Source organism: Phocoena sinus, chromosome 12, assembly GCF_008692025.1.
Source record: "Phocoena sinus isolate mPhoSin1 chromosome 12, mPhoSin1.pri, whole genome shotgun sequence".
NCBI lineage: Eukaryota > Metazoa > Chordata > Mammalia > Artiodactyla > Phocoenidae > Phocoena > Phocoena sinus.
In genome coordinates this window covers 18459447-18747804 of record NC_045774.1, presented here as the reverse complement: position 1 = coordinate 18747804, position 288358 = coordinate 18459447, and the positions used below count along the sequence as shown (strand labels likewise).

Here is a 288358-nt window from a genome sequence, read left to right as displayed (position 1 = left end):
CAGGCCTTCCTGACTAGTTTTAAACAAAGCCTTGTGAATAGAAGTTACATGTGTCCCTTCAGAGCCGAAGCATTTAATAGCTGATGCAAGACTACCCTGTTCTCTTCTGCTCTGATTTGATGAAGATGGAAGCAGCCTGGATTCCAGAGCTTCACGTGGTAGACAGCTGCCTAGAAACTCACCCAGATCCATATCAGATTTTATATGAGCAAAAATAAACCTTTTCTATGTTAAGCCACCATCATTTGAGGCTTGTTGTTAAAGAAATTTAACTTAGAGTCACTTGACCACTACACTAATGAAAATGAGAACAATGTTGGTTGCATTGAGCACTTTATACTCAACTGGAACAATTACTGGTATAGAACTTGACCTCAGTAAATATTTTAATGCATAATCGTTGGAAGAAAGGAAAATCATTGACCCAGTATCTTGCTTTTCAGAGTACCTTTGTCCAATTATGACAACTGTGCTGGTTCTGGACTCATGGTTTTGTTTTCAAAGGTCAGAGTCTAGAAATTTTGACTAAGGTATTTTGTGGTATGTAATCCTTCAACCACTAACACATATTTGAATAATGTGTAGCAAATCTTGAAAGCCCCTTGATATCCTCACTGACTCAAAATGCCACAAATGCAGACACTGGACAACACACTGCTGAGACGTCATGGTCTTTTGCTACAAGGAAACTCCTAGGTTAGTTAGTTATGAGTGCCAGGACGGTTTTCTGTCACTGTTCAGCCGGACTGAATTTGCAAAGCTTGCCCTCTTGCGGCCAAGCAGTTCCAATTGTTATGGATGACAGAGGATTGTTTACTTGCCCCTTTAAGCTGCTAACTGATGAGGGCAGGAGTCTGCAGTACTGCATAGTGAGGAGTAGGGACTCTGGAATCAGATGTCTGGGACCTACCACCTCTTACCTGTGTCGTTTAGGGCCCATATTCTCATCTGTAAAATGTGGACAGTAAAAGTACCAATATTACAGAGCTATCCAGCTCAACAGATGTTACAGGTTTTAAAATAATACTTGCCAGAGAACAAACGTTCAAGTAAAGTGAACTTACGTTATCTACAGTGACTTTGAACTAGTATTTGCAGTTTCCTCAAAGTGCTATGTACATTAACTAGACAAGCAATTGCTACCTAGTGCAATTGCAAAGGGGCACCATGCTTTACCAACTGAATATTTCAAAAGGTATTCGAAACAGATAAAATAGTTTACAAACATGACATAATCTGTGTTGAGATGTGCCTTTCAAGCCATATCTTTGTTATAAAATTCTCTGTCAAACCATGAAGACATTCCCATGAAGACATGAGAATGCAAGATTTGTATATTCACATCTTCTCAAATGAATTGTTCAGAGAAAAGAGGCATTTGCTAAATTTTTTTTCTCCTGTCTTTTCCATTTCCTTTTAAAATTTCCAAGCAATTGAATAAACATTGGAATGACTAATTTGGACATGAAAATCATATTGCAGATTAAAAAAGCAGATAAATTGGTTCAAAAATGGCCTTTGGTGGATTCCAAGAGGATATTCAATTCAATGTAAGAATCAGTCATAAAGTTGATGACTGTGCATTTCCTGGCGATCATGTCAACTAACTTTCTGAAGAAATAGTTAAAAGTGCATCCTGGCCCCAAAGAACTGTAGGGCTCTCAAAGAGTCTGGAATATAAAATACCATCTCCTACAAACTGAGAAGAGATTATAATTGCATTTGGCTCTGTGATCTCATGAATATTAGATTATCCTGCACGATGTAGAAACAGAAGGCAATAAAGAGAATTGTCCAAACTGGCTAGAATTTCATTTATATTTTGCCAAGCTGTTCTACATTAGCCATTGAAAATTATATGAAATGAACATGGAATTAAAATTATAATTATTACATAGTAATACATAACCTATGGAAAAATATTGCAAAATTTGATTGCCTGATACACCTAAAATATTTAACACATTTATAATTACTTAAAATTATATTAATAGTAAGGACACTTTGTGCTTTTGTTCTTAATCATATTATATTACTATAGACATTTAAGAAAAATGAGAGGTTGCTAATCTAAACAGAAGTGCACACAAAAAACACACTTACACATGCAAAGCAAAGAACTTGGCAAGCAGGGAACACAGTACTAGGTATTCAATAGCTTCTTAAAGTAAGATTTATTTTTAGCATACTTTGTACATTTATAAAATGTACTGCATATTTATGAATATTATCTATATATCACTTTGTGCAGAAAGCAGGACATATATTTTTAACTCCATTTAAAGCTGAGAGGTTGTGATCTTTTGAGATCACATAAGAAATGGTGGAGCCAGAAATTCCTCTAAATCCTATGCTCTTTATTTATTAAAAGATCACAAATTCTGTCAATGGATAAAGCTAGAATGTGAGCCCAGGTCTTGGAATAGGGTCTGGTGGTCATTCAATATTCACTCATCAAATTTTTTTTATTGAAGTATAGTTGATTTACAATGTTCTGTTTCTTGTGTACAGCAAATATATTCAGTTATATAGATATATTCCTTTTCATATTCTTTTCCATTATGGTTTGTCACAGGATATTGAATACAGTTCCCCGTGCTGTACAATGAGACCTTGTTGTTTATCTATTTTATATATAGTAGTTTGATTCTGTTAATTCCAAACTCTTAATTTATCCCTCCTCTACCCCCTTTCCCCTTTGGAAAGCATAACTTTGTTCTCTATGTTTGTGAGTCTGTTTCTGCTTTGTAAATAAGTTCATTTGTACCATATTTTAGATTCCACATATAACTGATATCATATGGTGCTTGTCTTTCTCTTTCTGACTTAATTCACTTAGTATGATAATCTCAGGGTCCATCCATGTTGCTGCAAATGGCATTATTTCATTCTTTTTTATGGCTGAGTAGTATTCCATTGTGTATATATATATATATATATATATATATATATATATATATATCACATCTTGTTTATCCATTCATCTGTCAATGGACATTTAGGTTGCTTCCATGTCTTGGCTATTGTAAATTGTGCTGCTATGAACATTGGGGTGCATGTATCTTTTCAAATTAGAGTTTTCTCCAGATTTATGCCCAGGAGAGGGATTGATGAATCATATGGCAACTCTATGTTTAGTTTCTTAAGGAACTGTTTTCCATAGTGGCTGGACCAATTTACATTCCCACCAACAGTGCAGGAGGGTTCCCTTTCCTCCACACCCTCTCCAGTGTTTATTATTTGTAGACCTTTTGATGATGGCCATTCTGACTGGTGTGAGGTGATACCCCATTGTAGTTTTGATCTGCATTTCTCTCATAATTATCGATATTGAACATCTTTTCATGTGCCTATTGGCCATCTGTATGTCTTCTTTGGAGAAATGTCCATTTAGGTATTCTGCCCATTTCTTGATTGTATTGTTTTTGTTGTTGTTATTTTATTTATTTATTTTTTTGCGGTACGCGGGCCTCTCACTGTTGTGGCCTCTCCTGTTGCGGAGCACAGGCTCCGGAAGCGCAGGCTCAGCCGCCATGGCTCACGGGCCTAGCCGCTCCGCGGCATGTGGGATCTTCCCGGACCAGGGCATGAACCCGTGTCCCCTGTATCAGCAGGCGGACTCTGAACCACTGCGCCACCAGGGAAGCCCCTGTTGTTGTTATTATTGAGTTGTATGAGCTGTTTGTATATGTTGGAAGTTAAGCCCTTGTGGGTCACATCATTTGCAAATATTTTCTCCCATTCCGTAGGTCGTCTTTTCGTTTTGCTTGTGGTTTCCTTTACTGTGCAAAATCTTGCAAGTTGGATTAGGTCCTATTTATTTATTTTTGCCTTTATTTCTATTGCCTTGGGAGATGGACCCAAAGAAAACATTTCTATGATTTATGTCAGAGAATGTTTGCTTACATTTTCTTCTAGGAGTTTTATCTTATGTCTTATATTTAACTCTTTAAGCCTGTTTTGAGTTTATTTTTGTGTATGATGTGAGGGAGTGTTCTAACTTCATTGATTTACATGTGGCTGTTCAGCTTTCCCAGCAACACTTGCAGAAGAGACTTTTTCTCTATTGTATATTCCTGCCTCCTTTATTGAAGATTAATTGACCATAGGTGTGTGGGTTTATTTCTGGGCACTCTATTCTGTCCCATTGACCCATATCACTCATCAATTTTTTAATGAGTACCTGCTACATAGATACTGAGTGTTGATGCTCTTATAGTGAAGAAGACCAAGACCCTGCTTAGCCTTAATAATGCAGAGTGAGACACAGAGTTCTTAATGTACATGTAATGCAGACTAGCATAGTACAGGGTGCTATAGCAAGGAAAAAATGGGCATCCATCCTAAGAAGTAGAAAGAGCAGATGATAAGCTGAGAACTGAAGACTTTTAGGTGCTAGAAAAGGAATAGAGGGGAAAGGGGAAATTCAGAGCAAATGCCCCAAGATAAAAGAAAGCATGGCATCGTAGGAAACAGAATGAATTACAATAATGAGTGATAGTGATAGTATGAGTGCGAGTAGGGTTGTTGACAAGCAAGAAGTGCCATCTTACAAAGTTTATACTTCATATTGAGTTTTATGTGGAGCCATTGATGGTTTTTAAACAGGGTTGAGATATGACTGACTTGATTTGAATTTTAGAAGTATCATTCTGTTCTGATTAAACATGGCAAATTAAAACACATGTGTTTCTCTCTATTTGCTCCTAAAATTCCAGTAACATGACAACAGATGAATTTTAAAAGCTTAAAAACCCAAAAGATCAAATAGATGGAGAAAGGAGACAACAGGAAATGAGAAATGACTACAAAGATTTCGGAGGTGGAAAGCATACAAAGAGTGGTAACTGACATAACACAGATGAGAACACAGAAATCTAGGCACTTGCAAGGAAAGGGCCTATAAGGAACAACATAATTCATAGTGAAAACCTGGAAAAAGTCATGAACTGGAGATAAAGATTCCCTTGAGGACAATGGTAGAACTCTAAGGTAGACTCTGAACAGTTAAAGTTAGCTTAATGTCACTTAAGTTCAATTCTTTAGTACAGGATGCTATTTCTCTAATAACTCCTTTAATGGGATGATCTCTGCAATCCTGTACAGCAGATTATTACCCATCCCCATGCCTATAGAATGCATAAGGCTTATAATCAGGAGAAATTATACTGGAAAGGATACCATGCATGATGTAATAAATGAGGGGTGTCATGCTGAAAAGAGGGAGAGTGGGTGCATATCTCCAGGCTGAACATGGAGACTTCCATTCTCTCTAACTAGCAACCAGGCTTATATTTCCCAGAAAGGAAACTGGAAAATTAACCTCTGGAAAGCTTGAGCACACAAAGAGAGAGGCTCTACAGATACTGACATGGAAAGAGGCAATAAGATAGCTGGGCCTCCCATCAAATAATCCTACAGTGAACCCCACCAGTCAATAATCCCTACCCATGTTCACAGAATTCCATTTAATGACAGTGTCTCACTCTTAAATCAATGAAGTATTATTAGACATTAAAATATTGCCTCCAATATGTAAGACAGAGACATAATAAAGAGGAAAAAGAACTCCAAAAGAAATTTAGAAAGCAGAACAAAAATTTTTAAAAGAGAGGGAGAGAAAGAGAAAGAAAAAAAGCCAGTCAACACGTATGCATACGTGTTGCTGATTCACTTTGCTATACAGTAGAAACTAACACAATACTGTAAAGTGACTATACTCCAATAAAAATTGTTTTAAAAAGCCAATCAATTTTTCAGGTAGTTATGAGAATTTTTTCTGTTTGTTTAAAAAGAAAATAGTACTTTTATAAAATGGAACAAAAAGCAAAGAAGAGTTCTTGGAAATAAAATATATGATTGCAAAAATAAGAGAAATCAAGAGAAAATCATTCAGAAAGAAGAGCCTTCCCCAAAAATGAAATATAGTGTAAGTGTGATAAATTAGATTATATTTTCAGAAAATATTTCTTCCTTTTCCCCCATAGAGTAGAGCATATTTTCCCACTCCATTGACGTTGGGCTAGGACTACAAGACAAAAAGAGTGTGTATAGAAGTAAGTGTGTTGTTTCCAAACCACAGTCTTAAGAGGCACATGAGTTTCTATTTGCTTTATTGTACATCTGTCATTTGAGAAGTCACTGGTCTAAGGAAGATAAGAAGTACATGGAGCAGATGACCCTGATCTGCCAAGTTCAGCTGATTCTGGTCAAACCTTATGGAGCCCCAGCCAACTATGGACTAATGAACAAGAAAATGAATGCTTGTTTTTGCATAACACTGAGCTCTAGAGAAGTTTGTTACGCAACATTATTGTAGTAATAACTAATGTGAAATAAAAATCAAAAGAAACAAAAAACATTCCATCCCAGATTTTAAATGACCAGATAATAGAAGTTTCACAATGAGAGAAAAAAGAAGTTAAAGAGGGAGAATTTAGAAAAGAAATAATACAAGAAAATTTCCCAGAACTGAGTGACAAAAATTTGCATATTGAAAGGGTCCAATGATTACAAAAGGATCTACCCCAAGGCAAATCTTATGAAATTTCAGAATATCGAGAATAAAGAGGAGAATAAAACCTTCCATACAAAATAAATAGGTTACATATGAAAACATGTTGATCAGAATGGCATTGGACTTGATAAAGCAATGCCGAAATTAAGAATTCAATAAACAAATGCCTTTGAAAGTAAAATTGAGAGAGTAAAAATTCTAATATAGAATCTTATAACTATTCAAACATTAAATCAAATGTAAGGGTAGAGTAATAGCATTTTTAGGCATGTAAGGACTTAAATATTTATTTTCAAAGCAACTTTTCTCAGAAAGTTATTAAAGAATATGCTCCAGTTAAGATGAGGTAGACTTGGGATCCAAGATGTCAGAGCTCCAACATATAGGAGAAATGAAGAAAAAAATCCAGAATAACAGCAAAGGGAAGTTCCAGAACAGCTGTGCAGCCAGTCTAAAAACTCTCAGTCCAAATTAGAGTAAAGCTCCAGGATGAATATCTTCATGGAAAATCATGGAGCCAATAGTTTACCTGATACTATTGTGTGAGAGATTTTACAGGTCTTTTTGAGAGTTTGGAGGAGATATCAAAATAAGGACATAGAACATAAAGAAAAAAATTAAATGAGACATTATAAGTCACAGGAAGAAACCAAGATCCTTTTGAAAGGACTGGGGTTTCCTTGAGTATATTTGCACACATATTTTTTACTTCATATTTGAATTATGCATAACACATGACTTAGTTTGAATTTCTTCAAAGCTAATTTAAAGATAATGTTTCAAGTGGTTTATTCGGAAAGTAAAGGAGACACTGGCAAGGGAAAGGGGAGGTGAGAGGAAAGGAAAGAAGCTCACAAAACAAGGGAAACCAAAAAGTAACAGCAAACTGTCTTCTGCACCCCATAAGGCTTCATACCATCAAAATAACTTTAAAACCTACTTGTTTCACTCAACATTATACTTTTGAAGAATTCTCCATGTATTCATGTTTCATTTATTTTATGTCTTGTGAGTTATCCCACTATGTAAATACATGAACCATAGCTTATTTATGTATTCTTTTTGTTGTTTCTATTTTTTCCAATGATGCATTGTACATGACTTCTTGTGAACATTTATAAAAGGTCGAGTTTTGTTTTGTTTTCCGTTTTTGTTTTTAGCATAGATATTGGATTATTAGGTGTGATGGTTAATTTTATGAGTCAACTTGCCTAGGCTACAGTACCCAGATATTTGTCAAACATGTCTGGATGCTGCTTTGATGGTATTTTTTAGATGAGATAAGCATTTAAATCAGTAGCCTTTGAGTAAAGCAGGTTACCCTCCATAATGTAGTTGGGCCTCATTTAAACAGTTAAAAGCCTTAAGAAAAAGACTGACCTCCCCTGAGGAAGAGGGAATTCCATCAGCAGACTGCCTTCAGACTTAAGCTGCAGCGTCACCTCTTCCCTAGGTCTCCATCCTGCCAGCCTTCCTTACACATTTTGGACTTGCCAACCTCTATAAACGCGAAGTAAGGCAATTTCTTAAAATTAAAGAATCCCTCTCTCTCTCTCTTTATATTTATAGTGTATATGAGCCATAATTGCTCCACATCTTTGCCAACAATTGGTATTGTAAGCAGTTTTTAATTTTAGTCAATCTAGAAAGTGTGAAAAGATTTCACATTGATTTATGGTTTAAATTATCATTTCCCTGGTGACAAATGAGGCTGGTCATATTTGCATATGTTTGTTGGCTATTTGAATCCTCTTTTGTGAAATATCTTTTCAAGTCTTTTTCTCTCTTTCCTCTGTTTTGTCATATGTGTTTTCATAATAAGTTATAAATTATATGTTTCAAAATTGAGCTTTTTAAAATTTTATAGCACATATATTTCCCTATTCTGTTAACTTACCTTGTACTCTCCTATTGGCTTTTTTAAAAAATAAATTTATTTATTTATTTTTATTTTTGGCCGCGTTGGGTCTTTTTTGCTGCACGCAGGCTTTTCTCTAGTTGCAGTGAGCAGGGGCTGCTCTTTGTTGCGGTACATGGGCTTCTCATTGGGTGGCTTCTCTTGTTGCAGAGCACGGGCTCTAGGCATGCAGGCTTCAGTAGTTGTGGCACGCGGGCTCAGTAGTTGTGGGTTGCGGGCTCTAGAGCGCAGGCTTAGCAGTTGTGGCCCACGGGCTTAGTTGCTCCGCGACATGTGGGATCTTCCCAGACCAGGGCTCAAACCCTTGTCCCCTGCATTGGCAGGCGGATTCTTAACCACTGTGCCACCAGGGAAGCCCTCCTATTGGTTTTTTTAAGGACAATTTTCTAAGTTTTACGTAGTTTTAGCATATTTTCCTTTGTCATGACAGTTTTTGTGACTGCTTTAAAAATCCTAACTTATACTAAAATCATAAAGATATTTTCCTATGTCATGTTCTATAACAGTGCTGTCTGAAATAGAACTTCCATATGATCCAGAAATCCCACTTCTGGGTATATTTCCAAAGGAAATGAAAACAGGATATCACAGAGATACCTGCATTCCCATATTTAGCACAGTGTTATTCAAACAGCCACAATGTGAAAACAACCTAAGTGTCCATCAGGGGATGAATGGATAAAGAAGATGTGGATATATATACAACAGAATATTATTCAGCCATGAGAAAGAAGGAAATCCTATCATTTGTGACAACATGGATGGACCTTGAGGGCATTATGCTAAGTGAAATGAGTCAGAGACCAAGAAAGACTGCGTGGTGTTACCTATATGTGGAATCTAAAAAGGCCAAACTCATAAAAACAGAATATAATGATGCTTGGCAGGGGCTGAGGGTGGAGGAAATGGGAGATGTCAAGATGGACAAGTTCTGGGGATCTAATTGTAAGGTCGGATCTTAACAAACGGCACCGCGAAACAGAGGAAAGCTTCAAGTGAGCTTTATTAGGGAGCGCTCCCGGGCGAGGTTCACGGGTCCGAGAGAAAGGGGCCAGAGAAGTCGCACCCGGGCGAGGGTTGGGCAAGATTTTATAGGGGAAGAAGGGAAAGGGTGTGGTGAATCTGGGAGGGCGCAGGGTATTCCTTATTTGGTGGTCTTTTCGGGTATCCTGGGGACCGTTGGTCCCGCCCCTCGAAAGGCGGGAAGGCTGGGCCGGGTTCAAAGTCCCCAGGTCAGTTCCTGGAACTGGGTAGTCTGGAGAATTTCCGTCTGATGCAACCTGTGAATCTGACTGTGTTCCCCTGCCTCGGGCCAGTTGGCCTTACACTAATGTACAGCATGGTGACTATAATTAAAAATACTGTATTATATATTTGAAAGTTGCTGAGAGTAAATCAGATGTTCTCACCACAAAAAAGAAATGGTAATTAAGGGATGTGGTGGAGGTGTTAGTTAAGGCAATGGTAGTAATCATTATGCAGTGTATATAAGGGTATCAAATCAGCTCAGTATACACCTTAAACTTACACAATGTTATATGTCGATTTTATCTCAATAAAGCTGGAAGAAAATAAAGAAATTTCTGCAATGATAGAATGTGTGTTAACCAATACAGTAGCCACTAGGCCACATGTGGCTATTAAGCACTTAAAATATAGCTGGTGAGACTAAGGAAATACTTGTAATTTTTAATTTAATTTTAATTAATTTAAATTGAAATTTACATGTGGCCAGTGGCTGCCATACTGGATAGAAATCATTCAGTTATGTTCTCAGACTGTAATAGGATTAAACTAGAAATCAGTAACAGAAAAATTGTTGGGAAATCCCAAAATATTTGGAAATTAATATACTTCTAAATAATACATGGGTCAAAGAAGAAATATCAAGATACATTTTTAAATATTTTGAACTAAATAAAAGAAAACACAATTTATCAAACTGTAGGATGCAGTGAAAGCAGTGCTTAGAGGTAAATGTACAGGATTAAATTCATATGTTTGAATAGAAGGAAGATCTAAAACCTAATCTACCTTAGCAAACTAGATACAGTAAATTAAGCCTAAAGCTAGAAGAAAAATAATAAAAACTAGAGCAGAAATCAATGAAATTAAAAATAGGAAGTCAATAGAGAAAAATGAATAAAACCAAAAGCAAGTTCTTTGGGGAAAAAAATCAGCAAAATCCATACATCTATCCTCACTAACCAAGGAAAAAATAAACAAATGACTGATACAATAAGCGAAAGAGGAATCATTGCTACAGAACCCATAAAAAGAAAAATAAAGGAATACTATGAACAATTCTATGGCCACGGATTTGATAATTTAGGTGAAATGTTCCTTAACAGACCCAAACTAGCAAAACTCACATAAGGTGAATTAGATAACCTGACTATCCACGTGTCTATTAGGGAAATGAATCGATAGTTAATAAACTTCCAAAAGGTAAAGCACTAGATCCATAGTTTCACTGGTAAATTCTACTAAATATTTAAGGAAGAAATAATACCAAGCTTCCACAATCTCTTACAGAAAATAGAAGCAGAGGGATACTTTCTATCCCATTCTATAAGTCCAGAATTATCCTAATATCCATTCCTGATAAACTGATATAAATAATTGAACAGATAAATAAATGGGAGAAAAGACAAATCTACCATGCAGAAGAATTCCAAATAATTTATGTCGTGATTCTGCCCTCAGGGAGATGGAGCACATCTCCCCACTCCTTAAGTGCTGGTTATTCACAGCAATTTCATTCCAAAGAGAACAATATGGAAAGGGAGGTGAGTGGCTGGGGGCAAGCCTTTGCAGGGAAGAAATCTGAAAAACGTGACCTCAGCCAAGTGATCAAGATTAACATCATCAGTGGTAAGTGATGATACAATGTACCCTTGACTTATGAGATTGGCACTGGACCTTTGTGGTCTTCCTATCCCCAGAACACATAACTCAAAATTTAGTCATGAAGAACACATCAGACAGTGCCAATTAAGGCACCATTCTACAAATATAGCTGACACTTAACATCAGTGGGGGTGGGCTGCCAACCCTCCTCACAGTGGAAAGTCCAAGTATAACTTATGGTCGGCCTTCTGCAGCCACCAATTCCATATAACTGCAAATCATGTAGTGCTGCAGTATTTACCACTGAAAAAAAATCTGCATGTAAGTGGACCTGTACAGTTCAAACCCCTGTTGTTCGAAGGTCAACTGTACCTAGCCAGTTCTCCTCAAAATCGTTAAGGCCATCAGAAACACGGAAAGTCTAAGAAGCTGTCACAGCCAAAAGGAGCCTAAGGAGACATGTTCACTAAATGTAATGTGATATCCTGAATGAGATCCTGGAACAGAAAAAGGGATTAAGTCAAAACGAAGGGTATCTGAATAAAATATAGACTTTAGTTAATTGTATCAATATCAGTTCATTAATTGTGACAAATGTACCATAATAATGTAAGATATTAGCAACAGGGGAAGGCAGGTGAGGTATATAGGAACTCTCTGTACTATCTTTGAACTTTTCTATAAATCTAATACTATTCTGAAATGAAAAGTTTATTAAAAAAAACGTAATGGGGGGACTTCCCTGGTGGCGCAGTGGTTAAGAATTCTCCTGCCAATGCAGGGGATAAGGGTTCCATCCCTGGTCTGGGAAGATCCCACATGCTGCAGAGCAACTAAGCATGTGCGCCACAACTACTGAGCCCATGTGCTGCAACTACTGAAGCCCACGCACCTAGAGCCCATGCTCCACAAGAGAAGCCACTGCAATGAGAAGCCTGTGCACTGCAACGAAGACCCAACGCAGCAAACACACACACACAAAAAAAACAATGCGGATATGTTGAAAACTTCCTCTCAAAAGCTGGGTTGCCTACTCTCTCCAATTTTATTCAAAATTTTATTGGCAGTCCTAGCCAGTGAAATAAAATACGAAAAACAAGATGTATAAGGGTTGAAAAGTAAGAAAAAAACAATATGTTTCTACACATAGAAAATGCAATTCTATAAAATTTTAGAATTATCAGGGTCATTGAATCTAAACTCATTCTACACAAATCAACTTTATTTTTATAAACCAACTACACACAATTCAAGACCTCTTCATATGATGGAAAGGTGTTAAGACTTACATAAATGATAGATATACCATGTCAATATTTTTGAAGGCTCGATGTTTTCAATTTTCCTCAAATTGATCTACAGACTCAATGCAACTCCAACACAAGTACCAGCAGGTGTGTTTGTTGAACACTGAGATGCTGATTCTAAGATGTATATGGAAATGCAAAGAAACAAGAATGGCTATAACAAACTTGAAAAAGAATTACAGAATGAGAGGTTTGATTTGCCAGAAAAGAGGGCTTATAATAAAGCTACAGTAATTAAGGCAGTTAAGAATTGGTGAAAGCACAGACACATAGACTAATGGAAGAGAAGAGAGCGTAGAAACAAGCCCAATCTTATATAAGCGCTCAAATTAAGACTAAGGTGGCACTGCAGAGGAATGAGAAAGGGTGGTCTTTTCAATAAACAGTCCTGGGACCATTGGTTATCCACATGGTAAACAAATGCAACTTGGCACCTACTTTCAGTATTTCCTTTAGGGTAGGCCTGCTGATTGGTGTAGCTTTTATTCTTCATTCAATGATTACTCACTAAATGGCATTTTCCTATTTTACTCATAAAATTTATAACTATCTGAAATTATTTTATTTATTTAATTGCTCTTTAATTACCTATCTTGTTTCCAGTATAGTATAAGAGAAAGTATTCCTTGAGAGGAAGAATCTTCTCTATTCTGCTCATATCGTTGTACTTGGAGTATCTAGAACATTTCCTGGCACCATCAGAAGCTTTTTAATAAATAAATGAATGTGTAAGTCTGCCAGGGAAATTCAGTGAAAAGAGCAGGTAATCCCTTGATCTGGCACTTGAATGAAGAGGAGTTTAGTTGGGAGAGCCTGGGGCGGGGTCAAGGGTTGGAATATATTCCAGATGGAGAGTATAGCATGCACAGAATGTGAATAAATGTGAGAGGGTATCACAGGGTGACTTTCTAAATGGGCCATCCCTATAGGCAGTAAATGGACATGTTTGTTTAGAACATTTTTATTTATTCAGTCACAAGTCTCAGATTACTTGTATTATTTTCCCTTCATTTTATGTATGAAAAACAACTTGTTTCCCCACGAAAATAGCTCAGGATCCTAAGACTTATTCATTCTACCCACCCAACCCTCAACTTTTTCCAATCTAGGGCTGCACAAGCAGACGCTGTTCTGCTTACTTACATTACTTGGCATTATTTAAATCAGTAGTTCTTTAAGTCAAGTGTGTGTGCCATGCTCACCTAGGTCTTTTGTTTTTTTGTTTTTGTTTTTTGTCGTTGTTGTCTAATACAGCTTTCTGGGCTCTCCTTTTGATAAAAGATTAAAAGAGAATGTCTGGGTAGGTTAGATAGCTAGCTCCCCAGGTGTCTTAGCTCTGGCTGATATAACAGTACCATCAGCTGAGCGGCTTAAACAATTTATTTCTCACAGTTCTGAAATTGGAGAAGTCCAAGATCAAGCAGCCAGCTTCAGTGTCTGGTGAGACCCACTTCCTGGTTCATAGGCCACTGTCTTCTTGCTGTGTCCTCTTTTCCAAGGGCACTAATCTCATTCATGAGAGCTCTTCCTTCATGACCTCTGAAAGGCCCACTTCTTAATCCTGTCATATTGGGGGCTGGGATTTAAACATTCAAATTTGGGGGACAGAAACATTCAGTCCATAACATCAAGTGAGTCAGATACAAAGCAAATGTGGGAACTACTGAATTCTAATCTAAACCCTTACTGAACAAAGTGTGGTCCACTCACAGCATTCACATCACCTGGGAATTTATCTGAAATTCTAAGTCTCAGCCTACAGGCCCCATACACTTAATCTGCACATTTACAAGATCCTAGATGATTCATATGAACTTTTAAGTTTGAGAAGTAAACCTGCAGCATTAGCATCACCTAGGAACTTGTTTGAAATGCAAATTATCTGGCTCCACCCCAGATCTACTGAATCAGAACCTCTCTGGATATGGGCCTACTGTGCAATCTGTTGTAACAAACCCTTAACACTCAATTTTGAGAACCACCAGATCCAAGCCGTTATCCTTCCTTTAGCTGGGACAATTTCTACTTTTAAATCATTTACCACATGTGATTTTTAGCACCACAATTCTATTTTTAATGCCAGTGGAAACCTAGGAGGGTTAAAGAAAAAAAATAAAAGCCATAAAAATTTATGGTAATACATATGTATGGGACAATATGCTGCACTTCTGGCAGTAATTGGAAGATTTCCTCTTTCCCCAAGCTGGAGATGTACTGGATGGGCTCTAGCTGAGTGAGCATAAAAGCCATAAGCTATTTATTTGGCCATAAAACGTCCTTAGAGACATATCCACGATTTTTCAGTAGCTATTCTATTGAAGGTTTTACTCCCACCTTGACTTCTAAATTTTAAAACTTCTTCACTTCTGAAAAAACATTTTTCAATGATTGTCAGAGTGAGGACAGGGTGAGCAGCCACTTTAGTTTATTTAAGGAAGCTACCAGAGGCTATCAACTCCAGGTGTTTCTAAACCTTATGCAGGGCAGCCCTCCATTTTATAAACACGGCAGGAAACGTAAGCCCTCCTGTCTTTCTTCTTTTAAATAAAAGTCCTCAATACTGTATTTCAGTCCATTCCTAGGATCTGTCTCAGAGTCTCTACCACCGGAACACTTAAAAAGGCTTTTGTGGTTTGCTGAGGAAGTAAAACAAGATCGTTTTGGAGACCTTGTGTCTTCTTCCTCAGACTCACTCGTTCGTTTATACAAAAGCGTTTTCAGTCCTTTGTCGAGTTCAGAGTCATCCGTCCACTCTTTTTACTTCTAAAGTGGGCCGCTGGAGATCAAAGACAATGATCTCCAGGTGTTAAACTCCCTCGTGGCCGAGCCAGGGAAGGAGGCTGATTCCCAGGCCCGCGCCTTCCAGGCTGGGGTCGGCCCCCAGGACAACCACCTGGCACCCCTCCGCGCTCTGCCCCGGGGGCGTTCACCGCCGGCCTCGGAGGCCTGACCTTGAACCGCCTGGGCTCACCGAGGCTCTGGGAACGCTAGCCGTCGGCCCCGGGTTCTCGACTGCCCCGCGGCCAGCAGGGGGCGGCCGAGCTCAGCGCCGCCCCGAGGAGGGGACGCCCGAGGAGAGGAAGTGCCCCGAGTTCTGGGCCGGCCCGCCGGGAGCGCAGGCAGCAGCGTGCAGAGGCCTCCTCACCCAGGTCTCCCTAGCCACGCCAGCCCCCGGCCCTTCCCCCGCCCCGCGCGGGCTGCGAGCGGCGGCGGGTTCCGGGTCCTGTGACCGGTCAGGCGCTGCGGCAGCGCGGCGGGGAGAGCAGCCGGCCTCGGGGAAGTTTCGACGGCCGGCGGGGGCTCCCAGGGCGTCCGGGGAGGGCGCGGCCGGGCGGGGGCCCCGGCGCGTAGCCCGAGCTTGCCGAGAGCGGCCGGCCGGCTGAGCGAGACCGGAGCGCTCATGGCGGGCGGCGGAGCCGGGGACCCGGGCCGGGGGGCGGCCGCCGCCACGGTGCCCGAGACCCGCGAGCACCTCTTCAAGGTGCTGGTCATCGGCGAACTTGGCGTGGGCAAGACCAGCATCATCAAGCGCTACGTCCACCAGCTCTTCTCCCAGCACTACCGGGCCACCATCGGGGTGGACTTCGCTCTCAAGGTCCTCAACTGGGACAGCAGGACGCTGGTGCGCCTGCAGCTGTGGGACATCGCGGGTAAGTGTGTGGCCCGAGCCGCGGACGCGCGGGGACCCCACGGCGGGCAAGAGGCGCCCGCCGGGTTTCCAGCCGTCGGGAGCCAGGGGCCGCTAGTCTGCTTTCGGTCTCCTTTCTTCTTTCTCTGTCCTCTGCCCGAACTCGCCTGCCCGTGTCAGTTTAGAAGAAAGGGACTAAACTACTTAGAAAGATGGAAAGGGATGTGGTCGCGTGGACTCCAGGGGAATCAGGACAGTGGAACAGGCAGTAGTAGTCGAATAATTTAAAAGCAGGACAAGGTAAATAAATGCATAAATGAGTAACCCTGGTTAGATGCCTCAGCTGTGTGTGGAGAGCTGTCTTATTTTTAAGAGATGGAGGGGAGGCCCTGTGCTCTGGCGCTCTCACCTGATCAGAGGTGAGAAGGCCATGGGGGCTTTTCCCGAAGTTTTAACTCTGAATCTTTTTCAAGTTTATTTATTTTATTTTTTTAACATCTTTATTGGAGTATAATTGCTTTACAATGGTGTGTTAGTTGCTGCTGTATAACAAAGTGAATCAGCTATACATATACATATGTCCCCATATCTCTTCCCTCTTGCGTCTCCCTCCCACCCTCCCTATCCCACCCCTCTAGGTGGTCACAAAGCACCCAGCTGATCTCCCTGTGCTATGCGGCTGCTTCTCACTAGCTATCTATTTTACTTTTGGTAGTGTATATATGTCCATGCCACTCTCTCACTTCGTCCCAGCTTACCCTTCCCCCTCCCCGTGTCCTCAAGTCCATTCTCTAGTAGGTCTGTGTCTTTATTCCCATCTTATCCCCAGGTTTAACTCTGAATCTTGACAAGAAAGAGCGAAGGGAGGGGGCTGGCTCCTCTCATTTGCTTTAACGTTTCACAGGTGAGAACTGAGGTTCAGAGTGGTTGAACGACTTACCCAAAGTGATGCTCCTGGTTAGTGACACAACCAAGACTAGAAACCAGGTTCCTTTTCGGAAGGTTTTTCATCACCCACCTTGGGTCTGAGACACTTCCTTGTGGGCAAAACCCCATTCTTCATATAACGTGCTCTCATCCCTGGGGCAGGCCACCCAGGCGAAGATTTGGGAAAGTTTCTCTTGAAAGCTTATGTTCCTCTTCCCTCCCTAAACCAGCACCTAGCCCCACGCCTGCCTCCCCAACCGCAATATATTATTTCCCTGGCATTTGCTCTCAGTTGTCATTTGGGAGCGTAATATCCCTGCTTGAAGGGTACATACCCTCCTTGCTCTAATGTATGAAAACTTGAACTCTGACTGGTGTGGTGGGTGGGATGTGCACATTGAAAAAGACGTTAACTTTGGGAAAATTTAAATATGGAAGTGGTACCAAGAGTTACCCTGTTCAGTCATCATCCATGTTCAGGTCAGTCTGCATTAGAGCAGTCGGATGGGAGCATATGTTCAGGGTTGGAGAGACCGTCCTTCATCCTCCGCTTGCATAACAGAAGCCTGTAGGTGTGGGCACCCAACTGGTAGCAGAGTCAGGGACACAGGTCTGTCTGCTGGGTAGTGCTCTTGTCATCAACAGCTTATTACATACGAGAAGGTATTGAAGAATTATAACTTACATACTCATTTATTTAAGAACAGGCTTCTCTACTTCGGATATGAGAATAAATAGATGTATGTCACCTCAGAGAAAGGGGGATAATCAGCCTTGGGCTCAGCTCTTTGTTGTTATTTTTGTTGGTTACAGAAAACCAAAAGTTCGTTTGAAAAGTCATCTTTTGAAGCCAGAGGCTTCTTTCGAAACACTTCCTGCTTTTTCATAGAGCACTTATGAATAATAGTATTGCTTCTCGGCAAAGTCATGGATTCTAAAGGTTGCCTTACCATGTGATAGTCATTCTGCAGGAATCTTCAGTGTAGCCGTGAATTTCCATGAAGATGATTTTAAATCCCTGCCTCGGAGGATTGTTGACTTTGCCTTATTCTTCATGTAAAATAATGTGGTATTTAGCGATTAAATTATGCTTGGGTCCTACTGCAGGTAAATAAAAGATTTTTACGGCACAGCTGTGTTTTTAAGCTTCAAGGAAAAAAGCTTATATTTGGAGACTTGGGAAAGCAAAAGCATGAGTAGGAGTTTTCTTCCTGGGTATTGCCTCTTTTTTCATCCTTCTTGAAGAGATCTATTTTGCCAGAAAGGGGACATAGTCAGTCTTTACCAGACTCTGGTATATAGAGGCCTAGATGGAATATCCTTGCACGTTTGCCTAAATCCAAAGCTTGAGCTTTTCCAGGAAGGAAAGCAGACCTTTAAGATCTCCAAAAGGGATTCCATCCAGCAAGTACACACCAGCAATTATCAAGATTAGAGGTAAACTTATGAGATAATTGGAAATTATTAGGCTCATCTTTTAAATAAGGTTTTCAGTGTTAATATGTAAGGAAACTAAGAGCAAAAATATTGTGGCTTTAACTTAAGGTTTAGGGAGCTACATCATTAACTAGGTTTGGTTTGAATATTTGAGCTACTAGTGAATCCTAGCTCATACCATTTGAATTAAGTAGTAATGGTGTAATGAAGGCAAATTGAAGGTCACTCCAAAAAGTTCCCCATGGCTAAACATATTTGCCTTATGTAGTAACAAAGTTGAATCATGTTTAATTCTCAAAGGAGGGAAATAGTCCTTGATGGCAAAATAGTAGGTGGAGCTGGCCACTTGATATGACTAACTTGAGGTGTGGTGTTATTACTATGTAGCTTTTTTGCTGTTGCTTTAGAGATGGGAAAGGTGCTAAAGAAATTATGTCAAGTCTCTATACTTGAAAGCTTTGGCAAGTGTGAGAGGCAGGAGTTATCCAAATGTTTTCTGTAAATGTGGCCAGGCAGTTTAAGCTAAACTCTTCAAATTGAGAACCGTAGTGACTCTTGGGTACAGGCCTTACAAACCCTTATTACATCAAATGAATGTAGCTTTAAAATATAGATGCAATTTAATATAACTTTTGTGTTAGGCAATTGCTGTCTTTTACTTTATATCTGCTTTAAGACTGCTGCTCAATACATACTGAAATATACTAAAATAGTGAAGTCTTTGATAAGATTTTGAAGAGAGGTTACCTAATGCATACTGAATTAGGATGCAGCATCTGACCTTCCTTTTAACATGTATTATAGATGAATTAGTATTTGGCCCACTACTTATTATAAGCCTGTTAGCAACTGTAGAATTTTCCAGGTAGGTTGAATGGCTGGTCGAGGCTAAATCTCTCTTTTTTCTTAAGTTTGTCCATTTAGATCTAATCTAATCTAATCTAATTCACTCTTCATGTATTCACTGTTTTTGTAGAGGAGGCAGAATTTTATCTCTGCCCTCCTAGAGCTTTCAACTGGGCCTGAGAATTAATGTAAGACAGATTAATAGCAGAAATTTATTTAATATAAGCTTTACGTGACACAGGAGCCTTTATAAGGAAAGGAAGACCCCAAAAAGTTCAACCTAGTATAAATGCTTTTATACTAGGTTGAACAAAGAGAGGCAATTGTAGAAAAATAACCAAACTCTATGGGAGGCTAAAGGAAGATAAGAGTTATTTTAACAAGATCTGTTTCTATAGAATTCTCTCAGCTTGACTCCCCATCTCTGGTGATGAGAATGTTTCCTTCCTTCCGGTATAGGGAGGACATCTTTCACGTGGGAGTTTTATCTCCCCATTTAAGGAAGAAGAAGGGGAGATTAGAGCACCCTTCGTGCACTTGCTGTTTTTCAAGTGCCTTTAGTTCAAATAATTCTTATGCCAAAGTGGCATTTTGTGGGGTGGGCTATTCTGCCACCCTTCACTTTTAAGGATCAAAATTTCTTTATACATATCTGAGTAATACACCTTTGGGCCAATGAACAAATCAGGACCAACGTATTCTGAATTCATGTAAATATTGTTTACCAAAGCATAAAATGCATGCTTGGAAGACGTTATAAATTATATAAACCACAGTTAGATTCACTTTTGTTTTTTGATTCACATCTGAAAATAGAATGTTGATCGTGTCTTTCTTGTTCTCTCTTGCATATTGCCAATTACTATATCTAGTGATCTCTTCTTGTCTTCTTTGATAACCCTCCAACTCTTCATGAGCAAGAGTCTGGAATATTATTTCTGATGCTTTCTTGACCTTCAGAGTATCTGTCAGTCAGGGAGTATTAATATTCAAGGTTTTTTTCCTAAATATGAAGAAGTGGTGCTTTGAGGAATTAGTCTCTTATTTGTAGTCTTTGTCTTAGTACTACAGTAACTGTCTTAGGGCTTATTGGGGGCCGATTGCTTAATAACTCATTTAAAGGAATTAAAGAAAATCCTTATTACATCTGACCCGTACAATCTTGCCATCTTCAGCCTTACTCTGGCTCAATTTCTGTGCTGAATTACAAGCAAAGCCTACTGTCCCATTTTACATCTTCAAATCTTCCTCAGTTCGTGAGTCCTGACACAGCTTTGGGTGCCCCAGTATGGAGTGTGCTTTCACAATTGCCCAGGCAACAGGAGTTTCAACATAACAACATATTTGTGTTATCGCACATGAAAATTCCCCTGATAATGATATGCCTGTTGCCTTTCCTCCTTTTGAGTATGTTACCATTCTTAGTTGCCTCAATTAGTCCAAGTAAGCTAAAAGGTGCTGAGGTTAGAGGTAGGGACAGCCAAGTGCTGATAAGAAGTACTTGGCTGCCAGCCATTTGCCTAATCATTCTATTGTTTGAGCTGCATTATAGGCTTTCAGAGACCCCATGGTGTAAATACAGGGAGGTTTGGTAAGTTGACCAAGAAAACACAGGTAATCCACGGCATGGCACCGTACAGAGACAGGACTCATGTCTCTGTCAAATAGCACAGTGGATTTTTGGTTCACTGGATTCAAAACAGTAGCGTTAACTGTTCTCTAAATTTGCAAATGTTCTGGTCATCCCTGTTTTAGAGCATATGACTCATATTTGAATAATTACCGTCTCTTTATGTCATCAATCCAGAATTTCCAGTTCTTATACTTAATTATGAAGCATACTGCTTCCAAAGCAGACACTTTTTGATTGGCTGCATCACTTTATTTTGTACATTTTGAAAGACTGTTTCCAAACTGTGGACTTCTCTGAAGTTAACAAAGCTCTTTTATTGGTATATGGTTGCAGAGCACACCCTGGAAAAGCAAGGTAACAATTACAGATATTTGTCAGGTCTACTCTGATCTCATGGATTGAGCCTGAATGCCATGTGTTATTCCAGGGCTGCAATGTTATTTTCAGATATATTTTAGGAGAAATTTGATCGGTCATGTATATGTTATCCTGACCTTCCAACTTTCTTAAGCTTTTGATATATAAATTTTAATGATTCTTATTCCCTTTTAAATTGTACTCAAGATTTTGTTTTTATTCAAGTGTGATGAGACCAACACATCAGGAGACAATTGCCATTGAAAGAAATAGTTTGTTACTCATAGTTCCCAAGAGGAGGGACCATGCCACACCATGCAGGACCGTGTAGGGAAGCACCAGGGTCATTCAGGAGGCAGAAGGAGCTCGGAGAAAGCAAAGCAAGGGCTGAGCCTTTACTGTGGTTTTTGCAGGAAGGAAAGGACAAGGCAGTGTAGGCAGGCTGAGCAAGCTTAGGATTGGATAGTTAGAGAGACTGAGTTTGTTCTGGGCTATAGGGATGCTCCCTAGTTGTCTAGTACCCGGCCACGGGGTGATTCAGGGCAGGAGGATAATGTCCTGGACTGCAGGAGCCTGGAAAAAGAAAGTGGGTAGAGGATAAGGACTCAGGATTGGTTGGTTTGCATATCAAAGACATGCTCTCAGCAAGTTGTTTGCTCTCTCTAAGAACTAGCTAACCCTAAGAGGGGCAGTCCCTCCCCTGGTCCGCAAGGCCCCAAGATGTGAAAGCATCCTAAAATATAGAAAATAAAAAACCTGATTAATACATATTTCTAAGCACTTATTAAAATAGATTGAGAGATGAGAGAAAGTACTCTTCCAAAGAAGAAAACTTTGAAGGCCTTTGACTTGGAGGCCAAGAATAGCGTATCCTCAAAATAGTGAGGATTTCACATTTAATCAACACTTAAGTAATAGAGAGTGGGCTAAGTTGACAAGTTTAAGTTGTATTATGGTTGTAGAGATCTTCTCTTGGATGGTGAAAAAAGTGCTGACATATGTGGGGAGATTTCTGAAGGGTGAGACAAACGATCAAGAAAAAGTTGCTTTAGAATTCTCAATTACATTTTCAAAAGAGCTTTTTGCACTTTTTGCAATCGATGCCAGAAACATACGATTTCTTCACTCTTATTTTGAGAGAGACAAACCGCATAAAAATAAATGGATAGCAGGACTTTAAGGCTCTCTGTTGGTCTTTCCAATTGACAGATGATCTTACATTCTCTTCTTCCCCCTTCTTTTCACTCACTTCTACCCAGATATTTTCCTTAAGCATCTCCCGTAGTGATTTTTGATTGCTTTGAAGTTAAGCTGAATATATTGGGGTTTTTAGTGTGATTAGATGGTACCTCCTCCGTCAGACTCATCTGAGGTGCCTAAAATGCAGATGCCTTAGCATCAGCTCTAAGCAGAATTGGCTTCGTCTGTCAGACATCCCCAAACATCATGGTTTAACAAGAGAGAAGTCTCTCACCTACTAAGTCTGTAGTTGAGCAGTCCATGGCTGGTGAACAGAACCATTCATTCTTCCTGGACCAAAGCTGACATTTCACCACTCAGCTGTTCCCTGGCCATATTCTTTGTCTTTGTGGTCCAGTCAGACACACATGCCTTGCTGCAAGGGCAGCTAGAAAACCAGGGCTTTTTCTGTTTGTTTTTAAATTGGACACATTGCTTTCCCAAATAAAATTCTGTGAAGGGATATCGGAGAGGCAACTAGCGATCCTCCATGCTTACCAAATCAGAATTCCTAGAGGTAGGGCCTGGAAATGTGTGATTGGCCAAGCACCATGGGTAGTCTGATTTATACTGAAGTTGAGAGCAGTTGTTCTGTCCTGGCGCTGCTGCATGCTGCCAACAGACTTGCCCTCCCACTGCGCTCCACGGAGCAGGCCTGCTGTTCCCCGGGCTCCTTCACACTCACCTTCCCTGACCCTTACGCTCCTGTCTGTTTCATATCACCTGCTCCTCAAGAGGTGATGTAAGGAGACGAGAAATTACAGGACAGAGGTGGCACATGTCTTGCTCTCATTTAATGCTTAAGAAAGGAAAAAGCTGATACCTCAAACTTCTAAAACTATTATGACTTTGGACACAAACCAAAAAGATATTTTGATTTTTTTCCCCTTCCTTTAAATTGATTAAAGTCAGGTGTTATTTTCATAGTCACCACAGAAGATGTAAATAGTTGAATAAAAACAGACCTTACACTGGGACCTAAATACCACAGAAGGCTGCTCATTTCAAATTAGCAAAAAGAAAAATCCAGACTCTGAACTGGCGTGTATTTGGGAATAGGTAATTTTGAAGACTACTTAGTGATACTGCTACCATCTCAAAAGGAGTTTGTGTTCCTTTTAGTTTAGGTATTTAAAATTTTTTTCTTTATTCAGTTTTGTTACTCTTTTGCTTGACAGAATGTGGTATGAGCAAAAATGGTGCTTTGTACTACATGATTTAAATGGCAGCTTTGCCTCTTCCCCTGTAAAGCTTATTTTTCCAAGTGGAAATATATTTCCAAATGTAAGGATAGAATCCCAGAGTTAGGAAATTTTGGTATTTGACCCTCTCACATAATAACAGTTAACATTTATTAAAGGCTGTTTTATAGTCACTGTCATTCGGTTTACTTTTATTCTCATTTATACTTATGATAATCTGGAGAAATGAGAATGATTCTCAGTTTACAGTTGAGTAAACTGAGACTCAGGAAGATTAAGGGATTTTCCTGAGGTCTGTACACCTGTAACTTGCGGAGTTAGGGCATGGATCCAGATATTTTTCATTCCAGAGGTTTCATTGTCATGTTATATTATCTCCCTCTCATCTACACATGATAAAAAGGAAAACCAGACAAATGAATGGTATTGTGTAAAATCATGTGACTCCCTTTACCTTCTTCATGGTACAATATTAAAATATGAAATTCAGTACATATCAAATCCAAACTCATATGGTGCTAATTTGATGCATTAGCTTTTAGACTTGTTTTATCTGTGGAGAATACAGCCACTTGTTGTGTGGAAAATTGCATAAGCCAGTCGGGGGGAAATGGGCAACTAGCAATATGGTCTCTTTTTAGTTACATTGTTTTATTGGTCAGTATTATGGTAGTTCTTTAATGTAAGAAAGTGTTTTTTTCTTCTAACAATACCTATAGTTTTAGCATGTTAGATATTTAAGTGTAATGCTGGGGCACGTTTATAAGGGCTTTATAAAGTAGTAGTATAATGAGTCATTAACTAGATGCCCTAAAAAATAACAACAACCTATGTGACTACAAATTGTAACCTCTTACATATAAAACCCAAGACCCATTATGGCATCACATTATTACTTGTATCAAGCTGTAAAAATTTTTAGTGGATAGATAATTATCCTTCTAGAACCAATGACTGGACTTAAATTAAATTTTGACTGGGTCTTGATCTATTACCCACCACCCACACAAGCTTGTTAGAAGCGCTTCATCTCTGAAATGCACACTGAATTTTAAGGATTTGTTTTTAAAGGACTTTATATGCACTAACTAGAAACTATACATTTTCTCCCAGTCACCTTGAGCAAGAATATGTAGCTCAATAATTCTTAGTAGGTGGGAAAACATAAGCATTTGTACTTGAAAAGCTAAGCACTAATTGTCCTGTTGCTCAGATTTATTTTTCATTGTGTAATTTATATTTTGAGTTTCAAATAACATTAAGAGACATTTAGATTATCTATCAAATGGGGGCATGAACATAAAATATTGAGACAAATGTTTAAAAAAATAAAACCAGGGATTAAAATCATAAGAGAAAGCATCTCTGGCGTGTGTTTCTGATAGCAGTTCAAAATGCAGTACTTTTCAAATCAGAGAGGAAATACTTCCCTTTTGAAAATTTGCATGCGCTATAAAGAGATAAGGTACACTGTTTTGTGGGGTTTTTTTCCTTGATTGGAATATGTATTCCTGGAAATGTATTAAATTATCTCAACTCCTTTTCAAAGCCATTAGTGTTGGATACTCCAAATACTAGATAAGCATTTTAATCCTTTTGCCAGCATATATACCTTACAGGTCATCCATTTCAGTATGTACAAAGTCGTGCATTTTTAAATGTCTTCGAGCCTAGATGACTAGCACTGTGCTCTTTTTTTCCCTTTCTCATTGCCAAGCTATCTAGCTATAATCAGGGTTCCTTCTTCTAGAGAAGGAAGTAACACATCCTTTTAAAGGATAACGCATTTCAGAGCCATTTGGAATATTCAGGCAATGTGTCCACAGCAGTATGGATGAAAAACCCTGTCCCTAGAATCAGCATAACTAATGCAGTCAGCAGTGGGGCACTTCCTTATCTGCTGTGGTAAAGCACTAGGGGACATAGAGCAAGGCTGTAACTTTTGTAGCAGGGCTGTGCTGTCCTTACGGAAGGTCACTCCCAGGCTCATCGTACCTTGAATCTGTTTGGAAACACAGGGCCATGTGGAGCAATATATACTCCAGAAAATACTTGGGTAACAGATCAGACAGTACATTTGATAACAAGTCAACCTAAGAAATTTGAGTAATGTCATCTCCCTGGGATTTTATTTTCTCATCTATAAAATAAGAGAGGTTGGACTAGATGATCTGGAGTGTCATCTTCCAGTTACAGTATTGTCCGTTACAGTGTTTTGTCGGGAAAGCGTAAAGTGGTCCCTCCCATTCCTGTAAGAGAAGATTACAGCTCTGGTCACAGAAGGTGGTGTTGCTTAGCATTCTCCCCACCCTGTCTGAACTACTTCTGCAGACCTAGTGAGAGGAAGGTCTCCCAGGTTCTGCTGAGTTTCCATATTGCTATACGCTTTAACTCTATACACACACGCCATGAAACAAAACACGTGCCGCTGTCTTTACATTTAATAACTCTAGACTTCTCCTTCTACCCAGTCCGCTCCCGTCACAGGGCACAATCCAGGAGCATTCAGCATGGCAGAAATCTCCTGCTTTTATATATGTATTTCCGGAAAGTAGAATCCTAGAATAATAAAGATTTCTCAGGCTAAACTTAAAATGGTTGATTGGCTGCCCCCTCAGAGTATTTTTTATTTTCTTTTCTAAAATTAAAAAAAAAAATCTAAGAGTTTATGGAATTCTAATGCAATTCTAGTTTGGATGTGAAAGTCTTTCCCATTAGTTTGATCCTTAGCCCTTCTTTGAACCTAGGAAGGGCTGACTTCTGATGTGCTGTGAAAGGGGGAGTAGGAGAATTCGCGTTTCTCCTGAGGATGACTCAGAGCTACTGGGAAACTGCCTCGAGCAGTTAACTTGGCTTTGACTAGGCTGGCCATCCCCATGGGCGTGCAACCTGAAAGTCACAGCATGGAAATAAAGTTTATGAAGATACTGTATTTCCATGATGAGTTAGCATTTGAATGGCATTTCTTGATAATGTATCTTTCAAGAAAGACTCACTTACCTCAATGAATAACATCCCCTTGTTTGATACCATAATATGCTCTTTGTATCCCTGATTATACCCAACACATCATGGTATCATTTTGTCTGTTTCCTCAAATAGACTGTGAGATCCTGAAGGTCATATTCACTGTTTCATTATTTTCATCAGTGTCTAGCACAGTGCCTGGTACATAGGAGGAACCTAATACATATTTTTTAGTTGAGATCAGATCTAGATAGAAGAGAGAAAAATATATTTGGGAGTTGTACCAGCCAAGATAGACTAGGTTATGTTGGGGGGGGTCAACAACATTAAAATGATGATTTCTCGTGCTTTTTACTTGTCCACAGTGGGGAACAGAGGTGGGAGGGATGGTGAGGAACGTGAGGAGGATTTTTCACTGGAGCCACTTGAAGACCCAGGCTAACAGAGGCCCTACCATCTCAAAATTGGGGTTCAGCCTTGCTGCTGCAGGACAAGGGACACCTCTGTTCACATTTCATCGGCCAGGACTAGTCCACGGACACAACTGATCTAGTGGGGTCAGAAAAGTGTGCTCCTCCGTGTGTTTAGAAGTGGAGGAGGATGGAATATTCATGAACATCAGTTTTGTTTTCCACTGGAATCCTTTGTTTTAGACAATAATAAAGGAATAGCTAAAATTACCCAAAGATACAGGATGCAACTCATACTCTAGTAGCAAAGTTTACTTTACTTTCCAGTTTAACAACTGAAAGAGCTTAGCAAATCTGTGCATTTAAACCTTTAAAACAGCATAGTTAAATCTAGGTTTCACCTTGTTAGGTTTCTGGAGAAAAACCTTTAATTTTATGTTAAGATTATTATTTTAAATGAAGTCATCTTATCTTCTCCACTCCCTACTTAATTTTTTACTTGTTTTTACCAGTTTGAGAATATCTCTGAAGCATTAATGGATTACTGTTGAATTTTAAAAAAGAGATTATGAACTCAGTAGAATAGGAAATATATTTTATTATTCTTTTGGAGAATAAGCCAAATGCATGGACTTGGCCTTGTGGTGCTAGGCCATGATCCCCATTGCTTTCTAGATTTGGTGATTGCAGAATCTTTAGAAAATCATTTTAGCATTAAATTTATGATATAGAAACCTAAAACATCAGAAGTGAGAGCTGGGTGGGACTTTGATGACCCCTAAAGATCTCTAAAGACAATTGGCTGATTTAGGCAGAGAAAGTTATTTCCTGGGGTAACTTGACTGTTGGGCGCTTGCTATCCGATTCTCTAGTACAGTTGTGCTTTCCTCAAGTTCATTTTCCTCTGCAGGCTCTTTTCACCACTGCAAGGCACAACACATAACTAGCTAACAGTTTAAGGCTTTGCCATGTGTAATCAGCACGATTTACAAAAGGATACTCAGGCTTTCATCGTGCAATACATTTATTGAGCATTTAATGATAATTCTTAGCTAATAGTTATTCAGTGTTTACTATGATGTGGCTTTTTACACTCTGAACTTGAAGTATAACCTACATGCAGAGACCTTAAGTGTATACCTTCATGAATTTTTATATACCACTTCCAGTTCAAGGTATAGACTGTTCCTAACCCCCTAGAACAGAAATCATTAAATTTTTTTCTGTAAACTTCCTGATAGCAATCATTCTAGGTTTTGTGAGCCATTTACTCTCTGTTGCAACTATGCAACTCTGCCATTATAGAGTGAAAACAGGCATATAATACATGAACGGATGAGGATGGCTATTCTCTAGAATTTTATTTAGCTGGATTTGGCCATGAGCTATAGTTTGCCTAAATACATCCAGGCAGGCAGTTTACATTTAACCCTTCCTTTAACCATATGAGGTAGGTATTATTTTTTATAACTTTATTGTTGTATAGTTAACATACAGTACACTGTACAATTTTATAAGTTTTGACATATGTATACCCTTTTGAAACATCACTGTAATCAAGATTGCAAATATTTTCATCACCTGAAAGCTATTTGCTCTAATAGCTCTTTTGTAATCCATCCTCCTGCCTTGCCCAAGGCAATCATTGATCTGCTTTCTCTTACTGCATCACTATAGTTTCTGATTTTTTAGAATTTGATATAAAGGGACTCATAGTATTACCTATTCTCTCCTTGGTCTGGCTTTTTTGACTCAGCATAATTATTTTGAGATTCATCCATGCTGTTACTTGTATCCATAGTTCCTTTCCTTTCTATTGTTGAGTTGTATCCCATTGTATGGGTATACCATAGTCTATTCATTAGTATGTAAATAGACATTTGGGTTGCTTCCAGTTTGGGGCTATTAAAAATAAAGCTGCTGTGAGCATTCATGAACATGCCTTTTTATAGACGTGTGTTTTTTCATTTTGTTTGCAAATACCTAGGAATGGAATGGGTTTGTTGTATGGTAGGTATATGTTTACATTTTTAAGAAAGTATCAAATTGTTTCCCAACTATTTTAAAGTATTATTCTTACCAGCAGTATATGAGAGCTCCAGTTGTTCCACATCTTCACCAACACTTGGTATAGTTAGACTTTTTAATTATAGCCATTGTTGTGGGAATAAAGGATCAGCTCATTGTGGTTTAAATTTGCGTTTCCCCAATGGTTAATAATTTTGAGCATAATTTCTTATGCTTATTTATCATCATATAAATTCTTCGGTAAACTGTTCCAATCTTTTGCTTACTTTATTAAATTTTTTTAATCTTACTTTGGAGTTTTGAGAGCTCTTTATATTCTGAGTACGAATTTTTAAAATCAGATATAGGATCTGTATTTTTTTTCTCCCAGTTTGTGCCTTCACTTTTCATTTGCTTAACAGTGTAATTGGCACTGTTTTGATTTGTCACATATGGTGATGTTAGAAAGCACACGCTCTGCTGCTGAGGGAGCTTCGAATCCTGGCTCTGAAACCTAAGGAAATGGGATATTCTAAGCCACAAGGTCCTCCTCAAAAATGCCTTGCCACATACATTTCTGGTTTTCTTATGTTTTAACAAGAAAGTTAATATGAATACAGACTTGAATATGCTTTACCATGGTTGGTAAAAAGAAATATTTGAAGGGATTTATAGGTGATTCTATGAACAAAACAAAAGCCACTAGAGCTTAATAGCTCTTTATAACTTCTGGATTTCTGTACGTTTACTAGTTTGGCACCCCACCCTCTATTCTAAATTAAAGGGGAAAACCATAAAATAGTGGGTTTACATGTCTGCCTTCTTAGAGGAGAGCAGTCTTGCATTTTGAATCGAAAGCGGGTTTGGCTGGAGATGTGAAGGAAAGAGGAGTTAAGAACATGAGTTCCTTTATCTCATGTTCAGTCCTAATCTTTTTGACTAGCATTTTACCCACCACACTTATCTCCTTCCTGCAAGTCTTATTTTCTTCTATTCTTGTCTCTTCCCCCGACTCCCAACTTTCTTTTTTCCTTTAGTACCTCTCTTCTCTTAGACCAAGAAGAGTGGAGGGGGAAATGATGGACTCTGTAGCTTTACGAACTGTCATCTCGGGTGTTTATGGAGAACGTGGGGTACATGCACAGAACATAAAACTGGGTAACTGTGTACTCGGACCACATGATCAGCCGCTTCTGCTTTGTGGTTTGTGGTTCTGTGTGTATGTCCTCAATCCTACCAGTTTATGGTGCTATGGAATGACAGATATGTGTTTATAGCATTATTCTTAGGGTCAAAAGGATTATAACTAAATATCGCTTCTGTCCGAAGTATAAGTTTTTAACCTCTTATTATACTTATTTCTAGGACAGGAGCGGTTTGGCAACATGACCCGAGTATATTACAAAGAAGCTGTTGGTGCTTTCATTGTCTTTGATATATCGAGAGGTTCCACGTTTGAAGCCGTTTTAAAATGGAAAAATGATCTGGATAGTAAAGTCCATCTTCCAAACGGCAACCCTATTCCTGCTGTCCTCTTAGCTAACAAATGTGACCAGAAAAAAGACAGTGGCCAGAATACTCCCCAGATGGACCAGTTTTGCAAAGAACATGGCTTCACTGGATGGTTTGAAACCTCTGCAAAGGTGAGGTCTGCTGTGCGTTTGTTATCTGCTCTGCTGTTAATTCGTAAATCTGACCTGTAACTTTCAAGTACAGGTTGGAAACCTAGTAAAAGGTGAAGCGTAGCATGGATATGTTATAGCTTCTTTCACTCAGCAGCAGGAATGCTTTCAGAATTGGCTAGTGGAGAGGTGAATAGAAGGGCAGATTTTACATTAAAATAAAAATGACTATTATTAGAGCAAAGAACAAATGACATTTTCTATGAGTTTGAGTCCTTAAATGAAGTACTTTTCATGTACCTGGAATTTGTGGGGTATGAAGTATATTGTCAAGCACAACTATTTTTGAGTTTTATAGAAGGCTTAGTAAAACTTTGGGACATAGTTGTCCCTAGTGAAGATGTAAGTCATGTGCAGGACTAACAGACATTGAAAAGGTCAGAGAGAAGATGTATTCAGATGATGTTTGAAGAGTTTTAGATCAAATGTGTAGGAAAATTTGAACAAGAGGAAATTATCAACATTTGTGACATACTTCTTCATGAATAGTAGAGTGAGAATTTTTTCTTTCAGCCATTATGGGAAGCTGGATAAAATGTTTTTTGAAGAAAAACAAAAACACGTTGGCTGTTGAAAATCTTAACAGTCTAAATATACACGAAAGCAAAGGTGACAATACCAAGCACAAAATATTGTGCTGGAGCGGGCTTATGTGCACTGGAAGTTTCACTTTAGAGGTCCAATAACAATCAGACATGAGAGGGTGATGAATTCTTAGCAAAATTCTGTGATGGCAAACTCAAAACCATGAATTTGATATAATCTTAACACAGTTCCAGCTTTTAGTATGCCTTCTGTGAATTTCTTGTATATATCAAAAAAAAAAAAAAGTGCATTGTTTCTCCAAATGACCTACTTACTTATTACCAGGTTACTTTTAGCTTTACCAGAAACCCATCCTAAAAGTGGAAGATTATTTGCTGCCACTGATGATCAGAATAATGAAAGCAAAGCTATGGGAGACTACACAAAAAGTGCTCTGAAAATACTGTGATGGTGGGGTCATTGGAAAAAATAGTGTCTGCTGAAGACAGAAGTGTTTACTCCTAAGCTAAAGGCTATTTGTTTAAACAAATATATTCTAGTATCTTAAAATTTAGTTTCATAAATAAAAAGTAGTAGTGGAAGAGAGATGGAGACCAGAGTTGCTGCATGAGCACTTAGCCAAACAGGAAGGAAGAGATTGCAGAAGGCAAGGCTTTTTATAGAGACACTTGTTTTGGAAGCCATGCCCTCTGTCTGCTCTCTGCACCTGTGGGGATTTGCTTTACTTCCCAGCTTTGTTAGAAAAAAATTAGTGGTATGTGTAAGTGTTTATTAGAGCGTGAGATTTGGTGGAGAAGATGAATATATTACAGATAAAATTTCCTCTTCTGGTTTTATTTGAATTAATCATTTAGGTAATGAATCTAAATTTCTCCCCAGAGTCTAGAAGGAAGATTCATAAACAATAGTATCGTGTGGCCTGTCACCTGAGACTGTATAAGTCATCAGCTTCATGATATCTATGGACAGGGTTACATGTAGAGGTGAAAAGAGAAACATTCATATGTTCTGTGCCTTCCTACGAATATATTAGAAACAGCTACTGCAAAATTTCCTTAGTGGTAAACCAGGAGTATTTCAAGAGAGTAACAGTAATATAAAATTTTTGTTAAAAATTGTAGTCAAGGCTTAAAGTACTGCCCAAGTGTCACTAATACCTATGCTTCTGAGCTGGCCAGCAGCTAACTTCAAATCTGATTTTCTGCTAGAATACCAGTGATCTGAATTCTGATACAAACACAGCCAAAAGGCAAGTTTGAATTCATGAGCTTCATCTTTTCACCTTTATGGAAAATAATGGATTTCCAATATGAGAATGTGTGACTAATTACAATGTGGGACTTTCTGTTCCTAATCAATAACAATTAAATGCAATAAGAGAAGATTATAATTATTTGGTATAATGGGGATGGTGGGGACTGAGGGACATTTGGGCATTTAAAGATCAATACTTTAATTAAAGTTAATGCTTATCTTGGGAGTGGAGGTAAAAAAAAGTTTGTGTTGGTGCTAGAAAAGATACCTGAATAAATAGCAGAGGTCTTGCAGAGTTCTCACTCTCTGAGAAAGGTATAACAAATAAGGGAGAAGGCTAGAATGAACCTCGCGGTATCGGATTGGAATTGGAAAAGTCAATATATATGTATATATATACACACACACATATATAAATTCTGCATTAATGTGTATATGTATATACACACACATGTACACATACGTATATGTGTAAACAGCTAAACATAGAAGCAGATACCAATATGTGTATGGATACATACATATTTACTAGGTGTGTCTGCTGAAGAGGATTAGAAGCAATGACAGCACAGAACCAGTGAGCTTTGCAAGTCCTTAGAATGTGGTTTTTAAATACTGTTATCCAATAAAAAGAACTGAGTCTCCCTGGAGAAATGACTGATTTCAGGACTAGTAGGACAAGGACAGTAAAGATGTGCCTGAGATATTTTGTGGTGCCGGAAGCTAAGGAAACGCTCACCAAGTGATGGAGATGCGTCAAAAAGACCCAGGAGCCTGCTTATAGGAGCTCCAAAACCTAAGACAATTGGAGCAACAAAATAATTATTGTAATGGACTTAATACACAAAATAAAATAATAATCCATGATATGAAAAAACAAATGAATAAATGGGAGAGAAGAGAAAGCTCTTCCTAACAGTAGAATTCCAAATCATAAATGGAGAAGGAATGATGGAAATAGAAAGTCACCATTAAACACAACAGTAATAATTGTTCTAGGGAAAAATTAATTGATACCACAATGAGTAGGGAAAGGTATGGTGAAAAACAGGATATTTACATATTTGTATTGAGGACAAAGTGAAAAATAGTAGCTCTTCAGTGGAGAAACCTGGCAGACATGACTTCAAGCAAGTATGCCTCCTCATACACTGAAGAGGGCACATCATGTATGTCTTATTCCTGCCAACAATGCGTGACTTGAATTTAATGATAAGGAAACATCAGACAGATCCAAACTGAGGGATAGTCTCTGGCCAGGACTCTCCAAGAGTGTCAAGGTCATGAAAGGCAAGGAGACTGAGGACCTGTTCCAGATTCAAGGAGACCAAGGGGACAGATTGCGAAATGCATCTGATGCTCACCTGCATCAGAAACAGGATGGTGAGACAGCTGATGAAATTCGAACAGGGTTGATAGAGTAATGCTGGCACAGTTCTGTCATCTAATTTCTGGATTTTGATAGTTATACTCTGGTTACCTAAGATGTTAATGTCTGAGGAATATGGGTGAAGAACATATAGGAATTTTTACTACTTTTACAACGTTTCTGTAAATCTGAAATTATTTTAAAAGGAAAAGTTAAATACTTTTAAAAAGAAGCACAGTTTTTGCTATATGTTACATATCATGTATTTAATGACAGCTTATGAATCAGTCACACAAACGTTGTGATAGCTGGTGATTCCTTAGAGCATCCTTAACGGGCATCACACCCACAACATTCTTTTTTATCTCTGTGCTTTCATTTATGTGGCTGGCAACTTGCAGCAGGATGAAGACTCATTTACCTTGGAGATAGTTCATTGGACCTCAGTGGCAAAAGTTTAAAACATTAAAAAACAGAACATAAGGGCTTCCCTGGTGGCGCAGTGGTTGAGAGTCCGCCTGCCGATGCAGGGGACACGGGTTCGTGCCCCGGTCTGGGAAGATCCCACATGCCATGGAGTGGCTGGGCCCGTGAGCCATGGCCGCTGAGCCTGCGCGTCCGGAGCCTGTGCTCCGCAGCGGGAGAGGCCACAGCAGTGAGAGGCCCGCGTACCACACACACACACAAAAACGAGAACATCAGAAAGAGTGATCCTTTGTAAAAAGAAGAGTGTCTCAGTCACATTACTCAGTAACATTGAACTCTTAGCAAACACTTCAGTATTGGAGCAGGAGATGGAGCTGGCGTACTTATAATGCCCCCTCTGACCAACTTTCCTAGTTCCTGGTAATACTCTAATGCTTTCCTCTAAGAATATTGATCGTGAGAATTGATCCTGGTTGTTTCGCACTACAGGATAACATAAACATAGATGAAGCATCCCGGTTCCTAGTGGAGAACATTCTTGCCAACCACCAAAGCTTCCCTAATGAGGAAAACGACGGCAGAATTAAACTGGATGAGGAGACCGTGAAAAAAGAGAACAAATCCCAGTGTTGCTGACTCAGCGTCTGCTTCTCTCCTGTGGATGCAGCCTGATTCGGTTGGAAGCAAATTCCTGAGACGGGATCATGGATGGTGGATATGCTGCTCTGTGAATCTTCAGGGCTGTGCCTTAAAATAACAAGGATGGCACCCCTGGGAGCCTGTGATGAAAGGGGACACTGGTGAAGGAGTCCTGCCAGTGGCTCTGCCCCTTCACTTGTGAACACTTAGGCTTCGGTTGTTGTTGCCATCATATTCAGGATAATGTTTATGTTCTTTTTAACATCTTTTAAAATGACAGTTCTTCAGGATTTGTTAAGACTTGGAAGTTGTGGCTTTCATTGTGAACACTGGGCTGGTAATAAACTTTCCCTGCCGCCTCACTGTAGTTTCATGAGTCTGTATTTTTGTCTCCTGTATCCTATCCTCAAGTTCGAGGGAGGCTTTTAGACCCTCTTAGCCACAGAAAGCTGGAAGTTTCTGTTTAGCAATTTATTTTTCTAGTCAAAACTTTGGTACTTCATGTAAAATTGTTATCCTTAAATATTGTGATTTAACTAGTCCTGGCTAGTGTGACGTGGTTATTCCCCTTAAATACATTAAAATCCCCTTCCTAATGACTCAGGAAGCACTCACACCACAGTGGTACTCTGATCTGGTTGGTACCAGTTGGAAACAATATAAATGAACATCTCTTCTTTTCTCTCCCTAGTCCCTTCTCTCCTTTCTTCTTCCTGTGTGTTTGTTTATAACTAAGAGCCTGATAGATATTACTGTTGCAGTTGTAACTAGCCTTTTCAAATCTGTAATAATAATGGTTAAGGAGAGAATTTATTTCAAAACATATACAATTAGATCGAGGTTTCTATAGTAGGCATTGTGAAAGAAATTAGGTCATGTGTGGTTTTATACAAAGTTTTGAACATTTAAAGTGTAGTACGTGAGAAACAAAGCAGGCTCACAGTATTTGTATTGTCATTTAACCCAATTAAGGAAAAGAATAAATATTTTGACTGCAACTTTTGTTTTGAATTCATGTAGTTCTAGAAAGGTAATATGTGTCTGTTCACTTTTGCCTTTTATTTTTAAGCGGGTTAATGATATCATGTGAAAGGTCCAACTTGTCCCTTTCAAAGGAAATTTAAAAGTATCTGTGACATACCAAAGATAATGCAAAATGAGGTCTTGTACATTAAGTATGAACTTGGATAGGAAATATCTGTACATTTATTGAGCAGGAGGAAAAAAAAAGACTGGAAATCCTATTAAAAAAAAAAAAGACTAGCAAATTGCATTTGCTCTCACAGGTGAACTCTGAGAATAAGTAGTAACTATCATGGGCTATAAAATGTAGCTTGCCCTTCTCATGTTAAACCTGAGCCTTGGCTAGGAATCAGATGTGTTTGTGTGTTATATATTTAAGTAAATCAACTCTTTAACCTCTTCGGACATGTATTCTCTGTAGAATCATTTTCCTGAGGCCAAGGAATAGAAAGCAGACCCTGATTTAAGTAATACTAATTTAATTAATACAGCCCTCTTAAGTTTTTAAAAATCATGCATTAAATCTTGCTTTCTAGGAAACATATGTGTCATACTTTAAATTTTTTTCTAGTCTAGGTACAAAGTAGGTACAATTTTTTAAGTTTTTTAAATTCCAGAGTCCAATAGTGTAAGTATTATGAAATATCTATGCCAAAACCAAAATGGTAGAAATATAAAGCTTATCCTAGGTAGTCAATGAAAGACTGAATGTTCTTTTTTCATATACTGAGTTTTATTTTTTACAGGAAATTCATCATGTTTACATTGATTTAGCAGTGGATTCAGAATCAGTAGTATTGCACTTTCTTTACCCATCTTTACCATATTTGTTTTCTTAGAATAATTTTAAGGATTGACAGCACCTTAAATAATTGTTTTCTATAAACACTCAGGGTTCTGTATGTCAGTGTGAGGTAGTGTATTCTATTTATTATTTCCTACACTTCAGAAGTAAAACTGAGTAACTGTTTTGCTTTACTCCTAAATTCTCACTATAATTTATTTTTGCAACTTGAACATGAAACTTGAAGTGAGGGTGTTGGGGAAGGACAAGTTCTCTACCCTTTCTGGATTCTTCTGGCTGGTCTAAGAATTAAGTTGACTTGAAACAGATTAACAGGAGAAAATCAAATTTAATTGCATACATATAGGGCCCCAAAAGAAAAATGAGACCCAAGGACAGGTTGGGCAATTGAGGCTTACCTACCATCTGAGAGAAAGAGAAGGGGATAGGGGTTTGTGACTTCAAAGGGGAGGAAAGCAATTCACTCGAAGATGGAAAATGTTTGGTAAACAAGTATTTGCTCTGCCATGCAGAGACAGTGGGACCCAAAGAGGAATCTGGTCTTCAGGCTCTGCTGAGTGCCCCACCACACCTGGCCCATGTTCCTTGTAGCTATCTCAGGTGCAGAAATAAGCAACAGGCCCTTTGTCTAAATTCTTTTAGTCAGTTAAGGGGGAGGTAAAAAAGACTTCCTGAGTCTCGAGTTTCTTAAAAATAATCAGCCTGACGTCATTCTCATGCCAAAGAGATATATTTTGGGGTGGCAAATTTTGCTCCCTTACAAGGGTAAGCTACATAAATGATTAAAGGAAAGAAGAGAATACTTTGATATTCCTTATTCACTTAATTGCTGAATAAAAACTCAGCCTCACTTCAGACTTAAATAGTTTTCTGGGAATGGAGCTCAGAAATCTACTTTAAAAAAAATCTGGTGATGTCCATTTTGAAAACCCTGTGGAGTGGGTAGCAATAAAGTGTTGTTTAGTTTGAAATCTATGTTTTTACATAAACTATGAACATGCTTAAAATATAGCATTTTCATTTCCATTTATAAATCAGTGTTGTTCAAAAGTCTGAACTCCTTAAACAGTGGACCCGCAGAATAAACTCACTTTCGTCCACTGCAGAAAATGGAGACCTAAGGGTTCTGACAGTCTGGACTAACCTCCAAGTAGTGTAGCCATTTGGAAAAAGGAAGTCATAATCTCTGTGTCATATCTTTATTACACTGTTCTCCAAAATGATACAATCTGTAAATTAATAAGTGTGAAAACAAGAAATAAAACTACATAAACGTTAGCATGTATGAAAAAAATTTTGATGTTGGGCTAAGAAAATCTTTAAATCCTCAAATGCTTAAAGCCAAAGAGGAAAACATAGATACATTTGGTTATATCAGTATATCTTGTATAGCAAGATGATATAAGTAAAATTATTACAAATTACAGCAAAGAAAATATTTGTAATTCATTCAGTTGGGGGAGGATTAATAAGTCAAATAATAAAAATAAGCACTCTGTAAGACAATGAGTAAAAATGAGCAAATAATGTAAAACCAGCACTTACAGAAGAGGCAATTCATGTGTCAAATCTTAGTATCCAGGAAAATTCACCAAAAATGTATGAGTTTGGTTATATCTCTGATTTGGATGAACATATAGGATAATAGATATTCATAATCTGCTGTTAACTAGATCTGTCTTGATAGATACCTGTGAGTTTTCCCTCACGGGTTGCTGTTCACTTTACACTTTTAGTCCACATCTTGCCTAGAAGTGGAACTGCTGTTGATGGGGAAATAGAATTAAGAACGCAACCTCCTCCCAACCCAGAAAACCTCCCCACAAAGTTAGACCAGAATGAAAGCACTTATTGAATAAGCATGAAACCAGAACGTGATCGTCACAGGCAATATGCTAAGAGATTGTAAAAACAGGAAGAAGTCTTACCCTTTCATATAGCCCAGCAGATCCGACCCGTTCCATGCGTGTTCTCAAGGTACACAATAACTAGTCCTCAGATAAGAGGGCTTATCAGCCCCATTTTTCACACATAGCGAATCTTCAATTCACTTAATAACTGGGGTTATTAGTTTGCATTAGCTAACTGAGTTTATCCAAAGGAAAAACAAACCTCTTATGTCTTTATGGCAGGAGGAAGTTTTACAAGTTGGCATGAGGCTTCCACCAAAGTTAGGCTTCCCCCTCCCACAGAAACTGGGAGACGGGACCCTATCTTCCTTGATGATCACATTTCAAAGAGATGGCTCCTAGGCCCTTGAGCAAGCTGATGAGAGACATTTAGCTTTAAAAATGATTTACATACATTCCAAAGAGACAGAGAAAGAACTTACAAGTTTTCAAGTGTAAATACTCTCAGTAAAAAGGGAGAGCACAGGCAGAGAGAGTCTCTTCCCTTATTTTCCACAGGGAGAATCAAGCCTCTTAATACTTTTAATTTGCATTTGCCTTTACTATCAACTCTGGGTAACCATTTGCTTATTTGTACAAAGGAGAATATGGAGGAGCTTGTTCACTGCAGCATTGATTGGATAGACATGCAAAAAAGTTAATCTGAATGTTTATCTGTAGTGGAAAAATGAAATGGACGATTGAATATCCATACAAGGAGATACTGTGCAGCAGTATAGCAACAGTTATATAAAAATATGTATTAAGAATTTAAAGACTTTGTACAGCTAAATACCAAGTTCCTGATTATAATTGCCTCAGGGAAAAGCTAGACCTGTGGATATTGGTCAAGGCTGACTTGAGCTGTTTAGATAATGTTTACAGTTTTACGGTACAATTCATTTTACATTGGTCAGTATGTTCCCTACACTACCACTGAAATGAAGAGGAACATTTCCATTTAAAACATAATACTTAAAAAAATAAAAGCTGCTTTGAATGATCTTTAATGTTTACTACATTTAATAACATCACTTATAATTTGGCTCTTCTTGGATCTTACATATATTAGTTTACTTGCTAAGTCAGTTAACTTTCCTAAGATTAATAGCTGGACTTATTCAGCTCAGAGTTTAAAATGTACATCTCCATTCGCATGGGGTGAATTTTTGCTGCTCACTCTTGCCAGTCTTCAAGAATAAACAATTGTGCAATTTAAAGAACAGGATTTATCCACATGTGAAATCATATGAACTACCCATTTCTTTTCCAAAACTGGATTTTGTTTTGAAATTTGAATATAGAAAACCACTATTCTTTTTATTTCTGATTCTCCAAGTTTTGTGTGTATGGTGGGATGAGGAGGTAGGAATGTAGATGATATAGGTTAGAGTTACATATAAAATACTGCTAGAGGGCTTCCCTAGTGGCGCAGTGGTTGAGAGTCCGCCTGCCGATGCAGGGGACACGGGTTCGTGCCCCGGTCCGGGAAGATCCCACATGCCGCGGAGCGGCTGGGCCCGTGAGCCATGGCCGCTGAGCCTGCGCATCCGGAGCCTGTGCTCCGCAACGGGAGAGGCCACAACAGTGAGAGGCCCGCGTACCGCAAAAAAAAAAAAAAAAAAAAAAAAATACTGCTAGAACTACACACATATTAGTAAATCAATCTATTGCCTCTGAAAAGTCATCTAAATACCATCTGGCATTGTCCTACTAGTCCATTAGCATTTCCCAAATCAAACTAATTATCTTTCAATCTTCTTCCCATTGCCAAACCTGCTGTAGAGGTTGAAGTGTTTATATATTACAAATTTTATGTTCACTCTAAGTTAACATGTGATGCTATCTTTTAGTAGTATGATTATTTTGTTGATCTTTGTAAACCACGCTAAATTTATACCTGCCATTTCTCTCCCTTTAAGAAAACTTTGCTTTTGAGTTTTTAGTATAGCTTTAGTCATACTGTTAAATTGTGATTTGAGAGCCTACAGAACTTTAAAAAAATACAGTAATTGCTTTAAGTGAAGTCATAATAACATGGGTTAAACTTGGCTTCAATTTCAATTCAATGTAATGCTTTGCTGTCTGTCTGTGGTTTAGAGATGAAATTCTGAGGATTTCTTTTATTCATTAAAAACTGAGATACTCTCCAAATTTTTTTCTCTTATGGAAATTTAGTACTGTAAAGTACTATAGTACTTTCGAGCCAGTTTGACTTAGAATGATTATAATAGCTGGGAGTAGAATCTAATTTTTGTAGTATAACACCTTTAAAAATTGAATATATACTCTAGGTATTTTTTGTTGTACTACTTGAGCATATTTCTATTCAATTCTATTTAACAAGGTGATTAATGATAAATTCATTGCTTGTTGCAATTGATGTGTAATATGTATAATAGTTGTCTCTACAAAGAAAGGAATTATGATTAAAATAGGAACTGATGACAGGATAGATAAATGAGCCATTCCTTAAATACATATAAAGCTAAGCATATTATATTCTAAAATAATGGTCACTGTTAACCAAAAATCAACTTATATTCAAAAATTTAAAGACCCATCTCAGTATAAAATGAAGACTGATTGGTAAATCAATGTTAAGTTTAAAATATTATGTTCCTATGATTTTAATTTATATATTATAATATTTCAATGTTTTGTCACCATACCCTTTAATTTACCTATAAAGGGCACATGAAATGAACACTTCACTCTGTAGCAGACTTTTACATGACTCAATGAAGGACCCCAAAGAAGAATTTACTTCCTGTAAATTTTAAGATAGTTCTAGGATGAACCAACCTAAGCTGAATCAAGAGTATATGAAATCCACTCCTGTACCCAGCTCTTTAACTCATTGTTATTTAAGACTGTCCTGAATTGTGGGTGCCAGACAGAATCTGATGTGATAACTAAGACTTTACTCAAATCAATGGTCATGCGCAGGCATGTGCTACCATTGGAATGTCAGCACCAAAATCCTTACTTACAGTTCAAAGGAGACAACTAAAAGTTTTCTGCTCTCTAATTCCCCATGTAATATATTAAATCAACAGGTAAAGAAGGGGAGCGATATTTATTTTCTTCTTAAGGATCTGGACAAGCTTCCAAATGGCTACTTCAAGTAGTGATATTTTTGGAACTGCATATTATGAAAGAGTTTGTCTTTTAACCTTTACTAAATGACATATTTGTAAGTACATTTTTGAAGCCTTCTTGTTCCTTTAAAACCAAGGTTAATGGTGAACTTGAAAGAGAAAATGAAATAGGTCTGTCACATGGAATTACCTACGAGCTTCTGCACCCACTCAGTCTGCTTATATAGAGAAGAAATTTAGCCAAATCCTGCTAGGTCCTTAAATGTAATTTTTCTTTCTGTTCCCAGGCCTCATGTTTTAAATAAAATATCCAATATGCCATAGTTTGTTAACTCTGTTCTAACATTAGTTTTATAAGTCACTTAAAAAAGTTGTAGTTCATTATTTCTAAAGCAGCATTAGTTTACAGGAAATTAATGTTAACTCTTTAAAGAATAAGTCTGAAATAAAGATGAGGCATTATACGTTGAATTCAAAATCATTGTCCTATTTAATAACCATGATCGCTTGCTTCTGAAAAAGCATTTTGATGTATAACAAGATAATTTGGCATTTTTAAGAAAAATCACATTGTTAACTATGTCAGAACTTTATAACCAGATCAGAATTTATACAAAGATATCAGAAAAAAAAAAAAAGGAAGGAAACAGCAGTAAAAATTTTACCAAGGAACAGCTATATAACCAACCATATTTCCGATTTATTTTTTAAACCAGAGATGCATCAGAATTAGGAACTTAGGGCAGATGTACCCTGTTATTAATTGAATTAGGTCCCCCACAAAAGAAATGTTGAAGTCCTAACCCCCAGCACCTCAGAATGTGACCTTATTTGGAAATAGTATGGTTACAGATGTAATTAGTTCAGATGAGGTGCTGGCATAGGGTGGCCTCCCAATACAATATAACTGGTATCCTCATAAGAAGATGGCCACATAAAGACATAGACAGGGAGAATGCCGTGTGAAGACAGAGGATTGGAGTTCCTTGACAGCTACAAGTAAAGGAACACCACAGATTGCCAGCAAACCACCAGAAACTAGAAAGAATCAGGGAAGGATTCTTCTACAGGTTTTGGAGGGAGCACGGCACTGCTGAAACTTTGATTTTGGACTTCCAGCCTCCAGAACTATAGACAATAAATTTCTGTTGTTTAAAGCCACCCAACTTGGGATACTTTGTTACAGTAGCCCTAGGAAATGAATACACACTCCAATACCACATCTACTTACATTATTGGTCAGAGAAAGCTCAGAATATTTTTTGAACCCAAGAACGTTGCCGTTAGTAGCAGAAGGGCTTCTCAGTTGCAGACTTCTGATCATTGTAGAGTTGTTTAATTTACTATTTAGTATTCATAACAATAAGTTATTCTTTAAGAGCTTCATTTAAGTTTTATTTGTTTGATTCCATTTAGAACAAGCTTCCTTCAAGAAAAAGTTCATTTTGAGAAATCTTCAAATCTTCTTAAGATAAAATTTAAAAAAAAAAGATGTTAATTTTGCTCCATGTAGAATTGAGATGACAAAAACTCCAAAATCATGTACAATGACATCTGTGATAGATAGTCTTGAAGCCAGATATAATAAAGAATCTAAATAATAATAAGAAAAATAAGTCTTAGAGAAAAACCAAGTGTTCAAAACATATTTTTTCCATTAATCAAATTTCAAAACAAAAGACTTGGCTAGAATGTTGTAATGAGGCAATTTTCTAGTTTTGAGTGTGCAGAAACTAAGAATTTAAAGAACAATGTCATTGAAAAGAGTGCTGTGGTCTTCTAACCATTTTCAATAATTGAAGAGGAGAATTTTTTAGATTTTCACAAGTTATGAATTGTAGTAAAAATTCCTTTTAGAAGACATTAGTGTAAAAGCTTTTTTTATTTCCTGAATTACATTCTGGTGTGCAAAAAACAATTTTTTTTTAATGTTAGTGGTATTAAGTGTTCTCCTGAATCTTATTCTGAAAGTATCTTATTTCATGATATAGCGTCAATGAAATATCATCACCACCATAAGTCAAGTCTTCAAGTCCAGAAATTGTGGGGGAATTAAATGCATATTTTAGTTATTGTTTGAAAGGAAAAAAAGCAACATCACCATCATTGGTAACCTATACTGGAAGAGCAGACCAAAAAAGAAAAATGAAAGTTCAGTTTGTTTAGTTGAAGTGAACATCAATTTTGTATGATGGATTACATATAGTAGAGTAGACAGGAACTATCTAGCTGCTGGTGATACTGACAAACTATTTCTCTGCACTATAATATTAAACTTCTAAAATTTGATTACTAAAACATTTTTAATAATAAAATTGTGACCATTAAATTTTTGATGCAATTTTATATTTAATTCTACATACCAACATTTCCTTCTGTGATGATAAAGACTTGGGTTATTTAGTATTCTGCTGAAGTAAGTATACTGTATACCTTGAAATTAAAAAAAAATGATATTAGCATGAGAATAGCCAGAGAGATCACAGGGTTAGAAAGTCCAAAACTGAGTCTAAAAGCATTTGGAAATGTAGTATATGAAGGGATGTTATTTCATATCAGCAAAGAAAATTTGATTATTGATAAAATGTGTTGAGATAACTGAGTGGTCATTTAGGGGAAAATGTTGGCTCCCTAGCTCTAATTTTTTATCCAAATTAATTTCAGATAGAGTAATAATTTAAATGAAAAAAATTACTAAGATAAAACATGAGAGTTTTAAAAAATCTTGAAATTGGGGAAGTCTTTTTAAGTAGGACACAAAATCTGATACTTTCAACCACACAAAAATAAATAAATACATTGCCAAAATTCATCATAAATAAACTCAAAAGATGATCCTGGAAAAGTATTTTATGTTATAGTTAAACTGCTATTATCCTTGATTTTTAAAGAACTCCTCCTACAAGTCAGAAAGACCAGAAAAGGAGCAATGAATAAGCAGAAACAGCTAATTGAAGAGGAAATACAAATGACCATTAAACAGATGAAACGATGCTGAAACACACTCACAAAGATGCAAATCCAAAACTACACTAAGATACCATTTTTCATCTATTAGATTGGCCAAAGAAATAGTTACTAAAATTACTAGGGTGTGACAAAACAGCGTCTCATATTGCTGGAGAGAATGAAAGGTGGCAAAATGTATATAAAGGACAAATGGACAATACCTATCAAAACTACAAATGCCATTTTACGTTGAATTTCCCATAGCCATTTATCCTACAGATATTCTTGGAAATTTGTAAATTTAGTTCATGTTGCAAGGATATTCATTGCAGCAATGTTTATAAAAGCAAAAAACTGGAAATCGTGGATTAGAAAAAGAATGCTGTGGTGGTATTACTTTCACAATCAGATAAAAACATTGATATACAAAAGGTATGAATCCTTTATATGGGAACATAACAATTTCATAAGTTATTCAAAAGTACTTTGAAAATTAAGTGCTAAAGCAACTCCAGTCTATTCTGAATGGTAGAAATAAAACCTTTCTTAGGCACTGTACATCCTTGATTTAGCAGTGAGGGATCAGTTATTGTCGTGGAGGTTGTTATGTGCCAGCTCTTAACTCTGGCTCTTAAGGCTCTGTGGAAGCAGAAGATAAAAGCTAAGGTAGAGTTTTAAACTTCGTGGTTTAGTATTGAAGGCAAACCTCTTGGCAAAGACTGGGCTATTTTGTGGCTCCAGGACTTTAAGGAAATCTCTGTCCAGTCATTAGCTAACTACTAACCTAGTGGAATAGATATTTCAGCGGTCACACATGACAGAAGATACATACTTTCCAAAATTAGTTCAGAAAAATCATTAAACAAACAACAACGGCAATAATCAGCAACATCAAAAAACCTAGCTGGGGGACTGGAAGGGAGAGAAATTGATTTCCAGAGTTTCCCCATTATAAGATTCACAGTGCTCAGTTTTCAACGAAAAAATTACAATGCATGCAAAGAAACAAAAGTATCTCGGAGAAAACTCAGACATTGGACTATCTAAGCAAAACCTCTAAATTAGCTATTTTAAACATGTTCAAAGAGCTGAAGGAAACCATGAATAAAGAACTAAAGGAAAGGATGAGACTGATGGCTCATGAAATGGAGAATATAAATAAAGAAGTTATAAAAAGGAACCAAGTAGAAATTCTGGAATTGAAAAGTACAATAACTGATATGAAAAATTCATTAGAAGGTCTCAACAGCAGGTCAGGTTTGAGCAAGCAGAAGAAAGAATCAGTGAACTTCACAATTGAAATTACCAAGTCCCAGAAAAAGAAAGAAAAAAGAATGAAGAAAAATGAACAGAACCTCAGAGACCTGTGGAACATCATAAAATGTACTGACAATCATAAGGGAAGTCCCAGAAGGAGACTACACAGAAAAGGGCAAAAAAGAATATTTGAAGAAATAATGGTCCAAACTTCCCAAATTTGTTGACAAACATTTATCTGTAGAGCTCAATGAACTCTAAGTAGAATAAACTCAAACTCCATACCTAGACACATCATGATCAAACTGTCCAAAGCCAAAAACAAAGAGAATCTTGAAAGCAGCAAGAGAGAAATGATACATCATGTGTAAGAGATGCTCAATAAGATAAACAGTGGTTTCTTACTAGAAACTATGGAGACCAGAAGGCAATGGGATGACATGTTCAAACTTTCAACTAAGAAATCTATATCTGACCAAACTATCCTTTGAAAATGAAGGTGACATTAACACATTCCCAGATCAACAAAAACTATGAGAGTTTGTCACTAGCAGACCTCTCCTAGAACAACTGCTAAAGTTATGTTTGTTGGAGTCATTCAGGCTGAAATAAAAAGACATTACACAGTAATTCAAATCCACATGAAGAAATAAAGAACACGGATAGAGATAACTAACTACCTAGGTAAATATAAAAGACACTATAATGTGTTTTTGTTTGTAATTTATTTTTTCTACCTGACTTAAAAGACAATTGCATAAATCAATAATTATAAATCTGTGATAACAGGCACACAATGTATAAAGATGTGATTTCTGATAACAGCATGAAGGTGGAGGATGGAGATACACAGGAACAATGTTTTTATATATTATTGAAATTAAGTTGACATTGTTCTAAACTAAAGGAGAAATACAAAATCTTACTACAAGAGACTGATTTAGTAATCAAACAAATGCCAAAAAAGAAAAGTGTAGGACCAGAGGGCTTTACTGATAAATTCTACCAAGTACATAAAGAAGAATTAATGCCTACCTTTCACTAACTCTTTCAAAAAACAGAAAGAGGGGACTTCCCTGGCGGTCCAGTGTTTAGACCTGTCGGTCCAGGGTTAAGACTCTGCGCTCCCAATGCAGGGGGCTCGGGTTCGATTCCTGGTCAGGGAACTAAGATCCTTCATGATGCACAGTACAGCCAAAAAAAAAAAAAAAAAGGCATACACGTCTCAGCCAATAAATAAATAAATAAAACATCATGATATTAAAAAAACAGAGAAAGACAGAACACTTCCTAACTCATTCTATGAGGCCAGTATTACCCCAATGCCAAAGGCAGGAAAAAGCATCACAGGAAATGAAAACTACAGACCAATATCCCTTGTGAGTATAGATGCAAAAATCTACAAAAAATTCTAGCAAACTAATTCCAGCAGCATTAAAAGTAATTATATACCATTACAAGTGGAATTTTTCTCAGGAATGCAAGATTGGTCCAACCTACAAGAATAATCAAAGTAACATCATATTAATAGAATAAAGGAAAGAAGACACATGACCATTTCAATATATTCAGAAAAAGCATATGACAAAATCCAATACTATTTCTTGATGAAAACACACAACAAACTAGGAATAGAAGGGAACTTTCTCAACATGATAAAAGCCAACTATTGAAAACCCACAGCAAACATCATGATTAATGATGAAAAACTAAAAGCTTTCAGGAACAAGATAAGTATGTCTGCTTTTGCCACTTCATTCAACATTGTACTGGAGGTTCTAGCCCGGGAAATTAGTCAAAAAAGAATTAAAAGACATCTAGATTGGGAAGTAAGAGATAAAATTATCTCTATTTGGAGAAAACATGGTATTATATACAGAAAACCCTAAAGAATTCACTAAAACAATAGTAGCTTTAGTTTTAAATAAACTAGCTCTGCAAAGTGTCAGCGTTCAAAATCAGTGTACAATATACAAAAATTAGTTATATTTCTATACCACAGCAATGAGCAATCTGAAAATGAAATTAACAAAGCAGTTCCATTCACAATACATCAAAAAGAATAAAATACTTAGGAATAAATTTAATCAAGGAAATATAAGATTTGTACACTAAAAACCACAAAATATTATTTTAATAAATGAAAGATCTAAATAAATAGAAAGACATCCTGTGTTCATGGACTGAAAGACTTAATATTGTTAAAATGACAATAACCCCCCAAAATTATCTACGGATTAAATGCGAGCCCTGTGAAATGTCCAATTGCCTTTTTTGTAGAAAAGGATAAGCTGATCCTAAAATTCATATGGAAATGCAAGAGACATCTGATCCTAAAATTCATATGGAAATGCAAAAGACATCAAATAGCCAAAACAATCTTGAAGGAGAAAAAAGTGGGAGGGCTTACACCTTCCGATTTCAAAACTCACTCCGTAGCTATAGCAATCAAGACAGTCATAGGGTCAGTACAGATTCATAGAGTAGGTGCTGTGTCATATAATAAGTTCCTCTACACTACACACAATAACAGTTTGGTGGACTTTTTAAAATTGAATTTCCCAATAAGAGGTAAATGTTAATGAAAGGGAAGACACTAAATCTTTAATTTAGATTTATCATTTATAACTTTGTTTATTGAGTTTGCTCATACATGAGCATACCTGCTCTGACACTTGAACTGCTCATCTTTGTGAAAAAGAAAAGGAAATTATGTTTGTGCAGTTTGCAGAGCTCAGTATTAAGCTGCAAGTATGACATTGTAGCTTCTCTTTGTTGCTATGGGCAAGTTACTTGAATGACTTCAACAGATTCTTAAACTGAACAGAAATTGCTTCCCACTCAGTTATAATTTTACCATGCAGAGGCTAGAAATCGGGAATAAATAATGAAGGAGGTCATCCAGGTTCACATTTAATGCTCTGTGTGGGATGTAGCTGTTGGAGAGGGGAAACATAGCCTAGTGGTAGAGAGATCTTTCTTAACGATCTGAAAGAAATTCTGGCAGCTCTGACTTTACTTTCATGAAAGTAAATGGGAAAGAAAAACCTGTATGAAGGAACAAATATGGTTGCTAAAATTGTGCTTTTAAGGTTGTACCTTACAGAAAGAAGTAAACAATCTCCAATTTTAAAAACGTAGAATGTGGACTATAGGTTGATTAGGAATGTGGCATTATTTGCCATGTAACATTATTGAGATAAAGATTGAAGAAATGGAAGGCATAAGAAATGTTTTTCCTCAAAACACCGTTTATGTAATCCATAGCTTGATTTATTGACAAGGGGTTTGGTGGATTAAAGGTGGCCACCATTTCTTTGTAGTGCTTTCCTTTGAGAAGTAGAGTTTATTTTCCCTCATCCTGAATCTAGTCTCATCCTGTGACTGCTTAAGTAATAGATAATGGCAGAAGTGACACTGTGCCAGTTCTAGGCTTAGCCTTTTAGAGCACTGACTGGCAGCTTTTGCTTCTGTCCTCTGGGAACACTCACTCTTCAAACTCTGCCTTCTAGAGCCCAGCTGCCATCGGTGGAAAGCCCAAGGCCACCTGAGGGGTCCATGTGAGGTGCTGCGGTCAACATGCCCAGCTGAGCTCCCAGCCTTCAGCCAGCATCAACCAACAGCCATGTGAGTGTGTCATCTTAGATGTTCCAGCCCAATAGAGCCACCCAGTAGCTGTGGCCCCAATGGTGACAGCTCTGGCCTAGAACTACCCAGGCGATCCCAATTAACATGCAGAACGGTGAGGAGTAATCAAATGGTTGTTTTAAGCTGTGAAATTTTGGCTGGTTTGTTATGTAGCCAAACATCAAAAACAATCATCTTGCATAATGATGTGTGTTAAAAGTTAGGTGTCACAGATGGAAGAATGAACAGAAATTAGTAAATTTGACCTGTATCAAGGATTATGTCTACAATCTCTACTCAGAACTTCTCCAGGGAGTTTTAGCAACTCAAAAGACTTGCTTTCAGACCTGATCCCTTTTCTAGAACTAAAATTTACATCCCACTGGGTTCTAGACAAAAGTGTGTGAAAAATCTGTAAGTACCTTTAATTGATTGAAAGTGCTATCTTTCTTTAAACTTCAAGCATGGAGGACAAAGCTTTTACTTAGAATGTCCTTAGTAAGAGTGTTCATTTGTTTGTTTTGAATACGATGAAACATAAGAATGTTCAAAAGTTTTACATTGAACTTTTATGATGTCACTGATATATTTTTAAAATTAGATTAAAACAAAACAAAACAAAGAAAACCACCCCAAAAGACAATAAACCCAGCAGCCCTAAAAGAAAAATTTAGGTTCAGTACACTATGAATAGAAATTCCTGTATGTTGAATTAATTTTTGAATTTGGTTTCTGAGTCTTTTGTAAATAATAGGTCAGAATGAATTAGTGGAATAAAATCGCATTGGCGATTTCCTTTTAGATTAATGGATTTTACCTCAGATCCCAGTGTTGAGTTAAATGTAAACATGTGTTTCTGCGGATTGACAGCACACATTTTTCAATACATATAGTCCACTGAGAAACACAGTGCTCTCAGAGTTCAACCTGTCTTCTGGGAATGGTTTTGAGGAAACACCTAATTTTGAGCAAGTTACCAACGCACTCTCCCCTCAATATCTGAATCAGTAAAAAAAAAAAAAGAATGATAACCATCCCTGCCCAATTTATCTGGAAGGACTGTTCTTCAAAATCAAGTGATCATATATGATGAACATACTTAAGGAGAAGGCTTTTTTTTAAACTAAAATCATTTTGTTGTTGTTCTTGATAATTTTGCTTCCAGTAATTTCATATTTCTTCTTTCAATCCTGGAAACTATTTTAATACACTTTTCTGAGGTCCAACGCTGTTCATGTTTTAGATTGTGGTGTCTTTGCCTGCTTTGCTTATATGGGTCTCTGAAGTTAACTGATATTTAACTGGAACATAAACTGTGGCAGAAATATTGGGGAGAGAAGAGAAAAATAATCATATGTAGAGAAAATAAAAACTAAGGTGACAAATTCAAGCATTCAAACTTGTAACAAAATCTCCTTTCTTTCTATCTCATTTCAACCCACCGAGGACCTGTACACACCTTTACTCCTCTGTCTCCGTTTCCTTGTATGTTTCTCTGGGAACTTTATATATATAGGATTCCATGGTAAATACTGTTGTATCTTCATTCACTAAACCTAAAGTTTTTATGATTTATCTATTTATAATTATTATATAATAATTATATATTTGTTTATATATTTATCTATTTATTTATATATTTGTCGTTCATTCCTTTTTACTCCTGAATGGTATTACTGAATACATCACATTTCGTTTATTCTCCTGTTGATGGACATTTAGCTTATTTCCAATTTTTGCTGTCATGAGTAGAGCTGCTATGAACTTTCTTGTAAAAATCTTTGTGTGACTATGTGTTTTCATTTCTCTTAGGTAAACATCTAAGACTGGAATTTCTGGATATTACGGTAGGTGTGTGTTTAACTTCATAAGAAACTGCCAAACAGTTTTCCAGAGTCATTTCCCATCACCAGTGACTAAGAGCTGGAGTTGCTTGGCATCGTCTCAACATTTAATATTTGTACTGGTTAGTTTTTGCTTCATAACAAATCTCTACATAACTTAGCGCCATAAAATAACACCAATCTGAGCCAACTCACTGGAACTTGACGGCTTAGGACAGCCTCACTTGTGTGTTTGGTGATTACCTCATCATCAGCTGGGATGACAGGCATGACTTGGCTTTGTGTGTTTCAGAGGCTGGCCAGGACTCATCCACATGGCTTGCTGGTTAAAGTCAGCAGATTAAAGCAAGCTCCATTCCACTTCCACTTTCTAATCCTCTGCTTGGTTCATGTTTGTTAATGTCCTAGTAGCCAAAGAAAGTCATGTGGCCAAGAACACATTTAAGGCATGGGGAAATGGAGTCCACCTTTAATAGAAAGAACTGAAAAATCACATTGGAAAGGAGTACTGCTGCAGGGATAGGAAGTATTTGAGGCCTTTTAGCAATCTACCGTTTAACAGTCTTTGATCACAAAGAATTTATAGTCTTTTCACATGAAAAAATATAATCCTGCCATTCCAGAACCCCAAAGTTTCATTTCAATGATGGTATCCGTCTCAGAATTGAGAATATAGTTCTCTAAATCAGATCCAAATGGCAGATGAGGTTCCAAGAACTATAGTCATCAGGCGTTCGTCTGGGAAGCAGAGCTAGCATGAGTGTTAGTGGAATAAGGGATTCATTGTAGGAATTAGATCTTACACAAAAGTGAAAATATGGAGTAAATGGAAGGGTTGAGATCAGAAAAAGAGTCATTCATGAGTCTACCTCAAGTACTGGTGCAGGTAGACAAGTTAGAGCTTGCAGGGAAGTCTGAGAAACTAAACATCCACTGCAGTAGGACCAAGAAAAGGAAGTTCATGGCGAGCTCTGTGGGAACTTGTTGTCTTTGTGTAGCTACCAATTTTGTGGGTCCAGAGCCAAGCATGGTAGACCTGGGGTGCTGTTGATCACCCTGGAAAGATGAGTTGGACAACCTTGTAAAATGAGGTCATGCCATAACTCAGTGAATACATCTGCACCAGTCTGGCACAAAATCTGACACCAGTAAACTTTTGAGAGTAATGTCTACTGCTTTATTTATATAAATTATACAAAAGTTTCTCTTTGGGCCAAATCTAAAACAGAAAAGGAAATTCTAGGAAATATAGTCTTCAGCTTAACCAGGTTGACATAGAAAAATACAGTATACTGTTATTAGTTTTATTTTTTTTATTTTAGCATTGTACTAGGTATGTGTATACTCATTATATCTCATTGGGTTTCAATTTACACAACCCTAATGACTGTGCTTGTTGGCCATTAATATTCCTTATTTTGTGGTCGTCTATGTTTTGTGCGAATTTTTATTAAGTTTTTTGTCTTTTTATTATTGAATTTTAGCAAATCTTTATATAGTCTAAATACAATCCTTTGTTGTATAAATACATTGCAATGCTTTTATCCCATCGAGGTTTGCCTTCTAATTTTCTTAGTAATGACTATTTTTGAAAAGAAGTTTTTACTTTTAAGGAAGTTCAGTTTATTAAACTTTTTATTGCATTTAATGATTTCTGTGTTCTAAGAAATCATTGAACACCTGAAGTTTGCAAAGATATTATCCAGTATTTTCTTTAAGGAGACTTTTAGATTGAATTTTTATGTTTAGATCTATATCCCATCTTGAGTTAATTTCTGTATATGGAGGTATTGGTCAAGCTTCTTTTTTTTTTTTTCATGTAGACAGCCAGTTCTTCTGGTACTATATATTGAAAACCATATATAATTTCTTTGTCCACATTAAATTTCATTGGTGCCTTTATAAAAATAAAATTACCACACTTCATTGTGTATCTATTTCTGGACTTCCTGTTTTTACTAATCCATTCTTCTATTCCATATCAATAATTATTATGACTTTATAGTAATTCTTAAAATAATACAAATCTTGCAAATTTTTTCTATTTAAATATTTTAAAAAATTATTCTGGGTCGTTGGCAATTCTTTATAGATAGTACCAGACTGTCAATTTATGCCAAAAAATAACCTGCTTGAATTTTGGTTGGAAATGTGTTGAATCTATAGAATTGGGGGGAAATTGACATTTTTACAATATTGAGTCTTCTAATATGTGAACATGATGTACTTCTTTTTTTTTTGATTCACATTTAAAAAGAATTTTTATTGGAGTATAATTGCTTTACAATGTTGTGTTATATATAACGAAGTGAATCAGCTCTTTGTATACATATATCCCCTCCCTCTTGGACCTCTCTCGCACATCCCCCATCCCACTCATCTAGGTCATCCCAGAGCACCTCATTTATTTAGTCTTCCTTAATTTTAGCAATAAGATTTTCCGGTAGAAGCCTTATACAGCTTTTCTTATATTTATTACCAAGAATTTTTCTTGCTGGCATGGTAAGTGACATTGTTTTTAAATTCTCACCCCCATCCCAGACTATTTTCAATAGGACAGTCAAATTATTATTATTAAAAATAAAATTAGATGTCACTCTTCATATCATAACCAACAAATGCCTTCTTCTATTAAGCATAACAGACACCACAATCATTTTAATAGCCTAAAAGTTCAGCTTGTCTCACCTCCTACCATTATTCCCCTGTCCCCTCTCCAGCAAGCACACTGTTTCTCCACATGCCACCCTCGTCAGAGGCTTCATTGTTGCTTCCTTTGTCTGCGGCAGCCGACCCCAAATATATGCATGGCTTCTTCCTTCACTGTCTTCAGGCCTCTCCTCACATGTCACCATGTCTTCTGACTCCTGACCACTTTATGTGGAATAAACCTGACTCAGCCCCTCAGCACCACCCCATCCAACTTACCTGGGCAGCCTTACATTTTCATTTGTCCAAGCTGGATGCCCCAGCTTATGCCTGCTGACCTGACTTCCCATCTAGTTTTCAACTCCTTTTATTCTAAAAAGTGTCCCAATTTGAAAAATAAATTACTTATCCCCCTATCCTTATCTTGATTCACTTTTCTTCATAGCACTTATCAATTACGTGCCATATTGTACATTTGCATGTTTGTTTTCTAGCTCCCCCAAAGGGACTGTAAATTCCATGTGACAGAGTCTTTATTTTTATTATTGACTGTTTTATCACCAACACGTAGAATCACCCAACTTAATTTGTTGTGTTAAGTAAATGATTAATAAGTATACTAGCTGAATGACTTTGGGAACTGTTTGAACTTCCGGTTTTTCCTCTTTCTGTAAAATGAAGTCCTAGATTAAATGAGGCCGTTAAGGCCATTCCAGCTCTAAAATACAACAATTGCTTGTGAAACCTCATTCCTTTTTGATACAAGTTTCATTAAGTCAACAGTGTAGAGGAAGAACACTAGAGCAATAATTTTCATAAGCTAGAGTAATCCTCCAAAGCAATAAAAGACATCGTTCTAAAGTAGAATTTCACTTAAGCAGCATGGATTGATTTAAAAATATTTACCTGGGTGACAACTTGCAGGAAGACTCAAGCATAAATCCTTATTAATCATTTTCTGACCTAATTGAGTTTTTCCATACATTCCTGTAATATTTAAAAATATTTTTATGGGATAGGTAAAGTTATTTATGGAATTCATCTTATGATAAAGACCCCCCCACACACAAATTTCTATCTCCAGCCCAGACCTGTCACCTGAATTCCAGACTCATTTATCCAAATGCCTGTGAACTCTCTACTTGCATTTCTAATAGGCATCTCAAACCGAACACATTCAAACCTGAACTCCTAATTTTCTCCCTGAACTTTCTGCTCTCAAAGTCTTTCTCACTTCAGTGGATGGCAGTTCTGTTTTTACAATTGCTCAGGCTAAAATCCTTGCTGTCACCCTTGATTCCTCTTTTATCTTACACTCTATCAGAAGATCCTTTTAGCTATTCCTTCAAATGCACCAAGGATCAGACTGGTTCTCACCCTCCTATACTTTTGCCCTAGTGTAGCCAATACTGCATTTCTCTGAATTACTGCAGTAGCATTTTAACTAGTTTTCCCTAGCTTCTGCCCTACTCATCCCTCAATACCCACCCATGTGTATTTTCAATAAAGCACCCTGAAAGATCATTTTAAAGCCCAAATCAGATTATGTCACTTCTCTGCCCCAAATCCTCTAATTGCTTCCACCTGACTCAGAATAAAGGCCATGTTCCTAATAGGAGCCAGTAGGATCTGCCACCCTGATGCCTCTCTGACTTCATCTTCTCTACTTTTCTTCTTGTTCTATTTGTTCTAGTCACAGAGGCAGAGAACGCACCACATAACCTCCCACCTCAAAAAATTACTTGCTATTGACCTTGCTTAGAATACGCATCCCCTCAGAGGTCTGCATGGCCTGATGTCTTATACACTTTAGGTCTCTCCTCAAATGTCACATTACCAGAGTGGTCATTCCTGTGCCCTCAATATAATATAGCAACTTCCTCCCTAGTTCACACATTTCCTATTTCTATTACCCTACTTCCTTTTTTCTGCTTAGTAGTTAGCCCCACTTGACATACTGGAACAACATGATATATTTTGTGTCTGTTTGTTTTCTCTCCCCGTCTCCTAGAATGTAAGTTCATGAGGTATACAGCATTGTTTCAGTAAAGCTAACTTACTTTAAATGAGTTATCTTTAAATTAATGTGCATTAACCACTTCCCTGGTGGTCTGGTGGTTAAGACTCTGCACTTTCACTGCAGGGAAAGTGGGTTTGATCCCTGGTTAGGGAACTAAGATTCCATATGCCATGCAGCATATGGGATCTTATTATGGGATCATGCTTAAATTAAAAAAAAAATTTTTTTAACTTGTTTATGAAGCTGAGAATATGCACAAATGCAAACAGTGTAAAATGCCCAGTCACACTTGTAAGCGTCATCCTCCAATTGAGCAACACACGCTTGAAGTCTAGGGGGACGGCAAGGTTGATGTCAATCCTTCTTAGCTCTCAGAGGAGAGGAAAGGGGTGGCAGAATCAAAGGTGTTTTGATGCTTTCCCACTTTTTCCCATGCACTGATCACTTTTGCTGTTTTAGCTCTGCAAATAACCCAGAAAGTGTAGACCTTACACTAACCTTCTAGCTGTTTAGAGTTATCCAGTGCAGCACCCAACTCAAGACCTTCCCCACCAAAGTGTTCATTAATCCTGGAAGTGCTGATGTCTGTGTTAGCACAGAAGAGGATCTGGAACTTCATCTAGTTCAGCCTACAATTTTCTAAGTGAGGAAACTGGAACTCAGGGAGGTGAAATGACTTATCGGAAAGCACTCAGAGGTGGCCTCAGAGTCCAAGCCTCCAGTTCCCCATTCCTGTTCATCTATACTGCACTGTATTTTATCAGCCTGTTATTCACATTGATTAAATATAGGAAATTACCTAAAAGTTCAACAGTAGGACAATGGTTACGTATATTCATATGATGCCTTACTACACAGCTATTAAAAATCATCACGTAGAAAATCACTAAATGACATGGGAAGTACTGGCAGCATAGCTAAGTGAACAAAAGTTAAATAACATAACCTCAATTATATAAAATAGTTGTGTAAATGATGAGAAGGCTCTACACATCAAAAAATTATCAGTGGTTATTTCTGGGAGATGGGACTAGAGATTTTTTAAACTTGTTTTTACACTTTCATAATTCCAAAAATCAAAACATTTAAATAAGAGTCCATTTTGAACTTTTCCCCTGCATTTCACTTCCAATGAACTTTAAGGTCTACATTTTTAAGCACTGGAATATATTTATATGTGCTAACTTTTTTTTGTATAAATAGCATGTGTAAGATATATGTGAAGTATATATGTGTGGAAAATTCAACAAGCTTCATGGATGTATAGAATTACTAGCAATTAAGTCAAAAGAGAGAATGGCTTGTAACTATCTTAACCAGGTTTATAAGATAAAGGTTTTGGGGGGAGAATAATATACCTTATTATAATCATGAAGCCTTACTATTTTCTTTTTAATTCTCATGTTTAAAAATAATACTTCATTATTATACAAAATTATTTTCTTACCCTCCAAAATGTTTTTAAAATTATTTAAAGCCCTTATAAATCATCATAACACAAAATTCTGTTAGTCTCTTCTTCGCAACTTCAGCTTTTGCCAAGTCATTTTAGAACTTTTATGTAGACAAATAGTGCTGCTTCTTAGGAGAAGGACCATACTTAGTTTTGCTTTGCTTTGTTTTTGTTTTTCAAAACATATGTATCTCAACCAATCTTGACAACAATCAGTTTATAACCATTGTTCAGATAAGTAAAATGACTTCAGAGTCTAAATAGCTTGCCGAACATCATACCTCTAGCATGTGATGGAGCTAAGTCGGAGCCCAAGTCTACGTGTCTGTAAACTCACGTAATGCTGTTTATACAAAATAGTTTATTTTTATTAAAGTATAGTTGATTTACAATATTACATTAGCTTCAGCATAGTAATCACTATTTTTGCAGATTATACTCCATTATAAATTATTGCAAGATAATAGCTATAATTCCCTGTGCTATACAATGTATCCTTGTTGCTTATCTATTTCGTACATAGTAGTTTGTATCTGTTAATCTCATACCTCTAATTTGTCCCTTCTCCCTTCCCTCTCCCCTTTGGTAACCACAAGTTTGATTTCTATATCTGTGAGTCTGTTTCTGTTTTGCATATACATTCATTCATATTATTTTTTAGATTCCACATATAAGTGATATCATACAGTATTTGTCTTTCTCTGACTTATTTCACTGAACATAAGTGAAATAAGGTTCATCCTCATTGCTGCAAATGGCAGAATTTCATTGTTTTTCATGGATGAGTAATATATATATATATATATATATATATATATATATATATATATGTCACATCTTCTTAATCCAGTTGTCTATACAGAATATTTTGCATTAATGTGGTGGCATTTCTTCATACAAGTGATAAAATGGGGAAGTTTATCCTAATGTTTCACTCTTCTTAGGCCCCTCAAAGTGCCATCTCCCACTATCCAGAACTTCTTACTGTAGTATGTCACCAGGGGCTGCTCTATGATCCAGATCTGAATTGTCACTCCACCCCCATCACCTCAGCTAGATACTTGTTTCCAATAAAACATGCTGAGGACATCCCCTTGGATAACCTTACTCAGGGCTGTCTTAGTGCTTGATTCACATATTTTCTATAGAATTCATTGTATTGTCTTATAAATATCAGTGCTAGTTTTTGTTTGCCCCACAAGATTATGAGCTCTTCAGGGGCAGAAACCAAATCTTATTCATCTATTTAGAAATACCCAATGCAGAAAATGAGACCTCCAGGTAAACTAAACCTCCAAATAAACACAATTAGTTTCAAGTTACAAAAGAGACAAATCATTATTACCCAAAGTGTATGATCCAGCATAAGACAAGGAAAAATTCACAATGTCTTGTGCTGATAAGAAACATAGCAAATAAAAGAATAAATATATCCCATTAGGAGGAAAAACAAAATTAAATCGACTGAAATCATCCTAGATATGACATAGATGATAAATTTAATAGATAACGTCATTAAAACAGTTATTATAACTATATTTAATATTCTTAAGGTGGCAATAGCCATCCAGTTTCTCAGTCTTTCTAATTACTCTTTCCTGACCCTCCCATAGGCCTGAGATACATCTGTTTGTGCATTCTCTTCTGCTAATATCCTGTCCTAGTTTACCACGGGTCAGTGTTGAGCAGTTGCACTTCAGTTCCACATCAGGGCTGCCAGTGTGCTCCACCTCTCGCCAGCAATGGGCTTCTCAATACCTGTTGGTCAGCCGTGAAGTTCCCTTTCAAGATCTTCCTTTAAACCGTGATTTTAATCAATTTTGTTATGATGTCCCTGGGTGTAGATGTCTCCATGTTTTTTGCGCTTGGTTAGGGTTTATTGAATTTCTGAGATTTATAGCTTTAACAAAATTTGGAAAAATTTCAATCATTATTTTTGCATCTATTTTCTTCTGGATCTTCTCCTAACCCCCAGGCCTGTCCTCCTTACCCATTTATTCAGGGACTCCAGCTGCATGTGTATTAGTCTATTTAAAGTTGTTCCACAGCTCCCTGATGTCCTGTTCTGTTTTGTTTTTTTCCTCTGTGTTTCACGTTGGATTGTTTCTGTTGCTGTGTCTTCAAATTAACTAATCTGTTCTTCTGCAATGCCTAATCTGCCATTCATCCCATCCAGTGTATCTTTTCGACATAGACATCATATGTGTAGTTTTAGGTGTTCTTAAGAGGAACTTAACATATTTAATCTTTCTTCCAGCTTCTTGAACATATGTCATGCTGTGGTAACAGCTATTTTAACGTCCTGTCTGCTAATTCTATCATCCATGTTTTATTCTGAGTCATTTTCAATTGGTTCATTTCTTTTCTCCTTTTAATGGGACATATTTTCCTGCTTCTTTTTTTTATGCTTGGTAAGTTTTATTGGATACCAGTCTTTTTGAATTGTACCTGTTGGGTACTAGTTATTTTTGTACTCCTATAAATATTCTTAAATTTGTTCAGGGAAGCTGTTAACCTACTTGGAAACAGTTTGATCACTTCAGGTCCTGCTTTTAAGTTTCGTTAGATGGGAGCAATGAGGAGTTTTGTTTAGGGTGAAATTTTCACCACTACAGACGGGGCAAAACTCCATATTCTGTCTCCTGTGAATTCTGAGGTTTTTCCAGTCATGCTGGTGAGAACAGGCCCCATGTGAGCTTATGCCCCTTCTAACCCTTTCACGTGGTTCTTTCCATGGCCTCAGGGCATTACCACCTGTGCTTGTGCAGATCAGTGCTCTGACAGACACTGAGGGCCTACCCTCTGAGTATCTCCCCTTTGTGCTTCTCTCTCCTCCACATACTCTGCTCTGAGAACTTCAGCCTCCTAGCCCCCCTGGATTCCAATTCCATTTCCCTAAAGCGGGGACACCATCAGGCTTTGCCTGGGCTCACTTGCCCTGTGTCAAGCCCTCATAGTAGGCTGAGACAATGATAAAGTCCATCATTTTTTTTTGTTTGTTTAATTGAAGTATAGTTTATTTACAATATTATATAAATTACAGGTATGCAATATAATGACTCACAATTTTTAAAGTTTATACTCCATTTATAGCTATTATAAAATATTGGCTATATTCCCTGTGTTGCACAATATATCCATGTAGCTTATTTTATACATAGTAGTTTGTACCTGTTAATCCTCTACCTCTATATTGCCCCTCCCCACTTCCCTCTCCCTACTGGTAACCACTAATTTGTTCTCTATATCTGTGAGTCTGTTTCTTTTTAGTTATATTCACTAATTTGTTGTATATTTTAGATTCCACATATGAGTGATATCAGAGTATCTTTCTTTCTCTGACTGACTTATCTCCTGTAGCATAATACACTCCAAGTCCATTCATGTTGCTGCAAGTGGCAAAATTTCATCCTTTTTATGGCTGAATAGTATTCCACACTACACACGCACTACATATTCTTTATCCATTCATCTGTTGATGGACACTTAGGTTGTTTCCATATCTTGGCAATTGTAAATAATGCTGCTATGAACATTGGAGTGCATATATCTTTTTGAATTAATGTTTTTGTTTTTTTCAGATATATACCCAGGAGTGGAATTGCTGGGTTATATGGTAGTTCTATTTTTAGTTTTTTGAGAACATTCCATACTGTTTTCCACAGTGGCTGCACCAATTTACATTCCCACCAACAGTGTAGGAGGGTTCCCTTTTCTCCACATCGTCACCAACACTTGTTATTTCTGTTCTTTTTGATTGTAGCCATTCTGACAGGTGTGAGGTGATATCTCATTGTGATTTTGATTTGCATTTCCCTGATGACTAGCAATGTTGAGCATCTTTTCAGGTGCCTGCTGGCCATCTGCATGTCCTCTTTAGAAAATGTCTATTTTATTTTATTTTATTTTATTTATCTTGCCGCATCACATGGCTTGCAGGATCTTAGTTCCCCGACCAGGGATCGAAACTGCACCTTCAGCAGTGAAAGCGTGGAATCCTAACCACTGGACCACCAGGGAATTCCCTGTTCATATTTAATTGGGTTGTTTGTTTTTTGATATTGAGTTTTGTGAGCTGTTTATATATTTTGGATATTAACCCCTTATTGATCATGTCATTTCCAAGTATTTTCTGCCATTCAGTAGGTTGTCTTTTCATTTTGTTGATGGTTTCCTTTGCTGTGCAAAAGCTTTTAAGTTTAATTAGGTCCCATTTGTTTATTTTTGCTTTTATTTCCTTTGCTGTAGAATAAACATCCAAAAAAATATTGCTATGATTTATGTCAAAGAGAGTTCTGCCTATGTTTTCCTCTAGAAATTTTATGGTTTCCACTCTTACATTTAGGTCTTTATACATTTTGAGTTTATTTTTGTATATGGTGTTAGAGAATGTCCTAATTTCATTCTTTTACATGTAGCTGTCCAGTTTTCCCAACACCACTTATTGAAGAGACTGTCTTTTCTCCATTGTATATTTTTGCCTCCTTTGTCCGTAAGTGTGTGAGTTTATTTCTGAAAAGCTCACCTTTGTTTGATTTTCATCTCTGGGATCACTGATTTCATTGCCTGAAAGCCAATGTCTTCATATATTTTATTCATTTTATCAGCTATTGCACGTGAGAAGGTAAATTCATTCCCTGTTATTTCATTTTGTTTGGAAGCTGAAGGCTTACCAAGTCTCATTTTAGAGTCTGCTTCCTGCAGTCAAACCTGCTATTAACTGTTCTAGGCTAGTTCCCAGGAAAGACTCTCACACTCTGAGATTTGTGTACACGATGTTTATTAGTGAGCGTTCTCAGTAGTATCTCTAAGAGGCTAAGGCAAGAGGGACTGGGCAGCAGAGGTTAAACTGCAGTGCTGTTGTGAAAGAGGTCTCTGCCAATAATGAGGGAGCTCAAAAGGCAAAAGGATCTTTCAGAGTTGTCCCAGTTATATCCCTTTCCTTACACATACACCACTGAGGTGCAGGAAGCTCTCAGGGAGAAGACATAACCTTGCGTTGAGTGAGGAGCTTTCTCTGGTAGGGAAGTGAGTATCTCTGTCCAGGCTGAGTACCACCACGTCCAGTGCCTACGTGACTGCAACCTTACACAAATGCACATCAGTTTGCATCCTGATGAAGTGTTTTATTACAGTCAGGCAAACTTGTTTCTTATTTAAACAGCTTATTGAAATGGAAAGTATTTTTCAGCTAGTATCAGGAAAATATCTTTTCCTTATTATCCCACTTTTTACGCATCTCTCTTCAGAATTTCCTTTCAAAGACAATTAAGACTGTAAGTTAAGGTCTGCCCAGCATAACGAGGCTTTCTCTGGCAGGGACAGGGAGGTTTCATATCTGCCGGATCCAAATCCTCCATAACTAGAGGGCTCTGAAGGGACTGAACATTAAGGGACAAAACTGAATCTAAGTTGCAATTTATAATAAAATTTTCTAGGACCGATAGTAAACATTTTTCTGTACTCCTTCTGTTTGAAGGAGGCAATGTAGCATAGAACTTGAGAGCGTACACAGGTGAAAGTTTCAGTGATGCAAGATGAATAAGCTCTCGAGATCTGCTATACAACATTGTGCTTACAATTACCAACACTATATTGTGCTCTTAAAAATGTATTAGAAGGATAGGTCCTGTATTAAGTGTTCTTACCACAATAAATAAAATAAAAATCATAAAATAAAATAGAATAAGTGTGCACTCTGAAGCCAGATGGCTGACACTTACATTCTGGCTCTACCCCCTCTGTGCTTTGGACTTTGGGCAAGGTGCTATGCTTTTTAAAGCTCATGTTCCTTCTCTACAAAATGGGCTAATTATAACCCCGGACAGGGTTGCCACCACTGAGGCAGTCAGAAACAGAATAATGTGGTTATAAAGAGTGTGGATCTGCCACTAGACCCCATGGGCCTGAATGCTGCCTGATACTTACTAATTTAATTTAACCTCTGTTTTCTTATTTAAAAAAGAGCGATTGTAATCATAGCACATCCCTAGGGTGTTTATGGGGATTAATTGAGTTATTACAGAAAAAGCGTTTAGTAGTGCCAAGCAGGTAGTAAGTGCTCAATAAATGTCAGTTCTGATTACAAGATGTTGAGGAGGTTTGCAAAGGTTGATGTGAATTTGGTGAAGAAAAGTAGAACAGGTCCTGCTTTAAGTGCCCTTACAGTTTAGTAAATGAGAAGGTCCAGGGTCTAAGTAATGATAAAAATAAGGTGGAACATTATCAGAATTTTAAAAAATGAACAAATAAAGCTCTGTGGAAAATAAAGGAGAAGGATATTAATTTCTAATGAAAAGTGGCAATTGAAAGATGGAACTTGTAAAGGCAGTTAACCTGAACCATAAGCAGAGCAGGCAGAATTTACGCTTCCTCATTTATTTGGTTAAAAGTAGGCAACTTCATAATTGACCTAATTGCAAAAAGGGGGCTGGGCAGCACCATCCGTGTAATTTCCCGAGGCTGTGGGACCAAGTATCTAAAGCTGCCCAGAGCTATGGCTTTAAGAATCCGAAACACTGCCCCTCTACTCAACTCCAGTCATCTAGGGCTCCCAAGGTCGGTAGAGAAGTGGTTACCAAAACTCACTTCCCCATGCAGTCCAAAGAGAGAGCCCCTGGCGATTCTGTTTCTGCTGGCATGAGGAAGTAAGTATTTCTCACCACTTCCCTATGGAGCCGGGGTTACTGTTGTCTGAAGTCATAACTCTTCCTCAGAACGTTAAGTACAGAGTAAAGAAAGGCTCCACTCTGTGTAGCGCTAATGAAATACAAGCGCTGTTTCTCAGCCTTTGAAAGTGGTTAAACAGCAAGAGAACTTGGACATCCCTAAGCTGAGTGGCAGGGCAATCATCTGAATTTGCTGTGCTCTGGAGCATCTCTGTAAGATTACAGCCTGGATGGTTAGTCTGGAGGATTGCAGAGGCAAAGGCCGTGGAGGCAGGCTACTCTTGCTGTGCCACTGGCCCCGTGTCAGACAAGTCCCTTTACCCCGCTGCACTTCAGTTTTTTTACCTGTGAAATAAGGAAAGTATTAGCTGTCGTTGTTTGAGGGCTGATAATGTTCCAAACACAACATTTCAGGTAAGCAGTAGTATTCTTTCCTGTTCGCAGATGAAGAAAATGGAATTCAGAGAGTTTAAATGCCTTACCCAGGGTTACTCAATAAGAGTCAGTATTTAATTTTCAGGTCTGTCTCTAAAGCCTGTGCTCTAAGGAGCTAGCAGCCCTCCCTAAGCCTGGCATGTCATAGGAACTCAATAAATCACAGCTATTATTAACATTTCAAAATGACATTGACCATAATTACCACCTGCACAAAAGAATATGGATTTTAAAAAAGATAGATATAGGGCCTATTTTCCTTTTTGCACTGGCACATACAAATGCCATCTTATGGTTTATAGAGGAATATATTTGCCTCTTAGAATCGTGACCAGGGTTTGGCTTCAGAAAAAAAGAGAAATTCCATTTCTGCATGCTGCATGCATAATGGAGAAAAACACTGGACGAGGAATTAATAAGCACTTCATACTTTAAAAACAAATTTTTATTATCTCATTATATCCTGATACCAACTCCCTTTAATTTATTTTTATCCTAATTTAACAGATAAGAAAACAGTCTCTGAGTGGAGTAGTAATATGTCTGGTTGAAACCTGTGCTTCTGTTTTTAATGCCTCTTGTCCAAACTCTACCACTAAGTAGCCAAGCAACTTTTGGCAAGGCGTTTCTCTTCTCTTTGTCTGTAAAATACGTGTGGGCTGTAGATCACCTGATTTCCAAGACATTTCTTCTCTAATGGCCTTGGCACCTTTCAACCATTAACTGTGGCTTCGGGGATGGCCCTTGTTCAAGAGGAAACTCACCTGTCCATGGGTTGGTTGCTTAAAATTGTGCTATTTTTACCCAATAGTCTTTGTATATGCAATGCTTATGGCATTGCATTGATGACTCTGATTAGACTTAGTATTAAATAATATTTTCTTGAAGTTTGATCCTTTACTTTCATTCAGGAGAGCTCTCTGGAAATCTCAATCCTGGGATAAATGAGGCAGAGTTCTCAAGGTGTCTTCACTTTCTCGACACATACAGCTATTTGTAGGGCATTTCTTCAGTCATAACATTAACCCTGCTGATTTAGAAGTTATTTATCTTGCATATAGAATACAGAGAAGTTGCTATCTGATTGTCATCTATGTAACACCCAATAATAAGATTGGGATAGTCTGACAAAGGAAAAGCTACGCGGAGCAGAGTGGTCTAGGCTTTCATTCCTCAGAGCAGTTGAAAGATTTGCTTTGCAGGAAGCTGCTTCTCCCTTGTAGCGTTGGGCCACTGAACAGTTCCAAGAACAGAGGGAATGTCTGTATTTAAAGATGGTTAATTATCTCTAGGCTAATGGAAGAGACCACCTGGTGATAGGGGTTCTAAACCTCAGGCCTGTGCACGGTTAAATCTCTCTGAAGTGAGGTTGTATTGGGCCGGAGCAATATTTGGTTTTATTTTAATGCACTTAAAATTTTTCCCAGTCTAAGCGTTTCTCAGCTTCATTCATTCATGTTCTCTGCCTGCTCCTCAAAGTCATTTTGAAATAGAGGCCCCTACTTTCTGTGCTTTCATTATGTTCTAAATATTTTACATACATCTTATTTATCCTCAAGATAGAATTGTGTTAGCTATTAGCATCTCCTGTTTACAAATGAGTAAACTGAGGCTCAAAAGGAAGGACTTGCCCAAGGCAAGATAACTTATAGATACCATCAGGATTGGCTGACCATTAAGCTAGAGGCTTAATGGGTCTTGTTTTGCTTGGATTCGTGTCATCTGGCTCCAGTGCCTTCTCAAGTGAGCTTATCAAGGGCCGCTCCATTCCACGACCTGGATTTATTCTTTCATGTGAACAACCCAAACCCACAACTTATTTAAACACAGACATCATGATTAGCGAAACTTAAGCGACTGAGGGTGTCATGGTCTTGCCTTCGCTACAGGGATCCCCCTGAACCCACCGTATTCACTACTGAACCCACGATTTTCAAGCCATTGGCAAATTACTGTGTCTATAATAGTCTCTTTAATTATTACTAAAGGAACTCGTTCAGCAGAGAGAAGACCTGGGGAAAGGGGACTTGCATAGTACACGTATTCAAATCCAGAAGAGAGTCGATATATGTCCACGGTTCCGAAGGGCAAAGCCTGTCAGAGTCAACGTGATAGAAAAACTCCAGTTTATCAGAACTGCCCATCAATCCTACGGACAAATCCATGCCAGGGGAGCCTTCCTCCCCGGACACTCAACCCCTAGGTTACCACCCCCCTGTGGAGCGACCGAGCTCGCATCCCCACTGCGACCTAAAGCCACCTCCCCGAGAGCCTCCCCTGCTAAAGCCCTGCCAGCGGCTGCAGGAAGCTCACGGCCGTCTCCTGGCAACCGCAGACGCGGAGCCAGGGTCGCAGAGCCGGCTCCTAGCTCAGAGCTCAGCCGCTGCCTGGGTCCGCCTCTGCCATGACCACCAAACAAACCAGAAAGAAAGAGGTGCATCCTATCAACTCGGCGCACGGATCGGATAAATCTAAAGAGTAAGGGACCTCTGCCTGCCCATCCCACCCCTGGCCTGACCCCTTGGCCTTTCCACTCGTCCTGGCGCTGCTTCACTCTAGCAAACCATGCCAGGACACGAGTTTAGATGGCCTCTTGGCAGCTTCTTTTCCTTCTGTGGTAACCCAGACTCGGGAGATTCTTGCCCTCATTCTTCCTCCATGCCTGCCTCGATCCACCTCCTCCCAGGTTTCCCTATTTCAGCTGCTCGGCAGCTGCACTCTGGCTGCCATTCATGAACCTCCCACCCCTTCCTGCCCCTCCTCTCCTTCAGAGTCCACCCAGGCGCTTGGAAAGGCTGCTGCTTCCTTGCCAAAGAGGCGAGGCTCAAAGTCAGGACCACATCTGCGTGGCCTCAGTATTAGCAGAAAGAGACAGAGACAGAGAGAACTTTCACCTCAGTGATGATTGCCTAGTTTGTATCTGCCCCAGTCCAACAACTAAAGACTTTTAGTCAGATTATATCAGACATAAAATGGTTTTTAAAAGTTAAAACTATATAAATATGTAATTCATGTTACTAATGTTTACTCCAAGGAACTGTACAGACTTTAGCTCATGGAATCTACATGATGCCTCTCTACCCGGGGTGGTATTTGTCATGTCTGTGTATGTACCTCTTTGTTACTTTTTATCCCCTCTAAAAATACCTAGTTATTAATAACACAGGTTTGGGACTATTATTTGAACTTATAGATTTCTAAAACGTATTCCAGCTATAAGAGAGTACCAGCTGCTAAACCTAACTCCGTGGGGTCATTCGTGTTTTCCCACTGTGCCTGTGAGGGGTGGACAGGAAATGCTATTTAGTTGGGTTTTTCGATTTCGGTGGCCTAATTCTTCATCTCCTTCTTTACCTCAAGAATCCCACATTGAACTTCTGTTCACCGATGCCTAGTATTTAAACTCTTTCGCTCCCTGAACTCCTCTCCCGCACTTATTCCTATGTCTGTGAGTCTCTATTCCTAATTCTGTTTTCTCTCATAAGCAAGCTTCCAGCTTCCTGGCAGATAATCCATTCATTTTTATTAGTAACTTAAATTTCAGATACTATATTACCTACGTAAGTGATTTTTAACAGAATTGCTCTCCCGCTACGTACCAGTGTAGGGCAGGTCATTTCAGTATTTTCTAGTTGCTTCCATTCTTATAGGTCCAAGTTCTACAAGACCCTACAGGATCAAGGTCTTTCCCCTTTTTCCCTATTCCTTTTCTGACTTTACCTCCCCCTTGTTCATGTACTGTCCTCCTTTTCACATCCTGGAGCACCCCAGGCTTGTTCCTACCTCAGGGCCTTTGCTTTGCCATTTCCTCTGCTAGAAAGTCATTTCCATATGGTTTTCTCCCTCATCTCCTTTAGGTATTTAGCTCAATGCCATTTTCTCATGTCAGCTTCTTTGGCCAACTGGTTTAAAATTGCTATCCCCACTTTCCTGCCAAAACCAGAAACTCCCCGTTTTTCTTTTGCTGCTTTATTTTTTGTCATTAATTGCTTTGCTCATTAACATACTATATATTTTGCTTTAAAAATTATGTTTATGCATATGTCACCTTAATAAAATGTAAGTTCCATGAAGGCAAGAATTTTTCCTTTTCTATTTTATACACTGTTGAGTCCTTAGTCATGTTTGGGTCATAGGTCGTAGGCACTCAAAAATGTTTATTTAATGAATAAGTGAATGACAGTGATGAAATAAAAGACTATAACAGGGTTGCAATACACCAAAAAAAGAAAAGCAAACTTAGTAATGGTTATAATTAATGTACATCAAAGGCTCACAACTCTTAAGGAGCTTTGATTTTAAAGAGTTTATATCCTGAAAGAGATGAGATTGTTAACGCCCATTTAAAAAACAAAACAAAAAAACCTGATCAAACCAGATACCATAAAACACAGTACCTGGCCTGGATTTGTGGTGATTTTATCACATGATAGAGATAAGATCCCTGCTGATAAGATGTTAACCCTTTCCTTACTGGGTCGTCCCATTTCTTTTTGAGATGATGTTATTTCTAACAGGTTTTTTTTCCCAGAAAATGTCTGAATTGAATTATATCAATAAAAGTACATGTATATATTTATGAAAATACAAGAGTAAGGGCAAATAGTTATACAATATCTAGGCTTTGCTAGAAACTAGCTGTTGAGTATTAAACATCAAATCATTAGGTTCTGCTGTAGCATTATATGATAGAATGTGAAGTCTACTGTAAATCATGTTTATCCTCTAAGTTTTACTGAAGAACTAATTATAGATATCAGGCTAAGTCATAGATTTAGGTGTCACCTAGCCTGGGGCCCAGGGATCAAAGTCTAGCAAGGCTCCAGTGTAATTGTCATTTGAAATATACTGGGGACATTTAGAGTAAGTTTTTATATGTCATTATTTTACCACACCTTGTGGTTATACATCCAATAAATGCAACTAACTCTACATAGTCCTGAGTACGGAAATGAGAGAAAAAGTATTAGGAGCCTTGAAAATGGCTGTCCCATAAAACCTTATTCTCCTACAGCTGCCATCTGTAGCATATCTCTTATATTCCCTAAACTTATGTGTCAAATTGGGTACAGGACCAGGTCGGGCTTTTGCCTAGCCTGGTGGCTGGCACATAATAGCCACTCACGATTTGTTTATTAAATGAGTTCATAGTTTAGTTACTTAGCTTGGTTTTCATTCCTTCTAAATTTAATTGAAGCCTGGTTCTCCCTCCTTTTCTGATTTGATCCACTGTTGGCAAAATTCAAAAACTGAGATGTTTCAACTGAGAAAGCAGAACCATCTATGTCCAGCTGTGACCAAATTCATAAGTAAATATGACTTTGAATTACCAAGAATAAGTATGCCAGGTAACTGAGCTGACAGTTTTTACATTAGATTAAGGTATTTCTATTTTATGTATTCTGTATTTCTCTGTATCAGCAAGAATGAAATCTCTGATATAGGGTTCACCCTTGCACCATTTTTTGTGACATTAGATATGTCATTTTTTTATTTTGACATTCAATTTTTTCTTCTTTAAATGAAGGACCATCTACTTAAAATTGTTGCCATTCCAACATTCCCTGTCCTCCCTTCTCTACTTTATTTTTTCCTCCAGCTCCAAACTATCATGATTCTTTCAGCATTTTTTTTAACTCTACTAGATCCATAAGTGAGAGAATTTTGTTACAGTAAAGTGTTCAAAACTTAGATTTAACTTATTGTTCTAATTGGGGGTGTCATCTTTTAAAAATTTCATCTTTGAGAACAATATTTTTTATTGTCATAACAACTGTCACAAATTATATCTTTCGTTATTAATACCTAATGATAACTAGAAATTACAAGCCAATTTAAATTAATCAATTTGAAAACTAATGTGTACTGCAAAGAAACCATGGAAGGATTTGTAGTGACAACAAGACAAAAATTTGATCTTCTTTGACGTACTGAATATAAGTCTTGGTGTAGATGATAAACAACTTAAAAGAGGGAAGAGAAGGCATGCAATTTAAGTATTAAGAGTTATTAGAAGTGTTAATGCTTACACTTGAAATGCTAAAATACTTGAAACTTGAATGGGAAGTTTGAGATAGGAATACAATTTGGTGTTTATAGTCACAAAGTTTTGTTCCACTTCCAATAGCACATTAAAATCAAGATCAAACAGATAATTTGAACTAATAAGAATTATGCAACCTTCTAGATTCTTAGAGATGATGAAATATCATTAGACCTCTTTTTAAAAAATGTATTTTATTGGGCTTCCCTGGTGGCGCAGTGGTTGAGAGTCCGCCTGCCGATGCAGGGGACACGGGTTCGTGCCCCGGTCCGGGAAGATCCCACATGCCGCAGAGCGGCTGGGCCCGTGGGCCATGGCCACTGGGCCTGCGCGTCCGGAGCCTGTGCTCCGCAGCGGGAGAGGCCACAGCGGTGAGAGCCCCATGTACCGCAAAAAAAAAAAAAAAAAAAAAAAAAAAATGTATTTTATTGAAGTATAGTTGATTTACAATGTTCTGTTACTTTCTGCTGTACAGCATAGTGATTCAGTTATACGTATATATATATATATATATATACGTTCTATTTCATATTCTTTTTCATTATGATTTATCACAGGATATTGAATATAGTTAGACCACTTTTCAAAACAGAATGAAATATATTTCATAAAGCTCAAGTTAATCTATACTTACTGAAGTGTACATTTAAATTTCATAGAATTCTCAAAAAAGATCAACATATTTGTCTATACAAAACTTTGAAAACAAGACTATTACAAGAGTGGAATCATGATTAATACTATGAAAGCAACATAAAATAGAAGAATATATATCTTACTGAGGATTAAATTAAGTGAATTCTTGGTTATACCAGGTCAAAGAGAGAGCTGCTTCAATGAAACCATGCAACAGTGGTTAATAGAAAATAGATAATCTATTCCTCTACCAACAGAAATCAAAAAGGAAAAAAATGTGTGTGTGCACGAGAGAGAGAGAGAGAGAGAGAGAGAGAGAGAGAGAGAGAGAGAGAAGGGAGGTGCCTTTTGTAGCTCTAGGTATAGTCCTTATAGCTCCACAGAAAAAGGCAGAGAGGGAAGAGGAGAAGCAGGGCAGGATATAACCCAGGGTTCACACTGAGTTTTGTGATTTACCCAGGTCACCTCTGAGAACCTCAACAACTAAGGTCATAAGTACTCACAATTTAAAAGGTGATCTCTGGTGACAAAAACTTCCCTAGAGGAAAGCCAATTCTTTATGTTCATTTCCCAATGATTCACTGAGCGCTTCTCATGCCCAAGTCACTGGTTGACTTGGGAGAATAAGGAATTGCAAAACAGGGTACAAGTCCAGGAATTTGTAATCTAGGGGAGAAAAACTAAGATTCAAATAGAAATAACTAGGAAATATACAGTAATGTCAAATTTGTCAGGGAGAAACTTGTTGGAAATAATGGAAGGAACCATGTATTGGCATAGGGTTAGATTAGAGAAATCATGACATTTCTAAAATGATGGTTATGTGAGTTAGAGGATAAGAGGGTCACTTCCAACTGGAGCTGGTCTTTCATCATCTCCCTCTAACAGCCACTCTCCAATTTCGAAAGGCACAAGCTAGTGAGATGGCTAGGGCAGGTGATGGAGATGTTTGGGCACAGAAAGTCATCCAGGTTGGCTGGAGAAGAGGGATTTCATATGAATGTACTGGCACAAAGAGCATCAGAGGTGAGTGCAGCACGTGAGAAGGACAGATTAAGGAATTTGAACTCTGTGTGATGGGGAAACATAGACTGTTTTCAATGTCAAAATGATGATTTATGAGGTACAATTTAACAATTGTCTGAATGGAATTCATGCTGAATTAAGAATCAGGGTAGCAAGAAATGAGTGATGATAATGGGAGATAATGGGGGGATGCTTGCTTCTGGGAGCTCTCCATGAGAGTGAGGAACTTTTTTAAAGAAGGGTGAGTGGGTACAGAGCAGACCTGTAAGATGATTGTGGTCGAAGACCACAAAGCCAAGTTACTGACCTTCAGTGGCAGTGGTGATGGTGTCCAGGTGATGATGCCACCATGTCTGAAAAGGGAAGGGAAAAAAGTGTAAATGAAATTCAATGACAAATTTCTGAGGGCCTTCCCTTGCTTATTTTTGCCTTTTCTTCAGGGCTTGGCACGATGTGTGTTTAATAAGGGTGTGTGTACTTTGAGTTAAAATAGAAACCTGGTGTGGCAGCTTGGCCATAAAACCCTCTGTCTCAGAACCAGAGAGAGACTATGAGACCCAGAGGGAAGAGGCCCTGTCAGTCATCCCCAGGACACCAGGCAACACTCAGCACGGATTAGGGCATCATATAAATGTCTATTGCATATTTCTTAAATATAAAAATCTCAGCCGAAAAGCCCTGCTTAATGAGGCTAGGAATAACCTGTTAGTCTTAGTGGGATCTGTCACTAGTTCTTCCTTTGATCTGAACATTTGTTTAATAATTTGTTAAAACTTGACATGGGTTAACAATTATTTCTGGCAATGAAAAAAATTTTTTTAATCAACCAATTTTTATTTTGGAGGAGAAATGGTTCCTCCTCAGTTTACTCTGTAGCATTATTAGAGGAGTATAAGATGTTAGATTAAAAAGATTTAAATTTACAAACTCACGGAATTTGTACTTCAGCGTTACCTAAAAACAAGATCAAACTTATACTTTGAAACTCACAGCACTGTTGTTAGTGCTTCAAATGAGCAAAGTAATATTGCCTCAATCAAAAGTGGTTATTTAAAAATATTTTAGTTGGCTTTACTATTATTTTGACATTTCCAGGTCACAGATTATTGAAATTAAGGGATTAAATAATCTATAAGCTGATTAGGCTACTTAATGTGAGATAAAAATGACTAAAATGACTAAATCCAAGATGTTAAAAATATACCTTTGATATGATTTGTATAATTTGATATAATTTGTATAATATGAAGTATTGGATAGAAATATTCCTAATCTTTCTTACTTTGACCCTTGACAAAGAAGACATGCATATGTTGTCAGAAGAAGTATTCAACTAGGTGCTTTGAAATTTTATTACATTCTTTCGTAGGGTAGGTTCAGGCTAATTAATTCCAGGGTCTAGGGCTATAGGCATGCTGATTTGTATGGCTGAATTAACATATGGTACATTTTAAAAGTAGACTTTATATATAAAGTATACATATATATATACACACACATATGTATAAAGTATATAAAGTATATATATATAAAGTGTATATATATATAATATATATATATTTTTGCTGGTGCCAAATGAATACTATAGTCTAAAGATTTTGTGATTATTTTTATTCCATCCTCTGACATGATTGGCATCAGAATTACATATATTCCTTCAGTTGAAGTCCTCAAAATGTCAATGTGCCCTTTCTGCTCCCATTTCTTCACCTTTCAGTCTTCAATTCAGGGAAGAAATATGTCTAGTTTAGTTATAGATTAATAAAAAAGGCTACTACAGGTCATCAAACCTTGTGGATACACAGGCAAAAGGAGAGGAAGCAGGAAGAACTGTGGCCTGTTTTGCCTGCTTTCATCCCAGGTATGAGCCAGAAACACCGTGAGAGTTTAACCAGGTGAGGTCATGGTCAAAGGTGAAGCCTGTGCTGTACAATTTGCTAACAGAGCTCTTTCCACATACTATTGTAACGAATTAATTAGAAATTAGAGACAAAGCCACATGTTTGCTCCACCTTGGATCAAAGTCTAGGAGGGATTTGTGATCAGTTTGCTCCATAGACAAAGAATAAGTTTAGGAAGAAAATAGTTGGAGTTGTATAAAAAGAAGAAAAAAAAAGTTTAATTGGAGCTTGTGCATGTACTCACCCAGGGTGCTGAGGACCTGTTGTTTCTTTCATGGATTTTGGTTAAAGTCATTAAGGACATTATCTCATGTGTTTGCATATCATGTTTTGTCCTTGCTCTTTAAAATATCAGCTTTGCTGCTGGACAGTGTTAGATCCCGGTAAAAGGCAGAAGCTTCAGATACTAGGGGCCTGTGTTCATTGGGATCAGAACAGCGAAGAAGCCCCCTCCTATTCTGCTCTCTCCCTTTGTTCCTCCATCTCTCAAGAGGGCTCAGGGGAACATGTGTCACTCCAGCTAAATCTATCCTCTCTTATCCTTTCCTGGAGTTCTCCTTTCCTTCTGACATGCCCCTGCTTTGTTTTCTTTCTTCTACCCCCCAAATTAAGTCATTCTCTGATGGTCTTGCTTCACTCCCCTCTCCTTTGTCCCTTTTGATTATCTAAAACAATGATGATTAAAGATGACTGAATTAGCACCCGTGGTCCTTACCATGTAATTGAGCTCAAGTTCAAGGGGACAAATCCACTTGGATGTACTCTCCTACTCCAAGTTAAATATGTCCAAAATGGAGGTCATCATTTTCTCTTCCAAATGTGTAGATTTCCCATGTTTATTTTAGAGAATCTTACTACCATTTTCCCTGCCACATTGAGTTTCAAGCAGTTATCTTTGACCTTCACCTTCCTTTGTCTGTTATGTCCAGTTGGTTTCCATGTTCTTTTGATTTTCCCTTCAAATTGCTTCTCTACCCTGGCTCAGTGTTCATTTCATAATGATTTGACTTACATACGTCATGAAATGGTTACCACAATAAGTTTAGTGAACATCTGTCACCTCATGTAGATAAGACATTAAAGAATTAGAAAAAAAATTTCTTCCTTGTGATAAGAACTCTTAGGATTTAATCTTTCAACAACTTTCATATACCGAGTTGACCAAAAAGTTTGTTCAGATTTTTCCGTAACATCTTATAGAAAACCCTGAATGAACTTTCTGGTCAACCCAATATAATGTACAGCAGCGTTAATCATATTTATTATGCTGTACCTTACATCTCTAGTACTTATTTATCTTATAACTGGAAGTTTGTAACTTTTGGCTACCTTCATCCAGTTCCACCTCTCCACCCCCACCTATGGTAATAACAAATCTGATCTCTTTTTCTATGTGTTTGGTTTGTTTGATTTTGAAGTATAATTAACCTGCAACATGCTGTTAGTTGCTCGTACACAGAGTAGTGATTCGATATTTCTATACACTTCAAAATGATCACCATGATGAAGATGTTACATAATTATTGACTATACTCCCCACACTGTACATTTCATACCTGTGACTCATTTATTTTGTAATTGAAAGTTTGTACCTCTTAATCTCCCTCACCTATTTATGTTCGTATTCACACAAGCACAGTATATTAAAAAAATAGATACATGTTGAACTTTTAAAGTTAAATGCCTAATTAAATAATTTTCATCAAACCAAGAGAGTAAAGGTTGGCATAACAATCTGACTTTAATTATTTTTAATTTTTACATTTTTTAGAGGTTGCAATTTATTTCTTCATGTATTTAATATTTCTGAAGAATATGGCTCAGAATGCCCCTAATGCAAATTAAGTCAATTGTGTATTCCGATTCCTTCAGGGTATTAGCTGATGCTACTTAATAAGGCATGCTGATTACACACTGCATAAATAAACTACCTCCCACTATGAATAAATCATGTCTTTACCGTGAGCAGCATGTTCAAAGAAAATAATAGCAAAATTCCAGACCCTCACTTTATTGAAATTTTAACATCCTCGCAGTGGAAGTAATCTAATTAAAGCTTATATAGGAGTGTGTATGGCCTGTGTGTAAATAAGATTCTGCTCCTTTTAAAACTTTTTCTTAGTAGTCTCTAATGATTTTGTGCCAGCTGAAGTTTTCTTTGGTTTTCAGCTCTTATATATATTTTCTGTTGTATTATATAATCTTGTTAACTGACCTAAGAATTTTTAAAAACTCATTTTGTCATCTTTGCTAGGTATGTGATTAGCAAGTGCTTTTAAGTTTTAAAAAGTTATTTCATTAGTGTTTTATTAATAACCAGATTATAAAATATATATTAATGCAAATATGAACTACTTTATTACATATAAAGACAATTTTGACTTCTTCCTAAGTCCAAATTATACACGGTTTAATTTACCAGGAATAGGTATACATGAAAGACAGACAAAATACATTTTGTTGAATATGACTGGGCAGTCAAATATATCATAGAATCTAGATTTAACTATGTATTATGACTCTAGGAACAGATAATACTGCTATCACAACGTGATGTTTGGATTTTCCTAAATTTGCCTTTTAAAATCGCCAGCTTTTCTTTTTCTTTCTCTCATTCTTTTTTTTTTTTTTTTACGGTACGCGGGCCTCTCAATGCTGTCGCCTCTCCCGTTGCGGAGCACAGGCTCTGGACGCGCAGGCTCAGCGGCCATGGCTCACGGGCCCAGCCGCTCCGCGGTACGTGGGATCCTGCCGGACCGGGGCACGAACCCGTGTCCCCTGCATCAGCAGGCAGACTCTCAACCACTGCGCCACCAGGGAAGCCCTCTTTTTCTTTCTTTTTAAAAACCAGGTTTATTGATGTACATTTGACATACAATAAATTGCACATATTTAAAGAATGCATTCTGATAAGTTTTGATGTACCTCCACACACATGAAAGCATCAACACAATCAAGATAATGAACAGATCTACCGTTCAAAAAAGTTTCCTTGCCTTCCTTCTGTCTTTCCTTGACCCCAGTTCCCAGGCAATTACTCTTCTATTTTCTGTCACTATAGATTAGTTTACATTTACTAGAGTTTTATATAAATGGAATAATAAACTTCCTTTTGTATGGCTTCTTTCACTCATAATTATTTTGATATTCATCCATGTTGTTGCCAATAATTAGTGTAGAATTAGTATTATTTCTTCCTTAAATATTTAGTAGACTTTACCAGTGAAGCCATTTGGGTCTGGAGTTTTCTTTGTAGGAAAATATTTAATGCTAAGTTCACTTTATTAATAGATACAGACACGGGTATTCAGTATCTCTAGTCCAATCTATCTCCTCTTTACCAAGGATTCTTAGTTTGTATTCTTCAGGGAACTGATCCATTTCATCTAAGTTATCAAATATATGGACATAGAGTTATTTGTAATATTTCCTTATCTTTTTAATGTCTATGGGATCAGTAGTGATGTCTCTTTTTTCATTCTGATTGGTAGTTTGTATCTTCTCTCTCACATTCCTGATCAATCTGACTAGAGTTTGATCAGTCAAAGAACTAGCTTTTTGATTTATTGATTTTTCTCTATCATTTTTATGTTTTCTATTTCTATTAACCTGCTCTAATTTTTTATTAATTTACATTAGATTTAACTTGCTCTCGTCTTCCTAGTTACTTAGGGCGGAAACTGAGTACATTGTTCTGAGACTTTGATTCTTTTCTAATGTAGACATTTTGTGCTATAAACTTCCCCTATCTGTTGCTTTAGTGGCATCCTATACATTTTAATGTTTTATATTTTCATTTTTATTCAACTCAGATACATTTATAACTTCTTTTATTATTTCTTCTTTGACACATTGGTTAATCAAATATTTTATCTAGATTCCAAATATCTTCAAATTCTCCAGGAGTTTTGGTTAGAGATTTCTAGTGTAATTTCCTTTGTTCAGATAACATACCTTGTATGACTTGAATTCTTTCAAATTTATTGAGACTTGTTTGATGTCTCAGATTATAGTATGACTTGGCAAATAAAATGTATGTTCTTGAAAAGAATGTTCATCTGGAGCATGAGGGGCAGAGCCTCAGGTGCTCCAGCATCGTCACAAGTTGTGGCAGGGATAGGGGAGGATGGGGGAAACGACTGCTTCTTCTAGGCACTAGGGAATGCAGCTAGACCTGGATCCAAAGCAGGCTCTCCATATCGACCAAGCTCAGAAGACAACATCTGGCAAGAGGACCAAGCAGATGCAGAAGGCCAGCCACCCTGTACCTTTGGATTGGAGAATTTGTTTAACACATTTACATGTAAGCCATGTGGCTGACAGGGTCTTGGTGCTCCGGCTGGGTGTCAGGCCTTAGCCTCTGAGGTGGGAGAGCTGAGTTCAGGACACTGGACCACCAGAGACCTCCCAGCCCCATGTAATAACAATTGGGGAGTACTCTCCCATAGATCTCCGTCTCAACGCTAAGACCCAGCTCCACTCAATGACCAGCAAGCTACAGTGCTGGACACCCCATTCCAAAAAACTAGTAACACAGGAACACAACACCACCCATGAGCAGAGAGGCTGCCGACAATCAGAATAAGTTCACAGACACCCCCAAACACACCACCAGACGTGGTCCTGCCCACCAGAAAGACAAGATCCAGCTTCATCAACCAGAACACAGGAATCAGTGCCCTCCACCAGGAAGCCTGCACAACCCACTGAACCAACCTTACCCACAGGGGGCAGACACCAAATACAATGGGAACTAGCCTGCGAAAAGGAGACCCCAAACACAGTAAGTAAAGCAAAATGAGAAGACAGAGAAATATGCAGCAGATGAAGGAGCAAGGTAAAAAGCCACCAGACCAAACAAATGAAGAGGAAATAGGCAGTCTACCTGAAAAAGAATACAGAGTAATTATAGTAAAGATGATTCAAAATCTTGGAAATAGAATGGAGAAAATACAAGAAACATTTAAAAAGGACCTAGAAGAACTGAAGAGCAAACAAATAATGATGAACAAAACAATAATTTTTGTTCATCATTTTAGAGAAATTTAAAAATTCTCTAAAAGGAATCAATAGCAGAAAAATAGAGGCAGAAGAATGGATACCTGACCTGGAACATAAAATAGTGAAAATAACTAGAGCAGAGCAGAATAAAGAAAAAAGAATGAAAAGAATTGAGGACAGTCTCAGAGATGTCTGGGACAACATTAAACGCATCAACATTCTAATTATAGGGGTCCCAAAAGAAGAAGAGAAAAAGAAAGGGACAGAGAAAACATTTGAAGAGATTAGAATTGAAAACTTTCATAATATGGGAAAGGAAATAGTCAATCAAGTCTAGGAAGTGCAGAGAGTCCCATATAGGATAAATCCAAGGAGAAACACACCAAGACATATATAAATCAAACTATCAAAAATTAAATACAAAGAAAAAATATTAAAAGCAGCAGGGGAAAAGCAACAAATAACATATAAGGGAATCCCCATAAGGTTAACATCTGATGTTTCAGCAGAAACTCTGCAAGCCACAAGGGACTGGCAGGACATATTTAAAGTGATGAAGGAGAAAAACCTACAACCAAAATTACTCTGCCCAGCAAGGATCTCATTCAGATTTGATGGAGAAATTAAAACCTTTACAGACAAGCAAAAGCTGAGACAGTTCAGCACCACCAAACCAGCTTTACAACAAATGCTAAAGGAACTTCTCTAGGCAAGAAAGACAAGAGAAGGAAAAGACCTACAATAACAAACCCAAAACAATTAAGAAAATGGTACTAGGAACATACATATCAATAATTACCTTAAATGTAAATGGATTAAATGCTCCAACCAAAAGACATAGACTGGCTGAATGGATACAAAAACAAGACCAGTATATATGCTGCCTACAAGAGACCCACTTCAGACCTAGGGACACATACAGACTGAAAGTGAGGGGATGGAAAAAGATATTCCATGCAAATGGAAACCAAAAGAAAGCTGGAGTAGCAATTCTCATATCAGACAAAATAGACTTTAAAATAAAGACAATTACAAGAGACAAAGAAGGACACTACCTAATGATCAAGGGATCAATGCAAGGAGAAGATATAACCATTGTAAGTATTTATGCACCCAACATAGGAGCACCTCAATACATAAGGCAAATGCTAACAGCCATAAAAGGGGAAATCGACAGTAACACAATCCCAGTAGGGGGCTTAAACACCCCACTTTCACCAATAAATAAGAAAACACAAGCTTTAAATGACACATTAAACTAGATAGACTTAATTGATATTTATAGGACATTCCATCCAAAAACAATGGAATACAGTTTCTTCTCAAGTGCTCATGGAACATTCTCCAGGATAGATCATATTTTGGGTCACAAGTCAAGTCTTGGTAAACTTAAGAATATTGAAATCATATCAAGTATCTTTTCTGACCACAGCGCTATAAGGCTAGATACCAATTATAGGAAAAAAATCTGTGAAAAATACAAACACATGGACGTTAAACAATACACTACTAAATAAGCAAGAGATCACTGAAGAAATCAAAGAGGAAATCAGAAAATACCTAGAAACAAATGACAATGAAAACACGGAGACCCAAAACCTGTGGGACGCAGCAAAAGCAGTTCTAAGAGGGAAGTTTATAGCAATTCAATCCTACCTCAAGCAACAAGAAACATCTCAAATAAACAACCTAACCTTATACCTAAAGCAATTAGAGAAAGAAGAACAAAAAAACCCCCAAAGTTAGCAGAATGAAAGAAATCATAAAGATAAGATCAGAAATAAATGAAAATGAAATGAAGGAAACGATAGCAAAGATCAATAAAACTAAAAGCTGGTTCTTGGAGAATATAAACACAATTGATAAACCATTAGCCAGACTCATCAAGAAGAAAAGGGAGAAGACAAATCGCAGAATTAGAAATGAAAACAGAGAAGTAATAACTGACACTGCAGAAATACAAAGAATCATGAGAGATTACTACAAGCAACTATAAGCCAATACAATGGACAACCTGGAAGAAATGGACAAATTCTTAGAAATGCACAACCTTCTGAGACTGAACCAGGAAGAAATAGAAAATATAAACAGGCCAATTACAAGCACTGAAATTGAAACTCTGATTAAAAATCTTCCAACAGACAGAAGCCCAGGACCAGATGGCTTCACAGGTGAACTCTATCACACATTTAGAGAAGAGTTAACACTTACCCTTCTCAAAGTCCTCCAAAATATAGCAGAGGGAGGACACTCCCAAATTCATTCTACGAGGCCACCATTACCCTGATACCAAAACCAGACAAAGATGTCACAAAAAAAGAAAACCACATGCCAGCATCACTGACGAACATAGATGCAAAAATCTACAACAAAATACTAGCAAACAAAATCCAACAGGAAATTAAAAGGGTCATACACCGTGATCGACTGGGGTTTATCCCAGGAACGCAAGGATTCTTCAATATAAACAAATCAATGTGATACACCATATTAACAAATGGAAGGATAAAAACCATATGATAACCTCAATAGATGCAGAAAAAACTTTCGACAAAATTCAACACCCATTTATGATAAAAACCCTCCAGAAATTAGGCATAGCGGGAACTTACCTCAACATAATAAAGGCCATATATGACAAACTCACAGCCAACATCATTCTCAATGGTGATAAACTGAAACCATTTCCACTAAGATCAGGAACAAGACAAGGTTGCCCACTCTCACCACTATTATTCAACACAGTTTTGGAAGTTTTAGCCACAGCAATCAGAGAAGAAAAAGAAATACAAGGAATCCAAATTGGAAAAGAAGAAGTAAAGCTGTCACTGTTTGCAGATGATATGATATTATACATAGAGAATCCTAAAGATGCTACCAGAAAACTACTAGAGCTAATCAATGTATTTGGTAAAGTAGCAGGATACAAAATTAATGCACAGAAATCTCTGGCATTCCTATACACTAATGATGAAAAATCTGAAAGAGAAATTAAGGATACACTCCCAGTTACCATTGCAACAAAAAGGATAAAATACCTAGGAATAAACCTACCTAAGAAGACAAAAGACCTGTATGCAGAAAACTATAAGACACTGATGAAAGTAATTAAAGCTGATACAAACAGATGGAGAGATATACCATATTCTTGGATTGGAAGAATCAACGTTGTGAAAATGACTTTACTACCCAGAGCAATCTGCAGATTCAGTGCAATCCCTATCAAACTACCAATGCATTTTTCACAGAACTAGAACAAAAAATTTCACAATTTTTATGGAAATACAAAAGACTGCGAATAGTCAAAGCAATCTTGAGAAAGAAAAACGGAGTTGGAGGCATCAGACTCCCTAACTTCAGACTATACTACAAAGCTACAGTAATCAAGACAGTATGGTACTGGCAGAAGAACAGAAATATAGATCAATGGAACAGGGTAGAGAGCACAGAGATAAACCCACGCACATATGGTCACCTTATCTTTGTTAAAGGAAGCAAGAATATACAATGGAGAAAGAAAGCCTCTTCAATAATTGGTGCTGGGAAGACTGGACAGCTACATGTAAAAGAATGATATTAGAACACTTCCTAACACCATACACAAAAATTAACTCAAAATGGATTAAAGAGCTAAATGTAAAGCCAGTCACTATAAAACTCTTAGAGGAAAGCCTAGGCAGAACACTCTATCACAGCAAGATCCTTTTTGACCCACCTCCTAGCGAAATGGAAATAAAAACTAAAATAAACAAATGGGACCTAATGAAACTTAAAATCTTTTGCACAGCAAAGGAAACCATAAACAAGACAAAATACAACCCTCAGAATGGGAGAAAATATTTGTCAATGAAGCAAATGACAAAGGATTAATTACAAAGTATATAAACAGCTCATGCAGCTCAATATCAAAAAAACAAACAACCCAATCCAAAAATGGACAGAAGACCTAAATAGATATTTCTCCAAAGAAGATATACAGATTGCCAACAAACACATGAAAGGATACTCAACATCACTAATCATTAGAGAATGATTGCAAATCAAATGCAATCATTTGATGCAAATCAAAATGCAAATCAAAACTACTATGATGTATCACCTCACACCAGTAAGAATGGCCATCATCAAAAAATCTACCAGCAATAAATTCTGGAGAGGGTGTGGAGAAAAGGGAACCCTCTTGCCCTGTTGGTGGTAATGTAAATTGATACAGCCACTATGGAGGTTCCTTAAAAAACTAAAAATAGAACTACCATATGACCCAGCAATCCCACTACTGGGCATATACCATAATTCAAAAAGAGTCATGTACCTCAGTGCTCATTGCAGCACTATTTACAATAGTGAGGACATGGAAGCAACCTAAGTGTCCATCGACAGATGAATGGATAAAGAAGATGTGGCACATATCTACAGTGGAATATTACTCAGCCATAAAGAGAAACAAAATTGAGTTATTTGTAATGAGGTGGATGGACCTTGAATCTGTCGTACAGAGTGAAGTAAGTCAGAAAGAGAAAAACAAATACTTTATGCTAATACATATGTATGGAATCTAAAAAAAAAAGTTCTGAAAAACGTAGAGAGCACAGGAATAAAGACGCAGATGTAGAGAATGGACTTGTGGACACGGGAAGTGGGATGGGTAAGCTGGGGCGAAGTGAGAGAGTGGCATTGACATATATACACTACCAAATATAAAACAGATAGCTAGTGGGAAGCAGCTGCATAGCACAAGGAGATCAGCTTGGTGCTTTGTGACCACCTAGAAGGTTGGGATATGGAGGGTGGGAGGGAGACACAATAGGGAGGGGATATGGGGATATATGTATACGTATAGCTGATTCACTTTGTTATACAGCACAACCTAAAACAACATTGTAAAGCACTTATACTCCTATAAAGATGTTAAAAGAAAAAAAGAAACAGAATGTTCATCTGTTGTGATGAAGTGTTCTGTAAATGTCAATTAAACCAATTTTGATGGACAGTATTCTATATTTTATATCTTCTACAGCCCTGATTGATTCTACAAGCTGACTTATTTTTGGTCAGCTTGTTCTATCAGATATTATGAATGATATTTCTATCTTCTATTATATTTATGAATTTACCTATTCATTCTTATAGGTCTATCTGTTTTTGGTTCATGTATTAACAAAAGTTTAGAATTGTTATTTCATCTCAATGGATTTTCTTTTTTATCATTATGAAATTAAAATTTTTAAGCCCTGATAATATTGTTTGTTCTAGAATCTATTTTTCAAAACATTTGTTTTTGTTAATGTTAACATGATAAACATTTTTACATCTTTTTATTATTTGTTTATATGTATAAAGTATTTCTTATAGATAGCATATAGTTGGATTTGCTTTTTATCTAATCTTACAACCTGTCCCTTTTAATTCGGGTATTTAGACTACTCACATTTAATGTGATTACTAATATTGCTAAATTGAAATCTGTTATCTTGCTATTTGTTTTCTCTTTGCTCTATCCTTTGTGTTCCTTTTTTTTTCTTCCACAATATTTTGGATAATTTTTAAATTTCTATTTATCTCCTTTGTTGGCTTCTTTTGGTGGTCACTATAAACTCTTTCCTGTTTATAGTACACATTTTTAACTTATCATCCTCTACCTTCTTTTGATATTATATCAATCAAGTCACATTTAATATACAAAAAACATTTTAATAATATATGAGTTCGCCTCTAAACTTTAAGTTTTGTTTTCATACATTTCACTTTTATATATGTTATAAACCTTATATTGCATTATTTGTGTAAATAGTTAATTTCATTACAAAAGTATTTAAATAGTAGAATAACTTGTATATTTAGCCCTGTAGTCACTACTACTCATTTTCTTTTTTCTTTGTATAGATCCATATTTCTATCTAGTATCATTTTTCTTCTGCTTAAAGGCCTTCTTTTATTTTTTATTGTGGTGAATTTTTCTGCTGATGAATGCTTTTAGGTTTTTTTTGTCAGAAAAATTAGTGTTTATATCACTTTCATTTAAAAGAATATTTTCACTAGGTGTAGAATTCTAACTTGGCAGATTTTTTTTTCTTTCGGTCTTTTAAAGATGTTGTCTATTCACTTACATTGTTTTTAAATGAGAAATTTGCTGGTTTCCTTTTCTTTGTCCCTCTGCATGTAATATGTCTTTTTTTCCCCTCTGGCTCTTAAGGTTTCTTTTATTACCACTAATTTTGAGCCATTTGCTTATGTTGTACCTTGGCATGATTTTCTTTATGTTTCTTGAGTTTAGGGTTAATTGAAATTCTTGAATTTGTGGGTTTATAGTTTGCATCAAATTTTTAAAAATTTTAATCATAGCTTCTTCAAATATTTTTTCCTGTCTCCCATCCTTCCTGTAATAAGAACAATAATTATTAGACTGTTAAAAGTTTTCCCAGAGTTCACTGATACCTTGCTCATTTTCAATTTTTGTGCGTGTGTGTGTTTCATTTTGGATCACTTCTATTGCTGTCTCTTCAAGTTCACTAATCTTATTCAATCTCTAATTTACCACTAAAGCCCTTCTTATGTATTTTTTGTCAGACATTTTAGTTTTCATTTAAGGTATTTCAATCATTTTTTTAAATCTCTGTGCATGAGATTTATAAGACCAAAGAAAAAAGTACCCAAAAGAATTGGAAGACTTACATAGGGCCAGGACTAGTCTTTTTTTTATCAGCTTGAAAAGCCAAAGCTAGCAGAAAAAAAGAAATAATAAAGATTACAGCCAAGATAAACATAATGGAGAATAGAAAAATAATAGATAAAATAAAAAACTCAAAAGTTGGTTCTTTGAAAAGGTCAACAAAATTGATAAACCTTTAGCTACATGGACTAAGAAACAAGAGAGAGAAGACTTAAAATCAGAAATGAAAATGGGGACATTATGACCAATTCTACACAAATAAAAAGAATTATAAGAGGTCTATGAACAAGTGTATGCCAACAAATTAGATAATTTAGATGAAGTGGACAAATTTCTAGAAACACAAAACTTACTAGACTAAGTCACGAAGAAATAGAAAATCTGAATAGGCTATAGCTAGTAAGGAAATTGAATCAGTAATCAACTATCTTTCAACAACAAAAAATCTCTGTACCTGACGGCTGCACTGGTGAATTCTATCAAACATTTAAAGAGCTAATACCAATAGTTCTCAAACTTTTACAAAAAATTGAAGAGGAGGGAATACTTTCTAACTCACTGTATGAGGCCAGCATTACCCTGATTCTAAAGCCAGATAAAATCACTACAAGAAAAGAAAACTACAGATCAATATCTCTTAAAAACACTGATGCAAAATCATCAACAAAATCGTATCAAACAAAATTCAGCTACATAGTAAAACAATTATACACTATGGCCAAATGGGATTTATTCCTGGAAAGCAAGGATGGCTCAATCTGTAAAAATCAATAAATGTAATATACCATATAAACAGAATAAAGGAAAAAAACCACATAATTATCTCAATTGATACAGAAAAAGATTTTGACAAAATTTAACATCCTTTCACGATAAAAAAATACTCAACAAACAGGGATAGAAGGAAACTACCTCAACATACTAAAGCCATATATGAAAAACCCACAGAGGGGCTTCCCTGGTGGCACAGTGGTTGAGAGTCCGCCTGCCGATGCAGGGGACACGGGTTCATGCCCCGGTCTGGGAAAATCCCACATGCCGTGGAGCGGCTGGGCCCATGAGCCATGGCTGCTGAGCCTGCGCGTCCGGAACCTGTGCTCCGCAACGGGAGAGGCCACAACAGTGAGAGGCCCGTGTACCGCAAAAAAAAAAAAAAACACAGAGAATATCATACTCAATGGTGAAAGACAAAGTATTTGTTCTAAGATTAGAAACAAAACAAGAATGCTCGCTTTTATTATTTCTATTCAACACAGTACTGGGAAATCTAGCCAGAGCAACTAGGGAAGAAACAGAGATAAAAGGCATACAAATTTTGAAGGAAGGAGTAAAAGTATCTGTTTGCAGATGATATGATTTTATACGTAGAAAAATCTAAGTATTGGAGCCGGCAGCGCGCGGGCGGCGGGGCGTGTGGGTTTCGACAGACGGTGGAAGCTCTTGGCGGAGCTGCGGTCCCCCCTGCCTGGGTAGCGACCCGCTTCCTCCCTCCCGCTCCGCCCCTCTCTCCGGCGTCCCCACCTCTCTCCGCAAGTGACTGAGGGCCAAGCAGCCCTGCCCTCACCACCTGTGTTGGGGTCCGTGTTCCTGCGCAGCATCTCTCCCCTCCGCGGTCACTGAGCTGCCCCCGGAACCCAAGAAGAGGGCAGCACGACCCCCTAGGCCGACCGCGGGCCTGCCCACCGCCGCGTCGTTCTGGTTGGACCCCGCCGGCTGAAGGCCAGTCCGCCCTTGGGTCCCTGCGCCAGAATGAAGAAGATGAGCAACATTTATGAGTCAGCTGCCAATACACTGGGAATCTTTAACAGCCACCAAAGTTGAGCTGCATTTGGCGCGCAAAGGCACTTCCGACAGAGATGCCCTTTCCAAATCAGACCCCTATGTCATCCTCAAGATGCAGTCCCATGGGCAGTGGTTCGAGGTTGACAGAACAGAGGTGATTCGCACCTGCATCAACCCAGTGTATTCAAAACTTTATGGTGGACGTTTATTTTGAGGAGGTGCAGCACCTGTGGTTTGAGGTCCACGACATCAGCAGCAACCACGATGGGCCGAAGGAGGCTGACTTCCTGGGTGGCATGGAGTGCACCCTTGGCCAGATTGTTTCCCAGAGAAAGCTGTCCAAATGCTTGTTGAAGCACAGGAACATGGCAGGGAAATCCTCCATCACGGTGATTGCTGAGGAATTATCTGGTAATCATGACTACATTGAACTTGCCTTCAACTCACGGAAATTGGATGACCAGGATTTCTTCAGTAAGTCTGACTCATTTCTGGAAATTTTTCGAATGAATGATGATGCAACTCCACAGCTTGTGCACCGAACTGAGGTTGTGATGAATAACTTAAGCCCAGCCTGGAAATCATTCAAAGTATCAGTAAATTCTCCATGCAGTGGAGATCGCAACCACCAACTGACATGCATAGTATGGGACTGGGACTCCCATGGCAGACATGACTTCATTGGAGAATTCACCTCAACATTCAAGGAGATGAGAGGAGTGATGGAAGGAAAACAGGTGCAGTAGGAGTGCATCAACCCCAAGTACAAAGCCAAGAAGAAGAATTATAAGAACTCGGGCATTGTGATTTTGAATCAGTGCAAGATCCACAAGATGCATTCTTTCTTGGACTACATCATGGGTGGCTGCCACATCCAGTTTACAGTAGCTATAGATTCCACAGCCTCGAATGGGGACCTCAGGAACAGCTGTTCCCTGCCCTACATCCACCGCTGCCAGCCCAATGAGTACCTGAAGGCCTTGGTGGCTGTGGGAGAGATTTGCCAGGACTATGACAGCGACAAAATGTTCCTAGCCTTTGGGTTTGGTGCCAGGATACTGCCAGAGTACAGGGTATCTCATGACTTCGCAATCAACTTTAATGAAGACAACCCAGAATGTGCAGGGATTCAAGGAGTTGTGGAAGCCTACCAGAGCTGCCTTCCCAAACTCTAGCTCTAGGGCCCCACCAACAATGCTCCCATCATGCAGAAGGTTGCCAAGTCAGCATCAGAGGAGACCAGCACCAAGGAGGATCCTGCTGATCCTGACTGACGGGGTCATCACAGACATGGCCGACACGCGGGAGGACATTGTCCACGCCTCCCACCTCCCCATGTCGGTCATCATCGTGGGAGTGGGCAATGCAGACTTCAGCGACATGCAGATGCTGGACGGAGACGACGGGATTCTGAGGTCACCCAAGGGAGAGCCCGTCCTTCGTGCCATCGTCCAGTTCGTTTCCTTCAGGAACTTCAAACACGCATCTCCAGCTGCCCTGGCAAAGAGCGTGTTGGCTGAAGTCCCAAACCAAGTCGTGGGCTATTACAATGGCAAAGGGATTAATCCAAAACGTTCATCAGAAATGTATGACTCTTCCCGGACACTGGCTCCATGAACTCTACACACTTTTACAGAGTCCTCAAATACTATTCCTGCTGATATTTAATACTTCTATTATCCTGTACTTAAAAAAAAACACAGGTACACACTTAAAAATAGCATGTTTTGGTGATTTTTAACTAACAATTTTTTCTGCATGTGTAGCCCTGAGGCCTGGATCTGCCAAGCCCTTGTATTGTTAAAGACGTTTTACAAAGAAACACATAATTATAACTTACTCTTTAAATTACAGCATGTCACCTTGAAATAAAGTATTATCTGTATCTGTTTTTTATACAGGTTTGTTGAAATTTTGCTAAATTTCTTATTATTTTTACACTGTAAAGCATTTTGAAACATTTCTTGAACGTTGATAGCCAAAGCATATTTGGTTTTATCTGCTACAGGATGAGAGACTTTTTAAAATGGCAGATGCATGGACTGTATTTTACATGTTTTAAAGAAAAAGAAACTCCAAAAATCTAAATATTCTGTAAAAAACTGTTAGAACTAATAAATGAATTCATCAAAGCAGGATACAAAGTCAACACACAAAAAATCAATTGTATTTCTATACACAAACAATGAACAATCTGAAAAGTAAATTACAAAAACAATTCCATTTACATTAGCATCAAGAAAAATAAAATACTTATGAACTAACTTAATCAAGGAGGTGAAAGACTTGTAAAGTGAAAACTACAAAACATTGCTGAAAGAAATTAAAGACATAAATGGAAACACACCCCATGTTCATGGATTCAAGACCATTTTAATGTCATTACTACCCAACGCAGTCTACAGATTCAATGCAATCTTTATCAAAATCTCAATGAATTTTTTACAGAAATAGAAAAACACATCCTAAATCTTATAGGGAATGGGTGACCCTCTGAAGATTTCAGGAGTTCTCTCTCTATGAAGCTCTCTTTTCTAGTCCTCTGTCCTTCAAACTCTAGCTGCCTTGGTCTCCCCTAGACTTTCTTTCCTCTCCATCTCCTCTATCTAAGGAATATGCTGAGATATGCCTAGGTTAACTCTCCCTGCACTGCAGCTGGAAAACTCTCTCATGGCCATAAGCTGAAGCAATTATAGGGCTTACCTCATTTGTTTCCTATATGTTGGTAATCACTGTTCTTCATCATTTTATGACTGTCTTGAAAGCCAGTTTCATGTGTTTTGCTCAGGTTTTTAGTTGTCTTAGTTGGGACGATCAATCCAGTCCTTGTTACTCCAACTGAAGTGGACATGGTATGTCTCAGGTTATTAAGTTCTACATTTTATTTCTAACTATTAAGATGAAAAATTTTAAAGCAGTATTTATAGATATATAACCACAAATAATATATTGCAAGTATGGATAGAATCCTTTCCTTAAAAATAAAATTCCAAATTAGATATAGTTGGCAGTATATATTATATTTTTAATTGGTTTTTGATGTAGTAGAGACGTCATGATACAAAAGCTTTAATTAAAAGAAGGCAACTTCCAGATCTTACGAAGATTACCTTAAATAAAATGTTCATAATCATTATATTGTGCTCACTTTTGAGTTGTATTTCAACTTCAGTATTCCTCAAACTTCCTATGTTAAACCAGTTGTGTTTTAAGAGTAAATGTTAAATAATATGTTTATTTAAATACATAAATAACATTAGATAAATGTTATTTAGATAAAAATATTTTATCTAAAAATAAAATATGTGTTCTTAGTATAATGAGCAAAGTCAGCAATAACTACAAAACAAGGTTCAAACCCCTCAACAAGACCCTTAGTGGGAACTGCCTGCCTATCTTGTGTTTCTGTCCGCTCGCTTTATACTACATGCTCACCCAGTACTTGAAGAGCTCATAATTCTCTGCACCCACTCTGCTGTTTCTTACCTCTGACTGTCTTGTATGCTGTTCTTTCACAGTGATGTTCTTTCTCCTTTTTCAATATGGAACATTTGTAGTTATCCTTCAAGACAGCTCAGATGCTATCTACTGCAGGAAGTTTCTCCTAATTGCCTCATATTGGGCACAATTCCCCCTCCACCACCTGTGAATACTTCCATCCCTGCACATACCACATTATATTGAAATTTTCTGTTTATCTGTTTGCATTCCAAAACAAGCTCAAGAGTATAGATATATATTTACATATCTAACCCCATCATCTAGCACAGTGCTTGTCACAGAGCAGGTGTTCAATAAATGTGAGTTAAAAATAAGTGAACTGTGTGTTGAGTGAGATTCCTTTCTCATTCTGAAACAGTGTTTTTCTAAAATGTTTTAGTCTCCAGTCATATTGGTTGATTTGACCCTACTTCTTAAAATTCTGCATTCCCAGTTTCCCTTGTACCCAAATCATAATGTGTTGTTCCTTAATGTCAGGTCTACTCTTTCTCTTCTCTCTCAGTTTGGAAATTTTATATTTTATTTATTGGAATATCTTTGCAATGGACTGAATGTCTGCATTCCCCAAAATTCATATGTTGAAACCCTATCCCAATGTGATGGTATTTGGAGGTGGGGCTTTGGAGAGTAATGAGTAATGTGAATTACTCACATTTGGGAAGTAATGTGAAGCCCTCATAAATGGGATTAGTGCCCTTATAAGAAGAGGCCAGAGAGCTACCTATCTCTCTTTCCTCCATGTGAGGGCACAATGGGAAGTCAGCCATCTGTAAAACACAAGAAAGCTCTCATCAGAACCTGACCATGCTGGCAACCTGATGTCAGACTTCTAGGCTCCAGAACTGTGAAAAATAAACTTCTACTGTTTATAAACCACCCATTCTATGGTATGATGTTATAGCAGCCCAAACTGACTAAGACAGTCCTTAATTTTTAAAAATACACTAATCTTTAAACATTTTCCTACAAAGTCTACAGTTAATATTATTCCTAAAGAAAAAAACAGGCATGCTAGTGTCTATCAGAATTCCCTCTCTTTCCCATATCTTTTATTTTGTATACCTTCAAAAGCATAAAGTTATTGTTATTATTTGTTTACAGGAAATACTTTTTAGAATTTTACCAAAATGTTATATTGACTCATTTATTTACCATTGCAGCTTGTATTCCACACTTTAATTCTGGGTTCATTTCTATTTTCCTGAGATAAATCCTTCATTAATTTTTTTTTTTTTTTTTGGCAGGGGGCAAGAGTCTGTTATGGTAAACTCACATTTTCAAAATGTTTTTATTTAATTTAAAATAAATATTTCTACCTCACTTTTGAATAAGAGTTTAATTGGGTCTTAATTCCAAGATTGACAGTTATTTTACCTCAGCTCTGAAGACATCACTTCACTGCTTTATAGTGTCTGCTATTTGCTGTCAATTTGATTGGTTTTTATTTTTAGGTAGCTTGTCAGTTCTTTAGATTTTAATCTTCAACATTGGTCTGTAATTTCAGTTGATCTATCTAGATGCAGAATTCTACCCCCTGACCTCCCGTTTGTGTTTTGTTATTGGTTGATGTGCTTTTTCCAATCTGAAGTCATGTCTTGTCAATTCTGAACATTTCCAGCAGTTGTATCATCAAATATTTCTCCTAAACACCCCCCCACCACCACCACCATTTTAACCATTTCATCCTTCTGAGACTTCTATTAGGCATACATTAGTGTTTTTCAATCTATCTACTTGGGTATTTCATATTTTCTAACTCTTTATCTATGAGAACATTTGATTTTTAAAATTCTACCTTCTAAATCATTAGTCCTCTTCAGGTTTATTCAGTCTACTCTTTCAACATTTGAAGTTTCCATTACTAAAATTTTCCAATGTCTCTTTTTTATATTGGTCTTATTTTTTTGTTTGACATCTTCCTGTTCTCATTGCAAAGAAGAAATTTTATTCCTTTATCTTTTTGGTTATTCTAAATATACTCATTTTAAACACCTTTTAAGTTTGCTACATTATTTCTCTTTCCTTGGGTGTGATTTCTTTCTTTTGCTATATTTACTGACTGTCCTTTCAGTTTTAAGTTTCTTTTTTTGCTTTGTAATGTTAGTTCTTTAGTTCATATTTTAAACTCATGCATGCTGTTTTCTGCCATGAGGTTTGGATGGCTTTTAGGATGATTCCCTCCCTACCCATTCTGACATCCAGTAGGGATGCTCTAGTGAAAAGGACAGGATAGTTGTTACATTATTGAAATACTTCCTATCAGTTGGCAAGTAGCTGCTTTTCCGAACTCCCTGAAGACTATTTCTCTCCCATTGAACTCTGACTCCTTTTTGAGAACCCCAGGACCTATCCACAATTCAGTTACTAAATGGTTAAAAACCAGCTCAGGCGTCTAGCACTCTGTTCCAATACAAGAGCAAAGTCCTTTCTGATTGGTGGGTGCATTTTTATATCACCCCTGCTTCCACTCAAGTCTTAACATGGGGAGGTTGGAGGCTTTTCTCCCATGCAGGAAGTGCTGTCCCTGATACCACATCCATGGTGGTAGAGGGCCACCCCCATCCCCATTTTTTCCCATTTGGCCAGCCGATTTCCTCATGGAATCATGGGAAAGTGGCATACTGCCTCTAACACCATAAACTGTAAGGGGAGTTATTCCAGCCTTAGTTCAGTGCTAGGAGTTCATGAATACTCTAGCCACTTGCTCACTCACAAAGCCTGTTTCTGGTCTCCTGACATTTGCAGGGTGAATTCAGCTTCTTTTCCAAAATAGACTTTTAAGCTTGCACAATTCCAATTCCCAGTACTTGCTTGTGGGTTACACTATTCCAGCCCCCAATCCACCACTACAGGTTTAGTCCATTGACTTTTTTTAACTGAGATATAATTGACATATTGTTTCAGGAATATAACATTATGATTTGATATTTGTATACGTTTTGAACGCTCACCACAATAAGTCTAGTTAACATCTGTCGCCGTATGTAGTTGCACATTTTTTTCTTTGTGATGTGAATTTTAGCAACTTCACTCTTTTAACAACTTTCAAAGATACAAGTGTATTATTAACTACAGTCGCTATACTGTATTTTAACATCCTTGTGACATTTATTTTTTAACTGGAAGTTTGTACCTTTTGACCATTGTCACCCATTTTGCCCAGCCCTCACCTCCTGCCTTTGGTAACCACCCACTTACATTTTTCAGTGGCTTCCAATCATGATCAATTTGTTTTAGTAATGAAAAGTGTATATATATAATTATTTTAACACATGTGTATCTGTTGCTTACATTATGCATCATTTTCATGTCAGACTATTCTGTTTGACTTTGCCCGCTGTTATAAATTTGCTTCTTTTACGCTTCCTCTCTTTTCCCCTGGAGTACCTTTATATTTTATATTTCTACTCTGGAAATCAGCCCCTTGCCTGGCTTTCTGGAATTTTTCTTCCCTGTAAACATCAGTTTCCTCTGGAATATAATTTGGCATTTGGAATATACATATTTTATATTTTCAACATTCCTCACTGATTTTATTAAATTTTTTTGAAATAACTTTCCACAAATATGTTTTGTTTTTAAATTGCTAGCCTCTCCTAAATGCATCAGCGACACTTATCTCAATAGCATATTTAGACCTACTATGTGGAAGAGAGCATTTAGCCATATAGCAGAGAATATACTTATCTTCAAAATCTTTTATACAACTTGTAATTTTAATGAATTAAATCATTTACTAGTACTTGGGTATATTGCTATACAAATAGAGTAACTCTGTATACTCCTGATTTTTTTCAGGGGCTGGTTTGATTTCTTTGCATGTTTGAATTTTCTAGATGTTCAGCATTTATTTCCCAATATTACCAGTTCCTAAATCTTCAAAAGTCCTGGGTTACCTTTGTGTTTAAAGGTTATCTTGTTTTCAGAATTGATGAAATCAGGAATAATGTGATATGAATATTTTAAAGGATCCTGACTATGCTAGAACAGTAGGTACATTCTGGCAATGAAATTCAAAGAGATACTGTGCTGAGAGCTTCAAAAGCAGCAGTTGTACATGGTCATTTGAAGTTTACAGTATATTTGACATTGGACTGTATTTGACTCTTGCTTGTACTGTGTGTGTAGCACAATAGGGGAGCTACTGAGCTGGTGTAAGATACCTCTAATGAGATTCTTTTTAAGTGATCTTCAGTATAGATGGAAACAAATTTGACATGTTACAAGGAAAGTAGACCAATTAGTAATAAGGCTTAACAGTTTAAGGGAGGGAGCCAGAATATACTTACACTTGACAGAATGAAGAGGAAAGCAAAACAGTCTCAACAGAGCCCTTATTTTTTAAGAAATTAAATCTTCCTTTTACAAAACAGCCTTTAAGATTTTTGAGCTTCCTGAATGAGGTAATTTTATCATGGTTTTGATGGATACAAAATCACTAATTTCTTTTTATCTGTAAGGTTGTACCAACACTCAATAAAACAGAGGTACTATAATACACTAAGTTATGCCTTGATTTTTAAAATTAATACTATGAAAAATTGCCCTTTTTCAGTGAAAACTGTTCTAGTCTTCCTTCTCTTACATGTTACTTAGGACCACCCCTTTACGATGTATATATTATCAGACTTTCTTTTCCAGCAAGATGGTGGATCACAATTTTTTAAAATAACAATAATACCTAGAAACACCTACATAAAGAAATAAAAATGTTCAGGATCCAGAAATAAGGACGGAACTGAAAGTCAGAATGGCATGGCTCTGAGGTGAAGCTGCTGCATTGCCTTTTCAGTTCATGAAAGTAGACTCTTGTTTTATCACATATAAGGCAAGATCTTGAGCCCAAATGAGTAAAGGGATTGCTCCCACATTAGATAAAGGCATGGTTTTTCACGAGTTTAATTCTCGGTAAAAAGGTGAATGAGAAAAATCCACCCAAGCACAGAGAGATTGATAAGAAAGCTAGCATTTCTCTGGCTGGTGTCTGGCTGAAAAAAAAAGATTTTTTCCCTTGAGAAATGGAAACCCTTAGACTGAGACTTACATTAGTTTGAGGTCTGATTTTAAAGTACCTGTAAGTTTCTGGATGGCTTATTCATTTGGGGTCTGTGAAAGAAGAAAACTCAATACTGCATGCAAAGAACATTCTTTCAACACAGGATTGTCTTGGAGGAAGGGGATTGGAGGGAAAGAAAACCCTTATCCTAATAAGGATAAGCTCATTATAAATGTGTCCTAAAACACAAGAATATAGAAAAGATAGGCAGAAGTTACAACAAACAAGAGAATCAGGTGTCACAAACTTGATAATAGAGAAATGATCTTTATGTAATTTACCATGTATGTGTTTATAATAATTAAAGATATAAAGGAAGAAATCCAAACCCTAAGAAAAGAATTACACTCCATGTTAGTCAATGTTAGTAATCAATGCTAGCTGCAATAACAAAGTAGCAAATAGGAAGTACTCAATGCTAGCTTCAGTATCAAACAATCCCCAAATCTCAGTGACCTTACACAACAAAAGATATTTCTCATTCATACCAGAGTGTGATCAGGAGTTTAGTGGTGCCTTTGCATGTGCTACATAAGGATTCTTGGCACCTTCCATCTTGTGGTATTACCATTTTCTAAAGTCTTCTCATAAGAACTGAGCCATACATCAAGCAGGAAGAGAGTAAGAAGTATCTCAGGAAATGTTTTAGGAGCATAAAGGTGGGATACAACACACTCCCCACATGCTATTTTCCAAAACAGCATCACAAAATACCAGCCAACCTGCAAAGGAGTATGGGAAACATAGGAAGTGGAAAACAGGACTGGTGAACATCTGGTCAATCTCTACCTAAATATAAAAATTTGAAACAATTCTAATTAGAAATTGTAGAAATATATAAAGACATATATTCTTCTATTTCATGTAAATAGGTAGATGACAGAGAAATATATAGATTGCCCATGTTGTCCAGGCACTGTTCTAGTTGGTGGAGATAGAGGGGGTGAAGAAAAACCCAGTGTTCCTGCCACTGGAGAACTTACAGACCCTATGTTTGGAAACATACAATAAGCACATAAATGATTAGTGAGAGAATTGTCAAGTGCTATTAAAGATGAAAAGATGCACAGAGGTGAGGGTTGCTATATTAGGTAGGGTGTTCAGGAAAGTCCCTCCCAAACTTGACCTTAGAAGATGAAATTTGCAGAGACCTTAACCTTCTTGTTGCTAAGTTCAATATTTATTTGTTAATAATTCATCTTGTTTGATCTGTTAGGAGCATTTGGATCTGTTGCTGATTCTCTCATTTTTTAAAAACTCGCTTTACTTGGCTTCCAGGGCGTCACCCTCTACTGTGTTTTTCCTACCTCACTGTTTCTTATTGCTGCTGTAAGAAAACACCACAAACTCAGTTATTTAAAACAGTACAAGTGTATTATTTTGCAATTCTGGAGGTCAGAAATCCAAAATGGGTCTCACTGAGCTAACAAGTGTCAGCAGGGCTGCATTCCTTTCTGGAGGTTCAAGGAGAGAATCCATTTCTTTGCCCTTTCCAACCTCTTGAAGCTGCCCACCTTCCTCAGCTTGTGGTCTCCTTCCTCTGTCTTCAAAATCAGAAGTTCTGCATTTTTCTGTCTAGTCTTCAGGAGTCACATCTCCCTCAGACATCTTCTGTCTCCTTCTTCCAGTTTTGAGGACGCTTATGATTCCTCTGAACCCACCCAGATAATCTGGGATAATCTCCCCACCTCAAGGTACTTAAAGATATCTACAAACTCTCTTTTACCATGGAAGGTAACATATCCACTGGTTCTGGGGATAAAGATATGGACATATGGACATATTTGAGGGACCATTATTCTGTCTACCACACTCACTGACTGCTTTTCTCAGTTTTTTGGGTTTTTTCTTCTCTTTTAATATGGAGTACTAGGGCAGATATGTAGCTGTACTGATTAATAGAATATTGAAATGTTTTTATATTGATTCGTGAGTAGCCTTAACAATAACCTCACCAATAACCCTGATCCCCAGTCTTTTCTGATTCTTGCCCTGGGTCCCTGACCCACCCTGAGGACCTTACATCCCTGACCCTACTACTTAAAGTAAAGAATAAATGTCTGGTGGAGCTGGTGGCTTTGAAGACCCTGATCCAGGATCATGGACAGCATCTATTTAGACCAGTCAATGCTCATTCCTTCCCAGTTGTTAGGCATTTTGAATAGCACCCGTGGGACTGCCTTTTTATGTATGATCATTTTCTTGGTGATTTCACCAAATCTTAAGAGTTTAGATTTCATTGAAATGCTAATGGCTCTCAAATTTTCACTTTTAGTCTATTTCTTTCTTCCAAACGTCAGAATTCTATATCTAACTACGTATTTAACATCTCCATGAATGTATGATAAACATCTAAAACACAACTCATTCAAAAGTGAAATGTTGCTTTATTGCCTACCTCAGTTTTGTCCCATCCCATAATCTTCTGTCTTTCAGGCAATATCAACTCAATATCTACTTGTTCTGCCTTTAAAATATACACAATGGACTATTTCTTGCCTCCTCTACTGTTACCAACCTGGTCCAAACCACCGCCAGCTCTCACCTGTTGTTTCAATGCCTTCTGAGTTGTCGCCCTTGTCTTTTCTGACCATAGCAACAAAAGTGATTATAAAATTTCAGTTATGTCATGTTATATCCCTGCTCAAAACCCTCCTTTGGTTTCCTGTCTCACTCAGACTAAAGACCCATGTGCTTCCCTTTTTTAGATCACCTTTATTATCTTTGTCCCTCCTGTTACCTCTCTGAAACCATCTCTTTTTAACCCCCTCTTCAGCCTCACTGATCTCATTATTCTTCAAATTAGCTAGGATGCTCTTTGCATCTGGAATACTATTCCTTGTTTGTGGAACATTCTTCCCACAGGTATCCACGTAGCTTGATTCTTTATTTTCTTTCACTATTTACTTAAATAGAACCCTATTATAGACACTTTCCATTAACTACTGTATTAAAAATTGTGCAACTTAACTCTTCAGGTCCCCTTTCCTCTTTTATATTTCCCTTTAGCATTTTTCACTTTATAATATACCATTTATTTTACTCAATTTATGCGGTTTATTTTGTGTCTCCACTGCTACAGTATGAACTCAATAAGGGTAGAGATTTTAGTCTGGTTTGTTCACTGCTTATCCCGGGGTCTAGAGCAGGCTTCCAGCCTCACAAGCAGCTAAAAACTTGAATAATTAAGAAGATGCCTTTTTTAGATTTTACAATTCATAAAAATGTAGAAAAAGCAAAAGAGGTTTAGAGATAGGAAAACACCAATATACTCACAGTGAGAGTATAAAGTAAGTCCAGCTTTTCTGCAGAAAATTACTCAAAATATATCACAGACTTTAAACCTGCATATATTTTGATTCAGTAAGTCTCCTTATTAAAATCTATCCTAAGGAAATAGTAATGTATGCAAAGATTTGGCAACAAGGATAGCCATCGCAGTCTTGTTTATAATTGTGAAAAAATTTTTAAATCAAAACCCTCAAATTTCCAAATATAGAAACTTAAATGAAAGACAATATATCGTACAATGGAAGATTATGCAATCATTCAATTAGTATTTAAACACTTATTGGCATGGGAACTATCAACAATGTACTGATAAGTGGAAAAAAGCAATCTGTAAAAGAGAATATGATGAATGATGTCATTTTTGAGGAAAGATGTATATCCTTGTACAGTGATCTGAGAGGATGGATAATTTTTAACAACGTGGCTTCTAGAATGAGGTGAGTATGCCTTTCTTATTTACCTGACTTGTATTTTTTAATTTTCTTTTAAAATGATGATCATATAGCACTTTTATATTTGGGAACATCCAAGTTATATTTTCACTGATCTTCAAAAAGCAATCACTATCATACATGTAAAGGATTTTCGTTGGGTATGGTTTGTATATAAATATTCCCCTTCGTGGCTTCTTCTGTGTTTATGATGAATGTCCTGCCTTAATAAGTAGGGGCTAATGCTCAAATTTTGCTTACAGAATAATCTCTGGGGTATTTCTGTCCTTAGAACCTTAACATGTGGAAGGTGTCCATCCACTGTATTGAAAAATATGTTTAACATAATTGCTAATCAGATAATTAAATTTACATCATGAAATTAATCCAGTGTTTTACCTCAGAGATCTGAATGAAAACCACCTCCCCTCTCTGTCTCTAGTCAGTTCCCTTTTGGCAGTAATGTGCAACCCAGTGAACAGAAGAAGGGGAAATTTCCAATCTGGCCAGAATGGAGCGAGGCAGACATAAATGCTGAAAAGTGGGATGCAGGCAAAGGTGCAAAAGAAAAGGACAAAACAGGGAAAAGCCCTGTACTTGTAAGTAGACTTGACTATGACTAGATTTCATTTTGGTGTTTAATCGTATAATGGAATAGGATTTGTTAACGTGTGCACGTGCTCCCTCTTCTCCACAGCCTCCACTCAAAAGAGAAGTTTTGTCTTTCTCCGCCATGCCTCCCCCCATCCTACCTTGTCTTTCCAAGCCTTAGTCCTGAGCTTTGGTGAATCACATTTGAGTAAATGGGAGGAGAGAAATGACCAAAGAGTCATAATGAAAGAAAGGGAAAACTGATAGAACAGGCTAGCAAGTGGATTTTGAACAGAATTGGGAACCAGACATTTAGAGATGGTCGTTTAGAAAACGAGAGCCCCCCACGAAACTGTGAGCTGTTATTTGGAGATTACAGGCAAGATAAATTTTTAAGAGATGTTACTATAAGAATAGAATCCTTCTTAATATCTGCCCCCCAAGATATTTGGGTAAAAATCTAGGTTACTCTTCATTTACCTGTAGCTTTTAAACATGTTGTGTCCCTGAGATTGGAGCTGAGAATGGAGTTGCTACATTTTCCAGTTATATTATTTTAGGTTCTTTTGCTTACTTAAAAATGTCTTTCTTCTAAAAACTTCTTTATAGAACGTACCGGTCTGGGTTGCATTTTAAATATGACCCATTTATTTGGTGCAGTAATTCATTCAACAAAAGTACTTTCAAAACACAATACATGCAGAGGGAGGGGATATAGGGATATATGTATACGTATAGCTGATTCACTCTGTTATACAGCAGAAACTAACACACCATTGTAAAGTCATTATACTTCAAAACAGATATTAAAAAAGAAAACACAATACAATTTTCAAAACACAAACAAAATTACCATAATGACTAGGTTGAACTCTAGTGTCTCTATTTGCATAAAGCACTCTGAAATGGTACTTATTAGCATTTACATTTTGTTCACAAAATGCAGTCACCAACTGCATGATTCATATCAGTAATTTGTTTACAAAAGATACTCAATAATTATAACTAATTACTGACACTGTTAGTATTTGAACAATTTCAAATAACAATATGTGAGGGAGTGCATTCTTTGTACCATGCCTAAGGTGATTATGGAACTTCTAGATGCAAAGGACTTTTGAACTCTCTGGGTTCAAATGAAAATGGTCATATTCTACATATTTTATAGAAATTCAGATCTTATGGGGATTGTCTGTGAATTTTCATCAGCAAGATAGATTGTGTAAATCCTCAGTTGAGCAGCTGAGCTCTGGAAAAGATCCAGAGATGAGTCACTCCAAATTGTGAAGGATCAACGGGGAAGGGAAAAGCAGAAGTACCTGAAAACTTTGAAATAAGAAATAGCATATAAAACAACATTTTAAGGACCTTAGAATGCAAACATATCTTTATTAGATGACTATGAAAAATTCTTACAGATCTCTGGAAGGTCAGGTATCAAATTCTTGAACTTAATGTTACTGAAACAAGGGCAAGTCTGTTGGAAGAACATTTGTTGGAGGAAAACCATTGAGACTGGAGCAGTAATAAGTGCGCTGGTCAAATGGACAGTTGATGTCCATTTCATTTGGGGTCAACATGTAGGACTGTTGCTGGCTGATGTATAAAACTGCATGATTTTGGAAACACTAGCCCTACTTCTGCTGTGAACAGGGGCTATTCCAATAGGGGGTGACACTTCAGAACCTTAACTAACACCTCATTCTGCCACCGCAGCTTTCACAAGGTAGGAGAGCACAGCTCAAGTCCTGGTTATTGCGACGGTGCAGAGTGGTGCCATCTGGGATAGAAACTTGCTTTCCACCCCCAGTTCTGTTCCGCAACCTCAGCATTCATAGCTCAGGAAGCAATAGTTTCCCCACTGGAGTGAGTCATGGACCCTCCAAGCACTGTGACTGCATTTCTATGATATGGTGGCACATTAGCTCTGAGCCATGATTTGCAGCATCCATATTTTACCAGGATAAATTGCCTTAAGCATGTAACCATGGCAGTTATCCTTGGAATTTTACAAAGGCCACTTCTTTAGATGTGAGGCTAGTGATCAGGAAATCAGCCTCAGATGCCCAACCCTCCCCTATAAGTCCAGCATTATGTCTCACTTCCTCAGCAAGAAAAGGATATGATGGGTGAACCAAATTAAGAAGTATATGATAAAGTACTGTAAGGTGGTTGTAAGAAATATACCTAAAGCAAAATGACATGGAAAGATTAGCATTAACAATATGAGGGGCTCAAATCCTGGAGAAAAGGGAATCACAATGGGATGAGCCCCACTATTTTTTTCCTCAAAGACATTTATTAATTCAAGGCATGGCAATTAGAAAGCAAGCACAGAGTAGTGGCCTGGGGCTTATGTCAGTTTTTCTGGGCTGAAGGGAAGGAGGATATTGTCTGGGACTGCCAAAGCAGCCAGAACTTGAACCCAGATCTCACAGGTAACTACAGAGAAGTGATCTGTAAATTTTGCATACAATTTTATTTTGAGACATTTGTCTACCTCCTAAGCTGTGAGTGTGAAGCTTTTGCTGCTGAGCAAATGAGTAAAAAGCAGCAGCCTGGAAGCTTAATAATTGAGAAAAGATTTCAAGATGATAGGTAGAGAATGGGATTCAATGTACACCAAGTGAAGGGACCTTGTTAAACACTCCAGACTTTTAGTTAGTGCCTCAACATGGCTACAGAATTCCACATTGAGTAAGAACAAACCAAAATCACACCAGTCCTGCCAAATCCTAAGACCCAGTGTTGATTAGGTCAAATTCATCTTGTGCTCTGCCTGTCAAAAGGGAATAAAATCCTCCTCTCTGGATGAAGACATCATCACTTAGAACGTGTATAAATTTTTATATCCAGCATATATCATACAATCAAAATTTACCAGACATGAAGAGAAATGGAACCAAGTGACTAAAAATCAAGAGGAAAAATCAGATAATAGAAACAGATCCAAAGGAGACTCTTTTGGAATTGTCAGATAGGGGGCTTTAAAATTACTAAATTAATATTTGCAGGGAAAAAAGCAATGTGAGAGAAACCCAGAAGTCTAGTACAGCTCCTGAAAAAGCATTAGTTTGTCTTTTAAGGACTCATTCTTCTATCATTTTGACTAGATGGTAGGGTGCCTTTATCGTCATTTGAATTATTCCAGTATCTTAAATTTGACAATAGACCACATGCTCCAGATATACATAGACACTTATTATGTTTAACGCTCAGACAATGCCCTAAAATATGACATTTCTCAAGCCACACCAGCATTAGGGTAAACATATAATTATGATGAAAATCACAAAACAGTATATTTTCCCCTGTGCCTATTAACTGAGGTGAAATTTAATTACGTTTCTTTTTCCCATACAGATAGTTTGTGTTCCTTTAGCATTTTGTTTGTAATCCTAGAAATTGTCATGTTATTTCTTGTAAAGATCCCCCCATCCCCTACCATTTTATGAGCTATGAGAATTTTTACATAGCAGCTACCTGAAGTCTCTCTGACTTGCTAGACTGCTTGCATATGGATATCATTCTTTCTCCAGAACTCACTAATTGACCCATAGTTGGGGCTTAAAAATTAAAGAATTAATTGCATTCTTGAGCATTTATCCCAGAAAAATGGAAATTCACATTCACGCAAAAACCAGTAACCTATACACAAATGTTCATAGCAGCTTTATTAGTAATAGCCTCAAACTGGAAACAGCCCAGATGGCCTTCGATGGGCAGGTGGTAAACAAACAAATATCCATAGCATGAAATATTACTCAGCAATAAACAACAAACTACTGATACATGCAACAACTTGAATGGACTGAGTCTCCAGGGAATTAGGCAGAGAGAGAAATAAAGCCAATCCAAAGGGTTATAGACTATATGGTGGGTTCCATTCATATAACATTACTGAAATGACGAAATTATAAACATCAAGACTAGCGATTGCCAAGTGGTAGGGATTAAGCACAGACTGGGGAGTTGGAAGGTGGGTGTGGCTATAAAAGGGCATAAGAAGGATCCTTGTGCTGATGGAAATGTTCCGTATATCTTGGCTGTGTCAGTGTCAATATCCTGGTTGTGTTCTATAGTTTTGCAAGATGGTACTGCTGAAGAAATTGGGTAGAGAGCATAGGAACTCTGTGTATTATTTCATGCAATGGCTTATGAATCGTGATTATCTCAAAATAACAAGTTTAATTAAAACAATAAATGAAAGTCAGATCAAAGGTACAGATTTCATTTACATATCATCTTTTTTATGATTCTAACTGAAAAATAAGTAAATACTTTTCAATCTTCTCTGCTCAGATTAAAAAAAAACATTTTCAGTGGAAAATGTGGCCATATCTGGCCCATCCAAAATTGTTTCCCCACCATACCTAATTCACATTCCCAAGCCACTCATGCTTGTTTGGATTGCTTCCTCTGCAATCAAACTGCTACTCAGTAATCGAGGTTTCATTAATTAAATACAGTATTGTTAACTTCAGTATTCTCCAAGTACTGCATGAACTCGCTCTGAGAACAAACACACAAATTACTCTAAAAATGCTTATTTATTGATCAGATCAATGCACGTATTTGTTTTTATTAGATAGAGTTGTTTTTGTTTTAATAAAACTATATGGAGAAAATACTTAATACATTTTTTATATAGCATTTTTTTGAAGACCCTGAAGGAAAGATTGAATTACCACCATCATTGAAAATTTATTCTTGGAAACGTCCACAGGATTTTTTAATTAATCAGGTAAGAGATATTTTTACTATTATAATACGTATTAACTATGAGATATAATATCCTAGTTATGAAAATTTGCATTTTAAAAGCTGTTTAGGGTAATTTTTTCTTGGTATTTAGTAAGAAAAAGTATTTATTTTTTGGACTTTAAATTAGAAATAAATATTTATCGATATAGTTTATACTGATTTCCAAGAGAATAATGAAATTTTATTCAGGATCTCAAGTTTCCTTCTCTTCATGATGTCAAATTTTAACCTAAAATGTTGCAAAAAGTTATTCCTTAATTTCTGACAGACTTTTTCTCCTTTCTGCTTCTTACATGGTGTAGGTCTGTTTACTGTAGTGTTAATAAGCATTTATTTTCAAGCCCCAGAGATCTGCACTTGAATCTCTCTATTCCAGGAATCCTTGAATCATTTTCCAAGCGCCACTTTCATTTCTGAACCCCATGTGAATCACACTGACATGGACATCACCCAAGAAAACTTCATTTTAAATAGCACTTACGTACATTAAACTTTAGACCTACTGGTCTATCTTCCTAATTAATAGCTATGTTAGTTTGAATGCATTTGGTATTTACAAGGGTTTAATTATCACTAATGCCTTTTTTCCCTTCTTGAATCTCCCATTTTCATTTAATGCATAGAAAACCAGTAGACTAAATTAGTTATTTAATGCTAGTCAAAAGGTTATAATGAAGCTGATTCTTCTGTAATCATGGAATTCACTGCATCTCTGGTTCTATGCCTAGTGATTTTATTCCTAAGAGTTTTAGCTTTTAGAAGCACTGTTACTAATGCAGAAAATACAAGTTATCTGTCATGCTTTTCAATTATCGTTATCAGTTAAGAAAGTCAGAAATCCTAAATCCTAAATATTTATTAAAATTAGAAAATAAAAAGGTACATCTTTGTCCATCAGAGTATTTATTCAATGCCTATCCGAAAGACATTTTAAATAAAATAAATCAAATTTACAAAAACCGTACCTTTAAATTACTTATAATGTTAGGTAACATTGAAATGAAGAATGCAAATTCTGTGAGGTTAATATAATGCACTTAATATTTATGTATTATTAATAACACTCAGGTTCTACTCAGTATAAGTGCCGAGTTTATATTCCATGCAAATGAAGGATATGAATTCCATGAAGTGAGTGTTGTAAGTTTGAATAAGTAGGAAAGTTTTATACCTTTTACTCTTTTAGCATACCTTAGTTCTGGAAGATACACTTACACTAAAAGTAAATTGATTCATTGTTGTTAATGACACTTCCACCTGTATTTATCAGATGCTGCCATTCATCTCCTTACCTCTCCTCTCCCTCTGCACTGACCCCTTCTCTTGATCCATCATGCTGAAGTGTGAACCAGAACAGCCCAAACTGAAAGTCTAGCTAAGCAGGAAAGTTTTAGAATAGTGCTTGTCAAGTTTTAGTGTATGAGACCACAGTGATAAATACATTTTACATTGAGATTCATTAAATATGGACATATATAGGGCTTCCCTGGTGGCGCAGTGGTTGAAAGTCCGCCTGCTGATGCAGGGGACGCGGGTTCGTGCCCCGGTCCGGGAAGATCCCACATGCCGTGGAGCGGCTGGGCCCGTGAGCTATGGCCGCTGAGCCTGCGCGTCCGGAGCCTGTGCTCCGCAAGGGGAGAGGCCGCAACAGTGAGAGGCCCGTGTACCCCAAAAAAAAAAAAAAAAAAAAAAAAAAAATATATATATATATATATATATATATATATGGACATATATAAAGTTTAGAGAAAAATATTACAAAACAATAATGACCTTTCTATATGAAATTTACTCTATTTCATTATAGTCCACATATATAAAGATATATATATATATATTCCTGACACATCTTATAGATATATCTATGTGTGTATATATATATATATGTATATAGTCCTGACCCATTAAATGATTTCATGAATCACTAAATAATTGCAACCCACAATTTAAAGAGTACTAGAAACATACCCCAGAACACTAAGTAAAATATGAAATCAAAGGACATGATTTAAGTCAAAGAGAAGCTAACTTACTAAAAAACTTAAAAGCCTAAATTTCAGATATCAGAGTCAACATGGACCATTCCACCCAAGGGGGTTCACAAGCCCTAAGAGCAGAGTGAATAATCAGATTGGTTTATTTCTGAGAACCAGATATTGGTGGCCCAGGTCCTTCAGTATTGATCATATTAAACAGATGTAAGATGTCTAAAACTTTGTCTTGCCCCAGGTATAGGTATAGGGGATAAAGATGCTAAAATACCATTGCAGAGACCTCTGTCTTAATATTTGTTGTCTTTTAGAAACTGTCAGTTCCTCCTTTTCATTTGTCAGCCGATGACTATTGTCTAACCCGTCAAACCTTAGACATCTAATACATATTTAATCTATAGTCAATTTTAATGCATTTGGTACATACTGAAAGGTATAGGCATTTAGAAGTGTTGCATCACAGACAAACCAGAATAATATATATATAAACATAAAGTTATACATATGTAATTTTATAAATTATATAAATTATGTTTATAAATTATGAACATAAGAGTCAATTCAGGCCTTCAAGGTAGTTTTAGGTAAATTTTTCTCAGACATATAAAAATATTTTATTGAGTTTTCAAGATGCTCGTAATACAGATGATTGAGAGTAATTGATGGCATTAGTTTCTATAAAAATCTAGCTTGGGGGCTTCCCTGCTGGCGCAGTGGTTGAGAATCCGCCTGCCCATGCAAGGGACACGGGTTCGTGCCCCGGTCTGGAAGGATCCCACTTGCCGCGGAGCGGCTGGGCCCGTGAGCCATGGCCGCTGAGCCTGCGCGTCCGGAGCCTGTGCTCCGCAAGGGGAGAGGCCACAACAGTGAGAGGCCCACGTACCGCCAAAAAAAAAAAAAAATCTAGTTTGCTAATCAAAGCAACTTTCATTTTATTTTGATATGTTAAATATATAAGGTTGATATTAATTGTAACTAATTTTAAAAACTGTTACAAGTCATATTTTGGTCTAAATATAAAAGGTGCTCTAAATATAAAAGCAAACTTAGATATATACCAATTAATGAATGACCACCATATTAACTTTAAAAGACATAGCAATATTTAAAGTTGAGCAAGATTTTAATAAGCTGTCTCAGCTAATATTTTTTATCCAAGATGAAGACATTTTTCTAGCTACCAGATGTTAACTAAACTTCAGGTTTAACTTGAGTGGTTAATTTAAATTTCAAATCAGGTTTTAAACTTTCAGTTTGTGGGTTTATGCATGCTAAATTTATCTGCATATGTTATATCTTACAACATTTTATTATATGTTAAAATACTGTATTTTATAGGTATTACATTATTAAATTAATGTCACCTACAGCTCTAACAGTGTTATCTTACAGAATAATATGATTATTTTTTAATTTCTTCTAATTCCTCTGGTTGTGAGAAATGAAATTGAGTTTGGCCTGTTTGCAGCACATGAAACTGTTTCATTAAGCTACATTTCCTAAATAGTAATATCTCTCTCTCTCTCTCTCTCTCTCTCTCTCTCTCTATATATATATATATATATATATATATATATATATGTATGTATATATATATATATGTATATATGTATATATATTTCAGGCTCCAGTGGTTGTGAAAAACGAAATCCTGTTTGACTTGTTTTCAGCAAATGAGCATTTACTCTGCAGTGAGGTAAGTAGGGGAGTATCAACCTAAGAAAAGCCTGGCTGCAGAATGCCTTTGGGACCCGCCCTTAAGCAATTCCCAGTCAGTCAGTTTCATTGCTGTCTTGCTCACCTTTAAGTTCTGGTATAACTGAATATTTCATAAGCCAGACACTCAAAGAGGAAGAGAAGGCTCTTTAATTGAGTAGAGAGAGAACAGGTGGGGAAGATGTTAATACTAGCACTGCTTATGCCCCTGTTCTCCCGCCCATGGACCAGGGTAGTCCAGTACACACCATCTAGGCATTTCTTCTCTGGATCCATGTGCCTAGCAATTGACATAAAGTTGTTGCCAGTCTGGCCCTACATCATATCCAAGAGTAAGGTGTTCGGTGTTGTTTGGCTTGCTAATGTGGAGAAATCAGGGGATACAGCTCAAATGCAACACCTCATTGAAACAAACCAGATTTTCAGTGCAGCAGTCTTACAGCACGTGGGAACACACCTCCCCACTCTCCACCCAGGGTTCTATCCATCAGAAGCAGACCTGTTCCACTCCCCTAAGGTAGTTACATCAGAAACAGGCTTTTTGATGATTTTCTCCTAAGGTCCAGTCAGAGGAGTGGGGCATAGTCATTATCCATTTAAACATTTTGTCTTTCTGATCTTTAACATCTTGACCAATATTAAAATCAAAATATTTTTTCTTCAGCCAGGTTGTACTGATTACTATAAAATTATCTCTGAATTGTTTTATGTTTTATGGTTTAGTCTAAAATACGCTTATTTTATGAATTCTAAACCTACGTAGACTTTAGCATATCATTTCTCAAGGGAAGTGTAAAATATTTATGTATTGAAATATAGTTGATTTACAATGTTGTCTTAATTTCTGCAGTACAGCAAAGTGATTCAGATATACATATATATATATATATATTCTTTTTTATCTTTTCCATTATGGTTTATCACAGGATATTGAATATAGCTCCCTGTGCTCTACAGTAGGACCTTGTTGTTCGTCCATTCTGTATATAATAGTTTGCATCTGCTAAGCCCAAACTCCTACTCCATCCTTCCCACATCCCCCTCCCCCTTGGCAACCACAAGTCTGTTCTCCATGTCTGTGAGCCTGTTTCTGTTTCACAGATAGGTTCGTTTGGGTCATATTTTAGATTCCACAAAGGAAGTATAAAATAATTGGGTAGTAAAATCTCCAGGTATACAGGAGGATATCTGATTTGTCTTTTTCAACTTCACCAAACTTTAAGAAATTTTCTAGATAACCAAATTAAGGAAAACATAAATCTTATGATGTTAGTCTCAAGTATTTAATCTCCTTACAAACCAGGCAGTAAAACATACTCTGAAGTTCAACTCTCCATTGTTCCTTGCTGCCTGTTGAAAACCCTGCACTTGGGAGTTTTACTTGGAGCACTTCTGCACCTGCAGATCAACACATGAATATGAGACTTAGAGTAAAGTGTGTGTGTAATTTTAATTCTTTCCCATGTCTCGTTGCTTGTCTTGGTTTTATAGACTTAAAGGGATCATTTCCTTCTCAAACTTCTCAACATTTACAGAAGAGTAGCTCAATCCTTTATATAATGTTAATTCCAAAATAAAATCATCATTGCTCTCAGAAACATTGTCTCCCTCTCTCCTCCCTCCTTTTCTGTCACACACATGCACACAACTAATATGGAGGTCAATGTCAAATCACTGACGTTTACTCTGGAAGACAGCTCTTAGCTAAGACTCTTTAGCTTGTATTGTGACTATATTTTTTGAAGATAAAAGCAAGATCTATGACCATTCTGTAGGTCAGAAATCAAAATGTGGGATATACTACATGTAGAATCTAACATTACCACTGAAAGTAGATTTTCAACTGTTCTCCCCACCCCCTTTCAAATTACAGTGCCAACAACTGAAAAATAACTAATGAACACTACTGGTTTTTATCTCTAGCTGATGAGATGGATTATCAGCGAAATCTACGCCGTGTGGAAGATATTCAATGGGGGTGCTTTGAACAATTATTTTAAAGGGACTGCAGCGGAACCTCCTCTTCTGGTCTGGAAGCCCTGGGAACACATTTACTCTCTGTGCAAGGCTGTGAAGGGTCACATTCCCTTGTTCAATAGCTATGGAAAGTATGTTGTGAAACTTTACTGGATGGTAAGTTTGTGTCCACATGCATTAAAAATTTGTGTGTCTCTCATATTGAAATATAGTTTTCTTACATGCCGATAATGAAGCTAGTAGAAGATGAGGCAGTTTACGAAGGCTATCAGCTGAGTACCTACTGGGGGGATGTCCTGCATATGTAATTTGAGATTAAAAACAACACAGTTGTATCCCCTGTGATGCCAGTCCCCTGTGCTTTTTAAACTGATGCTGCGAGGACCATGGAGGGGTGGCCCTCTGCTGCCTCACCCGTCCCAGGTAGGCGGGCTGGGTAGGCAGGTGGACGCACAGGGCTCTCCCCTCTTTGATGTGGCATCAGGGTCATGGACAGGAGAGAGAGCTTGAGCTTGAGCGTGGTCCAGTCCTCTCTTGGTATATGCTACTGACAGGCCTGATCTGATCCGTTTTTTGTCCTGAACTTGAGATGTGTTTTAGTGTTAGCAAATCTCACTCTGACACAGGAAGTATTTTACCTCTGCCTGAAAAGAAGCAAATGGGATAGTAAGAAGCACAAATAGAAAATTCAAAACCTCTTAGTTAATACGGCAAAGTAGACCCACACCACATTTAGTAATGCTAGGTTACATTAAACACCTTTGGGTTCTTAATGGTGGAATGAATGCTCTTTTCTAAAGGCCCAGAGTCACAGGCAGGCCCAGCTACATGATTTGCAGAGCCTTTTGTTCAAAAATTGTTAAGGATTTCAAGACAGTGGTATCAGCACTTTAAACAAAGCATGAGGTCCTTCTGAGTGTGGGCCTCCGTGTGACCGCACAGGCCACATACCCGTGAAGTTGGTCCCGGTCACAGAGAAAGAATCTTTTTGAACATTTGAGGGCATGAGGAAAGGGGATCATTCCATTCTGTATTTCTAAGAACATGACTTTTTCCTTAATGAGCCGGAGCCATCTGTCTTCCTGGGATGGGGACTGTTGAAAGGCCAATGCTTAGGAATTAATAGGATCACCACAGTGGGAAGGTAAAGAAGGTAATCTTAGCTTCAGATACCCAAAATAGGAGTGTTGTTGTTTTTGATAGTCACAGAAAGACCTTGAAAGTCAAAACATTGTTAGGAGAGAACATAACCTCCTAATTTCCGTTATCTTCTCTGTTTACCAGTCAGGAGGCAGGTTTGGCTGAGTAGACTTTGGAGTATTAAGTGTGTTCGGAGGAGTGACAGGGAGGATATGGCATTAAGAGCATGGGTACACAGAGGACAGTGTCAGGTTGTAGAAGGAAGGGAAACGCGGGAGGAGTGACGAGGTCCGATGCCTGGGTGTTTGGCTCCACTTCTGCACATTTGCCTAAACTTGAGGTGGGACGAAGTTCAAAATTATTAAGACTTTAAAACAGCATAAGCAGAACATTAAACCAACGCTGTTAGTTTCTCCCCCATCACCCTCCTCTCTCTCTGCTTCCTGACATCCTTCCTTCTTTTCCAGTTTCCTCCTGGATAGGGGTCGACGTTTATTAACACTATATTCCATTTTGCAAAGAATATGTGATTTATTTCTCTTTAACTGTACTGCTTCCTCGGAAACCTAAACCTACCTAGATTCAGAATTGTTTTTTAATGTATTTAGTCCAATTTGGAAATGTCAGTCTGCTGCCGTCATTTAACCTGTGATAGTGTAGTCCTTGAGCGAAGAGGTCTGGGAGTCAGAAAGACTGAACCTCATGTCCAGTGGCTTCTTCTGGTTCCTCTTTGGTCTCACCTGAGGAATGGCCTGTGAGGGATGCTGCTAGACTGCTGAGCACTGAGTGATTCGACTGATTCCGTATGAATTATTTTGCAGGCCACTTGCTGGCACTCATCACTGAAGTGCATGGTCGTATTCATGCTCACTGAGACTTGACAGAAAGCTTTGCTGGCCCTCAGCATTTCTAGAGCCACTCGTAGGGCCGTATGGGCCTCTCAGGGTTCCTTGCACACAAAGGCAAAGGGACCGCCTATCTCAAGAGAACAGGCATGTAATATATCATGGTACAAATACAGGTGACAATAAAATGTGGTAATTACATAAAAGAACGTAGCAAAGGTCCTGACAAATAGTAGACCCTCAGCACTATTAGTTTCCTTCCCTCTTTTCCGGTGTTCTTTCCTTCCTTCTCTCTCTCCCCACTGCTGCCTCCAGTTGTGGAAGCCAAAGAGATGGTTTGTTCTTCCTCCTGCCCCTTGGTAGAGCCAGGGGAAAAGCACATGATCGGCTTCCCAGATGCTCTCTTGCCCAACAGTGGTTCTTAAGTCAAGATGCAAAAATAGAGGGGATGCGCAGTGATCATAGGCAACGCTCTGCCTGATTCTCCTGAAATACGACTTTGCTGTGGTTCCTTTGCCCAAACTTGCTTAGTTCTTCTGGTATCCCATCAAACCTGTACATCCTTTATATACTTCTTAAATTGCCTATATCTTGCCTACTTATAAAACAGGTTATTTAAAGTTTTGTTATGGAATTGTAAGTGTTCTTTTATATGTTGTAGGTAATAATATATGTGAATATAAAGGAAGCATTTTTTAAATTGGTCTTTTAGCTATGTGTCTTCCACCCAACTGAGACTTGTAATTTTTATGTAGTCAGTTATGTCATTGTTTTTCTTTACAGAGTCTAGGAATTTTTATCATTTAAAGTAAGATACTGTTTCAAGAAAACAAAAAATATTTCCCCTTAGTTTTATTTTAATGTCTGGATCTTTTGTTTTATCTACTGTGAGAAATGAAGAACTGGTTTATTTTTTATTCCAAAACCTCAGCCAGTTACCCCAGCATTACATACTGAATCTTCTACCTTTTACCCACTGATTTTAAAAACCACTTTTATCATAAACTAATTTCCAATTTGACTGTGTTTGGTTTTGGATTCTATTTTCTTTCACTATCTTTCTTATCCTATTCAGATACCATATTGCTTTAATTATTATGAATTTATAGTTTGTTTTGGTTTTTTAGAATAAAATCCACCTAATACTCTTATTTCAATGTTTTCTTGGTATATATGTTTTTTGAGTAAACATTTTTTCTAATATTTATCTTTGAACACATATTTATAATTATTTATCCCTTATTCTATATATAAAAGGTATGTTTTTTGAGTAAACGTTTTTTCTAGTATTTATCTTTGAATACATATTTATAATTATTTATCCCTTATTCTATATATAAAAGGTATGTTTTTTGAGTAAACATTTTTTCTAGTATTTATCTTTGAACACATATTTATAATTATTTATCCCTTATTCTCTATATAAAAGGGTTAGTCCTCATCATTGTTTGTTTGTTTTTTTTAATACAGTTTCCTCTCTCTTGAGTACTTTATTTTGATTCATCTTTCATTCAGATGGAGTATGCATTCCAAAGTTTTATTCACTTAGAATATACGTGTGATTCATTTGGGGTAACTTAATATTGAGGTCTATTTTCCTTTATGTATGATTCTTATGTGAATGATAATTTGGTTACATATGGAATACATAGATAACAACCTTTCTGTATTAGAATGCCCGAGTATCTCCTGGGTTTAGTGTTTCAGACACTCATTCTGAGCCTTTACTCTCCACCGTATCTGAAACCCTGACACTCTCTCCCCTGTCTCTGCTTCATTTTTCTCTGTAGCACTGAGTATGAAGCGTCCAGCATCCCATCCACTTAGTGTATTCATTAGTATATGGAAATATATATAAGAAGCTATTACCTTATAGATGTTTTCTTTTTCCAGGTCTTTTGTCCAAATATATATTTCTTGTTTTCACAGTTGGTCCAATCTGCAGTTCTTTTTGTAAAGTAAATACACACAAGCCAAATTACAACACTGTCCTGCTGGTCCTCCTCTCCTTTGGTCCATTCTTCAAAATTGGGACTGTAGTCCTAGAAGGCTATAGAAGAGCACTGATAGCAATGATAATAAATAGATAGACAGATGCAGTTGTTAAAGGGACCAAAACAAGAACTTTGCTGTTTCAGAGGCTGTGTTCATGTGATAGATATGGCTACCTGGTTTTCTGGCTGGTAGAAATCTGTTCTCTCTGGGCTAGGAGCAGACATTTCTACCTCTCTCTCCCTAATTCCCAAATGGTGGGGCTGAGTCAACACCTCTTTGCAGATGAGGTGTAATAAAGTATTAGAGTAAATTATTTCCGACAAGATAAAGTATATTGCTACTTTCTTTTCTTGTCCCTTTCCAGACACACAATTTAATTTTTGATTTTTTTCCTCTTCCAATTCTAATTCACTATTTACATGTATATCCTTTGGTTTTCACTGCAAATATTTAAGAAAGGTGTTCGTAAGAATATTCTTTGTTACCCTCTACTGCTTGATTCAGGATAATGTACTGGAGATACATCCTCTACCCTACATCTATTTTCCTTCCACTGTCCCATCTTGTACACCTTAAGGCATACACCTCACTGTTTGTTTTCTTCCATTTATTGATACCTTCTCATTTGTTTCTTATTGGACATTGATTTTTTCCTTCTCTGCCTTATTACATATATTCTCCTCCCCCTTTCCTGTTGTCTCTTGAAGCAATCACCTAAGTCATTTCTTCAAAGTAAACCAACCAATGAGAGCCTCTAGGCATGACATTTAAAGTTCAGATTTTTACACCAGCATATTGTTTCTTCTGTAAAAGTTTTTCCACTTTTTCCAGTTTGGATTGTAAGTAAATAGCCTCAAGTTTCTTTGACATCAATCAAAAATTTATTGGGTAGCATAAAAAATAGTATTATAAAACAGAGAAGTTTTCTCTCTTCCTTCACCTGGCAGTGATAACACTGCTACTGGGCCACATGTGGTCTCCTCAGGTGCTTTTCAATGTCAGCATTCCTTGGGCTCCTTGCAAGAAGCAATTAAGTTATTGCTCTCCACTTTAGATACGTATTGCTCTCGGCAGCCTTTCTCTGAGTGCTTTCATTTATCTCTGAATAAACAGAGAAACTCACACCTTGAGACCAATACTTTTCCCCTGTTGCCATCTGTCTATCCATATAAAAAACATATTATCTTTTATTTCTGATTAACCTTTGTTAATTAACTTATTAAGTGCTTAACCCTTTAAGCACTATATTATCGTAGAATTCAGAGTTCTCAAACTGTGGGGTGCAGAACACACCAGCATCAACATCACCTATCATGTTTCCCATACCCCCCACCCCACAGTCTCTGGGCAGAGCCTGCAGTCAGCATTTGAAACAAACTCTCTCCCACCCAGTGACATGCCATGACAAATTATTTTTACATCATTCAATTACATTTTTCCAAAATGGAAATGTTTTTGTTCTCAGTTCATTATTATTAACATTATATATGCTTTTATTAAAAAAATCAAACATTATTAAAATGTTTAAATTAGCCAGTGGAAGTTCCCTATGACTCTACCTACCCAGACAATCATAGTAAATGATTTCTGTATATCCTCCTAAATTTTTTTTACAAATATATGTAAACCTACTATATATAATCTATACCGACAGTAAGATCATACAGTACTCATAATTCTGTATTTTTTTCCTAACCATGGACATTTTTATGCTAATATTTATGCTAATTTTATGCTAATATTTATGCTAATATTGATCTACCTTGCACTCCATTGTTTAAAGATGACAATAACTATAGTTGACCTTTGAATAACATAGGTTTGAACTGCCCAGGTCGACTTGTAAGTGTATTTTTTTTCAATAAATACAGCACTATGGTTATGATCTGCCCTTGGTTGAATCCTCAGATAAGGAGGGTCAACTATGGGACCTGAGTATCCCCAGATTTTGGTATATGTGGCTGATTCTGGAACCAGTCCCCCACAGATACCAAGAGATGACTCAATACGTATTTGCTAATTTCATATTGACAGACATTTAAGTTATGACCAGTGTTTTACCAATACAAACAATGCTCTAAAATAGCGTCTTCATGTATATATTTTTTCCCATTTGTGTGACTTTTCTCAGCTTTCTACATGTGTAATTTCTGTCAACATATATGCAAATTCTTAATTTTGATAAGTATATCCAAGTTACTCGTGTATTTTGTGTGTAATTTATATTTGATACAATTGGGTCTTGTCCGCAATTTTGTCTACTCTGTTACTTCTGTTACATTTTATACATTTCCTTTTTCTGTCCTCTTATTCATTTCCTGAACATTCTGTAGGATTCCATTTTGTTTATCTCTGGTGTTTTTTTTTTTTAACTATAGTTATTTACAATATTGTATTAGTTTCAGGTGTATAGCAAAGTGATTCAGTTATATATGTATATGTATATTTTTTTCAGATTCTTTTCCATTATAGGTATTGAAGATGTTGAATATAGTTCCCTGTGCTACACAGTAAATCATTGTTTTTTATCTATTTTGTATATAGTAGTGTGTATCTGTTAATCTCATCCTCCTAATTTATCCCTCCCCCTGTTCCTCTTTGATAACCATAAATTTGTTTTCTATGTCTGTATGTTTCTGTTTTTTAGATTCCACATATAAGTGATCTCATATAATATTGGTCTTTCTCTGTCTGACTTACTTCATGTAGTATGATAATCTCTAGGTCTATCCATGTTGCTGCAAATGGCATTATTTCATTTTTTTATGGCTGATTAATATTCCATGTATATATGTACCACATTTTCTTTATCCATTCATCGGTTGATGGACATTTAGGTTGCTTCCCTGTCTTGGCTATTGTAAATAGTGCTGCTATGAACATTGGAGTACATGTATTATATCTTTTAGAATTAGTATCCCTAGTGTTTTTGAGTATATCTCTTTGTATAAATTTTTTGTAGTGGTGGCTCTAGGGATTAAAATATACATGCATAGCTTATCACAGTCCACTAATATCAACATTTTACCTCTTAAATTGGAATATAACTGCTACCTTTTAGGCCCCTTTACACCCCTCCCTCTTTAGAATCATTGTCTTAAATGTTTCTTGAACACATATTGAGACCCTTATGAAAATTTTTGCTTGTAAATGTCAAAAATAATTTTAAAAGCTCAAGAGGAAGCTAATACTCTATCGTTTAGCAATGTGCTTACTCTTTCCTTTGCTCTTTCTTTATTCCTAGTGTTCCATTTTTTTTTTTTCTTTTTTTGCCTTTGAAGAATTTCCTTTTGCCACTCTTTTTGAGCCAGTCTCCTGGTGACAAATTGTTTTATCTTTCCTTTACCTAAAAATGTTTTTGTTTCACTTTTATTCCTGAAGAATATTTTCACTCAGTACAGAATTCAGGGTTGACAGTTCTTTCCGCATCGTGTGCTACTTTCTTCTGGCCTCTGTGGTTTCTGGGGAGCAATCTGCCGTTCTCCTATAGGTAATGTGTCTTTTCTCATTGGCTGCTTTCAGGCTTTTTTCTTTGTCTTGTTTTTTAGGATTTTGAATTTAACATGTGTAGATTTCTGGGTGTAGATTTCTTTGGAATTATCCTGTTTTGGGTATTCTGAGCTCCATAAATCTGTAAGATTATGTTTTATGATAAATTTGAGAAGTTTTCAGCCATTATTCCTTCAAACCTACTTCAGCCCTACATTCTTTGTCCCTCTTTTTTTTTGGACTCCAATGACATGAATGTTATATATATTTGCATTGTCTTACAGGCCCCTGAGGCTCATATTATTTTTTCAATCTATATCTCCCTTATTGCTCATAATTTCTATTGATATAACTTGCAGTTCACTAATTTCTGTCATTTGCATTCTGCTATTAAGTGGTTTGTTTGTTTATTGTTTAATTTTAAATTCAAAATTACTATTTTTTCCTCTTTCATATTTTCTATTTCTTTGCCGAGATTTTCTATTTTTCATTTGTTTCAAGAGTGTCCATAATTACTTGTTGGAGCATTTTTATAATAGCATATTTACAGTTCCTACCTAAAAATTACAACCTCTCTGTTATCTTGATTTTGTGATCTGTAGATTGTATTTTCTCATTGAAATTGAGATGTTCCTGGGTTTTGGTATGATGAGAAATTTTGGACAGTTTCCTGGACATTATTTGTGTTATATCTTATGACTGTGGTTTCTAATTAAAATTTCTATTTTAGCAAGTAGTCAGCCTGTTTAGTTTTGGAATGCACACCCTGGATCACTTTTGTGGGCTTTGTTTCAAATCTCAATTTAGTTTGTAACACCTGTATAGTGCTATTCTGTTACCCAGAGGATAGGACTCCATCCCACAATCTCCTTATCACCACCTGAGGAGGGGGAAGTGTGCTTCATTACTGCCTGGGTAGGGTGTGGAAATAAGAGTTCCTCCAATAGGTTCTACCAGGCCAGGCACCTCCTCTTTACTGCAGGAGGAGGATGGAAGTCAGTTCTTCCCACTGACTCTTCTGGGGAGAGAAACTGCTTTGTTAACTTCAGAGCAAGTGCAGAAGTCAGAGCTCTACCCTGAGTGGGAAGGTACCACCTATTACTGCAGTAGAAGTAGGGAAGCGAAGTCAGAATTCCATAGCATTCATATAATTATGACCATTCAGGTTTTTGCTGAAATTTCTGTCCACTGATTGCTCTTTTCTTGATCTTTTGTAATTGTGATTTGAACTATTATTTATAAAACAAGTTTTTTATTTTCCTTTCAGGGTGGTCATAGGAGGAAGAGGGTATAAACATACGTAGCCATTTAGTTATTGTGACCTGGAATTGAAGTATGGAAAATAATAAAATTTGAACATGACTGTATTCTAAAGTATCTTTTATTAATCTATGTTTATCTTAACAAAAAGGTATCTTTCTTTACAAGCATTCTATAATTAAACATTGTGATGGTCTTTTAAAATTATGTGGCACTAACACAGTAAACTCAGTAAAAATGTCCAATATACATCATTTACATGCAGTGACAAAAAAATACCAAATGCAATAATAATTCAATGCCCTATGATGAGGTTTCAAAAATTATTTGTGTTTATGTATACATAACATTTCATTTACTCATAAATTTAAAGGAGACAACTAACCAATGTATTAATATCAGTGAAAATTATTATAACCTTAGTCAAATTATGTTTTAGATATGTAATGTTGAACATTCATCCTTGTGTATTTTTATGTAACAGCTTTATTGAGATACAATCCACGTACCATACAATTCACCCATGTAAAGTATGCAGTTCAACAGTGTTTAGCAATCAAAGCATTCTGTATTGAAATATGTAATCACTGATCAGCTGGAAGCAGATGATACTTGTTAAACTGGTATAACAAAGTTCTTATGGCTACTTAAAACTTTTCCTTTGTAGGAATCCAGATAGCCCCTTTGAAATTTTTTTTCTGAAAATCAAAGTGTGAGAAGGGAGCTACTATTGCTATTTTTTACTGTGGTAAATTATACATAACATTTAGCATTTTAAGCATTATAAATGTACAATTTAGAGACAGTATGTATTTTTACAATGCTGTGCAATCATCACCACTATTTATTTCCACATTTTCATCATCCCAAATAGAAATTCTGCATCCATTAAACAATATTTTCTCATTCCCCTCTCCTCCAGGCCCTGGTGGCCTCTGTTACACTTCTTGTCTCTATAAATTAGATATTTCCTGGTACTTCATGTAAGAGGAATCATACAATATTTGTCTTTTTGTATCTGGCTTATTTCACTGTGTATTCTTTTGGGTCGTTTCACTTAAAATTAGAAGAGAGAGTAGCTAAACACCTGTGACTTTAAACCTGTCTTGCCCTACGTCATCCATAAGGAAATAAAGAAAAAGTCATATAACCACTAAATAAGGCAGTATGAGTTCAGTTACAGGTGTCATAAAAAGAAAGCATTTTTCACCCTATTGTTCCTATCTACCTGGGAAAGTTATACTGTTCCTTGAATCTTGAGTTCAAATGTCACCTTCTTGTGAGGACATCCCCCAAGCAAAACTAGTCACACTTTCCTTTCTGGTCCTAGAGCATTTTAAACATATTACATTTTATATTTGCCTATATGCCGTCCCTCACTAGTCTGTAAGCAATTCAATGGTATAGATATAAGCCATGTGTTACAGATCTTTGGGTTCACAATGCTTGCGTCACTGCTGAAATATTTCTTGGGGGAAGAAATGAATTCAAACTAAAATTTCACATGTAAAACCAAAGTTTAAAAAAATATTTGAGTTCACAATCATTAATTTTATCGTTTACCTCAAGCTTTTAATAATGAAATAATATGTATACAGGTAAGTGTATAATGATTTTATTAAATAAATTATTAATTAGCTTTATGTTAAAAAATAGATCTTTAAACAGGAGTAGGAGTAATATGGTAATTGGAAGTATAAGATCACTGAGGATATAAGGATAAAAAATAATTACTAAAGTTACATTTGCAGAATTTGCATTATGACTGTATTAAGTTATGTAATCAGGTCCAAACTTTCCATGATTGTGTGTTATTTTGGTTTTGCTATTTGAAACGCTTCAATTTACTGCATTATGTAGGATGGGGCACCCTAGAATGTGCTAAAAGACCTCATAAATAATCATACTAGTGATAGAGATATAGGCATGCTATAATTACATTAAACAAAATAATAAGGTAAAACGCTCAGACAGAGTAGTATTGAATACCAGTATGTCAGTCATTAGATGTAAAATGCTAAAATAAAATTATAAAACAGTAAATAATAATGTCAGCAGTGTACAATAATGTATGAGAAAAAATAGTGTTAATCACTGATAATATATTCCTTTCTTCTCATCTTTAGGGTTGCTGGAGAAAGATAACTGTTGATGACTCTCTGCCTTTTGATGAAGAAAACAATCTATTGCTTCCAGCTACAACCTATGAATTTGAACTTTGGCCAATGCTTTTGTCTAAAGCTATCATTAAGCTGGCAAATGTGGAGTAAGTAGAATAAAAAATTATCGCTCACTTGTATAAAAACGAACAGGCAAACAACAGCAACGACAACTATACTTCTGTATTGCATAGTTTTATTTTTCAAAAACTCAATTTTAAGAAGCCTTTTCTCCAAACAGTGTAAACTTTCTAATATAAAAATAAATATGCCAAAGCCACTGATTTGAAATATTGCATTAGCCCACAATAGGACAAAATTCCTCCAAGAAAAATACTAAAAACTTATTCTACATCCAGTGTTTCCTTATAACGAATGGAAAGTCAGTCATGGAAAATTAATCTTCAGCTTAATGAGAGAAAGAAGTTGTTTTGTAGGGAAAACTATTGGTTCATGTAAATACTGAATAATGTACACTGGAATCCAGTTAAAGTTTTAGGCTCTGTACATGCAGCAATCATTTACTAATCTTGAAGCCCTGAACTCTTCTGAAGGATGTCAGTGTGCTCCTCATACTTTTGGTAACATTGTTCCTTTTTATACATTCAGGATGAAAACTACTCATGTTTCCTTCAATATTCTTGTGAAATCTGCTTGTGTCTTATATACCAGCATGACTTGTAAACTGCAGACATGTATGGGACATGTCTGCTATGTTTATTCTCTTAGCTTCCACTTGTAGAGACCTGTGGTCCTTCCGTTCTGGCCTGAATGATGCAAAAAAATCTTTGATGCCTGACTTGCAAATGCATGGCAGCTGTGTGTCTCTGCTCAGTGGGAGAATTCTCACACACAGTGCACCAGCTTGAATTTGACACCCTTCCCCCTCCTGCAGTGTGTCACCGCCGCTCCTTTAAGAGGCCACTCCAGCCATTTGCTCAAAGCTCAGCCCCCTCCCCTTCTATTATTACACATAGCACTGTCAGTCAGTAGCCTGGTCTGATTTTTTGTGGATTTTCATTTAGCTCAGCTTCCTTTTTCTCTCCCAAAGCCACACAACGAAAACAACCCCTCCTACTGCCATCCTTTTCATCTCTCTTTTCTCTTACCAACCCTCAATTTTCTATTGGAAATTTGTTTTACCCAGCTTGCAACACTTAATTTCAATCATTTTTAAAAGCTCAGCTCAGATCATTTTAGGTAGCTGAATACTACTAAGTGTTCAAAATAGTGACAACTATGTTTGTTTATTTTTGAAAGAAAATAATGTTCTTAATTCTCAGACCTAACTTGAAGTTCTGAGAATTAGAGCTGCAAGGCCAGTGAAGCAGTAAATGTGTGACCTGCATAATTGGAGTAGCATTTTATCTTTCTTAAAGCTACAGTTCAGTAGAATTTTGTAGCAACTTGAGTAATAGAATTATTGTTATTTTTGAAAAATAAATCCAACTTGAAAATAAAGGACCAGACTTAATGTAAGACATTTCTTAGGCTTACCAGTGGAAATCACTACATGGTCCAATTTATATTCGTCCAAAAGTTTTTCTCAGATTTTATAGTAGATAGTAAATATTTTATGGGAGTTTTAGCTTTCTACCTTAAAAAATCAATATTTAGTAGTTATTTAAATACCACTAGGAAATATGCAAAGGAAAAAGAGTTACTTTTATGGGGTTTGCACCGTCACATCCTGAATGTTAATATGATTATTCAAAGAGGAGTTTAGACTGTGAATTATCCCACTAGATATTAGTTATCTTTGAGATATGTAGACATATCACAATTTATAATCTGTAAACAAGAAGCCAGTGTAAGTTTTTAAATGATGGAGCATGTGACTAAGATAGTAAGATTTCTTTCTGAAGAAAAAGACATGTGTGCTGGTCAATACCATCAGTCATCACCGTTGGCATAAGGTGGACTGAAGCTCTGATTCCTGAGCAAAACATAGATATGGCATTTGCGTGTGTTAATGAAAATAGACTAATCACTTCAGAAAAAAAAAATTTAACAAAAGGATTAAAATGAGAAGAGCAATATTTGATCAATCACGGCCTCATTTGACTTTATGCTATGGTGGCAGATCCACTCTTTTCTACAGGATAGAATGGATGTTTCTGGTTCTCTGAAATTATCTAAGGATTTGATTAAAGATGTCTGATGCCCATCTTGTCCTGCCATGTGTGAGACTGACTTAATACACAGCCTCATAGGAATCTTAGAATAATTACCGAAACTAGAAAGATGAAGGACACTGCCCTATTTTTAAAAGACCATGATAATATATTGAATATATAATATATCATCTATATATATTTCCCGATATATAATATGTATGGATATGTTTATGACGTAAATGCTTTATATATATGACATTTTAAAATAAAGCTTGTGGGCTTCCCTGGAGGCGCAGAGGTTAAGAATCCGCCTGCCAATGCAGGGAACATGGGTTCGAGCCCTGGTCCGGGAAGATCCCACATGCCGCAGAGCAATTAAGCCCGTGCCACAGCTACTGAGCCTGCACTCCAGAACCAGCGAGCCACAACTACTGAAGCCCACGCACCTAGAGCCCGAGCTCCACAACAAAAGAAGCCACTGCATTGAGAAGCCTGAGCACCGCAACGAAGAGTAGCCCCCACTCGCCGCAACTAGAGAAAGCCCGCACGCAGCAACGAAGACCCAATGCAGACATAAATAAAATAAAATAAATACATTTATAAAATAAAGCTTGTAAGCATGTTTTGTAATAGATATGAAATTTTATCTTTGGATCTATTTAAGTGCCTTATCAAAACAAGTCATCTGACTGTTGGAAAATAATATTCTTGTGCTCTAATGTATAACCAGTAGGACCCCTACATTTATTATTATATCACTGCTTATTAGAGATTCCTGTTTTTTATAGACCTCTCTCTGTTTTCAAATGTTATTGACCATACTATTGTGTATTTGCTTTTTTAGCATCCATGTAGCGGAGAGGAGAGAACTGGGAGAGTTCACAGTGATTCACGCACTCACAGGATGGTTACCAGAAGTCATTTCTCTCCAGTACGTTTGACCATTAAGTACTCATATATTTTTTTATCTCTTCCCCAGTAAGGTTTCTTTAACTAAAATATTCTTAGTCTTTAAGAAAATTTTAAAAATTGTCACATTTTACAAAATGTTTGGAGAATGACATGTTATAGTATTATAAAAAATTCCTTGAGAATACCAGGATAAATTCTGTTTCCTTATATATAGTAAATTTAATCCTTAAATATCTGAATTACAAATATTAAAACAATGTTAATTATTTATTATGATAAAATATTTACAGGTGTCCCTTGCTACTTATACACTTATTCAATACAGAAAAGTACAAGCGACTTTTAATTAGCTACCCATACTAGGGAATGAATAATATTAAAATACATATTGGCCTTAAGCACTTTAATATATTATTCTAATTAACACCCACAGTCCTGAAAAGATTATCTTATTTAATTTTCCATATGACCCTATCAGCTAGGTGTTATATGTCATTAGAAATGAGAAAACTGAAGCTCAGAGTGGTTGAATTCCCTAAAGCTGTGTACATTGTACCTGGAGGTAATATTTGAATGTAAATCTTTCTGGGTCCAAAGCCCACAGTCTTTCTCTCATATGATTCTAGATATATAGATATTGTTTGTCTATGTTCAAAGAGAGAGGATTTAATTTAATACTTAAAATTTCACAAATATTTTTTGTTTCATGAATAAATGTTATAGCCACATAATTTGATTATATTACCATTGATACTGGAAATTAATCAGGTTAAGTACATAGAAAATAATTATATCAATAGATCTGAACATGCCATCAATCCAGATGCTGAGTTTTATAAGAAGGTCAAATCCACAGTACAGTTATCAATTTGGATCATCTCTGATCTTTGGTGTTAGAAAGCTACCATTCCCGGTGTCCAGGTTAAAGGAGACTGAAGACAAGTCCTAGTAACTTGGATTCTACCACCTAAAGCGTCCTTTCAGCAGGATAAACTAGCCATTGTTTGGTTCAAAGAAAATATATTTGCAGGGAAAAAAATGGGAGGGTAGACAAACTCCTCTAAGGACCACTTTCCCGAAAGAGAGCTGATTTTGCTTTTTACCTTTGGGAAAGGTCCAGATAGCACCCTTTTAGATCGTCTCTTGGAAAATCCTTGTCTGATATCTAAGAGAAGAGGATATTTATTGACATGATATGGTCAATGTTAGTGGAGAGAAATAAAAAGAGAATGGGGTTTATAAGTATGGACTTTTCTAAATTTTTATCTTCAGTGTTGATGGAATGCTTAAAATTTTGCCTTAATTTTCCCTGCAATAAACATACCAGAGACATGAAAACATCAGAAGTCTATCAGAGGGTGGTAAAGAAACAGGAGATCAAAATGATTTGTGACTAGAAAAGTAGTAAATTAAAACTTGGGAATTGTCTCTTGCTAGAATCATACAGTGAAATCATACATGAAAACTGAAAACACTATTCATATACTTTCATGATTATAAGACCAGTTTATTTCTTTTGTTTTAAAGACTTTTTATTTTTTGATATAGACCATTTTTAAAGTCTTTAGTGAATTTGTTACAATATTGCTTCTGTTTTGGTTTTCTGGCCATGAGGCATGTGGGATCCTAGCTCCCCAATCCCGCACCCCCTGCATTGGAAGGTGAAGTCTTAACCACTGGACCACCAGAGAAGTCCCAAGACCAGTATAATAATTAAATGATAATTTTGAAGGATTTTAGATGCTCAATTTGCATCAATTTATGGTTGCTTATAAAATGTCTATGAAAATGATATAAGGGGAAAAAGCTTGAGCTTTGGTGTCAGAACTATATAGCTAAACTTACATTCTTATAATTCCAATTTCAAGCTGTGTGAATTTTGCAAGTAATATAACATTTTGGGGCCCTAGTTTTTTCATATGTAAAATGCAAGTAAAAACGACCTGTCTTATAGGGTTGTTCTCAGGATTGAGTAGGTAAGAGTGTCAGAAAAAGTAACTGATGTATGGTAGAGACATAATTAGTACAAGTTTCTTTCCCCCTAATGAGTATCACTATATTATTTAATATTATATAGATATATGTATGGTAGTTAATAATCAACCTTTGGAAACAGAGAAAAGTCTAAAAAAATGAGACTGACTCAGATGTTCAAGTTTATCATTTTACTTCTAAATGTACCCAGAAAGTAAAAGATATATACTCTCTTTGATTTATGTCATGATTTGTAGGATTTTTTGTTATGAACATTCTGCTACACTATGCATGTAATTTAAAATTACAATTACACTATAAAATCACAGCGTTAACTCATGTGTATATAAGTGTATAATTTTAAATGAAAAGAATGTCATGGAACAGTATAATAGTGATTGTCAAGAAATGTTTAATTTGAAATCACCATCTGCCAAGGATGCAGGTGGAGGTCAGGTATGGCTTCATGGAGAAAGTTCTGACTTGATCTGAGCCTTTACCATTGACTGGGTTTGATTTGAGGGGACGGAAGGAAAGGGACAGGGAAAGCAGGAGAACAACATGATCAAAGCCATGGCATGTTCAGAAGTGGGATGTCTCTCTTCCTACAAAGGATTCGATTGTGCAGAGACAGCCCCTGAGGGGCTTCACCAGTCATGGTCATGGTTTTACAGAGGTCCAGGAGAATTAGAGTACTCAAGTTTCATACTTGTGTTCACTACTGACTTTTTCCATATGAAAATCAATTAGGGTGAAAAGTGTTTTGTGACATCTTCAACAGACAGCCTTTCCCTTCCCTCTCCCATAGAAGTACCAAAGGGAGACATTGCTCTATTTGCAACTGTTGACCTGCCTCTTATGTTTTCCTACAGTTAGCACTGTTTTATCATTTGGAAAAAAAAAAACACCTTCTAACTCTCTGTATTATACTAGAAATACAGAGTGGCTATTAGAAGTCTGACAATTTCAAATGAAGAGATGATGCTTTTCTCCACAAATTTCTCTGATCTTGGTGTAATTCATTTGTGAATAGAGCACTCCACCACCCCATATTTAAGTCTAACTGTCCAAGATGTTGTATAGTCTCATCCTTTGGTGTATGAATATTTCTTTTTCATAGCATAACATTTTTTACATTGTAGGTGGGAAAAAACACAGGGGTTTTGGATTCAGAAAGATCTATTTTAATCCTGATTCTATCATTTGGTAGTCTATCATTTGTGACTGCATAAAATCTATAACCTCTTAAACTTCAATTAGGATTGTACTACCTATGTTGCAGAGCTGTTATGGGATTAAATGCAAAAATGAAAACTGTCTTGGCAACCACTAGCTGGCCACCCACATCTTCATTCTGTTTCTCAAATGTGCTAAACTCATTGTCCCTTAGGGTCTTTACATGAACTGTTCTTTATTTATGCCTGGAATGAACGTCCATCAGATATTTATTTGGTTGGATATGTCATAACATTTAGATATCACCAAGCTTAACTATCAGCTCCTCAGATAGGCCTTCTCAACTATCCCATCTAAATTATTTCTTTCCCGAATGACTCCATATCCCATTGTTTATTATTTTGTTTTCATCTTGAAAGTTACAGCTGCCTGTTATCTTCTCTCTCTCTCTCTCTCTCTCTCTCAGTTGTATCCATCCACTGGGATGGTAAGATGCATGAGAATAGGGACCCTTGTTGTCTTTCTCAATGTTGAGACTTCTGTGCTTAGAGAAATGACACTGAATGGCCATTACACTGTATGTTCTCAATAAATGTTTGTTGATAGAGTAATTTCAAAAATATTTTAAAAGGCTAAACTAGAAGTTTGTAAAAGAGTCTTTGGGAATCCAGGACAGGAATATATAGCTTAATTTCCCTAGAAAGTAATGCTTAAACTGACCTCAAAGGATTAGTTGAAATTAGTGCAGCTTATTGAGGTAGGAAAGCCAACTCAGAGAAGAGAGAATAGCCTGAAACTACAAGGGAGCAGGGTGTAGTCCCAGAAAGGCACATTGTTCTGCAGGACTAGATTATGTGCTGGGTTCTGGAGGATGGATGGGTATGGGGTGGAGAGGTATGCAGGAACCAAACAGAGAAAGTTAAGAAATCTTCACAACAGAATGTCACTGAGGGATTTTAGACAGGAGGATGATCTTATCAGACTTGTGATTTTGGAGGATGGCTCAGGACTGGAGCAGGGGAACTGGTTTGTGCAGTATTGCAGAAGTCTTTGCCAAGGGCTTCTACAGAGAAAGTGGTGATAGGAATGGAGAAAGGAGATTAATCCTTTGTCAGTTGCTTCATTTGCAAATATTTTCTCCCATTCTGAGGGTTATCTTTTTGTCTTGTTTATGGTTTCCTTTGCTGTGCAAATCTTTTAAGTTTCATTAGGTCCCATTTGCTTATTTTTGTTTTTATTTCCATTACTCTAGGAGGTGGGTCAAAAAGGATCTTGCTGTGAATTATGTCATAGAGTGTTCTGCCTACGTTTTCCTCTAAGAGTTTTACAGTGTCTGGCCTTATATTTAGGTCTTTAAGCCATTTTGAGTTTATTTTTGTATATGGTGTTAGGAAGGGTTCTAATTTCATTCTTTTACATGTAGCTGTCCAGTTTCCCCAGCACCACTTATTGGAGAGGCTGTCTTTTCTCCACCGTATATTCTTTCCTCCTTTGTCAAAGATAAGGTGACCATATGTGCGTGGGTTTATCTCTGGGCTTTCTATACTGTTCCACTGATCTGTATTTCTGTTGTTGTGCCAGTACAACACTGTCTTGATTACTGTAGCTTTGTAGTATAGTCTGATGTCAGGAAGCCTGATTCCTCCAGCTGCAATCTTTCTCAAGATTGCTTTGGCTATTCGGGGTCTTTTCTCCAAAATATACAAGCAGTTCATGCAGCTTAATATCAAAAAAACAAACAAACCCAAAAATGTGTGGAAGACCTAAATGGACATTTCTCCAAAGTAGACATACAGATTGCCAGCAAACACGTGAAAAGATGCTCAATATCACTAAACATTAGAGAAATGCAAATCAAAACCACAATGAGGTATCACCTCACGCCAGTAAAAATGACCATCATCAAAAAATCTACAAACAATTAATGCTGGAGAGGGTGTGGAGAAAAGGGAACCCTCTTGCACTGTTTGTTGGAATGTAAATTGATACAGCCACTATGGAAAACAGTATGGAGGTTCCTTAAAAAACTAAAAATAGAACTATCATATGACCCAGCAATCCCACTACTGGGCATATACCCTGAGAAAACCATAATTCAAAAAGATACGTGTACCACAATATTCATTGCAGCACTATTTACAATAGTCAGGATTGGAAGCAACCTAAATGTCCATCAACAGATGAATGGATAATGATGTAGCACATATATACAATGGAATATTACTCAGCCATAAAAAGGAATGAAATTGAGTTATTTGTAATAAAGTGGATGGACCTGCAGTCTGTCATACAGAGTGAAGTAAGTCAGAAAGAGAATAACAAATACTGTGTGCCAACACATATATATGGAATCTAAAAAAAAACGGTACTGATGAACCTAGTGGCAGGGCAGGACTAATGATGCAGATCTAGAGAACGGACTTGAGGACGTGGGGGGGAAGGGGAAGCTAGGGAGAAGTGAGAGTAGCATCGACATATATACACTACCAAATGTAAAATAGATAGCCAGTGGGAAGCTGCCCCATAGCAAAGGGAGATAAACCCTGTGCTTTGTGACCACCTAGAGGGGTGGGTTAGGGAGGGTGGGAAGGAGGCTTAAGAGGGAGGGGATATGGGGATATATGCATATGTGTAGCTGATTCACTTTGTTATACAGCAGAAACTAACACAACATTGTAAAGCAATTATACTCCAATAAAGATATTTTTAAAAAATAAAAGAATGGAGAAAGTGTTGTCAATTGCCGTAGGAGGAGGTAGGATCTAAGGGACATACTTTTTATTTGATGAGAGTTTCATGGAGAGAGACTTGGTCATTCTCAGTTTTCTAACTTGACTGAAAACTAGAAGATGGTGGCAGGATGTTTTAACTGATTGATTGATTTGTTTGTTTTTGATTGCTTTTCTATAAATTAATTTTATTTATTTATTTTTGGCTGCGTTGGGTCTTCGTTGCGCTGCGCGGGCCTCTCATTGCAGTGGCTTCTCTTGTTGTGGAGCACAGGCTCTAGGCACATGGGCTTCAGTAGTTGTGGCACGGGGGCTCAGTAGTTGTGGCTCGCAGGCTCTGGAGCACAGGCTCAGGAGTTGTGGTGCATGGGCTTAGTTGCTCCGTGACATGTGGGTCTTCCTGCACCAGGGCTTGAACCCGTGTCCCCTGCATTGGCAGGTGGATTCTTAACCACTGCACCACCAGAGAAGTCCGAGTTGTTTTGTTTTTGGATAGATGTCTATTAGGTGGTTGTACACAACCTCTTCTCTTCTGGAGAGAGGTTTGAGCTGGAGCTAATGATTTGAGGGTTACATAAAAGTACAGGTGAACCTAAAATATGGTTGTGCTTATTAACTCACTGAGGAAAGGCTATAGACTATCAAGAGCATATTGAGGAGAACTCTGGGGAAGCACCCCTAATTGGTCAGCAGTGAGCAGAGGAAAGGGAGTGTTCAAAGGAGTCTGCAAGTGATTTCTATAATAATAGAAACTAGAAAAGAATGATGTTGTAGAAGCCTCAGGAAAGAGATTAGAGAAAGTAAAAATATTGTTAAATTCCACAGAGAAGTAACATAGAGACCATTTATCTAGATGATAACATATAGGAAAGTGCCTGGCACTTAACAGATGCTCAAATACATATTCTTTCCGTGTCATGTGTGTGACATGCCTCTCTCCCCTCCCAGACTGAGTGAGCCTTGAGACTAGGGCCATATGTTTGGTCTCTTCGTTTATTTTGGTTTCTTTGCTTGTTTATTTATTTTTATTGAGATGTAATTGACATATAACAATATATTAGTTTCAGGTGTACAACATAATAATTAATATTTGCATATATTGAGAAATGGTCAACACAAATCTAGTTAACACCCAGCACCACACATGGCTATCTTTCTTTTTCTTGTGATGAGAACTTTTAAGACCTACTCTCTTAGCAACTTTCAAATATACAGTACAGTATTGTTAACTACAGTCACCATGCTGTACATTACCACCCCATGACTCATTTATTGTATAACTGGAAATTTGTACCTTTTGAACACCTTCACCATTTTGCCCAAATCCTACCCCTTGCCTCTGGCAACCACTAATCTGTTCTCTATATCAGTGAGTTCATTTTTGTTTGTTTTGCTGTTTGTTTTTAGATTCTGTATATAAGTGAGATCATACAATATTTGTCTTTCTCTCTCTGACTTATTTCACTTAGCATAATGTCCTTGAAGTCCATCCACATTGTTGCAAATGGCAAGATTTCCTTCATGTTTTGTGTCTGAACAATCTTTCATTGTGTATATGAATACCACACTTTCTTTATTCATTCATCCATCCGTAGATACATACGTTGATTCTATGTCTTAGCTATTGTAAATAATACTGCAGTGAACATGGGAGTGCATCTGTTTTTTTGAGTTAGTGTTTTCCTTTCCTATGGATAAATACCCAGAAGTGGAATTGCAGGATTATACAATAGTTTTATTTTTAATTTTTTGAAGAAACTTCATACTGGCTGCACCAATTTACATTCCCACCAACAGTGAATGAAAGTGCCCTTTTCTCCACATCCTTGCCAACACTTGTCATTTCTTGTCTTTTTGATGATAGCCATTACAACAGGTGTGAGGTGATAACTCATTGTGGTTTTGATTTACATTTACCTGATCATTAGTGATGTTTAGCACGTTTCATTGTACCTGTTGGCCATCTGTATATGTTCTTTGGAAATATGTCTATTCAGATCCTCTGCCCATTTATTAATTGGATGGTCATTTTATTGAGTTAAATTAGTTCTTTTTATATTTTGATATTAACCCTGTATTAGATATATAATTTGCAAATATTTTCTTCCATTCAGTAGGATGTCTCTTCATTTTGTTGTAGGTTTGTTTTGTTTTGTTTTTTTGCAGAAGCTTTTTAGTTTGATATAGTCCACCTGTTTATTTTTACTTTTGTTGTCTTTGCTTTTGGTGTCAAGTCCAAAAAATTATCACAAAGACTGATGTCAAGGAGCTTAACATCTATGCTTTCTTCTAGGAGTTTTATGGTTTCAGGTCTCACTTTTAAGCCTTTAATCCATTTGGAGTTAATTTTTGTGTATAGTATAACAACGGTCAAGTTTTATTCTTTTGCATGTGACTGTCCAGTTTTCTCAGCACCATTTATTGAAGAGAATGTACTTTTCCCCATTATATTCTTGGCTCCTTTGTCATAAATTAATTGACCATATATGCATGGGTTTATTTCTGGCTTCTCTATTCTATTCCATTGATCTATGTGTCTGCTTTTATGCCAATATCATCCTCTTTTGACTACTATGGCTTTGTATTACAGTTTGAAATCAGGAAGTGTGATGCCTCCAGCTCTATTCTTCTTTCTCAAGATTACTTTGGCTAATCAGGATCTTCTGTGATTCCATACAAATTTTAGGATTGTTTATTCTACTTCTGTGAAAATTATCATTGGAATTTTGATAGGGATTGCATTGAATATGTAGATTGCTTTTGGTAGTATGGACATTTTAACAATATTAATTCTTCCAGTCCATAAGCCATGTATATCTTTCATTTATTTGTGTCTTCTTTAATTTCTCTCATTAATATCATAGTTTTCAGTGTACAGGTCTTTCACCTCCTTGGTTAAGTTTATTCCTAGGTCTTTTTGCTGCAGTTGTATATGAGATTGTTTTCCTAATTTCTCTTTTAGATAGTTCATTATTAGTGTATAGAATGCAAAAGATTTCTGTATATTGATTTTGTATCCTACAACTATACTGAATTTGTTTATTCTAACAGCTTTTGGGTGGAGTTTCTTAGGGTTTTCTATATATAATATTATGTCATCTGTAAATATGACTGTTTTCCTTCTTCCTTTCTGATTTAAAAGCCTTTTATTACCGTTTCTTGCCTTATTGCTCTGGCTAGACTTCCAATACTGTGCTGAATAAAAGTGGTGAGAGTGGGCATCCTTATCTTGTTCCTGATCTTAGAGAAAAGCTTTCAGCTTTTCACCATTAAGTATGATGTTAGCTGTTGGCATGTCATATATGTCTTTTATTATATTGAGGTGTGTTCCCTCTAACCCCATTTTGTTGAGCATTTTTATCATAAATGGATGTTGAATTTGTCAAATGGTTTTCTGCATCTATTGAGATGACCATATGATTTTTGTCCTTCATTTTTTTTACTGTGATGTATTACACTGATTGATTTCTGCATGTTGAATCATTCTTGCACCCCAGGAATAAATCTCACTTGATCATGGTGTGTGATCCTTTTAATGTATTGTTGAATTCTGTTTCCTAACATTCTGTTGTGAATTTTTTGCATCTATGTTCATCAAGGATTTTGATCTGTAGTTCTCTTTTCTTGTGATATCCTTGTCTGATTTTGATATCAGGGTAATGCCGGCTTCATTAAATGAGTTTAGACATTCTCCCCTGTCTTCTCTTTTTTGAAAGAATTTGAGAAGTATTGGTATTAATTCTCCTTTAAATGTTTGGTAGAATTCACCAGTGAAGCTCTCTGATTCTGGACTTTTCATTGTTGGGAAGTTTTTGATTACTAGTAATCAGTCCATTCAGATTTTCTATTTCTTTGTCTTGGTAAATCATATGTTTCTAGGAATTTATCCATTTCTTTTAGGTTGTCCAGTTTGTTTTGTATATTTGTTTATAGTAGTCTCTTATGATCCTTTGTATTTTGTGGTATTAATTACAATGTGTCTGTTTCATTTCTGATTTTCTTTGAGTATTCTCTCTTTTTTTGTTGGTGAGTCTAAAGGTTTGTCAATTTTGTTTATCTTTTCAAAAAACCAGTTCTTAATTTCTTTGATCTTTTCTATTGTCCTTTTAGTCTCTCTCATTTATTTCCACTCTGATGTTTGTTATTACCTTCCTTCTACTAACTTTAGGCTTCATTTGTTCTTTTTTTTTCTATTTCTTTTAGGTGTAAAGTTAGGTAGTTTATTTGAGATTGTATTTCTTAATGTAGACATGTATTGCTACGAACTCTCACAGAACTACTTCTTAGAACTATCTTTGCTTTGTTGTATTTGTTTGTTGTCGTTGTATCTGTTGTATTTTTGTTATGTTGTACTTCCATTTTTATTTATCGCAAAGCATTTTTTAAATTTCTTCTTTGACCGGTTGGTTGGTCAGTAGCATATAGTTTAATCTACACATAGATGTGAATTTCCCAGTTTTCTTCTTGTAATTAATTTCTAGTTTCATACAGTTGTGGTTGGAAAAGATGCATGGTATGATTTCAGTTTCCTTGATCTCATTGAGTTGTTTTGTGACTTAACACATGATCTATCCTGGAGAATGTTCCATGTACATTTGAGAAAAATGTGTATTCTGTTGCTATTGGGTGGAATGTTCTATATGTGTCTAAGTCCATCCTATTTAATGTGTCATTCAAGGCCAATGTTTTCTTTTTTTTTTTTTTAACTTTTTTTTTTTTTTTTTTTTGGCCATGCCATGTGACATGTGGGACCTTAGTTCCCTGACCAGGGATCAAACTCACTCCCCCCGCAGCGGAAGCACCAAGTATTAACCACTGGGCTGCCAGGGAAGTCCCAAGGCCAGTGTTTTCTCATTGATTTTCTGTCTGGATGATCTATTCATTGGTGAAAGTGGGATATTAAAGTCCCCTACTGGGTGCTCTTCTATGGGTGAGTCCTGGGATGGGTGAGTCCGTGAGAGCTCTTTAAGAACTCTTTCTGAGTTTGCTATATAGCCTTGTGGGCCTCATGGATGCAAGCCCTGCTGGCTTTCAAAACTAGATGTTTTGGGAGCTTGTCTCTGATCTGCAGGTCTTAAAAGTTGGGGTGCCATTATGTGGGGTTCAAACTCTTCATTCTTCAGGGAAAAGCTTAGGGATGTGAGCTCCCTCCAAACTGTGTGTGCCCTCACTGTGTGAGGTTTATGGCAAGACTGTGTCTCACCTAGCCACTTCACTATGGTTTTTTTTCTCATTTGCCAGATATGAAGGAATTCCTCACCTATTTTTTTTTATTATTTTCAGAGGAAATTGTTCTGTATGTAGCTGTAGATTTGTTGTGTCCATAGGTAGAGGTGAGTTCAGAATCTTCCTACATCACCATCTTTAATTGGAACTCTGTGTTTGGTCTCCTTGCATCAGCAAAGCCCACCACAGAGTAGGCACTCAATCAAAGCTTGTTGAATAAATAAGCACATAATGGTGTTTTTAACTAACATGTGAAGTAACTATTGTAATTGGTTTTTTGAAGTAGCAAGTTAATTTTTTTCTGTCAGCAATTTATTGATGTGGAATAAAATGCTTAATTTGGAAATTAACGTTGTTTTTTACCTAAGCCCAGGATATATGGACAAAGTTTGGGAGCTCTTGAGAGAAATATTGCCCGAGTTTAAGCTGTCAGATGAGTCCAGCTCTGAAAGCAAAACAACAGACGTAGATGCCAAATTAAAAGAACAAGGAAAAGACATGAAGGATGGGAAAGAAGTGAAAGATGGCAAAGAAATGAAAGATGGCAAGGAATTCAAACCGGAAGGTTTAGCAACAACACTAAAATTACCTGAGAAAAGTGACAGAGTTTTAAAGGGTAAGACATTCTATATCATGATGTTATTCAATATGGGTATTATATATAAACACTTTATAGTTTAGTCATTGCTTAATTTAATGATTATTTATTGTCATTATATTTATTAAGTGTTGTGGAAACAGTCATGTAATTAAGGTCCTTTCTTTCCAAGATATTAGAACTTGCAATGGTGTTTACCATATGTTAATTATTCTACTATATTTTGCTCTCCTTAAATATCAAAGGCAATTATATATTTTGATGATAATTAATATATTATTAATATAGAAAAACACATTAAGTTTTCAATTTCCCTTAAACACATCTTTCTTATATGTTATATGTAGAGTGGAATGGACCAGAATACCAAAGGAGAAAAATTGTCCTGTTTTCCTTTTCAGGAAGTGTGAAATGGATACAGATTAGATTATGATTTGCAGGTTATTGTAAGGTGAAAGTTAAAATCTGGAAAAAATTTTTCGAGTTATTTTACAGAGTGTAGGAGCATTTCTTCTTAAGTGGGAAATATATTTAATCATTATTTATTTTATGTTTTCTAAAATATTTCATATAGCCATACATATGAACAATAATGCTTGTATAGTAGAGTTAAATATACTAGAAGATACTCAGCTTTTTTGTGTACTATGATAGCATCTATAATGATCTTTCAAATGTTTATGTTTTATAAGATATTGATATTTTGTCCTTATCTAGATCTTATCAACCAGCATTTCTAACCATATACTGCCCAGAAATAATTACTGTAAATGTTTCTCAAAAATATACAAAAAAATTGTGTGTGTGATATCTGCCTATCATCAGTGCCATTTAAAATGATCTAATGTGCATTAGTTTATAAAAGAAAGCAAAAAAAAAGCCAGATTAAATTTGTTTTACCCAGTGTATCCTAAATTAATTTGACCCTGGAATCCCTTTCTCATGTATCACAAGTTAACTTCTGTCTATCCAGCCCTCCATTTAACAATCCATTCAATATACTACTTGCTGAGAATATCGGTAAGTGTTCTAGGAATTAGTGATAACTTGATGAACAAAATCAGGTGTGGAACTCACTTCCTAGAACTAAGGTCTAGTGAGTGGGACTAACATTAATTTTAAAAATCATAAATACATACTAATACATGAGTCTTGAAGGGAAATACAGGAAACTTTAGTTCATATGAAAGACCTAGTCTGGGGCATCAAGGAAGAATTCCCTAAGGAATTTTGAGCTGTGTTTGCAAAGATGATAGAGATATCTGGAGGAAGATTAAGGACTGAGAAGGGAAGAGCATTCTAGATAGAGGAGACAGCAGATATAAATATTATGAAGAAGTAGCAGGAATGACAATGATTTGGAATACCTGGTAGAAGATATGTTTAGCTGGAGGAGAGGATGTGTGGAATAAAGTGGCTTAAGAAGAGCCTGGAGAAGTAGATAGGAGAGCGATCATTGCAAATCCTCCAGATCATGTTAAGATGATTGATCTTTACCAAGGAGCAATTGACGGCTAATGAAGAGTTTAGGGTTGAGCCATGATCTGTTTCACATTTTCAAAAGGATATTCTGGTTCTCTGAGAAGAAAATAACTTGGTGTGCGCATGGGGGTGGAGAGTCAGTGACATGAGTGGACATAGAAAAAACAATTTGGAGACCTTTGCATCAGCTCAGAAAAAACAATTTGGAGACCTTTGCATCAGCTCAGTTCAGAGACAATAGTAGCTTGGCATAGGGTAATAGGACAGTCATAGTGGAGAGGCAGATAAAGTAAATGATTGAGAGATATTTAAAATGTAAAAAATGGCAGAATGTGGCAAAGATGATGTGTAGAATTCTGACTTCCAAAACTGGATAGATGGTAGTACCTTTTATTGAGAGGCGTAATGCCAAAAGAGGAACGGCTTTATGAGGAGAGATCACAGAATGACTCAGAACATATTGAATTTGAAGTGCCTTTAAGAAATCAAGTGTACTTTCATGTCAGGAGTTCCAGGCTGGTGATATACTTTTGGGAATCATTGACAAATGCATGCCAAATTAAACAATGAATGATATTCCCAAGGAGATGGCGTAAAGTGAGAAGACTAAGAAGCTTAAGACTCAGCCTTAAAGAAGCTAAATATCTGAGAACTGGGTACCAAATAATGAGCTGGCAAAAGAGGTTAAAGCATGACCAGAGAAACAGGAAGAAGACCAGCAGAGCATGTTGCTACTGAAGTCAAAGGAAAAGAGTGCTTTAAGAATCAGGGAGATTGTGTCAAGTAGTATTGAGAGTTGAAATATGAGGAGAATTCAAGTTTCTCTGCTGGATTTTGTGATATGGAGGTCACTGGGCACTGGTAAGTGATGGGAGTGGAAGACACGTTGGAGAGGTTAAGAAATAAGTGGGAAGTAAGATAATTTATAAACACCCCTGTTAGGAGTTTGTCTGTGAAGAACAGGAGAGCGACAAAGTGGAAGCTGACAGGGAATGTAGGGGACCCGTGAAAGATATTTAAATTTTTACCTGATGAAGAAGTATTTTTAAGTGATTGGGAAGATGCAGTTGAGATGACAGCCATAGTGTAAGTTTCCAGAGAGCCCAGGTGAAGGGATTGGACCAAACCAGGGAGCAAAGTCTCCTCCATCTTAACGGGTGGGCACAGGGCATGGGAGAGGACAGATGCACATGTCAGTGGATGAATGGGTTTGATAGGGAGAAGCTGAGGGTTTCTGACAAAAGGCTTCTATTCTCTATGAGCTAAGAGTGAAGTGGAGGTGGAGATGAAGGTTCTCGTTGTTATTTAAAATAGATGTGGCAGAAGCTTGCAGAACTAGAGGAAGGCCATGTCCAGTAGGACTCAGCTGCTACTTTTATTCAGAGGGGTTGGCCAGATGGGTGAAATGAGGTGACAGAGGAGCAACAGATTTACTCATGGTACTGGCAAAAACACATTTTGGTAAACATTTCTGCATACTTTCCAAATTTCTATTTGAAAAGTGTGTTTTTCTATTTATAATTTTTATTATATATATATTATATATTTTAAATTATGAATTCTGAATAGGCATTTAAAGGCTTTTAAAACCCCATTTTAAAATCATACATGAAGTCATATATTATTACCTGTAATTAGTTTTAAGTCAAATATTTATAGAAAAGCCACAAAATAAAATTCTAATAATCTGTGTTTTGTACTTGTTTCCCAATAAAATATCTCATCCTACACTTAAAGTTATAGTTATCTTTGCCTTTGTATCTAACATAGATGTTAAATCTACTATAAAAGCTATGAGATAGATTTACTTTAGAAGCTAAGGAGCAGTACAAGTTGTTAATGTTATAGTTTTCATTTATGCAGATTTTAAAAAAAACAAACAACCTGATCAATGGTGATTACAAGTTTAGCAAATGATGAAAGAATGAATGGCAGAAATTTGAAATTTCTGTTTTAGAATTGGAAGGGATTTATTAGGAAATAAAAAAGCTTAGGGGTAAGTTGAAGGAGAACATGTTTCATAGAAATGTAAATGTGAATGGAAATTCAAATGGTGGACGGTTCTGGGTACTGGGTTTTACTACACACAACATGTGGACAATCAGATGTTGGTTTGTGGACGTTGGTTAGTAGCCAGTTTCCACCAGAAGATATTCTGGAGGCAGAAAGCTGTGTTTCTTGAAATGCAAGCCCCAAGTAAAGAAGATCTAAGAGGGCTCCACATTTAGGACTCAACTTTAAGCACTTTCTTTGCTGGTTTTTCTTTTTTAAATGAGAAAATCAGCCTGACACCATGATTTTATATGAATAAATTATATTCAACTGATCATCTACATTTAACATAAAATTATGTGTAGTCGATAATAAATAATGCTGCATGTCTTTCACAATACATGTCAATTTTCAAAGTTTCCATTTGCTTTATTTTGATGTTACTAATTTGAGGTGAGTAGTACTTGGGGAAATTTATGGCTATTGTTTTACACTTAAATAAGTTAAATACTACTATTTAACTTTCTTTGCAACACAATGACTTAATAAGCGACATACATTGAGGTTTTGTAGTTAAAAGATTTATTACATTTTTTTTAATATGTTGGAGAAAGCTGATGCAAAAGACCTTGGAAAGAAAAGGAGTAAAGATGGAGAGAAGGAAAAAGAAAAGGAAAAATCCAAATGGTCTCTTCATGGTTCAAGGCCCTCATCAGACGTACAATATTCTCTACAGTCTCTGTCAGATTGTAAGTTCTCAGTCTCCTAGAATAATAATTATTGTACTTATTTCTTAAAATGCTGGAAAACACTGGAGCATAGAAATGTATTTCCTGTTTAGACATGTCTAAATAAGCTTTTCAAGGTTGCCCACAATTGTTAGGCCCTCAGATGTTATGCATAACAGAGCAAGATCCTACATATGAGACAATGTTATCCAAGTTCTTATGGTACAACAGTCACAGAAGTGTTTACATGAAGGAGGATATATAATACTAATAAAAATATATATTATATGTTAGTAGACATATTTTTATTATAAAATATATAATTATATATTAATATGTATTAATATATGTCCTCCTCTGTGTAAATTTTATATATATGTTGATATATAAAATATATTTTTTAAACTTTATAGTCCTAACATTGGGTCATCTATCTTGGTGCTTCCAGAGTGTATATCATAATTCTCAGTTCATCCTTCTTTACATGAAAACATGTCCATTTACCTCCGGCACTATGCTTTATCTAGTTTTTTTTTTCATTTTGTCTTCTTTCTTAATACATTACTGTGTTTTTTCGTGAGAGCATTTTCATAGTTCTGGCTTTGTATTTTTACAGAAACATGTCTGGTGGTTTGGTAGAGAAAATACAAACACTAGTCATTATATTTTTAATTTTATACAAAAACTTGTTTTCTTATAGTGATGCCTTAAGTAATCTTTGTTGATACTGGATGACATAACAGTCCCAAAGTTACTGATAATTATTCATGTTTGTTAGAATGGCTAAACCTTTCTCTGAGTTTCTTTCTTTGTGAAAATGATGGTAACAAAGCCTCTTTTTCTACCAAACTCATAGTTAAGTCAACCTCTAGATACAGAATGTGGTTCAAAGTTTGGGCTGTGGAATAAAATTGCCTGGGTTCAGATCTCTGCTGCATGAAAAATATGTTAGAGAAGGAAAAAATTTCCCTCTACTCTCTCCAGGTTCTTCTAGCTGGTGTGAGAATTAAATTGACATGAGACAGATTAACAGAAGAAAAAGAATAATAATTATGTACGTATGAGGCCTCGTAAGAAAAATGAAACCCAAGGACAAGTTAGGCAATTGAGGCTTATCTACCATCTGAGAGAAAGAAAAGGGGGTCGGGGGTTTGTGACTTCAAAAGGGAGGAAGGCAATTCACCTGGAGATTGAAAAGCAAATGTTTGGTAAACACATGTTGGCTCTACCATGCAGAGGCAGTGGGACACAGAGATGACTCTTGTCTCTAGGCCCTGCCCTACCACACTTAGCCCATATTCTTTGTAGGTATCTCTGGTGGTAGTGCTTTTCCTGGACCAGGCCCTTTATCTGAATTCTTTTAGGCAGTTAAGGGGGAGGTAAAAAGGAAGAATTCCTGAGTACTCTGTTCTTAAAAAAAAAAAAAAAAAAGCCCAAAATAATCCTCATGACAGAGAGACACATTTTAAGGTGACAAATTTTGCTCCCCTACATATACAAAATTTACTTTTTAAATGTAAAAACATATTTTTACAAGTTGGGCATAGTTCACATCTTAATCCATTTTAGAGTGATCCAGGGTTAACATCTAATTTATATATTGCGGTTCTAAAGATACTATTCTTCAATAAACATATTATCTAGTGCAGTGAAATGTAAGTGCGTGAATTTTTTTTTAACATCTTTATTGGGGTATAATTGCTTTACGATGGTGTGTTAGTTTCTGCTTTATAACAAAGTGAATCAGGTATACATATATATATGTTCCCATATCTCTTCCCTCTTGCGTCTCCCTCCCTCGCACCCTCCCTATCCCACCCCTCTAGGTGGTCACAAAGCACCGAGCCGACCTCCCTGTGCTATGTGGCTGCTTCCCACTAGCTATCTATTTTACATTTGATAGTGTATATATGTCCATGCCACTCTCTCACTTTGTCACAGCTTACCCTTCCCCCTCCCCGTGTCCTCAAGTCCATTCTCTAGTAGGTCTGTGTCTTTATTCCCGTCTTACTCCTAGGTTCTTCATGACCTTTATTATTTTTTTCCTTAGATTCCATATATATGTGTTAGCATACGGTATTTTTCTCTTTCTGACTTACTTCACTCTGTATGACAGACTCTAGGTCCATCTACCTCATTACAAATAACTCAATTTTATTTCTTTTTATGGCTGAGTAATATTCCATTGTATATATGTGCCACATCTTCTTTATCCATTCATCTGTCAGTGGACACTTAGGTTGCTTCCATGTCCTGGCTATTGTAAATAGAGCTGCAATAAACATTTTGGTACATGACTCTTTTTGAATTATGGTTTTCTCAGGGTATATGCCCAGTAGTGGGATTGCTGGGTCATTTGGTAGTTCTATTTGTAGTTTTTTTTTTTTTTTTTTTTTTTTTTAGTGCGAGGCGGCGGGAGGGGAGCGCTCTGGGGGCCTGAGGGGAGGAGCGAGGGGGCCCGGCGAGCCGTGCGCGGGCGGCCGTTGGGGGCGGTTGGCCGAGGGCAGGCGGCGGTTTGGGGAGCGAGGCGACGGCTCGCGTTTTCCCGGCGGGGCGGGGTGGGGAAGGGGAAGGGGAGTGAGGGGAGGGGAGGGGGAGGTTGGGAGGGAGCCGCCGCCGCGTTGCCGCTCCGCTCACTCCAGCCTGTTTGGGGGCTATTTGTAGTTTTTTAAGGAACCTCTATACTGTTCTCCACAGTGGCTGTATCAATTTACGTTCCCACCAACAGTGCAAGAGGGTTGCCTTTTCTCCACACCCTCTCCAGCATTTATTGTTTCTAGATTTTTTGATGATGGCCATTCTGACTGGTGTGAGATGATATTTCATTGTAGTTTTGGTTTGCATTTCTCTAATGATTAATGATGTTGAGCATTCTTTCATGTGTTTTTTGGCAGTCTGTATATCTTCTTTGGAGAAATGTCTATTGAGGTCTTCTGCCCATTTTCGGATTGGGCTGTTTGTTTTTTTCATATTGAGCTGCATGAGCTGCTTGTAAATTTTGCAGATTAATCCTTTGTCAGTTGCTTCATTTGCAAATATTTTCTCCCATTCTGAGGGTTGTCTTTTGGTCTTGTTTATGGTTTCCTTTGCTGTGCAAAAGTTTTGAAGTTTCATTAGGTCCCATTTGTTTATTTTTATTTCCATTTCTCTGGGAGGTGAGTCAAAAAGGTTCTTGCTGTGATTTATGTCATAGAGTGTTCTGCCTATGTTTTCCTCTAAGAGTTTGATAGTGTCTGGCCTTACATTTAGGTCTTTAATCCATTTTGAGTTTATTTTTGTGTACGGTGTTGAGTGTTCTAATCTCATTCTTTTACATGTACCTGTCCAGTTTTCCCAGCACCACTTATTGAAGAGGCTGTCTTTTCTCCACTGTATATTCTTGCCTCCTTTGTCAAAGATAAGGTGACCATATGTGCGTGGGTTTATCTCTGGGCTTTCTATCCTGTTCCATTGATCTATATTTCTGTTTTTGTTAAGTGTGTGAATTTTAAAGGAATAAGTCAAAACCTTTTAATTAAAAATAAAAACAATAGAGGAAAATAAATTCTATTATTTTGGCCAGAACCTTTAAAGAACAAAAGCATCATGAATCAAATGGGGTAATTTCAGGGTATTAAGGAACACATGAATAAATATTGATGTTCAGGAGCAAATCTACAGGCATTAAACATTCCAAACTAAGTTACCTTCTTAGTTTCCATTCTTCATGGGAGGATTAATTTATTTATGTTTTCTTTCTACTTGAAATGACATAGAAACTCTCAGAATTCCTTAAATTCAAAATAAAGATTCTATGAAAGCTAAGTTACATTGACAGATAGCTAGAGTGAGTTTATGTAATAAGTGTTTTACAACGAAGTAAAATGATTTCTTAATGAATTATATGGTACTATTGTGAAGGTAAAACTGATGAGACATTCTATAAATAGATGTAGATTTGAGATTTAACATTTATTATATGCATGCAGAGTCATTTACCTATATTTCTTCAACAAAGATAAGTTCATTAAGGAATCTGAACAGTCTACTAAGACCTGCCAGTTCCATTTTGTCTAGAATTTCCATGACGCAATATGTGTTTGGTTTTACAGGTTCTTCAGCAATACAGTCCCCTCAGATAGTTGTATATGCTACCTTTACACCTCTCTATTTGTTTGAAAAGAAGATCTTTTTATTAGAGAAGATGGTAAGTACTCAAGGCCAAGAAATTCAGTATAATTTATGGTGTGTGTGTGTGTTGTAGTAAAAGGTATATCAGAATTTAATCAAAATTTCATTCCTGAATTTCAGTCCTGTTATCTCTATAATTAGGCACTTAGGTACAAGGACCTGGAACATCCAAAATTTTCTTAGATGGCTGCAATAGTTTTAACTACAAAAAAAAAAAAAAAAAAAAAAAGGATGTAGTCTCATATATTTTTATCAATTCCTTTCATTGTAAACAAAAGGCATCAAATTATATATTTCAGTGAGAAGTATGTAAGCCATTCCTAAGTAATAATAAATCATCTTTCTATAAACAGGTCATACATATTTTCTTAACCTAAGACAACTTAAATAAATGCATATTGAGGGCTAGTAAACCACTGCTATGAGCTCCTTGTATCTTAAAGTAATACACACAAAAATGTTAATTGCTTTTTTCTTATAAATCTAACAACTTATAGAAAACTTAGAAAATATGGACAAAGATAATAAAATTAAACTATTCATAGTATAAACACCTAGTCATAGACACTATTAACATTTTGGCGTATACACTTTGACTGTTTTTCTTGTCTGCATATTTTCTATGTGTACATGTGTATAAACGTTTTTACTCAAGGGAATTCTATTTTACTTTCTGTTTAGAAACCAGCTTTTTCACTTGACACTGTATCATTAACATTTTCCCATGATGTGAAATATTTGACAACATAATATTTAATAGTTACATGGGATGCATTGGTTTGCCATAATTTTTTAAGTAATCTTTGGTTCTGGGACATAAAAATTATTTTTCTCCTTCCCTTTTAAAGAGTAAAGCCAGATTACTCTTCAGTCTACTTAAAAAACAGCCTATTGTATTTGTATTGATTCCTAACACTTTGGGGAACTTTTAGACATCCAACACTTTATTGCTAGAATTTTATATGTTCTGAAATCACTACATCAAAGTATGAGAAGACACGGATATAATTATTTGTTTAGTTAGAAATAGCTGAGTAGTAAAACTTGAATGGAAATTTGGTTGAAATGTTTACAGTTTCAATTCTCTGATTACTGCACTTTACTGTGTGCATTACATTTATCTTCTGGATGATCTGCCCAAGGGGCATAGTGTTATCATTCCTTCTTCTTCCCTTCCTTCCTTTCCTTCCCCCTTCCTTGCTTCCTCCCTCCCTTCCTCCCTCCCTCCCTTCCTTCCTCCCTCCCTCCCTTCCTTCCTCCCTCCCTCCCTTCCTCCCTCCCTCCTTTCCTTCCTTCCATCCTTCCTGCCTCCCTCACTTCCTCCCTTCCTCGCTCCCTTCCTTCCCCCTTCCTTCGCTCCACCCTCCCTTTCTTCCTCCCTCCCTTCCTTCCTCCCTCCCTCCCTTCCTTCCCTGCTTCCTCCCTCCCTCATTTCCTTCCTTCCTTCCTTCCTCCCTCCGTTTCACCCTCTCTTCCTCCCGCCCTCCCTCCCTCCCTTCCTACCTCCCACCCTTACTCCCTTCCTCCATCCCTCCCTTCCTTTCCTCCCTTCCTTCCTTCCTTCCCTCCCTTCCTTCCTTCCTCCCTTCACCCCTCCCTGCCTTCCTTCCCTCCTCCCTCCCTCCCTCCCTTCCTCCCTTCCTTCCTCCCTTCCTCCCTCCCTCCCTTCCTCCCTTGCTTCCCTCCTTCCTCCCTTCCTTCCCCCCTTCCTCCCTCCCTCCCTCCCTCCCTTCCTTGCTTCCTCCCTCCCTCACATCCTGTCTTCCTTCCTTCCTCCCTTCCTCCCTCCCTCCATTCCTTCCTTCCTCCCTCCCTTCCTCCCTCCCTCCATTCCTTCCTTCCTCCCTCCCTCCCTTCCTTCTTCCCTCCCTCCCTTCCTTCTTCCCTCCCTCCCTTCCTTCCTCCCTCCCTTCCTCCCTTGCTTCTCTCCTTCCTCTCCCCCTTCCTCCCTCCCTCCCTTCCTCCCTCTCTCCCTTCCCTGCTTCCTCCCTCCCTCATTTCCTTCCTTCCTTCCTTCCTCCCTTCCTCCCACCCTCCATTCCTTCCTCCCTCCCTTCCTTCCTTCCTCCCTCGATTCCCTCCTTCCTCCCTTCCTTCCCTCCTCCCTCCCTCCCTTCCTTCCTCCCTCCCTCACTCCCTCCCTCCCTTCCACCCTCCCTCCTTTCCTCCATTCCTTGCCTCGTTCCTCCCTCCCTTCCTTCCTTCCTCCCTCCCTTCCATCCTTCCTCCCTCCCTTCCTCCCTTCCTTCCCTCCCTCCCTCCTTTCCTTCCTTCCTCCCTTCCTTCCTCCCTCCCTCCCTCCCATCCTTCCTCCCTCGCTCCCTTCCTTCCCTCCTCCGTCCCTTCCTCCCTCCCTTCCTCCCTCGCTCCCTTGTTTCCTCCCTCCCTTCCTTCCTCCCTCCCTCCCTCTCTCCCTCCCTTCCACCCTCCCTCCTTTTCTCCATTCCCTCCCTCGTTCCTCCCTCCCTTGCTTCCTTCCTCCCTCCCTCCCTTCCATCCTTCCTCCCTCCCTTCCTCCCTCCCTCCCTTCCTTCCCTCCTCCCTCCCTTACTTCACTCCTTGCTCCCTCCCTCCCTTCCTCGTCCCTTCCTTCCTCCCTCCCTTCCTCCTTCCCTCCCTTCCTCCCTTCCTTCCCTCCTTCCTCCCTTCCTTCCTCCCTCCCTCCCTTCCTTCCTCCCTCCCTCCCTCCCTTCCTCCCTCCCTTCCTTCCCTCATTCCTTCCTCCCTTCCTTCCCTCCTCCCTCCCTCCCTCCTTTCCTTCCTCCCTCCCTTCCACCCTCCCTCCCTCCCTCCCTTCCTTCCCTCCTTCCCTGCATTCCTTCCCTCCTTCCTTCCTCCCTTCCTTCCCTCCTTCCTTCCTCCCTCCCTTCCTTTCTTCCTACTCCATCCCTCCCTCCCTTCCTCCCTCCCTCCTTTCCTTCCTTCCCTTGGTCCCTGCCTTCCTTCCTTCCTCCCTCTCTTCCTTCCTTCCTCCCTCTCTTCCTTCCTTCCCCCCTCTCTTCCTTCCTTCCCTCCTCCCTCCTTCCCTTCCTTCCCTCCTCCCTCCCTCCCTCCTTTCCTTCCTCCCTCCCTTCCACCCTCCCTCCCTCCCTTCCTTCCCTCCTTCCCTGCATTCCTTCCCTCCTTCCTTCCTCCCTTCCTTCCCTCCTTCCTTCCTCCCTCCCTTCCTTTCTTCCTACTCCATCCCTCCCTCCCTTCCTCCCTCCCTCCTTTCCTTCCTTCCCTTGGTCCCTGCCTTCCTTCCTTCCTCCCTCTCTTCCTTCCTTCCCTCCTCCCTCCCTCCCTTCATTCCCTCCTTCTTCCCTCCCTCCCTTCCTCCCTTCCTCCCTCCCTTCCTCCCTCCCTCCCTTCTTTCCCTCCTTCCTCCCTTCCTTCTTTCCTTCCTCCATCCCTCCCTCCCTCCCTTCCTTCCTTCCTTCCTTCCTCCCTCCCTTCCTTCCTTCCTCCCTCCCTTCCTTCCTCCCTCCCTTCCTTCCTTCCTCCCTCCCTCCCTTCCCTCCTCCCTCCCTCCTTCCTCTTCCTCCTTTTCCTCCTCCTCCTTTCTTTTTAGATAGGAAGCATTCCTTCCTGTGACAATCTGTAATATAACAAGGGTAATATTGTCAAGACAACAGAACATAATGTGCCATTATGAAAGTAGAGAAAGGGGCAATGTGTCTGTTTTTATTTCAAAGTTATTTACCTTTAGCCATGGTTAAATCCTAGTGTGCTTCCCCGGCTTCCGAGTCTTCCGAGTTAGGATTTCAGCTGCCTGTGTCAGCCCTGATTTTTTTTTAATCTCCTTACCCAGCCTTGGCCTAGGTGTTGTCTTAGATATTCCAGTAGTCTAACATCATAGACTACAAAAGAACATGAGCCATGCTTTATGGAGTGTCCTGGCCTCACGTATGGGAAGTACTTAAACACTTTTTAAAACTGAAAAATATAAAGATAGAATTTACATCTTCATTACACAAAGAAGGTGCAAAATAATCCACTTGAACTTTTTGCTGTTCTACTGAAAAATTAACCTGTAAACACAAAATTTTTAATTGAAAAAACAAAGAAACTCTCATGTTTATTCATTAATTCAACAGATGTTTATTAATTGTTTATTAATTGAATTACCCCACATGTCCTAAACAGTGAGCTGGGATCTGAGGACACCACGGTGAACATGATTAATAAGGACGCTCCCCACAAAGTTTAGAGTCAATGAGAAAGGCAGATAAGCAACAACAGTAATAAAGTTAGAAGACTCTCATGATGGAGAGTGCCTGGAACATGGTAGATGTAGCATTAAAATAAAAAAAAGTTGAATGAGTGACCAAATAAATGAATTAATGAAGGAGTGGATAAATGAGTATTGGACACACAGCAGAAACACATCTTTCTCTCCAGTGGGTGACTAGGGAAGTCTTCCTAAAGGGGGAAAAAAAATGTTTAAGCAGTGGCTTTAAGATGTTAGCCTGGAAAATAGGAAAAAGTGTGCTTGAAGCAGAGGGAAGCTTATGTGGGAAAGTCTGAAGGTGAAGGAGAACCCAGTGGGTTCGAGGGACTACTAGAGGTTGAACAGATGGCAAAGGGAGAAGTGTTAGAGGCAGCTTGAGATGTGGGAGAGAGCCAGGATGTGCAGAGTATTATAAACCCTCCTTTTGGGGGTGGAAATGACTTAAAGGGCCCAGAGTTTCAGAAATGAGCCCAGTGTCTATAACAGTAATGAAATGAACTTCAAGGCTGTAATGAATTGACTACAGCGTTACAGTCTCCTACTGATTCTTTTACATTATTTATTAGGATGAACACATTCTCCTGGTAAAAATCAGAATGTAAAGATGATATAATATTTTCAAGCTGAATCTACAGAAAACAAGTTCTGTTCTAGTGGAATTTTGTTAAATGGAGTACATTGCAAAAAATTCTAACCCCAAAGACAATGAGACCAGGCTGTAAAAATAAAGTCAATACTTTTATTTAAAGAATTGGTAAAGAATGCAAGAATAAAAGAAAAAAAAACTTGGGAAGAAACAAAGTGTTAAGAATTACCCCACATTTTCCCCCATCCTCTTTCTCCTGGATCTTCTAAGTGGTTTTAGTTTTATTTAAATGGGTGAGCTGGGAGTTCTAAAAAAGCCTCCCCTATCTACTCAAAATCCTACTTTTAGATTGTCTGAGGTGGGATGGGGTAAGGGAGTGAAAGGGTTTTATGGACAAGGAAACTTCTAGTTTGTCTTACATAATGAATTATTCAAAAAGATTTCTTGAAGGCCTATTCAGTATTTCACTAGAATGTTTCACTATTCTAAATTTCTCTCTGTCCCTAATTCTACTCTAAGGAAATTTGTGCCCCTTGAACAAAGTTTCTCGATATCAAACTATAACTATTATTAATAGCATTACTTTATGTCATTCAGAAGTATCGTGTAGTATGTTGGAAATAAAACGAAGTAAGAGAAACTGGCTTACATACCTTACATCAAGCTAGTACTTTTGTGGATTATTCAAACAATACAATAGGTGAAAATACCATACTTAATTATTTGACACAATATCTTACATTTTCTAAATGCCTTAAATAGTTTTATTTTCTGATGCTCTGCACCTCAAAAAAGAAAGCAAACAGACTACAATTGTGATTGCAATTGTAAGAAGGAGTTGAGATGTGTAGACCGAATTTTTGAACGGTAAACTATCTGGGAATTATTCAACTTATAAATACTACTTTGGATATTATTTAAATGTAAATTTTACAGTAATGTATTTTTATTACTATACCGAGACATTAACTTATTGCATAACAGCAATGTATTCGTCCATAAATTCTTATTGGGAAGGGTTCCTTTCAGGTGTTGGGAAACTTCTAAAATTTGACAGAGTTAAAGTTTAGCCTTTATAGCATCTATACAAAAAAGGCTTAGCCTTTATAGCATCTATGAAAAAAAATTTTTAAGCCACTCTAAGGCATAATTCCAGGGGTTTCTGAATTTTTCAGTGAATTGTTAACATTCACAGATGGGATAAAGGGGATGTGGCATTTTCCTCTCCTTTAAATTAGGCCTTTTTTTTAAAAAAAAAAACACAAAAACATTGAAGTGCTTTCCTCTTTATTTCACATACTTATAATGCTTTTAAGTGGCTCTACTGGACTTAATAATGCACTGATTAACTCTTTCTTACAATTATTAATTATTACCATCATAATTAATCTCTGGATTCAGGAAGAACTGTTCTAGCTCGGGGATACCCCCGCCTATTTTGTGCCTCAACTATAGATTGAGCTAGTTTGAGCTATAGAAAAACAGCCCCAACAGCAAGGCATGTTGTAGCTGAGGCAATAATTTAGAATAGGCTAAAAGGTGGGTTTCTGATCCCAATTTAAATGACTGCTTTATAAATTTACATTTTCAAACATTGCTATTTGCATAGAAATCAATGATGCAAAATCACTAGGAAGAAAAATAGTTACTGGCAAAACTGACTTTAAGGTAGTTAATATTTTATTTTACTTTAAATGTTTCAACATTTAGACCGTGAACATGAGAATTTGACTACAGTGTACATTACTTTAACTTTCACATACTTTTTGATTACTTATGGCATATTTCAGCCATCAGTCAGTAACTGAATTTCTACTTAAATCTTATTCTGAATTGTTCCAAAGCCAAGTGGCTTCAGGAGATCTGAACCGTCAAATATGGAAAGCATCTGCCTGGGAAACGACTTGATCTGGCAGGACACAGGGCAGCCTCTACCCTCTGTCCTGTGAATGCCTCCATTGTCAGGCGCGATCATGAGGATTTCGTGTGGGCGGAGCCTGAGGACACTGTAGACAAGGCAACCGCTTACCCTCACGGACCTGACGCCTAAAGGCAGTGGGTTTTTGTGAACACTAGGTAGCAATTGCTGGTGCTTAAAAAACAAACTGACAAAGACTTTACATGTTAAGGACTGCATCAGAGCTTTAACCTATAAAAATAGTAGTTGATTAATTTTGGACCAAAACTGATATACTAAGACTTCTGCAATCCCATAGAATCTTAAACTCTTAGAACTGAAAAGTGGCTTCTGGTTCTAGTCTCTCATTTTGTAAATAAGGAAAGGGGGCCCCAGATAACTTAAAAGATGGAAAGAAATACAAAGAGTAATAGTGCTTATGTTAAGGGATGTAGAAATACGGGTGGTTATTTTTTTTCTTATTACCGCTATGTCTCTCTAGTGGTGATAGTATTTTTATAATGACGAAAAGTATTATCTTAAGGGCATGAGGCAAATACAAGAATCCTTTTAAATCTGCCTTCCACCTTTTAGGCTGATTCTGCTGAGAAGCTTAGGGAATATGGGCTTTCCCACACCTGTAGCCATCCTGTGCTGGTGACAAGAACCAGGTCTTGCCCGCTTATAGCACCACCAAAACTACCCCCTGTACCTCCGTGGAAACTCCTTCGTCAAAAAAAGGAAACTGTTATAACAGATGAAGCTCAAGGTATGAATCATATTGTCTGAAAATCTTATTAACATTTCTATGAAGTTCTAATAGTTTCATTTGTAATGAGATACATATCAAGGCAAACAACTCAACATTACAGTTAAAACCTTCATTTAATTTTATGTCCGAATTTTATGTCTTTAAAGGATTAATTCTGCACATCTCAGACGCCAAGCAGTTTGGTTTTCATGTCTAAACTGGCCAGATATATAAAGGCCATTCTTTGGGTGATGGCATTGTGATTATAACTGTGATAAAAAAGTGGTTGGTAGTAAGTAACATAGAAGGTTAAGTAGCATATACGTTAGACCACTGGTGTGAATTTCTAACATGGGCATCATTCTACAGTGCCCTGTAGGACATAATCTTTGAATTGACTGATTTCTGTTTGAAACTCCTATAGGAATAGGACTTTTACCCTGGGCTGGTTCCTGTGTCAGTGTTGTCATGTAGCCACAGTGAATGGCAGTTGTGCTCAGAAATACACAGGTTCACACAGGTTGAGAATGGGGCAGGGAGACTGTTCCCACCTTGTTCTTATTCTCACCTTTTATTTCTAAATTCCTCATAATCCATGTCTAATTCTTCGCTCCTTCAATTATTTTCTCGACAAGTCTTCATTTTTACTCCTTTTTCCATGAGCACCACGTTTGAATGGAAGAGAGACCAAGATGGCAAGAGAAGAAATGAGCAAGACCATAAATGAAAAATCAGAAGGAGAGGGGATTAGAAAAGAAAAACTAATAATTAAAAAATTATGGCTTAGAGGAATAACTTAATTTGTTTATATTAATTCAGCATAAACATATGGCCTTTCCGTAGCTAATTTATACTTGCGATTTTTAATGAAGGGTGATAGAGAATTGTGGTGCTATGGTTTACATATGTTTACATATGGTTTACATATGTATATGTGTATATGTGTGTATATATATTTCCCATTCCAAAAAGTTTAAATTATCTTTGTTCAAAAACAGCTTTTTTTGTCATCTTTTTTGTGTTCATTTCCTTGCTTTCGCATTTTCTTCCTTTGTCTTTTCCAATACCTCAGTATCTTCTAATTGTATCCATCCAGTAACAGGTCATCACATTCTAGAAGTTACTGCATTAGGGTTCACAGGCCTGTCCCTGAATGAACAATGAAGACAAAGCCATGATGAACATACCTAGTGCCAGTTTACTAAAGGCATCCCCGAGAAGCATATAAATAAGCTTTAAGTGGTTGGGCTCATGAACCATGGCTTGTACCCTTATTGATGGTGCTTGCTGTGGCTTCTGCTACCAATTCAAGTGTTGCTGATCCTTCAGTGCAGGGGAGAGGAACCATATCTCAGTCACAGGGTAATACGTAAGTCTCGTTGGTACTCAGGATCCTAAAACCGCATTAGCCACAGAGATTGGAGTATTTACCTGTTCCTTGCCTCCTACTTCCAACCATAATTTACATGTTTTTAAGATATAAATAACAACTGTTAACCATGTAATTTTCCTCACATTTGCTTTCTGCCTACATTTATACAACCAGTACAGCTGGTGGCAAAGATTTTCTAGCACAACATGTTTTTATCCTGGACAGGAAAGAACAAAGATTAAAGAAATATCTGGTTTAGATATACAGGAGAAATGGTCAGTTCATCTTTTTTTTTTTTTATTAGACTTGTCTGCCTCTCTCCCTCCTGCTTGATTATTTCAGTTACTTCCTTACATTCCTTGAGTTTCTGCAACGGGCTGTTTGTGCCACCAAAGTGCCAACTGTTGCTTTGGATTCCAAGAACTTTCCAGTTTCCTCCCTCCCTCCTTCCCTTCCCTCCTTCCTTCCTATCTTCTTCTGTCTTTCCAACCAAAGATCAGCATTCGCATGATGCTTGAAAGAAAATCTTTTACTACTGAATGCTATATTTTAGTTAAATGCATAGAGCCACACAACCGTTCTTCATTCAGAACATCAGGAATAGCTGAATGAAAGGAAAAATACTGAACATTCAGCTACTTCCTGATTTTGATATTGACTGTTGTGTAATTCTGTGTAATTTGATAGCTCCATTGTAAGCTGGGAAAGAAAACCTACGGATTGATGGGATTGATGGGATTCCATAACCGCAGTGTCCGGCTTTGAGGCTCACCACATCATTGTCTTTCTTCTCTCTATTGGATTTAATATTTAAAGTGAAATTAACAGGAAACAGAGAGAGAGAGAGAGATCAGTATAGAGGTTATCACAGAACAAGCACAGAGAAGTCATGTGCACTGTGTCATAGTCTCACTTCTCTTCGTCCTGTGGTCATCCTTTCCACTGCTATAGGAGCTTATTTAAAATAATTATGCCTAATGTTTAATTTCAATGTTCACCGTGTTAGTGCATGGGTTGTGTGCTATATCCATTGAGAATTTACTTCTACGTCAGCTTCAGACGTCTTTAGGAATACCCACAACATTTTTCTTGACTACTGCTTTCTTTTCTACTTATGACCTTTACTTTGTTACATTTTCTGCTCTTCCACAACCTCCATGTATTAGTCCACATTTTTTTCATGTCCTGAGCAATTGTGTTGTAGAGGTTAACTAAAAGAACACATTTTTAGTAAAAGACTTTTATAGAAAGTCTTTTGTGTATATGAAATAGCAGCAAATGCCAAGTAATAACTCTAGGAGACACTGCTTTCTCCCTTGAGACTTCATTGTTTCACCTTGTAAATCTGGAAAGCAACTGAGAAGTAGACTAAAGAAATCTCATATTGGTAGGATCTATAAAGTCCTTTTTAATACAAAACTTTATGTATCGTAGTACATTTCTATTTAACTCTATTGAAGTTTGCTGGGTAAATAGTTAAACTAATCAGTACTGCATTAAATGTCAAATTTTACATATAATCTTGGAAAATTTTTAAAAAGTACATCACACTACCTTTTTCTTTTTAGAATTAGTAGTAAAGAAGCCTGACCAGTTTCTTGAGATTTCAAGTCCATTTTTGAATTATAGAATGACTCCATTTACAATCCCAACAGAAACGTAAGTATAGAACATTCTTTCCCATGAATTCATCTTGTTAACAGATGAAGCATTTTGTGATTTGTGCAGTTAAAAATGTATCCCTTGGTGACAACTGTATTAAAGTTTGTGTCAATGCACTGATCATAGGAAAATAAAATTTTTAGCTACTATTTCACAGTAATAAACAGTTAAGATAAATTTTGAATTGTTCAAAACGAGGCCTAAATATGTCTGGCTTTATAGTTTTGGCTTCTGCTTCAGAACAACACAGTATTTTGTTATACTTTAAACATTAGCACTGGGGAATGTTTCTGGTTATTACCTGATAATTAAATCACAAGATCAAATGATTGTCATAAAAACCTGGGAGATGAAGTCTGTCACTCTTAGAGGAGAAAAAAAGAGCTAACTAAATACAACAGCAAAGACAATGAAGAAGAAAAAGGAGGAAGGGGAGGAAGAATCCAAATTTACTAATATTTGAATGTGACAATAGGGATAGAAATAAAAATTATCATCCTGGGTCTAACGTTTTTAATGAGTTCATAGTGGTGAAAAGGAAGTCCACAGATAGCAATAATGAGAAGGAATAGTGGGTGATACGATTATTACCACTAAAAGTGTGGTGATTTGTTATGAAGCAATTGACAACTAACACATGAATATATACATAATCAAGGATTATCAAATCTATTCTTTAAATTTGTGCAGTTAAATGTACTTCAATAATCCCTCAATAAAGTTGTAAAATATAAAAATAAATACTAGTATTTAAAATGGTTTAAAAAAATAGGGATTCTAGAACCAAGGAATGTAATAACTGAAATTTTAGAATTCAGTGGATGTGTTTAATCACAGATAAGATACAGCAAAAAAAAGACAATTAGCAAAGTGGAAAATAAGTCAAAAGATAATATCCAGACTGAAGTATGGAGACCAAAAAAAAAAAAAAATGAGGAAAAGTATAATAAAAGACATGTAAGAAAAGTTGAAAAAGACCAACATACTTGCAAGTGGGTCTCAGAAGTAGAGGAGAGTTTGGGGATAATCATGAAATAAAAATATAATGGCCAAAATTATCCCAAAAGTTAAAAAAAATCAAGTCAAGATTCAGCAAGTTCTGAAAAAAAGTCAAGTAATGTAAATGCAGAGAAAACTGCAGCTAGATAATTATAGTAAAACCATAGACAAACATAATACAATAATATATAGATATAAAGCAAAAGAAATACTGCAAAAAAATCAGCATGGATAAATGTCACACACAAAAATATTAGACCAAAGTAATCTGGTATAAAAAGTATACAGTTTAGTTTTAATTATTCTATTAATATAGATTTTAAAAAGAAAAGAAAAAGCAACATATGGTGTTGGAAGTCTTGATAGTGGTTACCTGTGCCGAGGAGTGCTAGCTGTGATTGGGAAGCATGTCTGGCAGGGCTTGTGGAGTGCTGGTAATATTAATATCTCTTGATCTGAATCTGAATATCTCTTGATCTGATATGGCCATATTTACTTGGTGATTTTTCAGCAAGTTTTACATTTATGATGTGTGTACTTTTTTGAATTTTTTTTTAAACTTTACTAGAACGTTATTAAAATTTTTGAACTGCTGATAGGTCACAAATATAATGACAATTAGATGTGTTTCATCCTCCTCTTGGATATATTAAAATCCACGATAAGAATATAAGCTGATGGGGCTTCCCTGGTGGCGCAGTGGTTGAGAATCTGCCTGCTAATGCAGGGGACATGGGTTCGAGCCCTGGTCTGGGAGGATCCCACATGCTGCGGAGCAACTGTGAGCCTGTGAGCCACAACTGCTGAGCCTGTGCTCCTCAGCAAGAGAGGCCACAATAGTGAGAGGCCCACGCACTGCAATGAATAGTGGCCCCTGCTTGCCAAAACTAGAGAAAACCCTCGCACAGAAACGAAGACCCAACACAGCAAAAATAAATAAATTAATAAACTCCTACCCCCAACATCTTAAAAAAAAAAAAGAATATAAGCTGATGAATAAAAGCAATCAAAATTTAGATCAGAATTCTGTTCATTGTACTGTCCTACTTTTAGAGCTTCTTTACATCATAGCCTGTTAATTTAAATTTTATGGACACTAGTTAAGTTGAAAATATTAGAAACATTATTCAAATGTTTTAACTTAAGGCTCCTGCAGTTCTATGCATCAACGATTAAACACTGAAAAGTGGGTGAAGAGGGACCCCCTAGGCAGCACTAGTAGACAAACATGGCATTTAGCCATGTCAAGCTTTATAAACAGAAAAAACAATTTGCTGCTTCTTTGGTTTTAAAAATTTGTTCTGTTATGTATTTGCAAATCCAGTTTTCCTCATACTTTCATTTTAACTTATAAAAAATCTTATTTTATACATAAATTATTAATTTCTATAAAAGTTTTAAATAAATTTAGTTAGCTGAATTTAAACATTTTAAATTGCATTTACAACAGTACTATATATTATTTTTGCTTTAAGTAATTCTTGAAAAGGCAAAAATCACAAATAAAATCTTGCCAATTATATAAATCATCATTAAAAGTTCAAATAATCAAAATGTTTTTTGGTAACCTTGGTTTTTCCTATGTACACTATTGGTTTTTACAAACCAAAATTTTCTTATACCTATAACTTAATTATAAACCTAAAATTAAATATAAAGCTACACATTTTATAGCCTAATTTGTTGGATTATGTAACATGCTACACTTCTTTCACCTGTTACAAATACAAAATACCACATAAAGACAGAATTTTCTTAAACGTAACATAAAAATACTAATGCTTTATACTTTTTCCAATTAATTTTATAGTTAGTGTTATCCACTAAGATGATGATTTTACCATATTCCAAATGGTTTTTGATTATCTCTTAGCTTACTGAGATTGCATATTACTCAAATATTTTGCGGATTGTATGAACCAGAGCTGCATACCACCAGGACAAATTTTCTCAGGATTCAAACTGTCACACGCAGGCTTCTAGAATCCCTATGCCAAGAGAGACCACAAATGCGTTGGTTTCATAACCTGAACTTCCGACGTTGACTCACTTACTTAATTTTCGTATGCTTTCTTTCAGCGTTTTTACCTAATTAAGTTGCATGAAATTCTTTAACCCAGGTCTAGGTGACTTCAACACTTGATTGGATTCAATCAAGTGATTGGATTCAGTGAACTAATCTATCCACTGCTTGAACCTGTTATGAATTCCCTAGTATATCCATTTTATCTTGCAGAGCCCAAAGCAGAAATATGTGAATGGCATTTCCTTGCACCTGACTGCTGGACAGTCAGAGTTCTCAGGTCAGCATAAGAGCAAAGCCGTTTTTTTTGGCGAGCCTTGGAGAATGAGTGCTACACAATTGCCTTTCCTTGGAACACTGTCACTGTAGTAACAACATGCCCCGTTTGCCCAGTCCTGGCTCCTGGCCTTGTTTTAGAGAATCAGAGCCTCACAGATATGTTTGTGCCACCCTCTAGTGGCAGTTTCAGAGACACTTAGCTTGAGGTGAACCAAGTTTTACAGAACACTAGCAAGGAAAAATCCAAAAGTATGGGAAGTTCTGTATACATGAAATTTAATTTTATCTTTGAAACACCTAATATATTTGTACTATAACAAATATCTTTTTATTGTACCCATAAACTTCTAGCTATGGCAACACTGATTTGGGGTCATGTCAGCAATAACTTGAAAGAAAATACTGTACACTTGGGTAGCTAGTATAAATATCACAGTTGTAAACGTAAGGGCTCAACATACATCATTAAATTTTTGACTCCAAGCCCTATTTCACTGCTACATTACTCTGATACTTAATTAAATCACTTCTAAATGCCAGGTTCCTATGTGTTCTGATCATCAACATTCAAAGATGGCCACAATAGCTTTAAAATAAATAGCGTTCCAGAAAAGTTTTACACCATTGCAGTGACTGATAGAGAATATTGCTCCAGTAGTATATATAGCAATTAAATATTTTTTAACATGAAGCAAAATAAATTACTGGTTGTAAAGGAATGAGAATGATAAAATGAAAAAAACCAGAACTTCCTATTGTTGACCAAACATCACTATGCAACGGAATATTATTCAGCCATTCAAAAAGAAGGAAATCTTGCCATTTTTGTGACAACACAGATGGACCCTGAGGACATCTCAAGTGAAATAAGTCATACAGAGAAAGACAAATACCATATGATCCCACTTATACGTGGAATCTAAAAAAGACAGACAAGCAAACATACTCATAGATACAGAGTACAGGAGAACAGACTGATGACTGCCAGAGGCAAGGCATGGGGGTGGATGAAATGGGTGATGGGGGTCAAAAAGTACAAACTTCCAGTTGTAAAATAAATAAGTCCTGGGGCATAATGTGTAGCATGGTGACTATAGTTAATAATACTGTGTTGTATATTTGAAAGTTACTAAGAGAGTGGATGTTAAACGTTCTCATCACAAGGAAAAAAATTGTAACTGTGTGTGGTGACCTACGTTAACTAGAATAGTGGTGATCATTTTGCCATATATACAAATACTGACTCGTTATGTTGTATACCTGAAACTAATATAATTTTATATGTCAAATATATCTCAATAAAAGCTGCAGTTATTTATTAGTAGCTTTAAACAAGAGATTAAGATAACAGAAGTTTTTTTCTTTTTTTTCCATTAGTCATTTTGTACGAACTTTGATTAAGAAAGGGGTGCTTCCAGGATCTGGTTTATCTTCCCTTACTGAAAATGATGAAACTACAACCTTTAGCCAGACAGACTTAAGTCAATTGACAAGAAATATGTCTCAGGTAACTATGTTACTCTTATTATTAGCCTGATTCTTAACTATAAAAATTTTTTTTCTTGAATTGTGAAATATATTATACATAAATGCATTTGAGCAGAATAAAGAATACTGAAACTAAACTTCTTACGTACCCATCTTCTAGATTAGAAAGTGGAATATTCATCTCTCATAGATGTCTCCTGTGTTCTCTTTTTTTTGGGGGTGTGCACTGCATGGCATGTGGGATCTTAGTTCCCCAACCAGGGATTGAACCCGTGCCCCCTGCAGTGGAAGCACAGTCTTAAACACTGGACCACCAGGGAAGTTCCACATGTGTCTCTTCTGAATTGTATCTCCTATCTGCCATACAAGGTCTGGTATTTGTCAACTCCATGCTCTTCTAAGTTTGTCAGTTATGTACACGTTTATGAACAATATATAGCTTGGTTTCATTGTCATCCTCATTTTATTTTTGTGGGCTCTTGTATTAATTCTTCTGGGATTTCTTAATGTTGCTTATGAGATTTGTCTCTTTTGCCACATGTTTCAGTTCATTCATTTCACTGGCCAAAGAAATTTAATACATAACTAGTCTACCATTTAAAAACATCTTTCACAGTGTTAATGGCTACATTCATTGCTTTTTGTTTCCTGCTATTGCAAGCAGTGGTACCATGACTCATCTTGACTGTCCCTGTACACACATGCAAGAGTTTCTGTAGTTCCAGGGTTTGTGAACTTTTCTGTGTTATGTCTCCCTTGGTCAATTTTCTAAAACACATGATGAATACAACTTATCTCTTTCTGCATATGAGCTGAGTATTGGCAACAGGGAACAGTGGAAAGCAGAACAGCTGTCTGGGTTAGCACCGCGTGAACATACAACTTCACGATTTGGTGGCTGAAGGTATACTAAAGGATAGCTCCCAGATAGTTGGGCAGTTCAGGTTACAAGAGTGTCTGTAGGCAGGAAGATGTGACCACATGGAATCTGACAATGGGCCTAATAACTGCTGTAACTTCAAGCATATGTGACATTTTGGATTTTGCAACAACTCTAATATAATGTAAAATATTGTGATTTCTTTCATGGATAAAGTCACAGTTATTGCCAATAACACTGTAGCTATTCACCTGCATTGATAAATTGAAAACTGAAGAAAACTGAATGCTGAACTTCAGCTAAAGATGAAAATAATCTTTCAAGCAACCATGTTCATGGATTCCTAAAATCTAACCATGGGCCCCAGTGGATACTAGCCTAGGAAGCTCTGTTCTAGGATATGAATCTGGGAGCATCACTGATGGCTCATAGGACATTCACCTTTTAACCTTACAATAAAATGCACTGGATGAGAATTTTCTCTGCACCACATTCTGGCCGACCCATATATTGTCTGATGTTTCAACTTCTGTCAGTGTGGTAGGTGGGAAAGGGTTTTAATGCATAATATATTTGCATGTTCAAAAATAAAATTATAAGGCACACATCAAGAATTCTTGTTTCCATGTAAGTACTTCTCCCACTTTCACTGCTTTGCCCTCTGTAGGACACTTTCAGGGTGTCTTTATGTAAATGTAAAGTAACACACAATATTCCACCTTTTTCTACTCAAAACTTAATGAAAATTTTTTAAGTTTTTACTTAGTAAATACTGGAGATAATTTCACTATGCCTAAAGAGCATCTTTATTCTTAAAGTCACATACTCTTTCATTATGTGAATGAACCGTAGTTGATTTCTACCAACCTCTATAAATGGTATAAGATACATTGGAGGGCAGAGAATCACACGCAGGTAAACACATTTTTTAGAATTAGTTGAAAAGGAGAGACTAACAGATGAGAAATCTTGCAAGAAGAATGAACAGGCTTAAACATTGTTAAACTTTTTTTCTTAATTTCAAAGTATTATATGCAATAGTTTTAAAGAGTCAAAAGTTACCAAAACGATAATCATAAAATAACCAACCTGTATTACCCCTCCTCATTCTTTAGCCTTCCTCCCCAGAGTCAGTCACTTTTATTTAAGTGTTTCTTCTGCTATGTATCTCCATATTTCTAAGTAGAAGGCTTTTTGAAGGCAGAGATCTTGATCTTTGTCATATACTGTTTCTCCCTCAGCACCTGCAAAGATGCCTAGCACATGACAGACACTGTTACGTATTTGTTGAATGGCTGAATTCCGCTCTTTCTCCATCTATCAATTAAACATTATCTCTTGACCTCTTGCTACAGAAGATAAGGATTTAGCACTCCTGTATTCGCTTACCATCCCATACCTCCACTTTCCTCTGTCTTCAAGATTTTTTCATTTCACAAGTTTTTGTCCAATCAGTACTCTAGCTGTGAGGCTGGATACCAGAGCAGACCCCGTTGAGATTTCTTGAGCTGTTACGTAATGCTTCTCACCTAATAGGGATGAAACCGTTGGGGAAGCTAAGAGTTCTACAAGCCGTAACAGCTGGAGCCCCAACGGTGGAAATGAAGGGCTCTGCATTGTGGCTTGATTGGCAGGATCTCTGACTGAGATGCCCACTGCCCCCCTGGGAGTCTCAGTGCCCCTTGTATATTTCCCAGGCCTCTCACAGGTCTGGCTCCTGGCTCGTAACTGGGACTGGCTGCATAACTTGTGGAATGAAAATGCAGGGCCCCTTGTTCAACAGTTATTAAGAATGTCAAGAGAGTGACAGCAGAGCATTAAAACAAACACAGGGCCCTTCTGAGCCCAGCGCCCTGAGTGATCACACACTCATGAAGCCGGCCCTGCTCTATGAGCTTGCCTTCGACACACAATCTGGCTGATAGACCGCAGGCATTAGTGACGTGTGCCATTTCAGGCCGAAGCACTTAATGAGTCTGCACGTGGCTTTGCAGCTCTCTGCTTCTCCCACAACCATCAGGAAACTGCGTATCCTGGTGGCAAGGCTACAAGATACAAGTTTCTAGATCCCTACATCACAACTGGGAAAGGAATCCCTTGCAAAGGAGCCCCCCAAAATGGGCTGAATATGAGGGAGAAATTAACCCTATGTGTTAAGCTGTTGAAATTTCAGGATTGGTTTGTTATCTCAGACTAGCCCAGCCTAATATAGTTCATGTTTTTAAACAGCAAAATTACCCTACCTTTGCCCTTAAGATAGATACAAATATTAGGGACAATAGGCCTGTTTTCAGACTTTCCTTAGGAATATTTAGTGCAAGTCAGGCATTAATTATTTACCTGTTTCCTTTTTCACCTTCATCATTACTTCAAGCTGTAATAGAAGGATGGTAATAAAGAAAAGTATTCTTCCGTTAAAAAATATTCTAGCTGTGGAAGGATTTTTATTGGAGAGACAAATTTCTTTTCTTACACAACTTTTTGTACAAACCAATTACTTCATTTTTTTTCTATGACACATTAGGAAGCCTTCCCAAACACTCTTTTTTAAGAAAAAGGAACACCATTGAACAAGTACCTTTAAACCCCATTTGCCACACAAACACATCAGATAACTCTACCAATGCCACCTGTTTTCCTGGAGATATCACCCCCTGGAATCCTTTGCTCTCTTGCTCTTGTTCCAACTGATGGAAACTTGCACCTGTCATCATTGGACTTTCTTTTCTCTCTCTCCTCTGATGGGTTTTCTAATTCTTGGAAACGATGCTCTCCTGCTACTTGATACCCTCATTTAGGTGGTGCACATCTTCTAGTACTCCCTGAGAAAAACTGCATGGGAAGTGAAAATGATGAGGGGTTCGTATGCCTGCAGATGTCTGTATTCCACCCCCTCCCCTGGTTTATATTTTGGCGTGTTGTAGGATTCCAGTGTGGATGTTCTTTCTTTCAGAATTTTAACTCTGTTCCTTAACTTTTGTCTTTTACCTTCAACCATTGCTCTTAAGAATACAGATAACATTTTGATTCTTGATCTGTTCTGTATGACTCTTTTTTTCCCCCTCTGGGAATGTTTTAAGACATTCCTTCCATTCTTGGAATAAGAAAAATTTACAGTGATTGGCCGCGGAAATGAGTCTGTTTACATGAACTGTGCTAGGTACTCCATGAGCCCGTTTAACCTGGATACTCAAGTTTTCCAGTTCTGCAGAATTTTCTTATACTTTTTCCACAAGAATTTCCTTTTCTGAGAACAGTAATATTGAGTACATTCACATTCACATCACACTAACCTCCAGAAATCATTTCATCTACAAAACTAAAACTTTACACCCATTAAATCATTCTGCATTCCTGCCCCTTTTCAGCCCCTTAAAACCGCCATTCTACTTTTTGTCTCTAGGATTCTGATTACTCTGGGTACCACATATAAGTGAAATCATACAGTATTTGTATTTTTGTGGCTGGCTGGCTTACTTCACTTAGTAAAATGTCCTCACAGTTCATCCATGTTGTACCATGTGTCATAATTTCTTTCCTTTAAGGCTGAATAATATTCCATTGTGCATATACATATACCACCTTTTGTTTATCCATACATCCATCAATGGATACTTGGTGAATAATGCTGCTATGAACATGGGTGTATAAATGTTTCTTTGAGATGCTGCCTTCAGTTCTTTTGGGTATATACTCAGATGTGGAATTGTTGGATCATACGTTAATTCTATTTTTAGCTTTTTCAGGAACCACCATACTGTTTTCCATAGCAACTGCACCATTTTATATTCCCGCAGAAACTGCAAAAAGGTTCCAATTTCTCTACATCCTCACCACATAACAGTAACAATAACACTTGTCATTTTCTGTTTTTTTTTCTTTTTTTGTTTAACAGTAGTCATCCCAGTGGCCGTGAGGGTGGTATCTCATTGCAGTTTTGATCTGTATTCCCCTAAGGATGAGTGATATGGAGGACGTTTTCCATGTGCTTGTTGGCCATTTGTATATTTTCTTTGGACAAATGTCTATTCAAGTCCTTTACCCATTTTTAAATTGGGTTTGTTTATTTTATATTGTTTTTGTAGAAGTTCTTCATATATTCTTGATGTTAACCCTTTACTAGACATATGAGTTGCAAATAATTTCTCTCATTCCATAGGTTGCATTTTCACTCTGTTGATTATGTCCTTTGAAAGACAGAAGATTATTTATGTAGCCCTATTTATTTTTACTTTTGCAGTCTGTGTTTTTATTGTCATATCTAAGAAACCAATGTCAAATCCAATGTCGTGAAGATTTTTACCTATGTTTTCTTTGAAAAGTTTTTTAGTTTTCATCTGAGTCTTTTGTATCAACTTTACATCCAAACTTTCTATTGAATTTATTTCACTTTCCTATTTTTAGTTTCCAAGAACTGTCTCTTGTTCTTGATTGTATTTTTATAGTTTATTTGATAAATGAATATCTTCTTAACTTTCTGATATTACTAACTTAAAAATTTCTCCCTATATTATCATTTCTGATTCCCATGACTCTCCCTACCCACACCCATTAGTTTATTTCTTTTATATGAGACTCTTTCCTCAATTATCTAGCAGTTCTTTGTTGTACACATATATTTAAGGAATTTATGAAATTAAAGAGCTGCTGATTAGAAGAAGCTTTATGGCATGGATAGAGCTTGTCAACTGGAAGCTTTAATTTGAGATAATTGGGGGTAAATGAGCTTCATTTGGGGTGGGACTAGCTCCAAATATCAGATTCCCTGAGGATTTTCCCTGGCTCTGTTCAGTGTCTCAGGTTAAGGGTCCTCTAATCTCCCTGCTGGGGTGGAATGTGGTCATAAGGACTGTTATATCCTTATCCACCAGTTATGAAAGCTGAGCAGCACAGGGCTCCTGAGAGTCTCAAAGTTCAGCATGTGGATGTTCACTTAACTCCTCTCCTCTCTGTGTAGTAAACTTTCTTGCTTCCCACGGTATCTGTGAACCCAGATCTGGAGACTTTTCATTTAATTTCTCTACTTGAAGCAACTTCCAGTGTCCTATTTAAGCAGAAGAAGGATAGATGCTAAACCAGAAGGGATTAGGGAGAAGTGGGGATTTGTCTGTTCCTTATACAGACATTCAACCCATCCCTGTATTTTCAACCTGTATCTCATTCTGTCCTTCCCAGATGCCCGCTAATTGTTTCTGGGGTCCTAAGGTGTGGATGGGCTTGCTTCTCACCAGCACTTAGTATTCAGTTTTGTCTATTCTGTTGGCTTCTCCATACACTTTACATCATCCAAAATATCACCCATCAGTCTGTATAAATTTATACCATTTTATTTTATACTTATTTTAATTGTGTCCCAGAGATAACAGAGTTATACATGTGAAGCTTATTTTCCCTGTTAAAAATCTGAGAAAACATTTTTATAATTTGAAATAACCCTTAGGTTCCATACACTAATTATCAATCATAATCTCGTTTTACTCAATCTGTATTAATTATAGGTGCCCCATACCAACTAGTATATCTACTTGGGGATATTACTGTTTTTATTTAACTTTTATTATAAGATTCAAATGTTTAATACACTCATATCTTCTGTATTTTAATGTCACAAACTTAAACTCTCAGCCAAATTCACATCTTTTGAATTTTAAGGTTAAAAACAAATTTCGTTTTGCTGTAGGTTTTAGTAAGTATTTGTAGAAATCTATTTCTTCAGTGTTTAAAAGACTGTATTAACTCTTAAAAACTGTGGTGCTTTAGACAGCTGTAATGTTTTGTCGAATTTATAAATGGTTTCTTAGCGTGTTCCTTTCATTTCACAGGGTAATGCTGCTTCACAAGCTATACTCAGAAAAGGTAAATTAATAATCTTCTCGTGACTTTTTTTCACAGACATCAAAGCACAAAGGGGTCTCTGCTTCTTGACAGCTTTTTGCTCTCCCTCCTCCTGGCTCTCAGCAGCCTCCCTCCAGTGCTTCCTCTGATGTGTTGGGTCTAATCTGCTCTGGGCTAGAAAAATCAGATAATCTCACTTGTTAAATTCAAGCTTAAAGTCAAAATAAAAGACTATCTGATTAAAGTCCCATGAGTAAAGTTCTTGTGTCTTAATGCTTGCATATTATGATCAAAGCACTGAAACCATTGCAAATTCCTCATATCCTAAATACTTGACCAAGGCTAAAATCCAAAAAAGTGTTATGTGGCGTGTGTGTATATAACATTCTGGTTCAAGAAAAGTGTATGAGAACTTTATGCCATTTCTTGATAAGCATAAAATAAGATTACGGAATCACTGACTGCAGGGCTTACAGAAATACATCAATCACAATAGATCTTTCAAGTTTTTGCTTCTCCTTCTGTTGTCTGCGTCAGCCCCTCTTACATGAATATGTCTGTTTATAGCAGATTTTAAATACATAAACCAGCTAACTTCTGTTATAACTTTAATCTCTAAAGAATGTGTGCACAAATTTATGAAAGTGATTTCAAAATTTCTGGACACACTGCATGTAAGTTATGATTAAATTCTCCTGAGGCTATGAAAATGGGTCTTTGTATGGACCTCTACAAATTTGAGGCCTGCATGTAAATTATTATCTCAGTAAATATTTTCTCAAAAATAGATTTTGATATGTGAGCTCTCCTCTACAATTTTTCATATCTTAATAATTTAATATTTAACAATTAGGTATGTTTGACATGGTTGTCTTCTGCTGTACACAGATGAACTACCAGACTATGGATTGAATGATGCAGCCCATCCAGCTGAAGGAATCAGTCTGGAAAGAGATTTGGTCAGCCAGACAACAGCAACACAGGAAAAATCAAAGGAGGAACTTGCAACAGTAAATAATGGTGTTTCTAAAGAAGTATGGTTAGATTTTGAAGACTTCTGTGTATGCTTTCAGTAAGTATAAATTTTTGTGTGCATTTACTACAGTGGGTATATAAGCTATACATTTTTAGCTTTCATTTAAGAGTTAAGCCAATATTAGTCTGGTGTTGATATAATATCAAACAAAACTATTAGAAGGATATTTACAATAGCCAGGTCATGGAAGCAACCTAAATGCCCATCGGCAGACAAATGGATAAAGAAGATGTGGTACGTATATACAATGGAGTATTACTCAGCCATAAAAAGGAACAAAATTGGGTCATTTGTAGAGATGTGGATGGACCTAGAGACTGTCATACAGAGTGAAGTAAGTCAGAAAGAGAAAAACAAATATCATATATTAATGCATATATGTGGAATCTAGAAAAATGGTACAGATGAACTGGTTTGCAAGACAGAAATAGAGATACAGATGTAGAGAACAAACGTATGGACACCAAGGGGGGATAGTGGGGGGGGTAGGGGGATGAATTGGGAGATTGGGATTGACATATATACACTAATATGTATAAAATAGATAACTAATAAGAAAAAAAAATATTAGAAGGAAATATGGATGAGTTGATTGTCCACATGAAACATGAATAGCCAAACCAGTCTCAGGCCAGTTTCAGCTAATCCTCAAAGACTTATTTGTTTATTAAGATGAAGCCAGTTTATCCACTGAAGGAGATAATTTTTGTCCCTTTCAGACAACTAATTCAATACAGTTATTATTTTTTCTCAGCTTTATTGAGATGCAATTGACAAAATTGTAAGTATTTAAAGTGTACATGGTGATGAATTGATACATATATATATTGTGAAAGATCCCCCCCGTCAAGTTAACTAACATATCTATCACCTCATATATTTATTTTTTTATTGTGTGTGAGAACATTTACGTTCTATTCTCTTAGCAAATTTTAATTATACAATATAGTGTTATCAATGATAGTTTCCATGTTATACATTAGATCTTCAGACCTTATTCATCTTATAACTGAAAGTTTGTGCCCTTTTTACCAATCTCTCCCTATTTTCCTCACCTCCAGCCCCTGGCAACCACTTTTTTCCTTTCTGAGTTGTTATTATTTTTTTAACTTTCATCTGTCTTTACCTGTTTTGCCTATAATTATTTGCTTCTGAGAAACTTAGCATGTAGTACTGTTTTGTTGCATATGATGACAATAACCTGTTATAAATAATGTTTTTCAGGAATATATATATTTTCCACAAGCCAAGTTCATATTGCCTTAACTTTCAAAAATCAGAATTCAAGGTAAATAGATTATGATCTCTTTTCTTTCCCTTCTTAAATTTTTAATGGAATCATGCTAGTGAAAAACACTTTCAAATTTATCAAGCATTTCTAAACTTCTAACATAATTATATTTAAAAATTTAAGGGACTTCCCTGGTGCTCCAGTGGTTAAGACTTTGCTTTCCAATGCAGGGGGTGCGGGTTTGATCCCTGGTTGGGGAGCTAAGATCCCACATACCTTGCGGCCAAAAAAACAAAACATAAAACAGAAGCAATGTTGTAACAAATTCAATAAAGACTTTAAAAAATGGTCCACATCAAAAAAAAAATCTTAAATAAAAAATATTTAATTCTTAGGGTCTTCTACTAATCTCTGATATAGACAATAAGCAAAATTCTTCTACCTCATATCCCCAAGTGTGATCCATCTGATTGTGTTGCAGTGGGTCAATGCTGAGCCACATTATTATATAAATTCACATAAAGGAAGTTTTGACTTATGAATAACTGAAGGAAAAGCACAAGTAAATTCACTACATTTGGTTTCAATTAGTGTTTACTGACTTGCGCACAATTCCTAAAATATAAGCACATTTTCACTAACATTTCTGTTATTTTTGCCCACGTTCTTCCCTCTGTCTGGAGTTCATTCTTCTTCATCCTTATTGCCTTCATCTGGCTAACACCTAGAAGTCCTTCAGAACAGCATGGATGTCCTTGACCCTGTGAGACCTCCTTCCCTGCCTGTAGAGTCTGGGTCAAGTACCCTGACTCCATGCACTCTGTATGACTGTCCCCACCCAGACACTTCCCTCCCTCCATCCTAACTGCATGGTCACTTCTCTGTGCCCCCCCACCTACCCACCCACTTTCTGTCAGCATCTTAAGGACGACTCTGTCCTTTTCTTTACTTTTGCAGTACAGGTCCTGGTATGAGGTAGGAGATTGGTAAAAAAAAAAAAAAAAAATGTTGAATGAATTAACGAACAAATGTCAAAATTGAGTGGAATTTTGTGGAAAACTGTGAAACATATCCTGGGAAACTAAATTGCACTGAAACTTGCATGTCGCTTGTATGGGGCCCTGCAAGCCCCCAGTGATACTCCCCCGACATCTCCATGAACTGCATGCAGAGCTGGAGGGGGAAGTAGGAGGCTTGGTGATGACTTCTCCCTTTGCACTTGTACTAGATGAAAATGCAGGCGGAGAAAACCGTTTGTGCATCCCTCAAGAGGTGCTCTGTAGCTGGTTGCCTGCTCTGAAAGTAAGAATCAGGTCTGTAGTAGCGACTGGGGTGGGGTTTGCAGGGGTGGCAGAATGGGTGACCAGGTTCTGAAGTCTATCTATAAAATCACCCAGAGGAATGCTTTGATTTTACGAATTTTACAAAAAACAAAACAAAACAAAACAAGCCTGTTAACTGGGAATAGCGGAACCCAGAGTATGGTATGAGAATAATATACCGTTTACAGTTAACTTAGGAATGTTGTCATATTCAAAATATTGGCAATATTTAAATGATAGTCATTTATAGGTGCTGACTCTGTTCCTAGCCCTGACCTAGGTTCTTTATTACATCAACTCCTCATAGCAAACTCAATGAAAGGACAATTATTATTATCAATTTTCAGGTTAGGAAACTGAGGCAGACCAAGTTTGGGTAAAATGCCCAAGATCACCAAATTAGTAAGTGGCGCAGGCATCATGAGAACTGCGTTCATCCGATGTAAAACCTGCGCCTTTCTCACTAGCACACCTTTGGAGGAAGCAGATGAGTGGCTCTGGAGCTAGACTGCCGGGTTTTGAATCTAGATTGCATCTGAGGTGGGACTCTGAGCAAGCTATTTAAGTTCTCTTTGCCTCAGTTTTCTTATTTATACAATGGCAGTGACAGACCAACATCATAGAGTTGAGAAATAAATGAGAGAACATGTGTAAAACACTTAGAAGAATGCCTAATACTTAGTAAGTGAAAATAAATGCTGGCTGTCGTTATTATTACTAAGAGCAGTTAGCATATGAGTTTTTGTTATACATCACCACCCTAATATATATGTGTATGTGTGTTTGGAAAATGGCCAACTGTTCTTTGTTCCGATCCTATTTTTATGAAGTGATGGTAAAAGGAGAATTTTATTTTCCTTTTAAAGTCCCAGCTTAGCAAAATAAAATGATGGCATCCATTTTGAGTCCCTTCATTCCCCTGAATTTTTTTTTAACATCAATGGTCTGAGAAAATGATGGCTTTTTCTTAGAGGATGTTTTTGGTACCCAAACTTAATGGCCTTTAATGGATTGTTCGTGGTCTGAGGCCAGACAGTCCTGATTTTAGTGGCCGCAGGCGCTACCAGCTGAGCTGGAGACACAGAGCCTGAGGCCTATCTGCTGCACATCCCTTAGCTGTCCCCTGGGAGATGTCATGGGGGTTGGCAAGGGGCTCACAAAGGTGTCTGGTCCCTGCACCAGAGCAGAGCCCCTGAATGTGGCTTCGGGGGCCATCTCACCCTCAAATTCTCAGGCTCTTTAAAATGACAACAAATGATCTCTAGGCAGAATCCCCTCCTCAGCCACGCAGGCTGCGCTGGCAAATGCAGGGCCCTTCATAGTTTTAGATAGTGTTTGAAACAACTGCCTCTATCACCAACATGTGGCAGCCAAAAGAAAACAAATGAAATAAAGTCTAATGCTAACTACTGGAAGACACTGAGCGAAGCGATCATTTTCATTAGTTACATTGTACCAAGCATTTCTAGAAATCTTGTTATATTTGATTAATAAGGATCTCTTTTTTCACAGTATTGCTAGAGATTTTTCTTTTGTATTGCAACTTGTGATTTAAATATTGTTGTTCAATAGTATAGAAAGCTTTTAAAGTATAACGACAAATTAACACATTTACAATGTACCATCAGTCAAAATTATGCTGAAGCACTGGGAAACTGAAATGCAATAATAGCCCAATAACTGTGATCAGTATTGGAGTCAGGTAGATAGACAGACCTACTTTTGAATCTCAGCTTTTCTACTTGCAAGTGCTGTGACCTTCGGCAATTTACTTACCCTCTCTGTGTTTCAGTTTCTCCATCCATAATTATGGATATTAACGGTACCCACATAAGATGGATTAAAATCATATTCATGTAATCCTTATGTGGCTGTCCACTAAAGGACATTCCAGTTGTGCTCAGTACTTTCTTGCATGCCCAAAACAAAAATCCAGTTTGGTTCATTAACGTACAATGGGTATATTTCTGAAGATCTTGTAGAAAGAAGGAATAGAGGGTTTATATCAAAAACCACCAAGTAGCATACATTTCCATTCTCTGCCAAAGTTACTCCATGGACTGCTTGCTTATTGAGGACCTATCCTCTGAGTACTGCTCAGCTCTGGGCTCAATCTCTTCGTCTATTTGTCATTTCTGGAATAAGCATATCCCTTTTCTTTACTCACGGGGAAGAGCTTTGGCTCTCTCTGATATGGTGGCCAGTCTCACACAGGCCCTGCAGACCCAGCTTCCGTGGACTGCTGCCAACATTCACCGGTGTGATTTTCTTCCTATCATTAAACCTGTAAAGTACTTATCGTGGTGTCTAGAACACAGTAAATTCTCTATAAATGTTAGATATTGTACTTTTAATAGAAGTGGAAAATACAGCATTAATAGGCTGATATGAAATACAATGATTGGTCTGATTTCTTGCAGTTCTCAGATGAACGTGTGTCCTACTATCTATTTGTGGACAGTCTAAAGCCCACTGAACTACTGATTTGCTATTCTGCATTGGTACGGTGGGGAGAATCTGGAGGTAAGAAGGCTATGAGAAAATTACTGTCTGAGATCCCAACCCACTTTCTGTTCAGGGAGAATGTATAATGTGTGAAGGAACTTATTCCCTCTCCAGACCTCCTAAGATCTTCCTACTTCTCTGACATCAAGGATTATACTCACTCTTGCCACCTGTCCCTCTCCGTGTTGTGGTCTTATGGTCACCTCTTGAGCACACCTGGTCCCTCTGTTTTGCTTCTTACCTATACAAGTCATCATTCTTTTTTTTTTTTTTTAAGATTTTTTGATATGGACCATTTTTAAAGTCTTTATTGAATTTGTTACAATATTGCTTCTGTTTTATGTTTTGAGTTTTTGGCTGCAAGGCATGTGGGATCTTAGCTCCCCGACCAGGGGTGAAACCTGTATCCCCTGCACTGGAAGACAAAGTCTTAACCACTGGACTGCCAGGGAAGTCCCACATGTTATCATTCTTGATTCTTTCAAAATCTATTGAAAATCATGAACTCTTTCTTCTTTGATTTGACAATTCCGAAGATCTTTTCCTCCATCCCACCTTGGCCCCCTAATTTCATGGCTATATTTTAGACGTTATTATACCAATAACTGTATTATCCTAATCAAATTTCAAGTTCTCTGACCCCCACCCCTGAATCTCCAGTTCGCTCTCTCTATAACTTGGAGACTAGGTCTTGGACTGAACTGGGATCTCCATCCATCAACCTTACCACTTCTATGTCCACTCTCCCCACATCTTTACTTCTCTTATTCCCAACGTAGTTTCCATGGTCCATGATTGTATTTATATCCTCACGTGTGCCCTCAACACAAGTGCTCTTCTTACCCTCTCATCTTACACTCCTGGCAAAATCCTAATATTGGTTGAAGGTATCTCTGTGCCTAACCTGGGGTTTCATCAGAACAGCTGAGTGTAACTGGAGAAAAAAAAAAAAAATCCTCCTACCTAGCCCCACTTTAAATTGAGGACCACAAATCTCAAAGCAAAGCCCCTAAGCACTGCCAACATTTCCTGAGTCCATTCATTCTCCCAGCTCTCATTCTCATGAGTGGCTATTTCAAACCTTCAAATCTCTCTCTCTCTCTCTCTCTGCCTTCAAATCTCCAACTCCCACTCTCATCCTTCCTCATTTTCAGCTGATGACCTTGCTGCTGTCTTCACTGAAGAGATAGAAGAAATTGGAAATGACCCACTCATCTTCTCATAATGAACTCTCCCAAGCTCTTGTCACCCTTCCCTCCTGTTCTAACAGAGGGACTGTTCCTTCTCTTCTCTAAGGCCAGCTTCTTGCAAACACATGCACATATGCACAAAACAGCATTCTTTGTTTGGCTTATTTTACTAAAGCATTTATATTTAACTCAAATTAGCAGTACCTCACACTGTACAGGTACAAATATTTGCTGAATGCTTAGTATTGAATTTTTTGCCCACTCTGAGGGCACAGACTATGATTTTTCATCAGGATGTACCCAATGTTTTGAATGGTGTCAGATGTGCAGCAAGTGGACAATAAATATTTGTTGAATAAACTTTCCAGACTTCAGTGGTGTGAGCTTAGTATGTCCACTTAACCAGTAGCTCCTAAGCCACACCACGTCCTAGAACATTGAAACTCTAAATGCGTAGAGGTATTTCAGGTCATGTGGTGGCCTTGTACCCTTAGCTTGAGTGTTATCTGGAAACAGGGTAAGAAGTCTTTTGCTCTCAGCTACTGATGAAGAATAGTCATTATTTTCTATCAATTTCAAGATAAAGAAATTATTAATTAAAGTTTAATTAGATAAAATTTTAAATTAATTTATAAAAATTAAATAAAATTTTAAATTAATTTAATTAAAATTTTGGTAATTATTTTTCTACACAGTCAAAGCTAAGGATCAAAGCTCAAAACTTAAATAAACAGTGGCATCTTTTGCCCTTGCTTTGCCACTATCTTAGGAAAATCTCTCATTTTCCCAGATGTGGTATTTTTCCTCCTTTAAAATTGTATCTAGTGGGATATTGTTATTACTGCCCTACATAAGAGAAGCAGTGGTATACTACAGTGAAATACCCCATCTGTCCTCTTTTTCCTAACTTTGTCATTCTTGGTTTCTTCAGCTGAGGGGATGGCTATGAGGAGAAAAGTAGGCTAGGGAGGGAAGAAGGTCTTGATTCCTCTTGAATATTATTTCCAGTAATTATTTACTCAGGGTAGTTTCTAATGTTTTATGAACGTCTTCAGAATAGGTCTAATTCTTGGTTGTTGTTGTTAATATTATTGTTATTATCGTATTATTAATGTCATTATTGGTAAAAAGCAATACCAGTGAAAGCCAACTACACTCTCACAGTCAAATTTCTGTGTGTGTGTGTGTATATATATATATATATATATATATATATATATATATATATATATATATATATATATATATGTTTTGTTTTGTTTTTCTTTTAAATTTCCCTAAAGCTTTAACAAAGAACAGCCCTCCCATAAAGCCTGGACTACTTACAGTTGAAAGAGTTTCTTGGAAATCTCTGAGGCCACGTGATCTTGTTGTGACAATTCACACGTACGCTACCAAGGCTACAGTGGTTCGCCTGCCTGTTGGGTATGGAGTGACTTCATTTTTCCCATACTAAGAATTATTTGAAGACTTGTAAACTTTTGACTACTAAATAATGAAACAATATGGAATCTAGTATGTTGTTTCCTGAAGCAATTTCATAAAGCAGAGGTCTATCATCATGATTCTTGAGAAAAATAATTCTGTGAACAAATAAAGTGAAGAAATGCTGTATCTTTTGGAAGATTCATCATTGTTAAAGAATCTGGTTGTTTCTTTAGTAAAGAATACAGTTTAAGCTTGTTTAACTCAGCATTTCCTAAAATTAATTTATTAAAAGGTCTTTTTTGTTTTATTGTAAAATTTATTAATTTCCTTAATAAGAACCATGATTTTATTTAAAAACAGATTGAGAAACAGCATTTTCCCCTACAAATCTGTAGTTTTGCCTGTAGTTTGTTTTTAATTTTACCTGGAGTTCTATTTTGAGTTAAGATAAAATTGGTTAAGCACATCACATTTTTCATTTTAAAGAAAATATGTATAATTGAAAAGTTTTCATGATTTTGATAAATAAAATTCAAAATATTGCCTCATATTTCAGATGAAATAAATATTTTTGCTGAATTTCCCAAGATCAATCATGATAATTCTATGTGATCAACGAAAAGCTATGGCTCTTGTACAAAAGCAAAGCCCAAGCAACAAAATGAAGTGCTAGGATAATCTATGGCAAGCATCCAGTATTTCTAGAAAAATAATGAATTTTAAAACTTCTATGTTTTCACATCTTCCCTAAAAACTCTGGTATGGAGAGATTCTCCCAGAAATCATTATTCTGTCTGAGTGCTCATCCATCAGGACAACCAAGGATGGGGAACTGATAAAGAATCTAGTATTTTTATCTGCTTTTCCCCCGACAGAGCCTAAGCTATAGACAGGTGGGTTTTGGACATGCTCTCAGTATTCTCCCTGATGCTGCAACCTGGTAGGAGAGACACAATTAACACACATGAAATTATGCATGTGTGAGAAACTGACTATGAAATCTACAGAGCACTAGGCCAACATGAATTATTACCATTGTTAGGGGGAAAATCCAGATGAGTGTTTCGCAAGGTCCGCAGCTTATGGGAGATGTCTCCAACATGTGCAAGTTTGTCATTTACTGTAATCGTTTTTTGTCCAGCATAATCAGTGAGATATAGATTCCATGATCTCGGAGGGTTCTTTCAAAGTGAAACATTCATCAGTCTTTACCTCATCTGTGTCACAAAATTCAGCCCTTAATAACGTTTGACTTATTTGAGCACAAAGTATCATCAGGAAGCTAAGAGGCAAGGACTACAACAAAGGAAACCCTCGGTCCTCTCTCCTTAGGAGACACATGCTGCTCTTCACCACATACTCCCCCGTGGGGCACTCCATACACATCTGCGGCATGGTGACCTTTGTCGTCGGGGATGAAGATGCCGTGCTACCCAACTTTGAACTGGTAAATCTCTGAGCAACTGTGATTTTTTTTGTGCCTTATTTTCAAAGATTTTGAACTAAATCATATTGCTAGTTTGTTTTCAACTTACCTAGTTTTTACTTTTTTTTTACATCTTTATTGGAGTATAATTGCTTTACAATGGTGTGTTAGTTTCTGCTTTATAACAAAGTGAATCAGTTATACATATGCTCCCATATCTCTTCCCTCTTGCGTCTCCCTCCCTCCCACCCTCCCTATCCCACCCCTCTAGGTGGTCACAAAGCACCGAGTTGATCTCCCTCTGCTATGCCGCTGCTTCCCACTAGCTATATCACACCTTCTTTATCCATTCATCTGTTGATGGACACTTAGGTTGCTTGGCTATGGTAAATAGTGCTGCTATGAACCTTGGGGTGCATGTATCAAACTTAAATGCTTTTGCACAGCAAAGGAAACCATCAACGAAATGAAAAGACAACCTATGGAATGGGAGATAATATCTGCAAATGATGCGACTGCCAAGGGGTTAATTTCCAAAATATACAAACAGCTCATACAACTCAATGTCAAAAAAACAAACAACCCAATCAAAAAATGGGCAGAAGACCTAAATAGACATTTCTCTAAAGAAGACATACAGATGGCCAACAGGCACATAAAAAGATGCTCAACACTGCTAATTATCAGAGAAATGGAAGGCAAAACCACAATGAGGTATCACCTCACACCAGTCAGAATGGCCATCATCAAAAAGCTTACAAATAATAAATGCTGGAGAGGGTGTGGAGAAAAGGGAACCCTCCTACACTGTTGGTGGGAATGTAAGTTGGTGCAGCCACTATGGAGAACAGTACAGAGGTTCCATAAAAAACTAAAAATAGAGCTACCATATGATCCAGCAATCCCACTCCTGGATATATATCCTGCACATTTATTCAAAAAGGCATGAAAAGACACGTGCACCCCGATGTTCATAGCAACACCGTTTACAATAGCCAAGACATGGAAGCAGTTTGTTTCCTTCTTTAGGTGATTTAACTCCCTAGGTGTTTAGTTATTGTAGTCTGTGAACTCATATTTCCCTGGCGTTACCAACTCCTCCATCTTATAAAGATTACTGGGGCTTACATCCAGTTCTAATGAAGAAGCAAAAGGGGATATAGACTGGCCCAAGAACAGAGAGATTCAAGCTCCTCAGAGCCATACATGATCATTCCCAAAACTACCATTTAACCAGACAAGTTTTCTGGTCATGGTTTTATCTCAGGGAGAAACACCATTAAGAAGAGACTTTCCCTAGGCTTCGGGGAGGTTGGGAGAAGGTCAGCAAGAAGGTGGCAAGTCAGTTTCATCTGTTCTCAACAGTTTCTCACCCCATTTTCATGCCATTCCTCAAAATTTCTGCAGGGAACCGTGGAGCAATGATTGCACCATGGTGCCCCTAGGAAAGAGGCAAAAACAGACTTTACAAAGTTTTCCTCCTACTTGATCCTCGTCATGCTTCCTTCAAGCACCCTCTGCTCTGAGTAAGTTCTCCACCAGCCACCAACTACCCACCACACACGAGTCAAGATAATCTGCAAACACCTCAGTGTTTTCTCCATTTAAAAAAATAAGTTCCTTCCTGACATCCCTATCTCCTTCTTGTTTTTATCGCTTCTTCAGAGTTTATAGCAGAAGGGAGCCAGCAGCCCGCGCTAGTTTACCCTCTTGTATTTTTTATTTTATTGCTCTCTTCCTGAACACTTCTCTGCCCTTCAGTCGTCAAACTCCACACAGCTGTCAGACTAATTCCTAGACACTCTTCAGAACAAAGGCTGGATATTCATACTGTGGAGAAATTTCCCCTGGCCCCCAAAGTGAGGTAGGTGTTGTTTCCATGCGTTCCTACTAGAGCAGGAATCATGTTCCTTGTTTTATATCCCTCAGACCACAGCACCTAGCAAAATGCTTTGATCAAGTAAGTCCTCCATAAATAACTATTGAGTTAGTCATATAACAGATGTTTAATATATTAACAGAAATTAAATTGTTGTAAACCTAGTTACACCTAAATAAGCAAAAGGGAGGCTGACCGCTTTGCTTTGTCTTCACAGGAGAGCTACCGATTTACAGAGCGGGCTTTAACAATTTTGAAAGCTGTTGGACATGGCATCGCTAATTTCGAAGATAAGGCTATACTTTCTGCAGCCCTGAAGGATCTACGAACAGCTCACTACCCTATTCCCCTCCAGGATAAAAAACTAACTGCACAGCACTTCCGGGTAAGCGTGTTCAGGCTGTAATGTTCCCAGAAGAGTATGTTCTGTTTGTAATAATGTTTCACATATTCGATGACCCCCAAAATCAGCCGAGAACATGTTCTGGATGAAGACAGTTTATTTGGGAAGTGACGTCAGCAAGCAGAAACGAGAGAGTAGGAAGAATGAAATGAGAAAGAGGAGAATATTCATGAACGGATGTGGTAATTATTGCTGTGGGCTACTGGGGCTCAATGCTGCAGGGAATCCTGATAAACTGTGTAGGACATCCCTTAGAAAGGTCCCCCTAGAGGATGAAGCGATTGTAACGTTTATCCACTGATAGATGGGTGCTCTCAGGGGTATTTATTTCCTCACACTTTCTTGGGGTTAAGTAGCATCCTGGCTTTACTGAAAGCCTTGAGGGAGTGAAGCAAAACGACTTTGTGGTACCCCCTGTACACTACCAACATTTTGAGCCAGATGATTTTTGCTGTGGTCCTGACCTGTCAGTGGCAGCATGGCTTGCCTGCACCCTCTAAATACCAGTTGTGACAACTAAAAATGATTTCAGACATTGTCAAGTGTCCCCTGGGGAGCAGTGTTGCTAGAGTTGGAAAGTAAAATACAGGACACCCCGTTAAAAATTTGTTTTACTAAAGACTTAATTTTTAGAGTAGTTTCAGCTTCATTGCAAAATTGGGCAGAAGGTATGGAGATTTCCCATTTATCCCCTGACGCCACCCGTGCCTTCCCCATTATTTATCAACACCCCCCATGAGTGGTACGTTTGTTACAATCGATGAACCTACATTGATACATCAATCACTCAAAGTCCACAGTTTACACTAGAGTTTACTCTTGGTGTACATTCTGTGGGTCTGGACAAATGTATAATAACATGTATCCATCATTGTAGTGTCATATATAATAGTTTCACTGCCCTAAAAATCCTGTGTGTTCTGCCTAGTCATCTCTCCCCTCCCCCACGCCCTGGCACCCACTGATCTTTTTTATTGTCTCCATAGTTTTGCCTTTTCCAGAATGTCATAAAGTATGTGGTCTTTCCAAATTAGCTTCTTTGACTTAGAAATACACATTTAAGTTCCCTCCATGTCTTTTCATGACTTCATAGGTAACTTCATTTTCATGCTGAATAATATTCCATTGTCTGGGTGTACCACGGTTTATTTATTTATTCACTTACTGAAAGACATCTTAGTTGCTTTCAAGTTTTGGCAATTATGAATGAAGTGGCTATAAACATCTGTGTGCAAGTTTTTGTGAAGGCATATGTTTTCAGCTCATTTGGGTAAATACAAACGAGTGTAACTGCTGGATCATGTGATAAGAGTATGTTTAGTTTTATAAAAATTATCAAACTGTCTTTGAAAGTGGCTGTACCATTTTTCATTCCCACCAAAATGAATGAGAATTTCTGTTGCTCTATATCCTAGTCAGGATTTGATGTTGTCATTGTTCCAGATTTGGGCCTTTCTAATAGGTGTGTAGTGGTATCTCATTTTAATTTGCATTTCCCTGATGACATACGATATGGAACATCTTTTGATATGCTTATTTGCCACCTGGATATCTTCTTTGGTGAGGTGTCTGTTAAAGTCTTTGGCCCATTTTTAATCAGGTTGTTTGTTTCCTTATCATTGAGTTTTAAGTATTCCTTTGCAAATATTTTCTCCCAGTCTATGACTTGTTTTCTCATTCTCTTGACATTTTCCTTACAGAGCAGAAGTTTTTAATTTTAGTGAAGTCGGCTTATCAATTCTTTCTCTCATGGGTCCTGGCTTTAGTGTTATATCCATAAAGCCATTGCCATACCCCGGTCATCTAGATTTTCTCCTATGTTATCTTCTAGGAATTTTATACTTTTGCATTTTGCATTTCAGTCTACTGTCCGTTTTGAGTTAATGTTTGTGAAGGGTGCAAGGTCTCTGTCTAGAGTCATTTCACCCAATTAAATTTTAATTTCATACAAACAAACAGTATGTGCAATATATAGCACATACTTACGTTAAAAATTACACTAAAAATTTATTTTCCCTGTTATTCCACTTTAACTGGGTATAAGGTGTTGTTGGGGATAGATAATTAAAAACAGAATCTCCTTCAAACCAGGAAGACCTCCACAAAGGTAGAAGAAACAGAAGATTGTTGAATAAGCGTTAAACCAGAATGTGATACCCGTCAAGGGCAATCTGCTAAAGAGATAGCAAAGAGCCAAAGAAACCTTACCCTTTTGTATAGCCCAGCAGATATTGCCCGCTACCTACATGTTCTCAGGATAAATGATAATTAGTCCCTTAAGTAAAGGGATTTGATAGCACCATTTGTTACACATAGTGAATTCTAAATTCACCTGCTATTTGGAGTGACCATTTGCATTACGTAACTGGGTTTATCCAAAAGAAACATAAACTTCTCATGCCTTTATGGCAGGAGGTATTTTTCCAAGTTGGTGGGAGCCTCCCACCAAGGTTAGGTTCCTCCCCTTCCACAGAAACTGGGGGATTGGGGTGCTATCTTCCTTGATGATTACATTTCAAAGAGATGACTTCCAGGTCCTCGAGAAAGATATTCCTGGATCTTAAAGCTGGCAAGATAGCTATTTAGCCTTTAAAAATATTTACATATATTTCAAAGAAGAAGAGAGAGAGAGAACTTGAAATTATAAGTTTTCTAAAGTGAATGCTCTAAGAAAAGGGAGGGGAAGAGTCTCTTCCTTTATTTTCCATAAGGAGAATTGTCTTGTTTTGTTTAAACTGGTATTTGCCCTTACAGTTTCTTGTATCTTATCTGTCAACCCTACCCGGGACACAAATCACTCCCAGTTGAAAACCACTCACCTCGGGCGTACGCAATCTCCAAAAACCTGCCATGACTTACCTCTTTAACTAGTCTGATTGGTCCTCAAGTTAATTCTGTCCATCCAGTCCTCAAGGTGGTGGCTCTAGATGGCTCTTGGTGGTGGTCATAAGCTCTAAAAATAAATAAATAATCAAATTATCATATAACAAGAAAGCTGTAGTATCCACTGCTACAGCTGGCCCTAAGGCCAGAATTGGTAGTCAACATCTCTCCTCTACCACCTATTCTAGATTTCCCTTTCTTCCAGCTGCTCTAGTTGCTTGCCTGGTTGGTGCCCCAGACCTTCAATCTTGATGCGTACAGACCTTGATTGCCTTATTCTCATCAGGCTGAGATTGTTGTAATTAAGCATTCACTGTGGAAGCACCAAGAAATGTCCCAGCGAATCCAGACATAATTCTTCTTGTCCTCATTATGTAGCAGAAACCTAGCCCCTCATGACAATGAGGATGAATTCCTCCCACCACTCCATTATATTAGTTTCTTTTTTCCTGCTTATCCACCAGGAAGAGGATCTCAAAGCAACTAGGAATATATCAGAGTTTAGGTTTATTGTAAATCATACTGTGTTCCCTGGTGAAACTATTTCCTGCTATCCACCCCCAGGAATTAGGTCCTCCAGTACAGAAACTCCCTGTTGTGGGGACAGAGAACACTAATTATTGAAAGTGGACCACTGGAAATGATGGTGAGAGAGGCCACTCCTACTTCTAATTTTTGAACCTCAGGCCAGTATATTATAGCTATTAACAGTCATAGTACTGTGTATTGATCTTTGGTCTTATACAAATATTCTGTATTCTGGAGGATACTGTCTCAGTTTTGCAGGATGTCATCACCAGGCTGGCTTCTTAGCTGAGCCTTTTATATGCCTTCCCAATCTGCCAGGAATTTTATCAATCCTTTCTATGGTATATGTTAGGACCAGTGAGTCTCAAACATTCCCCAGTGATTAAATGTTCACTGTATTACTTGATCCTTGGTCCAAGGGGAATGTTAGGCTGGATCCATGTCTCTGTAACCCCTAAGATAACAATGCTGGCAGAGGCACCAAATACAGGGAAAACAAACTCATATTTGAGGTAAGTCTCAATTCTAGTAAGGATGAATCACTGCCCACCCCTCCTTGACAGAAGTCCACTGATACCAACTTGTCGTGAACTAACTGACTGTACACCCGGAGGATGATACCATATTAAATAATGAGTCAGTTTTTGCGACCGACAGTTGAGACAGCTAAGCCTGGGTGAAAGAGAGCCCATACTGTTGGGCCCATTCATCGTCACCATCTCTGCTATGAAGATTACTTTTGTATAGGCCTTTTGATGCTAGCCCGGATCTAATATGTAAGGGGTCTTTGTGCATGTATCACTTACACAAAAGGGAGCTATTTTGGTAATGAAACATCTCCATTTTATACTTGTATATTACACAGTTACGTGACATTTTTCAGAGAGCCATGCTCCATAAATCGATTCCAAATTTGTCTACTGTAAACAATTCTAGACAGATGAGGTGCATTGTACTATAAAGACCCCATAGATAAGGACTCTCTCAGTAGTAAATAACATTTGTGCATTTGCTGGGAGGTGTTTCAGTGGCATGTTTACAACAGAACTGGACCAGGTGATCTTTCTTTCTTGGGATGCTCAAGTTTCCTGCAGATGCCTCTCTTGCATTGGATCCCACTCAAAGCTGATGGTCTTCAGAGTCACTCAATGAATGCATTGAAATAATACTCCCCAAAGCAGAATATTCTACTACCCAAATGCAGAGAGGACCAGCAAGTACTGGCCTCTTTCTTAGTTATGTCTTAGCCTTTACCTTAGAGAGGATGTCCCAGCATGCCTAGCCTTCTGGACCCCCTAAATCTCCACCGATGTGGTAAGTCCATGAATCTCTGTAAGATTTATTCCCCACTCTCTAGCATGCCTGTGTCTTAAGGAAGGATTAAGAGTACTGGCCACTTACTGCCCACGGTTCTGAGTTCACTGTTGTCACCCATATTCACGTGTAGAACAGACTCAAGCACTACCAAATGTCAGTATCACCAAAGACTCTGAACACTAATTTGTAACAGAGAGTATGAGGATTAACATCATGATTTTTTCAAAAAAATTTTACCTTAGATGTTGAACTATTTAGGGCATTTTATTAGGCATGTCACGAGGACACATCTAGCTTATTTAAGCCACAACAAGGAGCTGGATGTGCTGATTTGTTATAACAATACAGGGACACCTTCTGGACACATAAGAACAGGAATGACTCAGTGAGGAACTTTGAAGAGGGAAAAAGAAGGCCCTCAGAACTTGTCTTCTCCATTTTTTCTCTTTATAAACATGTTTTCTCTCCTCTTAAGTTCACATCATGGAAAACATGGCTCCTGAATTTTATATTGCCTTTTCATACAAGGCCAGTTTAGAATATCTTGATCCTGGTGTCAAATTACTGGCCAAAGCACAGGGAACTCAATACTCTGTAATGACTTATTTGGGAAAAGAATCTAAAAAAGAGTGGCCACATGTATATGTATAACTGATTCACTTTGCTGTACACGTGAAACTAACACAACATTGTAAATCAACTATACTCCAATAAAAATTAAAAATATATATATTGGCCGCAGTGACAAAGATTTGCTCAGCTTGGGTTAGAGGCTTCCTCGCAGGCTTGTCCACCATTGCTAGCTGATGGGGCAGGTACAGATACAGACTGTGGGACTAGGTCCCTGTTTCTATACATACGAAGAGAGGTGAGGAGTTGTCAGAAAATGTAGACTACGCAGGAAATGCAATAGTCATATGCCTTTGCAGAGCACTGTATTTCACCAATTCTAAGACGAACATTGCTTTTCCCCTTTAATATCAGAATGAAATCAGAGTGTCTTATCATTGGTGGTTCCTTACAATCATTGCTGGCCAGGTGACCTCCAGAATTCTCTGCACACACATGGACATGGACTTGTTCATAAGAATTCATATCGTCTCCGTTTCAAAAGAAATATGTTTGACAAAAGCCTAATCCTTAGGGGAAGAGAATTAAATGGCATGGTAGAGCCTCTCGAAGAAATGTGAAGGGAAAGGGGTTCTCCTCACACCAGAATGACTCCCCCATGGCTCAGGAAAAGAGAGAGAGGGAGAGGTATGACTGGCTGAAAGTCACCACAAATAGTGCCCCAGGAGCCCTACCTAATTCACCAAGCACTTTACTCCCTGTGAACATGTAAATAGCTACAAGTAAGCAAGCAGAAATGTGCAGTGGCTGGTTGTTATTCCCAGTGGTATGACTGGATATATGGAATCCATCAGCATTTCAGGATAAAAGCCATGAAAAAAAAAACTTGGAAGAAGGGCTATGTGTTCTGGATGCGGTCTAAAAACCTTCCAGTGGTCCTCTTTGGTGAGATCAAGAACAACTCAGCATCAGCACTTCCTGAATGAGGGTTGGTGGCTTGAGAAAAACCCCAGAAAGAAAAGGAGAACACTCTTTAGGCAATGGTGCATTTTCAAAGCCTTTGACAACACGAAGGACAAAACTGCATTGAAAAACACACGTTTAAAAAAACAAACAAACAAAACACACGTTTAGTGTTTACAAAAAGTGATTTACAAGAGTAGGAGTTTGAGTATGAATAAGTTTTCAGAATACTTAACCAATTTATGTAGTTTATTTTTTCATGTACGTTTAAGTGTGATACATGATGAAAAAGTTATGCCTAAATGAATTTAAAAGAGCTTTTTCAATAGGAAGTAAATACTCGTAAGTGACAAGAAAGTGATTAAAAACTTTGAGTGGAATATTTTCTTTCTTGAAGCACAGGAACTAATAGTGTGTCTTACAATGGGTGGCATCTTGGGATAAAAGAAATCTGGTATTTAACTTGCTTAGGCATAAGAACCTTATTTTTTATCTTACACTATATCTCCTCAATCCATTTAATGTTATATTTTAATTGAATGTACATTATAAACATTGTTGTGGTGATTAAAGCTTATTAAGTTAAAATTAGTCAAATGATAAATAATTTTCATCTTTTACCAGATGAGGGAGTCTGCAAAGAGTCTTCTGCTAGATGGTGTGTATATCTGAGAAATACATAGTTTTTATTTTTAGAGTATCTCAAGTTTTTTAGAGGCTCTCTGGCCAGGTAAGGGTATTTTCTTGATTTAAAAAATATACTAGTGCATTTTATCTTTTTCAGGTTTTTCATATTTCTTTATGGCATTTAATGAAAAAAGCTCAAATAGCAAAACCTCTTCCCAACCTCAAATTTGCATTCCGTGCTTTGGTTTTGGACTTGGACTTACTTGATTCTTCTTTGGAAGAGGCTTCGTTAGGTACTGATTAATTTTAGATATTTATATGACAAAGGAATTCCTAGCCTTATGTGGGCTAAATAATTTGAGAAAAGTATACTCAAAATTTTTGTGGAGTAGGTAGAATGGGTCTATATTAACAGTTGTAGAGTTCAGGCTATGCCCTGAGAAGCTCAAAAGGTTCCGAAGATCTGACGTGTGTCCCCTGTCCCACATACATCCAGGGCAGCCCAGAATTTCCCAGTTTTATTTGTTCCTGACCTTAAAGAGCATGACAATCACTATATATACAGTAGCACTGGAGTAGTTCAGGGAAGATTCTCTGATCTATGTAACCCTCATTTCCTCCTCTTCCGATGTTCTATTCCCACCATTTTAACATTTTCTTTCAATTTTAAAGAACCTTCATGCTACTTTCACATAGGAATCAATACTAGTTCACTAAAGTGTCAATATTTAGTGTTTCCCTTCTCCAGAATGTTTATATTCTAAAAAAGAACCACCTGCAGAAGGCAATGTTAAATATAACAACAAATCTATCGTTGTGGCACTTTATACATTAGAGGGCTTTAATAGTTAAAGGCGGTGAAAATTGGGGTAGAGATTAGATATAACTTTCAGTCCAAAGTTTGTTTTTCTCTTTCCAGCGGAATGGGTAGATGTTAAATGTAATGTGCCAATAAGTGACAAAGAGTATTCTCCTGAGGAAGTAGCAGCAGCAATTAAAATTCAAGCCATGTGGAGAGGGACGTACGTCAGATTACTTATGAAAGCTAGAACACCAGGTATACTTTTTCAATCATTTATAAAATGAACTTGCATAAATAAGGATGAATATTTGTTTACATGCTAACAAAAAGCATTTTAGAGTCATTCTACTTCACGGCTCAGCTAATTCTTTTTAATTCTATCAATATTGAATTTCCTTGAGTTCAGGATGCATGTCAGTACACTCGTGCTTTTTGTTCCTGGAATATAGTGCAATGCCTGGCACAGACTGAGCACACAACAAATACTGGCTGAAAGAATGAATGAATGATCAGCTGCATTTTCCCAATCTATCATGCGTTCTTTAAAAAACAGGAAACTGGCCTTTTTCTCCGTCCATCCCCTTTGCCTAGCAGAATGCTTTAGCAGTCAATTTCAGCTAAGTCATAGACAGTTTTTACATTTCTAGACCATTTTTCAAAGAAGCAAATGAATGAATAAATGAATTTAATGAAGAAGCTTCCATATATGCCTGTGGTGACATACATTTAGAAGGCATAAAGTGCTTTTAAAGTATATTATTATATTTATTAAATCAAATATATTTTGCATATGAAGTAAACTATTTCGTGAGGTCTGTTTTAACAGCTCAAAATAATACACTGCAGAGGCAAAAAAATTATGTTCAATTATTTTCATTCTTCAATTTTTGTTAACGCTTTTAGAGACAAAGCCTTGCCTCCAATAGAATTCTTTTGAGTATTTTGAAACATTTTGTTTTAAACATACGTCTGAAACATTTAATGAGAAATACCAAAATGTTCATCTAAGCAGTAAAAACTATAGATACACAAGTGTAAAGAGACACAAACTATATTGCATAGTTTTGTGGTAGAAAAATATTGCTGTCGCTTGATTTTTATATTTTTTTCTATCAGAAAAAAATTAATTATAAATTCATCCAATTACATATGTGGTAAAATACACATGTCCATATATGCTGTAAAAATTATATTCATACAATGATTGTTTTTATAAAGACAAAAATGAGCAGCTTAATAATATTTCAGTAGCATTTGCATTCTTTCACTCAACACATATTTATTGAATAATAACAGTTTAGCAGAACTGTTCTAGATTCTGGCCTTATAGAGTAAAACTGACAAGGTTTCTGCTCTGATGAATCTTGTGTTGTAGTGGTCACAGGCATATAGCAGAAAGTAAATATATTAAGATACTGATTTCAGATATGAGTAAGTACTGTGAAGAAATTAGGATAATTAGAAAAAAAGTCAGTTTCTGACATGTTAAATTTGAGGCACTTATTATGGATTTGCATTTTTCTTGCCAAATCACCTCTTAAGCCATTCGTGGATTATGCTTTAGATTAAGCTTCAGTGAGATCCTATTAGCCATTGTTTTTTAGAAAAATTGGATGGATTATTTTTTCTGACACAAGAGCTTTCATAAGGATTTTTTTTGGTGTGATAAATGACCTCTCATTGTAAATGCTTTGATGAGTATCTTCAATTAGATCAAAGAGCACTTTATAATTTTTAAACTAAAGATGAAGGGAAACAGTATATAATTGTGAGCAGAGCTCTTGACTAGAGGTTCATAGCTTTATGTTTTAAACATGGTTTACTGCTAGTAAAGCCTCAGACTTTGGATATTACCTTACTGGTGAGTTTCAACTCCCTCACCTGTAAATGGAGGGCTTAGAACAAAATGATTTTTCAGGCACCTTACAGCCTTGATATTGCTATTTTTTATCGTTATTTTTAGGCACAAAGGAAAATACCAGTGCTGCAGATACTCTTCAGAAAGTTTGGGCTGTACTGGAACAGAATATAGAACAGTATGCGATTTCTCTCTTAAGGTAAAGCAGTGTAATGATGTTTCTTATTGTAACCTTTCTTATTGTTTCCTACTGTAACCTAATGATGTACCTTTCTTAAGGTAAATTGGTATAATGATCTTACTGTAAGTTCCAGTTCAAATGCTACTATACTTGTTGAGTTTTTCCTAATCATCACAGCTAGAAACATACCATTCCTTCTGAACTTCCACACTTCCTACTTTTTGTTTGTCTTCATTGCACTTATCTAATACCCTAAGCATAAAACCTCTGAGAAGCAAAACAGAGTTTTTTTGAAGTCTTTTGGTGCTAAAGAGATAAAAGTTAGAGTTTAGGACCTGCTAGGGGAGAGGACTCCAGTAAACAATGAAAGTTGTCAGTTGAAATCCCTGGAGGACAACGTTCTAGAAACAGGGACAAGTGTGAAGTAGATTGAGCCTTAGGAAAACTGCATTTTAACCACAAACCATGTTCAAAGCAGGATAATCTGAAAAAACTAAGAGAAAATCATATATATATATATATATATATTATATATAAAAGAAGCAGACCACTTGGTGATGTAGGAGCTAGCAGACCAAATCTCTAAAGGTAAGTATTACGGAAATGCCCAAGAAAATAAAGGTTAAAGAAAGAGAAAATAAATTAAAAGTCTAGATTAATAAAACACAGTTAAATGGAAATTACATAAATAAGATTTTTAACAACTGAAATTCAAAACTTTTTAATTAGTTAACAGCAGATCAGGAAGAATAGAGGAAGAGATTAGTGAAGTGGGAGATAGGTCAATAGAAAAAAGGTGGAAAATAAGGAAAGAGCTAAGGGACATGGGGAACATGCTTAGAAAGTCTAATATTTGTATCATTATAGTCCCAGAATGTAAAAAGATAATAGCTGACAAATTTCCAAAACTGATAAAATACATCAACCCATATCTTCAAGAGACTCTGCATGCACACTCCATGCAGGAAGGACACGAAGAGAACCATACCCAGACTCATTGTAGTCAAATTGCTGAAAACCAAAGGCCAAAAGAAAAACCTTCAAAGTAACCAGAGAAATAAGACACACTATTTTCAAAGGACAATCACACTAAGAGCCATATGTAAGAGTAAATTCTTAACCTTACCAATGCAAAATGCAGAAGTTGGGTAATAAGCTTTAAAGAGTTCTAAGGTTCTATAGCATTATTGCAGAAGTGGTAAAAGTAATAATCTAGATGAAACACTGGTAGGGCAAGGATACATAATACATTCGCTAGCAATATGCTAATGGATCCACAAGTGAATTTAAGAAATAAGATTAATCTTATACATATTCCAGAGAACAGAAAAAAAGAGGAGACATTTACCAACTCATAACCTTGATTTAAAAAACTCAACAAGGACAGGAAAAAAAGTGAAATTGCAAACCAAATGCCCTCATGAAATTAGATGAAAAAATGTAATAAAATATTAGCAAATCAAACTCAGAATTATATAAAAAGAATAATACCTTATAACCAAGTGGCTCTCCCAATCTAAGATGTGTAATAGTGGTTTAACATTAGGAAATTCATCAATTCGGCACATTAACAGGGAAAAGGAACAAATCACTCGGTTCTCTGGCTAGGTTCAGAAAAAAACATTTGAAAAAATTTAACAAAAATTCAAAATTTTTAAATTTTTTAGCAAACTAGGATTAGAGAAGACTTTCCTTAATATGTTATGGTATCTGCTATTTTTAAGCAATTACTACAAACATGATTAGTGGTGAAATTTTGAAAGCTTTTTCTTGAGTTTGAGAATGAGACAAAGAGGCCTGAACAAACACTTCTATTCAAGATAGTCCTGGAATTTTGTGAAGGGCAAAAAGGCAATAAAGCAAAATAAAAGTCACCAGAGTTTGAAGGGAAGAAATAAAACTACTGTTTACAGGCAACATGGTTATATATGTAGAAAATGCCAGAAAACCTACATGAATTTATTAGAATTAATGAGAAAATTAAAGAAAAGTTTCTGGATACAAGGTCAAAATGAAATAATGATTGGACTTATATTTATAAGCGACAAATAGAAAATTATGCATGTAAACATATAAAAATTTAAAATAACCTAAAGTTATTGAAAAAATCTCATGATGAGCCAAATGTCAAAATTTTTAATTTGGAAAAAATCCAAATTTGTATTTTCCCAACCCTGAGAGCGAGTACCTCACTCACCTCACCCAAGTCCTGACCTGTGGATACTGCTGTCACCTGATAATTCAGCTTGATTAAACTTTTGCTCCAGAAGCCTGTTTTCTAAAACGGGTACTCTTCTGCCTAAGACCCCAATTGTTTGGACAGACACAGAGAGCACGAAGAACCTCCTTCTCCAAACTGCTTCAACATTGTAAGGAAGATTTCTGGCCCAGAAATTACATCTAATTTTCACGTAAATGGAGTGCTAAAATCATGTGTTGCCTTATTAGGGACTCAGGTCAGTTCACTATGGAGGTGTATTTGAAACACAGGCATAACTCCTTCAGGGAGCTGGCGTTCCTCTCCATGTGTTCCTTCTACCATAGCCAAGAGCATTTCCCAGAAAGAAACTCAGCGAATATCCACTGCAGATATTGGCCATGCTCTTTCAATAGTCTGAGTTGCACACCCCAATCTATTGAACGGATGAAACTCACAAGTCTCACCCATCTTTAAACTTAAATGTCAGGAGCATCCAAAGCTACCTCCTCATCCTAGAAGGCATTAATTACACGGTCAAAAGCACACCTTTTGGTATGAGACCTAATGCTAACCCCACTTCTACTAATTATCAGATGTGTGACCTGGGGTAAGTTTCTTATCCTCCCTGAACATAAAATTAAGTTTTTTTCATCTGTAATATAAGGATAATAATATCTACTTCATAGTATTATTCCTTTATAAAGCTGAAAAGATAAATTAAGGTAATCCTGGAAAATTATTTAGCACAATGCTACAGATTGAGCCATTACACAACATTAGTTATTATAAATATTGCTATTATTAGTAGTAGTACATGAGTAACTTTGAGGTCCTTGAGCCTAGCCTTGCATTCTCAGACCTGTAGGGGCACAACTTCAACAGCTGGCTTTGGGCAAGGCTCAGTTTTCCAATATAACTTTCTCTCTGTCCTAGGATGCAAAGTTAAAACTAAATCTTTTGATTATGTCAGGGATATCTCTCTATGGGTCATTTAAGATATTCCACATGGTACAGCAGGATTTTGATGGTCCTATACTCATTAGAATTTCCTGAGGTATATGAAAATGTGTAGAATGTGTGATGGAAACAGTGACAGTCTGGAAAGCCTTTAAATTGCACCCTTCTCTTAGAATCGTGGTGGGACCCACTGCACTCAGTTCCCTATGTGGCCTGCTTAGTTCCTGTACTGGCTCAGCCAGCTCCTGCATTTAGACTCAGCCAGCCCCCATATGATTGACAGGGGTACTCTGCATTGACCGACCATCACGTCATACTTCCTAGTGAGGGTGATCAGGTTATTTATCAACCAAACTGGGACACTCTGACAGGGAACGGGGGAGCACTATTAATAATTATACCAGGGATATGAGCCTAAACCAGGACTGCCCCAGAAGAATCAGAATATATAATTGCCCTGGTCTTTGTTCTTGTCATTACTTTGAAAAGCTTTTTAAAATCCTTCCGAATACAAACCTGTCATTTTCCTCCCACCACCAAAGACCAGTGATCAAATGGAGCATGTGAATCCTATCCTCTGTGAGGATCTCTATGGCTCTGCTTCCCCGTGACAGTACAGTTGAGCCATCCACCTTCTGGAAGCCAAGAGCACCTCTAGCTCTGTCTAGACCTCTAACAGAGAACCATTCCTATGGCCATTATAGCTTCTGTCCCAGCTAATACCCAAGACATTGTATAAAAGACCTGAGATTCCTGGTGCTACTGAGGCTGGGTCCGGTTCCTGGCAGAGTGGGAGGTACAGGACCTGGAGGATCTCTCTCATCACTTCCATCGTGTTCTGGAATATGCCACAGGCTTCCAGGGGTCAAACACGGAGAAACCTCAGTTGCACCAGAAATCATGTAGAAGGAAAACTCTGGCACTCTCCCCTTGTTCGTGGCCTCTATTTTCAGGGGGTTTTTTAGTCTTTTTTTCCAAATCCATTACTCACTTTAAACTCCATTCTAGTATTGAGTCTCCAGTCAACCCCAGACCTTCAGTGGCTTCCACCCAGTTTTATTGCTAGTTTGCATGCTTCTAGTTTAATCACCCTTATAGGTTGAACTTTAGTGCTGATTTCCCATCTATAAATTTCAGTTACTCCTTAGATCATGAATTAGGTTCTCTCTTGACTAAGAACTTCAAATAACTTTGGGCACCTTTGATAGACATCATGGTTAATCTGGAATGGGCTCTCCTGCTTTGGTGCCGTGCACCACGAGCCCCCATTTGATGAAGGACTCAATCTAGCCAACAATGTACTACGATATTTTATGCTGTTTTTTTGCCTATTTCTTTTTTGTAAATAGAATTTATTTTAAAAGTTGTTTTACCATTGGTACTTAAATTATTTTTAAATTTTTAGACGAATGTTTAAAAGTAAGTGCAAGTCTATGGAATCTTATCCATGCTATCAAGATGAAGAAACTAAGATTGCTTTTGCCGACTACACTGTGACTTACGCAGACCAGCCACCAAATACTTGGTTTATAGTATTCAGGTGAGGCTATCATATTGGCAAGTAATATCACTCTTAAGTGGCATGAAATATTCATATATACAGAGCTTTCTTTATGATTCTTTATGATAGTAGTAAAAGTATTAATATGAACGTTTAAGTTGCTTTCAGAAGTTAGTTAAAATTTCTTCCATATCTGCTATGCATAAATGAGATATTATAGAAATTTTTATTCATGTTTCTTTAAACAAAATATGAAGACTATGAAGTGTTAATTGTTAGAACTTTTTATGAGTATGGTAAACATAATAAAATAAATTGAGCCGCTTTCCGTATATAAATAAATTTACTAATTTCGAAGCAATAGCCTATTAGGTAAGAATCACAAATTACTTATAAATGGGGTTTCTTAAAAGGTTTGCATTTGCATGACAAAATAGTGTATCAATAAGAATTTTAAAGGAAAACAGTATGCTGCTTTTAAGTTATTTGCAACTTTAAACTTATGTTTTTATTTCTTAGCATCAAACCTAATTTCAGACTTTCTTTATGATTCATGTCAAGGGAAAGTTCATGCTTTTGTAATTACAGAGAAACATTTTTGGTTCCTCAAGATATGACTTTGGTTCCCAAAGTATATACTACACTTCCAGTCTGTATGCTCCACGTTGTTAATAATGACACAATGGAACAAGTGCCAAAGGTATTCCAAAAAGTGGTGCCTTATCTTTACACTAAGAATAAGGTAGGTGTAAAATTTATTCTCCTCATACGATAGAATAGCAGTGAGAAGTCAGCACCCTGAGAGGTTCCAACAGAAGGTAGAACAGATGAGTTTTCAATCTACGTAACAGAGGAATAGGGTCCTGGTCTTTCTCCATAGAAGTCCCATGTATTTGACAGCAAAAGGTAATTAATGCGAGTGCTAGAACATTCACCCTCCTTCTTATCTTTTATCCAAAGAAAATATGACAAAAGGAAAAGTTAGAAATCCTCATTATTAAAATCATAAAATCATACAAACCCTTAAAATGAAAATGGAGGTAAAGAGCACATTTATTCCTATCCCTAAACCAAACCAAAGCAGCAGGTTTTCTCAGCTTCCCAGTGGGTTTTTTATTCTATTCCTAAACATGTCAGAAGATTGTGATTACACAGCCACTCACCATCCCAGCAGCCCCAGCCTTTTCCAGGGCTACCCAGATTCCTTCAAGAATAGACACTCTCGGCACGTTACTCCTGCTGAACACAGACCCTGATGGTTGATGTCCACGCAAATCATGTTACTTCTCTATTTACCTGAACCTCATTTTTGTGTTTCCAGTCACTTCTTCTAAGAGGGAAGCACGATAAAAGCTAGTGTATACCTGCACTGCAAATCAGGAGATCTCCTGTAGCTCTCATGTTCCATTCTTTAGTTGTATGGCTTTGAACCTCTTTATTTTTCTCTTCGAGCTGTGGTTGTGACTGACTTCTATGGTTCTATGCATTATTTTGTATAAATTTAGACATATCTACCTGATGAATACTGGTTTATAGGAATAAAAGATACAGAATATCTCTCCTTAAAAGAACCCGATAGTTCTTTTGAGTTATTTTAAGAATTTTTTAACATAAGACTTTATTTTTTAGAGTCAGCAAAATTGAGAGGAAAGTACAGAGATAGCGCTTATACTCTCTTCTCCCCCACATGCACAGCCTTCCTCATTATCAACATCCCCTACCAGAGTGGTGCATTTGTTACAATTGCTCATTTTACATTGACACATCATAATCACACAAAGTCCATAGTTTACATATGGTTCGCTGTTTGTACCAGTGTTGTACCTTCTATGGGTTTAGACAAATGTAAAATGACATGCATCCATTATTATGAGATCATGCAGAGTATTTTTACTGCCCTAATAATCCTCTGTGTTCCACTTATTTATCCACCCACCCCAAGCCCTGCCAACCACTGATCCTCTATCTCCATAGTTTTGTCTTTTCCAAAATGTCATGAAGTCGGAATCATATAGTACATAAGAAAACTTTTCAGATTGGCTTCCTTCACTTTAAAACCTGCATTTATGCTTTCTTCATGTCTTTTCATGGCTAATAGCTCATTTATTTTTAATGTTGAATAATATTTCATGTCTGGATATACCACCGTTTATTTATCCATTCACCTACTGTAGAACACCTTGGCTGCTTCCAAGTTTTGGCAATCATGAACAAAGTGTGCATGTTTTTGCATGGACATAAGTTTTTAACTCCTTTGGGTAAATAACAAGAAGCATAATTTCTGGATCATATAGTGAGAAACCACCAAACTGTTTACTTTTGTAAGAAACCACCAAACTGGCTTCCAAAATGTCTGTAACATTTTTCATTCCTGCAGCAGTATATGAGAGCTCCCATTGCTCCATACCCTCCTCAGCATCTGGTGTTGTCAGTGTTCTGGATTTTGGCCATTTTAATACCTGTGTAGTGTTATTTCATTGTTGTTTTAGTTTCTCTGATGTCATATGATGTGGAGCATCTTTTCGTATGCTTATTTGCCATCTATATTTCTTCTTTGATGAGGTGTCTGTTAAAATATTTGGCCAATTTTTAAATCAGGTTGTTAGTTTTCTTATTATTGAGTTTTAAAAGTTTTTGTACATTTTGGAAACAGTCCTTTATCATATGTGTCTTTTGCAAATATTTTTTCCCAGTCTATGGCTTGTCTTCTCATTTTCTTGACATGTTCTTTGACAGAGCAAAAGTTTTTAATTTTAATAAAGTCCAGCTTCACTAAAATTCATGGATCCAGTTTCGTGGATCATGCCTTTTTTGTTGGATCTGGAAAGTCATTGCCATACCCAAGAGATTCCTAGGCTTTCTCTTATGTTACCCTCTAAGAGTTTTATAGTTTTGTATTTTACATTTTGGTCTGTAATCTGTTTGGAGTTAATTTTTGTGAAGGGTGAGGGTCTGTGTCTAGATTCTCTTTTTTGCTTTGGGTGTCCAGTTTTTCCAGCACCATTTGTTGAAAAGACTGTTTTTGATCCATTGTATTGCCTTTGCTCTTTTGTCAAATATCCGTTCACTACATTTATGTGGGTCTATTTCTGGGTCTATTCTATTCCATTGATCTGTATGTCTGTTACTTTGTCAAAATGACACTGTCTTAATGATGACAGCTTTATAGTGAGTCTTAAAGTCGATTAGTTTCAGTTCTCCAACTTTGTTTTTCACTTTCAGTATTGTGTTGGTTATTCTTGGTCTTCTCCATATAAACCTTACAACCAGTTTGTTGGTATCCATAAAATAGCATGCTGAGATTTTGAATGAGATTGCATTAAATCTATAGATCAAGTTGGAAATAACGGAAATATTCACAGTGTTGATTCTTCCTATCCATGAACATAGAATATCTCTTCATTTTTTTAGTTCTCCTTTGACTTTGTTCATCAGCGTTTTATAATTTTTTTCATACACATTTTATACATATTTTGTTAGATTTATATCTAAGTATTTCAGTTTTGTGGATGCTAATGTAATTTGTTTTTAATTTCAAATTCTACTTGTTCACTGTTAAACTATTTTAGAGATTTTAGGAAACTTTTTAAAAATCAGGGCAATTAAATCTTTCATGAAATCATTTAATCCATTTATATCTATACATAGAGGTGTGTGGCTGTGTATAACTATTGTTAAACCTTTATATTTTACTAATGAGTTTTTATACTATTTCATTATAATTTAAAAACTCATCTTTTATTAAAAGCTTATCATTTTTTTCTATTTTTCATGAGATACAAATTTTCTCAATAATGCAGTCTGATTTTACTAAATTTGAAGATATTATCAAATTGTAAATTGGACTTAAGTCATTTTGTTTGTATTAAATTTTGCACATTGTGTGCAGTTATGTATATTTGGAGTTATATACTTAAATGTAATTTTTAAAAACTCAAAGTCTGTGCACCAATATGTTATTTTTCTAATTGCTTTGAAAGAGTATTTATATTTCAATTAAAAATAGAAGAATTTGCCAATAAAAGACAATTTCTGTACATCAAACAGGTACTTAAAAACTGAATTTATTTGACCCTAATATAATTTGACCCTCCATACAACTCCCTTTTGCACTATATTTATTCTCCCTTATGTCCTCGTAAATAGCAATTTATTAAAAATTATAGCTTGGGAAATTTATTAATAAACCTTGCCTCTCTCCAGCAGAATATCTTGGGTTAAACCAAATACTATACGAGATAACTAGTTCTTCGTTAACAAACTTGTCTTCACACCAGGAACAATTGATGGGTTATTTTTATAATGTCTGTTTGTCAAGTTTGGCCTAGATTTCCTTTTGAATATAAAAATTTATTTCATTTGTGATTGGAAATCAAAAGTCCCAAAGATCCATATGAAAAAGATGATATCATCCAAAGGGAGACTCTATCAAGATCATAGATGTCATTAAATTCTAGAGATAAGCTCTTTACTTGACTAGATAAGTATACTAATATTAATCATATTAGCCACTGATACTTAATTTTTGTAGGGATCTTTAAGGATATTTAGTTGAACCACATAAGAATCTGATTCTTGTTTATATCTAGCATACTTTGGGTTTGGTTTGGGTTTTGTTTAGTACTCCCAGTGAAGACCTCCCTTTCTAGACTAAACTTGAATTTGGGGGGTAGCTTTAAATGACACATTTTGAGTCAATATGCAGAAAAACACTCTATCTCCATTTAACTATTATTTCTAAACTGTAAATTTAGGATTGCAACAAGCATAGCCATTCCCTCTGTCAAATACCTCCTTCTTCTAACCTCTCACTCTGGGTCTTTTTAGAATAAAATGGAGAGAATGAGGAGGAGAATATAGAGCTGTATGAATACAAGAATAGCTTCAGTCATCCTTCTGTGGTATGGTTTTCCTTTCATCACAATTCTTGATCTTTGAACATTTCTCCAAATTATTTAAGTCTCCTCTAAAATGTAGTTCCCAGAACTAAATTCAGCCTCTAAAGGGAATTCCAACCCATCTGAAGGAGGATCATTACTCCATTGTTTCGTAGCCCATGATCGCGTTCGCATTTTGGCACTTGCCAGGCATTTGACACATATGTAGCCTATTTTAGGTCAACTTTTTCTAACATACGTCCACAGAACTAGTGTCTGAGGTTAAAAAAAATAAAAACACCTGGTTACACAGTTAATCCTTTAGAATTGTTTGACATATATTTTTTCATAATTTTTCAAAGACCATAATCTGTGATTTGAAATACTTATCTATGAGGTTTCTCAGTACTCAGTACTCGATTATGTTACTCTTCTATTACAGAGTCTTGAGGTCGGTTTAGAGTCACCAGGTCCTCTCAAAATCCTATCACTGGTTTAGCTTTAGACTTTCACCTACCAATATCTATCCTACCATTTTATAAACTTTTATTCCTCTCAAAATTGTTCTCTGAGTCTAGGCACGCACAAAATCAGAGTCATGTACTTTTGTTTTGCTTCTTTAATAGATCACTACCACAAGCCCAAATAATAACAAAAACAGCAATAAATCTGCACTTTGCTGATAAAAACACTTTAGCATACATGATTTATCTTCCTTTTCTTCTTGCCCCAAACGTAATGTCAAAGGTCCTTATGGGTGTTGCAATTCTGATCTTATTACAGGTTTTGGAATTTTGGTTAACATTCCTAGGTGTTTTTTGCAATGTTATGAATTCATTCTGTCTTGTGTATTTCTAACTTTTGTTCCTAAAAATCTAGACACATTGGAGAGCTTCCTCTGCATCAGAGAGCAACTGGAATACAAATCTATATTCTTCTGTCTTGTTAGAAATGTATGGAATTATAAACTCAGAATTACTTTGAACTTTTGTCTGTTAGCACTTTCCCAGGTTCCTTAACTGCTTCTTTTCTCCAACCTAAAGAGCTCATCTCCAGGCTCACATCTGGGTTCCATGGAACCAGATCTGCTGCTAATTTGATAGCTTTACCTGCCAGTGGTCATCCTAAGGGCACTACATTTCCATAAACTCCTCTGCCTTTTTCATCTCATATTTAGAAAGATGATACTGAGAAGACAGGGAAATCAAGTAGGAAGCTATTGGGCTAATCCAGGATGATATAATGATAAAAATCTGCCTTAGGAAGCATTAGGAGAATTAGCAGGAAATGTAGTAATCATCTACCACAGTTAAGCACTTTTTTTGTATAGCTAGGGAACCATACAAACAAAAGTGTTAGTTTTCCATTTTCTCCAAAAACATGTAAGATAGCAATTTTTGAGAGGGATTTCAAAACATGCTAGTGATTTGTTGATTATCAATAGATTTTAGGATCTTTATGTATATTAAGATAATAAAGATTTTTAATACTGTGAAATCATCTATTGTACCTTTGAGAGACTAGTGACCATGTCACTTACTTCTATGTAATTCTTTTTTCCTGTAGAAAGGATATACATTCGTGGCTGAAGCATATACTGGTGATGTGTATGTAACATCCTCACGATGGAAAATGCGCCTCATTGGTTCTTATCATCCACTCCCATGTCTGTCTCGAGATCCTCCATGTAATACCTTTGCCATAAAGGAAATCAGAGATTACTACATACCCAATGATAAGAAAATTGTATTCAGGTATGTGACAGAAAGGAAATGCATTCCTTTGAAAATATTAATAATTTTTGTATTAAATAATTGACTTTAAATTTAAATATTTTATTTTAAATATTAATATTATCAAAATCAGTAAATTTTCTATAAAATCCTGGGTGAATTTTGAACTTCACTTTTATACTCTTTTGGAAACAACATAGAGAGTAATGTGATTATATAAATGTTATATAAGATCAAGCCTATGTTGCACATAATGGTTTCTTAGTCCTCATAGTATTTGACTTTCATTGAACATCCTAACACTCTTCCCTCTTTTTACTCTCTCCTCGTTCTGTTCCATCTCTAACTCTTCTCTTGTGTAGGTTTCTCCTTATCTGCCAACTCATCCTTCTTTTCATATGTATTTATAGATTCTCCATGAATAGCCTCATCGTGGACTCCACTCTCTTTCATTAATCAGCCCTTTTGATTCTCATTCCCTCATACCTCTCATCTCTATGCCCTCCTCTTTATTCTCAATGTCCTCCACTACTTCAGGGCCTCATTATATTTTGTCTATAGAAATGCTGTGTCCATGTCTCCGTTATATTCACTCTTCATTTTTAACTATTTCTCTGTCTCTCTCACTTTATTCATTTACATATCCATCCTTTACTACCAGAGTAGTTACCTTTCTAACAAACACATTTAAATATGTGATTTCCCATCTTTAAAATTTTGGACAAATTTCCATTGGCTGTAAAGTAAAATCCAAACCACAAACACTCCTGCCCAGCCTCCCAACACACTGTGCACTCTCTTGATGGAGCTATGGACCAGCTCCTGACATATTTGTGATGTGATTTTATCTTGCCCATGCCTTTCCTCTCATCTTGTTATATTCTGTCTCCATTTTTCCACCTAGCAAAATTTATCACTTTTAAGGATCACTTTCAAGAGTCAAATCTTTTATACCCAAACCTCCAAATATAACTAGTTAGTCCTGGTCGTGCTTCTATAGTCTTTGGTTCTTTCTGAGAATGTGACATATCAAATTTTATCTGGTTAATTTCACATACACCTCCATGAGAATTAACATTTATTGGAGGCAGGAACCATATCTTATCAATACAGGACGTATTGATATATGCCTGACACGTAGTTGGCCTTCACTAAATATTGTTAAATGTTCATTAAATGAGTTGTTAGAATACTTGTCTTCTCTTTTCATATATTTTTTCTATGCAGAAAGTTTGGCAAATATGTTATTTATTAAGGAAATAAAAATCACACATAATCAAACAACCTAGAAACTATCATTGTTAGTATTCTATTGTATTTTCTTAGAATGTTTTTTCTAGTCACAGTTTAACTTATTAAAATAATAACATAAGTTTTATAATCTGACTTTTTACTTAACATTATAGTGTTAACATTTCCCAATGCCGTTAAGACATTTTGTGAACTCTTTTTCATGATTATCTAATAATTATTCACATGAATATACAAATTTTTTGGTTATTGGTTATTCCCTGTTGTTACAAATTTCCTTTTCTACTTTTTCTATAGTATTAATAGAGATATGATGGGCATATTTTATTGTAAATATTAAAGAAAATTTCTGATTATTGTCTAAAGATTTATTGTTTTAAGGAGATTAAATATTTTAAAGAAACCATACATATTGGTAAATTGGTTTTCAAAAGTAAAACCCAAGTCTTTCTGACAGTATAGGCACAAATAATAATTCATTGTATTCTGGCTGATTTTTCTCTATAATTAATATTTATTTGTTCCTTAAAACCTTTTTCCCTTTAACAAACATGCTCACATTTTTTGCAAAGAAAGATAATCAACAACAAAACTAAATTACAGAACAATATATACAGTATATCGCAAGTATATTTTCTTTTTTTTTCCTTTTTAATATCTTTATTGGAGTATAATTGCTTTACAATGGTGTGTTAGTTTCTGCTTTAGAACAAAGTGAATCAGTTATATATATACGTTCCCATATCTCTTCCCTCTTGCGTCTCCTTCCCTCCCACCCTCCTTATGCCACCCCTCTAGGTGGTCACAAAGCACTGAGCCGACCTCCCTGTGCTATGCGGCTGCTTCCCACTAGCTATCTATTTTACGTTTGGTAGTGTATATATGTCCATGCCATTCTCTCACTTTGTCACAGCTTACCCTTCCCCCTCCCCATATCCTCAAGTCCATTCTCTAGTAGGTCTGTGTCTTTATTCCCGTCTTGCTCCTAGGTTCTTCATGACATTTTTTTTTTCTTAGATTCCATATATATGTGTTAGTATACGGTATTTCTCTTTCTGACTGACTTCACTCTGTATGACAGACTCTAGGTCCATCTACCACACTACAAATAACTCAATTTCATTTCTTTTCATGGCTGAGTAATATTCCATTGTATATATGTGCCACATCTTCTTTATCCACTCATCTGTTGATGGACACTTAGGTTGCTTCCATGTCATGGCTATTGTAAATAGAGCTGCAATGAACATTTTGGTACGTGACTCTTTTTGAATTATGGTTTTCTCAGGGTATATGCCCAGTAGTGGGATTGCTGGGTCATATGGTAGTTCTATTTTTAGATTTTTAAGGAAACTCCATACTGTTCTCCATAGTGGCTGTATCAATTTACATTCCCACCAACAGTGCAAGAGGGTTCCCTTTTCTCCATACCCTCTCCAGGATTTGTTGTTTGTAGATTTTCTGATGATGCCCATTCTAACTGGTGTGAGGTGATACGTCATTGTAGTTTTGATTTGCATTTCTCTAACAATTAGTGATATTGAACAACTTTTCATGTGCCTCTTGGCCATCTGTATGTCTTCTTTGGAGAAATGTCTATTTAGGTCTTCTGCCCGTTTTTGGATTGGGTTGTTTGTTTTTTTGATATTGAGCTGCATGAGCTGTTTGTATGTTTTGGAGATGAATGCTTTGTCAGTTTCTTCATTTGCAAATATTTTCTCCCATTCTGAGGGTTGTCTTTTGGTCTTGTTTATGGTTTCCTTTGCTGTGCAAAAGCTGTGAAGTTTCATTAGGTCCCATTTGTTTATTTTTATTTTTATTTCCATTTCTCTAGGAGGTGGGTCAAAAAGGATCTTGCTGTGATTTATGTCATAGAGTGTTCTGCCTATGTTTTCCTCTAAGAGTTTGATAGTGTCTGGCCTTACATTTAGGTCTTTAATCCATTTTGAGTTTATCTTTGTGTATGGTGTTCCAAGTATATTTTCTTGTGTTTATAGTTGTTTATATATTTTATATACAGGTAAAATTTTAGAGAAAATACTAAACAAAAGCACATAAACTGAGGGCAATAAAAGGGTTGAAGAATTCTCTTTTTAATCTATCTGCTTCTTGTAATATATTTGCATACTGCCTTTTAGAAGAAAGCAAAAAAAAAAAAGGAGAGAAGGAAGGAAATGTGCCAGTAACTAAAAATAACAATTGTGATAAAGTATTTTAACTACTATGATAGGAAACCATTGTATCACACAGCAGGGCCACTATTAGACTCAGTGATATTGAACCCAATACCTAAATTAGTCATAGCAGCTGGTCCTAAATCTGTCAGGATGAGTTGAGAGGAAGGTGAGGAGAGAACTGCTTGAGTAGCACATGTAAAAATTCAGAAATTAGAGAGAATATGACCTTTTCAGTATGATCTTTGTTTTGTTTGCAAAATGGGGTTCTAGGGTGCTCTAGCAAGAAGTAAGATCCAGAGGTTGGCAGGGCCCTTTCCTGAAGGGCCTCAAGGCAAGAAGAGATTCAGATTTAACCGTAGAGGCACTGAGATGCTTTGGAGGATTTTAAGAAAAATGGCATTAATAGACTGTGTTAAAACATTATGTCTGCAACGTATGAATTGAAAAAGTACTCTAAATATAATTTCTAAGAACAGAAAAAATGTTAGAACCTTATTGCTATGAAATTATATGTAATCATAAAAGGTACAAAACATGAAACAAAAAGGAAAAAAGCTCACTCGGAAGACTGCAGTGTGTTGTATGGATGAAGGGAAACATAACTGGAGACAGGGAAACCAGCCACGTAGAAGTTGCAGAATAACCCAGGTGTGTGATCATGGCAAGTGAAGTCAGTGTATTTGTTTGCTAAGGCTGCCATAACAAAGGGCCACAAACTGGCAAAGTAGGTGGCTTACATAACAGAAATCCTGACACTGCAAGTCTGAGATCAAAGTGCCAGCTGGACTGATTCCTACTGAGGGCTGGGAGGGAGAAGATGCTCCATGCTTTCTGCTAGCTTCTAGGGGGTTCTGGTCATTGGCATTCTTTGACTCGTAGATTTATCACCCTGGTCTTTCTGTTCCTCTTCACGCACCATTCTCCTTGTGTCTGTCTCCAAACTTCCCTTTTTCATAAGGACCTCATTTTAACTTGATTATCTCTGGGAGATAATATCTCTAAGAGTGGTGACATTGTGAGGGGTTGGGGGTTAGGACTCCAGCATGTTTTTGAGGGAGACACAATTTAACCCATAACAGGTAGTGACAATGAATCTAGAGGGACGAGAAAGGATTTTAAGGTACCAAGGAAGTAAAATTGAGAGCGTTGGTTTATTGGGGTTTGACTTGGGGAACTGTTGGACAGTAAGTGTCATTTAGTTAGTTAGAGGTTACAGGAAGAGAACCCCATTGGCTGGTTGGGCAACAGAAAGACAATAAATTCTTTTTTAAAAAAATTTTTTGGCTGCACTGAGCCTTCCTTGCTGCGCGCGGGCTTTCTCTATTTGCGGTGAGCGGGGGCTACTCTTCGTTGCAGTGTGCGGGCTTCTCATTGAGGTGGCTTCTCTTGTTGCAGAGCACAGGCTCTAGGCACACAGGCTTCAGTAGTTGCAGCACGTAAGCTCAGTAGTTGCAGCAAGAGGACCCTAGAGTGCGCAGGCTTCAGGAGTTGTGGCAGGAGGGCTCAGTAGTTGTGGCACACGGGCTCTAGAGCGCAGGCTCAGTAGTTGTGGTGCACAGGCTTAGCTGCTCTGTAGCATGTGGGATCTTCCCAGACCAGGGATCGAACCCGTGTCCCCTGCATTGGCAGGCGGATTCTTAACCACTGTGCCACCAAGGAAGTCCTAAGTCATTTTTAGGTGTTAAACATGGTAGACCAGTGAAATGTCCAAGGGATACTGCAGAGGGGAGTCGGGCTGGAGACACAGATTTGGAACTCATTATTCTGTTTATGCCCATGGAAGTGCCCAGGAAAGTTTGTACAAAGAGAGTCAGATCCAGGACAGAATATTAAGATTCTCTGGTATGTATGGGAATGTCAGTGTGAGAGAAGTCTAAAAGTAGCACCCCTGAAATAGGAGGTACAAAAGTTATTATGCTCATGGAGAAAAGTTTTTGAAGAAAGAGAAAATGAGGGTTGATTCGACTTTGTCAGATTCTCCTAACAGTTCAGGAAGATGAGAACTGAGGTTTCTATAGGGTGGTGACAAGGTGCTTGACACCATGGCAAGAGCAAGTTTAGCACCTTGGTTGGGGGCAGAGTGGAGCGCTGTGAGTGAGTGGGAGGTGATGAGCCGAGGACAGTGGAAGTTGACAACTCTCCTTAGATTGTTAGCTGGGGAATAAAATAGAGCCGAGACTGGTCAACAGGGTTGATTGAAGATTTTTTTTTTTTTTGGTTTGTTTTTTGTTTTGTTTTGATCTGTTTTTCAGTGGGTGAGAACTGCATAGGTACAAAAGCCAATATCAAGGAGAAATAAAGTGGGGAAATTTAAGATAAGGAAGAGAGAAGATAGAAAAGCAAGTTTCTAGAGAAACTGAAAGTTTATAGGGTCCTGAACATTTGCAAAGATTCACCTAAAGTAGGAAAGAACCTCAACAAAACAAGAAACCTCTTAGACTCCATTAAGAGAGGAGTTGGGAAGGAATTAGACTGCACATTTCCAGTCTTTTTTGTAAGAGGTTCCCAACTGGCTTGGTTAAAGGGTGAGAGCATAAGCGACAGGTACTACTTCTGACTTCTCTGTATTTTTGTGAAAGAAAATACTGTTAACAGTATTTAACAAACACTGTTAACAGTGAGGTTTTGAAAGCTACTGCCGGTTGTGCTTTTTGTCCCACTAGAGAGGAGGGCGTAATGGAAAGGTTTGATGTGGCAGTAGTTTGCAGTCTATCAAGTTTTATAAGTGAGTGCTTATTATATCTAAATAAAAAGTTACATTTCCTGTTTGGGATATGATGATAATAAACATCCTATATTTAACTTCATTTTACCACAGCATACTGTGGTCTTTTGCCAAAGTTTATAATAGCACTAATATTTCCAGGATTTTAACTGACTTTATAAAGTGGTTTTACTTGTAGATTATCATATCAGCAAATGATACAGTTTCTTTTAGCTATTTGAAGGAAAGACCAGCATACTTGTTTATAAAAGTGAATGTTTTTCTTTATAGGTATTCAGTTAAAGTTGCATTACCACATCCTGTTACAATACAGGTACGCACGTCCAAACCAGACGCATTCATCAAACTACAGATCCTAGAAAATGCAGAAGTTATCGTGAGCTCCACGGGGAAGGGCCAAGTTATCATTCCAGCAATTAACCTCTTGGGGAATGAGAAAGCCTTGAGCTGCCAGTGTAAGTGTGGCTTTTGGAATTGGTTATTTAGATTCATAAACAGATATTTATGTTTATGTAACTGATTTTCTAAATGTTTTAAGATAAAATAGCAAGTAAGCATTTAATTGCTAAAATTTGATATCATAATGGGAAATATTTTTTAAAAACGATTGCTTTTGTGTGCCATATTAGTCTCTGAAGATCAACAGATTTGTTATAACTGTACTTTAGAAACTTTATTACCTGAACCTTCTTAGACTTCTGAATAAGAAATAGATTGTTATTACTTTGAAAACTTTTTTTACTTTTATTCCCAATTCATTATTTTTAGAAAATATTCTACTTATCAAAATTAACAGAAACTTTGAAGTTATTACTTGCAATGTAATAGTCACAGGAGCTTTTTTTAAAATTATTTTTATTGGGGTATAATTGCTTTACAATGGTGTGTTCGTTTCTGCTTTATAACAAAGTGAATCAGTGATACATATGTTCCCGTATCTCTTCCCTCTTGCGTCTCCCTCCCTCCCACCCTCCCTATCCCACCCCTCCAGGTGGTCACAAAGCACCGAGCTGATCTCCCTGTGCTATGCGGCTGCTTCCCACTAGCTATCTACCTTACGTTTGGTAGTGTATATATGTCCAGGCCTCTCTTTTGCTTTGTCACAGCTCACCCTTCCCCGCGCCCATATCCTCAAGTCCATTCTCTAGTAGGTCTGTGTCTTTATTCCTGTCTTACCCCTAGGTTCTTCATGACATTTTTTTTCTTAAATTCCATATATATGTGTTAGCATACGGTATTTGTCTTTCTCTTTCTGACTGACTTCACTCTGTATGACAAACTCTAGGTCTATCCACCTCATTACAAATAGCTCAATTTCATTTCTTTTTATGGCTGAGTAATATTCCATTGTATATATGTGCCACATCTTCTTTATCCATTCGTCCGATGATGGGCACTTAGGTTGTTTCCATCTCCGGGCTATTGTAAATAGAGCTGCAATGAACATTTTGGTACATGACTCCTTTTAAATTATGGTTTTCTCAGGGTATATGCCCAGTAGTGGGATGGCTGGGTCATATGGTAGTTCTACTTTTAGTTTTTTAAGGAACCTCCATACTGTTCTCCATAGTGGCTGTACCAATTCACATTCCCACCAGCAGTGCAAGAGGGTTCCCTTTTTTCCACACCCTCTCCAGCATTTATTGTTTCTAGATTTTTTGATGATGGCCATTCTGACTGGTGTGAGATGATATCTCATTGTAGTTTTGATTTGCATTTCTCTAATGATTAATGATGTTGAGCATTCTTTCATGTGTTTGTTGGCAGTCTGTATATCTTCTTTGGAGAAATGTCTGTTTAGGTCTTCTGCGCATTTTTGGATTGGGTTGTTTGTTTTTTTGTTATTGAGCTGCATGAGCTGCTTGTAAGTTTTGGAAATTAATCCTTTGTCAGTTGCTTCATTTGCAAATATTTTCTCTCATTCTGAGGGTTGTCTTTTGGTCTTATTTATGGTTTCCTTTGCTGTGCAAAAGCTTTGAAGTTTCATTAGGTCCCATTTGTTTATTTTTGTTTTTATTTCCATTTCTCTAGGAGGTGGGCCAAAAAGGATCTAGCTGTGATTTATATCATAGAGTGTTCTGCCTATGTTTTTCTTTAAGAGTTTGATAGTTTCTGGCCTTACATTTAGGTCTTTAATCCATTTTGAGCTTATTTTTGTGTATGGTGTTAGGGAGTGATCCAATCTCATACTTTTATATATACCAGTCCAGTTTTCCCAGCACCACTTACTGAAGAGGCTGTCCTTTCTCCACTGTACATTCCTGCCTCCTTTTTCAAAGATAAGGTGACCATATGTACATGGGTTTATCTCTGGGCTTTCTATCCTGTTCCATTGATCTATCATTCTGTTTTTGTGCCAGTACCATACTGTCTTGATTACTGTAGCTTTGTAGTATAGTCTGAAGTCAGGGAGCCGGATTCCTCCAGCTCCTTTTTTCGTTCTCATGATTGCTTTGACTATTTGGGGTCTTTTGTGTTTCCATACAAATTGTGAAATTTTTTGTTCTAGTTCTGTGAAAAATGCCAGTGGTAGTTTGATAGGGATTGCATGAATCTGTAGATTTCTTTGGGTAGTAGAGTCATTTTCACAATGTTGATTCTTCCAATCCAAGAACATGGTATATCTCTCCACCTATTGTATCATCTTTAATTTCTTTCATCAGTGTCTTATAATTTTCTGCATACAGGTCTTTTGTCTCCTTAGGTAGGTTTATACCTAGATATTTTATTCTTTTTGTTGCAATGGTTAATGGGAGTGTTTTCTTGATTTCACTTTCAGATTTTTCATCATTAGTGTATAGGAATGCCAGAGATTTCTGTGCATTAATTTTGTATCCTGCTACTTTACCAAATTCATTGATTAGCTCTAGTAGTTTTTTTATAGCATCTTTAGGATTCTCTATGTATAGTATCATGTCATCTGCAAACAGTGACAGCTTTACTTCTTCTTGTCCGATTTGGATTCCTTTTATTTCCTTTTCTTCTCTGATTGCTGTGGCTAAAACTTCCAAAACTATGTTGAGTAAGAGTGGTGAGAGTGGGCCACCTTGTCTTGTTCCTGATCTTAGTGGAAATGCTTTCAGGTTTTCACCGTTGAGGAAGATGTTGGTTGTGGGTTTGTCATATATGGCCTTTATTATATTGAGGAAAGTTCCCTCTGTGCCTACTTTCTGCAGGGTTTTTATCATAAATGGGTGTTGAATTTTGTCAAAAGCTTTCTCTGCATCTATTGATATGATCATATGTTTTTTCTCCTTCAATTTTTTTAATATGGTTTATTACGTTGATCGATTTGCGTATATTGAAGAATCCTTGCATTCCTGGAATAAACCCCACTTGATCATGGTGTATGATCCTTTTAATGTGCTCTTGGATTCTGTTTGCTAGTATTTTGTTGAGGATTTTTGCATCTATGTTTATCAGTGATATTGGCCTGTAGTTTTCTTTGTGACATCCTTGTCTGGTTTTGGTATCAAGGTGATGGTGGCCTCGTAGAAGAAATTTGGGAGTGTTCCTCCCTCTGCTATATTTTGGAAGAGTTCGCTCTTCTCTAAATGTTTGAGAGAATTCGCCTGTGAAGCCATCGGGTCCTGGGCTTTTGTTTGTTGGAAGATTTTTAATCACAGTTTCAATTTCAGTGCTTGTGATTGTTCTGTTCATATTTTCTATTTCTTCCTGATTCAATCTTGGCAGGTTGTGCATTTCTAATAATTTGTCCATTTCTTCCAGGTTGTCCATTTTATTGGCATTGAGTTGCTTGTAGTAATTTCATGATCTTTTGTATTTCTGCAGTGTCAGTTGTCACTTCTCCTTTTTCGTTTCTAATTCTATTGATTTGAGTCTTCTCCCTTTTTTTCTTGATGATTCTGGCTACACAGGAGCTTTAATAAACAAATTATTTCTGAAATAATGGACAACAGTGATACTCCGAGATATAAATTTAAATTGTCATTTACGTTTCATCTTATTGGCTTGTAAATTTCTGAAAAAGTAAAATGTAAAAATTTATCTCTAATTATTTTTCATTTTACATATTTCTATATTACATTGCTAGTTGCATAAGTTCTACATCTGCTTTATATTTATTGATATGTTGTATTTTTAAAATGAATGTAAAGCAGTCTTTTATCAACTTTAATAGATTGTCTGACATTAACACTTGTTCTTCCATTTGTTATCATTAGCATGTTCATTTTGGTTCATACATTTAGTTTTTCAACCTTTCTCTTATAAATGGATATTTTTTTCCACTCAATCCAAGACTCTAGTCTCTGAAATAGAGTAATATAATCCATTTACATTTTTCTTTTTTTTTTTTAGAAGATGTTGGGGGTAGGAGTTTTAGTAATTTATTTATTTATTTTTGCTGTGTTGGGTCTTCGTTTCTCTGCAAGGGCTTTCTCTAGCTGTGGCAAGTGGAGGCCATTCTTCATTGCAGTGCGCGGGCCTCTCACTATCGCGGCCTCTATCGCGGCCTCTCTTGTTGCGGAGCACAGGCTCCAGACGCGCAGGCTCAGTAGTTGTGGCTCACAGGCCTAGTTGCTCCGCGGCATATGGGATCCTCCCAGACCGGGGCTCGAACCCATGTCCCCTGCATTAGCAGGCAGATTCTCAACCACTGTGCCACCAGGGAAGCCCCTCCATTTACATTTATTTTGATAAATATGCTTTTTCTGAATTCTGTCATCATGTTTTGTTTTAAAATTGATTATATCTTCTAGGTGACCTTTACCTATTTGGTGGCCGGTACTCTTCCTGATCTCTCATTTTTCCCAATAGTGTTTATGCTGATTATCTCAAGTATATAAGCAAATTACTAAAAAGAACTGTCTTTTACCTATTTTCTGTCTAATATTGATACTTTTCTTTTTTTTCCTTTCTAAAATAAATGCAAACAAGGCAGGGCTCTTTTTCTCCTCTCTTATTGACCCTGGAAACAGTGTTTGAGTTGTCATTGCAGCCCAAGGATATTCCTTTTAAATATGAATAAGAATTTGGAGGAGCGGAGAATTGAGAAGACACCACACTGTGATGACAAAATTGGGGCACAAACATGGTGATTTAGACACAGGGAGGTGGGAAATACCCTGTATTATGTTAGTAAGTCTGAGCTTTGGCAAAATGGGAAATTAAGCAGTTCTTTTGTTTTTGGTTTTAAAAAAATATTTATTTATTTGTCTGCACCAGGTCTTAGTTGCAGCATGCGGGATCTTTAGTTGCGGGATGCAGGATCGTTTTAGTTGCCACATGCGGATCTAGTTCCCTGACCAGGGATCAAACCCAGTCCCCCTGCGTTGGGAGTGCAGAGTCCTACCCACCGGATCACCAGAGAAGTTGGGTCATGTCTCCTTTTTTCCCCTCGTTTTCCCTTCATCCCTGAAAATCTTCTAGATCATTTTCAGTACTAGTTCATATTACTACTTTGCGGCTTTTCATGTCAATCTGCCTGCACCATTTATATATTTTTATTCAGATAAGTTCAGATAATAAAAAATAATATTTATATATATTTTTCTTCAGGTATGTTAAGACCATTAGAGTACTGTTATGTTTTGCTAGTCCAAATGCAGGGATACATTTTACTTTACTTTACTTCATGCAGGGATATACTTTAGCAAGCACTAATGTGCAACTCTCCTTTTCTGTTTATGGCCTCATGTTTTTTTCTTTTAAATAAATAGTTACCTCCAGCATTACTCTCCAGATCTTTTCATTTATATTCGTAGAGGAAACACTGTTTACAGTTATCACATAGCTTATCCTTATTTCACTGCAAAAATTACCATTAACAAGAGAATTATACATAAACATTTAAAACAGTGTTATGAATTTATTTCTGGCAAAGAAAGTGACAGCAAAATGGAGTAGAAAGATGATAATGGGAACATAATTCAGAAATTGTCCCCAAATTAGAGTCACTATCCAAGATTGTTATTCTTTTACAAGATATTTCTATTTTCATATTTGTATTTCTAGATGAACTTTAATACAATTTTTAAAAATTTCCCCTCAAACCAAAAAAAAATCATTTCCTTCTGATTGCCTTGAATATATAGATTAAATTAGTTTAAGGAAAACTGACAACTTCATAGTATTGAATTTGTATGCAAGTAAATTTCTTTCTATTTATTCCTGACTTTTGTTGTGTTTCACAGAAAAGACTGAAAAATTTCTCCATAGACATTGATAGGGTAGTAATTGTGAATTAGATATTTTCTTTATTTAGATTTCAGACAGGCTATTACTTTTAAAGGGATGCTATTTATGTTTATGAATTACACAAGCAGACACTGAAATTTCTTTTCCTTTCTAAACGGTTTTCAGATGCTTTTCTTGGAAACACATCCACTTAAGAGTTTTTTACTACATGTATTTCTGGGGTACCCCACCGAAAGTACATGCAAAAAAACGTGTGTGTGTATTATATTGGTAGTGCAACAGGACATGACAGACCACAGTATATATTCTGTGAGCAAACATTGTATGGTACTAAAGAAGAAATAAATTCCATTGCAAAGATGTTGAAGGCTTTGAAGTGAGCTAGTAACAAAATCTTAAATAAGAGCCTCTTTAGGTTTTGTACTATCTCGTGGGAATTTTAAAGAATGTCTACATATCTTATATAATTTTCAGGCATAATATCTTATACCAGTACTCATTCTGTAGAATTAATACAAAATTTCTAATTTCCCACAAAATTTGCAATCTAAGCAATTGAGGGTTTGGGGAAGTACTATGGATTAAATAATAGTAAAATGTTTTATTTCATTTATTTCAATATTTCATTTTCATTTATTTCTCAAATTTGTTGATGATATAATTAATATAACCAGTCTCCTACTGATAGTGATTTGTGATCATTCTAATCATTAGTTTATATAAACAGTGCTGAATTAAAAAAAAATCTGAGTATATAATTTTCTGAACATGTATATGCATATATTAGATAAATGCTTAGAACTATTGGGTCATTGGGTACATGCAGTAGTGATTTAGGTAGATTTTGTCAAATTTCCCTCCATTGAGTTTGTGTACATTTACCTTATTTTATCCATACTCCCCTGAATGACAGTAAGATATCATATTTCTTGGTTTTTCATATTTCTTCATTCCAATTTTAATGCTAAAAAGATTTATTTATATTTCACTTATCATTAATGAGGTTTAAGCATATTTTTATATATCTTATATATCCTCCTTTAATATTTCCTTCTTTGAAAAATTTTTTGAGTGTTTTGCTCATTTTCTATTGGAATTAGTTGTTTTTCTCCTAATTTACATGTAGATTATCGTATATTAAGAAATTTTTTTTTCCTTTTTTATATTTGTTTCCAATATTTTTGATAACAAGTGGTTATGAATGAATAACTAAATGTCTGAAGGAAGTAATGAAGGAATTCACAAGGATAGGGACTTTGTGTCATTCATTGTTAATTTTTTATTGGAGGGTAATTTACATATGGCAAGAAGTGCAAATCTAAGTTGATAAGTTTTGATAAGTGCAATGTACCAGTATGCCTCATACTCTTAACAAGATATAGAACATTTCTATTTCCCAGAAAAAATCCCTCAATCTATTTCCATTCAATTTCCCAATCCCCAAAGAGGCAACCACTGTTCACATTTCCATAACAATAAACTAGTTTTGTCTCTTCTAGAACTTCATGAAATTGGAAAACTGTAAATACTCTTTTGGCACTGGTATCTTTTGCTCAGCATAATGTTTTTAAGATACTTCCATGTTGTTGCTACTCCATTCCTTTTTATATTGCTGAGTATTAGTCCATTGTATGGATAGACCACACAGTTTACTGCTTTAGATTTTAACTGGAATTGTGTTAAACTTGGGGAACATTGGCATCTTAACAAAATGGAGTTTTCTGGTCCATGAACACAGTATATCTTTAATTTCTCTCAACGATGTTTTAAACCTTCAATGTACAGATTTTACAGATAGTTTATTAAATCTATACCTAAGTATTTTATTTCTATAGGAGCTCCATTTAGGACTAAGAATACACATAAATTTTATCATTTGATAGCTATATTCATTTACTAGGGCTGCCGTAGCAATTTACCACACACTGGGTGGCTTGAAACAACAAAGATGTATTCTGTCACAGTTCTGGAAGGCAGAAGTCCAAAATCAAGGTGTTATCAGAGCCATATCTCCATCAAAGCCTCTATGAGAGAATCCTTCCTTGCCTCTTCTAACCATTGTTGGCTCCTGGCATTTCTTGGCTTGTGAGAGCATATCTGTGCCAATGTCTGCCCCTGTCTTCACATGACTTTCATTCTGTGTATTTGTGTCTTCTCCTTTTCTCTTTTAAGGATGCTCATCATAGGATTTAGGGTCCTCTTTAATCCAGGTTGATCTCATGGTGGAATCCTTACCTTAATTATAGCTGCAAACACCCTTTTGTCAAATGAGGTTACATACTGAGGTTCTAGGTGGACATATGTCTTTGGGGAGGGGGTCACTATTCCACCCACTACAGTATTGTACCATGGGTCACTTAGCCTCTGTTCAGTTTTTTTTTCTTTATTCTTTGTTTCCATTTAGATCATCTCTATTGCTTATTTTCAAGTTTACTAATCTTTTCTTCTAAATTTGACAATGTTTAAGTCCATCCAGGAATGTCTCATTTCAGTTATAGTCAGCTCTAGAATTTCTTTTTATTTTTTATATAGTTCATTTCTCTGTTAATATTCACCATTTGTTCTTTCATTATGTCAACCTTTTCCCTTAAATCCTTAAACACGTTTTTAATCACTATTTTAAAGTCCTTGTTTGCTAAGTCCAACATCTGTGTCAGCTCTAAGGGTATTTCTATTGACTTTTTTCTATTGGTTACATTGTGCACTGTCCATTGTATTTGCTACGTTACCAAGACTCTAGATTATGCTGTCTTCATCAAAAGAGTGTTGAATTTTGTTCTGGCAGACAGTTTACTGACAGTTTAGCTTAATCCTATCAAAACTTTGTTCTAAGCTTTCTTAAGTCAGGTCTAGAGTTTCCATTACTCCAGGGCTAGGGTAGCTCTAAAGAACAGCCTTTCTTGAGTTTCAGCTGAATGCTGTGTTTTCATTAAATTTTCTTCATTTTGGCAGAACTCCAATGTCTCTCAACTCAACACTGCAACCTTCAGAATCTCCATTAAGCTCACAATCTTCCAGTAATGTCTACCAGGCATCGTTAGGTATTTGTACAAACGAAGTTTAAAATTCAGCTAAAGACTCAAGTAGACCCCTATGCATATTTGTGAGTTCCTTCGCTGCTCAGATGCCTGCTTTCTTGGTACCCTGCCTCACAAATTCTAATTGTCTCAGGAGCCTCAAATTCCAATCTTTGCTTCCTAAATCTGACAACACAGCTGTTCACTGTTTGAACTCTATTTCCCTGTGCCATGGGTGAGAAGATCTTCACGGGCAGAAATGTGGGAAAGTGGAGAGATCGTCTTGAATATTGCCCTTCTCTCAAGGATCACAGTCCTGGGCTGTCTATTGTCCTCCGGCTTAAAGCAGTTGTTTTATGCATTTTGTCCAAATTTATCATTTTTGTGGTATAAAAATAAATCCAGTGCCCATTATTCTGTCATGGTTGGAATCCGAATTTCCCTGTGTGCTTCACTTATGTTTCCTCAATACATGTTTGGTGAATTAATTAACATCCAGCACATATCTATTTGTATCCCTTCCAATGGTATTTATATTATCTGTTAATTAAGAAATAATGACTGTAAAAATAAAAAATTACAGTAACATACACACACATAGTATTAAACGCTGAAGAAGTCAGAGTGTGTGGTATTAGTTTATTGTCATTCGAGCGGCACAGAATGAATGAGAAATTGTTGAATTGTTGTATAATCTTTTATCAATCAGTGGTGGCTCTATGCAAGTCATATACCATTACACTAAGTTTCTTTAAGACCAGAATATTTCCAAGAAGCCAGTGATGTTGGTTTTTATCTCATTAAAACAAAACAAATTGACCTGTCCCTTTGAGTGTTCTATAAGGATATAACTAAATAACACAGTCAGTAATAACTATGCATTCCACATATCTTAACTTAAATCCTAATATTTCTCATATTCAGCTAGCAAGCAAATTCTTTCAACTCATGCTTCATTCAAGAAAGAGCAAGAATTTTACGTTAAGAAGAAATCTGCCCCAGGAGGTCATAAATCCTATAAAAGACCTGGAAGTGCAATAGTAGACACTGGTCAGCCTATTTTGGATGAGGAAACTATCTCTGTACCCACTATAGAAGAAAATGCTAGCACACCACAGCAGGTAATTTACATTTAAAAGAATTATTTAATGGTACTGCTCATAAAAATTTAACGTAAATTGCAACATTTTCCTAAAAATTGTTCATGTATAATACTTTTTATATGTAGTGCCACTAGTGTATAACCAGAATTGAAGAATTATTGAAAATTTTCTCTGTGCCAAGATTTTAAAATATGTGATAAATTTAATTTTTACACTAACCCTATAATGTAGATGTTATTATCTTACATTATATATGAGTTAGTGGTTATGAGACTTTGAAAAAGGTCATATATTAAGAAAAACATATTTGCATGTGCCTTAAATTGAAGAAATAAAGGACAATGCATATAATTTAAGGCAGCAAAAGAAAACATGATTTATCCATTGAAAACCAAAATAAATTAACTAATTAAAAGAAATAAAAACAAAATGCCAAAAATAAATCCTAATATGGCAGTAATTAAAATAAATGCAAATGGATTATTAATCAATTAGAAGGATAAAATTTTAACATTAGATAAAAAATAAGATCCAACTGTAAGTAGTCTAAAGGTGACACTTTTAAACAAAATAGCACAGAAAGTTTAAACTTGAACCAAAAGAGAGCTGTGATGATATTTTAATATCTCGATACATAGGATTCATGGGGGATATTATACAAAAATAAAAGGAAAAATAAAGCAGTATGACCATAACTGACATATAGGCATCTCACTGCCTAGACTCAATAAATAAAAAGCAAAACTATTAGAGCTGTAGAGAAAAATAAGTTAACAATTGAGTTGAATATTTTAACACATATCTTTCAGAAACAAGTAGATCAAGATGAAAAACAATATATTTGATCATTAGGATATGAAGTATTAAGTAGAAGCTTAATCTTTTAGATATCTATATAGAACACTCCACCTAATAAAAGAGAATATACTTTTCCATAGAGCACACAGGAAGCCTCAATAAAAACCAAACTATACTGTGTAAATGTTATCTGAACACAATGCAATAGTAATTAGTAATTAACTGCTTAAAATCCCATAAATGTGAAAACACAGTGAAATATACTAAATAATTCTTTAGTTTAAAAAAATCATTAAAAAAGAAACTATTAAATACAAAGGACTCCATAAAAATAAAAAACTACAAATCAAAATTTGTAAGCCACATCTAAAGTAGCATTCAGTGGAATGTTGACTTTCAAATTAATTCGTCAGAAAGTATGAATGATTAAACAAATGAACTAAGCTATTAAAACAAAAAGTTAGAAAAAGTAAAAGAATAACTCAAAAATAAGAAAGAGTTTTAATAAAAATGAGAGTAGAAATTAATGAAATGGGGAATAAAATTTAGGAAAATTAATAAAACCTATGCTTTCTTAAGATTAATAAAGTAAACATGCTTCTTGTAAGACTAATCAAGTAAGAAAAAAAGAAAGAAAATATAAATAAATCAAATACAGAACAAAAAATTAGGATAGAGGTATAAATGCAAACAACAGGTTTTTAAAAAATTTTAAGTATTATATACAACTCTATACTAGCAATTTAAAACTGACAAAAATTGTTTCAAATGTAAAATTCCTGGAGTTGGGGGAGGAATGGCATACCTGCTCCACTAAAAAAAAGAAAATATAAAATAATAAGTAAGAATAATAAAACTGAAATGATAATCAAAGTCTTACCTTTCCAAAAAGCTATAGGCCTAACTGCTTTACAGGATAGATCTAACAGACTTTTGAGGAATAAATTGTTCTAGAAAACAGAAAAAAAATACAAACCTTCCAATCCTTTTTAAGAGATTAATGTAATTCTGATTCCAAAACTGATAAGTAGCAAAAGTAAAATAAGTAAATTTCATTTATAAACATGAATGCAAAAGTTATAAATACTAGAATATATGATGGTAAGTATTTGTGGGGTTGTGAGGATAAACTTTTATACACTGTGGTATTATAGAATTTTGGAGAACATCTGACAGTATCTAATTAAAGTATTATTATATGATCCAGAAAATATGCATTTATTATGTGCCTAAAATCCTATGTTTATTTTTATTGTTAATTGTTTATTGCATTTTATTTCCTAGGTATACAAGTATATTATACAGTGTTTGGTGTTGTATAACAGTTGGCCTCTCACTGAAAGTCAACAGATGTTTGTTCAAGCACTAAAAGACTTAGAGAAAAATGATAACAAAGGTATGTCACCCTAAATGTTATTCATGTGTTTTACATCTTCTAGAAATATTTAACAATAAATTTATCATGTAATTATTAAAACCTTATTGCTTACAATTTGTACTTTAATCCAGTGGCATTTCCTGTTCTGTTAATTGATTACATGTTTCAAAATCTTGCTGTTTGGTTTATAAAAACCAAAAATATATGATTGTTTAGGCCTAGTTTAAACAAAGTTTGTCCAGTTAGTAAAAATTACTAGATGATTATCTAACAACGGTACAGGAAACTTTTCTAGTTATAAAATTATGTTTGTCCAAGTTTTGGGGAAAGTATAACTTTAAAGATAAGTTTTTAAAAATATTTAAAAGAAGGAGAATCTCCTACTGAAAGAAGATTCAGGTTTATTTTTTAAAATGTAAACTACTCTTAATATTCCTGAGAAGGAAATGATAGTTTGATGCTTTAGACTAAAAAAAAAAATCTGAAATAGCCTCTACTCCTAAGCACTATATCACATTATGCAGTATAATAATTAAATCTGAAGGAATGAGTATTTTCAATGTATATTCTTTTCAAATTTTAAGCAAGACTGCCTAATCATAAAAATTAACATATGTACATTATTTTTAAAATAACACTATACAATACAAAAGAGCATACTACAACACCAAAAGCTGGTGAGGATACAGAGCAACAGGAATTCTCATACATTGATAGCGGGAATACAAAATGGTACAGCCAAGTTGGAAGACAAGTTTCAAGGTTTCTTTTCTTTTAATTAATTTTTATTGGAGTATAGTTGATTTACAATGTTGTGTTAGTTTCTGCTGTACAGCAAAGTGAATGTTATATATATACATATATCCACTCTTTTTTAGATTCTATTCTCATATAGGTCATTACAGAGTTTTGAGTAGAGTTCCCTGTGCTATCCAGTAGGTAGGTCCTTGTTGATGATCTATTTTATCTATACTAGTGTGTATATGTTAATCCCCAACCCCCAATTTACCCCACCCCCACCCCCTTTCCCCTTTGGTAACCATAAGTTTGTTTTCTATATCTGTGACTCTATTTCTGTTTTGCAAATAGGTTCATTTGTATCATTTTTTTAGATTCCACATATAAGCAATATCATATGATATTTGTCTTTGTCTGACTTACTTCACTCAGTATGACAATATCTAGGTCCATCCATGTCACTGCAAATGGCATTATTTCATTCTTTTTTATGGTTGAGTAATATTCCATTGTATATATGTGCCACATCTTCTTTAACCATTCATCTGTCGATGGACATTTAAGCTGCTTCCATAACCTGGCTATTGTAAATAGTGCTGCAGTGAACAATGAGGTGCATGGTTTCTTATGAAACTAAAAATGCATTTACTGTTGTGACATAAAATTCACATTGTATGGCATGACAAGAAAAATGTGAACATAAAAAATGTTCTCTGCCCTTTGGTCTCCTCTCTCCCCTCTACTGTGCACCGTGTATCTGCATTATACATCTACCAAACCTCCCCCATCAGCAGAAACACCTGCTCAACCATAAAAAGCAACATTCTCCCGGCATCAACAAGACAACTCCTAAAGGGTAACATTCCTTCTTGATCTTGTAAGGGGACAAGATGACGCTTAGATCTGGATTGTGTAAACTGTCAAGAATTCATCATTTAATGTACAGCCCTCTGTCTCAAAAACCTTATATAACTATGCCTTGACTTCTAATGGGTGGAACAGTTTTCAGAGCTTTCTGAAATGCTATTCCTGGGTTATAATCCTCAATTTGACTCGAAAATCTTTTCCATTTCTTTCTTAGATCGACTAATTAATTTTTCATTGACACTATGTAACCAGTAACTGTGCTCTTTAGTATTTACACAAAAGAGTTGCAAACTGAATTCTGGTTTAAGATGGTGACATAGGATGCTCCTGAGTTAACCTCCTCCCATAGAAACAGATGCACAGCTGATTACCTCCTACACATCAAGCAAATGGAAAAACTCACACCAAAACGTATCGTAAAGGTTGAGATATACTCTCGCCATAAACCCCACACCCAGCATAGTGACATACAATTGGAAGGGAACTCACAACACCCAAAGCAAAGGGTTTGGACTGAACGTCTAGTGCTCCAGCTATTAAAATTTCCACGTGAGTGACTGGCACCCAAAACACCTAGCTCTAAAGGCCAATGGGGTTTTGTCCACCAAGACCCATAAGACTATAGCAAATAGTTCTTAGTAGGCTTCCAAGGATGCTCTGGCCTCCAGGGCTCAGTGCAGAGACAGCAGACAGAACTGCCCATCTCCTAGTCTTTCCCTGAAAGGTCTATTTGCATACTTTAAAAGCTACTGCCTGAAGGTCTGGCTTCTGATCCAATATATTTTTTTAATGTTTGTACTACCCACAGCCATGTGTACATTCAATGTCGTCTCTATCAAAATTACAGTGGCATTTTTCACAGAAAAAGTAAAATCCTAAAATTTGTATATAACTACAAACTAGAAGAAAACATAGGGGATAAAATCCTTGACATCAGTCTTAACGATGATTTTTTGGTATTGATACCAAAAGTATAAGCAACAAAAGCAAAAATAAACAAGTAGGACTACATCAAACTAAAAAGCTTCTGCACAGCAAAGGAAACCATCAATAAAATTAAAAGCAAGTTATGGAATGGGAGAAAATATTTGCAAACCATATATCTGATAAAAGGTTAATATCCAATATATATAAAGAATTCATACAATTCAATATCAAAAAAAGAAACAATCCAATTAAAAAATGGGCAGAGGACCTGAATAGACATTTTTCCGAGGAATACATACGGATGGCCAACAGACACACAAAAAGATGCTCAACATCACTAAACATTAGGGAAATGTAATTCAGAACCACAATGAGATTTTACCTCACATTTGTTAGGATGGCTATTATCAAAAAGATAAGAGGTAGCAGGTACTGGCGAGAATATGGAGAATGGGGAACACTTCGTATACTGTTAGTAGAAATGTATATTGGTGCAGCCATTATGGATGGAGGATGAAGTTTCCTCAAAAAATTAAAACTATAACTGCCATATGATCTAGCAAATCCACTTCTGGGTATATATCCTAAGGAAATGAAAACATTATCTCCAAGAGATATCTGCACCTACATGTTCATTGCAGCATTATTTACAATAGCCAAGACATGCAAACAGCCCAAGTGTCCATTGATTGATGAATGGGTAAAGAAATTGTGGTAGGTATGCACAATGGAATATTATTCAGCCATAAAAAGAAGAAAAACCTGTCTTTCGCAACAACATGAATGAAGCTTGAGGACATTATGATAGGAGAAAATAAGTCAGACAGAGAAGACAAATGCCGTATGATCTCACTTACATGTGGAATCTGAAATAATGGAACTCATAGAAACATTGAACAGATTGGTGGCTGCCAGAGAGGTGGCTGCAGGACATAGAAAATGAGTAGAAGTGCTCAAAAGGCACAAACTTCCAGTTACACGATAAATAAGTCCTGGGAATGTAATGCACGTTTCTCAAGTTCAAACTGTCCGACACAGGTGGATTTTCAGTAACGGAACACGGTAGTATAATTTATGAACTAGAGTAATGTAAAATGTAGATCTTGATTATGGTACAAAATTAATAATATGAATTAAGTTTTTAAAAGGAAGTTAACATTAAATGGAGAAATACAGTAGAGTGGCTAACTACTGTACATTCCACTACCTGAAACTGGGTTATCACCTGCAAAATTAGAATAACCCCTATATTATATAATAACTCCTCTATTTCAAAGTTGTTTGGAAGATTCAAGATAATATATATAAAGTTCCTGGAACCTAGTAGCACTTCAAAAAACGGCTTTATCATTATTGTGTATTCCAACTAGAAAATAAGTCTTTAGGAATAATTATGTCTTCTTTTTTGACATCACATTTGACAAGTTTATGTGTGAAATGATCAGCTGCTAAAATTAAATGACACCTTGTGTCACCTAATACATTTTTTGCTGAAAGTAGAAAAGAAATTTAGGATTGAATTGTATTTAAAATGAACCAGGAAAATTATCTATTTGAAAGAATATGTTTCAATCTTTTTGAAAGTTAAGTGGCTTTTGAATTCAGAATAATCCTTCTCTAATTTCATGTTTATAAATGTGTTTTTTTAGTTAGCCAATTTGTTTAAATTAAAACATATCAATATGCCCACTTCCACTTGTCAATTATATTTACAACTCATAACCTACAAACTTTAACCTTAAGAGTGTGATATATTTTAGAGAAATTAAGTTATTAATGTCTTAAAATTATTCACTTAGCTTGCTTTTCAATTATAAATATATCAAACAGAAATTGGTGAAGTGTTTTTTTCATTTGTACATTGATGACCCAATTTAAAATTTTATGTAGCTTAAATGGAAATGTTGCCCTATTTACTGATTTAAACTCAATGTTTAATTTATATGAGAAATAAAATATATAATTTTTTAAAATATATAATTTAATTTTTTTCAAAATTTTACATCTTTATAACTCATGATAAAATATAAGGCCTGAAATATGGCTATGTACAACCTAGGCTATTTCTATTATAAAATTTTAGGAAGTTTGGCCTCTGGTTAACATGAAGCAACAGTGCCACCTTTAGTATATTTCAATACTTAAGTTTTAGTAAAAATTGCTTACTTTCACTTAAGAAAATAGAAAATGGAGAATCTTGAGCAGGTAATACTTAGTGATATCATCTGCCTTTATACATAATTAGCGGTCTTGTTATTTTGAAGTCCTTTTGTTTATATTGCTGGCCTGCATACTTGAAGTTCTGATCTATTCGCATTAAACGTAAACTTTATCATTCTCAAAAGTGTCTGGTTTCAAGTCCCACTGCTAACTTTATTAGCAGGATTATAACATTATTTCCTGAACTCTAATAAATATTATATTATTGCTTTTTCTTAGGCACAATACATGCATGGTGTATCCAGTTCAGAGTATTTGAAGAAACCAAGCATTGTAGATACTATATATATTTACTATATATATTTATATATTCATATATACATGGCGTTTCTGTTTATATTTACCAAGTGTGATTGTAGTTGGTAAATGTATACTTTGTTCTAAACAAGTTTTCTAGTTGAGAAATTATATTAATGTTCAAATCCCAACCACTTTTAGTTTCTGGATATATAAATCTAAGCACCGAATTTTAATCATAAAATCAAATTATATTTCTGTAATTCTTCTAATTACATGACTATGCAAAGCGGGGTCACATTTTTCACAATTTTGACCTACTAGGATATTTATTCTTGCATCTTACTGACATATATGCTCCCAACACATACAGATTCCCTATAAAGCTTTATATATTAAACTTAGGCAATCTGACACTGAATACATACTATGAGTTCAGCCCTATACTAGGTGAAATTAGGAATTTAAAATGAAGTATGTAATGATATCCTCACCTTTGTTGAACTTGTAATTCCTGGAAGAAAAAGTTACCATATTGTAAGCCATTAAATAATATGGAAATTATTTTATTCTATATATTAATAATATAAAGAAAGAGGATGGTATACACCTGCTGTGTGCCTCACACTCTAGTAAATGTTCACATATGAAAACTTGAATATTAGAATATGTTAATTTGAGTGGAATCAAATGTGCCTAAATGTATGACTCAAACACTAAGAATTATGGGTAGTGAGAAAAAGAAAGCACCAGAAATACCTAATGGAGCAGCTTGAGATTCCATTTCATCTGACATCTGTTAACATCTTAAAAACCTGGGGTGTATGATACTAGGTAAGATCCTATTTTAAATGTCTTTTATTGATTTTTTTTAAAGCCTGCGGCACAGTCTTAGGTTTCAAGTTTTATGAATACAGTAAGCCTGCCAAAGTTAACCTAGAGTGGCTGATCCAGGATTCACTTCTAAGTCATTTGATTATTTGACCAAAGGATTTTCCCTAGCACAACACTTCTCAGCAGGCTGGGATTGTTGGCAGAAAGGCAAGTTGCCCCCTTGTAAAATCACAGTGCTTACAGTCCACTTGTGGTTGTGCAGGATGCTCTGTCCCCACTTTGAAAGCAGCCAATAACTGGCACCAAGTGAAATAAGATCTGGATTCTTTGCAATTACTGTTTTACTTTGCTGATGGGGTGACTTACAAGACTCCGATTTTGAAAGGGACTGACATGTCCTTTGAACTGTTATTTGAATGCTGATTCAACTTACCATTTGGGAGAGTCTGAGTACATTACATAAACTCTCTGAACCTACCCTGCTGGGATTCTTTGAGAATTAAAAGAGAAAGAAACATCGTAGGGATTCAACAAATATCATTTGCTCTCCCAATACTTGGGTATTTGTTAGAAAAAATAATAGAACATAAAGCGAAATCCTTCATATTAGGAAAAGGTAATTATACCCTCCTAAATGTAAACCCGTGTTTCTCTAAGTGCAGTCCTTGGACCAGCAGCCTCAGAACTACCTGGGTACTTGTTAGAAAGCAAATTTGGGGGCTCCGCCTCATACCTTCCAAATCAGAAACTTTGGGGGGTGGGGTCCAGAAATCTGTTTCTTAACAAGCCCTTCAGGTGGTTCTGACACAGGCTAAAGTGTGAAAACCACTCTTGTAAAGGAACCTTCAGCTTCACTGAACTCTAACTCACTGGTATTCTTCCCTTCCGCCCATCCCCTTGCAACATTTGCTTCCAAGGAAAGAGAAAACTGCATACATTTCTTAAAGTAGTGTTTCTCTAAGTATGAATCAGAACCACCTGAGATAGTTTTTAAAGCTGTACATTCCTGGGCCCCATATCAAACTCTAAGGGGTTGGACTCTCTGGGGTTTGGGCTTCAAGACCTACATTTTCCAGACTCCCTAGTGATTCATACATTCATCAAATTTGTGAATTGCTGCTTCACAGTAAGCATAGCATAACTGGTAACAGAGTTGCCTGGCTGCACAAGATAAAAAGAATGAATTCTTGTACTCCAGTTTTTATGAGGTACTATTATGTAGCACTGGCCACAGATAGATCTCTAAACTGTAGTTAACTCCTGATTTTGCTGGCATTGAGATCTCTGGGACCTGGATTTAAGTGAGGTGGTAGCTGTGGCCACTGAGACTGGTCGAAGCCCAGTCACCTCATATTGGGCAAGATGAAGAGCTGGTACTGCACCATCTCTATATAGCAGAGACAGCATAAGGAGCCTCTGCAGGGAAGCGGTGCTGAAATACATGGGCTTCCATTTCTGTGCAAATAGTGTTTCTTCAACCTCAAAGTTTTTGGTTAACAAAGGATATCAAAGAACCAAAGAGAAAATATGTCCTTTGCAGCCTCTCTACATTCTGTCCTGGGTCTCTGATAAAAGGTGATTTTACTGTGTGGCTTCCTATAAAAATCTTTGTCTTCTTTTCTTTCTTTTTCTCTTGATTCAGTTTCTATGGCTCATCATTTCTACCCTTGTGCCTCATTCTTACTCTTAACCTTATTTTCATTCTGTGGTCTCATTATTTTCACTTTTCTGCTCACAAGTTAAATCAGTCCACTTTTTTCTTTGCCTACTCATCACACTCAAGAGCTGAGCTGTTTAGTATGGAATCTCACATACTCCACAGAGCTTTTTGATATTTCATGCTCTTATGACAAGGTCTCCAGGCAGCTGTGAGAGACCTGGCCTATGTGAGTTCTCCATTCTCTCAGGACTCTGCCCCAGACAAACAGCATGCAGAGATAACTCAGAAGCTTCAAATAAGAAGAGAAATCCAGGAGGACACCAATGGAAATAGCAGGAAAAAGGACTCCAAAAATTTACTCCTCCATAAAAACAATGAAAAAACTGGCAGAGATGATCAGAATCAACTTTTCAGAATTCTGGAAATTAACAAAGGCTTTATTCAAGAAAAACAGCCATATCTCTTTAAGAACAGTAAGCTTTACGACATTTTTACTTGCCCCAGTCCCATCCCCTGGTCTCCAGCTCAGCAGTAACCTTGAAAACTAACAGCCTGTATTCCTGGTACAGGAAAATGGAACTGAATCTCTTTCAAAGCCTCATTCCCAGAAAAACAAAAACTGAAAAAATTTGTCACTGACAAACTTGCCCAATGAGAAATACTGAAGGAAATTGTTCAGGCTGAAATCAAAGGACACTATGCAGTAACTTGTATCCACATGAAGAAATAAAGTGCACCATAAGGGAAATTTAAAAATACTTAGAGACGAATGAAAAACAACTAACAACATACCAAAACTTATGAGATACAATGAAAGCAGTACTAAGAGAGAACTTTATAGCTATAAATGCTTACATTTAAAATGAACAAAGATCTCAAATCAATAACTTGATATTCCACCTTAAAAAACTAGAAAACTGGAAAAGAAAGAAAAGAAGTAAACCCAAAGTAGGCAGAAAGAAGGGAATAATAAATATTAAAGCAGAGAATAATCAATTCAATATTGTACTGGAGATACTAGCCAAGGCAATTAGGCAAGAAAATGAACTGAGAGCATCCAGATCAGAAACAAATTAGATAGTAATGATCATTATATAACCTTATGAATAAACCAAAACCATGATTTATACATTTCAATGAGAAGTTTATAGTATGTGAATTATTTCTCAGTTGTATAAAAGAGAGTCACACAGATCTTTATAAAAGGTCTGTCTGCTTGTTTGCTTACCTGCTTGTTTAAAAAAAGAAAAAAAATCCAAATGCCTTAGACTAACCATTTTTCCAACTTCTTCCCTTTTTCCTACATGACATGATTTTATTATTATATCATGACTCACTGATTTCCTGTTTTTGTTTTTCTAGCACATGGAGAGAAACATGAAGAATTAATTACCTTTGGAAGTCCAGATTCCCACACTATTAGTGAGGGACAAAAATCTTTAGGAACTTCCAAAACAACAAGGAAAGGCAAAGAAAAGTCTTCTGAGAAAGAAAAGATAGCCAAAGAAAAACAAGTGCCTCGCTTTGAGCCTCAGGTGGGTGTGATGCTTTTTTTATTGGAGTCATTTAATAAACTTAGATTCACTGGGTCCCTATTTTCCCACATCTTTTGAGTAAAACCTGAAAAATTCCATCTCCCTGTTTCCAGCAATCATCTAGATACCTTAAAGACATTCCTTGGGCACCTTCTGTAAGCAGTCTTCCTTAGTTTAGTGTCAAAAAGCGTTAATTGAGCTTTTAATATGTAAGACACTGTTTTGGGGACTTGGGTTTCTAATATTATAAAGTCTCTACCTTCAAGGAACTCACAGTCTAATGGAGGAGACTGAAAGTAAAGAGAGAGTTGTAATGTTAGATATGGTATGTACAGGGTAGAAAGGATAGGTACCTATTTCAGCCTCTGCCTAGAGAAGTCCTGAACTGAATCAGTGAGCAAAGACATGCAGAGGCAAAAATCCAACACAATTTGGTTTTTGAGCCACTAAGGTATGGGGTATGAGGCTGGAAGGGTAAGTAAGGGTCAGGTGGAGGGGAGCCTTTTAGAAAGCCTGGTTAGAAAGCTGGGACTCTATCTACAAGCCAGGGGTCCTGATTCCAAATTTTTTCAGGACCAGATAGGTAATCCCAATGATTAAGGGTAAGGAAGAGTATGTGGGTGGCAAGTTTGAGGAGTGCAAGCAGAGTCCTAAAGATACTCAAATTCAAGTTATTTAAAAACACTCAACTCAAAACAAATTACCTGTGAGGACAAAATCTTCCTATCATTTGTGATCACAGCTTAGGCTACACAGGGCTGGGAGGTGGGACTTTGAGAAGTGTACTGACATGATCAGATTTACATTTCAGATACCTTGGTGACTTTTAAGGGTATGAAATTAAAGGGGAAAAGATAAGAGATGGGAAAACCACCAGAAAGCACTGCAATGGTCCAGACAAAAGAGTACAAGCTCTACCAGATACAGGTCAGAGGAAGGAAGAAGAGGACAAATGAGGTTCTTCTAGTTTCTACTAAACAAAGTACAGCTAACTATCTTTCTCATCCCACTGAAGGTGTACAAACTTTAGTGTAGGTGGTTAAATTGGTGGATACATTCCCAAATTAAAGTATGATTCAGTCCAAAGAACAGGAAGAGGCAGTTAAAAACTGAGCAGACTATTAGCAAAGACAAAAACGGAGAGAAGAAAAAGCGTTTATCTCTTCAACAAGACAAGATTGCCAGGATGCGTATTGATGACAGAACCTGGGCATTTATTCAAGCATTAAGAACAACTGAGCCAAAGCTCTGCATTAATAGGGTTGAACAACTGACTTTTCATCTTCAAGAATTTCCTGAGGGAAAAGGAGTGGCTGCCAAGGAAAGAATTATTCCATATTTATTATGACTGAGACAAATTAAGGATGGCATTCTTCAGGCTGCAGTTAGAGAAATTCTGGCCTTAATTTGGCTGCATGAATCCAGTGAAAGAAAGAGGAATCCTAATTCGCACAATTGATGATGGAAGAAAAAGGGGTGTGGTTGCTCTTTAGACATTGCGGAAATCAGGTGAACTCACTCAGAAGCCAGTTCACCAGCCCTCTGACTGCATTTGTGGTGGAAGTACAGGTGCCATATTAGCTTTCATGTTGGGGCTGTTTCATATGCCCTTGGATGAATGTGAGGAACTTTATCAAAAATCAGAATGAGATGTGTTTTCACAAAATGTCATTGTTGGAACAGTCAAAATGAGTTGGAGCCCTGCATTTTACGACAGTGAAACTTGGGGAAATATTCTTAAGGATAGAATGGGATACACACCAATGATAGAAACAGCAAGAAATCCCAGAAGTCCTAAGGTAGCTGCAGTAATTACCATGGTAAACAGAGGGAAAGTGCCAACAACTTTTGTTTTCTGAAACTATGGTCATTTTCCTGGAATCAACTCTTACCAGTTGGGAGGCTGTCAGTATAAGATGTGGAAGGCCACTAGAGCCATATCTGCTGCTCCAGGCTACTTTGCAAAGTGTGCATTTGGAAAATGATCTTCATCACAGTGGAGATTTGCTTCCGAATAACCCCTCAGCATTAGCAATGCATGAGTGTAAATGTCTTTGGCCACACATACCATTAGAGTGCCTAGGACATTGGACATCATGAGAGTGATGTGAGAAACACGGTGACATACACAAGCTTGAACTGTCTAAAGTTATCAACAGTGCTACAGATAGAGAAGAAACCCATATAATACTTGATGATCTATTATATTACTTCCTGACACCTATTTTTAGATTCAATCTTGTCATGCGTAAAATATTTACCTCTAGATGAAAGTTAAAATGAAAAGCTGGATAAGCTGCAGGTAAAAGAGTTGAAGTACATAGAAAGAAATGAAGAAAAAAATTAAAAACTTGCAAAAATATTGTCAAGAAAAAAGTTCTTCAGAAAACTGATTGGATGAAACTAAAAACTGACATGTGTGAAAGCCTCTGTTCTTTTCAAAATTTTGAAGAATGTATGCATATTCTCCAAAATGAAAGCCTGTTCAGAAGATCCACCAAATTTAGTAAGGAATTGTGGGATTCAGTTTGAGTTCTTTCAAATACTCATGAATTCTAGGGAATCCTGAAAGAGACAATATTTAGAATATCTTGTGAAGCACAAACGGTATGTTTGGTTACAGAATTCACATGGGAATTGGGTTTTTATGACATTAAAAATGAACGAAGCTTTAGGAACCTTAATATTGTGCTAGTTGGTTTTAGCAGCTATTAGTATTATATTGTTTGATGTTTGAAAGTTTAACATATGGGCCAAACAGGAAACCAAAAACTATAATAATATACTTTGTAGTTTTGCTTTAGTCACCATGTTGAATTTATTTGATCCTTTATTTTATTTCATATGGAAAAGCTAATTTCTTCTTAAATTTATATTACTTATGTTCTCACTAGCTACATTCTACAATCCAAATACTGCCTTTTAGTGTAATATCATCTAAACAAATGCAGACAAATGGAACGCTCTCTGTCAAATTACAATTACGTTTGAAATATGAAAGAGCCAGATAAAATTTTCTATTCAAAATGTGTTTCTTTCAACATTGTTTTGCTCAAAAACATAGGTGAAGTTCCAGTCAACCACTTTTTTCCCCTTGAAACGTCAAGATCATGCTGTGTGTTAACTTTTCTAGATGTAGCTCCAGTTTATAAAATCAATTATTTGAATTATCTGAGAAAACAGTCCTATCATTAACAACAACAAAACCATTCAAGTTTAAAGCAAATAAGCTAAATTCAATCCATAAATTCTTATAGACATGTGGCCTTCCCTTAGTCCTTCATAGTGTTCCCTTCCCTAATCAAAACTTGATCCCAGAGAAGTTTCTGAAAAACTCACTTATCAAGCAATATAAAAGGTGGTAAAAGCTTATGTACTGTGTTTTAGAAGGAAGAAATAAAAGAATATCCAATTGTGAGATTTAAATTTTCATCAGAATATTAAGGGAATATTGCAGAAAGCTAGGAGGTCTTTTGATAACCTTAAAACCAAACTACATGTGAAAACTTTATTCATTGGCCCCCCCGATCTCCACTTCCCCATCTGCGTTATGTAATATGGATTATTGACATTGTCTCAGTCTTATGTAAAATGCTAGTAACCTCATCAGACTCAAGCTCATCTCCTTACCAGATGGCTACCAATAAGCCTCACTTATCTAGACATTTTCAAGTCCTATGTCAATCTGCTCCCAGCCTAAGGTCCGTGAAAGTGATCCTACAAGACAGCCAAATGTTAACTTTTCTAATGAATATATATCAAGTATATCCAGGCTTGGAAATGATCAACTATTCTTGCCCTCATTCTTGTAAAGAGATGGTATGAGTGAGCCTAAGTGCAATTTAGAATTATTTTTATTTAGAGTTTTTAGGTGAAATTTGCATAGAGTGATATGCAACAACCTTAAATGTACGATTCAGTGAGTTTTGACAAGTGAATTCACCATGTAACCCACATCTCTATCAAGGTTTAGATTATAGACCGTTTCCATAAGCTTAGAAATTCCCTTAAACCTCTTTGCAGTGGATTCTGTCATCCCCATACCTCTCCCCCAGGCAAGTTTTGCCTGTTCTGGAAGTTCATACAAATGATTCATACAAGAAGTACTCTTTTGTGCTCAACTTCTTTATTTCTGTATAATGTCTGTCTGTAGAATTCAACCACACTGTGGTATGCATTAATAGTTTATTACTTTTTAATGTTAAGTAGTAGTCCATGTATGAACATAGTACAATTTGTTTATCCATTCATCAGTTGACAGATATTTATATTGTTTCCCCTTTTTAGGCTAATAAGAATAAGGCTATAATGAATATTCTTTTCAAATCTTTTTGTGAATATATGTTTTCCTTTCTCTTGGCTTAAATACTTAAGTGAAATTATGGGTCATAGGGTAAAATCTAGATCCTTTTGAAAGGAGGAAAGCATCTGACCCCGAGGTTTTTACTTTACTTTGCCAGATATCCACTGCTCACCCTCAACAAGAAGACCCAAATAAACCCTACTGGATTTTGAGGTTGGTCACTGAATACAATGAAGCAGACTTTTTTGAAGTGAAAAAAGATACAGAACGAGCAGATGAAATCCGAGCCATGAAGCAGGCCTGGGAGATGACTGAACCAGGAAGATCGATCAAGGTTACCTGAGTTTGAAAAGTTGTCCTTTTACCTTTCATTCCTGGGCGTGGTCTGAAGCAAGGGCCATATTGGTGAAACAACATAGTCTTTCCTTTAGGAAATATCTGGAATTTTGTCAGGCATCAACGAACTAAATATTAAGACCACATTTGAACACACTGTGAAATGTTATTATCCGGATACCCAGATGACTTCCAAAAGCAAAGCACATAATGGTGCCACTTATGGCCCAAACTGTAGGTAGCCTTGTCCTTTCACATCATCTGGGATTAACACTCTCTGTCCTTAACACTCCCAACTAAGAAAGCATAAAGATGTCTAATATGTGCTTTCATGTGCTTAGAGAAAAATCCTGTGCTGCCCCTGTGGAACACACACACCTCACGATTCCTCCTCTCTACAGTTGAGATAAGGATCATTGCCATAGTGAATGTGCTTCATGTCCCCAACTCAGGGTTATTGAGGCAGATGAAAAAGGTTCAGGAGCACCTGGATCTAAGCTAGCATGTACAGCGTATGAGTTTTAGGACTTCTTCATTAGTTCTCACAAATCACTGTCAAGATCATGGATGGTTCAGAATTGGAGTTTTTCTTTGGTAATTCATAAGAGCCGGTCTGGTTCAGACTGCCGTATCCATTCACATTTTCCTGTGTCTTTTGAGTACTGTTGAGATGGTGTTGCCTGTAATGTGTGTTGATAATGTCTGTCCTTTAGGCTGCCCAGGCGCGTCTCCATTATCTCAGCCGGTTCATTAAGAAAACACCTGATGCTGAGTGTGTGCCTACGTCTGAAAGCCAAACCAAAGAAGGGGAAGAAGGTCAGTGAACCCTACCCCAGCTGCCCCAAGCACGGAGCTGTTACTTGCACCTCTTCAAAGCTAGTCAGCAAGTCATGCTTGGTAAAAAGAAAAATTTCAGAATCTATTTCATTATAGGATTGTAAAGTTATAGACAGTTTTATAAGAAAATAGATTCTCAAGCATTTTCTTTTTACCAAGCAGGTGTTCACTTTGTCCCCAAGTAGATATGATCTTCCCCATTTAAGAAAAGATGAAACCAGAAATAAGATGAAAAAAAGATGAAACCCTCATTAGAAGGTAGCAGTATGTGAACTTGAAGGCAGGCTCACAGCTATAAATCTGGCACCTTTCTAATCACAATAGCAATAAATAGCAATAAGAATCAAAGTAAGAAAGCTAGCTACTTTCAGTGAACAATCTGCCATGGGCCTGGAGCTATAAAATACGAATTATTTCATCCAATACTCACATCAACCCACTGATATAAATATTATTTCCAACTTGCCAGCAAGGACCCAGGCCCAGAGTAATTTGCTAAATTCACAAGCTACCCAGGGACAGAGGCAGCATGCAGACAGAGCTCTCCATCACCCCAGGGCTCTTCCCACAAACACTTGGCTATACCTCCATCTATCACCATGCTGAGTTGTCCAGGGAGGCTGAAGACATTCACATCCCAAATCGTGCTTTTCCACTTTTACATCTTCAGGAGTATAACTCAATAACTGTTACAAAAGTAATGTCCTTTAACATTTCATGTGAAGGGGATAAAAAATAAATATCGTCCCAATCCTGTTATTCTGGGATGGGCACTGCTCAAAGTGCTTTATGTTTATTATCTCACTTTAACCTACAGCAACTATGAGGTAGACCTTACTATTTCCATTTTGTAGATTTAGAGACCAAAGCTCAGATGGTCACCTTAACCTTCCTATGCCATACATCTGAAGAGTGACCAAGTTGGGATTTGAAATATTTCTAACTCCTAAAGTACTCACTCCTCTAATTGGTGGAGTTTAATGTAATGTTAGGAACATAAAGGTGAATAGAATACAGTCCTTGTTCTTTAGGCTCTAGATCTTATTATTGATTTTTTAAATGTTGTGCTAATTTGTATGTAAAAGGAAATTTATTGCACTGGACACGTTAAAAATGTCAAAGGAGATTTTATTTATGACTATTGCAATAGGGGAGAGATTGAACTCAACTCTGAAAACAACAGAAACAAGTGAGGATTTATAACTAACTAGCAGGGAGTGGATGAAAAATTACTTACAGGAATTTGGTTAGGTATCAAAGGTCAGGGAAGAGAAATTTGATTAAATATCAAGTGTGGAGGAAGAGGAGTTTAATTGGATATCAAGAGTAGGGGATTCTTGATAAACTAGTTTGGCAGGATTCCTGGCTAAAACTGGGATTCATCACAAGTCAAGGACAAGGCCTAGTGGAGAACAGAGCTCAGAGAAGGCTGACCTTATCATGTAACATACAGGCAAAAAACGCACAAATCTTAATAGCACAGCTTGATGTATTTTCATATGTGTGTATATTCAGGAGCCACCCCATTTAGATCAAGATAAAAAACCCTTAATAGGGCTTCCCTGGTGGCGCAGTGGTTGAGAGTCCGCCTGCCGATGCAGGGAACGCGGGTTCGTGCCCCGGTCCGGGAGGATCCCACATGCCGCGGAGCGGCTGGGCCCATGAGCCATGGCCGCTGAGCCTGCGCGTCCGGAGCCTGTGCTCCACAAAGGGAGAGGCCACAGCAGTGAGAGGCCCACACATCGCAAAAAAAAAAAAAAAAAAAAAAACCCTTAATACACCCCAATAGTCCTCTTCATTCTCTTTCCCAGCCTTTTCCTTCCTGAAAGTAACTATTTGATCTCTATGACCATGAATTAATTTTTCCTGTTTTTGAACTTTACGTATTTATGTATTCTATGTCTCGCTATTTTTGTATGTGATTTCATAGAATGCATGTTTTTTCGGTAATGCATATATCATATTTAGTAGAAACATCTTCAAGTGCCATGAAAGAGTCAGATACAAAGAGTTCCATGAGTTTAGATAACTGAGAGACTGTACTATCAGGGAGTATGCTGTGGAAGAAGTGGCAGACAAACAAGGGCTTCAAGGATCTGGCAAAATCAACAAGTAGTGAAAGTGAAGGATCATCCCGCACAGGGAAGGAAGAGCGTGAGCAGAGCATGCAGAAGGAGAATATCAGTAAGTATTGCCTTTATCGGTAGGATAAACACATACCTTAAAATAAAAATTCTGGAAAAGATAGTTAAGCACGTGATGACTAGCGTTAAACATAGAAAAATATGTGTACAGGTCTTCATTTTGATTATCAGAGTTGGTAATCTGCTCAAGGACCTGATTACTAAATACTTAACCTAAAGATAAAAGTGGGAAATTTATTTAAAAATTTTTAAGTAGCAGTTATATTTTCACATAGTTTTAAGTAGCAGTTATATTTTCACAATTTTCTGTGTCTATGAATACTAAAAATGCACAGATTGCATATACAATTGTCGCTAAAAACAGATTATTTTTGTTTTATCTATAGTATACTACATCTTTTATAACAAATTTTAAATATTTGGTTTCTAAAATGTTCTAAAATCTCTATTCTAACACAAAGTTTTCCATTTTATATATATATATACCACATCTTCTTTATCCATTCATCTGCTGATGGACACTTCGGTTGCTTCCATATTTTGGCTATTGTAAATAATGCTGCTGTGAACATGTGCATATTGGGGTGCATGAATCTTTTTGAAATAGTGTTTTCATTTTCTTCAGATATATATGCAGGAGTGGAATTGCTGGATCATATGGTAGCTCTATTTTTAGTTTTTCAAGGAACCTCCAGACTGTTTTCCACAGTGGCTTCACCAACTCCCATTCCCACCAGCAGTGTACAAGGGTTCCCGTTTCTCCACATCCTTGCCAACATTTGTTATTTGTAGTCTTTTTGATGATAGTCATTCAACAGGTGTGAGGTGACACCTCACTGTGGTTTTGATTTGCATTTCTCTGATGATGAGCATATTGAGCATCTTTTCACGTGCCTGTTGGTCATCTGTATGTCTTCTTTGGAAAAATGTCTATTCAGGTCTTCTGTACATTTTAATCAGGTTGTTTGGTTGTTGTTTTTTTTATATCAGGTCGTATGAGCAGTTTATATATTTTAGATATTAACCCATTATTGGGGTGCATTTTGGGGTAATAAGGAGGGGTCAGGAAACAGAGAAGAAAGATAAGAGTGAGCAGGGGTGGAAGACCTAGAGGCCAAAGCAGCCTGTCCTCAAGCAAAAAATGCTTCAAAGCATTCTTAAGTATGTTTTATTACAATTTTATTTCAATATATGATAAGTTGAATTACACACCATCAACAAGAAATTTACTCCCCCTCCCACCAAGAAGAGGTGTGCTATTGTATGGTTCTAGTACATCCTATAGCACTGAAACACTGCCATGTACCCCACGTACTGTTGCTGTAGAAGGAATCCTGCTTGAAAATCATGGGTCCGGCTATCTAGCTGTTCTCTGGAACTTTGTGTGTTGCTCTCACCTCTGCTGTTGGTGCACCACAGATTGGCCCTCACTCCTGAGGAAGCATCGCCCATAGGAGATTACAGTCCTTGTGAGAGATTTACATGCTCTGGCCTCTACATTTATATACATATATACATATACATATATGTATGTTTATGTACTCATTTATTTGTGACTCCCAAAATGCTACCTTATTCTTGCTACTTTCTATTTTCATATACAGTAGGTAACTTAGAACAACCTCCTTCATAATGCCAGAGGACATGTAAATAATATCATTATGGATTTCACTCTTATGCATTCTTTCTCAACACCAAGCCATCATCAAGGTCAAGAGTTCAAACTTTGCTTTTTCAACTTCCCTTTTATTTCTGGAGGCCTCTGGAAAGTGCCTCTTCCAAAGGTTGGAGGTGATCTTTGTCTTTAGTCCCAATCTTTTCCCCAGGCTTCACAATCAATCAAACTATTCTTCACCATTTCTTTTAAACAGCTATTTTCTTACAATCTACGATGAAAGAAGTTTTCTGCCGATTCTGTTGCAAACTGAAACTTTTATAAAATATAATAAAATGACCCAGTGATGACCAATTGCTGTAAAAATATCTCTAAATGCACACTCTCACTTTCAGAGCTTATCCCACAGAGTACCAGTTTGCAGACAGATGATGCGTGCACACACACACATGCATTCATGGGCACACACTTGGAGTTGCACTGTTCTAGAGGTCCAAGATCATACTACACTTACACCCTATTCTGATACAACAATTTTATAAGTGAAATGAAGATTAACCTTCTCTTCCCCTTTTATACCCTCCCTGTTTAAATACATATTATTTGGCAGGATGCAAGAGAACACAAATATCCAATTAATCAAAAACATTTTCTTTCCAGTCAGAGTCAGCGGAGTTGGTGTCTTTCAGAAACAATTCAAGTTTGAAATGCCAAAAATATATGCAACAAAAGTAGATAGGTTCATAAGAAAAACAAATGAACTTTAGAAATCTAAGAAAGATCACAGAGCAACCATGATGAAAAAAGAAAAGTTATTAACCACTGGTTTCTAGAAGAGTCATATTGTATATAAGATGCAATATTTCAGGAATGTTTTATTTAATGTTATAAAGTGAAAAACATGACTGAATTTATGTTTCAATAATGGAGCAGAGTTAGGGTTTGTCCTACTATATTCTTTATTTCTCAAGGGTATCATGCCTATAAAAGCATGATATTTTTGAAAAAATAGTTTTGAAAAATTTGATGTTACTGTTTTTTACATTTTTAAAGTTTTACATTAGATTATATTTCTATGAATAATCCCTTTTAACAAGTTGTTATAAATTAAACACTTTACAATATTCCTGGAGACTATTCCAGCCACACGTGAAAAGCAAGATTAAACAGCCAGTGGGAGGGTGGGATTTTTTGCATGGCAGAGTGAAGACTTGACATATCCTCTCCCCAAAAGCAATGATAAATGGGAAAAGATTAAGAAACATTTCAAAATTCTGAGGGTGTACAACTAAATGAAAAATATTTATTAAAAATAAAAACAAAAAAATAAATTAGTTGGATAAATTTCTTGTTACTTTGGTAAGAAATAACCACAAATTTAGTGACTTAACACAAACTTCTTGCAGTTCTAGAGGGCAGAAATTCTAAAGTTAAGCTGTTGGCAGGGCAGCATTCCTCCTGGAGGCCCTTGGAGAGGATCGGTTTCCATTTTCAGCTTCTAGGACCATTGACTCTTTGGCTTACGGCTCCTTCCTTATAGTCAAGGCCAGCAGCAGAGCATCTTCAAATCCCTCTGTCTCTCTTTCCTTCCCCCTCTCTCTCTTTCCTCTATGACCATCACTTCATCTCCTTCTTGGATTCTATCTTTTCTACATTCCTCTCTTTCCCTTACAAGGGTTTAGTCCAGCTGACTAATACGGCATTATTGTCCCATCTTGAGATCCTTAATTGCATCTGCAAAGTCCTTGTATGGTAGCATATTCATAGGCTTCAGAGGTTAGAACATGGATATCCTCGGAGGTCCATTAGTCTGTCTACCACAGTTAGCCTACCAACTGTTGCATATTAACGTGGGGTTCCCTCATCAGCCCCAAGGTCTGTAGCGTGGTAGCCAGGAGAACCAGCAGTCTTGCTGCCAATGCTAAAAAGGATTTACCTGATTTGAGGCTCCATGGAAAAGTTCTATGCCCATGGATATTGTTGCAAGGAATAGTGAACTTGGTGGCAAACAATTGGAATAGCCAACATCACAGCTGCTTGAGACTGTGACACTGGTCAAGAAAAGCCAAAAGTAAGCCAAAAATTAAATAGAGACCTGTGTAACAAAGCAGATATAGTGATTTCAACCTTCAGGAACATAGGATGTCCACTTTATCCATACATCCATATCAGAAAGGAAGAAATAAAACTGTGTTGTCAGACAAACTGATCCTGTATATTGAAAATCCTAAGAAATCATGGGAAAAGAACCAAGAATATCACCTAGAACTAACAAGTGAGTTTGGTGAGGTCACATGATAGAAGATTAATATACTTTTATTTCTACATTTCAATGAGCAATCAAAAAATGAAATTAAGAAGACAATTTCATTCACAATAGCATCAATAATAAATATAGGGAAATAAATTTAACAAAAGTACAAGGCCTGTATACTGAAAATTACAAAACGTTTCTGAAGGAAATTTTGAAAGATCTAAATAAAGAGAGAGGCAGTCCATGCTTTGGGGCTAGAAGACTCAATATAGTAAGATATTAATTCTCCCTAAATTGATCTATAAATTCAGTGTATCTGAATTTAGATAGATCAAATTTATAGCGATCTATAAATTTCTATCAAAATCCTAGTAGACATTTTACAGAATTTGACAAGCTGATCCCAAAACTTATATGAAAATGCAAATACCCAGAATGACCAAAATAATTTTCATAAAGAACCAAGAGGAAGGATTTTACCTTCATGATTTCAGAATTTATTATGAAGCTAACAATAATCAAAACACTATGATTTGACAGTTTCTTAAAAAGTTAATTTTTTGATTCCTACTTGCATGAAATATCCAGGAAAGGCAAATCTACAGAGACAGAAAGCCTGGGGCTTGTGGTGGGAATGCAGAGTGACTTTAAGAGGGCACAAAAGAATTTATTTGGATAACTGAAATGTTTTGAAACAGGGTTTTGGTGCTGGTTGCATAACTCTGTAAATTTACTAAAACATATTGAATTATACTTTTAAAATTGGTAAATTTTATGGTATGTAAATTACACTTCAATAATTTTTTAAAAAGAGAGTAAATGGGCTGGAAAGGCTGAATGGTTAATATCTTAGTCTCTAAAATTTCTTTCTTAAAACTATTCTCGTGGGTTCTTGAGGCTGTGGGGTAAAAATCTCCTGATATTTGATTTTCAGCGTTCACCTGTTATATATTGCCTACTCTACTGGACTAAAACTTTCTTGAGGATAGGATACTGTGTCTTCTAACATTTTTATATCCCACCCCCATAGTGCTTCGCACAGCTTTCACGGATATACCAAGCTCTTTAAATATTAGTTTATTTAACTTGTTTACAATGAAATTTTGTAACAAAGTATGACCTTTTTAGGTCTCTGCTTTCATTTAACTGTAATTAGAGTAATTTGGTTACTCTTCTTATAGAGCATATTTATCTTTTTCTATATTCATTTTGTCATCTCCTTCATTTAACTGTAAGTATAGTTACAGCAGCTAGAGGATAAACATAAAATATAATTATGTTTAAATAAAGTCATTAAACCATATTAAAATCATATTAAACATGGCAAGTCCAAAATATTGTCAATTTAAACAAGATATACAATCGTTTAGTTAGTCATTATTGATTCTTTCTTGAAAGCCTAGGACTTTTTTTTTTTTACAACAGGGCCTCGTTCACGATCCCCAACAATTTTGGAAATGTCTCCCCACCTTATTCGAAAAAAACTAGAATGTGTAGACTTAAGTCAATATGTACGGTAAGTTTTAATACACATGGTTAATGCAGACATCTGTGTTCACAGAATTTTGGATAGATTGTCAATAGGCAGTTGCTAAACAACAGAAAATTTGAAATTAAATGCTTAATATATTTTAAGTGTATTTGAATTTTTAGAAGTACAGAATTTATATATTAAATTTAGCAAATGTTTTATTAAGTCAGTTATAAAAGCATTTAAATGTTTTCTGTAAAGATTTAATTTGTAGCCTAGTTAAGGGGAGTTGAGCTGCAGAAAAATCCCATCATACCTGCTGCTATTATTTAATTAGACTGAATTTTCTTAAGAACAATAGGATTAATAGAGATAGTTACTCAAGCACATTTATCAATTTGAAAACATTTTCAAATCTACTTAGCTTCATAAATTAAAAAGAAAACACCTACAAAATATTCTCATAGCTTCGCACACCAATTCCACAAACACCTCTTCAAATAGTACATCTAATTTTGCTGGTATTTTCCTAAAATAATTTCCTAAAATATTAGTGACTTAATAAATGGAGCCTAGCCCATGTAAAAATAATGATTTATTCTTTCTGTTCCTGATATTTGATTTGATTCAGACCACCACCCTACGGATATGATTTTAAATTATTTGAGTGCTAAAGTTCATGCTAGAGTTCCCAAATGACTTATGTATCTCTTTTGACGTTTTTGTATCAAGAAAAACAAATACGGATCCTCTGCTGCAAACGGATGAGCTGAATCAGCAACAGGCAATGCAAAAGGCAGAGGAGGTCCATCAGTTTCGACAGTATAGGACCAGACTCCTGAGCATTCGTGATACTGAGCAAGGAGAAAGGCTTAAAGTAAAGGAGCAAGTTCTGGAGATGTACGGGGAGATGCGGGTGAGGCTAAAAGGGCATATACTTGGATCACAATCGACAAATTCTTCTGTAATATTAAAAAGGTGTCATAGAATCAAATTGTAACCAGGTAGAAAGAAGTCTTGAAAACATTTAGTTCCCAACTTCTCAGAAAATTGGCAAATTAATTATACACATCTATTTTACTCACTCCCTAAAATCCCTCTAAAATACACTATTGAAAATTTATCCACAAAATGGGAAGAATGGAAGCAGAGACGATAGCAAAATATTTGTGAAGTCGGAAAGTAGCTGAAGGAAGATTGCATTAACAGACTTGAAGTAGCCAAATCCTAAGCTGGCAGTAGAAAAACTCTTAAGAGTCAACCCAGTTTGCTACACAGAATGCCCCAAAGGCTCAGAAATCGGTGGCACCAGCCACGTTAAGAAGTGAAGGTGAAGTAAGTGAGAGGAAGAAAAAAGATACCACCTAAAGTTCTTCAAGTACAAATCAGATATATTTTGTCAGGGTTAGAATACGTATGGGGAACTAGTAATTTACTGAGCACAGTTACTGTGAGAGACACACCGGCTGCATATTTTATACAGGTTAGGCCTGAATCCATTTAAAGCAGATAGTTGCTTTGTCAGAATCCCTGCTCATTTCTTTCTTCACCTTTCTCTTTATTTTTCTCCTACTGACTCTTTTATTTACCATTCCGTAAAATCTCATATGCCCTTTGATATCTCATGTTTTACGCACTAAGAAACATTTGAGACCATAACCTAATTTTCATCTTTCTTCAATAATTTCCTACATGAGTCTGTTGGCCTGAGGAAAGGGAGTGCAGTTTTTTATGGAACCATAATAAGGCTCTTATTTGCTTGGGTTTTCTGTTTATTTGTTTGTTTGTTTGTATTAGGACTCCTTAGATGAAGCCCGGCAGAAGATCTTCAATATCCGGGAACAGTACAGAAACAAGTTACTGGAAGCTGAGCGCCAAAGATTGGAGTCTCAGGCTGCGGAGGAAGCCGCGATCCGGCTACAGCCAGAAAAGAAGGTCCCGGCTCCAGACACACAAAAAAAACAGAAAGGAAAGAAAAAGTGACCAGGACATGCCCAATACTCCCTTTGCTCCAAAGAGGGAAAACCTACTTTTAATTATCTATAACTAATCTGCCTCCTTAGCGCAGTAGGCAGTGTGTCAGTCTTATAATTATCTATAACTTTGCCTTTTGATGAGAATAAGGTATTAATTAGGCCAATTGAAAATAGACGTTTTCCCACCTTAGAAGTAGTTTCTGTGTTTTGATGTTAACTTATTCGTTGTTCCCAGAGAGCTATGATTTGAGTATAAAATTTCAATAAAAATAGTCTCAAAATATTTGGAATGTAATAAAATGTATGTGTCTCACTCCGAACTGCTTCATTTTTAGTTAGTGCCAGAACAGGATCATAAGTGAACCAATAGCATTGCCTTTGAAAAATTCAACAATGAGAAAAGTAGCTATTGCTCTTTCATCTCTAACTTTAAAGAAAGACTTTAATAGATTAAAAAATATGTTTCAAAATCATTAAACAGGGTAGAGAGGATGCTCTGTATGAGTTTAGATTCAAGGATGAAAAACACACTCAAAAAAAACCTCCAAAAACAAATAAAACGGTAAAAAAAATTTTAATAAAAAGTATGCTTCAGACAGCCACCCCCGCCTCTGCAGGAGACCTTCCAACTCTAGCAGCAAAAACAGTAAGAGGCTGGTCTCTGATGACATTATGGAGCTGCTATACTGACCCTGTGCTGCTCATTTCTGGAGTTATCATTATATGAGATAAACAAAAGAATAAATTTATTTCAGGAAAACTGAGAAGGAAAGAATGGCAGTGGATTTGCTGCCTGCTCAGGTGGCACTGTGTGGATGAAAGGCTCTTGGTGCTCCAGCCAGGAGTCAGTGCTGTGCCTCTGAGGTGGGAGAGGCAACATCAGGACACTGGTCCACAAGAGACCTCCCAGCTCCACGTAATATCAAATAGCAAAAATCTCCCAGAGATCTCCATCTCAACACCAACACCCAGCTTCACTCAAAGACCAGCAAGCTACAGTGCTGGACACCGTATGCCAAACAACTAGCAAGACAGGAACACAACACCACCCATTAGCAGAGAGGCTGCCCAAAATCATAATAAGTCCACAGACACCCCAAAACATACCACCAGACGTGGACCTGCCCACCAGAAAGACAAGATCCAGCCTCATCCACCAGAACACAGGCACTAGCCCCCTCCACCGGGAAGCCTACACAACCCACTGAACCAACTATAGCCACTGGGGACAGACACCAAAAACAACGGGAACTACGAACCTGCAGCCTGCAAAAACGAGACCCCAAACACAGTAAGATAACCAAAATGAGAAGACACAAAAATACACAGCAGATGAAGGAGCAAGATAAAAACCCACCCGACCTAACAAATGAGGAGGAAATAGGCAGTCTACCTGAAAAAGAATTTAGAATAATGATAGTAAAGATGATCCAAAATCTTGGAAATAGAATAGACAAAATGCAAGACACATTTAACAAGGACCTAGAAGAACTAAAGATGAAACAAGCAATGATGAACAACACAATAAATGAAATTTAAAATACTCTAGATGGGATCAATAGCAGAATAACTGACGCAGAAGAACGGATAAGTGACCTGGAAGATAAACTAGTAGAAATAACTACTGCAGAGCAGAATAAAGAAAAAACAATGCAAAGAACTGAGGACAGTCTCAGAGACCTCTGGGACAACATTAACCACACCAACATTTGAACTATTGGGGTTCCAGAAGAAGAAGAGAAAAAGAAATGGACTGAGAAAATATTTGAAGAGATTATAGTTGAAAACTTCCCTAATATGGGAAAGGAAATAGTTAATCAAGTCCAGGAAGCACAGAGAGTCCCATACAGGATAAATCCAAGGAGAAACACGCCAAGACACATATTAATCAAACTGTCAAAAATTAAATACAAAGAAAACATATTAAAAAGAGCAAGGGAAAAACAACAAATAACACACAAGGGAATCCCCATAAGGTTAACAGCTGATCTTTCAGCAGAAACTCTGCAAGCCAGAAGGGACTGTCGGGATGTATTTAAAGTGATGAAGGAGAAAAACCTACAACCAAGATTACTCTACCCAGCAAGGATCTCATTCAGATTTGATGGAGAAATTAAAACCTTTACAGACAAGCAAAAGCTGAGAGAGTTCAGCACCACCAAACCAGCTTTGCAACAAATGCTAAAGGATCTTCTCTAGGCAAGAAACACAAGAGAAGGAAAAGACCTACAATAACAAACCCAAAACAATATAGAAAATGGGAATAAGAACATACATATTGATAATTACCTTAAATGTAAATGGATTAAATGCTCCCACCAAAAGACACAGACTGGCTGAATGGATACAAAAACAAGACCCATACATATGCTGTCTACAAGAGACCCACTTCAGACCTAGGGACACATACAGATTGAAAGTAAGGGGATGGAAAAAGATATTCCATGCAAATGGAAACCAAAAGAAAGCTGGAGTAGCAATTCTCATATCAGACAAAATAGACTTTAAAATAAAGACTATCAGAAGAGACAAAGAAGACACTACATAATGATCAAGGGATCGATCCAAGAAGAAGATATAACAATTGTAAATATTTATGCACCCAACATAGGAGCACCTCAATAAAAAAGGCAAATACTAACAGTCATAAAAGGGGAAATCGACAGTAACACATTCATAGTAGGGGACTTTAACACCCCACTTCCACCAATAGACAGATCATCCAAAATGAAAATAGATAAGGAAACACAAGCTTTAAATGATACATTAAACAAGATGGACTTAATTGATATTTATAGGACATTCCATCAAAAAACAACAGTATACACATTTTTCTCAAGTGCTCATGGAACATTCTCCAGGATAGATCATATCTTGGGTCACAAATCAAGCCTTGGTAAATTTAAGAAAACTGAAATTGTATCAAGTATCTTTTCTGACCACAATGCTATGAGACTAGATATCAATTACAGGAAAAGATCTGTAAAAAAGAGGGGGGACCTTGAAGATGGTGGAAGAGTAAGACGCGGAGATGGCCTTCCTCCCCACGGATACACCAGAAATACATCTACACGTGGAACAACTCCTACAGAACACCTACTGAAGGCTGGCAGAAGACCTCAGACCTCCCAAAAGGCAAGAAACTCCCCACGTACCTGGGTAGGGCAAAAGAAAAAAAGAAAAAACAGAGACAAAAGAATAAGGACGGCACCTGCACCAGTCGGAGGGAGCTGTGAAGGAGGAAAAGTATCCACACACTAGGAAGCCCCTCCGTGGGCGGAGACTGTGAGAGGCGGAGGGGGGAGCTTCGGGACCTCGGAGGAGTGCACAGCGACGGGTGCGGAGAGCAAAGCGGGGAGATTCCCGCACAGAGGATCGGTGCCGACCGGCACTCACCAGCCCGAGGCTTGTCTGCTCACCCGCCGGGGCGGGCGGGGCTGCGAGCTGAGGCTCGGGTTTTGGTTTTGGACAGAGCGCAGGGAGAGGACTGGGGTTGGCGGCTTGAACATAGCCTGAAGGGGTTAGTGCACCACGACTAGCCGGGAGGGAGTTCGGGGAAAAGCCTGCACCTGCCGAAGAGGCAAGAGACTTTTTCTTTCCTCTTTGTTTCCTGGTGCGCGAGGAGAGGGGTTTAAGAGCGCTGCTTAAAGGAACTCCAGAGACGGGCGCGAGCCGCGGCTAAAAGAGCGAACCCCAGAGACGGGCGCGAGCCGCGGCTAAAAGCGCGGACCCCAGAGACGGGCGGGAGACGCTAAGGCTGCTGCCGCCGCCACCACGGGGCCTGTGTGCGAGCACAGGTCACTCTCCGCGCCCCTCTTCCGCGGAGCCTGTGCAGCCCGCCACTGCCAGGTTCCCGGGATCCAGGGAAAGCTTCCCCGGCAGAACGCACAGCGGGCCTCAGGCTGGTGCAACGTCACGCCAGCCTCTGCCGCAACGTCACGCCACCTCTGACGCCGCAGACCCGCCCCACACGCAGTGCCCCTCCTTCCCCCCACCCCACCCCCGGCCTGAGTGAGCCGGAGGCCCCGAATCAGCGGCTTCTTTCACCCCGTCCTGTCTGAGCAAGAAACAGACGCCCTCCAGCGACCTACACGCAGAGGCAGGGCCAAATCCAAAGCTGAGCCCCGGGACCTGTGCGAACAAAGAAGAGAAAGGGAAATCTCTCCCAGCAGCCACAGAAGCAGCGGATTAAAGCTCCACAATCAACTTGATATACCCTGCATCTGTGGAATACCTGAATAGACAAGGAATGATCCCAAATTGAAGAGGTGGAATTTAGGAGCGAGATCTATGATTTTCTTCCCTTTTCCTCTTTTTGTGAATGTGTACGTGTATGCTTCTGTGTGACATCTTGTCTGTATACTCTTGCTTCCACCATTTGTCCTAGGGCTCAATCTGTCCATGGTTTTTTTTTAAATTTTTTTCTTAATAATTAATTTTAATAACTTTATTATACTTTACCTTCGTTCTTTCTTTCTTTCTTTCCTTCCTTCCTTCCCTCCTTTAGACAATGAATCACCCCAAATTGAGGAGGTGGTCTCTGAGAGCAAGATTTATGATTTTCCCCCCTTTATCTCTTTTTGTGAAGGTGTATGTGTATGCTTCTGTGTAAGATTTTCTCTGTATAGCTTTGCTTCCAACATTTGTCCTAAGGTTCTATCCTTCCCTTTTTTTTTTCTAAATATTTTTTAATTCAATAACTATATTATACTTTATTTTATTTTTACTGTACCTTCTTTCTTTCTTTTTTCCTTCTTTCCCTCCTTCCTTCCTTCATTCCTCCCTCCCTCCCTCCCTCCTTTCTTTCCTTCTTTGCTTCTTTCTTCCTTCCTTCCTTTCCTTCTTTCTTTCCTCATACTTCTACTAATTCTCTCTACTTTTTCTCCCTTTTATTCTGAGCCGTGTGGATGAAAGGCTCTTGGTGCTACAGCCAGGAGTCAGGGCTCTGCCTCTGAGGTAGGAGAGCCAACTTCAGGACACTGGTCAACAAGAGACCTCCCAGCTCCACATAATATTAAACGGCGGAAATCTCCCAGAGACCTCCATCTTAACACCAGCACCCAGCTTCACTCAACGACCAGCAAGCTACAGTGCTGGACAACCTATGCCAAACAACTAGCAAAACAGGAACACAACCCCACCCATTAGCAGAGAGGCTGCCTAAAATCATAATAAGGCCACAGACACCCCAAAACACACCACCAGACGTGAACCTGCCCACTAGAGAGACAAGATCCAGCCTCATCCACCACAACACAGACACTAGTCCCCTCCACCAGGAAGCCTAAACAACCCACTGAAACAACCTTAGCCACTGGAGTCAGACATCAAAAACAACGGGAACTACGAACGTGCAGCCTGCAAAAAGGAGACCCCAAACACAGTAAGATAAGCAAAATGAGAAGACAGAAAAACACACAGCAGATGAAGGAGCAAGATAAAAATGCACCAGACCTAACAAATGAAGAAGAAAAAGGCAGTCTACCTAAAAAAGAATTCAGAATAATGATAGTAAGGATGATCCGAAATCTTGGAAGTAGAATGGACAAAATACAAGAAACAGTTAGCAAGGACCTAGAAGAAATAAAGATGAAACAAGCAATGATGAACAACGCAATAAATGAAATTAAAAGTACTCTAGATGGGATCAATAGCAGAATAACTGAGGCAGAAGAACGGATGAGTGACCTGGAAGATAAAATAGTGGAAATAACTACCGCAGAGCAGAATAAAGAAAAAAGAATGAAAAGAACTGAGGACAGTCTCAGAGACCTCTGGGACAACATTAAACGCATCAAGATTCGAATTATAGGGGTTCCAGAAGAAGAAGAGAAAAAGAAAGGGACTGAGAAAATATTTGAAGAGATTATAGTTGAAAACTTCCCTAATATGGGAAAGGAAATAGTTAATCAAGTCCAGGAAGCACAGAGAGTCCCATACAGGATAAATACAGGGAGAAATACGCCAAGACACATATTAATCAAACTGTCAAAAATTAAATACAAAGAAAACATATTAAAAAGAGCAAGGGAAAAACGACAAATAACACACAAGGGAATCCCCATAAGGTTAACAGCTGATCTCTCAGCAGAAACCCTACAAGCCAGAAGGGAGTGGCAGAACATACTGAAAGTGATGAAAGAGGAAAACCTGCAACCAAGACTACTCTACCCAGCAAGGATCTCATTCAGATTTGATGGAGAAATTAAAACCTTGACAGACAAGCAAAAGCTGAGAGAGGTCAGCACTACCAAACCAGCTTTACAACAAATGCTAAAGGAACTTCTCTAGACAAGAAACACAAGAGAAGGAAAAGACCTATAATAACGAACCCAAAACAATATAGAAAATAGGAATAGGAACATACATATCGATAATTACCTTAAATGTAAATGGACTAAATGCTCCCACCAAAAGACACAGATTGGCTGAATGGATACAAAAACAAGACCCTGATATATGCTGTCTACAAGAGACCCACTTCAGACCTAGAGACACATACAGACTGAAAGTAAGGGGATGGAAAAAGATATTCCATGCAAATGGAAACCAAAAGAAAGCTGGAGTAGCAATTCTCATATCAGACAAAATAGACTTTAAAATAAGGACTATTAAGAGAGACAAAGAAAGACACTACATAATGAACAAGGGATCGATCCAAGAAGAAGATATAACAATTGTAAGTATTTATGCACCCAACATAGGAGCACCTCAATACATAAGGCAAAAACTAACAGCCATAAAAGGGGAGATCGACAGTAACACATTCATAGTAGGGGACTTTAACACCCCACTTTCACCCATGGACAGATCATCCAAAATGAAAATAAATAAGGAAACACAAGCTTTAAATGATACATAAAACAAGATGGACTTAATTGATATTTATAGGACACTCCATCCAAAAACAACAGAATACACATTTTTCTCAAGTGCTCATGGAACATTCTCCAGGATAGATCATATCTTGGGTCACAAATCAAGCCTTGGTAAATTTAAGAAAATTGAAATTTTCTTGTATCTTTTCTGACCACAATGCCATGAGACTAGATATCAATTACAGGAAAAGATCTGTAAAAAATACAAACACATGGAGGCTAAACAATACACTACTTAATAATGAAGTGATCACTGAAGAAATCAAAGAGGAAATAAAAAAATACCTAGAAACAAATGACAATGGAGACACAACGACCCAAAACCTATGGGATGCAGCAAAAGCAGTTCTAAGGCGGAGGTTTATAGCAATACAAGCCCACCTTAAGAAGCAGGAAACATCTCGAATAAACAACCTAACCTTGCACCTCAAGCAATTAGAGAAAGAAGAACAAAAAAACCCCAAAGCTAACAGAAGGAAAGCAATCATAAAAATCAGATCAGAAATAAATGAAAAAGAAATGAAGGAAACGATAGCAAAGATCAATAAAACTAAAAGCTGGTTCTTTGAGAAGATAAACAAAATAGATAAACCACTAGCCAGACTCATCAAGAAAAAAAGGGAGAAGACTCAAATCAATAGAATTAGAAATGAAAAAGGAGAAGTAACAACTGACACTGCAGAAATAAAAAATCATGAGAGATTACTACAAGCAACTCTATGCCAATAAAATGGACAATCTGGAAGAAATGGACAAATTCTTAGAAATGCACAACCTGCCAAGACTGAATCAGGAAGAAACAGAAAATATGAACAGACCAATCACAAGCACTGAAATTGAAACTGTGATTAAAAATCTTCCAACAAACAAAAGCCCAGGACCAGATGGCTTCACAGGTGAATTCTATCAAACGTTTAGAGAAGAGCTAACACCTATCCTTCTCGAACTCTTCCAAAATATAGCAGAGGGAGGAACACTCCCAAATTCCTTCTACGAGGCCACCATCACCTTGATAGCAAAACCAGACAAGGATGTCACAAAGAAAGAAAACTACAGGCCAATATCACTGATGAACATAGATGCAAAAATCCTCAACAAAATACTAGCAAACAGAATCCAACAGCACATTAAAAGGATCATACACCATGATCAAGTGGGGTTTATTCCAGGAATGCAAGGATTCTTCAATATACGCAAATCTATCAATGTGATAAACCATATTAACAAACTGAAGGAGAAAAACCATATGATCATCTCAATAGATGCAGAAAAAGCTTTCGACAAAATTCAACACCCATTTATAATAAAAACCCTGCAGAAAGTAGGCATAGAGGGAACTTTCCTCAACATAATAAAGGCCATATATGACAAGCCCACAGCAAACATCATCCTCAATGGTGAAAAACTGAAAGCATTTCCACTAAGATCAGGAACAAGACAAGGTTGCCCACTCTCACCACTCTTATTCAACATAGTTTTGGAAGTTTTAGCCACAGCAATCAGAGAAGAAAAGGAAATAAAAGGAATCCAAGTCGGAAAAGAAGAAGTAAAGCTGTCACTGTTTGCAGATGACATGATACTATACACAGAGAATCCTAACAATGCTACCAGAAAACTAATAGAGCTAATCAATGAATTTGGTAAAGTAGCAGGATACAAAACTAATGCACAGAAATCACTGGCATTCCTATATACTAATGATGAAAAATCTAAAAGTGAAATCAAGAAAACACTCCCATTTACCATTGCAACAAAAAGAATAAAATATCTAGGAATAAACCTACCTAAGGATACGAAAGACCTGTATGCAGAAAATTATAAGACACTGATGAAAGAAATTAAAGATGATACAAATAGATGGAGAGATATACCATGTTCTTGGATGGGAAGAATCAACATTGTGAAAATGACTCTACTACCTAAAGCAATCTACAGATTCAATGCAATCCCTATCAAACTACCACTGGCATTTTTCACAGAACTAGAACAAAAAATTTCGCAATTTGTATGGAAATACAAAAGACCCTGAATAGCCAAAGCAATCTTGAGAATGAAAAAAGGAGCTGGAGGAATCAGGCTCCCTGACTTCAGACTATACTACAAAGCTACAGTAATCAAGACAGTATGGTACTGGCACAAAAACAGAAAGATAGATCAATGGAACAGGATAGAAAGCCCAGAGATAAACCCACGCACATATGGACACCTTATCTTTGATAAAGGTGGCAGGAATGTACAGTGGAGAAAGGACAGCCTCTTCAATAAATGGTGCTGGGAAAACTGGACAGGTACATGTAAAATTATGAGATTAGATCACTCCCTAACACCATACACAAAAATAAGCTCAAAATGGATTAAAGACCTAAATGTAAGGCCAGAAACTATCAAACTCTTAGAGGAAAACATAGGCAGAACACTCTATGACATAAATCACAGCAAGATCCTTTCTGACCCACCTCCTAGAGTAATGGAAATAAAAACAAACAAATGGGACCTAATGAAACTTCAAAGCTTTTGCACAGCAAAGGAAACCATAATCAAGACCAAAAGACAACCCTCAGAATGGGAGAAAATATTTGCAAATGAAGCAACTGACAAAGGATTAATCTCCAAAATTTACAAGCAGCTCATGCAGCTCAATAACAAAAAAACAAACAACCCAATCCAAAAATGGGCAGAAGCCCTATATAGACATTTCTCCAAAGAAGATATACAGAATGCCAACAAACACATGAACGAATGCTCAACATCATTAATCATTAGAGAAATGCAACTCAAAACTACAATGAGATATCATCTCACACCAGTCAGAATGGCCATCATCAAAAAATCTAGAAACAATAAATGCTGGAGAGGGTGTGGAAAAAAGGGAACCCTCTTGCACTGCTGGTGGGAATGTGAATTGGTACAGCCACTATGGAGAACAGTATGGAGGTTCCTTAAAAAACTCCATATAGAATTACCACATGACCCGGCAATCCCACTACTGGGCATATACCCTGAGAAAACCAAAATTCAAAAAGAGTCATGTACCAAAATGTTCATTGCAGCTCTATATACAATAGCCCGGAGATGGAAACAACTTAAGCGCCCATCATCGGATGAATGGATAAAGAAGATGTGGCACATATATACAATGGAATATTACTCAGCCTTAATAAGAAATGAAATTGAGCTATTTGTAATGAGATGGATAGACCTAGAGATTGTCATACAGAGTGAAGTAAGTCAGAAAGAGAAAGACAAATACCGTATGCTAACACATATATATGGAATTTAAGGGAAAAAAAATGTTATGAAGAACCCAGGTGTAAGACAGGAATAAAGACGCAGACCTACTGGAGAACGGACTTGAGGATATGGGGAGGGGGAAGGGTGAGCTTTGACAGGGCGAGAGAGAGTCATGGACATATACACACTAACAAACGTAGTAAGGTAGATAGCTAGGGGGAAGCAGCCGCAAGGCACAGGGATATTAGCTCGGGGCTTTGGGACAGCCTGGAGGGGTGGGATGGGGAGAGTGGGAGGGAGGGAGACGCAAGAGGGAAGACATATGGGAACATATGTATATGTATAACTGATTCATTTTGTTATAAAGAAGAAACTAACACACCATTGTACAGCAATTATACCCCAATAAAGATGTGTAAAAAAAAGAAAAAAGATCTGTAAAAAATACAAACACATGGAGGCTAAACAATACACTACTTAATAATGAAGTGATCACTAAACAAATCAAAGAGGAAATAAAAAAATACCTAGAAACAAATGACAATGGAGAGATGACGACCAAAAACCTATGGGATGCAGCAAAAGCAGTTCTAAGAGGGAAGTATATAGCAATACAATCCTACCGTAAGAAACAGGAAACATCTCGAACAAACACCCTAACCTTGCACCTAAAGCAATTAGAGAAAGAAGAACAAAAAAACCCAAAGTTAGCAGAAGGAAAGAAATCATAAAGACCAGATCAGAAATAAATGAAAAAGAAATGAAGGAAACAATGGTAATTATCAATAAAACTAAAAGCAGGTTCTTTGAAAAGATAAAATTGATAAACCATTAGCCAGACTCATCAAGAAAAAAAGGGAGAAGACTCAAATCAATAGAATTAGAAATGAAAAAGGAGAAGTAACAAATGACACTGCAGAAATACAAAAGGTCATGAGAGGTTACTACAAGCAACTCCATGCCAATAAAATGGACAACCTGGAAGAAATGGACAAATTATTAGAAATGCACAACCTGCCAAGACTGAATCAGGAAGAAATAGGAAATATGAACAGACCAATCACAAGCATTGAAATTGAAACTGTGATTAAAAATCTTCCAACAAACAAAAGCCCAGAAGCAGATGGCTTCACAGGTGAATTCTATCAAACATTTGGAGAAGAGCTAACACCTATCCTTCTCAAAATCTTCCAAAATATAACAGAGGGAAGAACACTCCCAAACTCTTTCTACGAGGCCACCATCACCCTGATACCAAAACCAGACAAAGATGTCACAAAGAAAGAAAACTACAGGCCAATATCACTGATGAACATAGATGCAAAAATCCTCAACAAAATACTAGCAAACAGAAACCAACAGCACATTAAAAGGATCATACACCATGATCAAGTGGGGTTTATTCCAGGATTGCAAGGATTCTTCAATATAAGCAAATCAATCAATGTGATACACCGTATTAACAAATTGAAGGAGAAAAACCATATGATCATCTCAATAGATGCAGAGAAAGCTTTCGACAAAATTCAACACCGATTTATGATAAAAACCCTGCAGAAAGTAGGCAAAGAGGGAACTTTCCTCAACATAATGAAGGCCATATATGACAAACCCACAGCCAACATCATCCTCAATGGTGAAAAACTGAAAACATTTCCACAAAGATCAGGAACAAGACAAGGTGGCCCACTCTCACCACTCTTATTCAACATAGTTTTGGACGTTGTAGCCACAGCAATTAGAGAAGAAAAGGAAATAAAAGGAATCCAAATCGGAAAGAAGAAGTAAAGCTGTCACTGTCTGCAAATGACATGATACTATACACAGAGAATCCTAACAATGCTACCAGAAAACTACTAGAGCTAATCAATTAATTTGGTAAAGTAGCAGGATACAAAATTAATGCACAGAAATCTCTGGCATTCCTATACACTAATGATGAAAAATATGAAAGTGAAATCAAGAAAACACTCCCATTTACCATTGCAACAAAAAGAATAAAATATCTAGGAATAAACCTACTGAAGGAGACAAAAGACCTGTATGCAGAAAATTATAAGACACTGATGAAAGAAATTAAAGATGATACAAATAGATGGAGAGATATACCACGTTCTTGGATGGGAAGAATCAACATTGTGAAAATGACTCTACTACCCAAAGCAATCTAGATATTCAACACAATCCCTATCAAACCACCACTGGCATTTTTCACAGAACTAGAACAAAAAATTTCGCAATTTGTATGGAAACACAAAAGACCCCGAATAGCCAAAGAAGTCTTGAGAACGAAAAATGGAGCTGGAGGAATCAGGCTCCCTGACTTCAGACTATAGTACAAAGCCACAGTAATCAAGACAGTATGGTACTGGCACAAAAACAGAAAGATCAACGGAACAGGATAGAAAGCTCAGAGATAAACCCACGCACATACGATCACCTTATCTTTGATAATGGTGGCAGGAATGTACAGTGGAGAAAGGACAGCCTCTTCAATAAGTGGTGCTGGGAAAACTGGACAGGTACATGTAAAAGTATGAGATTAGATCACTCCCTAACACCATACACAATAATAAACTTAAAATTGATTAAAGACCTAAATGTAAGGCCAGAAACTATCAAACTCTTAGAGGAAAATTTAGGCAGAACAGTCTATGACACAAATCACAGCAAGATCCTTTTTGACCCACCTTCTAGAGAAATGGAAATAAAAATAAAAATAAACAAAGGGGACCGAATGAAACTTCAAAGCTTTTGCACAGCAAAGGAAACCATAAACAAGACCAAAAGACAACCCTCAGAATGGGAGAAAATATTTGCAAATGAAGAAACTGACAAAGCATTCATCTCCAAAATTTACAAGCAGCTCGTGCAGCTCAATAACAAAAATACAAACAACCCAATCCAAAAATGGGCAGAAGACCTAAACAGACATTTCTCCAAGAAGATATACAGACTGCCAACATACACATGAAAGAATGCTCAACGTCATTAATCATTAGAGAAATGCAAATCAAAACTTCAATGAGATATCATCTCACACCAGTCAGAATGGCCATCATCAAAAAATCTAGAAACAATAAATGCTGGAGAGGGTGTGGAGAAAAGGGAACACTCTTGCACTGCTGGTGGGAATGTGAATTGGTACAGCCACTATGGAGAACAGTATGGAGGTTCCTTAAAAAACTACAAATAGAACTACCATATAACCCAGCAATCCCTCTACTGGGCATATACCCTGAGAAAACCATAATTCAAAAAGAGTCAGGTACCAAAATGTTCACTGCAGCTCTATTTATAATAGCAAGGAGATGGTAACAACCTAAGTGTCCGTCATTGGATGAATGGATAAAGAAGATGTGGCACATATATACAATGAAATATTACTCAGCCATAAAAAGAAGTAAAATTGAGCTATTTGTAATGAGGTGGATGGACCTAGAGTCTGTCATACACAGTGATGTTAGTCAGAAAGAGAAAGAGAAATACCGTATGCTACCACAGATATATGGAATTTAATTTTTAAAAATCTCATGAACCTAGGGGTAAGACGGGTATAAAGACACAGACCTACTAGAGAATGGACTTGAGGATATGGGGAGGGGGAAGGGTAAGCTGTGACAAAGTGAGAGTGGCATGGACATATATACACTACCAAACTTAAAATAGATAGCTAGTGGGAAGCATCCGCATAGCACAGGGAGATAAGCCTGGTGCTTTGTGACCACCTAGAGGGGTGGGATAGGGAGGGTGGGAGTGAGGGAGACGCAAGAGGGAAGAAATATGGGAACATATGTATATGTATAACTGATTCACTTTGCTATAAAGCAGAAACTAACACACCTTTGTAAAGCAATTATACTCCAATAAAGATGTAAAAAAAAATAAAAACTTTAGGTACCAAAAAAAAAAGTAGTCCTGTCTTTTGAGCAGTAAGAAAAAAAAAAAGTATGCTTCAGACTTGTGCTTTTCTTTTTCAAAGCAGAATGCCAACAAACCCCCTTCCTTGGGCAAGAACTTTTGTAGGTTAAGCGCACACTCAAAGTGCTAAAAGTTGAAATCCTAAGAATGAGTCAGAGCAACCCAGGCATAGAGAATGTGATCACACACATCCTTTGTTATGTGTACCAGCATTAAAGTTTTTGTAACACAGAGCATGTTCTTGTATGCTAGTTTAAAAGAAAAAAATACAGTGAGTGCCTTAACTGAGACACATGGTAGGTAACTGCCCCCCAAGCACACTTCCGATTCATGACTTTCTCAGGTGAAAATTCCCATAGTATTTCTGAACCAGTCAAAGATGTTCCACTTTGCTAGATCACTTTTTTCATTTATTTAAATTCTTTATTATTAAAATTTTAATTCTTTATACATATGTATGTGTAAATCTACTTATTTAAATATGCAAACACATGCATTTTTCCTCTATTACTCTTTGCCTGCACTTCCTTCACAACCCTCTGATCTACCAGCCCCTCCCAAATAATCCATGAGAACAACCTAGTGTGGATGTTACCACACTTTTCACTTATCTCATGTCATTATACATCAATATTTATATTATACCATGGCTTGTTTTACAAATTGATATTTTATTATACATACTTCACTTTATTTTGATTTTTCACACCATACAATACAAAATCTAGTCAAAAGTCATTTATTATTTTTTAACTGCTGTGCAACATTCCATAGTATAAATATACCATAATTTAACCAGCTAATTACTTTGCTTTTAGATTTTTACTATACAAGCTATCTACATGAAAATGTGTGTGTATGTGTGTGTATCAGGATATTCAAGTACAGCTGACCCTCAAACAACACAGGTTTGAACTGTGCAGGTCCACTTACACATGAATATTTTTCAATAAATATATTGGAAAAATTTTTTGGAGACTTGCACCAATTTGAAAACCTCACAGATGAATTATATAGTCTAGAAATATAAAAAAAATTAAGAAAAAGTCAGATATGTCATGAATGCATAAAATACATGTAGACACTACTCTGTGTTATCATTTACTACCATGATGTCACAAATCCATTATAAAAAGTTAAAATTTATCAAAATAAACACTTGAAGATCATACCTGGTGCCTTTGGCAGTCAAGAGAAATATAAACAAACATAAAAAGGTAGTATTAAATCATAACTGAATAAAAGTATCTGTAGTATTAGTTTGGCCAAAAAGTTCCTTCCAGTTTTTCGTAACATCTTCCGGAAAAACCCGAAGGAACTTTTTGGCCAATCCAGTATTTTTGTATTTTGTAGCCACTTCCAAAAAAAAGCAATTTTGTTGCTTTTGCAGTGAGCTCAAGTGTTGTATCTGCTTAAAATGCCATGTGATGCTAATCATCTCCATGTGAGCAGTAGTCTCTCCAGTAAAATGCATATGGCAGTAAAAAATGATCTCTCATGGAATTTGAGTATTTTTCACTGCAGTCAGCGCAATACTGTAAACCCTGAATAACATCAGGGGACCCATACAAAGTGTCACTAGTGATGCTGAAAAGTGCTCCCAAGAAACAGAGAAAAGTCCTGATGTTACAAGAAAAAGTTGAATTGCTTGATATGTACCATATAGATTGGGGTCTGCAGCTGCAATTGCCCAACATTTCAAGATAAATGAATCCAGAATAAGGACCATTGTAAAAAAAAAAAAATGAAATTTGTGAAGCCATTACTGCAGCTATGCCAGAAGGTGGGAAAACTTTGCAGTTTTTGAGAAATACCTTTTTATTTTGTATTGACAAGGTAGCTTTTCTGTGGGTGCAGGATTGCTCTAAGAAAGGCATACCTATACACTCTAATATGATTCAAGAAAAAGCAAAATCATTATATGACAACTTAAAGCAAAAGGAAGATGAAGGATCTAAAGCTGGAAATTTAATGCCAGCAAAGGATGGTTTGATAATTTTAGAAAGAGGTTTGGCTTAACAAATGTCAAGATAACAGGAGAGCAGCTTCTTCTGACCTAGAGGCAGCAGACAAGTTCCCAAAAGCCATTAAATAAATGAACAGAAAGGATATCTGCCTCAACAGTTTTTAATGCAGACAAAACTACCAACTCTAGGGAAAAGAAAGTACCACAAAGGACATTTATTAGTAAGATAGAGAAGTGAGCACCAGGCTTTAAAGCAGGAAGGGATAGGATAACGCTACCGTTCTGTGCAAATGCAGTTGGGTTTATCAGGACTGCCCTTATCTATAAAGCTGTTAACCCCCAAGCCTTGAAGTGAAAAGATAAACACCAGCTGCCAGTCTTGGTTGTATCACAAGAAGGCATGGACACTGGAACCCCTTCTTCTGGATTGGTCAGTCAGGAAGTACCTTGCCAGTAAGTGACTGCATTTTAAAGTTCTTTTGATATTGGACAATGACCCTGGCCACCCAGAACCCCATGAGTTCAACATCGAAGGTGTTCAAGTGGTCTACTTGCCCCCAAACACAACAGCTCTAATGCAGCCTCTAGATCAAGGGGTCATAATGTAACAGAGGAAGAACAGAACTAACACCCTGTTGAAACTACCTCCCTCATTCTGTAACCTATATATTCTATTACTTTAGTCTTGCATGTCAAGAGTTAAACATTAGAGAAACACTGCTTGTGCCCAAATAGTTCAGTAAGTTTCCCGAAGAAAGTTCCCATCCCGCGGTCCAGCGTTAGTTATGGCTATTACTTGTTGTCGATAAGGTTTCAGCCTAGAAAGCTTGCAAATAAGCAGATATAAGAATGGTAAAGTAAAAATAACTGCTAACAACTTGAAGTTTTTGCAGGAGCCTTGTGATCCGGCCTACATGAGCAAGCAGAAGCACAAAGAAATGTCATGCTTCCCTTGAAGGCCAGGTGTCTCCAAAACTTCTGCAATCTGCCTTTACCCTTTCATCGTGAGCCCTCCCATTTCCCCTTTTCCCTTAGCATAAAAGAAGCCTGAATCTACTCCAAGTTAAATGGTTCTTTAGGACATTATTCCACCACCTTCTCGATTTACTGGCTTTCAGAATAAAGTCTCTAGTCCTTGCCCCAGCACCTTGTCTCTCAACTTATTTGCCTGTCGTGATGTGAGCAGTACAAGCTTGGACTCGGTAACGATAAGGAATTTAAAGGCTTATTACACACAGGACTCTATGGAAAGGATTATTAATGCTGTGGAAGAGAACTCCAATAGAGAGAACATCATGAAAGTCTGTAAAAATTACACCATTGAATATGCCATCGTTGTTACAGAAGAAAGCTGTGAAAGCCAGAAGGCCCAATACAATAAATTCCTACTGGAGAAAACTGTGTCCAGATGTTGTGTGTGACTTCACAGGATTTACGACAGAGCCAATCAAGGAAATCATGAGAGAGATTGTGAATATGGCCCCAAAAAATGCGGTGGGGTGGGGTGAAGCGTTTCAAGATAAGGATCTTGGAGAAATTCAAAAACTAACAGATACCACACCAGAGGAATTCACAGAAGACAACTTGGTGGAGATGAGTGCTTCCAAACCAGTGCCAGCTGAGGAGGAAGAAGACACAGAGGAAGCAGTGCCAGAAAACAGACTGACATTAAACAATCTGGCAGAAGGGCTCCAGTTATTCAAAACTGCTTCTGACTTATTTTACAACAAGGACCTTTCTATGATACGGGCACTGAAACTAAAGCAAACGGTAGAAGAAGGCTTGGAACCATACAGAAACTTTTAGAGAAATGAAAAAGCAAAAATGTCAGACAGAAATTAGAATGTATTTCTGTAAAGTTAGACCTAATGTGCTTGCCCCGCCTCCTCCCCTTCCACCTCCTCCAGCGGTGCCGCCTTTGAGACAGCAAGACCAACCCCTCCTCTTCCTCCTCGGCCTACTCAACGTGAAGACGATAAGGATGAAGACCTTTATGATGATCCACTTCCACTTAATGGATGGTACATAATCATCATGCCTTACACTTTTTTTTTTTTTTTTGCGGTACGCGGGCCTCTCACTGCTGTGGCCTCTCCCGTTGCAGAGCACAGGCTCCGGACGCGCAGGCTCAGCGGCCATGGCTCACGGGCCCAGCCGCTCCGTGGCATGTGGGATCCTCCCGAACAGGGGCATGAACCCGCGTCCGCTGCAGCGGCAGGCGGACTCTCAACCACTGCGCCACCAGGGAAGCCCTCTTGTTATACTTTTTAACCTATTGCTTTTCTGAGCTTTTCTATTTTTCTATTTCTGATTTTTCAAAGGTCTAAAATTTAAAAAATAATTTACTATACAACATTTTTCTTCTGATTAATACACACTTCTCTGGTATGTTCTTATTTTCTATCTGAATGTTATTTGCTTCACTTTCATCTCATTACCTTTAATAACTTATATAGAGTTAGACAGATTTCACTCACTATTCTTTTTTAAGCTTCTTATGGTGGTCTTTATTTTTCTTTTCAAACAACTTCACTGCTTTGTCTATTATAACTATACATGTCCACTTTAGAAAAGACTTACTTAAAGCATAACAAGTATAAAAGAAGGGAGAAAAAAAATCATCTGAAATCCTGCCACTCAGATAAACTACTGACATTCTGATGATCATCTTCCTAGATATATTTGTGTGCATATATACACACACAGAGATGTCCAGTTTTATACAAATTAAACCATACTATGCATGTTTTTTAAGAGTCATGTTGAAAGTTCTTTAACATTTTATGTCAACTAGAAATTTTTAAAATACATCAAACTATTTTCCTTCCTTCCTCATGTTTAACAGCTTACTGAGGTATAACTGACATAAACTGCACATACTTAAAGAGCACAAGTTGTAATAGGTTTTGATGTAATAATAAACATATCCATCATTCACAAAACATTTCTTCCTTTTTGTCATGCTTCCCTTTTGCTCATCCCTGCAACCACTGTTCTTTCTGTTACGATAGATTAGTTTGCATTTTCTAGTTTTTTATATAAGTAGAATCATACTACGTGTACTCTTTTTGTCTGGCTTCTTTCACTTAGCATAATTATTTTGAAATTTATCCACGTTGTTTTATGTATCTATTAGTTCATTTCCTTTTATTGTTCGGTAGTATCCTATTATACGCTTATAAAACGATTTGTTTATCCATTCACCTATTGATGGACATTTTAGGCTGTTTTCAGGTTTTGGCAATTACAAATGAAGCCATTGTAAACATTCGTGCTTAAATCTTTGTATGCACATATGCTTGTATTTTTCTTGGCGAATACTCGGAGTGGAATGACTGGGTCATGTCATATGCACATGATTATTTTGTTTAACTTTTTACCTGTATTCCAAAGCAGTGGGATCATTTTATATTCCCAAAAGTTTCGGTTCTCCCACATGTCCACCAACACTTGGTATGGTCAATCTTTTTCATTTTCGCTAACAGGTTTGTAGTGGTATCTCTTATGGTTTTAATTTATATTTCTCTAGTGACTAATGACATTGAGCATCTTTTCATGTGCTTATTTTCCATAACTCTTTTGGTGATGTGTCTGATCAAATACCTTGCTTATTTTTCATCAACCTGTTTGTTTTCTTATTATTGACTTTTTAGAGTTCTGTATATATTCAGGATACAAGCCCTCTGTTGGATAGATGATTTGCAAATATTTTCTCCCAGTCTATGGCTTGTCCTTTTATTCTTCTGATAGAATAAAAACTTTTTAATTTTGATGAAGCCCAATTATCAACTTTTTATGGATTATGCCTCTGTGTCATACCTAAGGAATATTTGTCTCATCCACGGTCATATTTTCTCTTACGTTTTCTTCTAGAACTTTCATACTTCAAGTTTTATATTAAGGTATATGATCCACTTTGAGTTAATCTTTACATATGGTTAAGGTAAAACTGCATTTGGTTAAGGCCTAAAGTTAATATGTAAACATGAACTTATGTTGGATAGTAAAATTAAAGGTGGTTTTCCTTGTTTTGATTTTTTTCTTTTAGAATATTATAATGCTAACTTTTTAATGAACATACCATTATAAAAAGGATATACTATGGGGTCAAGATGTGTTCCTAAGCTGCGCCCTAAACCTAATCCACTGAAATGCTGACTTGATAAATGCAGCTGATACAGTAGGGACATCAGCTACCTCTCAGAGAGAGTGAGTTAGATAACCTGAAACATATGTGGAAACAGTGACATACTGTCTTATTGGTGGAAGACAGTTCTCCATGGGTTTCCCATATTTCTGAATATATTGTGAGCAGAGGAACTAAACCACCTTTGTTCTAGACTTTTTTTTTTTTTTTTTTTTGATTTATAACAACAGGAATTTATTTCTCAGTTCTGAAGTCTGGGAAGTCCAAGTTTAAGGTGCTAGGAGATTTGGTTTCTGGTGAGGGCCTGCTTTCTGGTTCAGACAGCTGTCTTCTTGCTGCGTCTGCACTTGGTGAAAGGGACCTAGATTATCTTTTTAAGGATGTTTGTACTGAGAACAGCCCTGGGAAATAGAGAATATTTCCCTTCAGAGGAGAGAAGGTTTGTTTGCTTTCCAGCAAAATAATGTTTCCCTCTGGCACAGAGGTTTGGCAGATTTGCTTGTATCTCATTATAAAATATGGGTGTTGGATTTTCTAAATTTGGGATTCCTCAGCTGTGACACAAACCCACGAAGTGCATAGCACATACCTGTGCCTTCTGCCGCCCCCATGGAACTTGGGGGCCAGGGTAACGGACATGAGCTTGAAGCTCATCAGCTTGCCATGCCATGAGTAGCAAAGTCTTTTGTGCCTGACCCAAGAGTCCTGTGTATTCTTCTAGGCCACCTTGCTAATTTACAAGTAGGGTAAAGTCTCAGGTCCTTCATAGCTCTTGACACTTACCTCTACTCTTTAGGCTTGAATACAGATCCCCTAAGAGCATATCTGAGTCAGTTTACTGTCAGTGATTCTATCCCACTATTTTTAAAAAGATTTGTTTTTATGAACTATTAGGAGAAGTTTCCTATGTATGATCGATAGTATAGAATAACTTTCCCAACGTTATGGATGGAAGACTCCCTCCCCTATTGTAATCATCAACTATGGCCTTTTATCTAGCTATAATGCTCTGTCTCAGAGATAAGCTTGGCTTATGAAGGTTTTTTTGTTTTGATTTGGTTTGTTTTTTGCCACTACACCTCTGTTGCCTAACTCTCTGTAAACCTTGGTTTTCAAGGTAGAACTCTCATGTTTAGATATTTTATTTTGCTGCTACAGTACTCTGGTCCCCCACCATTGTGCATTGTTGATGGGGATGTAAATTGGGGCAGACACTATGGAAAACATTGTGGAGGTTCTGTAAAAAATTAAAAATTGAACTACCACATGACCCAGTAATTCCACTTCTAGGTATATATCCAAAAAAAATAAAGACAAAATCACAATCTCAAAGAGATATTTGCACCCCCTTGTTCATTGCAGCATTATTCATAATATCCAAGATATGGAAACAACCTAAGTGTTCAATGACAGATGGATAGATAAAGGACAGATATATAGATAAAAGAACATTTAAAGAAAATAAATATATATACATACGTATATTTCAGCCATTAAAAAAAAGGAAATTCTACCATTTGTGAAAACATGAACCTAGAGGACATTAGGGTAATTGAAATAAGCCAGACATAGTAAGACAAATACTGTATAATCTTACTTATATATGGAATCTAAAACAGTCAAACTCGTAGAAGCAGAAATTAAAGCTGTGGTTACCAGGGGCTGGGAGGCAAAGGAAATGGGGAGGTATTGATCAAAAGGATATGAACTTTTAATTATAAGATGAATATGTTCTGGGGAATCTAATGTACAGCATGGTGACTACAGTTAATAATATTGTATTGTATACTTGAAATTTACTAAGAGAGTAGACATTAAGTGTTTTCACCACAAACCAAAAAAAAAAAGAAGGTAACCACGTGAGGTGATGGATACATTAATTAAGTTGACTGTGGTTATCATTTCACTATACCTATATGTGTACATATATATAATTATCAAAAGGACAGGGAGGGCTTCCTTGGTGGCACAGTGGTTGAGAGTCCACCTGCCCATGCAGGGGACACGGGTTCGTGCCCCGGTCCGGGAAGATCCCATATGTCGCGGAGAGGCTGGGCTCGTGAGCCATGGTCGCTGAGCCTGCGCGTCTGGAGCCTGTGCTCCGCAACGGGAGAGGCCACAACAGTGAGAGGCCCACGTACCGCAAAAAAAAAAAAAAGCACAGGGAGATAAAAGTACACTACTGTAATGTTCTTACATAATACACAAAGTGTTAGAATATTATTTGAATGAAGGCTCCAACAAGTTCACAAAGTATATTGTTAACTTTAAAACGTTAAGCAAAAAATAAAACAAAGGAAATAAGCTATTATTGAAATGAAATAATAAAAATAATTCAATTAACCCAAAAGTAGGTTAGGAAACAGAGAGAAAATAACAAAGAAAAACTGGTAAGGAGAGAAAATAGATAACAAAATGGTAGATTAAACAAAGTATTTCTACTAAATAAAAAATAAATATAGAGTGCAATCTTTAAAATAAAGGAAAAATAAAATCAAAATATTTTGTAATAAGGTACTATGAATATTGATGTATAAATGCTTGGAGTGACTACACTAGAAATATGTGGTACATGAAACACTAGTTACGATGTTCATACCTATACGTGAGGTCACTGAAAATGCAACAAGTACAACTTCAGACTGATATACAGGCGGTTTGTAATTGTCACTCAAATATTTGGAATGAGGTTGCCATTGGTGATACATTTTCCTAAACAGCGAACAACGCTTTTCAGAGATAACAGTGTTTAGTCTGCCCTTACTGTACACAATGGTTGCATTCCTGAAATATTCAGTGAACTTTTAAACCGTGCAAGAGACACTTTGGTTTTATTTATCTTACAAAGTTAGGTTCTTGGTTCACCAACTTGCTTTTAGACTACATGAATGTTGGGCCATTCAAATCATTTATAGGAGGAAAGATAATTCTTTGTTCCATGTAACTTTAAAAAATTGAGGGATGTCTAACATAGTTTGGTTTCAACCAATAAATAGCAGTAGTTCTAAATATAGCAGTTTCCTAAATATTCCCTAAAGGTGGCATTTTCCCCACTCAGATCGTCCTCATGTAGAAAAATAGTAAAGATTGCTGGGACAGTGAAGATAGTAATGTCTGTGGATCACAGTTAACAAATAACTCTCTTAGAATACACAGCCATATAAATATTCTCCATAGTGTTGAGTCAACCAGGGTAGAGCTATAAAGCATATCATCGTTCCTACAATCCTTAGGCTGTTGTCTTTGACAAAGTATATGGCTTACCATTCAGCTTCTTTCTCCTTTGTTTCTTACCATCTACCTATTTACAACACCCCCAAGTACTTCAAGGTCAACCCCTCCTTTCTCAGAACCGCTTGTGAAAGCAGAGAAAACAGTTTTCCTCTTCTGCAGTCACAGGCCTGCCTCTGAGTCAATAGTAATAATCCCTAGGGTGCAATTCCGGTGATAATGAAACATTATCAGAGCAATGTAATTCCTCAGTGTCCCCAAACCCCGCCCCCCGCCCCCCCCCCCCCGGAAGAATAGCATTGTGGCTTTTCCATTTGCAAAATCAAAGCATCCATTAAAGTACTTTTTGAAATGTAACCAGGGACAGTCTTCATTTAAGGGGATCAGAAAATTGCTAACAACTTCAATAGACTTTTAACTGGCTTCTAGAAATCAAGTTTCCAAAAACAAAACATTGACTTCTAGTCTCGAGCCCCCTGTTAATATAAACTATTGGCACATATTGGATATATTCTGCATGTGAAATGTTGCATATATTCTGATATGCTAACTGATATTTACCTTGTGTCTCTGTCTCATTCAAAAGAAGCCCTTGCATCCACTGACTCTTGAAAATGGGAAAATAGAGGGAGAAGTGGCAAGAAGAGCCACACAGTAATGGACTGCACCCCAGAGAAGAAACACAGTGCTGCCACCCTCGACCCCTGGCTTGGGTCATATCCCAGGTGGGATTATTTATACCATATTAATTAAAATTTTCAATGACCTTCACAGAACAGTTCTGAAATTAACATTATGAAAGAACTTTGTTTCAAGCTGTTGTTACAACATTTTTTGTCTAATCAATTATAAAACAGATTTTATTCATCCTAATTTAGATAAAATAGTTTCCAACCACAGGTGTGTTTTCATGTAAGAGCTTCATTACATACTGAAGGCTTTGCAAGTGCTTGGAACTTTAGGCTAAACACCCCTGTTTTTGGTATGAGCACAGATGGCGGTATCACCACACAGTACGATTTGGTTTTGAAATGAACCTATATAATAAATCACTCTACTATATATATATATATATATATATATATATATAGAGAGAGAGAGAGAGAGAGAGAGAGAGAGAGAGAGAGTGTATAGTATATATATATACGTGTGTGTGTGTGTGTATATATATATAGATATTCAACCTATAACTTTAGACAATTCTAACTTTATTCAAATAAGCCCAACACTTCTAATACATTTTGTAATTATAAAAATTCACTAACCTGTAAATCACTTCCCCGTCTGCTATATAATATAATGACACTTTTTAATTTCAATGTTTATCAAACTGTTGATTCAGAATCACCAATTCAGATAGCATATGGATGTCTCTTTCATTCCACTGTAGGTGGTTGATATATTTTGACAGATACAAAGAAAACATAAAAAATGATGTTTGCTTTAGTGGAAGCTATTCCAAATTAATACGTTACATAGTAAAGACTTATCAGTTAATATATAAATGGTTAAATAATATAAACCATGATTATAGCTCATGGGTGAAATTGGGCTAAGTTGGTTATCATCTTTAGAACATTTTATGAATTTGAGAAAAAATTTACATGCTGTTTTCACCAAGAATATTAAACTTGTACAAATGGCCAAAATTATATTAGATACAACTTCATCATTGACTATTCTACTGATTAATAATATAATACGAAATTGTTCTTATGCATTTTTTTTCTCACGGACCTTTGAGGTTTTCATGTATTTCTCCACAAACTCAGCCAATTTTTAATTCAGTTGCTTCTGAAGTAGCATGCGCCCAAACTCTGTATATTCTACAGTAAGATGTGTGGAAAACAACCTTTGGCAAATAATATAAAAGGCTGTAAAAGGACCTTCCTTTCCATAGCAAATCATTTGAAGTCATTAAACTTTTAAAGTTACGCTCTATGAAAACAGTTTTTAGAATAGTCAATTTGAATTCAAAAGATGCTTTTTTCCAATTTACAATTCATACAGACTCCTTATATTTACTCTTCCTTTTTCATTTATCAACATTTTAGTCATCTCTGTATCCATAAAGACAAAGAAGAAGAAAGCAGGAGAAAATCCAAAGAGTTTCATGTGTGGTTTACTGATATGATTTAAAAATTTCCTGAAGGGAAGTGAAAGTTCCTTATGAGAAGTTCATGTATCATCCGCACATTTTAATAACCCTGGACCTTCAGTACCAAGGATACTTCAAACTTGGCTGATAAGCTTTCTTTCTTCAGCTGTGTCATTATTGTTTAACTAGCTTGTCACATTAGGATCATTTATAATACTTTATATAAAGACTTCTTCTCTGTTATCTAACGGTTTATAGTCTCCTGGAGTGCCAGAACTACATCATAATTGTCATGTATTAAGCATCTTAATTATCCACAGATTATAGCACAAAACTGTACAGAGTAGGCTCTCAGTAGATTATAGCTGAATAAATGTGCATTATTTGAGCTATTAGGCTGATGTTAAAATGGGCCTATATCAATGCTTATGATCATTTTCAAAAATGTATCAGATTGGCCTTCAAGTGAAAATATTGAAAAATATAGTTTACAGAGCTTAAAAAAAGATTTACACCCTTAAGAGACTGTGATAAAACCAGATGGCAGGTTGTCAACAATGGAATTTTGCAACGTTCACAGAAGACATGTATTATAGGCTAGTTGAGACAGCTTCGTTCTCCAAATAGGATCTTAAATTATACACCACTAAAGCAACCAGGGAGCTCATATTCATGCAATTAAAACGAGAATGTTCTGGGCTTCCCTGGTGGCGCAGTGGTTGGGAGTCTGCCTGCCGATGCGGGGGACACGGGTTTGTGCCCCGGTCTGGGAAGATCCCACATGCCGCGGAGCGGCTGGGCCCGTGGGCCATGGCTGCTGAGCCTGTGCGTCCGGAGTCTGTGCTCCACAACGGGAGAGGCCACAGCAGTGAGAGGCCCACGTACCGCAAAAGAAAAAAAAAAAGAGAATGTTCCAAACTTACAACAGCATATATCTTTTACTGATGTCTTTGTCTAGAAGAGCATCCCTTTATTTGATTTTTGCCCCTTTCCCCCACGCAACTCCAATATACAACTATATGCAAGTGTGGATCAGAGAATAAACAATGAATGAAAATGGAAGAACAGGAGACACACCCATCACTGCTTCATAGCAATTCTGAAATCCCTCAGGGTAGACATTGTGAAGGTCCCACCAAGCAGTGGGAAAGATCCTTGATCAGGTCTGATTTTGCACCCCAGGAAGACTTTGCTATTCAGTTGATCTCCATGATACCTGGTTCAATAGAATTTCTTCTTGTCTATTATACTCTTTGGCTATAACTGAAGTGACTGTTTGAAAGTATGTCCTTCTTGGAAGCTGACCAGTGTTTGTATCCTGGTTCCTCAAAATTCCTATGGATATTTTGTATATAGATATAAATTAATAAGAATAGAATAATTGTGGCCATAATAAAAATAGCAAAGGCAGTTAAAATTTAAAATAAGGGATAGCAATAGTTTCCATTCCTATCTTCCTAGGAGTCTGTGGATCCTACAATGTACATTTCATTTCTTGTTTCTGCCTTCCCTGAATCCCCTCTACTGGTGTTTTTTTGTGTGTGTGTATGTGTGTGTGTATGTGTGTGTGTGTGTGTGTGTGTGTGTGTGTGTTTTAGCAGCAACAAAAGAGCTAAAGCTGGGTCATGAGCATCTCAAAGGGACTGTCCATTATATTAGTATCTGCTACCTCACTTTCTGTCTTTTCTGGCCTGGGTTTTTCTTCAAATCTGTGAGTTATTCAAATATCTCTCCAATGACATTTTTTCTTAAGATAACCAGAGTTTGTTTCTGTTATATATAACCAAAAGAACCATAACTCATACACTCAAAGCTCACTTTTGCTTCTACTCCCTGAAATAGTTGGGATTCTGAAATTTAGAAGAGACTCTTTAGAAGTTTTTAAAAAACAATGACCTCATTCCAGAGCAAGCATTCTTAACCTGGGGGGTTTTAGGTGATCCCTGAACCTCCTGCAATTATATATGTTGTCTTTTGATGAAATCTATAGCTTTCATCATATTATTAAAGAAGTCTATAACCCATAAAGTTCTAACAACTACTGCTCTAAAAACTTATTTCAGCTTTCATTTAGCATAAGGGATAGTAAAATACTTAAATATTTTCTTTTAGTGCAAATTATTTTTTTCTTTGAAGAACAGCTTAATACCTAGTCAACTTGGAGACATTTATTTCAAAATAGAGCTATTCAACATTAGAATGTATCTGCAATAGTTATCATGAAATTTACTTCTCTGGAGGTTCTTAAATCTAGTATAAGTTGTTTAGTTTAAATTTGTCCTCCTTAAAAAGATTGAGTTGGACATCTTGTGAATTTTTAACCCTTTCTAACCCTATATTTTTTAAGATTCTGTATTTTGAAAAAAAGGAATGGCATCTAAATACAAAATACTGTATGGTGTCAGAGCTCTGGGCCAGCTGTTATTAAAGAAGGAAGTAAGGGCAAAGAGATTTAATTGTAAGATGTTCAGTTGAGAAGTAGAAGTGGAGACTCTTTCTGCAGTAGAACTATCACATGGGAGGGTAAAGAACTGGGGTGTGTACAGATTCATTGGCAGGAGCTAACACATTCATCCAAATGTTGCACTTGAAAATGTCAACATGATTTTTTTTTTCAGCAAACAGATCTCTTTATTTTCATAAAAGCATTAAACAGATTCAAAAACAATGAGAAGAAAAATAAGAGGGTTTCAATTAGAGAGAAAAACAGAGTGCTGATTCAAATACACAGCTTGGTGGGCTTTGGCGTTATTGCAAATCTGGTGGGATAATTAATTGGAGAGTGTTTCATCTCTAGGCAGTTCTCAGTAGAACTCGGCATCTATCTCAGTGTGCACAGCCGTCTTGTTCCACTAGCTAAGGACAGCACATGAAGAAAACTGCATGTGATTTACACTGCCAAGGGAATTTGGAAGATCAGTATACTTATTCAAATTGGAATTTAGCCCAGACTCTATTTTTGTCAAAGGAAAAAAAGAAAAGAAAACAAGTTTAAGCATTTTAATAAAGGACAAGAACATTGGTTCATTGGGGATATGGCTCAAGTTCTCCAGGCTCTGAAATTTACATTTCATTCTGCATAAAGGTTCAAGTGGTGCTCTTGATATACCAGTACCTTTTTTATTTAAATAAGCAGTTGCTTATCTAGTTGGGTTTTTTAAAAAATATCTGATAGAACCTGGCTTACAGTCTTGCCCTTGCTCTCCCCCACTAAGCAGACCTCTAAAATCTGGAAAGGATGCCAGAGACAACCAAGGAGATAACTGGAGTGTCGTAAGAGGGTGAACTGGTTTTGAATGCCAAGGGGTGGAGGGAGAGCACAGAAGCAAGGCTATCTTCCTTCTCCTCACACAACAAGGGAGATTACCCAGACCCATTGTTCTCTGATCACCAAACTAGCAAAAGAAATCAATCAAGGTAGGTTCATTTTCTCCCAGTTAGAATGGGAATCCTTCTGACAACATCAGGTAAGCTGACACCACAGGCGAGAATGATCAAATGGGAGCCCCACCACAAACAAGCAGCTAGAGAAAACATTATACTCCTTGCCAGGCCTTAACTCCCCTTTTTCACTGAGATACTGAGGCAGACCAAGGGATCTGACAGGAGGAACCCAGCTAGCTGGTACCTGGTTGAGGAAGCATCTTTGCTCTCAGGGGCCCAAGATTCTCTAGGGCATAATCCCTAGGGTAGCTGAAACTATATTGACAAAGAAGGAATTACTCTACCCAATATTAAGGTTAACTATCTAGCTATTATAATCAAAACAATGTAATATTGGTAGCATGATAGACAGTAGATCAATGGAATGGAATACAGAACCCAGAAATAGACCCACACAAGTATGCTTAACTAACTTTTTTCTTTTTTTCTTTTTGTAGTACGCGGGCCTCTCACTGCTGTGGCGTCTCCCATTGCAGAGCACAGGCTCCGGACACGCAGGCTCAGTGGCCATGGCTCATGGGCCCAGCTGCTCCGCGGCATGTGGGATCTTCCCAGACCGGGGCACGAACCCGCGAACCCGCGTCCCCTGCATCGGCAGGCGGACTCTCAACCACTGTGCCAGCAGGGAAGCCCTGCTTAACTAATTTTTGACCAAGATGCAAAACGTTTTCAATGGAAGAAAGATAGCCTTACAACAAATGGTGCCAGAGCAACTGCACATCCATAGGCAACAAGAAGGAGGAGGAGGAGAAGAGGAGGAGAAAGACAAGAAGAAAAAAAGAGAAGAAAAAGATAAAAGAACCTCAGCCTAAAACTCTCGCCTCAAACAAATTTTAACTCAAAATTTGTTTGGATAACAGATTTAAATTGGAAACATAAAACTATAAAACTTTTAGAAAAAACATAAAATAAAATCCTTGGGAGCTTTGGCAAAGAATTCTTATAACTGACATCAAAATCACAATGCATAAAATGGAAAAACTAGTATATTGGGCCTAATCAAAATTAAAGACTTTCTCCTCCAAGCATCATATGAAGAGATGAAAAGTCAAACTATACACTGGGAGAAAATATCTGCAAACCACATATCTGACAAAGAACTAGTATTTAAAGTATGTAAATAAGTCTCAAAACTCAACAGTAGAAATTAGAAAATGGGCAAATGACATGAAAAGACATCACCGAAGAGGGCAAAGAGATGGCAAATAAACACAACAAAAGTTGTTCAACATCATTAACGATCAGGGAAATGCAAATTAAAACCACAATAAGATATCACTTCATAGTTTCAGAATGGTTAAAATAAAAAATATTGACAACACCAAATTCCGGTGAGGATAAGAAGAAACTAGATCACTCACGTATTGCTGGTGGTAGTATAAAATGGTACAGCCACTTTGGCAAACAATTTGGCCGTTCCTCAAAAAAACTAAGCATACAACTGTCATATAATCCAGCAACTGAACTCTTGGGCACTTATCCCAGGAAATGAAAACTTATATTCAACCAAAAACTTACACGAATGTTCACAGTAGCTTTATTCACAATAGCCAAAAATTGGAGTCAGACCAAATGTACTTCAACAGGTGAATGATTAAACAAATAAATGCTGCTAGACATACACCTTGGTTATACTATTCAGGAATAAAAAGGAACAAATAACACACAACAACTTGGATAAATTTCCAAGGAATGATATTGAGTGAAAAAAGACAATCCCCAAAAGTTACATACTGTGTGATTCCATTTATGTAACATTGTAGGAATGACAACATTTTAGAAATGGAGGACAAATTCATGGTTGCCAGGATTTGGACAGGGGAGCTTGGTTTCATTTTAAAATGGCAACACCAGGTACCCTTATGGTGTTGAAAGTGCCTAGCATCCTGGCTGTGGTAGTGGAAACACAGATCTACACAGAAGATAAAACTGTATAGAACTAAATACACACACGGAGAGTTGAGCACAAGTAAAACTACAGAAATCTGAATAAGGTCGGTGGATTGTATGAGGGTCAATATCCTAAATGGGACATTACATTACAGCAGAAGACTATGTCCTTGAGGGCTTTGGGGTGTGGGGCTTGTTTAGAGTGGTCCTGACTAGCTCTGATCTTCTTGCTTTATTTCTGTGCATGAACAGGGTTGACAGGCACCAGACTGACACCAGTAGTGTGTGCCGCTCTCACAAGCAGTGAGCAGTGCAATGCCCAAGCAGGAGCTTGATACCTGGGGTGGTGATGATGATACAAGATGATCATGATAAGGAACCAGCTGAAATGGGGAGATTTGCTTACAGGCTATTTTCAGTCCATATACCTATGTTCCAAACTCCAAGGATTTGAAATGAATCCTCAGTTATTTGAATTCAGTATATTAATCCTAGCTTTCCAAGAGGAAGTGAAATTGCTTCACTAGTGTTCCTTTCCAAGTGACTTTTCCCATCTGTTGTACTTTAATTTGGCTGGAATTTCATGTGTTAAAACACAGTGGAGACAAGTCAATTATGAGATAACTTGATGCCACATTTAAAGCTCTGTTGAAGTGTGAAATGATTCCCAAGCCTCAGATACAAGGCGGAATAATACAGCACCCAGAATAACTGCTAATCTGTGATGACCTAAAACTAAGGAAGGCTAAGGGGAAGAAAGTTTGATGTTGCAAACTGATTTACTTCAATTCCCCACAAAATTAAACTTCCTTATGTAAATTTTCTAATGAATGAAACAGGGGGAAAAAGCTACATCTTTATAAATCTGCAGTGATTCAAAGTCCTTCCCTCAGCTCTCTCAATAGTCTTCCCCTTTTAATTTTCACCTTCCATCCATTCTCCTCCTCACAATTGCTCGGGGACAATATTTGATTATATTTTAAGGGAAAGAAGACTTCTTTGCTCTTCGAGTACTTCATACATAGACCACACTCTACCAAAGGATGTTGTCACTGGGTAGATACTCGAAGTCTAGTATTATGTTGCTTTCCCTTAACCCTCAAAGTTTGCTATCACATTTCCAGGAGCTTCCCAGCTTCCCCCAGCACCAATCTTCAGTGTCCCCAAAGGCAGGTAGGTGGAAACCATGGACTCAGGGTTTCTACATTAAAGTGTTCTCATTACCAAGTCTCTTCTCCCTCAAAAATGAAAACAGAAAGCAACAAGACAGAAGCAAGAATTGATAAATAGTGAGTATTTATACCTTATGTGAAAACAATATCTATTCCATTTGTTATTTAAAATTATAGTGCTCCAAATGTATAGGTGAAATAGGTAAAGATGAAAAAAAATTTTTTTTAATTATCCTACTCAAAATGAAAAAACATGCTTTACTCAGGAGTCCAAAACTGGAGAAGCATCTCTATCAGGCAGTAGCAGCAGGGTGGAAATGCAACCAGTACTAGACCCAGGAATCCATAGTTGGCTCCTATAAGCATTCAACTTTATTCAAATTTATACACTTATTCAAAATTTTCAGGAAAGAACAGTCACATGTGGTATAGGAAAATCAATTCCAAAAGTTTAGCACACCTTATAGATTTATTTTAATTTTTTTTAAAAAAAGTTAATACATGTTCATTTTTAAATAAATTTGAACAATATAGATATATGTATATCTGTATACATATATACAGCTGCAATGTGTAGTCTATCTACTATGTCTGACAATTAATTTCTTTATTTAATTATAACCTCCCTGTGAAGTAGAATAATTATCATCCTGGATATTCAGGTTTAAAAAAAACAGTAAGGCTAAGGAGGAGGAGATTATGTTACCGAAAGTTTTACAGTAAATTATAAAGCAGGGATGTGATCTTTTGCATCGTGTCTCAAGATCTTAAAACTAGTGTCATTCCTGATCATTTTTGCCAAAAGGAGGTCATAACTTATAAAGTATTCAGCAACTTTTTTTCACTCACCAATCATAGAAAACTTTGCACATCATTATGCATAAACGTCTTTAATACATTCATTCCTTGTTAACAACTTTTATCCATAACCGAAACTGTGCCACTAAGTGTAAAGTCATTAAATTGCAAAGAAAAATAGAGTTGCCATATGATCTAGCAATCCCATTCCTGGGCTAATACCCAGACAAAAACTCTAATTTGAAAAGATACATGCACTCCTATGTTCATAGCAGCACTATTCACAATAGCCAAGACATGGAAACAACCACGTCCAGTGACAGATGAATGGATAAAGAGATGTGGTACATATATATATAATGGAACATTACTCAGACATTTAATGAAATGACAGCACTTGCAGCAAGATGGATGGAACTAGAGATTATCATACTAAGTGAAGTAAGTCAGAAAGAGAAAGACAAATACCATATGATATCACTTACATGTGGAATCTACGACACAAATGAACATATCTACGAAAACAAAAACAGACTTACAGATATAGGGAACAGACTTGTGGTTGCCAAGGGGGAAGGGGGTGGGGAGGAAAGGAATGGGAGGCTGGGATTAGCAGATGCAAACTATTATATATAGTATGGATAAACAACAAGGTCCTACTGTATAGCACAGCGAACTATATTCAATATCCTGTGATAAACCATAATGGAAAAGAATATGAAAAGAATATAATATATATGTGTATAACTGTTGCTTTGCTGTACAGCAGAAATTAAACACAATACCGTAAATCAACTATATTTCAATAAAAGTTTTTTTAAAAATTCAAAAGAAATATGTATACTAATTTTAATGAGAAAAATTATGATTCCTTTCAACCTAACCTAAGATACCAAAACTATTTTCACAGAGAAAAACAGATTAATTGACAATAAAACCAAGTGTATATTAGCAATAAAAAACAGTTTGAGAGGACACAAAATCAGCTTTTCATAAATGAAGAAAACGTAATAATGTCATGAAAGTTTAGTGTGAGAAGGAACAGAGAGTGAACGGTGAGGCAGAAGAGAGGTGCAAGGAAGGCAGTCTAAGGAAGACACAGAAAGGTTACCTAATCAACTTTCAGCCAGGCATTCCATAACGTATGTTAAGTAAACTACCTTAAAGGACTGCAGAATCTTTATTTCCCTCTTCCTCTTCTGTCCTCTTTTATCACACCTATCCTTTGCTCCATGATTAAAGTTTTCTCATTTTTCTTTCTATAACATTTACTTTGTCAATTTTTGAGCCATTTGGGCACTGGTGGTTAACTTTTAATTCAAAGTAGACTTGAAGGTAAAGGCTAAACACAAGAGTAGGTCAAAACATTTGGAAGTAGGAATGCATGTGCATAAAAGCCAAAGTCATAGAAGTTGCTACTCTTTTATCCCTCTTGCTCTGTGTGCCTACAGAAAGGAAGATGTCCTGGGATCAGACAAATCTGACAACAATTCAAATGTGTCCTGCGTATGTATCTCCTCTGCACAGAAATTACTGGGTTGACTAAATTTTGAGCGTGTCCTTGTCTAAAATGAGAAAGTCAAAATATTCTTTAGATTATGCTTCTTTTGTAGGTTTTTAGGTGAAAGCATTGTTATAAAAAAATAGTCACCCAAAAAGTGGTGATAATTTTCAAAAAGCATTATGGTGAAAAGTCAGTAATTGAACAATCATTTTGTGAAGTAAATCTATAGTTTTGGCAGCTTACAGAATTGTATATGACTAAATTCTGAATTGTTTAACCAGTCCCCTATTAATGTATATTTCAGTTAGCACTTATTTCATACTATTACAGACAGTGTTGAAATGAGCATTCTTAAACTTAGTTCTTTCAGGGTCTGTATAAGTATTCTTCTAATGTAGATTCCCTGACATGGAATTGCTGAATCATAAGACAGACATATATAAAATTTTAACACGTCACATCAAATTACTTTCCACAAGGTTTAAGGTAATTTACATTCCCGCCAACAGTATGTGAACCTAATATCTATTTCTCTATAACTTTACTGGTACTGGAAATTATTAATTTTAACAAATTCTGTAGTTCTGATGGGTAAAATTTTTCACTAATTCCCAGTCAGTATAAGCAACATTATCAATTTGATTACCACTTCTATAAATATTCTGCAAGTATCTTTTCTCCATTTTATTGTTTTGTTTTTGTTGTTGTTATCCATTTATTGGAGCTTACTTATACATTAGGGACATTAACATTTTGTTACTTACATTTCAGTTTGTTTAGATTTGACTTTGTCTACTGTATTCCTTAATACACAATAATTTCAACATATTTTGTAGTTAAATTTGTCATTTTTTTTTCCTTTATGGCAGCTGAATTCCTTATCTTGCTTAAATAGGTTTCATACATCATTAGTTTATCACAAACAGTAGCCAAAATTTTTCTACCATGGTTACAATATGTAATTTATGTTAGCTCTATCTAAAAATTGTTTTATTAAGGTATGTGTGATAGACTTCATTAGTGCCCAACAATATCTGATTCTCCTCTCTTGTCTAGGCATCCAGAAGACGGTACTTCCCAGCCTTCGGGCCGGTAAGAAGCGCTTTATGACTCATTGTGACAAATGGATGTGAGTCGATGTGATGTATGTCACTTCCATGCTGGAATAGAAAACTGGCACTCTGTGATTTCACATCCTTTGCTTCCCTTTTGGTAGTAAGTGTGGAAGCCATGTATTGAAATATCAGAGCCATAAGACCCAAGCAGCTTGGGTCTATGAGTCGTGTGTGGAAGAAGATAGTTATAGAGATTCACCTGACCTGCAGTGCATTTTACATGAGCAAGAAATAAACACTTTGTGTTAATCACTGAGACTTTATGGGTGTGTTTTACTACTGTTATGTTACTAACATAAGCTCAATGTATCATGACTAACAGAATATGATACAATGCGACTCCAAAATGAACAAATGATAGAAGATTCATAGATAGGTAGGTAGATAGATAGATAGATAGATGATAGAATTTTCCTCCAAATTAAGAAGTAGTTAAACCCAAATCAATATATCACAAATGTAATGTTGAACAAAAGAATGAAGATATAACAGAATGAATATTAAGTGATTTCATTAATATAAAGTTTGAAAACAAAACTAAACTACAGTGTTAGAATAGTGGTTACCTTTAGGAAAGGGAGAGTTTGTCAGGGGACAAGAGAAGAGATTGTGAGATGATAGTATTAATATATTTTTGACATAAGTGATGGTTACATGAGTGTTATCCTATGTTCAGCATGGTTTTAAAACTGAATTTATATGGCATCTTTATTAAATATTCCACAAAATGATTTTTCCACTCAGATGGATGCTGTATGTATGCCAATACACGTACATTTAGATTTAGTTCTTCCAAAACTTTGTTCTCAAAAATTTTTTAATATTTTATGGCTTTTTGCAGACTTAAGTATTATAGACCAAGTAAAATGCACTTTCCAAGTTTCTTTCTTCACTATGGTCTTTCATATTATGGGAAAAAAATGGCACAACTATAGGACAAAATTGCTCTCTTTCCCTTAAAACAGAAGCACAAACACACTTGTATTTCTCTGTCACTATGGTTCCTGATATAGTCTCACTCACCCATATTAATTATCATTTTAATCAACTGACTTCCTTTTCCTAAAGAAACCTGGGGGATATGTAATTGAAGATTATCTGTCACACATCAACATTTTAACAAACTAAAAAACTCATGAATACACACAGCTCAACTCTTCCTGACATACTTAAACAGTTTTTTCTATACTTGCTGCATTGTCTGGAATTCTACTTATTTCCTCTGGGCTGACTTTTTCTTGTAGTAATAAATATTATATAGCCTTCAATAACTATTTCAGTAAGAGACCACAGTTGCAAACTTTCTTAGTCCATTTATCACCTCTGGAAGAGTCTGACCACAAAGGGAACTCTGAATAAACAGTTAAATTCCTGTATCATATTAAAGATCACTGACTTTTGGCACCCATTTTTGCTCATAGGTGGCTTGGCTCAGGTACTGGTTGTGTTACTATACTTTTCTTCCCATCATGCATCTTGGACAAGTCACAGCCCTTGACAGTGAACTGGCTCATTTCTCAGTCTCCTTCCATTGGAGGAAGAATACTACCCTAGCTCCCAACTGTACACCCTGACCCTGGCTCCGATTCTTTCCTGTCTGTGGCGTGTGTTTGGTCTCCATCACTCTACAGAAGTCAAATGCCTATTTCTGTTCCTGGAAGCTGATACATGCGTAGACTCAGCTCTAGTTTCTACTGTGTGTTTCTGTTCTTTTATTTTCCCAAAAAGAATTTAAAATTTGAGTGGGCCACATCCTTCTTATTAAAACAAAAAACAAAAAAAAACCCTTTATCTGTCATTTTCTAATTATTTTTTCCTGGGAGGGATAGTGGGGGGTGTCTGGGGGGTGCAGTGGAATTTAGCTTAATGCAGCTAAAAAGTAAATGTTAAACACCATCTTGAGTAGAAAATACCCAGAAGCTTATGACTAAGAACTTCCCACTGTGCCAGAAATAAATTCACGCTAAGCGAATAGATACTTCATTTTGTGAAGCTAAAATTCCAACATCATCCCAGAACCTACAACAGAGCTCTCCTGACAGTGTTAGATTCAAACTCGCTTTCCTGCCATGTTGTTTTCCCCTTTCAGACTTTTGTAGGGTTTGATTACCTGAGATGGACAGTTAACAACGGTAGCTTACTAAAGATTGTTGAGTTTTCTTTTTATAAACAAAAAACTACTAATTGGTATAATGTTCTACAGCTAATTTTGCAGGTTATTTGGAAAATGTTCATAAATTACACATTTCACCCCGTATATTTTGCAAGTAGTTGAAGTTTTAGGGCACAAATAAAAAACATTTTTCTTTGCCCTTCTTGAATACTGAAGTAATTTGGGAAAAGAGACAAGAATCATGAGAGCAGTTTATTAAAGAGAGGACTGAATTGGAAATCATAGATTGATCTATATCTGCAATCAAATTCCCTAAAACATCTAATCCCCACTGAGCTTGCCAAACCCAAGTCTCAGATACCCCCCTGCCATGGCAGAGTGTATCCTGGTAATCATAGAATTGGCTGCAGAGTCTGTGGGCATCTTGAAGACAGGACACGCATTGACCTTGACACACTTACCTCTGATGAGAAAGCCCAGCCTTGACTGAGATACCCACACTCCACTCCTTCTCTCAAACTCACCAAGCAGCTCAGTCCATCTTCCCCAAGGGAAGAGAGTACAGCGGGTGGGGAGAAAGGGGGTGGAAGGAAATAAATCTAGGTTGAGTGTCCTCAGAAGCAGATTCTGAGGCAGAATTTGAGTACAAACAATTAATGCTTCCCGGAAAATGATGGAAGGAAACACTGGCAGTGGAGTGAGAAAGTGAGACCTAACAGGGAAGGAAGCCAATGTAGGGCATCAGTGGGCAGGTTACTCCTGTGCATGTGGGGGCTCCATCCCGCTGGGGACCCTGAGATACTGAGTAGAGCACGTCTTCAAGTTGTCCCACCCACGAGCACAAGCAGCTGAGGTCGTCCCATCAACCCTTTCTGTCATTAGAGGAGAGCTCTGCTGGAGGCGATAACTCCTCAGTCGTTCTTGGGTACCCCATTCAGGTAAGCAGGCTCCTGGGACCAGAGGAAGCCCTCGGGTGCAGAAAAAAAGCAGTAGTATTGACACTGACGGGAACAGGAAGTCTTATGGGGATGTGGGTGGGGTACTGACGGTTTCGTCCATGCACAAGCAGCTCCCCCTGGTAATTCTCAAAAGGCGAACTTCCTACTTAAGGGGCCGTGATAGTGCAACAAGATCATAAACACGACTCACAATTTCTGTGGGTCAGAAATTTGGGAGCAATTTAGCTGGGTGATTCCGGCTCAGGCTGTCTCACGAGGTTGCAGTCAAGATGCTGGTTTGGGCTGCAGCACGTGAAGGCTTGACTCGGGATGGAGGAGCCGTGTTCAGGGCGGCTCACTCAGGTGGCTGCTGTCATGTAGCTTAGATCCTTGCCATGTGGACCTCTCTGGAGGGTTGTGTGAGTGTCCTCACAATATAGAAGCGGGTTTCCCCGAGCAAGTGATCCAAGGAAGAAAAAGAGGGCGAGCAGAAAGCCACAATGCCTACTTATGACCTTATCTTGGAATTCTCACATCATCACTTCTTTTTATTCTATTTTCTAGAAACAAGTCAATAAGTCCAGCCCACTCCCAAGGGTAAGGGAATTAGGTTCCACTTCTCAAAGGGAGGAGTATACAAGAGTTTACAGATATATTTTTAAACTGCAAGAGGCCCCAAGCATCCCTATACTCTAAAGTGAGGTGCTAGACCTCACTTGCAACTTTTATAAGAGATTACAATGGAAAGGTCCAGAGAAAATATTTGGAGCTTGTTGCTATGTTCCCTAAGTCCTCCCAACATGGGAAAAGGGATGAATGCCCCTGTGTTTTAAGCCCAAGTTAAGAGTTTTATGGAGACTTTTAGGAGAGTTTGACACGTGTGTCCTGGAATATAAAATCTAAATTCTGAGATACAAAAGGGACCTCGGACTTTCACAAGCGTTATAACAAAACTAAGGCACTGTAATTTTGCAGATATATGATATTCTATAGTTGCCAAAGTCTGGTGTCTACTTTAGAACAGAAAACTCTCTCATGCTCACAGATGATGTCTAGGTGTTATGATACTTAGTTTCTATTCCAATTGCTTTCTTATACTTCAGGTGTGACTTTGGCTAACCTTCCCCTATTGTACCAGCCACCCAGGATTATAGTTACTGTAATAAAAACTGAAAAAAAAAATCTATTAAAGCTACTTGAATGTACTATTAAAAATAAGAGTTTGTTCTTAAAAAAAAAAAATCTGAGCTATGCTTGAAAAAACTAAAGCCAGAGGCAGTGTGCATAAGCCCCAGGGAGCAGAATGAGGGGCTCAAGCCTCACTCAGAGCTAGCTTCCCCTCCCTGAAGCAGGGCAAACTACTCAACTGCGACTCCAAGGACAGAGCTGGGAGTCACAGCTGACTGCCAGGTGACAGGTGACAGGAATTTCCCATTTCTAGGGAGTTCCAGTCAAGGTCTCCAGAGGGAGAACCTCCAAAGACTCCCAAACAAACATCCCCCAAGAGAGCTTCAAACATCTAGTGGTGGCCAGAGGTCACCAGACTAGATGACAACTGTACCAGCTTCTAACCCTTCACCCCTAACCCCATTGATCTATCTCCAATCTCAGCTGACTTTAAATGACAGCAACTAGCAAGTGAGAGGGCTCCCAGGCTCTCACCCGCCCCTCTGGTCTCCCAGGCCTGGGTGAGGCCCAAACTGGTGGAAGGAAGATGCTTTAAGTTGTCCGAATGTTCAGAGTTTGTATTATACCGTGGACTGGAACTATGTCATGATTAGACTGAACAAGGCTCTTGAATGCCAAACCACGGAATGTTCGTTAGTGTCCAAGACCTCACCAAAGCACCCCCCTCCACACCCCAGGATGGAAGAACGTTTTCCTTCCACTTTTACCTAAAAGTTTCCACATTCACCTAAGAACTCCATTGCATTAAATAAATCAGTTGTATTTGGAATGTTAGCTGGGAGAGAACCGATTCCTTAGAGTTATGAAGCAGATCATTCTGAACTGACTCATAAAGACACATTGCTTTGCCCCAACCATTAAGAGAAACGCTATGTTATTAATTCTAGTTTGACTACGGAGAAGCTGAAAATGAGAAAGGAAATAGTCTTGGTTGTGTAGGAAAATTGGTCAGCTGCCAGCCCGGAGATACAGTTCCGGAGGGCCAAGCTCATCCTACCAGAGACCGATTTTCCTTCTTAAAAAATTGGCTCTTCTCAGCCATGCAACTGCCCCACCCTTCACTGCCTGAATTTCAGCCATTTACAATCCCACTGAATTTTAATTCCATCCTTCACTTTTCTGTCGGTTCCTCCCCGATTGCTTGCACTCACTTGAGAAGCCAAGTCCACTCCCACATATATGGGAAATTAGAAACTTTCCAGAACAGGTCTAAGAAAGATACTGCTCCTGGTCTCAAGAAGGCCACTGTCTAGTTCAGGTGGGAGACTGGACTTGCCTAGCCTCCTCGAATGTGTATTCTTGCCCCTGCAAGAATCCCATCTCTTTGATGGGTTTGTGTACTGCCCCCTAAACACCCCTTGGTCCTGTGTTTCCACCACCCCGAGCACCCCAAGTTCCATGTGCTCTGTGGGCTCAGCAAGGGCTGCTGGCCGACTGACTCCCTGAAATGCAGGCAGCAGCATCCTCATCTTTTGTTAATCAGTTATGAGACCTCAAATTCTTCCCGTCTCCCACTGCGTCCTGGTCCTGTCCTACTGCCCTTACCCTCCACGGGGAAAGGGAGGATTTTACCAGACCAGGACCAACAGTAAACACTTTTGGGCCTTTTCCCTTCAGCGTTAGCTACCTGACCCATCTCTTTAAGCCCGTCTTTGGAGCCTTCCACACCTGGTTTTGGGACTGCCTTTATTGTACGGTCTACTATCAATATAATTCATTAATCACAGCATTTTAGCATATTGGTCATAAAGTCGGCCCTTCTCAGACATCATTCATTCATCCATTCACTCATTCATTCATCAAACGCTTCTGAGTTCCTATTTTGTATAAGGTCATGTCCTACAAGCTGGGAAGTTAAGGCTGGGGCAGTGGCTCCAAGCCTGAGCTGGTCCTTGTAGTCAGCTGAGGATCTTAAAACAAAACTACAGATGCCCTGGCTCCACTCCCCAGAGATTCTGATTCAAGTATTCCAGGGTCTGAGCATCAGTGATTTTTAAAAGCTCCCTGGGTGATTCTAAAGTACAGCCAGGACTGAGAACCGTGAGAAAACAAGAGCGTAAATAACGTGGACCAAAATTAAATGGCAAGGATTCCCTAAAAGACCCAGATGGTACTCTGGGGACCCACGTCCTTCCCTGAAGGAACACTGTCGGTTCCGCGATCTCTCCTCAACCCAGCCGCACTTTAGCCACAGCTTGAGTGAGAGGTGTGTCACGTCCATCACAAGCTGAGCAAAGGGAAGATGACAGTATCATTAACATTTCCTCAGCTGAACAACAGCGATGCCACCTTCCTCTAGTGAAAGTGCACAGTGGTATGGGAAAGTTTGTACTGCTAGGCCCACCCAAGTTCTGGGGTCATAAACGTAAAACACAATTTAGAGGCAAGACTGAATACCTCTGATATTCTTATGGCCTGGTGAGGGCGACAGCTTACACTTCTAGGGAGATCACTGCGATCGACAGAAGTGACAAGCAGTTTGTCGCGATTGGAGAAAAGGGAAAGAAAGATATGAAGCGGAGTTAAAGGCAAGAGAAGAAATGGGACCTAATGAAACTTAAAAGCTTTTGCACAGCAAAGGAAACCATAAACAAGACCAAAAGACAACCCTCAGAATGGGAGAAAATAGGTGCAAATGAAGCAACTGACAAAGGATTAATCTCCAAAACATACAAGCAACTCATGCAGCTCAATATCAAAAAATCAAACAACCCAATCCCAAAATGGGCAGAAGACCTCAATAGACATTTCTCCAAAGAAGATATACAGATTGCCAACAAACACATGAAAGAATGCTCAACATCATTAATCATTAGAGAAATGCAAATCAAAACTACAATGAGATATCATCTCACACTGGTCAGAACGGCCGTCATCAAAAAATCTAGAAACAATAAATGCTGGAGAGGATGTGGAAAAAAGGGAACCCTCTTGCACTGTTGGTGGGAATGTAAATTGATACAGCCACTATGGAGAACAGTATGGAGGTTCCTTAAAAAACTACAAATACAACTACCCTATGACCCAGCAATCCCACTACTGGGCATAGACCCTGAGAAAACCATAATTCAAAAAGAGTCATGTACCAAAATGTTCATTGCTGCTCTATTTACAATAGCCAGGACATGGAAGCAACCTAAGTGCCCATCAACAGATGAATGGATAAAGAAGATGTGGCACATATATACAATGGAATATTACTCAGCCATAAAAAGAAATGAAATTGAGTTATTTGTAGTGAGGTGGATGGACCTAGAGTCTGTCATACAGAGTGAAGTAAGTCAGAAAGAGAAAAACAAATACCATATGCTAACACATATATATGGAATCTAAGAAAAAAAAAAAAAGGTCATGAAGAACCTAGGAGCAAGACGGGAATAAAGACACAGACCTAGTAGAGAATGGGCTTGAGGATATGGGGAGGGGGAAGGGTAAGCTGGGACAAAGTGAGAGAGTGGCATGGACATATACACACTACCAAACATAAAATAGATAGCTAGTGGGAAGCAGCCGCATAGCACAGGGAGATCAGCTCGGTGCTTTGTGACCACCTAGAGAGGTGGTATAGGGAAGGTGGGAGGGAGACGCAAGAGGGAAGAGATATGGGAACATATGTATATGTATAACTGATTAATTTTTTTATAGGGCAGAAACTAACACATCATCGTAAAGCAATTATACTCCAATAAAGATGTTACAAAAAAAAATAAAAAGAGTCATGTACCACAATGTTCACTGCAGCTGTATTTATAATAGCCAGGACATGGAAGCAACCTAAGTGTCCATCAACAGATGAATGGATAAAGAAGATGTGGCACATATATACAATGGAATATTACTCAGCCATAAAAAGGAATGAAACTGAGTTATTTGTAGTGAGGTGGATGGACCTAGAGTCTGTCATACACAGTGAAGTAAGTCAGAAAGAGAAAAACAAATACCATATGCTAACACATATATATGGAATCTAAGAAAAAAAAAAAAAGGTCATGAAGAACCTAGGAGCAAGACGGGAATAAAGACACAGACCTACTAGAGAATGGGCTTGAGGATATGGGGAGGGGGAAGGGTAAGCTGGGACAAAGTGAGAGAGTGGCATGGACATATACACACTACCAAACATAAAATAGATAGCTAGTGGGAAGCAGCCGCATAGCACAGGGAGATCAGCTTGGTGCTTTGTGACCACCTAGAGGGGTGGAATAGGGAGGGTGGGAGGGAGGGAGACGCAAGAGGGAAGAGATATGGGAACATGTGTATATGTATAGCTGATTCACTTTGTTATAAAGCAGAAACTAACACATCATTGTAAAGCAATTATACTCTAATAAAGATGTTAAAAAAAAAAAAAGGCAAGAGAAGGCTGTAATCTCGCCCCCTCAGGTTCCCCCAGACACTAAGAAATCCTGCCTGACCCATTCTCTGCTCTGTCAGAGGGAGGCCTGGCCCCTCCATCCCTCAGTGTACAGGCTTAAGGCAAGAACCCGAGCCACATGGGGAAACTACTGAGAATGACCCCTTCCTCCCACGGAAGCTGTCTACTGACAAATGCTCCGGTGGATGCTTTGTGCTGCGGGGTGAAGGTTCATTGCTTCTCTTTCTCTGCAGAAAATTCCCTTCTCGTGCACAGTGAGAAAATACTAAAGGTGGAGAAAGCCTGGGGCAAGGAGATGTCAGCGAGAGAGCCGTTTTTCTGTTTGTCCATCAGGTGGAGCCTCCGACAAAGCACGGGCAGGAGGCAGCCCCGGGACGATTACGCAACGCCGAGAGCGCACTGTCAGGCCGGGTGACCACCCCTCCTGCCGGTGCTGACAGTCCGGAGAGAGAGGCGCATCTGGGGACCAAGCCTCCCATTTCCCCAGCGGGGAGATGGGCTCTCAGGACTCTTCCTCCTTCCCGTGAAACCCTGGAAACGGCTCAGTAGTTCTTGTTGACTGGCTGCTGCGTACAGATGTCAGCTGCCTGTGAACCGGTGGCGCTAGCTCAGTGCTCCTGTTTGTTTTCCAAAGAGGGCTGTCCTGATTTTTCTTTTCTTTTCTTTTCTTTTTTTTTTTTAAGACCAAACGATAATAGTTATAATAGGCACCTTTCCCTGAGCAGCTCCTATGTGCCCTCACCGTGCACTGTGCAGCAATTTCCTGCTCTGCGTTTTCTATCCCCTCATCCTGCAGCCAGGGGTCCGACCAGCGCCTTACTTCATGCCTTGCTGCTGCGTTAAATACAGCTTGTTTTTAAAAGGGCGAGAGGGAGGAAGGAAATATATCCCTTCCCAAATGTACTAGACTGATCACGGAGCTTGAGTTTCGAGAAGGAATAGGAAACTGAATAGCGTCTGATTTCCCTCTTTCGAAATCAGCTGCGTCTTGCTGCTATCTTACCGTTTAAGGTGTGTGTGTGTTTGTGTGTGTGTTTGTATGCGTGTATTTTGTTTTTAACTTCCCTCCAATGTGTCCACTATCTTTTCTGATACCGTATTCTAAAGAAAGGTACTGGTTAAAAGGGAGAGAAAGGTA

The 288358-nt window shown here is 37.1% G+C and overlaps 2 protein-coding genes and 1 pseudogene across 5 annotated transcripts; all 3 read left to right on the top strand.

Annotated features, from left to right (window-relative positions):
- Positions 1-15698: 15698 nt before the first annotated feature.
- On the top strand, positions 15699-36172 carry RAB32 (RAB32, member RAS oncogene family). The gene is made up of 3 exons (XM_032651798.1): positions 15699-16242; positions 30611-30888; positions 35012-36172. Exons 1-3 carry the CDS (start codon positions 15993-15995, stop codon positions 35156-35158), a joined length of 675 nt encoding a protein of 224 aa, XP_032507689.1. The 5' UTR covers positions 15699-15992; the 3' UTR covers positions 35159-36172.
- Positions 36173-87527: 51355 nt separating this feature from the next.
- On the top strand, positions 87528-90171 carry LOC116763450 (annotated as a pseudogene).
- Positions 90172-100175: 10004 nt separating this feature from the next.
- Positions 100176-243494, top strand: ADGB (androglobin). 4 transcript variants are annotated; one of them, XM_032651180.1, is made up of 37 exons: positions 100176-100225; positions 100662-100818; positions 105462-105554; positions 109190-109261; positions 111205-111414; positions 122114-122253; positions 125108-125194; positions 136649-136896; positions 140967-141101; positions 145172-145266; positions 152538-152712; positions 155635-155725; positions 160407-160536; positions 167220-167253; positions 168121-168304; positions 169493-169556; positions 173242-173344; positions 175800-175941; positions 177277-177391; positions 179467-179634; positions 186698-186833; positions 187460-187597; positions 189306-189399; positions 193944-194078; positions 194628-194781; positions 200483-200670; positions 207073-207257; positions 216903-217099; positions 219164-219275; positions 228103-228275; positions 232736-232912; positions 233628-233730; positions 235801-235935; positions 241190-241280; positions 241968-242151; positions 243033-243275; positions 243331-243494. In XM_032651180.1, the coding sequence occupies exons 1-36, from the start codon at positions 100221-100223 to the stop codon at positions 243216-243218; spliced, it is 4836 nt and encodes a 1611-aa protein (XP_032507071.1). In that variant the 5' UTR covers positions 100176-100220; the 3' UTR covers positions 243219-243275; positions 243331-243494. The 4 variants fall into 4 exon arrangements, with proteins under 4 accessions (XP_032507071.1, XP_032507073.1, XP_032507072.1 ...); XM_032651182.1 differs by lacking the exons at positions 241190-241280; positions 241968-242151 and having other exon boundaries at positions 235723-235935; positions 243033-243494; XM_032651181.1 differs by lacking the exons at positions 241190-241280; positions 241968-242151 and having other exon boundaries at positions 235720-235935; positions 243033-243494.
- The last annotated feature ends 44864 nt before the right edge of the window (positions 243495-288358 follow it).

Bases quoted from the DNA above. Each gene is read 5' to 3' on its own strand.
- RAB32 (XM_032651798.1), top strand. From the start codon at position 15,993: ATGGCGGGCGGCGGAGCCGGGGACCCGGGCCGGGGGGCGGCCGCCGCC. The intron at 16,243-30,610 runs GTAAGTGTGTGG...ACTTATTTCTAG, and splicing joins GCAGCTGTGGGACATCGCGG to GACAGGAGCGGTTTGGCAAC. The intron at 30,889-35,011 runs GTGAGGTCTGCT...TTCGCACTACAG, and splicing joins GGTTTGAAACCTCTGCAAAG to GATAACATAAACATAGATGA.
- ADGB (XM_032651180.1), top strand. The intron at 167,254-168,120 runs GTAAATTAATAA...TGCTGTACACAG, and splicing joins ACAAGCTATACTCAGAAAAG to ATGAACTACCAGACTATGGA. The intron at 173,345-175,799 runs GTAAGAAGGCTA...ATTTCCCTAAAG, and splicing joins ACGGTGGGGAGAATCTGGAG to CTTTAACAAAGAACAGCCCT.